This window comes from Sorex araneus, chromosome X (genome assembly GCF_027595985.1).
Source record: "Sorex araneus isolate mSorAra2 chromosome X, mSorAra2.pri, whole genome shotgun sequence".
Classification (NCBI taxonomy): domain Eukaryota; kingdom Metazoa; phylum Chordata; class Mammalia; order Eulipotyphla; family Soricidae; genus Sorex; species Sorex araneus.
This window is the reverse complement of record NC_073313.1, coordinates 22,395,045-22,683,402: the sequence shown is the minus strand read 5'-3', so window position 1 is coordinate 22,683,402 and position 288,358 is coordinate 22,395,045. Positions and strand designations below refer to the sequence as shown.

The 288,358-nt window shown below is 38.0% G+C and overlaps 1 long non-coding RNA gene across 1 annotated transcript; it reads left to right on the top strand.

Annotated features, from left to right (window-relative positions):
• The first annotated feature begins 47,023 nt into the window (after positions 1-47,023).
• Positions 47,024-222,431, top strand: LOC129399699 (uncharacterized). Its single transcript, XR_008627279.1, has 4 exons — positions 47,024-47,139; positions 57,054-57,148; positions 148,552-148,603; positions 222,300-222,431. It is a non-coding gene; the product is annotated as an uncharacterized LOC129399699 (long non-coding RNA).
• The last annotated feature ends 65,927 nt before the right edge of the window (positions 222,432-288,358 follow it).

Sequence of the window (288,358 nt, the reverse complement as noted above, 5' to 3'; positions counted from 1 at the left end):
AACCAAACCCAGGCATCCTTTGTGCAAAGTTGCACTCCAGCTCACTGAGCTATTGCTCTGCTCATAGTTTCAAGTTGAAACTTGATTTGTATAGTATAGTATAACTTGAATTTGAAATATATGACTTCCTTTTTGTTTTGTCTCTAAGTATTTCTCTTACTATTGAGATCTTTTATGGTTCCATACAGAATCCAGTAATGTTTCTTTTATTTCCTTGAAGAAATAGGTTGGAATTTCATTTTCAGTTATTCTTTATCGAACCTGGAGTGATGGTATAGTGGGTAGGGCATTTGCTTTGTACACAGCTGACCAGGTTTGATCATCAGCTGACTGATTTCAATCCTCAGCACCCCATATGGTTTCCTGAACCACTCCAGGAGTGATCCCTGAGTGCAGAGCCAGGACTAAGCCTTGAGCACCACTGTGACCCCACAGCAAAATACAATTAAGTCTTTATATTGCTTTAGGTAAAAAAAAAGTCAAGTTTACCAATGGAAGTTTAATTCTTCCAGTTCATGAGCACAGGATATTTTTCCATTTCTTTGTCTTCTGTTTTTAAACATTGTTTTATGATTTTTATTCTACTGGTCTTTCATTATCCTTGTCAAGTTTATATATAGGTAATCAATTCTTTTTGATATGTTTATAAATAAGACTATTTTATTAATTCTTATATTTCATATTTTGTTGTTTACACAAAGATTATTGTGTGCATTTTTACAGCCTGCTACTTTACAGATTTATAATTTCTAATGATTGATTTTTTTGAAGACTCTTTAGGGGTTTCTATGTATATTACAAACCAAAAAATTCATAATGCCCAATGAAACAAAAAGTTTACATCTAAGTGCTTATTTTAATAAAATATTTGGACAAGAATGGAAATGCACATGGCTTATTACAATCATCCTGCTCACATATAATTATAGCATCATTTGTCATGTTAAAAAGAAAAATAATCTTAGTGAGAGTTATACTCTGCCAATTTTCACTCCTTTTATTTCTTTTTCTTGCTTAATTACTCTGGTTAGACTATATTTAATAAGCTTGTAAGAGTGGATATCCTTTGATCTTAGAGGAACAGCTTCATTTTTTTCACTACTGGGTATGATGTTAGTTATAGGTTTTTCCTCTATGGCCATGTAAATACTTTTTATTGATAAAATTGTTTATGGGCATTTCAAGAGTGATTATAGGAAAACAACTTAATTTCCAAATCTGTTATGCTTCCCTGATAATACAACAAAGAACTCAAGGATACTTTTTGGAGAAACTGATTTTTAATAATTCCCCCTGGATTTTATTATTTTTTAAGAGGAACCTCACCTAGCAATTGTTTGGGGGGGAACTTGAGAACCACTCCTAGTGATTATCAGTCCATGGTGCAGGCCTAAACTTATGGTTTAGGTTCTCTGCTTGGCTGCATAGTGCACAGGTCCAGCCGCGCTGGGGGAACAGTCTCATTCCAAGGATCAAACTCAGGACCTTGCACAGTGTAGGCACGTGCTTCCCCACTTCATTTCAAATGAAGTGCATAGACTATACTTTGCTCTCTTCTTTTCTATCTCCCGGTAATGTACATTCTAGCACAGAGAAATGTCATGCAAACCAAATTATTGATAATGCCCTATGAAAAAAATCTTTTTCTTCTAGGAGTTTATGTAATAAAATACTTGGGAAAGTATGGAAATGTATGATATACATATGATCATAATTGCCATGCTTACACATGATTACAGCAGCATTTATTATGTTAAAAGAGGAAAGCAACCATCGACTAATTCACTGAATGATATATATAATGAAGTCATTGAAAATAAGATAACATGTATACATATATGATGGTATACAAAAAGTTGCGAATCGATAGCTACAAAACTTCAATTATGCAAAATAAGGGGTTTTTCCTGGCTCTGCATTCAGGAATTACCCCTGGCGGTGCTCAGGGGACCATATGAGATGCTGGGAATCGAACCCGGGTCAGCCACGTGCAAGGCAAATGCCCTACCCGCTGTCCTATCGCTCCAGCGCCGCAAAATAAATAGATTCTTGAGACCTGCTATATGATGATCTTAATTGATAGTACTATACTGTACTTCTAAAAGTGTTAAGCAGATATATCTCCTGTATCCTTGTTTACTGGAATGCAGTGAAAGAACATGTTGACTTGAGAGCTGAGACGAGGCAATCAGAGGCTTCTCATCCCACTCTCCTGGTAATGTACATTCCGAAAAGCTGCAGCAAGGATCCAATTCAGATGTGTAATATGCTGCTGAAGGTTTCTGAACAGTATACATGATTGAAGATCCAGTCACATATAAACTTTTGAGATTTGGCAGTGTTATGGGATGTATACAACTTATGCCCTTCATCACCAAAGACAATTTCTCAAAAATGAGTTCCCTTGTTTAGTAATACTGCTCTCTACCCTCCTGCAATGGTAGACCTCCTTCTGAGGTTTCCCCCTGCTCTTAGTATACAGAGTCAGTTCCAGGTTACACCTGGGTTGTGCCCCATCTTTACCACGATTCCATTTTGTTCCTACAAAGTTCACAGGAAGCAAGGTTATAGCTCAGAGAGGCAGAGTGACTGCTTCGAATCTGCAAAGCACCAGTTTGATAGCAGACACCACATGATCCCCAAACATCACCGGGAACAATGCCCAAGCACAAAGGGAAGAGCTTCTGATGACCACCAGGTGTACTACAAAAAAGGCAGAAACCTAAAATTAAACAGAAATTTACACTGTAGCACTGTCCTCCTGTTGTTCATCGATTTGCTCGAGTGGGCTCCATTGTGAGACTTGTTCTTACTGTTTTTGGCATATCGAATAGTTTATGGGTAGCTTGCCAGGCTTTGCCATGTGGGCAGGATACTCTTGGTAGATTGTCTGGCTCTCCGAGAGGGGTAGAGGAATCGAACCTGAGTCGGCTTTGCGCAAGGCAAATGCCCTACCCGCTGTGCTAAATATAATATTTTAAAGTAGGTTAAAAATAATATTTGCAGAATACTACCACATTTTGTGTGTATATGTGTGTAATAGAAGACCGTACAACGAAATGTTAAATGTTGTTGTATACTACATAAGAACAGACAATTTTGTATCTTTTGTTTACAAATATTATAGTACCGCAACTACTAATTACTGCCTGGCACATTGAACCCATTCAATAATAGTTGTATAATTAATGAATCAATAAATTACTGCATTGTGGGATTATGATTTTTTGTTTTCTATTTTTGAATACTGACATTTTTAAACTAAATACTTTAATAAAAGTACACCATTTACAACATTTTGTTTCATTTAACTGGGAGTACACCATTTACGACATTTCATTTCATTTCATTTCATTTTTTTTTTACCCCAGGAGTCCCCTAAAGTGGTCAATTAAGGAAAACAAAAGCAAATCACAACTATTCAAAGCAGGTTGTCACAAAGTTTTCAGAAGCATTTTTGCTCTGAAAGATATATTGCATTTTTATTTATGCTGATGTTTAAATTAATGTCATGACTATTGGCAAATCACCGTGGCTTTTTATTTTTAAGGGAAAAGAATCTTTTACAAATCAGTACGTGTTCTCTTGCTATTCTTGAGTTATTCAAACGAATACTTCTTACTTAACAATTCAACTTTGCAAAGTGCCTTGATTTTATGTGGCATCTCAAAGACACAGCATGCACTATTACACTTTGAACATCTACTTTAATTATGCTCTTACTTTTGCAGACTTTACATAGAGACACATATCTGTTGACAGAAGAAATGAACTACAAATCTTGTCTTTTCTACTTTGTCACTCTAACTGCTTGTTAAATTAGATTGAGATTTGCAATGTGATAATGTCATTGCTAAATTTTTCTAATCCTAAACTGTAACCTGGAAGGAATGCAAATATTTTCAGTGTACAATAACAGGATTTGTTCCCTTTATTTCTGAAGTAATGTTCTTGTTAACAATGCTTTGTTCTAAAGGAGATGTGTGACACATTATAAACCCTTCTGCCTACAAATGTCATTTAGATTTCTTCAGTAAAGGGAAAGATGCCAGATTCTGGGTCCTCAAGTTTGCTTGTAATTTTCCAATTGCCAACACTATCACTGAACTTGGGTTACTGTACCTAAAGTAGAATTTAAAAAACAGTAAAGTTTATTTTTAATTCTTCCCAAGCCCATACCAAAAGACACTTTGTTATCTGAGGGCATTGGCTAAAGAATGAAATTCTGCAGAAACACTTCAGAATACATAAGGGTTAGGCAATTTTAAGATATGACCATCTAATTTAGTGCTCGGGTACAAAATGGGGATACAGTTTCAGCAAAATCTGAATTTAGAATTTATCACTATCATTATCATCCTGTTGTTCATGGATTGCTCGAGCGGGCACCAGTAACATCTTCATTCATCCCTGTTCCATGCCATTGCAGCCCAACGGCGTCTGCTTGCTCCAGGAACATGAAGAGCATGCTTTTGTTGTTACTGTTACTGTTTTTGGCATATAAAATACGTCATGGGTAGTAAATATGTAAATTCCTGAGTTTAATCATAGGAAGAAATTTCAGAAAATGATTCAGGATACTACCATGAAAGAAAAATTAATGAAGGGAAATTATCTCTGATCACTGAAGCATGGGTTTAGAATGAAACTATATGTAGATTAGGTACTCAAGGAAGAGGTTCATCAATGTGGAAAGATTCATAGGAAATTTATAAATGTTTAGCAATAGATGGTTTTCTCACAGAAATATCATATTTAAAGTTTGGTTTATTAAGAAATAATATATAAAATAGTTATATAACTATATATAATTATATGTGATAATATGTTATATAATTATATATAATAGTATATACAGTAAAACCCATCCTTTTTGTATGCACACTATGAGTTTTTAAAAAAACATATCCAGTGTGTATCCACTGTTGTATTTATATATGGTATATTCTCTCCAAGAACACTTATAGTTTTGTATTCATATCCCTCTTCCCTTGGTAGCCGCAGGTAACAGCTGATCTATGTCCTGTTTTTTTAAAATTTTTTTTTTTTGCTTTTTGGGTCACTCCCGGCGAAGCACAGAAGTTACTCTGGGATTACCATGCACTCAGGAATTACCCCTGGCAGTGCTCAGGGGACCATATGGGATGCTGGGATGCTGGGAATCGAACCCAGGTCGGCCGCGTGCAAGGCAAACGCCCTACCCGCTGTGTTCCAGCTCCATGTCCTAATTTTTTTTTTAAATGTAGGAGTAGTTCTATTTATTCAGCCGCTGATTAAGCTGACTGAAGCAGGCATTAACTCCACATTATTTTTTTTTAAAAAAAAAGGTATTGAAATTTGTGAGATAAACCATTACAAAGCTGCTCATGATTGGGTTTCAGTCATACAATGATCCACCACTCATCCCACCACCAGTGTCCCCCGTTTCCCTCCCACCATCCCCCAACACCCCGCACCCCACCCCCAGCCTATCTCTGTGTCAGGTACTTTTCTTCTCTCTCCTTTTCATTTTGTGCATTATGGTTTGCAATACAGGCACTAAGAGGTGATTGTGATTGTTCAGGGTATTCAGTGTTTTTATCGGGAAGGTAAGGCTCAAGTAGCTTTATAACTGGGTGACAGCATTGGGATATGGACATGACTACCAAGGCTTCTGAAAGTACAGGGTGGTGTAGGGAAATAGCCCATCCCTACTCTGAGAAAGCCTGGAGATTTCACTCACAAAACCCTCATGTCCAAATTTTCAACAGGTTAATATCTTGGTGAGGTCTGTTCTGAGATGGTGGATTCTGGCCAGGCTATGGCGAGGATTTTCGAGTGCAGGAGCAAGTGGCTGCCAGGGGCTCTGCTTGGAAGGGCACCAAGGTAACCTTTCCCCTCCAATTTACCCCAATTTGTTCAGCCTTGCATGGGTACGAGCTTAACTGCAGCTTTTGATCTCTTTTGAGATTTATTTATGGATCTCTGAAGCAAGGCCAATAAATAAGCTTATATAGCTAAGCTGGAAGTGGTTTGTAGGCATGGCTCCCACATACCTAACTTTTTTTTTCATACCTAACTTTTTTATTTTAATTTTAACTGTTTAATTTCTCAGGAAACGTGATCCTGAATTGTTGGGGTCTGACCAGAGGCACAGTGGCAATTTTGGGGTAATAGGAAGCCTGAAGGCACCAACAGGCTGTCATTGTATTCATCCTGTGGGTACAGAATGATTTGCTGGTGACACTGCACCCCTATGTCCTGATATTTTTATCTTTACCAAACGATCATATTGATAGAATTATATATAGCCTTTTTAATTTTTAAAATTATTTTATTTTGTAAAGTAGTTCACAATATTTGATTACATTAATATTTGAACACCAACCCACCACCATTAATTACATAGCCTTTTGTATTTGTACTTAGTAGAACCTTTCTGAAATCCATTCATGATTTTGTATGTATCTATCGTTCATATTTTATTGCTGGTTAGTATTCATTTGTGTCATGTACTTACTGATTACTTAGGAAATATTATTTCATTGCATAAATATATCCACTTGCCAATTGAAAGACATTTGAGGGTATTTTTTTCCCAGTATATTGAAACTTGGGTAAAGAGCTCTTTATTAACAGTTACATACAAATACTTAGTAGGCAAATTTTTCTCTTTCTGATAAAGTCCTAGGAATGGATTCATGGGACTCTACAATTACCATGTTTAACTTTATATGAAAATGCTAAAATATTTTCTATCATAGTTGCATAAGTGTTGTATTCCTACAATCTACATATGAGAATTATAGTTATTCCCACATCTGCACAGTTCTAATTGCTACATTCTCTTGTTTCGTACAGAGCACTTTGTGTTCTTCTCATTCATTGATTTTCCCATACATTGTGTGTGTGTGTATGTGTGTGTGTGTGTGGACGTGTGTGCACGCATCCCAAGGTTCAAACCTAGTTCTTTGAAGTTGCAAGCTGTGTTATTGACACCATTGAACCACATTTCTGGCTCTTTCCATACATCATGATTCAATTGGTAAATTCAAATGTATAGTCTTTAGGCTATTAAAATTCACAGATTATAAGAAAACAATGTCAGATGTTTATGTGTATAGAGTAAAATTCTTTTAAACTTAGTAAGCCAATCAAGACACTATAGAGGAGAAATTTTGAGGTAAATGCAAATGCAGGAATAACTTCAGGGACCACAGCTTCTATAGATGGACCTCAAGTGTAATTGAAATAGGTTCAACTGGTAAAATTGGTCTATGTTTGTTTGCTTGCTTGTTTATTTTTGGTACCACACACAGTAGTGCTAAGGGATTACTCCTGGCTCTGTGCTCAGGGATCAGTTCTGACGGACTCAAGGGATCATATGGGGAGCTGTGGATTGAAATCAAACCTAGATCAGCCTCATGCAAAGCAGGTATCCTACCTACTTTACTAATGCTCTGACCCCAGTTAATTAATCCATTTACCTGAAATATTTTTTTAATTTATTCTTTTATTGAATCACCATGTGGAAAGTTACAGAGCTTTCAGGTTTAAGTCTCAGTTAAACACTGCTCAAACACCCATCCCTTCACCAGTGCACATATTCCACCACCAAGAATCACAGTATACTTCCCCCTTCCCCCCTCACCTCCCCATCCCCCCACCCCGCATGTGTAACTAAACCTGAAATATTTTTTGTTAAATATTTCTAGGAAATTTTTTTCGGTGAAGTTTGGTGACAAGAAGTTTCCAAATCCAGTGTTAGATTTTATTGAATATATTCTTATCTTCCTATACTGTCTTTTGATTTCTATTTTATTCATCAGATGTTTATAACAACTTATAGTTTGCAATCAGTAGATTTCTCATTTGATCATGTTAGATAAAAGAATGGTCACTTTGTTGTATGATCTAAGTCAGTGAGTGGAAAACCAAAACCCACAGTAGGAAACCAATATGCACCTTTTTGTGATAGTTTAAGGTTTTTTTAAAAAACTCATTTTATTATAATACCACCATTTACCAAGTTGTTCATAATACAGTTGCTTTAGGTATTAAATGTCCCAACACCAGTCCCACCACCAGTGTCCTGTTCCCTTCACCACTTTCCAACCTATCACCTGAGCCTGCCCCCTTGCAGGCACAATCAAATTTACTTCATATTGTTTGTTACAATTCAAAGGCAAGATGGTATTATCAAATCTTAGATCATTAAGAGTCAATTTATAATAATTATTATATCTCACAATGATGTTTCTAAAGTCATTGTCTGAAGTGCTACTGTGCTAGTTGGTGCTAGTTGAGCCTTCTGTGCTATTGTTTAGGCTCATTGAGCGTGGTGGTCTTCTATGCAACTTTCCCATCAAACTTGTCATGATCCCACTGGGATCACAGTACTGTGAAAATTTGAGGATTCCACGAGCTATAGATCTTGCAATTTGGTGGTTTTGGCAGTTTGATGACATACAGCTGTGTGGGTGGGCCATTTCTAAGTGAGAGAGTGTCAGTTATGACTGCAGGCTCTGGGATACTATATATATATATATCCATATATACATATATTTAAGATTTTTTGAGATATAGCAATGCAAATTTGTATATGCATTATCTTTTTTTCATGCCACAAGGGCCAAGGTGAGTAGTTGCAACAGAGGACACATGAACCAGAAAGCCTACAATGATATTTTTTCCCCTTTGCTGAAATGAATATTAGAGAAGATTTGGGATTAAATTAATTTAACACCATCAGAATACTAATAAACTCTTGGGGGGTTGATAGGGTCATGAAGGAAACTGTGTATTGTTTACCAAGGACAGAAATAAATGATAGAAAAAATATATGTAGTATCAAGCTCTAGAGAACACTAAACTCAAGATTAATAAAGTCAAAGTACATACACCATTTCTAAGTATAGCATAATCAAATATGTGATTATAGAGTAAAAAGCTTGTGAAATATGTACGAGGTAGTAATATGCTATTCCCGTTGTCTTCATGACTTATGTAGACAGCAGGAATTGAAAAGGTGTTTTGGAAATGAAATTCACAGTATTTAATAGTTGATTAGTTGTAATTACACTCACATACAGACAAAAAAGTATATTATACATAAGTTAATGTTTGAGATTTGCAATTCCATTAGCTGTGACTACAGGAAATATTGTTGAACTGAGATGTATTTTCTCCATAGAAGTATCTAATAGGCAGTTGGAAATAGGGCTGTGGAGATCAGTTAAAATTGTACTAACTCTCCTATTAGTACTCTCATTGCTCTCTCTTATACCTGCATTTTGCTATATAGATTGATTAAGGTCACTGTTTTGTCATTTTAATAACATATAATAAATTAATAAACATTTTCATAAAATAGGAAATATGCGAATATGAGTTATCAACATGCTCTGTTTCTATTAGTTCAACATTTTTAGACTCCGCATGTAAGTAATCTTTATTTTTTTTTGTAAGTAATCTTTAGCTGCTTAACTTAATCACATGTCACAGCAGGGCTTCCTAATTTTTTTAAAGATAAAAATAATTTTATTGTATATGCAGTCATGTGTTAATGATATTTTGATTAATGACAAGCCAATTGTACTACTGTGGTGGTCTAAATGCATCATAGTTTAGGTGTACAGTAGGCCGTGTCATTGAAATTTGTGTAATTATCCTCTTTAACATTCACCCAGCAACAAAATATCACTTAGTAATGCATTTATTAGAATATATACATTGTCACACTATCCATGATTCTATGTGTTATCAATTTATCTATCAAAAATCAGCTTGTTTCCATATTTTGACTAATGGGAATAAATCCATTATTATTTTGAAAATTTATTTGCTGGAGTTTGGAGCCACACAAGGGCTTACTCCTGGATCTGCTCTCAGGGATCACTCCTGGAGAGGCTTGAGGAACCATAGGGGATGCTTTGGAATTGAACTTGGATCAGCTGCGTGGAAGACAAGTGCCCTACCCGCTGTACTATCTCCCCAGATCCAAGGGAATAATTATATTCATTATACAGAGAATAAAATGTTAATTGGATAAAATTTTATAGTTCAAAATTACTTGAATTTATGACAGTGTGTTATATAGTCTTCTAAGATGAAACATCTCTCCTCTCATATGCATAATTAGAGTGTATACACCACAAAAGAGCAGGTTTGCCTTTTTGTTTCTTTTTTATTATTTTGTTTTTTTAATTATTTGGGCTACACCCAGTGATGCTCAGGAACTACTCTTGGATCTTCAGGAGTAATGAGGAATCACTCCTTGTCGGCTTGGGGTACTATATGGAAGGTAAGGGATCAAACCTGGGTCAGCCACTTGCAAGGTAAGCACCCTACTCGCTGTACTGTACCTCTGGCTCCAGCAACTTTTTTCTTATTCATTGTTTTTCAAGTCATAAGTTTTCAGAAAATACCCACTAAATTAATGAATGAAACATTAAAGTAGTTGCATATTCAATAAATGTGCTGTGTAGGCAACATCAAAGTAGTTACTTTCAAAAATGCACAAGCAGAATGATCCAGGAACGAATGGATAATATGGTCAGGTTGAAAGATAAGTCACATTCACATATGCCCTTTAGATAATAAAATAAAACTAATACAAATTATAAGTCATGTGTACAGTAATTACTTTAGGAGCGCACTCTAATCTGCTTCCTCAAGGAGAGAAAAATGAGTTTGTGGTGAATATCTTAAGAAATTCTTTATTATGGAAGTAGGTTTTCATGTTCTTTTATAGGGCCATTCCCAGTAGTGCTTGGGGGTCACTCCCAGCAACGCAACGTTCATACCAGTAGTGCAGGTCTGGCAATTCAGTACTCAGACTTACACCTGTCAGTGTTCAGGGAGTCTTATGACTCTAAGGGTCATCTCTCCAGCCCCACTGCTTTCAGTTTTAAGACTATCTGGAGTGTTTGGGAAGATAGAATAAGGATTAGAACCCATGTCTGACCAAAAAAAAAGGCCAACTTAGTCCTCAGAACAATGTGATCTGATAATGCTTTGCATATGGGATACCTGGGTTTGAACTCTGGCACCCCTGAGCAGTGCCAGGTGTTGAGTCCCAAACACTGAGGCAGAAATACCCCAGAGAACCTTCAGGAGTGGCCAGAAAAACAAAAACAAACCACACATGCACCACACACACACACACACACACACACACACAGCACACACACACACACACATCCCACAGAAAAAACCCAAAGTAAGAATATGTGGAGACACTGCTGGGAATATACCCCGAAGATGCAAAAAAAAGTACAATAGAAATTACATTTGCACTTATATGTTCATTGCAGCACTGTTTACAATAACCAGAATCTGAAAAAAACCGAGTGCTCAAGAACAGATGACTGGCTAAAGAAACATTGGTACATCTACACAATGGAATACTATGCAACTGTTAGAAAAAATGAAGTCATGAAATTTGCATATAGGTGGATCAACATGGAGAGTATCATATTAAGTGAAATGAGTCAAAAAGAGAGGGACAGACATAGATTTCACTCATTTGTGGAGCATAACGTAACAGAATGGGAGACTAACACCCAAAAATAGTAGAGATGAGTACTAGGAGGATTACTCCACAGCTTAGAAGCCGGTATCCCATGCTGGGAGAAAAGGCAGCTCAGATAGATAGAGAAAGGACCATCAAGTAAAGGGTGCTAGGAGGGCCTGCTTGGGATGGGAGATGTGGGCTGAAAGTAGACTATAGACCAAACATGATGGCTACTCAATACCTCTATTGCAAACCACAACACCCAAAAGAAGAGTGCGAGCACAAGGGAATACCCTGCCACAGAGGCGGGGTGTGGTGGAGGGGACAAGGTAGGGGTGGTGGGAGGGATGCTGGACCATTGGTGGTGGAGAATGGGCACTGGTGGAGGAATGAGTACTCGACCATTATATGACTGAAATGCAAGCACGAAAGTTTGTAAGTCTGTAACTGTACCTCACGGTGATTCACTAATAAAAAATTAGAAAAAAAAGAATGTGTGGAGACAAAAGTACAGGAGGGAAGAGACATGAATAAAATCACTCTATATTAGAACTTCTTAAAACATTTTCTACTTGCGAATACTTTTTGCCCGAGAATGCCAGAAATGCATCAGATTTATCATATGTTGCTCTTGAATTAAGTTTTGGCTGTTGCATGTACATAAATCCTTTACCGCTGCTAATTTTTTGTGACTCCCACATTCAGCCGGAACCTCGCTTTAAGAATGCTTCCTTTCCAGCAGGTCTGACTTTGGGGGGGGGGGGAACTCCAAACAATAATAGTGAGTTTTTTTGTTTGAATGTAATCAAAGTAAAGATAAAGTAAAGTGAAATTTATCAGCTACACAGGCCGGGTTGGGGGCTGGGGGGACAGGGGGGATGGGGGGAAGGTTTACTATAGTTCTTGGTGGTGGAATATGTGCACTAGTGAAGGGATGGGTGTTCGAGTATTATGTAACTGAGACTTAAGCCTGAAAGCTTTGTAACTTTCCACATGGTGATTCAATAAAAAAAGAAAAAAGAAAAGAAGAAGCCAGGCGCAGGAGAGAGGATGGTGGTGGCTAGCCAGCAGGCGCAGGAGCTGGCAGAGAGGCAGCGCAGTTGGCACCCTGAACAGCGGGGCCAGTGGGGTCATACAATTTCTGTGTGAATGCCTGTTAGTGCCTTTGTTTTCTCTCAGAAAGAGTGGCTTTAAGTAGAACCAAACCCAACTGGTGCCCATGCTGGAGTCCGACCGAGTGGGACTCGTGCAGTTGGTGGTGGTTGCCGGAACCCACGCGGCGAGTCGAAGTCGGCCTGGGAGAGAATGAGAGCTGCAAAGACGGGAAGGACTGTATGAAGCAGACAGCAACTTTATTGCAATGTGCATTGACTTTTTTTTTCTTTTTGAGTCACACCCAGCGATGCTCAGGGGTTACTCCTGGCTCTGCACTCAGGAATTACTCCTGGCGGTGCTCAGGGGACCATATGGTATGCTGGGACTCGAACCCCGGTTGGCTGCTTGCAAGACAAACGCCCTGCCTGCCCTGCTGTCGCCCCAGCCCCAAAGGTCATTGACTTTTAGAGTATGCAGCAGGCAGTTGGTGGGAAAGCCGAGGGTTACAAGCTGGGCAAGCTACTCTATCGGTCATTCTGTTTTGCAGCTGAGTATGCGACAGTTCCTTGAACTTTCTCAGCAAAACAGGTCAGGAATGAGAATGTGGCTTCTGGCCCGGCTAAGGCGGATCAGGTACATCTTCCCTTCACCCACCCTTAACACAGTCAACCGCCAGGGCAGGGCGCTCGCACACACCAAGTTTTCCCCCTGTTCATTCCCTTCTCAGGGAGAACAAGCAGGGGCTACCAAGGCCCGTCCCCAACAGGTGGTGGCACCTGTGCAGGCTCCATAGCTGGCGGAGCTAGCAGAGCTACAGCATCTCTCGGCTCTATGGGCGCCGTGGAGGTAGAATTTTAGCGGGAATGAGTGGGGCTCTTTGGGTGGAGCTTGATGCTACCACGGATCGCAGGTCCCGGAGTTGAGGGGGCACCGGGCGTCCCATCGTGGGAGGCCTGTTCAGGCAGCTCACCACTGGCAGGGGCATCCCCAGCACTATTTCTTCCCAAGACCAGTCTGTGCCACCAGTGCCACCCACAGCATATTCTGGAGGAAAACCTTGAACACCAACTGTCTGAAGACCAAGGGTGGGTGGGGTGTGCCCTCTGCGCAGGTTCTACTGGAGAGGTGGCTATAGCCAACGCAGAGTACCTGAGCCCAGAAGGGTAGCTGCCCTGGTCTCAGTTCTGGTCCTTGCCAGAGCCATGGCTGCCATCACCCCTGGGGCCCATGGGGCACGGCACTGCCAGAAGTCAGCCTGAACACAGGCTGTGAGGGCGTCGGCAGCCCAATGGTGCCCTTGGCCTTCCTGACACTCCCAAATCGCCGCTATGCCTCTGACTGAACTCCACCAACTCAGGACCAAGATTTTTTCTGAGAAATTAAACGGCCAAAAGTTAGGTATTTTTGTGTGCCTTGCCCACAAACTACCTCTGGTTCAGCCATACAAGCTCATTTATGGCCTTGTTCCAGAGACCCATAAATAAATCTCAAAAGTTTGCCTAGCGCCTGCACAAGCAGAGCCCCCCACAGCCCCTTACTCCCACAATCCAAATTGCCACTATGTCTCCAGCCATACTCCATGGTCTTGAAAAGATTTTAATCTGCTGAAAATTTGGGTATTCAGGTTTTGTGACTGCAATCTCCAGGCTTCCTCGGGGTTAGGATGGGCTGCCTTCCCTCACCTCCCTGTATCTCTGGAAGTCCCGGCAGCCATATCTACACCCCAACGCTGGCAACCCAGGTAAAAATAAAGCTACTTCAGCTGTATCTTCCTGATAAAAATTCTGAATGCCCTAAACAAACATTATGACCTCTTAGCACCTGTGTTGTAAACCATAATGTATAAAAGGAGAGAGACACAGACAGACAGACAGAGAAGGTGCCTGCCATAGAGGGGATGTGGGGGGGGTTTGGGGGGTGGGAAGGAAACTGTGGACATTGGTAGTGAGAAATGTACATTGGTGGTGGATGGGTGTTGGATTATTGTATGACTGAAATCCAATCATGAACAGCTTTGTAATGGTCCTTCTCATGGTGACTCAATAGAAAAGGAAGTCAGGTTCATATTATAAAGGCTTAGATGCAGTAATAAGTCAGTGAAAATATATTGAATATTGAAGAATATTATAGATTTGTGTTTTTTTTTTGTAGCTGGCTCAGAAGTTTCCTATAGTAGCAGAGTATATGCATATGCATACGTAGCAGAGTTGATGGTTAGATAGGATAAAGAGGATGAAAAAATGGCTAGAAAAGATATAAAATCCTTCAAAATGAAGGATGAAAAAAGGGCTAGACAAGATATAAAATCCTTGAAAATAAAGATAATTCCTCAATTTTGATACTACTTCTGACTTTCCAGTACCTCAGACTGATTAATATTAAAGCAAATATTAACCATCAAAAATGGTTAATAATAAAAGATCAATACCACATTCTTTAGAAAGAAGAAAATGGAACCAAGTGGTATAATAAAAAGAAAGGATGTTGGAGGGAGAAATGGAATATACACATATATTAAAATTCCATTCACATGGTTATAGATTTACATGGATACTTTTGTTATGATGGAAAATTTTTATGCTAAACCATTTAAAGTGCCTGAGTTAAACCTGTCACAGTTTGGTTCATTGAGATATTATTGAGAATATTTTTGTCTATGTTCATCAGGGAACATATTTCTGTAGCTTTCTCTTTTTTTTAACGTAATGTTCCTGTCTGTTTTGATGCCAGAATAATGCTGGCTTCATAAAAAGTATTTGGATGAATTCCCTTTTCAGTTTTTTGGAAGAGATTGAAGAAGATAGGTAATAGGTCATCTTTGAAAGTTTAATAGAACTCACTAGTAAAACTGTCTGGTTCTGAGTTTTTGTTTTTGAAGAGCCTTTTGATTAATGTTTCAATATCCTTACTTGTAACTGGTCTGTTCAGGTTTTCTATTCCCTCCTTATTCAGTCTAATGAGGTTGTATTATTCTAGGAATTTATCCATTTCTTCTAGGTTCTCTACTTAGTAGTGTAAAATTATTCATAGCGATCTTTTATGATCCTTTCCATTTCTGTATTATCTGCCTAAACTTCTCCCCTTTTTCATTTCTGATGCTATTTATTAGGGTGTCGTAGTGAGCATAGTTTAAGGTTTGTTAATATTGCTTGTCCTTTTAGAGAATCACTGTCTGGGCTCACTGATCTGTGTTTATTTTATTGCTGTTTTGTTTTTCTTCTAATATAATTTTACAATACCCTATCTTTTTCATTTCCTTTCCTTTTTCTAGTTCACTTAAGTGCATAGTTTTATTTCTTTTTCCTTATTGTAAACATGTACGGCTCTGATCTCTCTCTTACTCTGCTTTTGCTGTATTGCATTTGTTCTGATAGCGTGTGTCTTCATTTTCTTTGGTCTCCAGTATTTTTTTGTTTACCCTTTTCTTTGACCCAGTTGTCAGTACCATTGTTGTTTGGTCCTATATGCTGGCTTTTTTTTGCAACCATTGTTTGTAGTTTATTTCTAGTTTTATTTCATTGCAGTCCAAACGGATAAATGATAGGATTTTGCTTTTCATGAATTTAACTGTTCTTTAGTGTTGCAAGATTTGATTATTCCTCAAATCTGTGTGCACTAGAGCAGAATGTGTATTCAGCTTTTGGATCCCTATAAATGTAAAGTATGACCAATTGACTCAACTATTTAATGATATTTCTATATTGATTTCCTTTTCCTTTGCTTTTCTTTATTTTCAAGACACTGTTATTTACAAAGCTATTCATAATAGAATGGTTTCAGGCATACAGTGTTGCAACACCAACCCTACCTCAGTGTCTCTAGGGTCCCTGCTATCACCCACCCTCCCCCCTTGGCAGACATATAACAAATTTACTTCATATTGATCGCTCCAACAGAACTTAAAGAAATGGCAAATGAAACTATCGGAAGATAAATCAACAAAAGTCAATTTGTAATGATTAATTGCTATATGATTTTAACTTATATCAATAAGAACATTCAAATAATTCAACACAATATTGTACACTACCTTTTCTCATTTACACAACTAAGTTTTCAACTCTGTGTAATCTAAAGCATAATTGCATTTAATTTTATTTTGTACTTGAACCTTATTGCAGTAATCATCAGAATCATCATATCTTTCCTGTCATAAATGAGCCTTATTTTTTTGCCCCCTTGGCAGGCATATAACAAATTCATTTTATATTACTTGGTCCAAAGCACATGAAGCAATGGCAAATAAAATCATTAGAAAATAAATCAGTAAAAGTCAATTGTGGTGATTAATTGCTCTCTGTTTTTACCCTTTCTTAATCCAGTAGAGGACAATCATATACAACATTAGTGAGTACCACATTCAGTACCACATGATGGGAAGTTTCTCTTGCCCTTTTTAGAAGCTCTTTTAATGCACCTTGCAAAACTGCTTTCAAAGGTATGAATTTCCTGGGCTGTTGCCTATCCATGAAGCACTATAGAGTTCCTTCAAATCTGAATCTAATCTAGGTGGATAGAGAATTCCTGGTGAGATATTCAGTTTTTTGAGTTATTGTACTATCTTTCCATATTCTTCTGGCTTGTAGAATCTCATTTGATAGATCTCCTGTACATTTTACAGACTTTTCTTTGTAGGTTCATTTTTGATCTTGCTTCACTCAACGTTCTGTCTCTATCTTTGAATTTTATCATATTGAGTATAATGTTTCTTGGAGTTTTCCTAATTGACTTTATTTTCACTGGGAACCTTTGAGCCTCTTGAATCTTGGTGCCTGTAATCCTCAACTCTGAGAAATTCTAATCAATGATTTCTTTAACTATTGTTTCTTCATCATATTTGTCTTCCTGTTCTTTAGACACCCCAATGATTCTTAAATTGCTCCTCTTGAAAGCTTGAAATCATCCCATAGTTCTCTACTATGCTGTTAATTTCTTTTCAGACATTTTCCATTACCTGCCATTTCTTTGTCGTTTCCTCCTCATCTTGGAGCTCCTTAATCTTTTGATCGGCTTCTGTTATTCTGCTATAAGAGCTTTTTGACCTTCTTTTTTATCACCTACCATATTCTTCATTTCTGTCATTTCTGACTGTAATAACCTTCTTATTTTGACTCTCATACTTGTGCTTTGCTGACTACCCCTGCTGTAGTTTCTTTGAATTATTGAACATTCTCATCATAGTGTCACTAAAAACACTGTCTGTAGAGTTACTGGTGTTTATGTCTTCTGTGTTCGCACGTGGTATTATTTTCGCTCATTGAACTTGGTGGTTTTCTATGCTTTTTTCCACCACTGTTTTTCTGGTGTTCTCGTTGTACTGGGGGGTGAGTTTTTCTTGTAGTTAACCCCCCAGAAAGTGGTGAGGGAGTAGCTAATGGTTGCTCTATCTTCTCAACAAATTCCATACTGCTCACTGTTGTTCTACATGTTACTCTGTGAGGAGAGGCGTTTCAGAGGCTATGATGTGACACAGGTTTGTCATGAAGGCTGCTAAACGGAGAGGCTCTGTCCTGTTGGAGCTCTGCCTCCTGCTGGGAAGAGGCCTAGTGATATCAGCCAGAGATGAGTCTCACCTGGGATGGTAGAGCGGCAAGCAGAAGATCGTGAAGGAGCTGTGCTGTGGGTCCTTAATAGGATGCAGGTCAGGTGTGGAGGCTGCTGGGCCCCCCCTTCAGGGGGAGGGGCTCTGCCTCCATTGGAGCTCTGCCATCTGTTCAGAGTAGGCCCAGTGATACCAGCCAGAGGCGAACCTGACCTGTGGTGTTGAAGCGGCAAGCAGAAGGTCAAGAAAGAGCTGTGCTGCGGGCCCTTAATGCGACGGGTCCTTATTGATTTTCTGTCTAGTTTATCAATCCTTTTGGCAACAAGGGATATTAAACTTTACTACTAACATTGTGTTGCAGTTGATGTGTTTTAATGGGCCGGTTAGTAATTTTTTTTCTTATTATACTTTTGTTTTCTCTTGTATTTGGGCTACACTAGCAGTGCTCAGGGCTTACTCCTGGCTCTGTGCTCAAGAATCACTCCTGCTGGTGCTCAGGGGACCAAGTGTGTTGCCAGATCGCGAATTTACATCAGCCACATGCAAGGTAAGCACTGTATCTAGTGTACTATCACTCTGGCTAGTAGTTTCTTTTATATTTTGATACTCCTTTTGTTAAATGTTAAGTTCTTTTGATGTATTGATTTCTGAATGTTCAAATATTTCCATCTCTCTCTTCCTACCTTTTTTGACTCCAAGTCTATTTTGTGTATACAAGTATGGATGCCCTTGTCATTTTTTAAACTACCATCTACCTGTATGCTTCTTTGGGTTTATTTTTATTATGATACTTCATCTAGATCCCTTGTAGATAAAAGACCCTTTTGTATTTCTAATAGGATCAGTGTAGTAGAAATAAATTCTTTAACTATTATTTGTTTAAAATGCTTTTTATCAGTTCTTCAAATCGAAATGATAGCCTAGCTGGTCATTTTTGGTTGAAGGTTTTTTTCATTTCATGCTTTGACTGTATCATACCACTCTCTCCTGGCCTATAGAGTTTATGTTGAGAAATTTTCTGGCTATCTTATGGAGGTGCCTTTAGATGTCATTCTTGGTTTTCCCCTTGCTGTTAGGGGATTCTCTCTTTATCTTCTGTTTTGCTATTTAAATTAGTATAGTGTGTCTGTTTAGAACGTTATGTTTTTGGAATACTTTGAACTTCCTGGATATGGGTACCTCTCTCCTCAGTTTGGGGAAGTTCCTGACTTCAAAGAACAAAGTTCCTCTTCAAAGAACAGGAATTCTGACCATTTCTCTCTCCTTCTCCTGGAACCCCCGTGATATGATTATTGTTTCTTTTGATGATGTCCTATAAGTCTATTATATTTTCTTCATTTACACTTTTTTTTTTGCTGATGTCGGAGCTCAGTTCTTATTAAAGTTTATTTATTTATTTTTATTGGATCACAGTGGGATGGCTGGAGCGATAGCACAGTGGTAGGGTGTTCGCCTTTCATGCGGCTGACCCGTGTTCGATTCCTCTGCCCCTCTCAGAGAGCCCGGCAAGCTACCCGTGGCATATTGGATATACTAAAACCAGAAACAATAAGTCTCACAATGAGAGACATTACTGGTGCCCACTCAAACAAATCGATGAGCAACGGGATGACAGTGACAGTCGCAGCTCAGTAGTAAAGTATGCTTCTCGTGTATGTAAGGCCCTGGTTTTAATCCTCAGTACTGCAGAAAGTTCATTTTGTTCCTCTTTTTAAATGATTCTCTGTATCCAAACTGTGGACTCACCAATTCAAATTTATTTTCTGTCATTCTACTATTGAGTTCTTCTATTGTATTTTTTTTTGTTCAGCTACTATGTTATTAGCTGTGGTTAGTGTTTGGTTTTACTCATGCTTCCTTTCATACTTTTTCTCTCCTTGTTTATATACTCCTTGTATTATCTTCAATTTTAGTGAACATTATTCAAACTGTTGCTTTGAAGATTTCAGACAGTTCCTTGGTTTGGGCTTTTCCTCAGGCCTCTTCCATCAGTACAGATGAGTTCCTCTGTCTCGTTATTATGTTTGGTGCTCTATGAATCTCTGAGTCAGGGGTCTGTGTTTTAACATGATGGTAAGCAGTCATGAGTGAAAGTGCTACACACTAGCTGTGTGTCCAGCTTTGATGACCACCAGGAAGTTGTAGTTCCTGAGTACCCTTGTAATGTCTATAGCACCGAGGCCTTAATCACAATTGCTCAGCGGCATCTGTGTACTGAGTTTAAGCAGGCCTAGGCAACAATCACAGATTTGAAGTCATCAGTGCTTTGCGTCAAGTGGACTGCCACAGTTTTGCACTGTAAGTGGTAGCTGGGGAAACCACACTGGAAGAGTTGTGAAAGAAAGCTTAGTTCTAGTTGGTAGTGGAGTACACACTCTGATGTTAGCAGTAAGCAAAGTTCGGCTGGCCTTAGACCAGAAAGGGAACCAGAAAAGCAGGTGGTAAACCCCTTTGCTAACTGGCTGTGCTTTGGGAGGACCACAAAAAAACTATTGATAGGCTTTATAGGTAGGAATTCCTTGCTAGCAGTCGGTTAGGCATGTGTCTGTTTACCTGGTGGCAGTGGACACTGCTGATAATTGTTTTCAGTCCCCAGTAGCTCTGCTACACATAGGGGTGAGTGGGGCTCTCACCAAGAATTTGCTCTCAGAGTCCCTTATTAAGGAAAGTGAGATCCAGTGAGTTGCACACTGGCATTCCTATCAGCAGGATGGCAGAGATCACCAAGACGGCTCCTGCCACTGACTCCAGGCCCTTTTACTGGGGGGAGGGGTTGTTCTTTTTGTTTTGCTTTTTGTTTTGTCATACCCAGCAGTCTCAGGGCTTACTCCTGCTTCTGCACTCAGGGCTCGCTACTGACAAGTGTGGGGGATGATATTGAGTACCAGGGATTGAACCTGGTCTGCTTGCTTGCAAGGCAAGTGCCCTACCCACGGTACTGTCGCTTCAGTCCCTCCACTCCCGCATATACTCTCCAGTTGCCTGACTCTCATTCCAGTGTTAATAAGTTCAGAGTATTGAATAGCTGAGTTTCCGCATAACCATATGCCTGCTCCGCAGAATAAAATTTGCCATTGTTTTTGTGATGGCCAGAGATCACACCTGCTTGGCTGTGATGCTTACACACTCAGTCATGGCACCGCCTGGGGGTCACACAACTGTATTTGCAGTGCTTATGCATGAGCTTTCTGGAGGTTGTGCTTCTTTAGTTGCAGTGCTCTGAATAGCACACACTTATTTCAACATCATTTGGTACGTGAAGGCAGCACTGAGGATTGAATCTGTATCCTTGTGTTTATAAGGCAGGTTTACGAGCCAGCACCCATAATTATTGTAATGCTATTGTATCTTCAAGCTGGAGCGATAGCGCAGTGGGTAGGGCGTTTGCCTTGCACGTGGCCAACCTGGGTTCGATTCCTTCGTCCCTCTTGGAGAGCCCGGCAAGCTACTGAGAGTTTCTCACCCACACAGCAGAGCCTGGCAAGTTCCCTGTGGTGTATTTGATATGCTGACAACAGTAACAATACAAGTCTCACAGTGGAGACGTTATTGGTACCTGCTTGAGCAAATCGATGGACTACAGGAGCACAGTGCTATAGACAGTGCCATTGTCTCCTCAGTCCTATAGGAAACCACGTGGAATTATGAACCGAAATGTAATAATATTGGCGCATATGCTGTCTGAGCCCATGTGCTGCTTGCATCCACATGGCGGAGCACATGTGGTGCCTGAGCACATGTGTTGCCCGCATCTCCCCTCTTGAGATTTGTACTTTCATGCTTTCGTGTCCAGTGCTGGGATGTGTCTAGGGGCTCTCTCCACCCTTGGAGAAGCCTAAGTTCTCTCTTGAGTGCATTACTCTCTCACTCTCTCCCCCTCCGCACCTTAAAATCCTCCAAATAAAATCTATTTACTTCAAAAAAATGTAATAATATTGGACTTTACATTTTATCATATATTTACTTTTACTGAAATTTAACTTCATTGCAGCATAGTGAGCTTTCTTTCTTGCCATCTCTTTCTATCTCTCTGTCTCTCATCCACTTGGATGCTGTCATTTGTCACTTACTATGGGAGCTCTTTTCATCCATATTTTCGGGTGGTGTCTATGTAGACTGATCCAAGTTCTGGTGTAGACTTGCTATAACTGCAGAAAGTAAACACATGTTTTCCCTATCTGACCATCTTAGCCCCCTCCTCTGTCATTTTTCTTATTGCATTGTTGGTTCATAGTCCCTTAAGGACCCTTTATTCTAGTGGGTTTTAAAGCAGCTGTTATAAATTCAGTGTCAAAAGTGCAAAAGATTTTAAGCTCCATATAATGTTATTGTTAAAGTTTTAATTTGCATCAATTTAATTCTCTTGTCAGTTGTCACACCCTATTAAGGTTGTGCCTCATCACATGCTAAAAGGAGCAAATTAAGTATGAGGTACAAGATGATATGGCTTCTTGGGAAAGGCTACCTATGGGTTCATATTTCAACCATTTTTTAATCTCATTTATCATTAATGTTTCTATCTCTTAGGAATTTAGAATAACATCAGAGTTTAGTAAGTGGTGTCATAATATTAGATTTCTCTTGAGAAGACATGATAAATATTTTTTTAGATGTGATTTTTTTTCTTCTTTGCAGTTGCAGTTGTTCTTATGTTGCTTCCCATTATACTTATTTGCCCTTATACTCTTACGATAGCACAGCGGGTAGGGCTTTTGCCTTGCATGGGGCCAACCCAGGTTTGATTCCTTCGTCCCTCTCAGAGAGCCCAGCAAGCTACTGAGAATATCCCGGCCCCACGGCAGAGCCTGGCAAGTTCCCTGTGGTGTATTTGATATGCCAAAAAGAGTAACAATAAGTCTCACAATGGAGACATTGCTGGTGCCCACTGGAGCAAATCGATGAACAATGGGATGACAGTGCTACACTGCTATACTCTTATGGAATAATATTTTAAAAGCAGATCAATGCACTTCTCAGATGCACTTGCTCCCACTTCTTTCAGAGAAAGAATGCTTAAAATAATTTCCAAGGCAATATGTTATCCAGGTTTTCATTTTTTCTGACTTCATCTTCTATTTTTCTCACCATCTCATTCTATTGTATTTTCACTGGGCTCAGTATTTCATGAAAATACCAGCCAAGCTCTTGCATGTGAGCTTTTGCATTTGTGTCACTCAGAGCTACCTAGAATGTTTTGCTACTGTCTACTCATGACTCATTCACACTTCCTCAATTGTTTCCATACTTTAATTCAAATATCATCTTCTCATTGTCAATATTCTGGAACACATACCAAAAATTTATACCTCATTTTCCTGTTTTATCCAGAGTATTTTTTAAATTTTTTAATTGAACCACATTGAGATACACAATTAAAAAGTTGTTCATGATTTGGTTTCAATGATGTAATGTTTCAACACCCATCCTTTCATCATTATACATTTCCCACCACCAATGTCCCCAATTTCCCTCCTGTCCTCACCTACCATGCTTGCCTCTATGGCAGGCACTTCTCTCTCTCTCTCTCTCTCTCTCTCTCTCTCTCACACACACACACACACACACTTTAGGCATTATGATTTGCAATACAGATTTTGAAAGGTTATCATATGTATCCATTTGATAACCTACTTTCAACACTCATTTCTTGTCCAGAGTGATTATTTCTAACTATTGTTGTCATACTTATACTCCCCTTTCTCAACACTTTCTGACTCCCATTATTGTTTTATTTTTATTTAAGTAATTATTACTATCTTCCTGACTATATATTTTATACATATATCTTTATATTATGTGCCTTTTCCCAACCAGAATGCCAGCTCCACAGGGGCAGAGAGTTTTTACTCTATTTTGTTAACTTCTATATCCATGTCTGTTTTAAAATGGAATATCAAAAATCCTCTCTCTTGCTAAGGCTATTGATTTTCTAGAAACTCCCAGAGATTACTCCAATAGAAACACAACTATGCTGATGATGCTGGAGTAATGCAGGAATAACTATCCTGGCATTATTGGTATCTAGTTCTAGAAATATGTGTGCTATGGGTTTTCTCAAAATATTCTTTTTTTTGAGTGCATAAAAGGCCAAACTACTACTTGCATGTGCAAGGGCTCATGATCGATCCATGTTTTCATCATTTTATGCTTGCTGACTTGCTCAAATCCTAAAACTTATCAAAAATTCAACAAAGAGAATAAAAGTGATCACTCTCTTTTTTCATGTTGATTTATCTACCACCTACCCAAAATGTGAATAACTGCTGGCCATGTTTAAAGTCTGTCATTGGTATTTATTTCAACTATGCAAAAAGTCAAGGATTATATCTCACTGTGAGAAAGTGCGGTGGCAGCTCTTTGTAGAGGACTATCAGGGTGTGAAAGGTATGGCAATAAAACAAGCCAGGTATAGTGGCCTCAGATAGGCTGTAAAATTGATGAGCTTTATTACTATGGGAGCTAATTAGATATGTCTGACAAGGTAGCCTGTAGTTTATAAAACAGCAACTTTTAATGCATGTTTTTATTTCCTTTGAGTCTTCCTGCCTTCCCTTCCACCATAGATTAGTGCCCAAGCCTCTCTGACCGTTGCTTATTATGTGTTGCCTCAGGCAAGAGAGTCTCCGACAGTAAGTCTCAGTACAGCCCTTGGCAATATAATTCATAACTAAATTTACCATAAATTATTCCATTAGTGCATCTCTGCAACACTTCCGTAATCACAGTTTCCTTTCCTTTTGGGAAGCTATTTATCCCACCCATCCCTTGGGGGTTAAAAATTCTGACCTCTAAGACCTGTTGGTTTTCATAGGTATGCATATATTCTTAGTTATTCCAGGAACCAATACTCTGATATTTCCCAAGATTGTGGAATTGAAAATGTTTTGGCCTGAATTAGGGAAACATCTCATCTGCCTCTCAACTTTCAGAAATGTATTGAGTGATTGCATAACTATTTTGTCCTTATTAATTCTAAAAGGTTTTGGCACCTGGCAAAATGAATACAGTGTACTGCATTATAAAATAGTACAAATATGTGATGGAGATTTCAGATGGTAGACGCAAGAACACATATTTACATCTGTCTAGATTTCTTTCCAAAATGAGATAATAAAGTTTCTCAAAAGAAATAAATTTGTAGTAGTGAAGAAAATGGGATAGGTGATCACAAACAAATGGATGATTAAAATTTAAAAAGTTCTTGTGAAAGTAAGTCAATGGGGAAAAGGTAAGGAGTACTGATTAAGGTCACCTTAAAGGAACACAAATAATTAGGATAGGATTAAGTTTCCGCAGCAACATTTCATGTGAGCTAGAAGATAATGTAGCAGTTTCTTCAAAATTATTCTTATGTTCCTTATTGGGAAAAAAATAGTGTAAGGAAAGAACAGAAGCAAACAAGGGTTCATAAATATTATGAATATATTACCCATACATGAAGAAATTACTTGAGGATGTATTCTGCCCTTTTTTAAAATAAAGGGGTGCAGTTTAGGTACCTTCCACTTTGCTCCAGGAATAATACTGGTTCTGTGCTCAGGGATAGTTCCAAGAGGTGCGTGAGGGACTATATACAGTGCCCAGAGATTGATCTGGGGTTGGCCTCATACAAGGCAAGCATGATAGCTTCTGTACCATCTCTCTAGCTCTTCTGCCATTATTTTTTGAAAGGGTCACTGAAAAATGAGAAAGAATACACACACACAGGAATTGGAAACTTGTGAAGCCAATTCAAGAGAGTGCTGAATTGTCATTACAGTGTGACAGTAGACAGTGTGACTGGCCTGGAACACCTAATCCAGTTTGGATCTAGAAGACACAGACTCAAGAAGGAGAATTTCCAGGTTGTGGAATGGGAGATACAAGAAACTAATAGAGTAAAATATATGGTTGGCCACCTGGAGGGAAAAGTAGGGGATGATAAATGATAAGAAAATCTTAAAAGAGATAAAAAATAAAAAGTGATTCCAACTCAAGGGGAGAAATCCAGATAGCTCTATGGAGAAGAATGTTATAACTAGTAAGCAAGCCAAATTGTATGATGGTATTAAGCAGTTAAAAGAACATAAGACAATTCCTATTTGCCTTTGTTATAAGATCCATTCTCCACATGAATCAGAGATCACAACATTAATACCAAGGTAACGGAAATGCAATGTACATATAGAACTCAGAACTCACGCTAAAGTATTTATAATGTCCTAGAACTGAAAACTCTGTTTATTACTTTTAAGGCTTTAAAGTCATTCCATTTCAAAATACTTGAAATATCAACAATAGCTTTTAAGAATTTAAATGTGAACAACTCAGTGTAAATGTGAGCAAGTAATGGAGACTACCCAGGGCATGGTGGTGTGTAAAAAACTAAGGCACGCCGACGGGCATGTGCACTCACGGGCTCTTCGGGCGGCTCTGCCTCACCGCCTGAGTTCGGTGCTCTGGAACCACTGTGTATGGGCTGGATCGGGACGGCCGGTGGTTAAGGACAGGCAAAGGAAGAACAAGGACCGAGCTGGTTGCTGATTAATTACCATTTATTCAATCTTCCATCTTTCTCCTCTCCCACACTCCCAGCTCCGTCCTCTCTCTGGATCTGCTGCAGCCTTCTGGATTCCCTGTCTTTCTGTCCCTTTTTCCTCTCTCACCCTTGCCCCCAGGTTACACACTGCCAGGAGCAAAATCATCATAAGAAAGCCCTTCCTGAGGGCTGTCAGGTTCAAAGGGAACACTACCTAGGGGCATTCCAAAGCCCTTCCTGACTCTTAAGGTGCTTTTCTCCTTTCCTTAGTCCAAACATCTTAATACTAGTTATTTCTGTATGGACATAGCAAGAGATACATTGAGGCTTGCAGGGCAGCTCTCCTGGCAACATCTTGCCACAGACTCAGACTACAGCACTCAGGCCAGATTAATCATTCCTAACCCTAGCAGGGTCCAAATCTAGTTATCACTGTTTGGATCATGACAGCATTTGTCCATGACCAAACTCTTAACTTATAGTTAAGCATTAGGCACTTTGGCCAGGCCCATCTCGATGCCAGGGTAGCACACAACTCACGGCTTGCCCTGGGTCCGTCTTGTCCCTCGGCGGGACCCTGCTTTTGGGGGTGCTAGGAAGTAAGGGCAGCTGAGGCTTAGGTTGAGAGAACAGATGCCCAGGAGGAAAATATCATATAGAGTCAAATGACTCCCAGGTTAGAAAAGCATGGCATTTGCTAAATCTTCCTGTATCCATACAAAAAGGACATGGCTCTGAATAAACTATGCAAAGGACTCAAGGAGAAGAGAAAAACAATATTTACAAGTCAACAGAACACTAAGAAAGAAGCTACAAATGAAGAGGAATGGGAGCACTGTAATTGGAGTAACCTAATAAACCTAAACTACCTGAGGCTATGTTATCTTACAGTGGTGGAATAAGGGAAGAAATGGTCAGTGTGTTCACTTGGTGAAAGTCGGGGGGTGTGATTGGACAACAGAAGGTTCTGGTGGGAGTTAGTAGAACAAGAGGCTGAATGTATGATTTATTGCAATTTAAATGAACAAAATAATTATACTCAATAATGTATATATCCAAAATTTGGAGGAGAAAAGGGAAAGGGGAAATTCAGTAAACTAAATTTACATCGTGGATAGGCAAGAAAATAGAAGCATGTTATTTTAAAATAAGGAGATTATTATAAATTTTAATTTGTTTTTATTGAATCACTGTGAATTTGAAAGTTACAAGGTTATGCATGATTAACTTCTAGGGATACAGTGTTCCAACACCAATCCCTTCACTACTGTCTACTTCTCTCCATCTATGTGCCCCAAATTTGCAATTCCCTCACCAGCTCGGTACTTTTTCCTTCTTCTCTTTTTCCCTTTTAAGCACTGTGCCTCATAATACTATTACTGATATAATATCATACATATCACTTTCCTTCCTTTCAGTCCTGTCATCTGCCAAAGTGGCCACGTCCCTCCACCATTACTGTAGTGTTTCCCTCTCCTGCTCTTCATTTCTGTTTATTGTTTTTGGGCATTTGTTATTCTCCAGCTGTGTTTCTTTATACCCTGCATGTTAGAGAGATGTGAGTAGCAACACTTAGAGTAAGTTTGTTGGAAAAGGTGCTATGGTTGAGAAGCAAGGAGTGGGAAACTTGTCATAATAGCTTCTCCAGTTCTTGGATATTTTTCTATCATTTTTATTTGAAAAAATAAATTCAGCATTTCTAGTGTTTTGCCAGACTGGTCTGAGGGATTGCAGAATATTTAAATATGAACTCGAACAAATGTTGCTGGATTTAAAGTAGGATAGAAGAGTCTTCTTCAAGATGCTATCTATTCCAAAAAGAGGATCAGGGTATAAACTGGGAGTGTGAAATGGAGAAAAGCTGGGAAAGGGAGTTCCCGGGTATGGCTGGCAATGAAAACAAGGTAGGGGAACTAAATGGATGACTTTGGTATTGTTTATTTGTTTCAATTTTTGAGCAACACCCAGCAGTGCTTGGGGGCTATTTCTGCTCTGTGGTCAGGAGTGACCACTGGCAGTGCTGGGCGGGCCAGGTTAGGACCAAGTTCAGCAGGAGGCAAAGCAAGTGTTTAGCCCCTGGAATATGGCTCTAGCCCAAATGTGAATCTTTGAACTCAGTGAAACGAAAGAGAGAAAGATACTGTCATCCAACATGATCATGGGCTTCGGTCGTTAGCAGATACAGAAACAGATTCTCGCTTGGGAAAATGTCCTGAATTTAGGCGGCACTCACACATTAGTATCAGACAATGAGCTCACAATCAAATGGCACCAAGGAAGAGACAAAGCACAAGGGGGGAAACTCTGCAGAGAAAACAACACATTAAGATTCCTCCAACTACTGACATACAGATTGTAAGACATAATGAGAATCATTATGAAAGATGCAATAAGAGCCATTATGTTGGAAATGTTTTTTAGAGAATAATAGCAAACAACCAAAAACCATTAGAATAAACTTTGAATTCCTGTAAATAAAATTAAAACTTTTAGGTCTCAAATAAGAGCGTGGTAAAATACCTATAAAATAGAATGTTATTCAGCTATGAAAATGAATGAACTATAGGCATATTGCAATTTTGCCTTTCATGATTCTCTGTATTTACTCTGGTTCTGAACAATGTATGAATTTTAAAGAAGTGATGGAAAATATCGATTGACAATTTTTTACCATTGACAAAAGGTACTGAAACCATAATGAATACCAAGTCTGATATATAAAATAGACTCGTATCAAGAAATATTATAGCAAATTATTTAGATCCTGATTTGGGGGTAGGTTTTGAGGGTTGGGATGGGAACACTCAAAATGTGGTGGGAAGGTTTGATGGTAGTGGGATTGGTGTTGGAATATGAAATGTAATAAATTATTGTGAACAACTTAATTTTTAAATTTTTATTATTATTATTATTTAGCTTTTTGGGTCACACCCGGTGATGCACAGGGGTTCCTCCTGCCTTTGCACTCAGGAATTACTCCTGGCAGTGTTCGGGGGATCATATGGGATGCTGGGAATCGAACCTGGCTCGGCCACATGCAAAGCAAATGCCCTACCTTCTGTGCTATCGCTCCGGCCCGTGTGAACAACTTCATAAAAATAAAATAAAATTGTGAAACGGACACATTGTAGAGAATCTGAAGAAAGTAATAATAATAACTGAGACATATTCCTCAATATAGGAAAGATTTTTCACAAATGACAGGCCATTGGACTGATAGACAACAATTAAATACTAAAATTAAAGCCATGAGGAGTTTAGAAGAAATAAACAGCCTCGATTTGTATACTGAGAAAGTTTCTGGTAAGATGACTGGCAAGATAGTACAAGGGTTGAGGTACTTGCCTTGTGCTTGGCTAACCGTGGTTTAGTCCTCAGCACCACAAATGGTCCCCCTGAACATAAAGCCAGAAGTAAGCCCTGATCTCCTCTGGCTGTGGCCCAAACTCCACCTTATCCCCACAAGAGAAAACTACCTTTAAGATGAAATAAAGGTGTTTAAATTTGTTTCTTTTATAAAAAACTTTTAAATGTGTTTTTGATGAGCTGTGTAAACCAAGATTATCTTTATAACCAATGCCTTATATTAAAGGAACTTCTAAAGTGTGTTCTTTGGGAGAAATAATTTCATAGAAGGGTCACTGTATCACTGTCATCCCATTGCGCATCGATTTGCTCGAAGGGGACCAGTAACATCTCCATTGTGAGACTTGTTGTTACTGTTTTGGCATCTTGAATACACGACAGGTGGCTTGCCAGGCTCTGCTGTGTGTGCAAGATACTCTTGATAGCTTGCCGGGCTCTTCGAGAGGGAAGGAGGACTCAACCCAGGTTGACCGCGTGCAAGGCAAATGCCCTACCCGCTATGCTATCACTCCAGTCCATAGAAGGATAATTGAGCAATAAATAGGTAAAAGCAAACATAAAACTGAGGTTAATAAATATAAAACAGCAATGAAAACTAAAGTAAAATGCTGAAAACACATCATTTGATTTTTTTTTTTTTTTGCTTTATGGGTGGACTAGAGCCATAGCACAGTGGGTAGGGCATTTGCCTTGCACATGACCAACCTGGGTTCAATTCCTCTGTCCCTCTCAGAGAGTCTGGCAAGCTACCCAGAGTATCCAGCCCATATGGCAGAGCCTGGCAAGTTACCCATGGCATATTCAAAATACCAAAAACAGCAACAACAAGTCTCACAATGCAGATGTTACTGGTGCCCTCTTGAGCAAATCAATGAATAATGGGATTACAGTGCTACAGTGTTTTTTGGGTCACACCTGGTGATAAGGGGCTACTCCTGTCTTTGCACTCAGGAATTACACTTGGGGGTACTCGGTTGACCATATGGGATACTGGGAATCGAACGTGGATCAACTGTGTGCAAGGCAAACACCCTACCCACTGTACTATCACTCCGGCCCCACAGCATTTGATTTTAAAAGGATATACGCAGGATGTATATTGTTAGTGCAGGAATAAGATACTGTTTAGTCATTAAATATGATAAAATGTCAAGGGTGAACATAAAAGAACTATAATTAGCAAAACAGAAAAAGCAATTGGAGCAAAAGTTTAGCACAATATCAGGAGCCAAGGATTAAGAAGATATTTTAAAACCACTGAAATTGGGGAAAAAGGGACACTCCTTCACTGTTGGTGGGAATGCCAACTGTCCCAGCCTTTCTGTAAAACAATATGGACAGTCCTTCAAAAACTAGAAATTGAGCTTCCATATGACCCCGTAATACCACTTCTGGGAATATATCCTGAGGATGCAAAAGAGCACAGTATAAATGATATCTGTATCAATATATTCATTGCAGCACTGTTCACAATAGCCAAAATATGGAAACAACCCAAGTGCCCTAAACAAGATGACTGGTTAAAGAAACTTTGGTACATCTATACAATGGAATACTATGCAGCTGTTAGGAGAAATGAAGTCATGAAATTTGCTTATAAATGCATAGACATGGAGAGTATCATGCTAAGTGAAATGAGTAAGAAAGAGAAGGACAGACATAGAGGGACTGCACTCATTTGTGGAGTGTAGGGTAACATCACATGAGGCTGACACCCAAGGACCGTAGATACAAGGGCCAGGGGGATTGCCCCATAGCTGGAAGACTGCTTCATGAGCAGAGGGGAGAAGGCAGATGGAATAGAGAAGGGATGGATCCCTAAGAAAATGATGGCTAGAGGAATCAGTTGGGATGGGTGATGCATGCCGAAAGTAGATAATGGACCAAACATGATGACCTCTCAGTGTCTGTGTTGCAAGCTATAATGCCCAAAAGTAGAGAGAGAGTATGGGGAATATTGTCTGCCATGGAGGCAGGGGGAGGGTGGGAAAGGGGGGATATACCCGGGATATTGGTGTTAGGGAATGTGCACTGGTGGAGGGATGGATGTTTCATCTCACAGTGATTAAATAAAATTTTAAAAATTAAAAAAAAAATCTCCTCTAAAAAAATAAAAGAATAAAACCATTGAAATGCCAATTTTATATGTATGATAATAGAAATAAATATTAAAAATTATTTTGTGTGTATATTAAAAGGATCTAAACTTGCCAGCTTAAAATAAGTTATTATGCTGTACAAAACCAGAAAAACAACAATTAGTTCTGTAGTCTTTATCATAGACACAACAAAATCATGAACTGCAAGATAGGAAAACGTAACATCTGTAATGTACATATATATACATACGTATATGGTTAATATTAACTAAAAGGAAATACATCTTAGGTCAATATCTTAGTATCAGACTCAATGGACTGTAAGACAAAAAACACTGTTAGAAAAATCATGATATAAAATTGAAAATGATTCAGTGCAGTATGGGTCTAACATAATTTTAAACCTGACTGAATTTAACAAATTTGTCAGTATTGATAGGGCAAAATTTTGACACAATTCCACAGGGAAATTGATAGTCACCATTATATAGTTATACAATGAGAAACTATTTCAAAAAATTATGGAATGATAAAGTGCACAATACTAATTTCAAGAAATTATGATTGTGAAAAAGCACACTGGCAAATGCACTGTATATCTTAATTGTTAATGATAATCTAATTTGCATACATGCTATATCTTCTTTTATGTTACCCTTGAAAAGAAAAGTGGGAAAATTAATCATAGAAACAATAGAAGAAAATAAAACAAGAAAATAATTGAAATTAAAATAGAAAAATTAGAATATCAATTATAAATTTCTTATGTAGCTTCTGGGAGGAGACCACACATTTGAGTGCAACCTTTACAGCAACTAAAACAAAAAATAATTGGTTCCATGGATCATTAGATTTACAAATTAAAATTTCAAAAGAGAAAAAAGTATTTTGGCATCAGAGAATGATTATTTATATTGTAATGAAAGAGATCCTTCACTTAAAACTGAACTATATCAAACTATTCAAAATAAATACATCCCTAAGATCCAATCTCTCAACACACATTTCCCTGATTCATTATCATAGTCTCATAATCAGAATCTGGACAGTCTCAGGGCTCAGAACTGTCAAGGAAGTATCATTGTCATCCTGTTGCTCATCGATTTGCTTGAGCAGGCACAAGTAACATCTCCATTGTGAGACTTCTTGTTACTGTTTTTGGCATATCAAATATGCCACCGGTAGCTTGCCAGGCTCTGCCGAGTGGGAGAGATACTCTTGGTAGCTTGCTGGGCTCTCAAAGAGGGGCAAAGGAATTGAACCTGGGTCGGCTGCATGCAAGGCAAATGCCCTACTGTGCTATTGCTCCAGCCCTAATGAAGTATATAGTGAAGATTTTAGGAAAGCAGAATTTGTTTTACTCAGGCTACTCCATTTCTCCCAATTAATATTCTAGAAGGTTATGTGCACTCTGTAAAGTGGTGTAGCTAGGTACATGGTATTAGAATTGGTAAACAACTATTCTGTATTTGTTGACTGTCCCAGAAAGCAAAAGGAAGTGAGAAGGAGATGATTTTGTTTCGTCCTTTTTAAGAAAGTGTCTTCAAAGACAGAATATTACTTGGTTTAATGAGCTCTTTTGTGCAGCTGACCGTTGAAACAAGTTGTTTCAAGGGAAATGCTTTATGGTTAGTTATGGTTAGATATGGTTAGTTATGGATAGTGATTATATACTGTATATCATAATGGTGATTATATACTTTATGTCATATATAATAGTGATTATATAATATATAAGATATGTTAACTGGCCTTTTGTGTTTCTAACAGATATGAAATTTGAGAAAAATTCCATGTCAGCACAGAAGCACACAGATAAGACAGAGCAATCACACAGCAGGTAGGCATTTGCCTTACATGCAGTTGACGTAGATTCCATCCTGGCTACCTATGTGGTTCCCCCAACCCTTCCATGTGTGATTCCTGAGTGAAGAGCCAGGAGTTAATCCTGAGAACAGCTGGGTGTGGCCTCCAAAATGGCAACCAAACAAAAAAAACCATCAACTTCTTTGGGGGAACCAGAACAATAGTACAGGAGATTAGGCACTAACCTTGCACAGGGCCAACAGGACTTCAATCCTCAGCATCCCATATGGTCCCCTAAGTTACCACAAGGAGTAATTCCTGAGTGCGTAACCAAGACTAAACCCTGGGCATCACCAGGTGTGGCCCCCAAAATAATAACAGCAAAAACCAAAGCCACACAGAGAGAGTGAGGTAAGATAGTACATATTGTTAAGTGAAAACTCCCATTCCTGACATTCATACCATTCATATTCTGTCACTGACTTATTTCTTCAATGTCTCTTCAGACGATCCTCTCATGTGCTTTACAATAACCCCGTGTACCAGAATCCTTACTCTTCCAGTAAATTTTAGCCCCTCGAGTGCTGGTTCAGTCTATCTCCTTGACATTATAGTGCCCATCTATAGTCCCCATCTGTTTCCACTTAAATTCAGCCCCATGGTTGGCTTCCTTCACATCTTCACACTACCCAGGTGTGTATATTATCCTGTTATGCTTCCATAGCATATTATATTCTCTCTCCCTCTCTCTCTATTTCTCCCTTCCTTGGACTCAATGAGATGATGGCCAAATGTCTGCTTACACACGTCCCATTCACAACAAAACCTTTAATTTATAATATTAATCACAACTACTTATTGCTTTATGTATTTTTCGGGCTGGAGCAATAATCGCAGCAGGTAGGGCGTTCACCTTGCACATGGCTGACCAGGGTTCGATTCATCCGCTCCTCTCAGAGAGCCCGGCAAGCTACCAAGAGTATTTTGCCCGCACAGCAGAGCCTGGCAAGCTATCCATGGCATATTTGATATGCCACAAACAGTAACAAGAACTCTCACGATGGAAATGTTTCTGGTGCCCGCTCGAGTAAATCGATGAGCAATGGGATGACAGTGACAGTGACAGTTTCAAGATATATTCACATTCATAATATATTTGACTATGAGTATTTTTGGAAAAGGGTAATTTTTGGAAATAAAAAGACACACAGACGATGTACCTAAGAATACACATAGATATTTCACAATATCTATCAAAATTGTATATAGGTTTACCCTTTTCCAGCAACTTCATTCCTAGAAATCTGACTCAGGAAAAGAATGTCAGAAATAAGAATTGTGGGGCTGGAGTGATAGCACAGCAGGTAGGGCATTTGCCTTGCATGCGGCAGACTCAGGTTCGATTCCCAGCATCCCATATGGTTCCCTGAGCACCTCCAGGAGTAATTCCTGAGTGCATGAGCCAGGAGTAATCCCTGTGCATTGCCGGGCGTGACCCAAAGAGAAAAAAAAATAGGAATTGATATCTGTAAACACCAATGAATTATAATATTTAAGGGCAGGATATTTGAAATTACACAAATTTTTATCAAAATAAGAGAATTGAGTCAATAAACTATATTACATCCAACCATCAGAGTGCTATGCAGCTATTTTCAAAAGCAAAGAAAAAAATCCTTATGTCTTGTGTAATATTCTTTCCAAGGACATATTGTTAAACACAATGTACAGAGTATTATATGTGTTTCATTAATAAAGTGTGTTACTGAATTTTTAAAAAGATTACAAAAAAGAAACAAAATTATAAACTAATAAAAAAGTTACCTGTAAGATAATAAAGGATATAACTAGAAGGAGAAAAGTTAGACTGGATTTATCTGAAGCCATCTTTTTAATTTTGACTTTGGAACTATCTAATTAGCTTATGTTATTTTAAACTAAAATTTTAAAAATTTGAATTTTTTAACATACTGTAAAGATGCCTTATATACCAAGTTGCAGCATAAGCGCATATGTAAGAATGATCTTAAATGATTTTGAAATACATTATATTGATGCTGTGTCCCTAATAAGATCTGTTCAAATGACAAAATGGTACCAAAAAACTTTATGATGGGTATTGTCATTTGGAATGAATTTTGAAAAAAAAAAGGGAGAGGAAAAGGAATGGGGGGAGGAGAAAGAGGAGAAGGGCAGCCAGGAGTTGTAAAATATTATAGTTCTCATTGGAACCAAGATTTTCACCATAAGAGAGAAATTCTGTATCAAAAAGGTTAAATTTCCTATAGTCATGCATCTGAGTTTGAAACATCACTATGAACTAATGATATACAAGTAATGATTGTACCTTAGCAGCTAAATTATCACCTTTAATTTTTGTTGTTGTTATTTTGTGGCCATACCTGGAAGTGCTCAGGGCTTTCTTCTGGCTCTGTGCTCAGGGATCACTCCTGGCAGGACTTAGGGGGACCATATGAGTTGCCAGGGATCAAACCCAGGTCATCCACATGCAAGGCAAATACTATTAAGTGAACCCAGAATTCCCTGGGTTTAGGGGTGATTTTAGATAAATACAAAAGATGAACCCAGAGTATCTCATGCCAAAATTCTAAGAAATAAGCAATGAGTATTCAAATCTTGTTTTTGAAAAACATGGTAGCCAACATCAAGTAAATCCTACTGTCCCAGTTCGAATAATTTAAGCACCATAGGCATAATATATTTAATGGGCACTAAATATTAGAGAATTAATAACAAGGTAAATTGTATCTTCTTTAGAGTTTACTAAAAGCCCAGCTTATTCGGAAGGATTGGTAAATAAGGTGAAAGAATGCAACATTGAGCCTGCCATTTGTCTTTTTTTGAAATGCATAGTAGGGGAACTCAATAACCAGTAAAGGAACATTCTTTTTACAGGGACTCCAACCAGCAGATTCCTAAGGAATGATAGTGCTAGAAAATCACAGCTGTGGAATTCCTAATAAAATGTTACATTCAGGTAGCAATCATCTAAGGCTGATATAACTAAGTGAAAGGTAGATGAGGAAATTTAAAATTGATGGATGAGGCTGAAAACATCTGAACCCACTGATCAATCTTAGCATTACTGAAAGTAATGAAGTCAACCAAAAGTGAGGCAACAGGAAGCAACACAGCACTCCTGAACATCTTTGGCCAGAAGAAGGTGGATGAGGCAGAGGTAGGAGAATAATTTAATCATGCTTCTAGAGCTGAATTCTAATTTGGAGGAAATTCAAAGGAGGGAGGGAAATGATACCATGCTGGTTCAGTCAGTAAAATCTAAAACACAGAGGAATAAAAATGAGCAGAGGAACTGTTAAAAATAAAAAATAAAAGATGAGAGACACAAAAACCAAAAATGCGATGTATGGATTCTGTTGAAGTCCTGATTTGAACATCTCAACTATAAAAATTCAGAGACAATTTGGGGAATTTGATTGTAGATCAAGTATTAGATGACATTTAGAAATTAATAGACATAGGACATTAGAAAATAAGGTTGGTTTCTGATTTTTTTCTTTTTGGGTCACACCCAGCAATGCTAAGGAGTTGATCTTGGCTCTATACTCAGGAATTATGCCAGGCAGTGCTTGGGGGACCATATGGAATGACAGGGATTGAACCTGGGTCAGCCGCTTACAAGGCAGATGCCCTCTCTGCTGTATCATTGCCCCAGTACAGGGTACATAACAAATATTTTTGCAAGCCAGAGTCTTAATAGAGCTGTTATGTGATTTGCCTTGCACACAGCCGACCTGGGTTCAATCCCTGGAACAACCTATGGTCCCTTGAACACTTCCAGTAACAATCTCTGGGCACAGCTGGGTAAGACCCCCAAACAAAACAAAAACAAGAAAACATTTTTCCTAAATGGATGAATTTTATATGTAAATTTGATGCATGAATCTCATGTGTATAGCTTTTTTCAGAGTCTTCAAGTAGAAGGTCTATAGATCAGGCAGAATTAACACATAGTTGTTAAGTATTGAAACTGGATTATGGGTACATAGAATCTGATATGTTTATTATACTTCCTTGTAAGTTTGAAATTGTCATTATATAAAATGGAAAAATAAATAAGAGGGACAACCCAGCACTTCTGAGCCGAATACTCTTCTGTGATTATAGTTTAATATACTCTACAGGGGGCTGGAGTGATAGCACAGAGGTTGGGCACTCGCCTTTCATGCGGCCGACCCGAGTTCGATTCCTCCACCCCTCTCAGAGAGCCTGGCAAGCTACCAAGAGTATCACACCCGCACGGCAGAGCCTGGCAAGCTACCCATGCATATTGAATATGCCAAAAACAGTAACAATAAGTCACTCAATGAGAGACATTACTGGTGCCCACTCGAACAAATCAGTGAGCAACAGGATGACGGTGACAGTGACAAGATACTCTATAGAAACTGTCTTTAAGCACTTGAGCAGCAGGCAGGTTTATTAAATGTATGAGAAACCATCCCGTCTTCTACATCTTTATAAATAGCTGTGGAAAATAAGAATCATCCGTTAACAGTTCTAGTGTACTGTGCCACACCAGGAACTCAGAAGTTTACCTCTGCTTCAAATAGGAATCCTCTGATTATCTGCATAAGTCTGTCACTGTCACTGTCATCCCTTTGCTCATTGATTTGCTCGAGCGGGCACCAGTAACATCGCCATGTGAAACTTGTTACTGTTTTTGGCATATCGAATACACCACGCGTAGCTTGCCAGGCTCTGCCGTGCAGGCAAGATACTCTCAGTAGCTTGCCAGGCTCTCCGAGAGAGGCGGGGGAATTGAACCTGGGTCAGCTGTGTGCAAGGTGAACGCCTTACTCACTGTGTTATCGCTCCAGCCCTGCATAAGTCTGGGGACCCTGAACCCCCAGGTCATGAATGACTGACATTAAGTGGAAGTGCATCCTCTCTCACTAGTCAGGCAGTTTGGATGAGTAAAAAAGTAGGAGCGCGCTTTAGTTTCCAAAAAAATCTGTTGAATAGTTACTCTAAATTGACATTAAATCCTGTAGTCCCCACATCTGTTGTTCAACGGGTTGGAGAATCTGCATTTGCACTGCCTTTCTGTGCTGAGAGCTCCACTCAGCGTTCCCTCCATGGGAACAGACAACAGAATTGTTGTAGCATATGGGAAACCCTTGTTTTTTCAACAACCAGAGGGGCTGATTATTGATAAGCTTGATGACATTTCTGTGTATATCTTGGAAATGTTGTTTAGGGTTAGGGTGAAATGAGTGCTGAGGGGTGTGTGTATGTGTGTGTTCTCACTCATTAAAAAATCAAGTAGACAAATGCATTTACTACCTCATGGGGCAAATAAAGCACAAACATAGTGCTGATAGGATAATCGACATCAGTGACACCGAGAAGGGGGAATGCAAACAACTTGGAGGAGCTTCAGGATTAAATGGAAAAATTGGTGGAGGGGACAAGAGTCTCTAGACCACTTCAGATGGGTGTGATTCGAACCTGTCCTAAAGCAATCAAAACTAGACAGTTGGCCTCTGAATGATGGAATAGATATGAAACCAGATGACGGGCATCAGAAAAAAAATGAATTGAATCCTAAGAACTGAAGAAAGAGAAATGTAGGGATACTCAGAATGAGTCAGTCTTCCCAGAGAGATATAGATAGAAACAGGCAAAAAGAGAGTAGAGAGATGAGAATGCAGTTGCCTCCCATACTGGATTTTCTTCTTACTTTTTTTTTAAATATTGAGGCACCATTATTTACAAGACTATTAATGACAGAGTTACAAGCATTCAATATTCCAACCCCATATCCTCCACTAAGGGATCTGTTGTTTCCTTCCACTTTTGTTCCAGTACACCTCCCTCACCCCCTTCCCTTCTCTGTCCTCCTGCCTTGCAATGATTGAGCTGTTGGAGCTAAACTCTGCGAAGCAGCTCTCTGCATGGAGCAGCAACCCTCTGAAACATTAGATTAATAGAATGAATGGAGGAACAATCTCTCTAATGTCACCGCCCCAAGAGCAGTGAGGACAAAGGACTTCTCCATGCCTGGCCAGCCGTGGGCCTTAAAGGTCCGTGCACTTGTTTCTGTGATTTGGTCTTCCATCATAACTGTTCTGGAATCTCAGTCGAATGCTTCAGGCAGTGTTGTGTCATTGTCACTGGTTGCTCACAGCTAGAGGATGTATTGGCAAGTGGAGAGGGATAAAGAGGATGAGCTCAGGTCTCCTTCTAGGACTCCGGAGAAAACCTTGAGCCTCTAAATGTGAAGCACCCTCATGTCCATCACCAGCAGCCACTGGAGAGAAGGAGCCCCTCACGGAACCCATGCAGTAAACAAATACCGCATGTGCTTTCTCTTTTGTGTCTCTGAAGTAGTCAGAGTAGCAGTTCAATCTTAATATACCAAAAGAAGCCTTTCGATACTACTAGAACTCTCATGCCCTGTGCAGGCTTCCGGATAAAATGCCCTAGTTGGAGGAATGCCCTCCCTCTGAAATGACCCTCAGAGGGTCTGCACAGACTGTCAAACGACCCTCAAGGCCCGCACAGACCCAGGTTCTCTGTCAAGCTCCTCAGACATACATTGCTAACAACAGAATGCCTCTTTGTCACCGAGGGAGGGAGGAGCCAAACTGAAGGGGAACGGGGAGTGTGCCAGATCCCGGGAGTTTTCCATGATGCAATCATCCCCCATCCCCGGGCTGTGATCACCCTCACTGACCCCTACATCCCACTGTGTTTCTCCTCACTCATGCCACATTTCATCAGTGCCTTTCTATTTAGCAGAGATCCCCATTTCTGATACTTTGAGGGGGCTAATTATCTTCCATTTATCTGCTCAGCCCTGCATTTGCCATCTATTAGTCCAGAAACATAAATGATGAAAATCCTTTTATATCTGGCTGCACCACCTAATTATTCCTCATTTGTTTTTATTCTCTCTCAATTTAGCATCATCTGCAAAGTTGGAAATCATGTTTTCATATCATAATTAGGGCTCTAAGAACCTCAGAGAAACTGCCTGGCAAATACGCGTGCCTTTGCTTTTCATTTTAATGGTGAATTTAAAAGTGAGAAAATAAATTAGGGCTGAAGGAAATAATAGACTAAAATGAAAGTTTTTGGAATATAGATGAGGAAACATGATAGATCAACATGAAGAGAGAAACTTTCAGCATTAGAGTACAGAAGCTGGTACCCCAAAATAAAGTCATCAGGTCCATTAGCATTGCTCCCTACTTTGCTGATGAGACTCGCCTTTAGATGTTCTACTCTGAGCTTTGGGGTATGCCTAGGGGTGCACAGTTTTGCTATTTGAATAAATACTTTTCCTTGGGCATGCAAAATACTGATGTTTTTCAAAGGCTAGCAATCTGAATGCAATTTAGTGAGTGTGAAACGTGAACAATTACTGCAACTAGTAAGAGAGAACTGAAAGAATCACTTGATCTAGAGAGTCAGGTAAGGGAAGAATAGAAACATAGCCACCTGGAGAGGAAGTTCTGAAAATTCCTATTGCTCTTCCCATTTTCCCCTGCAAACTTTCACTTCGTTTTAGTAGCTCTCTCTTGAATCACTTTGCTTTTATTTTTTAGAATGTTTTCAAGGTTCATGTCCAAGATTTCCTGAAGAAGATTCACCAGGCTCTAAGTTATCTCCTATTTCCCCTTCCTTTTCCCCCTCATTAATAATAACTTTATCTGCATCCCCTGTAACAAGCCCTCATGTTACTTCCTCCAAATGCGAAAGCTATTTGCATGTTAAACTGGACCCATAGCTATGCTCAGCAGAGCTCTCATTAGAAATAATGTTGATCTTTTCACCTTTCCAACATGGTATTCCTGGGCTTTGATTTAGGGAAGACAGTCTTCTTAAAATTATTATTATGGGGATGGAGCAGTAGCATAGCAAGTATAGTGTTTACCTTGCATGCAGCTGACCTGGGTTTGATCCCCGGCATCCTGTGTAGTCCCCCAAGCAATGCCAGGAGTGATTCCTGAGTGCAGAGCCAGGAGTAATCCCTGAGCATTGCCAGGTGTGAACCCAAAAGCCATAAAAATAAGTTTGGACTGGAGCGATAGCACAGCAGGTAGGGCTTTTGCCTTGCATGCGGCCTACCATGATTCAATTCCTCTGTCCCTCTCAGAGACCCCGACAAGCTACTGAGAGTATCCTGCCCGCACTGTAGAGTCTGGCAAGCTCCCTGTGGCATGTTCAATATGCCAAGAACAGTAACAAGTCTCGCAGTGGAGACGTTATTGGTGCCCGCTTGAGCAAATAGATGAACAATGGGATGACAGTTACTTCCTCCATAGGTTCTTGGCAGCTACAACATAAAAAAAAATACCATATAACGAGATCATATTCTTCAACAATGCCATGGCATTCCTTCTTTTCTTTCATCAACATTAAAATGAAATGACATTGAATGAAATGACATTATTCAAGGACCTGCTTGATGTCAGTTATAAATCTCAAGGGCAGAGATGATGTATCAGTCGTGACAATCTCGGTTATGGTCTAGTAACAGACAGCCCACAAATAGTAGAGGCTTAAAATAAACACAGTTTCTCACTCGCATTCCATGTCCGTTGCAGGTGAGCAGGAGAATTCTGCTCAGCTTTTCTCCTTAATCCAGGTGGATGGAGGCTTCTAGGTACTTGCTTTCATCATTTCAGAGGGAGGGAGAAGTAACACGGAACCATATACTGACTTTTAAGTTTTCTGTCCAGAGGGAGAGATGCCTTTGTCCCTTCTGACAACCTCTTTGCTGGCCAGAGAAACTCACAGAGGCATGCCTGAGCTCAACAGGATATGACTGTTTAATCATCCTATCAGTAGGAGTTCTGAATGTTTGTGAGTGGTAATGCAGTATGTTCCAGATGGTACTTTCCAGTTTATCATCTCCTTTCATAGAATGGTTCTATGGACACGAATAATATGAGTGCTTAGAAAAAATCTTTCCATTTATTAACCAAAGGAATACTTTGGATATTTTCCCTTTAAAAGTATATTATCTCCTGGACTGAGAAGTCAGCCTGCTCTTTCTTTCTATTCACCAACATCACGAGCTGGCTCTGCACCATGTTGCAGTTCGATGCAACAGAACCATAGTCAGAACTTTGTTGCAGTTCTAGGAAACAGGTATAGACAAAAAGCAGAATGGAAAAGTCTACATGTGCATTAGCACAGAAATGATGATGAATCAGTAAAGCTTGAAATAATTCTCTCCTTCCTTTGCAATGTCAAGCAGAGAAATTTTAGTAATGTTGGACAGGTAGACCTTTGACCCTTAGTATAGAGCTCAAATCTACTAAAATTGTAACTGTTTGGATTTTTTTTTTTTTTGCTTTTTGGGTCACACCCAGCGATGCTCAGGGGTTACTCCTGGCTTTGCACTCAGGAATTACTCCTGGCGGTGCTTGGGGGACCATATGGGATGCCGGGGATCGAACCCAGGTCGGCCGCGTGCAAGGCGAACGCCCTACCCGCTGTGCTATCGCTCCAGCCCCACTGTTTGGATTTTCTGGCCTGTATCTCAGTTCATTAATCTTGAAGGCCAAGTAACTGAATTTAGCCTTCTAGCCAGCATCCTACCTGAGTTTCTGTCATCAAGAATTAATTTTAAAACAGGAGAATTTGTTAGGTGAGTTCATTGAATTTGCTAAAATATTTTAGAAGCAGACCAGACAGTACTGAAGAGAGTTTGAGGGAAAAATATGAACAAGTAAGACCTGTTTCCTTTCCATTAGAAATAGCCTTAATCAGAGATGGAGAGGATGGGAGACACAACGTAAAGAATAAAACATCTGAACAATCTGAGTTCAGCTCATTTGAGGATTACTTTCCATTCTTCACAGTGCTGCCTTACTTAATCCTCCAAACATGATGAGCATTTTTTGCCTAGAATACTTAAAAGCTGTGGCATGTAAACATGACAATCTTATTTTAGATACTAGCACTGTTGTCCCATTGTTCATTGATTTGCTCGAGCGGGCACCAGTAACGTCTTCATGGTGAGCCTTGTTGTTACTGTTTTTGGCATAGCGAATATGCCACGGGGAGCTTGCCAGGCTCTTACATGCGGGCAGGGTACTCTCAATAGCTTGCCGGGCTCTCTGAGAGGGGTGGAGGAATCGAACCCAGGTTGGCTGCGTGAAAGGCAAACGCCCTACCCGCTGTGCTATCACTCCAGTCCATTTTAGAAGCTAAATATGAAATATTAATCACTTAAAAACTAACTGTTAAATTAATGCTAAATACTCAAGTACAGAGTCCTAAACCCTGCAGGAAGTATATCAAGAAAAGCCTCTTGATTAGCCCTTAGCATCCAAGTCTGTCTCCAGTCCCGTATCAGCCCCTCCTCATCCTGAGCCCTGGAGGGAAGCAGAAGACACAGACTGCTTCTGAGAGTTCAGCTTCTGCCTCTGTAAAGAGGGCTCCTGCAATGCCTGTGTCAGCCCCTGCAAGCTCTGGGCACAACAAGGACCCCGTGTGTCAGAACTGACAGCTCCTGTGGCTTCTGAAGCCTGGATTTTTCATGCCCGTAATCTCCAACCACAGCTCTGGCCATTGGAGGTTAGCACCACTGAGTTGGCTGCTGCTTCCTTTCGCTGGGAGAGAAAGCGTGAAAATTACAGCTTCGTTTAAAAAGTTCTTGCTAACAGAGAAAAGGCAGATGGATTAGCTCTGCATAGATGTCAGAACTTTCATGCTTAACACCAAGCATGTGCACACACACGCGCACACACACACACACACACACTCCGTGTTTTAGTATGTATTATTTGCTGTGATTCCTAGTACTATTTCAACTATTGTAATATTGATATTCCAATGTCATGAATAAGTGGTATTACTACTAGGACTACTACTTTTATTATATACTATATACTATTATCATCACTATATTTTCTATTTTGCTATTATTTTTCTATCTACTCTTTTCACTTTATTTTAGTATTACAACAGCCCTGAATTTACACTTCATCATGCTTTACACCTTCTATACTCTGTGCTGCATGTGACGGTATTCAGAACTTGCAAATAAGGACTAAATTTTTCAACAAAAATTTTAGTTCTGGCTTGTTAATTTAATTTCTCAAACCAGTCAAATACTTGCCCTGTGTATACATAGAATGACAACTTTAAAGCTGAGGTTTAGTCTCAGAGTTGGGCCACCATCATCATAATTTATTTGTAGAACATTTTCATCACCCTCAAAGGAATTGCTATAACCAGTAGGAGTCTTTTCCTATTCTATCGCCTTCCTTCACAGCCACTAATCTACCTTCTGTCTCTATACAGTTGCCTGTTGTTTTACAAATAACTGAAATATTGTGTGTGTGTGAGAAAGAGATAGAGACTTCCCAGCCTTGAGCTGGGGCTACTGTAGAAGAACAAAAGGCCACATAATAGAGACCAGTGTCATCCTGGAACAAATACCCACCAAAAGGGAAGCCTGAGTCTCCAGAGAAGCTGGTGGGAGGCCAAGTGCAGGTAGAGCTAGGTATGCATCATCTATGAGCTTGCTAGAATACAAGAGCAACAGAACTTGAGACATTATACAGAAACACATGGATGCCAATTAACTACTGGGTAAAGGAGGACGGAAAAGCAAAAAAAAAATAAGAAAGATATTTTTCCCATAAACTAGATTATTACTATTAACCTTTTATTGCATATGTTGCTTTTAATCAAAATTTGATTGCATTATTCCTATTGGTGGCAACAGGAATTCTAAAATCTCAGGGCTAGAATGAATGGAGATGTTACTGAGACTGCTTGAGAAATTTAACAATCAACGGGATGATGATGATGATGATGATGATGACGATGACGACGATGACGATGATGATGATGATTATGACGATGATTATGACGATATTGATATTCCCGTTGGTGACTTTCTTTAAAAATAGAGAGTAGAGGAGCTAGAGAGATAGTACAGGTGTTACAGAACTTACCTTGCATGTGACTAATCCCAACTTGGCAGTTCATCATCCTCCAAGCACTGCCGTGGTTTATTCCTAACCACAGAGCCAGAGGTAAATCCTGAGCATGGCCAGGTGTGGCCCAATAACGTAATCCCCCCTCCCAAAGAAAGAGAAAAGAAAGATTGCTCTCTTAAATTGCCAAATGTTCTCACTAAACTAAAGGGTTAGGCCTTACTGGATTCTTACCTGGTGAAGTGAAGGAGTACTTGGTTTTCTTTACCATGTGTCTTTGCAGAACTAGAGAGGTAAACAGTAAGAGAAAAACTTCAGTTATTTTCCAAAAATCTGCTGATAAAGGTGGTTTCCATTTTGAACACATTCTAATGACAATTGCAATTAAAATCTTTAGCAGGGGGTGATCATTTAACCTTTGATGCTAAAAGGATGTTTGATTCATATTTGAAGAGGTTAGAATAACAAAACTTTGCCATTTTTCTTTAAAACACACTGGTTGAGCAAAAAGGCATGCTGTAGAGACTCTAAATATTTATTTGGGGGAGGGGGCGTGGACCATACCCAGCAATTCTCAGGGCTTACTCCCAGCTCTGCCTGCACTCAGGGGTTAGTCCTGACAGGTTTACGGGATTATATGGGGCGCTGCGGATCAAACCCTGGTTGGCTGCCCTACCGGCTGTACTATTGCTCTGGCCCCAGTTTTAAAATTTATGGTGGGGTGGGGGGATGAGGAACACAGTAAGATTAATTAGGACGTGAATTTGACAGATGACTCAAGATATAGGCAGGCCAAAAAATTGTTCTCTCTTAGTATTTGGGTAAACTTGATAAATGATATTTCTCTGAGTCTTATTTTCCTTATCTGTAAAAAGGATATATGGAAGCATCCCTCTCAGCTTTGTTTCAAGGAATAAATGAGAAATGTCTGAGATTGTGACTTAGTGACTTGACATTAATAAATAACAGTAGAACCTAATATCTTCCGTAACTTAAGTCCTTCTGTCCATATTCTAAATCCTAAAACCTTCTATAATCTTAATGTGTACTAGGCACTCATCTAAATACTTGATATACATTGAGTTATTGAGATTTTAGTTTTACAGCAACCATGCATGTTAGGTGTTATTATCACTGTCCCCATTTTACAGGTAAGCAAACTGGACCAAGAGAAGTTAAATAATGTTTCTGGAGTAATATAACTGGTGTGTGTAGTACAGAGATTTGAACCCAGACATCAGAACCCAGACTTCATTCCTCTCCTTGATATAGTAAGTTTTTTTTCCATTTATTTTTTTCTGTTACTCGCGGGTTTTCTTTCATTTTTAAAAAAAAAATTAAATTTTTTTAAATTTGACATTCTAATAGGGTACTATAAACTCAACATTGTAACACCACACTCTCCCCAAGAGTTTTTACTTTCTTTCACCATTATCTCAGTGTCCCCCTCCTGCCCCTGTTTGTGTTGTATAGATCAGTTCTATAGACTCAGTTCTATAGACCAGTTCTCATTTTCTGCTGCCTTTTCACATTTTTTGTGGAAAGGTTGCTGGTTTGACTTACTAAAGTCCTTACTATGTTCCTTTTTGTTCCACCTATGAGATTCCTATTCAACCATTGTTGATTGAGTTAACTCTCTATCTGTATGATGTCATGTGGTGTCCTCCCTTCTCTCGAGAAACATACTTTGCCATTGATCTTAACTGTCTTTTCTTCATGGAACAATAAGTATTTCCCTTTTATGACTTAAATTGAGTGTTTTGAAATGACAGTTTTCACCATCTTCCTGGCTTCATAGACATGCAACCTTGTGAAGTGTAGGTGCAACAAGTTCTGTCTGGAATCATACTCAAAACATTTGCACACATGGCTCAATGCTCTCCTAGCTTGCTAGTTTTAATAATATCATTCTAGTACTTTTGTTTTATCAGTGAACTCCAATGAGACATGTGCAGTTCATGTGACCACTGCTTCTGTTCTCCTAGTCACATAGAGCAGTCAAGATGCCCTGCGATGAGTTTTGGAACATTGTATGACTGGAATGCAATCATGAACAATTTTGTAATGCCCTATCTCACAGTGATTTAAAAAAAGTAGCACTCAAACAACAAAACAATGATGCCCATATGGGTGCCGAATTCCATTGTTTCCCCCCTTCCCCAATATGTAGAGTTCAGTGAGACCCCAAAACCGTATGTATGTGTTATATTCATGATGGGGCAAGCAAGGGTGTGGGAACTACTAATAGCCTGGGAGATAATACTTTTCATTTCAAGAGAAAGTCATTTTGAACACACAGAATAAGAGTATTCTGAGAAGCATGCATGATCAAGGGGTCTTATCTGTCAGGATCCTGGCCAGTCAACCCTGACAAACTGGGGTAAGATCCCCCAGTCACCGGACTTACTCCCTATAGGAGAGGGAGTGGGAGAGGGAGAAGCCTCTGCCCTGCCCCCCTGCGCACCGCGGTCACCCGCACCACCAACACCAAGAAAGAACCACGCAGAGAGGGGAGAGTTGGAGGTCAACACAACTCTCATTTTATTGAGCTCACATACCAATATTTAAAGAAGAAATTTTAGGGAGGAGTGGGTGGGATGGACACCTGGTTATCGTATCTGAAGAAAACATTTTGCTAGGCCCTTTACAGATGTTAATTGATGATCTATGTTCCCTCCCTTCCAGGCCAGGTATGCTTAGCTCAGACAAGTGGTGACTTTCAAGTTTCATCCCACTATCTCCTCGACCAGGGAGCCCTTCTGGGTGGAGTGCTGGCACAGGGCCTTGGGGCCCTGTTTGAAGAGAGCCTGTTTCTGTCTCTAAGGGCAGGGGATTTGGCCAGGGTCTCAGGCTAGCTGCTAAGACCCCAACACTTATCCCATCCTTTTTTGCTTTTTTACTTTCCTGGATTAGCCAGACACACTGAAAATGATGACACAGAATGAAGGAGATGAGGTGATTGTATTCATTTTCCTTCCCGTATTTTGTTACTCTTTAGTAAGGGGAAGGTAGGAAATATTGGCAAATATGCTCATATCAAGGAACAAAACTAAAACAGTTGAATTTGTTAGGTGCACCACTTGTAATGTGATAAAGAAATGTGCAAAACATAAAAATGTAAACAAGTATTCCTGTATCTGTACTGAAAGGTTGGCACTACCCAATGTGAAGGTGAACAGTGAAATGCACGCTAATAATCAGCACATTTAATTTTGCTTATTTTAGATCCCATTTAATAACCCATTGAAGACATCTTCACAATTGGGCAACAGGACATGGAAAAGGGTGGAAAGTTTTATATTTTACTGCCCTTTGATTTTTGAACAGGGGCTCCCAACTTTTCTTTTTTTTTTACTGGACCCTACAAATTGAGGTGGAGATGCTGGAGGAGGTATAAAGCAAGAAACATAGAGGCAAGCTTCTTGGCAATAGTTGATCAGGAGACAGACGATGGTTTGCAGAGAAGAGACTGTCATCACACCAACAGAAAACTGCAAAGGTCAAAATTTAAAGAATACCATTTATTCTAGAGTCCAGGGGAACGGCACATTGCCAAAGCAAAGATGTGTTTTAATGTGCACCATACACATGGTTTTAAAAGCTGGCGCTGTTCTAAGTGCAGATATGCAAGCAGGCAAGCAAAGAAGCCAATAAGCAGTCAAGCAAACAAGCAAGCCAAGAGCCAACAAAACAGCACTTTAAGTTCTGGAGCAGTAGATAGAGCATAATGAATAGCGATGAAGTAGAGGCTGGAACAATAGGTGAAAAAAGGTTGTGTTTGATGGAGTCTTCAAAATAGTGAAGAGCCACTTAAGATCCAAGGATAAACCTCAGTGGTGGATCCTTTCATCTTAAAAGACCCATCGTTTTACATTTAGGCATTTTCTTTAGTTTTTATTTGGGAGGGCACAGCTCCAGTTCACTCCCTGCAATACCACCCAGCTATGCAGGCCTGATGGTTCAGTGCTAGAGGGATCCAGGGAGTGAATACAGGCTGCCCTGTAGACCTGGGTTGGGGTACTTGCAGTGTGGGCGATGGAACTCAGAGCCTCACACATGCCAAACATATGGTCCAGCCCTCTGTCTTTGCTCCGAAACGTCTGTGTGGGGGAGAAAAGGCATGGTTATCCTTTTGTTTTTAAGTGAGCACATACATGTTCACTTCAGTAACTCAAGGCTTGACACTTTCCTCATAGTTACAGCCTATGGACAGGGTGTGGGCAAGCTGCCCTGCACGAGGCTATGTGGACAAAAGATAAATACCCAGTTAGCTACATAATTACCCTGGAGACCAAACATGGTGATGTTTGTTTTGCCACCTTGTCTGCCCATCACCTCTCCTTGTTGTCATATTCATGCTTGAAGGAACAGATGTTATTTGTGCTATAAAAGCAGCCTCTTGTCTTCCTTGTTCATCAAGCACAACTCATTTCACACTGATACTGGCTCTGCGGGTAATAGGTACATTCCATCAACTGGCCATTGCTCCAGAATGACAGCTGAGAATCCTCCAGAGGTCACTGACTTTGGTCCATGCCCTGAGTTAACAGGGAATATGCAGTGGCCGGGAGGAATAAGCATTTTGTTTTGCTGATTGCCTGACTTCCAACTTTGCTCTTTTCCAACGCCCCCTGGCTCTGAACATGGAAGATACTTTGCTTCCAAAGGCAGCTTTATAAAGAGTGAACACTCTAATTTATTTAGCTTTTCTTATGCCAATATCCTAATAGTTAGACAGCAACTCCCAGTAAGTGGTTGATTACATTCAAGCAAATACACAGCTGAGCAATTAAGTGCATTCACTTGCACCTTAGCCGACCTGAGGTGGTAGGATTAGCTCATAGAAATAATTATGACTGTTCTTTCTTGTCTTGCTATGGTTTGGGAAAAAATTGGCTCTTGAAGTTGGCTCTGGGTCAAGTGGGCTGTTGTCTGGTTGTTTTGACTAAGAACAACTTAAATGTATATTTTTATTTTGTTTTTAGATTAGGCTTTTGCTCAACGCCATTGTCATCTTTGAGAGAACAGGGATGCTCATGCTGAATATTGACTTGCTAAGTTGAGATGTATATATGATATGTGTTTTTATTCTGAAAAAAAAGAAAGCAAATGTAGTGGAAAGAACAATTAAGAAACAGGAATATAACATGTCCTAGCTTTTCCCTGAACTGGATGGGTGACCTACAGCAAGTCGTTAATTTAAGCCTCTGTGCCTCAACTTCCTTTATCACCTGACTCCTAGGGTTGTTATGAGGCACATATGAATGGTGTATGGAAAAATGATGACTGTACTGTTGAACATTGTACAAATGGCATAAATATTCTACAGACCTCTAAGTCTTAGGACTCTCCCTTTTGATCAGTATAATTAGTTCAACAGGAACAAATTATTCACCTAGGGAATTGTATCCTGAAGTAAGTGAGGGGATATTACCTAAGGCCAAATACTAAAATAATGACCATAACTTATATAGCAGGAAGTTAAGGATGGAAGGAGAGAGATGGATATTTGTGAAAAGTCTCATTCCCAGTTATGTGCATTGTATTTCATTAAACCTCCCCAGTGACTCAACACATTCAGTGACACATTCTTTGTGTCTTGGACCCATTCCCACTGCTCTTGCCAGAAGAGAGAGAAAATCAGGATACCTCAAGAATACTTTTGATATTAGGAGACAGGATTGGCCAAGGGAAAAAGGTGGACTGATTTACCATCAAGGAAATGAATAGAAGTGTGTGGAATGGGTGATAATAGCTAACATTATAAAATCCAGAATAGTTTAAAAAGGAACCAAAGCTTAACCAAAAAAAAAAAAAACTGGAGGCAAAACATGGTGAAATAGCTATAAAGGGAAACTAGCAAGGTAGGATTGAAATAGTTCATAACAAGATGCATTAAGATCTGGAGAGATAGTACCTTGGGTAAGGCACTTGCCATGCTTGCAATCAACACAGTTCAATCTCCAGCATTGCATATGGTCCCACGAGCCCTGCCAGGAATGATCCCTAAGCATAGAGTCAGGTATAAGGCCTGAGCACAACCGGGTGTGGCCAATAATAATATAATAGTAATAATAATGATACACATTAAATGTACTTAGAAGTATTATCACCTTTTCTATTAGCCATGAATATTCCTGTCAGTATACTTAGATTTAAAAACTGGGAAAGTATGAACTAATATTAGTTTTGATCTAAGTAAACTTCACATGTCTTAATTCTTATAGCTTCATGTTTCCATCGTACAGCACTGTTGTGTGTTTATTTGTGGAGCAGGGTGACAGACACTGGTGCCGATAAGACCCGACCTTGCAAAGTGACCCAGCAGCAAAGCCTCACAGGAGGGAATATCTGAGCAAAGTTGGCAAGAACAGGGTGTCAGCCAGCACTGGGTGTTCGGCTTTGAGCCTCACTCAACCTCCTCCTCACGTGAGCCCTAGACACAGAAACTGTCACATATGCTTAGCAAGTCATCCTAACTGCATCATCTAGCATTGACTGGGATTAGACCAGGGCATAGCAGAGAAGGAGCGGTGATAGGCCAATAATGCTGAACTTTCTGTGATTGACCTTTCTTGTATGCCGAGACCCTCTATAAATTATGTGTGTATTTGGCAATAACGTGAACAGCCATCAGCTCCCAGAGGATGTTTCTCTGTGCACCCATTATCCTTTACCCCACATCTGCCCGGACCCAGTGCGCAAGGTGTCCGGGAAATGTTGGGGGAAAACTGTTCCCCAACATTTCATTTTTCTCGTGGACAGCCGATGTATGCCACTTATTCGAGGTGAAATTGTGGTGCCTATAGGAAATGGAAGATTTCTGGAGGAATTTTACTGTAGTACTCAAGGACAATCTAGCTCCTTTGTCCCGTGAGACGGGCTTGTTTTAGGCCAATACCAGTTAGAGGGAAGGCAGTATATGCGAGTTTTTCATTATTATCTCAAGCTCCCTTTCTCTCGACTAATGTTTCTCTTATAAACGGAGGCCATTTTGACTATCAAGTTTCTGCTAATAAACCGTTAAAATGTTTTCTTGCTAACCAATGTACTAGTATGTAAATTATCTTGTACAGTGCAGGTGCTCAAAACAGATGGTAACATGGTTGCTGTCACCATAATCATTAGTATGATCCTTTTCCTTTTTGAAAACAGGTAATCATCAATGTAAATGCATTATTTCTGTTTGTTTGAGGGACACACACAGCAGTGCTGAGGGTTTATTCCTGGCTATTTGCTCAGGAATCACTCCTGGCTGGGCTCAGGGGACCAATTGGGGGACTGGGGTTCGAACCCAGGTCGGCTACATGCTAGGCAAGCGCCCTACTGCTGTACTATCGCTCTGGCCCAGGAAATGTATTCTTTTTCAATCTAAACAGTATGCACTTCTTTTAGTTTTTCCGTCATGGTTAACTGGGTCAATAAGTTCATCCAAATCAAATACTAGGACTCAGGCACAGGACCTCAGCATCTACATGGTTCATTTCTAACGGACAATTCCATTTTAATACAGTAACAAGTCTTTGCGTCCTGACACTTAGATTACACAGCAGAAAAGTGCTTTGACCCTAGTTATGAGATCCCTCTGCTGCTGCTTCTGAAAGCTACATGTGCTCAGACTTAAATTACTACTGTCATTGTTGTATTTCTTCCAAGATATACACTGATTACAAAGAGGGGGCAAATGCTAGGCAAGGGGACTGAGGCATATGAAATCTGATATGAATCCTGTTCTTGTAGAACTCATCATTGAGTAAAGACCAGCTGATATCAACTCAAAATTACTGGATATGATAGGAGCTTGTTTGTCTAAAGAAAAATACAACTCGAGTTGACTTCATTTTGATAAGGGGAATGAATAACTGCTAGCTGGGAAATTGTCAGAAGGTGGCAATTTAGTTTGGAGCCGAGGGAATCAACTGTTGGCCCACACAGTCTATCCAATCATGGCTGGCGAGATAGTACAGGGGTTAAGGCATTTAGCCTTCCATGCAGCTGGCCCAGGTTCAATCCCCAGCACCTCATAGGATAATATCTCCTGAGCCCACCAGCAGTGATCCCTGAGTGCAATCTTGAGCACTACCAGGTATGCCCCCACAAAACAAAATTCAGTTCAACAGCCTTAATTGTTATGATTTCCCTACTTCCCTCATACCCTGATTTTAAACACACACACATTGAGTTAACTTTGATTTACAAGAGTGCAGTCATTTATTTATTTCAGGATGGAATTACAATATTCCCAAACCATGCCCACCACCAAAGTACCAGTATCTGTCCGCGAGCCTAGTTAGGACCCTGTCAGTCTGATATACCTGTTCTTGGTAACGCTCAGAGTTTTAGGGTTTGTTTTGATTGTCTGTTCCTTTGCTTTATTCATATCCCACATATAAGTGAGATTATCCAATGTTTTTTCTTCTAACTTATTTGTCATGAGTTCCCCCAATTCCATTCATGTTGTAGGAAATGTTTTTTTTTAAATAATCACTGAGTAGTATTCTATTATATACATATACACATCTTCTTTACTTGTTTGTCATTGGGTACTTGATCATTTCCCTTGGTTGTTGTAAATAGCATTGTAATGAACATAAGTCTGCATATTTATATTCAATTTGGTGATTTTATGTTGTTAAGATTGATTACCTATGAGTGGAATTGCTGGATCATATGGTGGCTCTATCTTTAATACTTTGAGAAATGATATAGAAACCTTATGTAAAACAAGGGTTATTTTTTCTCTAGGATCTGTTGTTTTTGATTCTTTTTAGATGGGTTAGTTACACAGGTGTGAGGTAATGGTTGTAATTTTCATGTTTGTTTTGGAGCCACACATAAAGATGCTCAAGGGCCCCTCCTGGTTGTGCTTGACTGTGATTTAACTGAGTCAGTTGCATGCAATGAAAACATCATAACACCTTTACTACCTCTCTATACCTCGTTGTGGTTTGGATTCAAATTTCTCTGACAAGTGATCATGAGCATTTTTCATGTGCTTTTTGATCAACTAATAGTCTTTGAGGAAGTGTCTATTCAGTGTGGCTCTCCAGTTTTAATGGGGTTATTGGTTTTGTTATTGAGTTTTGTGAGCTCTTTATATATTTAGATATTTGTCCCTTGTCAAATATAGTGTGCAAATTTTTTCTCATTTGGTGTGATGTTTGTTGTTGTTTTAATGGTAGTTTCTTTCACTGTGCCTTGTAGTTTCATATAATCCCATATTTATATGTTCGATTTTGTTTTCCTTGCAGATAATCTTCTGGTTTTCTTAAATTTAGTTTTCAGTATAGTTCTTACACACATGCTGACAGAATTAATATAAAATACTAGTTGTTATATGTGCCTGACTACAGTTCTCTGCAGTTTTTAATTATAGGTCATTTTATGCTCTCATGTTCTGCAGATAATTCTATTTTAGCTGCCTGAAACTGTGGAACTGTGAGCAAGTCTAAGGGAATCTATATGATAGCCTTGTCTAAGGTGTCAAAGCTCCACAATAAAAGTGGCTGTGTGTTGTGTTAAAGATGTGGAGTGTTTGGTGTTATGAAGCTATAGCTACCCAAACTTCTCAGAATGACACTTGTCTGCTCAAGAGTCACCTGAAATACAAGTGGTTCTATAGTAAGGCTTGGTAGAGAAAACCTTGCACTATCTCAAGGAGCTTCCTGGGCATAGAGTATCTGTGCTTTTCCAAGTATGGTGGGCATAGCAGAAATCTGTAGCATACCCAAAAGAATCTTGAAAACAGGACTGACATAGGTATTATACTTACCACACAGCATTTGTTACAATCCCTTTTCTGCACTTTTTTTTCATATTGAAACTTTCAGGCAACTGATTTTTCTTCTCTGCGTTAGTGGTGATCATCTTTGACATAAAACACCTTTCTAACTGTGTGGGAAATAAATTTTATCCATACAATAAGGATAATATGCTTTCTTCTTTCTTGCAGGTGCAAGACAGAAGATAACATTTTCCTATTGGTGTTACTTCTGTCTAAGGAGTCTCAAAAACACACACAGACTTCACAGTGGTGTGATGTCCTGTGAAAGTTTCTATTAGCAGATTTAAAAATGTGTAATTGTCATTCCAGTTGTCTTCTTTACAAATCTGTTTCCAAACCATTAATATTTAAATTAGATTCTGTTTTTCAAAAAGGTATAAAAGCAAGTGAAGTTTTTCTTTAGAACAGAAGGGAATCTATGGCAACACACAGAGTTGATTGTGCGGCTTGGGCTTCCTAGGAAGCAGACAGAATTTAGGATGCAGGATGCCTATTAAGATGTGTCCTTGGGATTCATCTTTAGGAAGGCAGGTGGGGGCAGGAAGCAGGATTGAGGACATGGAAGGGCTAAATTATGATGCTAGCCAGGCAACAGCCTCAGCTAATCTCAGGAAAGTCCCTTAGTTTTCCTGAGTTACCAAATCTTTCTACCCACACATAACCAATTTTTGATATAAGGTACCATTCATGGTATGCTGGAATGAGCTCATTTTGCTTCTGTGAAATGATTGTGTACATCAGCTCCCAACTCTTGATTTGGTAAAGCCAGTCACAACAGTGACTTAAAATGAACAAGGAAGGGAATATTTCCATCATGAGAATTGGAAATCAATCAGCACAGGTTATAAATCAGAACTTCTTTGTTTGGTGGACTACCGAGCCATTTCTTGGCCACTTACAAGAACACACCATGGTTACCACAATGAATAAAGTCTTAAATGAGGCAGCTTCCAGAAATCAAAGTTGTCCCTAAGAGGCTGAGAGTGGAAAACTGTATCCTGCCAGCACGTCCAGCAGCTGGGGCTACACCATGCTCCCTCCAACTGTACTGTTGGTGTTCTATTCAAACTAAAAAGTTAGTGAGTCTTTGATTCAATTAACAAATGACTGGTGTCAAAAACTAGATAAGTACCTTGAACAGAAAGCAGATGACGAGTTGGGCAAATCCACACAGAGCTAAATTGTGAGGTGACAGTGAACATAAAGTTAATCTCATTAGATTATATTTCAAGGCTGTTGGCATCAGTGCCATGAAATTATGACTTTAACTTGAAAACATTTTAAATTACACAATAAGGGTTTAAGTTGCTATTGTTACTATTCTTTTTGCAGCTTTTGGAAATTTTGGCAATAGTCCACTGACATTGAACTCAAATAACTGAAGGACTTTCTACATTTCAGAATTGAACTGCAATGTAAATTGAGAAGACTGTTAACTTCACTCTATGAGCACGGAGAGCCTCAGATGTGCAGGAGGACCAGATTTTGCATCCTTGGTAAGTAGGTTTTCTTTGCCCTGAACAAAAAGCCCGCTATCCCTCTGGAACTTGAACACAAAAATTAAAGTTTGGATAACAGAAGGTCAGGGAAGTGGGGTGGGGTTCATTCATTTCATCTTCTAAATGCCTTTTCTCCATTCCCTTGTAAGTTCTTTTTTACAGCCCAACTTTGTTGCAAGGGCCCAGAAGTGTGAATGCCAACAGTAAAATGAGTGAGATTGATACAGAATATTGAACCACTGACATTGAATGTCATATACTCTGATTTAATGTTTCAGTTAAAGGTGTGGATATGCTTTCATGCCTCAGTTGTGAACCTCATCAAACATTTTCCAGATGGTTACTTGAGTTTTAGACTGCAGTTGGTGACCTTAGAGTGGAACAAATGCAACCCATTCCGTATAAAGCTCTGTGCATTATAAACTTAAGAATAGCCCTGTGGTATAGATAGTTGGCATGAATGCACTCTATAATGATTCATACCATAGTTTACAACTCTTGGTCTTGTATCCTATCTCTGGTCATTTGGTATCATAAGATATTTGTGTGGGACTGGAGATATAGTTCTGTGGCTAAGGTGCTTGCCTTTCATGCATCCAATCCAGATTTGATCCCCAGTATTCCATATTGTCCCCAGAGCACCACCAGGAGTAATTCCTAAGTGAAAAGCCACAGCCGCACTCAGGTCTCACTTGAGAAATGTTGGGTGTGAGCGGAAAAAAACAACGAAAAATGAAATCTGTGTTATCACCCGTAAGAGTTGTCTTACATGTTTGAAATTGTCCTAAAAGATCATCAATTTTTAAAGTAGTTATATATACTTGTCCTTGTTCCTGGGAGCTTGCAGTTGAACACAAAGGTTTCCAAGAATGTTTTACAAGTTTTTGTCTATGTGCAGTAGAGGTGGCCTAATTCCCAGCGTTACACTTTACAATGGAATTTATTACCACGTGGTAGGCACTGATTCCATGTTTTTAAAAACTCAGATCATTTATTCTTACAATAGACCTATGAAGCAGGTATTATTAATATCACCCCCATTATGCATAGAAAGGTTAAGCTATTGCCAACAGTCGCACAGCTAATGAATGGTGTAACCAGCATGTGAGTTCAGGAGTCTTTCTTCAGAGCTCGCACTCTTAACTTCTATGCTGTTGTGTCTCAACCTAAGTTTACTTCATCTACTGCATCTCCTCATTTTATGCTTCTGCTGTGAGAGAAGCCCAGTAAAATTCCCCTGCACAAAATTGTAAAGTGAAATAGTGAAAGATGCAGGACTCAAACTCGGAATCTAATTGACACATAGCCTGTGTATCTTACTTCACTCTTACACCATTGGAGGAAATTTTTTGTCAGAAAATGTTTGGGTTTGCTCCTTTCATCTAAACATTCTGTTTACTAGTGGAGTGTCCAGTCTGATTGTCTTGCATCTTAGACTATCAGTTCTTGAAGTAAAGCTGGAAGAGGGAGGGGAAAGGTGGAGTATAACTTACAGGGTTATCCCAAATATTTTATGAAAGTAATGGGATCTCACTGAAATATAAGTTTTGGTTGCATATACTGGGGTTATGCTCATGCTGTAGTTCTGCAAATCATATGTTCAGTAGCAAGGAACTTCCTTAGAAGCTAATAATGATGCTCATTAGGAATATAAGAAAATGCACCACAAATCGTACAATCAACAGAAAAAGAATGGGAGAGAAGTAGTTTGGGGGAGGAACAAGTGAAGAAACATTTAATGTTTAGTTTTAGTACAGTGTGATGCAGTATGGCCACCAAAATATGAGATGAGAGATGAGATGCGGGCAAATCACACTGGAGTAACATGCTCAGTTCTATTCAGTAAAGCTGAGAGGAAATGCCCCATTTCCAACCCTCAGGTTTTACTCTTAGGATATAATCCTAAGAATTGTTATGTATCCAGTATCATGTTTTTCACATTATAAATTAAAACAAAAAACCTTACATTCAATTTTCTATCATCTGTACATAACTAACCTGTTTTGTGTATAATCCTCCAGAAACACATTATCCTTCACTGTTTTTGAGCTTGATTTCCTCCAACGTTAGTCTATGTGTTTGATACTGTTAATTAGTTTAATATCAACTGAAGAAACACAGGAAAGAAGTGACTTCTCTCTCTCTACATAAATGTATATACATAGATATTTATAACATTTCTGATGGTAAATATATAGGTGAGTAATGTTATGCCTTTAATGATTCATGAGCCTTTGTTTTTCTAAGGCCTTAAGATCTTCCTATGCTGGATTAAATTAGCAAAGATACATGTTTGATTTATTAAAATTATTCAATAAATTTAACTCAACTCCGGGAAAATGTTCAATCCCTAAGAATGAAAATTCTCAAAGCAACTGTTGTGACAAGTTAGATCATTTGGAAAATGAGGGATTGAATGGGTAAAGAAGCCGAATTTCAGAGACACGCCCAAACTTGACAGCTCACCTGTATCAGGCTGTCATTCAAAATGTTAACTGAGAAAAGCAATTAACACTTCACCTGTATGCTAACATGTTTATTCATTAGTAAGGTTAAAAACCCATTTTGTATTTTATGGAGAATTTATGCAAATAATAGAAAGCAATTAAGATGTTTCTTGCCCAGATGTCGCTATCAATTACAAGACAGATTCCTATAGATTGAAGATGAGCGTGGAACTTGGAGGAAATATGAAAGAAATAATTTCTATACCTGTGATAGAAACATACTGGTTCCAGAATTAAAAAGAGAGAAGGAAACCAAAACTCTGAATGGCCTTAAAAGTCTGCAGAAAACTACTTCCTCTTTTGCGATAAGGTAAAGCACATCAGACTGGGAAGGGAGAAGAGCCAGGGAAACTGGCAGGGAATCCTACACGCTGGCTGAAGGCATGAACCTCCAAGTGAATTTGAATGAGGACTAGGTAAAGTGAGACTTTGAAAAGCCTTGGAAGGAAACCACTGAAGTGCAAAGATAGGAAAGAAAAATGTGTGAAGGGAAAGTTTTAGATAGCAGTTGCAAGAGTGAATTTTGAGAACTCTTGAATCAAGGCAAAGACGTCCCTATTTCTACAACCACAGCTTTAAGAAAAGCTGGGGACAGTTATCTGATGACTTCCTGAAATGCCCATGGAGAGTGAGAGGAGCACTTGGATAAGGAGGACCAACAGCCAAGGTGGCGCCACGTCAAATGGAGAAAAGTCACATCTCAAAGTTCGGCTTTCTTTTAAGAGTTCAAAAATATTGAATGAAATTGCACAATCATGTCATCATACATTTTCAGGAGTGCTATATTTTTTCCCACGGAGACATTTTAATCATCTTCACTTCTAATTGAGAATGCCCCAGATCCTTTCCTTCAGTTCATTATTTTCATATTAGTGGGTCTGAAAAGCTAGCAACTTTGCCATTGGGAGCACCGGAGATCAATTCTGCCAGTTCCCTAACTTAATTTTGTTTTCTCTTTTCTGGGAAGTATGAAAGGTTATATTCAAACTCTTGAAATACACTTTATAAATACAGATTAGTTCTGTCGTGGTCTCTGGTTTTCCACTCGGACTACACGTTAGAATCAGTGGAGGAGATTTTTTTACTCATGGTTCCTTCCCAGATAAATTTTCATTTTATTGCTGTGGGGTGGTACTGGGACTTTGGCACTTTTGAAAAATTCTGCAGATGATTTGAATATGCAGCTGGGGCAAGAAGCACTAGCTTATAATGCCCAAAAGTAGAGAGAGAGTATGGGGAATATTGTTTGTCATGGAGGCAGGGGCAGGGTGGGAAAGGGGGGTATACCCGGGATATTGGTGGTGAGGAATGTGCAGTGGTGGAGGGATGGGTGTTTGATCATTGTGAGATTGTAACCCAAATATGAAAGCTTGTATCTATCTCACAGTGATTCAATAAAAATTTAAAAAGCAAAACAAAACAAAACAAAAAAATAACCAAACTATAGTTGGAACTACCCTACTCACACAAAAAAAGAAGCACTGGCTTATGTATTGTGGTTATACTTTAAAATCAGTGTACAATATATGTTTTAAGAAAGAGAAAGATTAAAATTATAGACATAAACTACCTCCCATATGACTATTAGTAACAGCTATGAGCAAGTTCTGAGAAAAAGAGTATTCTTGGGGCTTGCATAGTAGATAGGGCGCTGCCAGCCTCACATGTGGCCCATCTGGATTTTATACCCAGCACTGTATATGATTCCTGAGTCCTACCAGAAGTGACCCCTCAGTTCAGAGCCCGGAGTAAGCCCTGAGCACTGCCACCATGTATGACCCCAAACAAAACAGAAAAATAATTCTGATAGAAAGTATTCATAGAGTTAGTGCTCATGAAGAGAAGCAAGGATTAAACTATTTTTCATAGGTCCCACTTTAATACTGTTAAAAAATTGTCTTTTCAATATGATCAGTCAGTTAATAAAAAGGAAATGGGAATACTCTCTTATTAATTAGCATATTTCAGTACTGGTAGAGAAAAAGTAAAAGATTGATTCTTTTCTGTGAAAGTATATTTTAAGCATTTGAGGTCTGGTTTTGTTTGGCCAGTCCAGCAGAATGTCTCTGTCATTTGCCCCCAGGTATGGAATGATGCCACCTCCATCATATGAATCACAGACCAACAGACTTTTCCTATATGGAGCCAGATAGAGAGTATGTGAATCTTTGTGAGCTATGTTGTGACTAAATTCTGCCTTTGCAGCCTTAGGAAATATGTTAATCTATTGCTGTTGCTATCTTCCCAAAGGCTTCATTTACAGAATAAAATGGTAAGCTACTCACAAGAGGTAGGTTACTTGTTTTCACTGGCTAGTTTATCATCTCCTAATATAAACATGGACTGGAGCGATAGCACAGTGGATAGGGCATTTGCCTTGTACGCAGCCGATCCAGGTTCTATTCCTCCACCTCTCTCGGAAAGCCCAGCAAGCTACTAAGAGTACCTTGCCCGCACGGCAGAGCCTGGCAAGCTACCCGGGGCGTATTCAATATGCCAAAAAACACAGTAACAACATCTCACAATGGAGACGTTACTGTTGCCCACTAGAGCAAATCGATGAGCAACGGGGTGACAGTGACAGTGAATATAAACATGTAAACTCTTTTTTTGTTTTTTGTTGTTAAGGTTACTACTCAATTTACTGTGATTTCAGGATTTAGAATAAAGATATTTACTTTGAATTTCAAATAATTGGTGCAGCATTGTGCTGAAAATAATAACATGCCCCAGTCAGGGAAACTTTTTGTGACTGAGAGAAACTTTGAATGAAATAATTTCAATCGAATATGTTTTTACAGGAAGAACACTTCAATATCACATTCTTTTACTCATGGCAATTCCCCACATCTAGATACTAACTGGGTTAAATATTTTTTAAATGGTGTTCTAAATCCTAACATTAGTTACTTTTCGATCAAAGTAATTTTGTACCAAAAACTCAAAATATAAAATGGGCTAAAATATGACAACACAAAATAGAAAATTTTAATGTAGAATTCGGGGCCAGAGTGAGTGGGGCACTATCCTTGCATGCAACCAATGCAGATTTGACCCTAGTGTCACACTGTGTATCTCCTGAGTCTCTCCAGGAGTGCTCACTGAGTGTAGAGTCAGGAAAAAGCCTTGAGCACAGCAGGGTGTGGCCCTAAAATAAATTAGAGATATACATATACACACATGCCCACATATATAATTCCAAGAGCCCCTTGCCCCTACTCTTAACTGCTTTACCTGCTGCTAATTTCAGCTTCTGTTCTCTCTACATATTAAGAGAGATGTCAATCACCTATTATACCAAAATATTTTAAAAGCCAGAAGTCAATTTGCTCTACAGATATATGCAGCAAACATATTTTGTTCTCATTGTTTGGAACTTTCAAGTTCTTGGCATTTACTTTTTTCTGTTTTCCTGTATTCTACTGCCTATTTGAAGTTATCACAAAGAAGATATTACATTTCCCTAGTGCTCCCAGTAGCTTTTAAAACATTTATTATAGTTAAGATAATGCGTTTATAATAGTGTTGACATTTATGGTCTCAGTGAAAACAGTTAACTCACCTCAACACCACCAAAGAACCCACAGCGCCCTCCCTTTTATGCCTCTGAGTCACTTCCTGTCTACCTGCTCCTCCTTAATCTGGTGCTCACAGTTTGTCTTTTGGTACCCAGGATTTGTTATCGGTAGATATTGTCTGTATTCCCAGTAACGTTTGATACAGTAGATATTGTTCAGCATTCTGAACACCTCTTTTGACTCCCATTCATTTTTCCTGCCCAATGGCAAAATATAGGTAGAAAGCACTATGGAAGCATGAGTTTACATAAAAATCCTGTAGTGTTTTTCCCTACTGATGGGTGCATTCTCCCCCTCTCCACCGGAAGCAAATGTTTACACTCGGAATAAAGCAAATTGTTCTCCTTAAAGTGGCTGCTCCTCATTCAATTGTTTGTAAACCGGGAAAGAACAAAAGTTACCTCCCCCAACAAGAGAAATTTGATGCCAAACAGCCTTCAGACTTAAACTGCTAATAGTCTCCCTTCTGATTTTGGGTTTAGCAAACCTTCACAATTACAGGAGCCAATTCCTCTTCAAAGTTACAAATACTCACATACCCACATCCTGTAGATTCTGTTTCTTCGGAGAGCCCTGACTAATACAGTTGACTTATGAGGAAAAGTTCATTAATATTACATGATAGCAATTAGTCAATAAACAAGCATGTGCTTTAGGATATCAAGGGCACACATGTCCCTTGATATCCTAAAGCCAAAAAATATAATCTGGTGATGAGCAGTTTATTAAAGTAAAGGGAGGATTCTATATGGGAACCTGCAATGTGCAACTGAAGGCGTTTTCCTGTAATTTTGAGTTTCATCTGGAAATGAGTTTCTTTGAATCAGAATAGTTCAGGATGAGATTGGGTGATCTCAGTGGTGCTTTTTTAGGATTCCCTGAACCCCACTTGCCTTTGAATATTCTGCATTACTATAGGACTGAAAAACATACATGGCTGCAAAACAGAAGTTTAGGGTCAGGGACTAGGTAAAAGAAAAATTCTAGAAGGAACTAAATTCTGCAGTGAATTGGAAAAACCTCTCTCTCTCTCTCTCTCTCTCTCTCTCTCTCTCTCACACACACACACACACACGTGAAACAGAAAGACAGACTAGTTCAGCTTAGACCAGAAATGCTAGGAGCATGGCTAAATTCCCAGTGCTTTACACCAAAGTCTCAGATATCTCATTCAACCCAGGCCAGGGAGTAGAAGGGAACTGTGCAGTCACTAACGGGATGAGCAGAAAAACCTCTCTTGAAAAGCACAGTAAGTCTCAGCTTTCAACACTGTGGCAGAGCTGTGGACTCTCCAGAGAAAACGGCAGCCATCAGATCAACCCCGCAAAGAGCAATTAGGGCTCCTGAGAAATAACTCAGAGGTGCCTCTGAGGCAAAGAGAGACACCCGAGCACCAAATTTCATAAGCCCTGTATGGAAAACCAAAGCCAAGGCCTTCTTTTCATGTGGCGGACTTGGGCCTCCAGGCCCACACTGGCCTTTCCCCATAGTGATTAGAAACAGGAGATGCTGATGTAAAGGTCAGCAGCATGCAGAGCTTGTTTCTACCCTGGTGAGGAGAGTTTTCCCCCAGTGAAGGCATCTAATTGGTTGCTGATGAGTCACAGATGCTGAGGTCCACAGGGCGAAGCTTCTGATTGGCTGACACCCTGTTGCAGCATTTCCAGCCACCAGATCTGTGATGAATGGTACAGAGGGAGCAGAAGCTATCATTTGGATCAATTAATGTGATGAGACGAGAAGGGAGCTACCTTCTCCCACGTACCCAAACTAATTGCTGTTCCTGCTGCTTCATTTCCTCCCTGCTTGTTAGGGAGAGGATGTCTTAAAAAAAAAAGGTAGTTCGGTAGATAGGAAACTTTTGAATGCTAAAGGAATGTCAACTGCGTTTTTATTGTTTTTCTTCTGCTTGTGTCAGTGACGTGAGGGTTATAAGCAGCAGGACAAATTCAGAGACAGTCGTGACAAAAAGCCTAAGCTTTCTGGCCAACATAAAGGCTGGAGAATAAGAGATCCTTTGCGACCCAATTCTAATATTAGACTATTTGGACACTTGTCTCTGAAACCTGGAAGAGTCATACACAGGAGAGAGTCTTTTCTCTCTCTCCTCTCTCTCTCTCTTATCATAATGCTGTTTATTTTCAGGGGGCTTGACTCTCAAACCAGAGTGGGATTTTCCATACATAACACTGCCTCCCAAATGGTTAATTGCTACATTCATAAAAAAAAGGAATTGGGATCTGTCTAGAGCTTTACATTCTATATTCATTTCGTATTCATGGCAACGCTGCAAGTCCACATTCTTCTTCCTTTTTGTAAGATGAAAAGACTGACAATCGGAATGTTAAGTAAGCTTCACTAAGTTTGGGGGAGGCAGCATTCCTAAAGCTTGCCTCCTCCTGATGGTGGCTGGAAAGGAGGGATAACCCCAAATGGGCAGAAGCCAGTTCTCTGAGTTCCCATTAGTGGATGACTGAATTTGGTCTGGTTTGTCAAACACTTATGGAGGCTTCTTTGTGCCAGATCTTTTGTGTGCTAGAGCTATAAACAGAATTGAGATGTGCATTTTGGCCGTCAAGTGCTCATAGTCCGGTGGAGAAAGGGACCAGTGTCCAGTGTAGGATAAAGGAAAAGCAAAGAGGGTAATGAGGAAGTCCAAAGAGCGAGAAGTTCATCTGCTGTGCAGTTGAAGGTTTCCAAACCATTTTACCTTGTGGATTCTAGCTTTGCCCCCTTTATTTGACACATTTGGCTCAGGTAGAGATCTTTAAAATGGTATTCCTGGAGAGTAATAGGGGAACTTTGAAGTTCTGAACATGTCTATAAAATTGGTATGCTGTATGCATTTTAGATAAGGAAGGCTAAGTTCTAAAGATATTCCTTGGCCAACAAAAAGCTAAAACCCCTGATGAGGCCTCTTCGTCATCTATGAACTCTTCAACCTCTAACAACTAGATGTTTCACTCAATCCAGCCAGAAGAGATTGAAATGAAGTCATGAAATATTAATGGCACTTTCTGGAAAAGTAACTAATATAGCAGTGGTGCATATTTGCAATAACAATTTTTTAACAATCTAGGTAACCTTTGAGAAGCCTTTAATTCAATGCTGTCATGGCTCCTGAAAAGTCACAAAATTTAAAGTTCCTAGTATAGAGAAGCTGTGCCATTGGGAAGGTTTGCTTTAGAACTAAAAAGAAAATATCCTGGAAAATCCCTGAAGGCCACACCTGGGATCTCAGTATCACTTTCTTTCTTGTAAAAGACATTAAAGGCTGCTTATTTATTTTGGAGAAGGCAGTTAACCTCACAGAACCAGTGGGGCCAATCAGCCATTGAATATAGATGAATTACCCCAGTGAAAGTTAAAGAATGCTCCGAGGGAGGTTATAGAGCATCTTGGCTGAGAATCTTTTTCTAACTCAGAATCCCAGCCAGTCCCTAGTCTATTTCCGGCAGTCATCCAGCCCTCACAGTTGGAGCCTCCTAACCCTCACCTACAGATTCAGCCAAGCCTGGGCATCTTGGAGGCTCACAGCAAAATGTTCTCAAGTCAGGGACAAATGAAAGATCCCAGATCCTGAGTTTGGAAGCACGATGGTTTTTTTTTGACCTTGTGTGCCACTGTCACCTTGAATCAGCGTATGAGAATCTTGGCTTTGGACCATTCTTTGATTAATCAAGGCTGGTTTTGTCCTTTGATGTGTAAAGCTCTGCTTTGTTTCTGCTGGGTTTTCCTAGCAGTATTCTTGAGTCTTTCATTGATTCTCCATTTCCTCATTGACACTGGGGGCCTGGGAGAGGAACCCTTTGCCACTGGCCTCTCTGCATTCGCTACGGTAAGAACACAGACTGATTTTGACATGCTGACACCAGTGGCATGTGTCACCAGTGGCTTGAACTTAAATGTGGCTTAATTAACACAAATTGCAGTGCCTGAATGAATGTGCTCAACTTGCCCTTCTTCCTCGCTTTAACTCTCCCCATCACCCTGCCCTCTAAGTTCGCAACTCAACTGCTCTTGGCTGGACCCTGATTGGTTTGTTAAATATCTTGGTTATTTCTTGTGTAGCCCTTCCTTGAGCTGCCTAATTAGTCCTTCTGGCCCACAGGAGGTCAGATGTGTGTCTGAGCTGTAAAACAGACACAGTACGAGCCAAACGGTGCGTGATAGAACAATATGTTATGAGAAAGGGCTAGAATTTATCACATTAAACAAAGGTCAAAAGCATATTTGTGACGTTTAGAGATCAGAAGATCCGTTTTAAACCATGAAGAGATGTGAAGGAGTGTTCAGGGAAAGGATTATGCAGCGTTAGAAATGCATAATGGCTAACAAGTCATTACTGACTTATAAAAAGAAGTCCCAACTTGATAAGCATGTGTTATTTTAATAAGTACAATGCAAGAAGCAAGATTAAAGCAAATTAAGGGACCTCATTTATTTCCCCTAAAAGCTTAATGCCATTCCACCCCAAAGATTAATATGCGATGACAATCGTACACATTTACATGGTGTTAAATAAATGGCTTGACAGCAATTACCAGGTTGAAAACCAAGAATGATGGACAGAAATCACTGTCAGATGATGCAGGCTGAGGAATTGGATGCTGAAAATGCCATTATTTGTTGGCAGCTCTGCATGTATTGGCTGAATAATGACAATATGTGACTTTGCAGATAGTTAAATATTTGCAGTTGGGAGCCAGGAGAGAGTGGCTTATTCCTAGTGTTTCATAACAGCGACATTTGAAAGTTGACACCCTCTATTTAATCTGTTTAGACAGAAAACTAAAGAAAGTATGTGCCCTCTACTTTACTAGCATTAGGGAGGAGGCATGGGTTTGTCGATGGAGAATTGATAGCATTTATTAAGAAAGGGCATACATGACATAGCATCTACTATTCTGAAGCAAAGGGGGAGAATGAAAAAAAAACAGATTCTGGGACCAAATCTGCATAACTGTGTGATGCTGAGGTACCTCCAGTCTCGGTTTCCTGATCTTGAAAAGGAGATCCTTGGTCAGTATTCTAAGAAACTCTTGCCTCTAGCAGTTTATTGTTGGTGCCGGGGTAATAGTACATGGGCTAAGGCACTTGCCGTGACCAACCCAGGATAGATGCCAAGTACCACATACAGTGCCCCAAGCTTTTGGGTATGGCCTCCCCCAAATAAAACAAAAATATTAAGATAAGAACTTATTGTTAAGTAGTTCTAACTTTTAGTGCTTGCTGTCCAGTCTTGGTATGTTACCTCCTCAATATAAGGACAACATTGAAACATGTATTTTCTGGTCTTCCTTGTTCTCAATTCTGTTTCCTCCATTTTAGTAACTACTTTCCCGCTCTGGCACCCCTGCTTTGTGTCGAGTAGGAGAATAATTCACATGGAGGAATGAACTATTGGACAAATGAGTCACCTTTCCATGTGCATTGATTTTTTTCCAAAAAAGATTAGGAAGAAAGGCAATGCATAATACCAAGAAGTAGTCAGGGCAAGAAATTCAGGCATAGGAGAAAGTTGCTTGAAAAATGTTTTTGTGAGGGGAAACTTCGGGAAGACCTGTCTACTACCATAAATCTCTATGCCCCTGTATCTTTTATGTCACATCTTACTTTTTAAAGAATTTACTTTATGTTAATTTTTAACTGAGATTCCATGATTTACAACACTAATAATAATGATTGTTTTCATGAACGTTTTAATGTTCTATTTTTGAGTCCAAATAATAGTGTTATTCATTATTTCAACTGTGACCAATGTTTACACAGTCGTAATAGTGCAAATAGCAATTTAGACATATGCAATATGTCTAAATTAGAGAAAGTGGGAAAGCAGAAGGCTGAAAAAGAATTGAAATTTCATCTACTATATTAGAAAGTCAAGCAATTAAATTTAATAAATATATTTATAATTATAAATGTATACATATATTATATATCACATATAAACAATAACAACATTTTTTTTCTTTTTGGGTCACACCCGGCGATGCACAGGGGTTACTGCTGGTTCTGTACTTAGGAATTACCCCTGGTGGTGCTCAGGGAACCATATGGGATGCTGGGAATCAACCCGGGTCAGCCGAGTGCAAGGCAAACACCCTACCCAATGTGCTATCGATCCAGCCCCTATAACAACATTTTAAAATCAATTGAACAGGCTAAGTAACTATCATATCCATAGTATTATGACAGTCTGTAACAGGGTTCCAAGTGAAAAAAATGAATAAGTGGTTCTGCCATTTTGAAAGTTATATATGAGTATAGGAAAGAAATTCAAGAAAAGTAAGAAACAATAAGACTGTGTTAGTGACAGTGCAGGAATATTTTTTAAAAAACGGGAGTGCAGTCTCAGTAAAGGCTGCTCATTTAACTTGAAATGGTGAATTTGGGGTGTAGCTCAAGGGTATTTCAACTAGTACTTGGAAGAGCATTCCAGACACAGGGAACAGTTAATACAAAGATTCTGAGAAGAGAGCATCCTAGTATACTTCAGTCTGTTTGAATACCATTCCTCCTGGGTTTAAGGACCACGAAAACCATTACACTGAAGTAGATTGAGTAAAAGGGAGAAATGGGTACAGAGGGTAGAGAAGTAAGGATCCTTGTACGATTTCAAAATATGAACATAAATACCCAGAGAAACTTGTAAGAATTGAATGTGGTGGTATTCAGAGTACAGAATAATTAGATGGGGGAAGGAACCGTGAGGTGTTCAAGCGCTAAAATTAAATTACTGACTAAAAGTGGAAATCAAGGGATGGAGCAATAGTACAGCTGTTAGGGGTTTTGCCTTGCATGCAGCCAACTCAGGTTCAATCCCCGGATTCCCATATGTTCCCCTGAGCACTGCCAGGAGTGATCCCAGAGCACTACTGGGTGTGACATCCTTTTGCAATGGAGGATGTGTCAATCAGATTCCATCCTTTCCCGTGGAACTTCTGGGAATTTACTTTTAATGGCTGCTTTTTCTCCACTTCCCTTACGTGCCAAGCTTCATTGCTATTTGTGATCTTTTCAGACCTTAAGTTGGGCCTGTTTTGTGTTCTTTCTTGTTCCCCATTGCCAAACTCCCTGAAAATACAGTTTTATCATTTCATGCTGTTAACTCCCAAATCCATAGCTCCAATCATTTTTATTTTCTTCAGAAGTCTGTGAAATACCACGTGGCACATACCTATCTGTTCTTGAGCCACAGACAACACCAGATAAGTGTAATGAAGTTATCATCAGCTCTCTCGCAGGTGCTTCTCTTCCTATTACCAGTTACAGAGAGGTAACTGTTATACCAGGGCTTATGGATTCTCAAGTGAAGAGACAGACAGAGGCACAGACACTACAATGCAAAAGCAAAAGGAGTTTTATTCCAGTTAACTGGTGTCAACTATCTCACCCACAGAGCGGTCTCTTGATAGCGACCCTAACTCCAATTAGCAAGCAGTTTATATAGGGTTTGGTTACATAAGCAGTAACCAAACCCTATACCTTATTGTTTCAGAAAATCTTACTTAGCTACCAAACAAAGGTGTTTTGGCAAGTGTCTGGGGTTAACAGTGGTCAGGCAGTAGTTAAACAATAATTTCCAGTAACAGTTTATGATTACATAAGCTACCCATTCTTTCAGAGTTAACAAAAGACAGTTCCTGGAGCATTGTGATTGATTGATTGCGCCCACTTGCTGGGCCCAGGAACTTCCCCAGGTGGGTTCAGTTGGCTAGTTACACATTGTTTCATTGCCGGGAAACGGAATCTGTTTCAGTTCCCGGAACTGAACCTAAGGCCTAACTGATTTTTCTCATATCTGCTCTCTGTCATGGCCTCAGTTTCGCCCTCCCAGTACCACTGTTTGTATAATGGCTAAAATCAGAAAACTAAATCATCTGAAATTGCTTCTTCACCCTTCCATCCATCCACCCATTCAGCACAGTCCATTCTTTATTGTTGTTGGGGGTGTGATTAGGTTAATTCTTTTGTATTTTTTGGCCTTTTTGAAAAACAAAAGAACTGTGGTTTACAAAGTTATTGACATATTTAGGTATATATATTTATATATATTTAGGCATATATATATATATAAATATATGGGCTAGAGTGATAGCACAGTGGGTAGGGCATTCACCTTGCATGCAGCTGACCCAGGTTCAATTTCTCCGCCCCTCTTGGAGAGCCCGGCAAGCTACTAAGAGTATCTTGCCCGCATGGCAGAGCCTGGCAAGCTACCCGTGGCAACAAGTCTCACAATGGAGATGTTACTGGTGCCTGCTCGAGCAAATCAATGAGCAATGGGATGACAGTGATAGTGATAGTGATATGAATATATGGATTTATATATATTTAGGTGCATATATATATTTAGGTATATAATTTTTCAACAGCAATCCCACCACCAGTGTCAACTTCCCTCCAGCAGTGCTTGCATAGTGCCTTCCCCCTCCCAACCACCACCCCATCTCTGTCTGTCAACTGGACAGGCACATTACAACATTCCAGTGGTTGCAGCTTAGGTCTCATACTTTCAGTGTTGTCAAGTCTGTGTGCACAGCCCGTTCTCTTTCCCACACATCTTTCACTCCCACCACCACCCTCTTTGCCATTAAACTAGTTCAGACTTTCATCTCTTTTCACCTGGATCACAACCATATTCTCCTAATAGATCACTCAATCTTGGCTTTGGACCTCTATATGAGAAACATAATCACTCTATTTATGCCAGGCATAAAGAATCTGGTGTAGGAAACAACAGTATGTAACTGTTAGAAGAATTCTAAGCAGAGGATCAGGAAGTTATTAAAGATCATGGGCGCTGACACAGAAAGCGGAAGTCTAACACACAGAAGTGAATGCTTCTCAGTAGCTCAGCAGGAAGCTTCTCGGAGTATCTCATTTTCGCTTTGGTCTTACTGCAACTGCTTTAAGAACATGGCTGCTTTGCCTTCTTTTATGTGTTCCAAAAGCTTGAACATGTGCTTCTCGTTAACAAACTGTGATATGAAACTATCAGAAAAGTACTCTGGGAATGTACTGATGGGAAAGAGAATTAAGAAAAAGTTGTCATGGTATTCAGTTGTCAACAGATAATTCATCTGATTCTTCAAATCTGTTCTCTGAAATGCAGTTAGATCTTTCTATAAATTATAGTATAATATCACTTTCCTGCTTAATACTTTTCAATAGTCTCCCATTCCTTTTTGGATTAAAAAATACCTTAATATTGCTCAAAGGATCCTTTTACGATCTTTTTACCGATTATTTCTCTGACTTTTTTTTATATCTTAGATCACAAACAATCTATTTTTAAATGTTCGAGTAGGGAACCCTAAGTGAAAAAAAAAGTTATATTACTGCATAAAGAAAATCAGGTTTGGTCAGAGAGGAAAAGTGTTTTGAATAACTGTAGGACTGTTGTCCCGTTGTTCATTGATTTGCTTGAGCAGGCACCAGTAACGTTTCCATTGTGAGACTTGTTACTGTTATTGGCATATCGAATACACCATGGGTAGCTTGCCAGGCTCTGCTGTGTGGGCGGGATACTCTAGGTAGTTTGCCCAGGCTCTCTGAAAGGGATGGAGGAATCAAACCCAGGTCGGCCGTGTGCAAGGCTAAGAAATAGGTGTGTGATGAAGTGATGATAATGAAAAGAATGCTTTTAGAAATTTGGTCTTGGGATACTATGAAGGGTAGGAACCGAAAGAGACATCTAGCTAGGAGTTGAGAACCATAACAGTTATGCAAAATTTGGTGTAGGACAGACAGCCGTGGGAACCAGGAAATTATGGCAAATGGGTAACCTCCTCATCAACCTTTTGATGGCAGAAGTAACCTTGTAAGTAAAATATACAGAAGAAGAAAATGTTTTTAGATATGCAAGCCTATTAATATTACTGATTTTCTAAGTATGTGTTTTGGAGAAAAATTATAAATGTGTTATATTTGAAGGGATATTGGAGCTGATCCAATTATTCAACTTGGTAAATGGACCAAAGATAGCAGCTATGTATGCAAACACTCTGAATTATTCATAAAACTGTGGCAATTCATATCCTAACTTTGCCCACATTAAAATCACCTCATAACTGAAAATACTTTATTTTACTCTGTCAATACTAAAGCATCTTGTTAAGCTGAAAACATTCCCCAGGGCATCAGAGTTTAAGTTCAGTGCTCTTTTCTTTTATGGAATGTGCACTCTTGAGTACTGGTGCTGTCAAATGCCAAAGAGAAGGTTACCTGGATTTCTGTGTCAGGATTTCCCTTTCTGAACACTTTTTCTCCATATTTCAGTATCGCCTGTAATAGAATCAACAGTTCAAAACAAAAGGTGCAAGCTTAGGAAAATGGGATTTCCAGTTGACAGAAAGCTAATCTGTTTTTTAAGTATGTGCTAATTAAATCTATAGCAACACTAAAATGGGGCATTCTAAAGGAATAAAATTCTCTAACATTTGTTTATGAGATTGGATGCGTTTTATATCAAAACCAATGGAATCAACCTCTGCGCTATCTACTTGAGAATTTTGCATCACGCTTATTCAGTATTTGAAAGGGATGCACGTTATTTTATTTCTCAAATAATCTTTAGGGTCCAACAGTCTATGAGGAGGGAGGAGGATTTGATGCCTTTTGTCCAAAAGGAGAGCTCCCTGAGGAAGTGAGGGAGAAACGAAGGAAGCAAAAATCAATTCCCTCTCACAGGTTGTTTTTGTGTGGCTTCTGGAACTCATCTTAAAGGACTGAACACTACATATGACGAGGACACCAGAAACTCATAAGGAGAACCTCTTCAGCTCATGGAGCAGTCTCCCTGTCTCTGCATGGCTCCGGGCCAAGCCAGAGTAGCTACTCAGGCACCAGCCTGCTATACCTTAGTATACATCAGATGTTTGCATCAGATGTTTGATTTAGAGAGCTTCAGAAAGGTATTCACAAAACGACAATGAGATATCACCTTATACCAGGGGGAATAGTATATATCAAAATCCTGAAAAGAAGTTTTGGCAGGGGTGTGTGAAAAAGCAACTTTCAGTCATTGTTGCAATGCCACCTAGTTTAACTTCTGTGGAAACAGTATAGAGATTTCTGAAGAAAGTAAGAATGGAGGTCCCATTCAACACAGCTATCCCATTTCTAGATATATATGCCCCCAAACACACGGAAAATTTACTATCACTATCATCTCATTGCTCATTGATTTACTCGAGCAGGCAGCAGTAATGTCTCCATTTTGAGACTTGTTACTGTTTTAGGCATATCGAATACACCATGGGTAGCTTGCCAGGCTCTGCCATGCGGGGGAAATATTTTTGGTAGCTTGCTGGGCTCTCTGAGAAGGGCGGAGGAATCGAATCTGGGTCGGCCGCGTGCAAGGCAAATGCCCTACCCGCTGTGCTATTGCTCCAGCACCACACGGAAAATTAATTCTAAAAAATGTCTATGCACACTTATGTTCATTGCGGCTAGGATACAATAGCTAGGATATGTAAACTACCCAAATGTCCAACAGCAGAGGAATGCATAAAAATTTTGTGGTAGATATACATAATGGAATACTCCACAGTGACTAGAAAAATATATGTAAAATCATGCAGTTTGCAGCAACTTGTAAGGAACTGGAGGGTCTCATGCTGAGCCAATGAACCAGAGGCAGGACAAATAAAGGATATTCTCACTCACCTGTGCCATATAGAGAAATAAATCGAGGGTCTAGACAATATTGGTTGATAATAAACCCCGAATACTTTTATACAGACCTAAGAGAGCCAAGTTAGGGGTATGTGGGTAAGGTAAATGATAGGTTGCTGAGAAGCAACATAGGAATATTAGTGGAGGGTCTAAAGCATGTGGGTGGTGCTACGGGAGGTAACACTCTGAACTAAAGCCATAACTGTCAATAGATAACAGGGGAAGGTGGGAGAAAAGGAACTTTGGACCTGATAATACAGGTATTGGAGAGTGGGAGCTGGGAGCAGGGGGTGGGAAAGTAGTGGGCACTTCAGTGCCGGGGGTGGGCAATAACTTTGTACATCAATACGAGAAACTTGAATGCTATTGTAGCCTTCTTACCTAAATAGTAATAAAATATTTTTAAATGGGGATTCATACCCGCAAAAGCACCCTCTTTCCTAAATTATAATGAGGCCACTAACGATGGAAAGTATGACAACAGTCACTCAAGTAGCTCATGAGGAAGGAATTAATATTAACTATGGTAGTTAAAATGATAATTTCTTGCTATTTTCATTTCTAGCCCATTATGGGGCTGGAGCAATAGCACAGCGGTAGAGCGTTTGCCTTTCATGTGGCAGACCCGTGTTCGATTCCTCTGCCCCTCTCGGAGAGCCCAGCAAGCTACCGAGAGTATCGCACCCGCATGGCAGAGCCTGGCAAGTTACCTGTGGCGTATTGGATATGCCAAAAACAGTAACAATAAGTCTCACAATGAAGACATTACTGGTGCCCGCTCGAACAAATCAATGAGCAACGGGATGACAGTCACAGTGACAGCCCATTATGAAGTTGCTTTATTACTCATTTGTATGATTTCTTTGTTTTTTTTTCTTTGTCTTTTTGGGCCACACCTGGTGATGCACAGGGATTACTCCTGGCTCTGCAATCAGGAATTACTCCTGGCGGTGCCCAGCGGACCATATGGAATGCTGGGAATCGAACCCAGGTTGGCCAAGAGCAAGGCAAATCCCCTCCCGCTGTGCTATCACTCCAGCCCCCTCATTTGTATGATTTTTTACAATACTGAGCTTTAGGTTTCCGTTTCATCTACACTCATTATGGAAAAATGTCTTGGGACTTAGAGCATGTGATCAGTTAAGGAGTATAAAGCCATACATCTGTACTATTTCTTTAGAGAACATAGTTGCTCAGTTCCCTTTGTGGGTGGAGATGGAATTGGTAATGTATTCTGTAATGGTGGGTGGGGTTGTTGCCAATCCCAGTATTGAGCACATTAGCACTGGCAGAAACCTATTTATTGTAAAAATATATGAATAATTTTTCATATTTATATATTAATATATAAATGCAGGTATATGATACAACATATACATAAATATGTATACATACACACATATACTTTAAATGCAGTTGAAGGTTTGCAAAACTAAAGTCTATTCCTATACAAGTATTTAAAGAAACAAAAATACTGTCATTGTTGACTAGTCTATTACAATTCAGTTATAAATTTTCAAACCAGGCGTCTGACTAAATATGACTTGTTAAAAATAAAAAATAACTTTAACACCAAGCTATCCCAATGCATCGTCCTCACCCCATATTTCGAATAAACATTATTTTGTGAATTTATTTGTGTTTCCTGCCTTTATCCAAGAATTTAATAGAGAACCTAAAGTGACTGAAAGGCATCCGAGATGCTTGGTAGAAGACAGTAAGCCAGAGTGCATTGTGCCTGGACTAGGTACTTAAAGACCTGATTCAAGAATTAGCTCAGTCACTTGATAGTATCTAACAAGTAGACCCAAGGCCCTGTCCTTGTACCCTGGCTCTTACCACCTTGGTACACAGCCTTGACTTCAGCAGCCAGCATCTGTACCTCTGTTTGAGAGAATCCTAGCTCTGCTGAACTTCATCGCCCTGCCAATGTAAAAGGCGGAAATGCTGAGGTCTTACGGTCTCTCAGGAGCAGCCCAAACCTCAAACAATGAGGATATAAAATTCTCAGCTCCTCACTGCTGAGGCATTTATTTTATACTGGTGCAAGGAGTTGTCCCAACAGAATTAAGCTCCAGTCTCCCACACTGACAGTTGACTTGATAATGTCAACTATATAGACTCTTGCCCTTCCTTGTCTCATTTTTCCCTCTTATTGAGTCACCTCCACTTCCTGAGAAATAAGGTCAGCCAGCCACTCAGTATCTATGTAATAAATGACAGGATTTAGTCAAGATTTCTTCCAATTATAAAATTCTCTGCTTTCCCCCCTGCTTTTCTTCTGGGCCATGTGAGAATTAGATGGCATTTTTAACTGAAAATGGTAACTGATTTGTACTTTTGTTCCTTCTGTTATTAACCTTCCAATGGGTACAAAATAGGGCAGACTCTCTACTTAGACAACAGAAATATTTAAAAGTTATAGTAATGGCAATTATGTAGCATTTTCTTTCCCAGTATGTTTTGAGTTTTTGCACTGATTGATAGCCAAGTTTAAAAGCAAATTTTCAGGGACCACAGATAGTAGAGCAGGTAAAGCATTTTTCTTGGCATGCAACTGACAGTGGGTCAATCTTGCCTATGGTGCTCCGAGCACAGCCCGCTGTGGTCTCTGAGCTCAGAGCTAGGCGTATTCCTTGAGCCCCACTGGTATGGCCTCAACACCAAAAGAAAAAGATCAAAAAGGCAATTGACCCAGATATACTTTGAAAAGTCCTTCAATAACTGTCTCTAGAGAACATAACAGATATACACAATATGTAGTCTTTATACAATTTGCATTATAATCATTTAATTAATGTCATCCTTGCAACATGTGAGGGAACAAGGGCAAGGTTGAATAGCCCCAATCTCTGGGTGAGAAAGCTGAAGTCTCAAACTATCAAGCAATCTTTTGTATAAGGAATCTGTGAGAAGTTTCGTTGCCATGTTACCACATTCTATTTCATTCTGTTACAAAACTGTGTTGTTATATGCTAGAGTTGTCTGTAGTCTCTCTTCAGGATTACTTTTTTCAGGACTGTGGTAATAAGAATGCTGAAAATCTATTTTGTGCAAAGGTCACTTCCCACTCGGAAGATTGGGCTAGAAATGAATGCCTATTACAGATTTCTTTGACACTCCCTGGGTCATTATAGTAAATATCTTCTTATCTGCAGAATCTCTTAGCACTGCTGTTTAAGCTCATTATGCCTACAGTTGGGCAACATACTTAGGGAAGAATTTAGTAAATAGAGAAAATAGAGACATACGAAGAATCCCATTTACCTCCCTTTCTTCCCTACTATGGATTTATAAACTGTTACATTCTTATAGTTTGTCATTTTGATTCCTGCTAAAATAAAAATATCTTTGATATGTGTCATAGCAGAAGCTGTTTTTGAATGATTTCAAACTAGGAAGGAAGGGAAGTATCCATATTTTGTCTCAACTGAAACAGAGGTGGAGGAAATAAGACGCTGATAGAAACAAGAGAATGTGAAGTAATACTATGGAATATCTGACTTTACTATCTGCCTGAGTCTAGACAAACTGTCACAGAATATTTTTTTTCCTTTTTGGGTCACACCTGGTGATGCACAGCGGTTACTTCTGGCTCTGCACCCAGAAATCACTCCTGGTGGTACTCAGAGGACCACGTGGGATGCTGGGAATCGAACCCAAGTCTGCTGCATGCAGGGCAAATGCCCTACCTGCTGTACTATCACACCAGGCCCAGTCACAGAATAATTTAGTGGACCTGTTGTCATAGGCAAGTCACTTCTTCTCCTAAGCTTTTTTCCTATTTATAAATAATGGGTAAGGAATACATGATCTCCAGGTTCTTTTTAGTTCAGAATCATATTGACTGATTTTTTTTTACATACTCCCATGGACATGGTAAAAAATGTGAGTAATAAAATCCAGTTTGTTTTTCTAGAATATTAGCTAAAGAACCCCAAAGTGGTACTGATATATTTGGTGCTTGAGCATGTAATCCACAAGAGTTTTCAAAATGAGAAATGAGGAAAGGCAAATGAGCAAGCTAGCCTTTTGTATTATTCATAAACAGCCTTGTATACATGCTTGTATTGGACCCATAGAAATTTGATAAGGTATAGAAATTTCAAAGGGTCTATCCAATGTGTCCTGCCTGATTTCTCATCTGGTTCTAACCTAGAGGCAATTGATGGAGGGTTTGAGACACCTAGCCAGAAGGGAACAAGTTCTTGTTCTTCTAGCACATACTACTTTCCACTATTTTCAAGTGTGATGGACACTGTGATATGCTCTGGATTTTTCCTGTCACAGAAACTGGAATAAGGATTTTTTTTAAGTTTTTATTTTATTGAATCACCATGAAAAAAATTACAAAGCTTTCAGGTTTAAGTCTCAGTCATATACTGATTAAACCCCCATCCCTTCACCAGTACACATGTTCCACCACCAAGAACCCCAATATAACACCCTCCCACTCACCCCCCACCTAAGTAGCTAATTATCTTCACTTTATTCTCTCTATACTTTGAATACATTCAATATTTCAATAGAGAACTCACTATTATTGTTTGGAATTTCCCCCCAACAATCAGGTCTGCTGAAAAGGCATCATTTAATAATTTCTTTTCATTACTGAGAGTGAAGATTCTGAGTTTGTGCGGCCGCAACAGCAGCCACATGGTTTTGGGTTTCTGATATTTTAGCTCAGTTCACAGTCTAGATGCATTTCTGAAAGAAGCTGTTCTGGGTGCCAAAATGGGTTAGAAGACCTCTCGATCATAGTCTTTAGGAGCAGAGAATCCAAGATGGAATATTTTTTTGAGGGAGGCATATCTGGGGATGTTTAGGAATTACTCCTAGCTCTAAACTCAGGAATTAGTGCTGGTTGTGCTCAGGGGATCATTGGGAATGCACAGGATCAAACCCAGGTCAGCTGAATGCAAGGTGAGTGCCTTACCTGCTGTACTCTCTCTCAAATTCAAACATGAAAGAATTTAAGTGCCAGTAGTTTGGAAGACTTGGGGAATATTGGTAAGGAGTTAGGGTCTGGTAAAGAAAGGGACAATGGCCAATACAACTTGGCATGATAAAGATAACTGGAGCTTAGTCTGGCAAAGAATACCTAAATACCGGTATAAAACATACATCTATTTCATCTAAGTAGTTAGGATTTAAGTTGCATTTGTCACTGTTTGTAGACATTTCTGTGAGTTGTTAATTCCATAGCACTTCTGGTTTATATGTGGACAAACAAGGTAGCACACCCTGGCAATCAGAGAAAGCAACTCCTGCCAAGAAAGAACTCACCTTAGAAATTCAACCAGAGGCTGGCATGATAGCATAATGAGTAGGATGTTTGCCTTGCAAGCGGCCACCTAGGTTCAGTTCCCAGTATACCATATGGTTCCCTGAGCACCGCACTGCCAGGAGTAATTCCTGAGTGCAAAGCCAGGAGTAACCACTGTCCATCATTGGGTATTACCCAAAAAGCAAAAGGGAAAAAAAGAAGTTCATACATTCATGAGAGAATGTGGGTACGGTGTCAGTGATTTCACTATGTAGAATCATTTTGGTGAATTTTATGACATCCTTGAGTTGGACACTATGTCTTAATAGACACAGATAAATGAGGAGACTAAAGGAAGAAGAGAGATTATAAGTGTCTGCTTTGTAAGGGGCAGAGTGCATTGATATTATATGTTTTGACAAAAATGTGTTGTATTATTCAACCCTGCATATTTCCTTCAGCAAAATGTTGGAGGAAATGTGTCACCTGTGGCAAACTTGAACTGTATTTCCCAGCGACATTATGACACATCATTGTCATCAACTGTTTATATTCACCCTTGCTAAATGAGTTTCTTGGATTGTAGATAAATTTGGTCTTGTTGTATCCCCTCCCCCCACAATACACAGAACAGACACATTAAACTAGCCCCTTAAATTGTGGGTTATGATCCTATATCAGGTTATATAACTGAATGTGGGGTTTGTAAAACAATTGTTTTAAAATAATGATTTGTTGTCAGTAATTGTTTGATTTATGCAGCCTGGCTGTCTTTCCCGGGGCCCTTTGGAGGGGATGGGCTCCAGCTTCCCTCCCCACCCCGAGCAGAGCTCCTGGTGGCCGAAGACCACTGGAACCTAGCCACAGCCATGCTCAATGCCCCTCTCCAAGCATCACGCATGAAGATACCGGCAGAGGAACCCAGGTGTGTGTAATTCCACCAACAGCCAACATCCAGAGACTTAAAGGCAAGCTCCATATCTTATAGCCTACTTTTCCCTCTGGGAGAAACTAGCAAGCTACTGAGAACTTCCTGCCCACATGGGACAGCCTCGCAAGCCAGTACCCAGCTGAATCTCATTCCCTTGACCCTGAAAGAGCCTCCAATGTGGCATCTTTGGGAAGGCCGAGAAGAGAGAGGCTTCTAAAATCTCAGGGATAGGACGAATGGAGAGGTTACTGAGACTGCTCCGTCAGCTCGATGATTAATGGGATTTCGTGATCGTGTGATCGTGATGCAGTCATTTTATGTACCTAGGCTCACATAAATATTTCTTAGGAGAGGGGCTGGAGAGATAGTATAGCGGGTAGGGCACTTGCCTGGCATGCAACCTCCCGGGATTCTATCCCAGGCATGCCATATGGTCCCTCAAGCACTGCCAGGAGGAATTCTGAGCGCAGAGCCAGGAGTAAGCCCTGAGCACTGCCTGATGAGGCCCCACAACAAAACCAACAAAAATTCTCAGGTGAGAAGGGTGAGTAGAAATAGTTTAAAAAGCTCTCGACAGAGAAAACTGTCAATGTTAAGGAATTGCTGAGTTGTTTTGTTGAGGTTTTAATTAACAGTAATTCACCCATTCAAAGTTGCTGATATTAGAAATCCTACCATGGGCTAACAAGCAGTACATACATAGAAGAAGGGAAACAAATGCTATTCAAAAGCATAGTTATATGAGTAACCTTGTATATTTCTAAATATTTCTACCCAGTCCACCCAAGTTTGATTAGCTCTTCTGGGTGGTGAGAAAAAGGTGATCTTTCTTTTTCAGCTCATTTCACTCATGTGTGATAAAATGCTAAGAAACATGTAAATGATGACATCTATACAATTGATTCCCTATGCTCTGAGTGTCTGCCATCTGAATACCTTGTTCTAAGACTGTACATTTTGTTTTTTTTTTTAATTTATTTATTTTTAATTAGAGAATCACCGTGAGGGTACAGTTACAGATTTATACACTTTTGTGCTTATACTTCCCTCATACAAAGTTTGGGAACCCATCCCTTCACCAGTGCCCATTCTCCACCACCCGTAAACCCAGTGTCCCTCCCACCCTCCCCAATCCCATCTCCCCCCCACCCCACCCTGCCACTGTGGCAAGGCATTCCCTTCTGTTTTCTCTCTCTAATTAGCTGTTGTGGTTTGCAATAAAGGTGTTGAGTGGCCGCTGTGCTCAGTCTCTAGCCCTCATTCAGCCCGCAACTCCCTTCCCCCACATGGCCTTCGACTACAATGTAGTTGGTGATCGCTTCTCTGAGTTGACCTTTCCCCGGAACGTGAGGCCAGCCTCGAAGCCATGGAGTCAACCTCCTGGTACTTATTTCTACAGTAAGACTGTACATTTTGTGTAACTATTTCCTTGTGGTGTCAAAATGAACCTATGTCAAAAACCACATGCAAATGTTATTTCTAGTTTGTGGTTTATGCCTCTTTGTGACTGCTCATGCAACTCATCAGGACAGCCAGGTGAGCAGTAATTTTCTCCGTATTTCTTCTGCATAGTAGAAAGCAGTTAATTTTCAAGCACAGATTGCTTTAATTTTTTTTTATTTTTTTTAGCACAATGACAGGGGCCTCTTGTCAGGGGCTATAATTTTATAAGAGCAAACTCTTGAAAGTGTGTAGAAGAGATTAGTGGCTGTGCCTGAAATACTACTTTTAGTACTTTGCAATGTACAAGCCTTAGGCGAAGCTTTAGGAGGTAGTTTCCTTTGAAGACATGGATGGATTTGTGATGAAAATCTGAGAAAACCTCAGATTTTTCTCGGTGTTTTCTCACTGGACTTCGGAAAAATTGTCCTGTACCTGAGATGATATTTTGCAGAAGAACACACAGACCCCCCTCTGGAGCCATTTTGTTCTGTGCTTCCTACTTTTCTAAAAGAAAGCCATACAAAGCAAATGGCTTTATTTCATTCCAGTCAGAACCTCCCATACAGACCCAAAGAGAAACAAGAGTCATTTCATGGTCCTCGGAAAACAAAGAAACAAAAAAGCCTAATGCATCTAGGGGACAAAGCACTTACAGTTGGCGCAGAACCCAAATGGCTTTTTGTAGCTGGCCATGTGGACACTGTGGCATCGCAGCAGAAGGCCAGTGTGTAATGACACTTGCTGAAATTATAAGTGGGTTGTCAGAGTCTGTAGTTTATTTCTGCCATGTGGTTTATAGAAAAGGACACATCTTAAATACAGAATGACCTACAGTCCAAGTTACCAAGTGGTAAATGCATATCTCATTTGTGTCATGCTTTTTGGCAGAAAAATTGCTGGGGAAGTAATAGAGGGGACTAGGAAGAAAACGTCCAGATCACAGGTACTCAAGCAGCAAATATTCAGTGCCTGCTCTTGGAATTCACAGTGATTTCCACTATATAAGACTGAGGTCAAACCCATTAGAGGGTTGTGAAATCAATTTTGTGGGTATCAACTGGAGTTTCAATGAAATTAAAAAAAAAGTAGACAAGAGTGAAAAGAAATAAAGCAGATTGCAACTTGTATTGGAAAAGTTATTTCATGAAATATGTGCCTACATAAGAATATGTTTATAAGTAAATATCCATGTATCTATAGATGCATACTTTTATGTAGGAAGTAATAGGAGCAGACAAATACATGATATTATGCACATTTTACTATTTATTTTCTCATTTTTTAATATTATTTTCAACTATCATTAAAATGGTTTGAATGCCCTTGCATTAGGTCCTAATATGGTTACAAATAAACATAAAAACCACACACAATCCTTGACCTTCCATATCTTACCAGTCTAGTTTGAAATAAGATACACGGGAGAAAAAGGAACAAGTATTGCTTTATTCATCAGTCATCATGGTTGAGGTATAAATATTATCCCAGTTAATCTTAGACATTGTGTTATCGCTATCATAACTACAAAATAAGAAATAAAATAACTTGACCAGGGTAAATAAGATAGGGATCACTCTTCAATTACCTTAAGATCTTTACTCAAATATCTCCTTCCCAAATTCACTAAAGTTACAGTAGTTCCCAGTTACCTTTGCTACTCCTTATTGCTACATGGTCTTTTCTGCTTAGCATACATTGTTTGTAGGTACACTTTGCATGTAAATATACTATGTTTTCGCCTTTCTTTTTGTTGTTGTTATGATGCCTGGAGATCATAAACTCTATGCTAAGAATTGCATACGTTTTTTTAAAAAACTAGGATCATAATCAATAACATGGGCCTGTGTTGGGGATCAAACTAGAGTCTTAATAATGGAAGGCAAGCACTCTACCGCCGACTACATCCCATCACCTACTTTTTTGTTTTCATGGACCTTCTCCATCACTTGTTTGTTTATACTCCACAAACATAGGAAGTTTCTGGCCTCTTTTGTTTCCTACGGCATCCGTAGTACCTACAACACCTCATCACAGGACACAATAATTGTTCCTTGAATTTGTGAATAAAATCTAGACAATCTAATCCAGAGGCAACCCTTTTAGCTATCATGCTAAAATGCCTCTTACAAATAAGTTCCACTTATAATTCTTGGATGGAGATTCTTTGAAAACATTTGCCTATTATTCTTTCAAGTTTAACCAAAGTGCAAGTATTTCTGGACAATTTTGAAGGCTCAGTGAAGAAAAATCATATATGATGTACATTTTTTGTCTTGAAGGGAAATTATATTTTATAATTGTAAAAATGCAAATTATCTGGTTTATCTTGTCAGGACTGCAAAATTTTCATGATAATTTTGTTTCTCCATGTTTCTCTAAATGTACTGTTATAGAGCATACGTGTGATAGGTGAGAGAAATATATCATTTAAATTACAATATGTGATTTAATACTATATATTTCCTAGAGTTTCTTGGTATTAACATTTGTTTCAGTTGGGAAGATAAGTTGAAATTAATTTGAACTTACTGTCATTGTTTTGGTATAAGTATACTTACAATAATAATTGTCCAATTCCTTTATTTATTTTTGTTTTCAGGCTACTCCTGACAAAGCTTCAGGCTCATTCCTGACTCTGTGCTCAGGTATCACTACCAGTCATCTCTTGGGATAATATGGGATGCAAGGAATCAAACCTGGGTATACCATGTGCAAGACAAGTGCCTTACCACTATTTTATTACTCTGGTCCCTCAATTCTTTAAAGAAATATATTATTGGACCAAAGATATCGTAAGTCAGGTAGTTCACTTGCCTGTCAGCAAGAATATGATCCCTGGCACATATAGACTCAGGAGTAAACCTTGAATATAGGAGGGTATGGCCCCTGAACCAATAAAACAGTGAATACATTCTTTGCATTTAAATTTCAAATGCTCTATCTCAGTACATATTCTGAAAATTTTCAGTATATGTTAAAAATTCTACTCTTAGAAATTTTCTTTTTAGTTGTGTTTAAGTGTTCAGAATCCCGCCCAATTTAGACATCTCATACAAATATTGAAAGGCTTTGTATATTTGGTACATCTTAAAATGTGCAGAAAATTACAGTCTATAGTTGTCCTTATCCCAGTGCCCCATGATAGAAATGACAAGATAGAATGTGAATAACATTAATCTGTGTCCTTATTAGTACATTAGTACTTGGTGCTAATAAGTACCTTTTTTAGAACAATAAGTTTTATTTGATGAAGATGTTCATTAAAAATTAGCCCAAGGCAAGTTTATTAATCTAAGTCCTTATACATGGAAGCAACAAACTTTTTAAAATAATCTTTTAGTAAAACAGTTCAAATACCACCTTCTTAGTTCTTCTAACATTTAAAATGATTGATTTAATTGTGTTTGATAATTCCAAGTTTCTTGATACATGTTGAAAGGACTCGTGTTCTGGCTTAGGTTAAAGCAGCGTTCCCCAAAGTGCATTTCAACAGAATACTAATTCCACTAGTGTTAATTGGTGATATTCTGGGGAAGAAAAAACAGTTTCCATATAAATTCTAGAAATGCTTGATTAGATCAATAACAAAGTTTGACAAGCTGCATTTTTGGAGACTTTTGAAACTTTTAATAATGTAAATGATGAATTCTAAGAAGACAGATATAATATTCAGGCATCTAAAACTGCTTTCCCTGTGGAAAATATCATTTGTTATCTTCCATTGGTCAGAGTATGGGAAGCAGTGGATTAAAACCTTAGCAAGTGTATGAGTATTGATAACAGGAAAAATATTTGCAAAGCACCTTAAGTTCCTGTTACTTAGCATTGATATTTCTGTTGTGTATGCCACTGGTGATACACTCGAATTGAAATTTTAAATATTTGAAACTCTCTAGGAGGGAAGAATGACCTCGCTATGATAAAGTGAGAGACTATACAGGACAACTACAAAGCATTTTTGCATACTGATTATTCTTTTAAAAAATCTTCTATGTCTTGATGTCTGTGCATTTTTTCTCTGTGAGTTAAAAGTGGTGAATTCTGATGAGGCATATCTCAATCTCTTCATGTAGGAACTTCTCAAATCGGTTTTTCTGCATAGTTACCAGAGTGTTTATGTCATGGTACATCCAATTAAAACCATATTGTACCCAGTCAAAGGTACAATAAAATATCTGCCCTTATTTCTGCATATTTACTAATATTATCCCCACTCCAACCTAAAAATTAGTACAATTTAGGGTGATAAATGATTTGGTCATCTTCCCAATTACCCATGTGTGGCAGGGTATGTTTTCCAAAGGAATTGTAGCAATCTCTCCTATCCCTATATCACTTTCTATTGAAAGATAGGATATAATATCTTTTTTCTCAGAATCTGGGAGGGTCAGTGATATATTTTAAAGCAATAAATGACAATAGAAGTGAGATTGCCTGACTTGCCAGTTGAAGACATCAAAAGAAATTTGGCTGAGGTGTCAGTGAAAAGCCCTTCTTCAGCCTAGGCTGCCTACATGCCCACTCATCTTCCTTCTTTTACTTGACTTCAGTTATTTAGATGTCAAGTGACTGATTTAGTCAGACAGAAAAGTTGGAAGAAGTTATTAACCCCTTTCCAAGACCTCACTATAAAAGTTCTACCATGGAAATCCTTATAGATGTCCATATTTTGAGATGAAAGGAACCTGGATTCCAAAGTTATACCATCAGGGTAGATGTCAAAGAAATTCAGTTGTCTAATTAACTCTGACGTAACAAAGAAATAAAGATTTTTCTAGCAACTCACTTAGTTGTGGATTGGTTTTGTTTTTAGTGAAGCAAGGTAGATTTTACTGAATGAAAGTTGCTTAGAAAGCTGGGGGAGGAGGTAAAGACAGGGAAATATGCCCTAGAGAGAACTCAAAAATCTCCAGAGTGGAAATATGCAAGCAAAAAGACATAAAAAAGCAACTGAGATCCATGTTCAAAGGTGAACACGGACTTGAAGAACAAGAGCAAGTCACTTGATTTTAGAGTAGCATGTCAGCAACTTAGTTTTTTCTGACCCCAAAATACAATATAGGCTCCCAAGGACATTATTTTGACATTTTTCTTCTTTTCTTTATTTTCTAATTGTATTGTTCATAAAGTATCAGCAATATTTTTGTGAAGTTAGAAGATAGTGCAAGGTCAAACTCTAAATAGAGCAACAAATATTATTGATTAAATCATTATTCAATGTTTATGCACTTGACACTGTACATATTGCCTGACAGTAGTACCAAACTGTATGAGCAATGTTGACTGGTTGCTAATATTAACCCAGGAAAGAGGTTCTGTCTCATCATCCCCTTTTACTTGTGAGGAACCTGAGTTCTAGATATGAGAAGAAACGTATTCAAGATTCTAGAGCAAGTAAAATTCATAGCCATACTTGAACTCAGGTTTTTCATTTTCCAAATATTGCACAGTGAAAAATGGTGCTTAACTCAACTTTCAAAGATTTTTAGGACTAGTCACTCAAAAGTGATTTTTAAGAAGAAGCAGAGAATGATAACAAAGAATGAAAGGTTATTCTAACTTGAAAAGTTGTTAAGTGCCTATCTCACAGAGATTAAATAAAAAATTCACTCTATCACTGTCACTGTCATCCCGTCTTTCATCAATTTGCCCGAGCAGGCGCCAGTAACATCTCCATTCATTGCTGTCTCATGCTAGTGTAGCCCGATGGTATATTGGGGGCTCTTTCTGGGTCGGGGAATGAGGACCGTCGTTGTTACTGTTTTTGGCATATTGAGTATGCCACGGGTAGCTTGCAAGGCTCTGCCGTCTGGGTGGGATACTCTCAGTAGCTTGCTGGGCTCTCTGAGAGGGACAGAGGAATCAAACCTTGGCTGGCCGCCTGCAAGGCAAATGCCCTACCCACTGTGCTATCCCTACAGGCTGTCAGTCCTAAGTAGGAAAATATTTTCATGTTGTTTTCTAAATGTAGAGGATTTTTATTGTTTACAAACCATCTTTTAATAAATTAGAGAACAACAGGACCAGTCTATGGAAAAGAATATAGTTAGCAAGAAGCCTTTCAGAACACTGTAATAAAGTATTAAAAAGGATAAATTATGAACATTAAATGGAAGAGCATATAGATAATCAGAAATAAAGGCAGAATGAAAGTTTAGATTTAGAAAGGAAACCATAAAGGAAGGATTGTTTTAAAGGAACATTATCAACTAAATTTCTGTGAAGACATATTTTAGGAATAGCTTTGAAATTTCTCTATTATTGAGGGTTTAAAGAAACAGTATGTAACTTTTTCTTACTTAAGGAAACAATGCAGATTAATAATTCAACCCCCCCTAAAGAATAATCTAAAACCATAGATAATCCTAAATCAGTCATTTTTTTACGTACCCTTGGAATTCATTTAGAGGTCACTGCCTCTGACACATGCACACACAAACACATATGTTTTGCCTCTCACTTTTTGCCCATTGGAAATAAATGGGTGTGTAAGGAAGAATCTACCCACACTGACATCCTCTATCAATACAGATAAACCACTTAAGAAGGATGGAATTAATATGGTTGCTTTATAATCCTCTGTAAGCTATAAAGGTTTTCCTTTTGAAAAGCAGATGGGATAATATGCCTATGGCATCAGGATGATGTTCCCTGTCAGCAGAGGGAGAAGGGAGAGAAGAGATAAAGCAGAAGTCCCTTTAATCTGAATTACTTTGTGACTGGAAATTCACAAGTGCAGCCTGAAAGGTCTGGACAGCTACTGTACTGCTGCACACTCAGGGCTGATAAGCTCTGCAGTTTATTGCCATCATCTGGGGTTTACCTTAGGAAGACCACCCACAGGTATAGGTGCAGGAAGGAAGGAGGGGTGGGAAGGCTAAAGAGACTATCTATTCTGATAATCTGGATTGGATTTACCATTTATTGCTATCTTTGTCTTTATTCCTAACACGCCCCGCCCGTCACCATCCACACCACCCGCCTTAGTGCACAAATGGAAGAGTTAGCTGACTGGGGAAAAGTGGGGTGAGGCACTTAATAACAGTGATGGAGATGAACTTCAAAATTTGCCCTTGGGTTTATGTCTCTGTCTAGCAGAACTGCAAGGACACCGTTCACACACAATAAGAGGTCAGTTTTCTTTCTCATTACCTCTGCTCATTCTAGTCTCCAGTTTACTAGGTTGGTTATTTAAGATTGGCACAGCGGGATAGGTTGACTAAATGTCTGGATGGAAAAATTGATATCCTGCTTCCCAATGAAGCAGGATGTAAACACCAAGAGTTTGAAAACCACAAACCCATGAAACATGCAATGATCTATCAAAACCATGATTAGTCATTCGGACGGCTATTCTTTCTCTTACCATTTTAAAGAATGAGAAGGAATATGTCTTTCCTTCTTCCAAACTCAATTCTAAGAAAAGGATCTTTTACTGTGGTAGTTTATTCCACAGTTTGTTACCTTATATTTTTTTCTAGAAATAAACTGACATTAACAGTGACAAAAGCAGTCATGCTTGTACATTGAAAAATTATAGCCTTTGGTCAATAACTGAAAATACTTTGCTGAAAAGTAAGTCAGATTGCAGTGTTGCCTTAATAAGCACGAGCCATGGGGCCAAAGAGTCAGCACAGCAGACAGGGCACTTGTCTTGCATGCAGCCAAACCTGGGTTTAATTCCTGGCATTCCATATGGTCCCCTGAGTACTGCTAGGAGTGATTCCTGAGTATAGAAGAATGAGTAACCCCTGAGCAGCGCTGTGTGCCCCCAGCCCCCAAAAAGGCTTGAGCTAATTATAATATGACTGAGCTGGAGGATATAGAGGACTTTTTTTTTTTTTTGCTTTTTGAGTCACACCCGACGATGCTCAGGGGTTACTCCTGACTCTTCATTTAAAAGTTACTCCTGGCGATGCTTGGGGGACCATATGGGATATTAGAATCGAACCCGGGTCGGCCACGTACAAGGCAAATGTCCTACCCGTTGTCCCGTTGTGCTATCACTCCAGCCCTAGAGGACTCTTTTTTTTTACTTTTTGGGTCACATCCAGCCATGCTCAGGGTTTACACCTGGCTTTGCACTCAGGAATTACTCCTGGCAGTGCTTGGGGGACCATATGGGATGCCGGGGATCGAACCCGGGTCGGCCACGTACAAGGCAAATGCCCTACCCGCTGTGCTATCACTCTGGCCCTAGAGGACTCATTTTTAAAAGAATTTTATTATAACCCTGTGATTTAGCAAGTTGTTCATAATATAGTTGTTTCAGACATTAGATATTCCAACACCAATCCCACCACCAGGGTGCTTTTCCCTTTTTAAAGTGTTCCCAGTTTCCCACCCACTACCCCAACCTGCCCCCTTCTAGGCACAATCAAATTTCCTTCATATTATTTGTTACAGCACAAAAGCAAATGAAACAATCAGATCTTAGATCAATGAAAATCAATTTGTGATCATTGTTTGCGTCTCACAATGATGTTACTAAAGTCACCGAGGAACTGCCCTGCTGCTTAGTGCTAGTCGAGCCTTCTGTGTTATTGTGTAGGCTCATTGAACTTGCTCAGCTTCTATGCAACTTCCCCGTAAGATTTGCTGTGATCCTACTGGGCTGATAGTACTATCAAATTTGGAGGTGTTGGTATGGAGAAGCTTTGGATCTGGAATGGTTTGGTGGCATGGCAGTCTGGTGAGGTTCAGTTGTGGTGCTGGGCCATTTCTAAGTTGGAGTGTGTTGGGCGTTACTGCAGAATGGGGAATCTGCCTGTGCTTATTCCAAGAAGGCCCCGGAGTTCTTACCCTGGACCAGTCTACCTGGGAAGATTCAGCGGCATCATGTTCTCTTAGAATGTTATGCTGGGTCTTTTCTCTGCAGCACCATGGCAGGTGTGTTTGAGGGTGGGGGGTTGCCGGTGGGTCTTCTTATGGTGGTGGTTGTGTGGTGGAATTTAGCCCACACCCATTCCAAGGATATGTCAGATATTTCAGGCCATATACTGGTTCCACCTGGAAATATTCAGCTGCTCATAGATGACTCATTTTTATGCTCACCCTACCTTAGCCTGCCTGTAGCTAACGCTATCAAGAACTTCCTTATGTTACCATTTAAACTCATCCAAATAAATTAATTGATGGAAAGATATTGGAGATTATGTAATTACTTCCTCTGGCTCTGGTGGCGTTGCCATCTGACTTCCAGGCAGCAAGATGAGATCTAAATTAAATGCAAATAATTGTTCACAATTAGGAAATGAAATGCCTGGAGAACCCCATGGTATTTTAAACAAGCTGATGTACTTTCCATCGATCAACAGTTGAGGCTTTCTAGCATGTACTTGGCTTGGATCCCAATGATGACTTTGTACATAGCAACAAGTTCCTACTCTGCATCAGGGTAAATAATTCCCAAGGATGTATCCTTCTGGAAGAGATAAGATTTTGCAGGCATATGTGCATAAAAAGTATTCTAAGTTCAAATTTGTGAGGGTTTCTAAGGGTTGATTTCATGTCATAAAGTAACTTATATGTTTACCTAGATAATCATTTTAATTAATCATTCTGGACTTGTTGGGAATGCTAGAGAATTTTGTAAGGAAAAAAATAAGCTTAGTTTTCTTTCAGGTTTTTTTCTTGCTCAGGATCCTTGGTGGATACCTTGATACCCATAGGTATCTCTGATACCCAACCAAGGGATCTAGCCATACCTATGGTGACCACATCTAACCAATGTGAAGGCTTCATTGTCTACAAGCATTCCAGAAAAGAAACTTGTTTTTCCAAAGAGTCAGGAGCAGAATTAGGAAGGGAAAAGAAATCTGAAAGAAGAAAGTGTTTCCAAAGAAAATGACCTTAATAAGCTAACAGCTTAGATGGGCACATAGGTTTTTATAAACACTATTAGTATTCATTTAGTATAGGTAGCAGACAGCAATAATCATTGGAAAGTAACTTGGATGTGAACAGTGAAGAAATAGAGGGAGGTAAAAAAAAAAATAAGCTTCTTCCTGACAGCAAATCTTAGAGTCACCGGAGAGCACAGTTGGAGTGTTCTCCTTTCCTGATTAGCAACAATCTAATCAAGGACATGGAGTGTCTGCCAGATCTGTGTATATGTCATGCTGAAAAACAGAGTGTTCCAAACCATGTTTTCAATCTATTGTATATACCTGGTTAAGAAGAATTTTTAAAAGCAATTATCTGAGAATAATTGGGGAGTTCTTTTTATAGGGAGAAAGCCTTTTCAGATTTATTTAAAGGAATCCCCAACCTCAACATTTATATACAGCAGTTAAAGAAGGAAGGCATACATATAAGGCAGAGAGAAATATAGATAGATGGATAGAGATACTTCAACTTCTTTATCCATATATTTCTATATATTAAATGGAAGTTTAATATATACTTAAAGAACATTTGGGGCATTTTTCTCTTTCCTAATGGATAATTTATCTTTTTGAGTAATTCCAAAGGAAGGAAAAGAAGCAAAAGGGTTGGTTCGAATTAGTAGGGTCCAAAAACATAATGAAATAAGACTTTTGGAAAGGGAACTAGACTTGTATTTTATACAAACAAGTAATTACATACTCTCCAATATCTTTCCAACAATGAATTTATTTGGATGAGTTTAAATGGAAAAATAAGGAAGTTCTTGATAGCGTTAGCTACAGGCAGGCTAAGGTGGGGCGAGCATAAAACTGTGTGGTTTCCATTCAAATAAGCATAGGTCAAAATTAGAATGATCTTTCTAAAATGAAAACTTATAATGTTCCTCTCCACAGTAAAGCTTGCTATTGTCCAAACTCCCTACCCGCAAACATTTTCTATCTTTCTCTACTTTTTTGCCACATTTCCCTTCTTACCCCTAGGCAGATTCATTCTACATTTCAGCTTCAGATAAACTCAGTCTTGTCTTAGCACACTGCCCACTCCCATCCTTTTAAACCTTGTATCTAACTGTTTCAGTGATTTGGAAATCTTCTTTCCCTTAGCCATCTTTTATATGAATGTTGCCAAAATTTCATATACAAAAGTATCAATTCCCTGGGATATCACAGTTGTATATACTCTAAGACTTACCACATATGTATTAATTGCTCATACTCATTTCTATATCTGACAGTGAATTTATTGCTTATCAAGGATAATCACTGCATATTATTGATCTTTGGATCTCAAAGGCCCAGTAACTGCCAGGAAGGTTATATTACACAGTTGTTAAGAGCAAAGTCTCTGGAATCAGAGAATTGGTTTCATATTTCTTCTCTTTTATTGACTGTTTGTGTGATTCTGGGCAGGTTTCTCTGAATTTCAGTCTTACCAGCTATAATGATTATAATAATACCTAAATTTTATGAATATCATGTTTATCAGGTTGGATTAGATGAACTAATACTTGGAAAATGTTTATCATATTGCCAAACATATAGAAGTATCTAGTGAACCATAAAAAAATTAGCTGAGGAAAGAAAGTTGATCACAAATTGAATGGGAAGAAACATGAAGCAGTGACTAAAAGAAAGTCAGTGTTCAAGTGTCACATCTATAGAAATGAGAACAATGGATTTGACTCAAAATGAATTATAAAATAAGATGAGTGAGATGAGAGTCCAAACACTTAAAATATGTGGGAGAAAAACACAAAAGATTTTGTTAGTGACTAATCAGATAAGTTTTTGAACAATCCTTTACAAAATTGTATAAAAGTATATTAAAATGCAGTATGAAAAAAACAAAAAAAATGACAAATGTCTTATTGCTATAAGTTTTATCAACATCAGGTGGATTAATCCTACCAAAAAGAATCTAATATCCCTATATCCCCATTTTATTGCAGGGAAAAATTCAGTTGCATTCTTGAGTTACTTACTTCAGGATGTCGTATAGAATCTTGGCACAAATCCATGAGCATTACTCATATTGCTCATTAACAATAACAACCACTTATTCTTTTTTAATGTATTTGTTACAGTGAGATACACAATTACAAAGGTGTGCATGTTTGGGTTTTGAACATATACTGTTACTGTATCACTGTCATCCCGTTGCTTATTGATTTGCTCAAGCAGGCACCAGTAACATCTCCATTGTGAGATTTGTCACTGTTTTTGGCATATTGAATATGGCATGGGTAGCTTGCCAAGCTCTGCCGTGTGGGCGAGATAGTCTCGGTAGCTTGCTGGGCTCTCCAAGAGGGGCGGAGGAATCAAACACGGATCGGCCACGTGCAAGGCAAACACCCTATGGCTGTGCTATCGCTCCAGCCCCTTAGCCATATACTACTATTTCAATACCCAGGTCTTCACCAGTGTACATATCCCACCACCAATGTCCCCAGTTTCCCTCCCTCCCCAAGCCCTCTCTCCATGGTAGACATTTCTCTCTCTCTCTCTCCTTTGGGGCCTTATGATTTTCAGTCAATACAGATACTACTGTCAACATGCAGGTCCTGTCCAAAATGATCATTTCCATCTATTATTGTCATAGTGGTCTCTGATACCTTCTCTATCCTTACTTCCCTTTGACCCTGACACACTTGTGACAATCTTCCAATCATTGGCCAGTCTTCCTGGCCCCTGTTTTGGCTGGCTTTGGATATTAGGCTCATACTAGTTTTTTTAATATCCCATAAATGAATGCAGTAATTCTGTATCTCCTTCTGAGTCATTTCATTCAGCATGATACTCTCCATGTCCATTCATTTATAAGCATATTTCATGACTTCATTTTCCAAATGGCTGCATAGTATTCCACTGTGTAGATGTACATTATTTCGTTATCCAATCATCTGTTCTCTGACACTTGGGTTGTTTTCAATTTCTGGCTATTGCGAATAGTGCTGCAATGAACATAGAAGTTCAGATGATGTTTCTGCTGTGCTTTTAAAGAATAAACATGACTAATACAACAAAGGATGATGACAGTTAAAGTGACTAGATGGTCTGGTTAGACCTCTCTCAGAAGCACTTGGACTGAGACCTAAGTTATGAGAAGGCATCAAGAATACTCCAGGGAGTATAATAAAAGCTAAGAATCTGAAGCTAAGAATCTAAAGCTAAGCAGTAAGAAATTTGTAATGTTAGGTTTAGAGAGGGAAAAAATATGGTATAAAATCCATGCTGTTTTATTATATTACCCTAATAATAAATAATAATACAGATGAGCATAAAACCTAGAAAAGGCCTATTGTTGTGTGTAGAAATGTAAATGGAAAGCATAAAGCATCATTAAAACAGGACTACCTCTAGGCTGTGGTCCTCAGCTGTGAAGATGTAGAAACCACATTATATAAAGGTCTTCAAGTAAAATATTTGGTGAGACTTGCTCACTATGATACTACATAAGCCTGGAGTCTGTAGCACTGTACTGTATTTAGCACCGTCGTCCCGTTGTGCATCGATTTGCTCGAGTGAGCACCAGTAACGTCTCCATTGCGAGACTTCTTGTTACAGTTTTTGGCATATCGAATATGCCACGGGCTCTGTTAGGCTCTGCCGTGCGGGCAGGATACTCTCAGTAGCTTGCTGGGCTCTCCGAGCGGGGCGGAGGAATCGAACCCGGGTTGGCCGCATGCAAGGCAAACGCCCTACCCGCTGTGCTCTCGCTCCAGCCCCATATTAGATTGAAGTGTGTAATAGAGCTCCCCAGATCCCTTTGCCCACCCCAAGGGACTGCAAGTGTAGGGGAATTTTCTTCCTGGTATCTTATTAAATAGGAAAGCTTCTCTGTGAATAAAGAATGCAGAAGAAGAGAAGCAATTCAAAGATTTCCTGCATCATTCTCACATGGTCTCTAACAGGGATATACCTGCCAGATGGGCTAGTGTTAGCATTTGCTTCCCCAGGCACTGCCTCTGTTGTTCTGCATTTGCAAAAGCTTGAATAGTGCTGGCTTCTCAAACATCCCCTTTTCTCCTGATATTTCCAGTGCCTGCGCAACATTCCCTGCAGCTCAAAAATCTCAGTAGTGATTGAAGAGAAAAATTATTAAATGAATGACCTCTTCTTATTGATATCCTTTGCTTTATGTTCTTCTTCCCTTTAATCATTTTTTTTGATCATGAAACTATATGCTTTGCCTTACTGTGACTTTGCATTTATCTGTTCTAATTCAGTGCTTGTATATATGATATTCAGGCTGAATTCTGAGCTAAGAAATTCACATTGGGGGGGGGAAGATAGAATAGGAAGTCTGGTAGTCATTTATGGCCCACGAGAGTTATATTCATGTAAAAGTCTGCAAGTACCACTCACTTAAAGAGAATTTTATGCTTCTTAGAAATTCTTTGAATTTACTCATAAGTATTTTCAATCTTTAAAAGCCGACTCTAAACAAAGATCCTGTATTAGTCCCCGCATGTTTCTCAAAAGAACTGGTTTTAGGATTATCTTGGACTTACAGAACTAGTCTGCGTATAGAGCTACTTATTACTTTCTCAATTTGATTTTCAACTTTCAATTGTACTCAGGTCTGCATGAAACTAGAAAGATATACTACCTGTGATGTAAAAAGTAACTTTGCTGAAAAATATCCTTTTAATTTTCTTACCAGATCTGAACCCCCACTGATTGACAAAATAGTCCAGGGGTAGAGAGACAGTTGAAATTGCCCCTACCCTTCCAAAAAAACTCTTATGAATAACTCTTGTGAGTAATCGATGCTTTTCACATACATGTAGCTGTTAGAAACTTCGTGGGGGGAGGGCTGATGATATTTGAGCCTTTGGAAACATCACTGTAATGTGATTGAAACTATTGTTCAGATACTTTAAATTTTAGTTTACTTCCCTCTGTTTTTCTTCTTTAAATTTTTTTAAAAATTATTATTTTGAAGGCACTGTGATTCACAGAGTTGTCTATAATAGAGTTTCAAGCATACAGTGTTCTAACACCAGCCCCCCCTTCACCCCCTGCAGGGTCAACTTCCCTTTACCAGTGATCCCAGGCTCCCTCTCACCTTTCACCCTGCCTCCTTAACAAGCACATTTCGAAGTTTAGTTATTGCAGCTTGGGTCTCCTGCTTGCAATGTTGTTGAGTCTGTAGTTGAGATATATACATATACCTCATCTCTACACCACTAATGTGCCTGAGGCCCCTGACCCCGACCCTGTACCTAATGTCCACTTCTTCATATTTCTCCCTAGATTTATTTTCTTTTCTCTTTAGACCAGTTTATTTATAAAATAAAGGGAGGGAAAGAGAGGGATACATGCTCAGGGGAGAACATGGATTTCTCCAGAGTGGAAAAGACTCCACTTCTTTCCTTCCTTTTCCTTCTCATCTGTTTAATCTAGGGTCCAGAGTAATCTAGGAGTTCCCTTTTGATGCCTTGCATACCCTTGTCCTATTATTCTATATGCTACAGATAAGCGATATCATCCAGTAATCATCCTTCTTTTGATTTCACTTAACTTGAAGTCCTAGAGTTCCAACCAAGTTGCAGTGAATTACATGATTTCTTCATTCCTTGCAGCTGCATAGTGTTCCATTGCATATAAAACACTTTCATTATCCACTTATCTGTTGTTGAATTTGAGACAAATCTTAATTAAAGTAATAATGCATCAAAATATTTAAGTTTCAGGTGTGTTTCACTAAATAACAACATGCACGTATGATACATTAAGTTTACGGCTGAGCTTTTTGCATTCTCTCCTCACACAGTTGTCTTCAAGGCTGTCAGTTTTTTGCTTGTCCCTGCATTTCCTGATTTTTCTAAACAGACTTGCTGGTGGTTACTCATTTCTCCAAGAGGAAATTATTTAGGGATTTTTATTCTGTATTTTTATTCAACACATTTACTTAAAAGATTATAGATAATTATAATAGCTAAAAATACTCAGAGACAAACTTTTTAAATGTTATTTGCTTCTCTTTTGTGATATTCTTCATATTGCAGGGGCTGGAGAGATAGTACAGTGGGTAGGACATTTGTTTAGCACACAGCTGACCTGGATTCTATCCCTGGTATACCGCATGGTTCCCCACCCCTGCTCATCAGTGATCCCTGAGTACAGATCCAAGATTAAATCTTGATCACCACTGGGTGTGGCCCAAAAGTAAAAAACTAAAGAAAAGATTCTTCGGAGTGCTTTACAGATTCCCTATAATGATATGGCCATAATTATTATAATTCCTTGATGAGAAATACTGATTTCTCCAGTTAACTGAAGACAGAAACCACTGGTATTCTATTTCTATGTGACTCTAATATATAACCAATAACTCAAGATTTCTTGTTCTTTAAAGATTTATGTATTATTTCTGTCATGCTGTTGTACCAAGTTCTATTTATTTCCAAGCATTTAAAAGTCCTCTATAGTATTCCTCAATTATATTTTCAACCTCTGACTATACTCTATTAAAATAAATTATAGCCATATTTTATTTTCTAGCTATATTATCATATTTGTATGTACAAAGTGTTGTCCGTGTATAAGAAGCAACATAAAGCATACATAAACACAAAGATCTTAGTATCTGGCATAAAATGTTATCCTTACAAATATCTCCCTTAAAGGCCCTGGGTACGTTTTGAAGAGAGTCTCAAAACAATTTCAAACAGATATGTAAATATGTCAAGTAAAAACGAAGCTAATATTTATTTGCAAAAGCATTTACTTCATTTAGATGCACAAACATTTGACTGTTTTTATTCTTCCTTCAAATTGAATGACAAATTTCTTCCAAAGACCATAGAAAAATCATTGTGAAGAATGTTTTCTGTGAATATGTCTCAAAACAAAGAGGCTGTTTATTTGAAGGGCAGTTTAAGTCTTGAGCAAATACTGAGAATCTTTTAAATAATCTAAGGAGGAAAAAAATCATCTCTGAACATAAATGTCTTGGAAAAAAATCCTTGTCAATTCTATCTCTCTGGTACTTTAATGTATCTGGGAGAGAAGCAAAAAACAATGTTTCTTTTAATTATTGATTTAGATTCTGTGGTTTACAATACTGTTAATGATGATTTATTTAATTTGTCTCCTTTTTAAATACAATATTTTTAAAAGAATGGAAATTAAAGAATTTTAGTAATATTAGTGTAGAAATGGTACTCATTGGCTGAAGGCAGAATTCTAAATAATGATTTTGCTCTGGATCGATCTGTCTGCTTTGCAAAGCTTCCTTATAACCTGGCATATTTTTTTGTATGTTGGGATAAGAAGTTAAGGAATTGGAACTTCTCATGAGTAATGGATAAACATCCTTTATTCTCACTTGTTTTGAATTATAATTTATCATGAAAGAATTGAGCACTCTTATTGAATAATTTTCTGAGTCTAGACTGCCAATTTTCAAAAGATTAATACTTTTCAATGCACTCATCCATGTTCTTCCTTTCTTGCCTCTCTTGAAAACCAAAGTCAATCACCTATGCTGGTTATCCTAATGAACTGATTCTTACTTGTAATCACATTTACCACTGATGTATGTCGACTTGCAGATTATAAGAAACATTTGCTTTGTGCAAATAAACCAGCATCTTATTTCATGTTTTTGGCTTATAGAACTTCTTTCTGTGCTTTCCCAATGCCTGTCCTTGACATCACTTAGTAAAACACAGTGATAGAGTGCTACCATACTAGATGTTTTGTAAGATTCTTCAGTCTGTGTTTGCTTCTTGCTAGGCACTAGTGCATGAAATGAGAAAACAAATTTGATATCCCCCTGGAGTTATCTGTATAGTGAGAATTACATACATGTACATATAATTGTGGCTGAGTATTTACTAGCAATAAAATTAAATTAGCATAAAGTGCTATGAGTATATGGAGTTCCAAAGAAAGGTCCTAAAAGAAGGATACTGTTTTAATTTTCTTTACATCTGTAATATAGCAATAATAACAATAATTGCCTAGTACTAGATACTTGATACTTTCAGAAATTGAACTAAGCACCTGATATATTTTGTTTTATTTCATCCATTTAATGATCTGGCAGATTGATGGTATCATTTCTTCTATTTACATATGAGAAAACTTGAGCATGAAAAATTTAGATAAATTATTACTGTCATGCATCTATTCAGTAAAACCAAGGCCTCGTTAGAATATCTCCATTGTCAAAGTATTATCCTTTCCTAATTATCTTTTTCCCCTTTGTTGTTGTAATGTTCCCAAGGCTAACAACACACATAGTGTGGTGCTTACCCAACATTCATACCTGGTTGTGCCACTCAGCAAAGGTCAATTGCAAGACAACTTGGCTCACACACATTAGTTGGTTGTAGTGCTTGCCAAGGGTTACACTTGATTGCAGGATGCTCGCTAACATAAGCTGTTGTAGCAGGAATCACAGTGTCAGTGTATGGGGGATCCAGGTACGGAGTACCTGGATCAAAATTGTGGTATCATACCACAACCTTTTAAGACTGGTAGCATTGTATTAAGCATCATCCTTTTTATATGGTGTTAGGAATACAACGCTACCTTTGAGCTAACCCCCAGCTGCTAATTGTAACTCCTTATTTTTGAAATCCTTGTACTCTTAAAGAAATGCTAATTTCCATATTTTCTTATTTAGATTTCCCAGTAGTAAATATTTTATTATACCAACTTTTTTTTCTCCCTCATTCTTTATAAACACAGAGTAGATGGCAAGGGAGAGAGAGATGGATAGACAGATGGATATTTACATAGATACATAGATTTATAACTCTTCCCGCCTTATCTTTACTATAGACTGTGCCCCACCTAAATTCATGTTAAATGTCAACCCCCAACGTGATAGTATTAGGTGGTTAGGGTCGTGAGGGTGAAGCTCTTGTGAAGAGGATTTTTGCTCTACTGAAAGAGAACCCACAAAGCTTTATGGCCCTTTCGCCATGTGAGCACATGTTGGGAATATAGTCCTTTATTAGTCAGGAAGCCAGTTTAACCACACATCAAATTAACCTGAATCTTGACCTTGAATTTTCTGGTCTCCACAACTGTGAATGATAAATATCTTTTTTTAAAGTCATGCAGTTTATGGTATTTTTATTACAGCTGCTTCATCTAAGATAACCTCTAAAAACTTCAGGTTATTTCTAAAATTACAGGGATACTCTGTAATCACGTTACAATCACCAAGACCAGTAAATTACCATTGATTTGGTACCATTATTTAATCAATTGACCTTATTATAATTAAGATAATTGGCCCAATAATGTGCCACATACTGAAAAAGAAAAGGTTATTTTCCCTTTTTGTTTTAAGAGCCAGTGAATCCAGAGCCATGTGTTTTGTTTAATGATGGTACCTCTTTGTTCTGCAAAAGTTACTCGGACTTTCTTAGTCTTCTATGACTAACTTCTAACCACTACTGGCTTAACATTGATATACATTAGCATGGAATTTCAGCGGCTTAGCCCCACACTGCCACGTGGGTATAATATATACCATACCTACCATCTAAGTTCCAGTGCCATCTCATCAACAATAGGACCTTTCTATGCTGTCCTCCTCCCAAGGCCCTCTTCCACTAGTAACCACCATAATTTTCACTGAATCTAAGAAGGGTTTTGCTGTAGTTGTTGACGTTTTGTCAGTTCACTTGCTTTAGTAACTAATGTTCCACATAGGAGTGTGGCTATTGCGTAATTATCTTTCATTTCCTTATTTCACTTAGCATAATCACCCAGAATTTTATCAACGTTGCGTCAGAAGGCATATTTTCATCATTTTATTTTAACAAGTAGACTAATATTCTATTGAATATGTGCTACTGATTCTTTACTCAGTCACATGTGTTTTTTTTTTCTTCTTAGTAATTCCCAGTGATGATCAGTGCTATCTCCGGGCTCTGCACTCAGGAATTACTCCTGGAGGTGCTCCGGGGACCATATGAGATGCCAGAGATTGAACCTGGGTCATCCACATGCAAAGCAAATGCCCTGCCTACTGTACTATCACTCCATCCCCTTGGTCATATGTTGATAGCCAGTTAGGTTGATTCCATGTTTTGGATCTTGTGAATAATGCTATTATGAACATAGGTGTGCAAAATAGCCTTTTAAGTTTGTTAATTATGGACTTTATGGATATGAGCTTAAAGCAGTGATATTGCAGAATCAAAAAGAATTTTCTTTTTCAATGTGGTAAAGGAGCCTCTGTGCTATTTTCTATAGACTGCACTAATTTACAGTTTACCAATGTTGTACCAGAGTTTTTTATTCTCTACATCATTATCTGTGTCGGTTGTTTCCAATACATTTCATGTAGCCTGTTCTCACCATTGTGAAATGATAGTATCTCATTTTTTGGTTTTGATTTCCCTAATATTAAGCAGTGTTGAGCATGCTTATGTTTGAATGGAAATTTCGAGGAGCACAACTATTTTGAGGATTGAATTTCAATGATAGGATTCAGATTATCACTTGGGCTTGGAATGCGAAGGGAAAGATGTTAGGTCCTTCTCAAGTGTGTTCTGTCGAGACCATGTCAGCTTGTTTCACTACTGACAATGCTAAATTTGACTTGGTAAAAGTGATATCCCATTTTCAAAAAGTGCATTATTAGTTGTCTAAAATTTAGAACATTGCCTTCTTTGTTAATTTTTATATTTATATTATTTATATGGGACAGGAGCGATAGCACAGCAAGTAAGGTGTTTGCCTTGCATGTGGCCGACCCAGGTTCGATTCCTCCATCCCTCTTGGAGAGCCTGGCAAGCTGTACCGAGAGTATCCTGCCAACACGGCAGTCTGGGAAGCTACCCGTGGCATATTCAATATGCCAAAAACAGTAACAACAATTCTTACAATGGAGACATTACTGGTGCCTGCTCGATCAAATCGATGAACAACAGGATGACAAGTGCTATTATTGTATGAAACCACAAAATTCTTTTTATTCTGTAATTCTAGTTTGTTATCATCACATTATCTTACTTTTCTGATTGTTGCAGATTTTACTTAAGGCATCCTCTTCAAACTAGTCTCTGTGTTCTCTGAATATGTGTCTGTCATTCAGGGGCATTATTTTGCCTTTTGGTGCCACAAAATATTCCACGTCCACCTTAAACTTTCTCTGCCCCAGCCATGAAATAAATTATTTTTCTGAGGTCGCCCTTTTTGCTTCTCTTTCTGACTACTCACCATTTATTTTTATGCATATGTAAGTATGGGTAATGCAAGTGTTTTAATATTGAGAATTATCTGTTAAACAACTATTTTCACACTTACTGCACTGATTATAAAATTCACTAAGTCAGCGTGAATTCAGTCTGTTAATCCCTACAATATCCTCTAAGTCCCCACATAAAGAATGACTTGGGTCCTAGGTATGATAAAAGTAAAGGGGCTGGGAGTGAAGGGAAGGACTAAAATAAGACTAATCATAGAAACGGAATTAAGTGTCCTCAGAATCATTTAATAGTGTCAAATATAACTTCTCATTTTATCTCTCCACAACTTTTCAGCACAGTGATCATGGTGCTCACATCATAAAAAATAGGTCCAGAGTTTCAGTGACTTTCTTTTACCTACATTGTAAGGTAGACAACAAGGAATTTAAGCTCTCTAGTTCATGTTTAAAATCAATTTTCTTTTATTTGTTACTGTTTTGTACACGTTTAATGAAAATTTGATATTCTATTTTTTAATTGGCAGTCCCTCTACAGTTTACAGAGTAGCTATTTATTTACCTATTTCCCAAGTACCAGAATACCTTATGCTCAGACAGATGATAAAGACTTCCCTTAGCTTCTAAGAACAACCTGTTACAACAAACATCTTTCCTGGAATTAGGATTCACCACCTACTGTTTTAGGTTAGCTTTATTTTCTGAACTGTGAGACACGGTACTTTAGATGTGCTTGACAAGTAATAGGCATGCTTTATTCACTAAGCTGTTATTAATGCCTCTTGTAATGAACACTATACTTGTTGTATATGTTTTTTCAAATAGTATAAAATTTGAGGTTGGGGGATGCAGTTCACTCATCAGTAAACAATTTTAAAGTCTGAGGAATTTTTAGTTTTCTATCAGAGCAGATCTAAAATGTCTGCTTATATAGCAAAGCAAAATGATGGTTATAGTGTTTATTCTGTGCATGAGTTGATTATAGATCCAAACCAAACTGCATTTACAGATATGACCAAGCAAGCTAAAGAGTCAGGATTCAGGTAGGATTATGTGAAACATTTGCTGCAATATGAAAGAATACTTCTGAATAGAGAATAGCTAATGTTTGCACATTTTAGACAGTGCATTTACATGTATTTGCATCTCAAAATACTCTGTAAAGGAGAGTAGGTGCATAACTTCATCTTCATTTTGCAGATACATAATCCTGAAGTTCATAGAGTTGAAGTGTTTCTCCTAAGACCTCACAGCTAGTAAACTGGCAGTTGATAACTCAAACCCTGCCTATTGGTCTTTTCACCACACTATGATTATAGTCCTGCAAAGATTTTTGCTGGACTCTCTCTGGGCTTAATCAAATCAATGTGAGCATATGGCAATTAAAAGCGAACCACGCCCACTTTGTTCCTTGATGTCTCTTTATAAAGGATGGAAGACATGCTTTGGAGCCCTTTAGACCAGCCTTTTAGTTTGTGTTTTGTTTTTGAGTAGCTTATAATAATAAAATGTATAAAGTACATTTTAACCCAATTAATAACTTCAGAGTACAGAATTTTAATTTTAAAAACTGTATAATGGTTTCACTGTAGCAATCAAGGATTCACTGTAGCAGTAATGTACTCTTCTGTCATGTGACTAGAGAGAAATATAAGTTGTACATTAAGTAGGGAGAATTGAAGGGTCCTCATGAGATTGGATGGTTGGCCTACACACAGACACACACACAATCACACACACATACACACACCACTATCACTCTCATGACACTAAAATTATTGATTGATATTATGACTCAGGCGCATTTGTGATTTGTGGATGTGTTATTTTATCATGTTATAGAAGATTTTATGCATATATTATGGTCATTAGACTAGAGCAATAGCACAGTGGGTAAGGCATTTGCTTTGCACGTGGCCGAGCTGCGTTTGATTTCTCTGTCCCTCTCAGAGAGCCCGGCAAGCTACCAAGAGTATCCTGCCCACACGGCAGAGCCTGGCAAGCTACCAGTGCCATATTTGATATGCCAAAAACAGTAACAACAAGTCTCACAGTGGAGATGGTACTGGTGCCCACTCAAGCAAATCGATGAACAATGGGATGACAGTGCTACATTATAGTCATTATACATGGAATTTATCACAAATTATTTTTTCCTGTGTTTTGCATAAATTAGTCATTTATTATAGCAATGTTTCAGATAGCAGATCCACAAGTCATTTAATTCCCTCAGTCTTCTGATGGCAGATTTGACTGTGATAGCAAAAAATGGAATTGTAGGTCCAGGTGCTCCTCCACCCTGGGATGATTTTCATGCAGGAATCAAGTGCTTGATGCCCAATGGCCCATTTCTTCATCTTGCCACAAAAAGAGCATATGTATGCTCTTTTTTGGAATAATGGATAATTTCAGTTTTGTTCACCATCTTATGGAGAGAGGCACTGGAACATACCCCATATTTACCCATGAGCCCCATCTCTTGGTGTTTAGCCATCTTGTTATTATCCGGCTCAGGTCATAGAGAGGAGAGCCAAATTCTTAAACTATTAAACATAATGATCACTATCAGATAGTCAGTGCCTTATGTGTTCATTAGAACACAGACTTTTTTTTAGATACTTTACCATTTATTATTAAAGCTAAACTATTTAATGGACATATTATTTATCCTGGTCAAGTTCTTAAACTAAATATAATAATAACTGTCAGATATTCAATGCCTATGTGTCCACTAGAATACAGACAGTTTACTGGTATTTTCTGATTTATTATTAAAGCTAATCTATTTAATGGACATATTATTTATCCTGTTTTGTAGATAAGAACACAGAAGCTGACATACAACTGTTAATTGGAGTTCCGGATTAGAATCTCATTGTGTTGAATGCCAAAGTCCTTGACAACTTGGTTATACCACACAATTAGGATGTTGTAGATACTCTGTTAGATATGAGATCACTATTGACCTACAATCCTTACTCACATAGGAAGTTAATGAATCACCTCCAGCTAAACATATTTAGGTCTCTCCCTCACTTATCTTTCATTTTATTGCGTTGCAATTTGTGTGTCTTATATGGCTTTCTTCTGGGTTCAGTGAAAATTAGAATATTCTTTTTGCAGTAAGTCTCTCGTTAGCTCTTTTTCAATGATTAAAACTATGCTGGCAACTCCTTCTATACGTATGATTTTCGTTCTATTATGTAGTTTGTCTCTCTTGATGACTTACCTTCATCGTCCTGCTATTACTATTATAGCACTCTGATATGCTGTGCTCCACTTGTTTTTTATATTAAAGAATCATGATTTACAAAGCTATTCACAGTTGGGTTTTCGGCATACAATTTTCCAGCCCCGGTACCACCACCAATGTCAACTTCCCTCCATCTATGTCCCCAGGTTCCCTCCCACACCCCAAGAGCCCCTTGCCTGCCCTCTTGACAGGCATGCTCTTAAGCTATTAAGGCTTTAAAGCTTGAATTACTTATTTCAATGTTGACTCCGTGATTTGGATATTTAACTCTATCATTCCTTAATGCCATCAATGTTTCAGGTTCTTTTTTATAATGATAGAATTTGCCACTGGTAAAGGTTGGGTTTAGGTCTCTGGAGATTTTAGGTGTTATCTTGTTCTATATTAATATTTAAAAATGAAAGTTACATGTAGAGAGATAATTAAACTGAAAATTTGCTAGGTTTTGGTCTTATAAGACATCATGCCTACTTTGGGTTAGAATTGGGTTATGGTTATGGTTTGAAATTTGTAAGGTATGGGTGGAAATTATAGCTGTGTTCTAAGAATAAAAGACGAGTAAATTAACTAGCAATTTTTAAGTTTATTAAAGCTAAACTATTAAATTTTAAGTTTATTAAAGCTAAACTCATTTGGTTGGACTTCACCTATACTATGTTCAGTTTATTAATGATAGGAATAGATGTGGGTAAGTGTTAGGTTTCTGGAGATTTTATCCGATGCTGTTCTCAGTGTGAATTTTTTAAAAAATGGTAAAGTTAAAGAGATCATTAAACTGAAAATTTTGTAGTTTTCTCTCTCACTAGAGATATGGTCTACTCTGAGTTAGTGTTAGATTTTGAACTGGACATCAGTTTAGGGTTATGGTGGATGTATAGTTTAAGGGAGAAATACTATTGTGTTCCAAGATAAAAAGCCAAGTGAACTATGATTGTTACTGAAGAGATGAAAGTACTACTGAAGAGCTAGAAGGAGGTATTACTGAAGAATGGAAGATACACTGAAATAATAGGAAATAGAAGGAAGATTTTTAATAGAACAATATGTTTTAAAATCACTTGTCTAAATATAATAGTTTGCACAAAATTATAGCAACAGTATTTTCAGTAATTATACTTTTTAGATAGAAAAATTATTGCAATCAAACAGATCATAAGGAGGAATTCGATATATTTTGTATTATAAAGGACTTGTATTGTATAGTGGTACAGTGTAATTTGAAAGTAGATTTCATTAGCATTGCAGATATGAGCTGAACATTAAATTAGTTAAAAACTAAAAGTATAATTCATCATCATCATCATCATCATCCTCATCCTCATCATCATCATCATCATCCCATTGATCATCGAATTTCTCGAGCGGTCTCAGTAATGTCTCCATTGGTCGTAGCCCTGAGGTTTTAGAAGCCACTCTTTACTATTCCTTCCCAACAATGCCACATTGGAGGCTCTTTCAGGGTCAGGAAAATGAGACCCATCGTTGTTACTGGTTTTGGCATATGAATACACCATGGGAAGTTTGCAAGGCTCTCCCATGTGGGCAGGAAACTCTTGGTAGCTTGCCAGGTTCTCCCAGAGGGAGAATAAGGTTATAAGACGTGGCTTTGCTCATTTACCCATAGTCCATAAGTTTGTAACTGTACATCACAGTGATTCTCTAATAAAAAATTTTTAAAAAATGTGGCTTTGTGAACGAGAGCTTCCGGGAGCTTGGTTTTAAGTCTCCAGATGTTGGCCGTTGGTGGGATTACACAGCGCAGGGGGCAGTCCCTGGGTGTGACTGCCTAGTTACTAAAAAATGGGATATTGGGATATCTGGGCGGAAGAGGCCCAGTCCCAATCCGAGCAGGCTTGGAGGTCTCAGCCCCGTGTTCCACACATCTGGGTTCCTCTGCCGGTTCCTTCATGTATGAGGCTCGTCCAAACGTGTGGAGAGGGGCCTTGAGCGTGGCTGTGGCTAGGCTGTGGAAATCTTCAGCCGCAAGAGCTCTGCTCAGGGCAGGGAGGGAAACTGAAGCTTACCCCCTCCGAGGGGCCCCAGGAAAGACAGCCAGGCACGCAAGCAAAAGACTCTCTGCGTAGCTCTCTTCTGGGACCTTGGTTTTAATTGGGTTCCTTAAAATATAGAAAATAAAATACTACAAAATGCTCAATTTAAACAAGACACAAGGAAACACTTAATATATAAATAGGATATTATGAGAATGACAAATAGATAGTAGGTATTTTTATGGGGTTTTTTGTGGATTTTAGGGACACACCTGGTTGTGCTCAGAGCATTTGACTGTGCTCAGGGATGAATCCTGGCATGGCTCAGGGGAACATATGTGGTTCCAGGGATTGAACCTGGGGTCTCTATGTACAATGCAAGTGCTCTATTTGCAATCTAGCTCTCTGGCCCCAGATAACATTTTTTTAAATATCATAGATATTAAATCTTATTTTAATCACTTTAAGTATTAATCATCTGAATACTCCAATTAGTGGGCCAAAATTTTTCAGTATTTTCAAAAAATAGAACTTCACTGCATGTTGTCTACAAGATAGTAATTTTTGTTCACTGTATCTTTAGTAGAACTAGAGAGTATGTTAAGCAAAATAATTCAGAGGGTGAAGGACAAATACTGAATGATCTTACTCATCTGTGAAATATAGAGAAACAAAACAAGTGAGTAGATAGTATCAAATGATGGCAAACCCTTGTCCATTGATTATAAAACTGAAAGTAGTGTGGTGAGGGGAAAGGAAGAAATGGACAGGAAGTGACAGGTCTTGGGCACTTCTGTGGTGGTGAAGGTGCAATAAATGTGTACATCCAGAACCATAAGCATAAATACCACTTTAACTATTTACCTAAACTATAATAAAGTTGGATTGGAGTAGCACAGCAGGTAGGGCGTTTGCCTTGCACGTGGCCAACCTGGGTTGATTCCTCTGCCCCTCTTGGAGAGCCCGGCAAGCTACCAAGAGTATCCCGCCCAGACGGCAGAGCCTGGCAAGCTACCCGTGGCATATTCGATATGCCAAAAACAGTTACAAATCTCACAATGGACACGTTACTGGTGCCTGCTCGAGCAATTGATGAACAACGGGATGATGTTGTGCTACAGTGACAGTGCTAATAAAGTTACAATTAAAAAAATCCATTAAAAACACACTATATTAGAAGAGATTGAAAAGTTATCTAATATTAATCAAAAGATAGCTGGATCTCATTACTTTTCCTTTATGGATGTGTATATGTAATGATAAGGGGATCCATTCTCCAATGAAACATAATATTCCTAATGCACATGCATCTAACAAAAAGTATCTCTGTACATAAATAACTGATCAATCCACAAGAAATAAGTGAAACCTTGATTGTAGATAAAAAGATTTAGTACCCATCTTTCAGTAATGAACATATTTTCAAGTAAGTTCATTAAGGATATAGCTTAATAGTACTGTCAATTAACTGGATCTAATCAGCATCTGTATAATATTTCATTAATAATAGCAAAATTGTTTTACTCTCAAATTCACATGAAAGACTTTCCTTTCACATTACTATGCAGATGAGCACAAACATGTCTTTTAATCTAAATAAATTCATATTTTAATAATGTCATATTTATATTTTAGTAAAGTTTTGTCACTTTTTCTTATTCTATATCAAATTTGTCTCTTTCAAAAATGTCTTAAATCACAAAATCATAAGCCCATCTATAGTTTAAAAATCACTTCATTCTATCATTTAGAAATCAAAAACTTTTTGGCATTTACTCTTATTAAGTATATCTTTTAATGAATTCTGACCACCAATTTTTTCCTTTATTTTATTTTCTTTATTATGCTCTTCAAAATGAATGAATAACACATGTTGACCTTTAAAAGAATCTTGTCCTTCATCCTATCCTATCTGAATATGTGACGTATCTTTCTACTTATATCCAACTTTTCTTTACATTGTATGTTCAGATAATTAACATAAATTTTCTTCACTGAAAAAGCTTCTCCTGTAGGTTTCCTTATCTTTTTTTGGGGGGGGGAGTTGTTTGTTTTTCCCCTTATTATTTTATTTGGAATGAGAAAATTTTTCTTTTTTGTCAGCATGTCACATCAGCTATATTTATGTCTGACTAGATTATGTGAAATTTAATGTTAAAATGACCAATGTAACTTTAAATATTGTCCATTTCCTTTGTTTTTCACTTTTATTCATTATGATCTTTTGTATATAACTCACCACATTTTATTGATCTAATTCCGCAGTACAGGATATGTGTCATGAAGTATGAGAAACATCTTTAGAGAAGAAAATTCATCTACAGAATTAAAATGAATGGAAATAAAAAGGGCACCAGCAACAAATAAATCCCTGCCATATTGAGACACTGTGGGAGATTTCCGTGTTGCCCAGAGATGCTGTTAAATTCGAACTATCTGTTTTTATGCCATGTCTCTTAGAATTTACAGCAATTGACAGAAGCCAATTCAAGTTTATCCAGGCTATTCTCCACCTCACCTTCCGTATTCTTAATGTTACCAAAAGTCATTGTTGGTAGGGATTAAAGAAAAGAGATTTTAAATATTTCTCCTTTTAAACCTAGTATTAAATGACCACATCTGGGAGAGTATTTAGCTTCTAGATAAAGGTACAAATGTCAGAATAAACTCTTCAGACCATATTGATTTACAAACATATTTTGATTTGGGCTGGAGTGATTGCATGGTGGGTAGGACGTTTGTCTTGCATGTGGCCAACTTGGGTTCGATTCCTCCATCCCTATCGGAGAGCCCGGCAAGCTACCAAGAGTATGTGCCTGCACAGCAGAGCCTGGCAAGCTACCCCTGGTGTATTCAATAATGCCAAAAACAGTAACAACAAGTCTCACAATGGAGACGTTACTGGTGCCCGCTCGAGCAAATAGATAAACAATGGGACGACAGTACTGTAGTGCTATTTTTATTTATTTTTTTCATAGGGGCCACAAAATGATCCTTATTCCTTTGATATCAACCTGACAATTTGCTGCTCAGGCCCAGCAGTGCTCAGGAGTCACTAGGATCACATTCAATGGTGATTGGGAGCCAAAAGAACTACACTTATTAGTCGTTGGGGTAGAGGGCATCATGTGGCACCATGGCTTAAACTCAGCATCTTGCTCATGCCACACATGTGTTCCACCAATTGAGCAATCTCCCCAAGCCCTACAAATCTGTTTTTGTAAAAATGTTGCAGTACAAAGAATGGCAAATTTAGTGAGTGAAAAGGGCAGCCCCCCCTTTTTTTTCACTGAATCACAGAGATACCGTTACAGAGCTTTCCTGTTTGAGTTTCAGTCATACAATGATCGAACACCCATCCCTCCACCAGTGCACATTCTCCACCACCAATGTTCACAGTAAACACCCTCTTCCCAATCCTCCCTCTGCCTCTATGGCAGACAATTTTCCCCATATTCTCTCTCTACTTTGGGGCATTATGGTTTGCAATATAGATACTGAGAGGCTATCTTGTTTGGTCCTTTATCTACTTTTAGCGCACATCTCCCATCCTAAACAATTCTTCCATTCATCATTGACTTGGTGATCCCTTTTCTATTCCAGCTGCCTTCTCCCCCAGGCTTCCAACTATGGAGCAATATTCCTGACCCTTATATCAACTGTCCTTGGGTGTCAGTCTTATATTTTATACTTCACAAATGAGTGCAGTCTTTTTATATATGTCCTTCTCTTTTGGACTCATTTCACTTCGCCTGATACTCTCCATGACCGTCTACTTATAAGCAAATTTCATGACTTCATATCTCCTAACAGCTGCATAGTATTCCATTGTGTAGATGTACCAAAGTTTCTTTAACCAGTCGTTTGTTCTCAGGCACTCGGGTTATTTCCAGATTCTGGCTATTGTGAACAGAGCTGCAATGAACATACAGGTGCAGATGTCATTTCTACTGTGCTTTTTTGCTCCCTCGGGACATATTCTCAGAAGTGGTATTGGGGGATCATATGGAAGCTCAATTTCTAGTTTTTGAAGGAATGCCCATATTGTTTTCCAAAAAGAGCCAAAAAATATTTAAGTGTGCACAACAAGATGATCACACCAATTGTGCTAGAAAGAGATGCTTCCAGCTGAAAGAAATGAAAATTTTATCCAAGAAAATGTCTAGAGGTGATGATGATGTGTAGTATAGATACAGCTGCCCCTCAGAATTCCAAAGGATCCTTATATTTTTATCTTTTGTGTGCCTTTTTTTCATTGTCTTGAGTTTGTTTACCCTTTCTTTGACATCATGATGGCAATTACTATGTATAGCTCCATCATGAAACTCATGATCAAATACATACAGGAGACTGGCAGTGGCTTAGTGCTGCCAGTGTTTTCCACTGTATTGGAAAAGCAAAATTTTCTAGGATGGGGCCACACAACCTCTCACATTTCATTGCTAATGCACAGGTCATATGATCACTTAGAACATCATGAACATTGTGAGACTAATTCTCTAATGCTTTTGTTCTTTATAGTGGGGGGAAAGGTAGAAGTAGAAGGTTGTGATGGCCACTAGGCAATATGACCAGAATGTATGGCACCCAAGCTAAATTAACTGTTTTTTATGAATCCTTGTCTCAAGTACCATTCATGAGATGACTCTAAAAGAGAAATTGATATCAGCAGGTGCTAGGAAAGAAAATGTCCTGTGACATTTTGTACTGATAGGCTGTTCTTTCTGCACATCGATGTTTAAGTTGCCTAGCAGGGGAAAATAGACACATGTCTTAAAAGTGATTTCTGGGCCCAGGAATGCAATTTAGAGTCAGAGCATTACAGTTCTGAAGCTACAAGTTCAAGCTCAGCTCAGCCACTGCCGCTTGTCAGGTCCAGTTCTCATTGGCACTGCCATCCCTGGTCTTCAGTGGCACAGTGAAGTGTGTGATCTCTGGCACACCACAGCTTAGAGTTTTCAAGCACTAATTGTAGTGTGCACACAACCCTCCCGCATAGACACACTGTAGCTGTGTGAATATTACAGTCACGTATGTAAACCCCAAGAAAGTACCACAGATAACGTGCCATCTCTGAGCACCAATCATAGAGCATCAATACCAAATAGAAGGAAAGGGGAAAATAAGTAAATAAAACCATTAAAAGTGATCGATTTTACTTCACTGATAGTAAATATGCCATCCTATTAAAGAGAAAACATAATTGCTGGAAAAAAATTGAGAAAGTTACTGGAATTGTTTTTTTTTCTGACAGCAGTAGGTCGATTTTTTAGTTCAAAAATTGCTAAATAAGCTCCAATAAAAAATTTCAAGTTTAAAACAAAGACTAATGTCATTGTTTCAAAAACAATGTGGTAAATAGAGATTTGAGAAATTAAGTGGATGTCATTGGAATCTATAATCATTAGATTTCTAATGAGTATGCCTCTAACAATTAATCAAACTTCACTGGCTTGAATGAATCATTTTTATTCTTTGAATTTGCTACTTATGAGACATTTTCTTTTAAATTTCAGATTGAATATATTTCAAATAGTGTTACTAGTAATTACTGATGAGTGAATTGCACAGGATTTTGAATTTGGTTTCACTTGGATAAGAAAAGTCAAACAATTGAGAATTAAATTTATTCCAATCAACTGAGCTTCTTGAAAATAGGCCTGAAATGGCATTGAAGAATCTAATTTAATTTTTTCCTATTGTATGCTAATACAATCATGGTCAAAGCATTTGCCATCATGCATTAATATTTGAAGTTAAAGGAAGTCTAGATATCTTCTGGCACTCCAGATACTATAATGGAAGTAAATAAGGATGAAATTAACCCCTTTAATTTTTCAGACAAATAAGTTTAATGTTTATAAGAGATTAAGTGACTTGACCAAATTAGTAGAACTAATTAGTTAAATCAAGAGCTAGAACTAGATTGGTTTAACTCCCTCAGTTAACAAACAATTCACTAGTTTTGCAGTTTTCTTTGTGAAAATGGTCACATCATTATTTTTTTTTGCTTCCTTACATTCCACTTCTGAAAACTGATGGAAATAAAATTCATCAGGAAGCTGATATTTGTAAATAGTGCTAATGCATGAGGGGTATGGGGCTTAAGCACCTGCATAATATGTAGTCTAACAGTTAAACAGTAATCCTTGTAGCTAAAAACAAAAATACTGGGCTTAAAAGAAAAAAAGCAGGACATCTTATCAAAATCAGATAACAGAATAATGCTTCTCCATTGTATTTATTCTATATTGTAAGAAGTGTTTTCCAAGAAATCAATTCCAGGGAAGGACAATGAAGGACACTGAAAATTTTTGTGTGACCAAATGATTGAGTTCTCATCTGGGGAGTTACAAAGGCAGTTGGATAAATAAAGGTTTTCTATTAACCCCATCTCTATTCTCTTATATTTGCCTTGTCAAAATTTCCTTGAAAGGCTAAAAATAGTTAGTTGTCTGCCATTTTCCCCAATAGGTATGTTTTCTGTGTCATTCATTATTGAACAATGTGATATCTAAAATTCAGTACACTTTTGTGTGTGTGTTAGAAACTGCATAAAGTACTTTGAATGATTCTTCTTGCTTTATTTCCACAATACATCTTAAAGGTAATGGGATATACATTAGAGTTGTTCCGATTTTTTTTTTGTCTTTTGAACAAGGTAGAATTGTACTTTCCTTTCATCTTGTTAAGGATGATCATATGTCGTGCTTTTAGTCAACAAAATGTAATCAGAAGTGATGAAGTTTTCATGACTAATACGCAGGAGATAATTCAACGGGCTAGACTGTAGGACTGGCATGCATGAAGTCCAAGTTAGATTCCCAGCACTGCATGACTTCTTAAGCATTTCCAGGTGTTGTCCTGGTAGTCCTTTGGAAACTCTGGGTATGGCCTTGATAAGCCCCTAGCAACACTGAACCTGAGCAGCACTTATCAGCAGGCCAAACATTGGCCAAGTATCAGTCGAAGTGGCCACTGTCATCCTGAGCACTGCTTGGGAAGCTTCCCCCTCACCAAAAAAAAAAAATGATGATGATGAATTTCTAAAGAACCAATTTGCAATTCATTAGATGTCTTCTGTCATTATAATTAGCAGTGTTCCAACAAGTCATAGTCTATTGGCCTTCATCATAGAGTAAAATTTTCTGGAGCACAGCTTTTAGCCCCTTTGCAATAAAATGTATTGGGAATGAGAGAGAAACTTTGTATTAAGTCACTGATTTTTAAAGGTTATTTATTACCATAGCATAACCTATTCCATTCTGACTAATAGAGATGTCTTTTTTTCCACAAAGGAAGAAAATTAGAATAAGTGATTTGTCTATGATGATGTCAAGAATTGTATAAAACTTAACTTGATTCAAACCAAGCAATCTCACTCTATTATTTACATGCCTAGCTACCATATTATATAGATACACACAATTTTACATGCCTACTTATTTATACATTGAACATCTGTTATGTGCCAGATTATTCTAAGCACATTCTAAAAGTACAACAATGAAAAATATTTATTTCCTTCATAAAATTTATGTTATTATGGAGGGAAATAAAGGTTTATAAATATAGCACCCATCATAGTATAATTGAATACTATAATTAAAATAAAATAAAAGTATATAGAATTATAGGGACTGACATTACATCTTTTCAGTGATAATCAATTAAACCCTCTCAGATGAGGTAAGTTTTTTAATAAGTAAAAAATAAATTTTTTATTGAGTCACCATGAGATACAGTTACAAAGTTTTCATATTTGCATTTTAGTCATACAATGATCGAACACCCATCCCTCCACCAGTGCACATTTTCCACCACCAATGTCCCCAGTATCCCCTCCCCCATCCCACCCCTCCCCATGCCTCTATGGCAATTTACTCCACACTCTCTCTCTCCTTTTGGACATTATGGTTTGCAATACAGATACTGACAGGTATAGGACGTTTGGTCCTATATCTACTTTCATCACACATCTCCCATCCTGACTGATCCCTCCAACCATTGACTTAATGATCCCTTCTCTATTCCAGCTGTCTTCTCCCCCAATTCATGATGCAGGATTCCAACTATGGTGCAGTATTCCTGGCCCTTGTATCTACTGTCCTTGGGTGTCAGTCTCATATTATGTGAGGTGAGGTTTTTTTGCAGAGACTTATGTGTATAGTTTTAACAGTATTAAAATTGGGATTTACTTTGCATTCAGCCAACCCAGATTTAATCCTCAGCACTGCAATAATTCCCATGAGTAGAAGTGATTTCTCATTACAGAGCCAGGAGTTAGCCCCGAGCACCAATGGGCGTGGCCCTCAAGAATATAAAACTGAAAAATATTATGCAGGTTCTCAGACTCCTTTATTTCATCAGAAGATCAAATGGAATTTTTTAAGTGTTGGTTGGTACAAAGACTCAACTGTAAAAGTATGAAAACTTGTGAATTATTACAGTAAAGATGATGGATCAAAAAAGTCAACATAATACAATGAGCTATTTTTATATATAGTGGTGATAAAATATCTGAAAAATAAATGATCCCACTCACAATAATACCAAAACAATGAGGTATATTTAAACAAACAATTGAAATATCTACATGATAATAGCAGTAAGACTCCTAAACAAAATCAGTGAAGACACAAATAAATGAGAATCTATCTTATATTCATGAATTGGAAAAATCAATGTTGTTAAAATATCTAAACTACTCAAAGCCATCTATGGATTCAACAACGTTTACATCAAGTATCAGTGTCATCTCTATATAATAGGAAAAAGATTTATAAAAATTTTATGGAGCCACAAAAGATTCCAAACAGTCAAAGCAATCTCAAAGTAATAATGCTAGGTATCAGACTTCCTGACTTAGAGCTAAACTATGGAGCAATAGTAATAAATATAGTATGATACTGACACATTAAAAAGATCAAGGATTGCCACCCAGATGAGATCCAGAGCAGCCGCACATGGCACGGCCCCTCTGCTCCTTAAAGACTATGATCCGAGAGGTCTACTAACCATTTTTGGCACCCTGAGGCTTCTGATAGAAATGCATCTAGACTGTGAGCTGAACTACAACACCATGCTGCCCGGGAAGGGGGAAGGATTTTCTCTCTCAGAGCTTTCTTTCTACGGGGGTCATAGCAGCAACAGCAGTGGCAGCAGCAATGACCACGTGGCGTCCACCATCTCCTAGAACTCACAACCCAGAGGTATGAGCTTGCAGTGACATGGTGTGCAAGAGATCATGGGATGTGGGTGTTACCGGCACGAACTCCACCCAGATGAGATCCGGAACAGCCATGCATGGCACAGCCCCTCTGCTCCTTAAAGACTATGAAAAGGGGGACATTACAACAGAAAACAAAGAAATTCAAAAGATCATCAGAGACTACTTTGAAAATCTGTATAACATGAAACAAGAGAACCTAGAAGAAACAGATAAATTCCTGGATTCCTATAATCTCCCCAAGGCTGAACCAAGAAGACCTGGAGTACCTGAATAGTCCTATTAACATCAAGGAACTTGAAACTGTAATCAAAAGTCTTTCCCAAAACAAAAGCCCAGGTCCAGACGGATTCACTAGTGAATTCTTCCAAACATTTAAAGAGGACCTATTGCCAGTTCTTCTCAAGCTTTTCGAGGAAATTGAAGAAACAGAAACCCTCCCAAACAGTTTCTATGAGGCTCATATCTCCCTATTACCAAAAGCAAACAAATATACCCCAAAAAAGAAAACTACAGGCCAATATCCCTGATGAACACAGATGGGAAGATTCTCAACAAAATATTAGCAAATAAAATTCAACACTCATCAAAAAGATCATACACGATGACCAAGTGGGATTCATCCCGGGGATGCAAGGATAGTTTAACAATCAATCAACATAATCCATCATATCAACAAAAGAAAAGATAAAAGTCATATAATCATATCAATAGATGCACAGAAAGCATTTGACAAGATCTAGCACCTGTTTATGATGAAAACTCTCGCCAAAATGGGTATAGAAGGGACTTTCCTCAAAATAGTCAAAGCTGTTTATCACAAGCCTATGGCAAGCATCATCCTCAATGGGGAAAAACTAAGAGCCTTCCCTCTAAGATCAGGGACGAGACAAGGATGCCCACTCTCTCCACTTCTGTTCAATATAGTACTAGAAGTATTTGCAATAGCGATTAGGTGAGAAAAAGATATTAAAGACATTCAGGTAGGAAAGGAAGAAATCAAGCTCTCACTACTCACAGATGATATGATACTATACTTAGAGAACCCTAAATCCTCCACCAAGAAACTCTTAGAAACAATAGACTCATATAGTAAAGTTGCAGGCTATAAAATCAATACCCAAAAGACCATGGCTTTCCTTTACGCAAATAATGAGAGAGAAGAAAGCGACATGATAAAAGCAATCCGTTCACAATTGTGCCTCAAAAAATCAAGTACCTCAGAATCAGCTTAACTAAGGAGGTAAAGGACTTGTATAATGAAAACTACAAAATGCTACTTCAGGAAATAAAAGAGGACACGAGGAAATGGAAAAATATCCCCTGCTCATGGACTGGAAGAATTAATATTGTCAAAATGGCAATACTCCCCAAAGCATTGTACAAATTCAATGCAATCCCTTTAAGGATACCCTTGACATTTGTCAAAGAAATGGAGCAAGCACTCCTGAAATTTATATGGAACAATAAGGCCCACAAATAGCTAAAGCAATTCTTGGGAAAAAGAAAATGGGAGAAATCAACCTCCCCAACTTCAAACTCTACTACAAAGTGGTAGTAATTAAAACAGCACGGTACTGGAACAAAGGCAGAGCTACAGACTAATGGAACAGGGTTGAATACTCTGACACCCCCCCAAAAAAAATACATGATCATCTAATCTTTGATAAGGGAGCAAGAAATGTGAAGTGGAGCAAGGAAAGCATGTTTAACAAATTGTGCTGGCAAAACTGGACAGCTACATGCAAAAGAATGGACTTAGATCTCCACCTATCACCATGTACAAAAGTCAGATCAAAATGGATTAAAGACCTCAACATCAGATGAGAATCCTTAAGGGACATTCAAGACAAGGCCAGCAAAACACTCCAGGACATTGAAGCCAATGGTATCTTCAAAGATGACACACCACTGGCCAAGCAAGTGAAAACAAAGATAAATAAATGGGACTATCTCAAACTAAGAAGCTTCTGCACCTCAAAAGAAACAGTGACCAAAATACAAAGACAATCTACAGAATGGGAAAGTATATTTATGCAGTATCCATCTGATAAAGGGTTGATATAAAGGATAGACAATGCACTGGTTGAACTCCACAAGAAGAAAACTGCCGACCCGATCAAAAAATGGGGTGATGAAATGAACAGAAACTTTACCAAAGAAGAAATCCAAATGGCTGAGAGGCACTTGATAAACTGCTCAACATCACTAATCAGGGAGATGCAGATCAAAACAACTATGACATATCATCTCACACCACAGAGACTGGCCCACATCCCCAAAACAAAAGCAACCGGTGTTGGCATGGATGTGGGGAGAAAGGGACTCTTCTTCACTGCTGGTGGGAATGCCGACTGGTTCAGCCCTTTTGGAAAACAATATGGATGATTCTCAAAAAATTAGAAATTGAGCTTCCATTTGACCCAGCAATACCACTCCTGGGAATATATCCCAGATAGGCAAAAAGATATAGTAGAATTGACATCTGCATTTCTATATTCATTGCAGTATTGTTTACAATAGCCACAATCTGGAAAAAACAAAGTGCCCAAACACAGATGACTGATAAATGAAACTTTGGCACATCTACACAGTGGAATACTATGCAGCTATCAGAAAACCTGAAGTCATGAAATTTGCATATAAGTGGATCAACATGGAGAGTATCATGTTGAGTGAAATGAGTCAGAAAGAAAGAGACAGACATAGAAATATTGCACTCATATGTGGAATATAAAGTAGCAGAGAGGTACAAACTTGCAATGATGCAATTTCTGGCAGAAATTTCTCTGGACTTTGTTACTAAAATACAGAAATCCAAAACCGTGCGGCTGCTATTGTAGCCACTCGACCTCATATCTCTTCATTCTCAGCAATGGAAAACAAATTATCAAATGCTTCCTTTTCAGCAGGTCTGACTTTGGAGGGAGAAACTCCAAACAATAATAGTGAGTTTTTTGTTGAAATAGTGAATGTAATTAAAGTAAAGTGAAAGTAAAGTGAAATTTATCAGCTACACAGGTGGGGTGGGGGAGCTGGAGAGGTGGGGGGTGGGGGAAGGTATACTGTGATTCTTGGTGATGGAATATATGCACTGGTGAAGGGATGGGTGTTTGAGCATTGTATAACTGAGACTTAAACCTGAAAGCTTTGTAACTTTGCACATGGTAATTCAAAAAAATAAATAAATAAAAACAAAAAGATCAAGGATATATAATAAAGAGACATAATTGAAATCCTGTTTATAGGATTTACTGATACTCTCTAAGGGATCTGAGAACACCCAATGAGGAAAGATTATCTCTTCAACAAATGGCTTGCAGAAAAATTACATGAGGCATCTGTCTTAGACTCTTACAAAGATTAACTTGAAATTGATCAACGGCTTAAACATAAGGCCTGTTGGTATGAAACTACTAGAAGAAAATGTGAGGAAAAAGCTTCTAGATATTGGTTTTGGCAATGCAATTTTGGATATGACACCAAAATTACAAACAACGAAAGCAAAAATCAAGAAATAGGACTGTATCCAGCCCAAAAGCTTCAGCAAAATTGAAGAACAGCTTAGTAAAAACGTAATGTAGAAATGGGAAAATTTTACAAACTATATATTAGAAAATCGAAAAAAAGATGTGCCTCTGACTCCGGGCACATCTTTTCGATCCACCATTCTTCCTGCGCTAGCACATGCCTCAGAGACCTGGGCCCTACGCAAACAGGATGAGAATGCTATTAGGGTATCCCAAAGAGGAATCGAAAGAGCTATGCTGGGAATATCATGTCTCACTCAAGTGAGAGAAAGAATCCGGAGTTCTGACCTCCGTTGATGGTCAAAAATCAGGGATTCTGTCTCGTTTGCCAAGGCATCAAAAATCAGATGGGCCAGTCATGTAATGCGATTCAGAGACAACCGCTGGACTAGAGCTATTACCGACAGGATTCCCCGAGACGTCAGAAGACCTCGTGGCCGCCCACCAACCAGATGGTCAGATTTCTTCATCAAATCCCTTAATGAATGATTTGAGGCTCTTTCTGTTCCTGGAGCAAGCAGATATCATTGGGCTGCACTAGCACGCGACAGGGACAAATGGAGATGTTACTGGCACCCGCTCAAGCAAATCGAAGATCAACGGGACTACAAGTGATATTAGACAAGAGATTGCTATCCAAAATATATGAAGAACTCATATAATCCATGTAACTCAATAGGAAACAAAAAATTGATATAATAATGGACAGAACTAGGCTGGAGCAATAGCACAGTGGGTAGGGTATTTGCCTTGCACTCGGCCAACCCAGGTTCGATTCCTCTGCCCCTCTTGGAGAGCCTGGCAAGCTACTGAGAGTATCTCTCCCTCACAGCAGAGCCTGGCAAGCTACCTGTGGCATATCTGATATGCCAAAAACAGTAACCAGTCTCATGATGGAGATGGTACTGATGCCCGCTCAAGCAAATCGATGAGCAATGGGATGACAGTGACAGTGACAGTGACAATGGATAGAACTAAATAGATATTTCCCGAAGAAACCCTAAAGATAGCCAACATGTATTTTAAAAGATGCTCAACATCACTAATCAGAGAAATGCAAATCAAACCTTTATTGATATTATCACTTTACATATATGGTAATCATCAAGAAGGTACAACTGAACAAGTGTTGGTGAGTATATGGTAAAAAGTGAACCCTTGTATACTGTGAAAATGCAAATTGGCTTGACCACTATGGAAAACACTATGGAGGTTCTTCAACATATTTAAAATAGGACCAGATAAGATCCCATATAGTCCCTCAGGCCCTGCCAGGAATGATCCCTGAGCAGAGTCAGGAGTAAGTTCTGAGCACAGTTTGGTGTGACCCCAAAATAAAAATATATATTTAAATCTTTAATAGAGCCATATTGGTAGTAAAGTGTTTAAGACCCTGCCCTAGCACCTGGCCAATCCTGATTTGATCCCTAAGCACTGTCAGGAGATCCTGAGTATAGAGCCAGGAGTAAGCCCTGGCACCACTGGATATGTACCAAAAGCCATATGTATGTATGTATGTGTATGTACACATATATGTGGCATATATATGTATGAATATTCATAATAAATAATATTCATAATAAATAAATAAAAATAAACTAAATTCCCATCCATGTATAAATAGATAAAATAAACAACAGAATATTAACTCATTCATTAGAAGTGAGGACATTCTGTTATTTGCAACTACATGCATTGACTTTGAGCATATTATGCTACATAGTAGTAGTCAGACTAAGTTAATGAATTATGATATCATTATATGTGGAATCTAAAAACAAGCTGAACCCAGGAAAATGGAACCATGGCCCTAAAGAGACTAGGCTATTTGTCCCTAAAAATACAAGGTTAATTGACCTTGAGTAACTGGGTTAAACAAAAGATAACAACTCTTAGATTCAGTCTTGTTGAAATTGTTTATAGAAGCAGTTAGTGACTGGCTTGTAGAAAAGAATGAGTAGAAATTCACTCATAGTGTTTTATTCTTGTTTGCCTTTTATATTCATAATGTTGAAACGTTACAGTTAATATTTTAGAAGTAAATGAATAAAATACCTCATCATCTAGGACATCAGAGGACCTATAAACTTAAGGCACCCATTTTAATTATTCTGAAACCAACAGCATCTTTTCAAGAAAGAGACAAAATCGAAGTTTCCCTCCCCTTTTTCTACCCATATAAATGTTTCCTAAAACAATGGGGCAGGGGACAGCAGTGCTCCTACCTTCCTTGCACACTGTACAGTAATAAAGCCTTTTCTTTCTTACAAAAGCAGGTGTGAGAGTAACAGTATTTGGTTTTATAGTACAACAGGCATTATATTCATATTCAGCCTTAAAATCAGAAAGAAAATGATAGTTACTGGGTGTTGAAAGGTATTGGATAAATGTGTAAGGGTACAAACTTTTAATGTAAATATACCCCAAAGATTTAATGAATAAAGATAATAATATTGCATAACATCAGTATACATTTAATAAACTAGAACTTAATTATTACAACCACTATAAAATAATAATTATATAATGAGATAGAGGAACGCAATAGAAATCAAAACAATGCAAATAGTATTCAGCATTAAATTTCATTTCTTTTAATGTATTATCATGAGATATAGTAACAGATTTGCAAACTTTTATGCTTATATTTCAGTCATACAATGTTCAAGTTCCCATGCCTCCACCAGTGCCCATTCTCCACCACCAATGATCTCAGTATCCCTCCTACCACCCCCACCCTATCCCACCCACCCCACCCCACAACTGTGGCAGGGCATTCCCTTTTGCTTCCTCTCACTCCTTTTGGGGGTTGTGGTTTGCAATAGAGGTATTGAGTGGCCATCATTCAGTCTATAGTCTACTTTCAGCACGTATTTCCTATCCCGAGCGGGCCCTCCAAAAATCCTTTACTTGGTGGTCCCTTCTATATCTGAGCTTCCTTTTCCCCAAGCATGTGAGGCCGGCTTTCAAGTCATAAAGCAATCCTCCTGGTACTCATCTCTACTATTCTTGAGTGTAAGTCTCCCATTCTGTTACTTCATATTCCACAAATGAGTGCAACTTTCTATGTCTGTCCCTCTGTTTCTGACTCATTTCACTTAACATGATTCTCTCCATGTTGATTCACTTTATATGCAAATTTCATGACTTCATCCTTTCTAATAGCTGCATAGTATTCCATTGTGTAGATGTACTAGAGTTTCTTTAACCATTCATCTGTTTTTGGGCACTCCGTTTTTTTTCCAGATTCTGCCTATTGTAAACAGTGCTGCAATTAACATACAAGTGCAGATGTCATTTCAACTATATATTTTTTGAATCTCTGGGATATATTTGCTGGGTCAAATGGGAGCTCAATTTCTAATTTTTTGAGAAGCATCCATATGATTTTCCAAAAGGGTTGAACCAGTCAGCATTCCCACCAGCAGTGTTGGAGGGTCACTTTTTCCCCACATCCTCGCCAAAACCAGTTGTTTATGTTCTTTTGGATGTGGGCCAGTCTCTGTGGTGTGAAATGATACCTAATTGCTGTTTTTATCTGCATCTCCTTGATGATTAGTGATGAAAAGCATTTTCTCATGTGCCTTTTGGCTATTTGGATTTCTTCTTTGAGAAAGTTTCTGTTCATTTCTTCGCCCCATTTTCTGATGTGGTTGGATGTTTTTTTCTTGTGGAATTCAGTCAGTGCCTTGTATAGACTTGATATCAGCCCTTTATCAGATGGATATTGGATGAATATCCTTTCCCATCCTGTAGATTGTTTTTGTATTCTGGTCACAATATCTTTTGAGCTTCAAAAGCTTCTTAGTTTAAGAATGTCCCATTTGTTTATCTCTGTTTCCCCTTGCTCGGTCAGTGGGGTGTCGTCTTTGTTAGCTTCAATGTCATGGAGGGTTTTGCCGACCTTGTCTTCAATGTACCTTATGGATTCTGGTCTTATGTTGAAGTCTTTAATCCATTTTGATCTGACTTTTGTGGATGGTTAGGTAGAAGTCTGAGCCTATTTTTTTGCATATAGCTGTCCAGTTTTGCCAGCACCATTTGTTAAAGAGGCTTTCCTTGCTCCACTTCACATTTCTTGCTCCCTTATCAAAGATTATATGATCACATATTTGAGGTTGTGTGTCAGGATATTCCACCCTGTTTCATTGGTTTGCAGCTCTGCCTTTGTTCCAGTATCATGCTGTTTTAATTATATCCTCTTTGTAGTTGAGTTTGAGGTTGAGGAAGGTGATGCCTCCCATCTTCTTTTTCATAACAATTGCTTTAACTATTCATGGAGGTTTGTTGTTCCATATGAATTTCAGGAGTGTTTGCTCCATTTCTTTGAAAAATGTGATGGGTATCCTTATAGGGATTGCATTGAATCTGTATAATGCTTTGGGGAGTATTGCCATTTTGACATTTTTAATTCTCTCAATCCATGAGCAGTGGATATGTTTCCATTTCCTCATGTCCTGTTTTGTGAAGTAGAGTTTTGTAGTTTTCTTTGTATAGGTCCTTTGCTTTTTTAGTTAAGCTGAGTCCAAGGTACTTGATTTTTTGAGGCATGATTGTGATCAGGATTGATTTTTTTCATGTTGCTTTCCTCTTTCTCATTATTTGCATACAGGAAAGCCATGGACTTTTGGGTGTTGATTTTATAGCCTGCAACTTTACAAGTCTGCATTTTCTAGGAGTTTCTTGCTAGAGGCTTTAGGGTTCTCTAAATATAGTATCATATCATCTGCGAATGGAGAGAGTTTGATTTCTTCCTTTCCTACCTGGATGCCCTTAGTATCTTTTTCTTGCCTATTTACTATTGCAAGTACTTCAGTACTATATTGAACAGATGTGATGAGAGTGGGCATCCTTGTCTCATCCCTGATCTTCAAGGGAAGGCTCTTAATTTTTCCTCATTGAGGATAATGCTTGCCATATGCTTGTGGTAGATAGCTTTGACTATATTGAGGAAAGTTTCTTCAAAACTCATTTTAGTGAGAGTGTTCATCACAAATGGATTCTGGATCTTGTCAAATGCTTTCTCTGCATATCAATGATCATATGATTTTTATCATCTCTTTTGTTGATATGATGGATTATGTTAATGGATTTCCGAATGTTAAACCGTCCTTGCTACTCCGGGATGAATCCCACTTGGTCATGGGTGTATGGGTGTATGATCTTTTTGATGAGTTGTTGGATTCTGTTTGCTGGTATTTTGTTGAGAATCTTCTCATTTATATTCATAAGGGATATTGGCCTGTAGTTTTCTTTTTTAGTGATGTCTTCATTTGATTTTGGAATAAGGCAATATGTGCCTCAAAGAAACTGTTTGGGAGAGTTTTTTTTCTTCAATTTCCTGAAAAGCTTGAGAAGAACTTTCAATAGGGCCTCTTTAAATGTTTGGAGGAATTCGCTAGTGAATCCATCTGGACCTTGGCTTTTGTTTTGGGGAAGACTTTTGATTACAGTTTCAATTTCCTTGATAGTAATAGGCCCATTCAGGTATTCCAAATCTTCTTGGTTCAGTCTTGGGAGATTATAGGCGTCCAGGTATTAATCCATTTCTTTTAGACTCTCTTGTTTTGTGAATACAGCCTTGCACCCTTTGGGCTCCTTGGATCTAGATGTCCACATTCTCCAGCTCTGGGAACTTCTCAGAAATGATATTTTTAACTATGGCTTTTTCATTAGAGTTGCTTCCCTGTCCTTTTGGTACTCCGATGATTCTTATGTTGTTCCTCTTGAGATCATTCCCTAGGACTCTGATTCACCGTAGAGCTATTTTGAGGTCTTTTCCCATTGTTTGTTGTTGCCTGTAAGCTTTCTGCAGCTCATCTTTAAGCTCACTGATTTGTTCAGCTGTAGCCATTCTACTGTTGAGGGTACCCACTGAATTTTTTTATTTCATCTACCGAAACCTTTATTCGTGACACTTCTGTTTGCATTTTTCTAATTTCTGCTCTCATTTCTTCTTGTATTTTATTAGCTGTCCATTCCATTGTTTCTTTCCTGTCCTCCATTAATTTACTGGATGTCTGTTCCACCATTACCTTGAGTTCATTGAACATCTTCAACATTTCATCTCTGAATTCTTTACTGGAGAGATCATATTTGTGGGTAACCCCTGTGGAGGTCTCTGGAATATATTCTTCGTCTACTCCTCATGGTGGGAATTTTGACTGTTTTTTCATATTGTTGTGGAATTATGGATGTGGGATCTTCCAGTTCTCTATCACTATTCCCTCTTGCTGCAATAATGGATTCTGGCTCGGCTCATTTGATGGTGGTCGCCTTTTACCCCCTCTAGAATACCTCCTTCCTCTCAGGTGCTCCTCTGTGATTTATGTGAGGTCTCTGGTGAAGCTTTGGAGGATGTGATCTTTTATATTGGGCTTGTACTGCTTCTTGTGTTCACTGGTAGTTTTGGTGCAATTTGAATAGGCTAGTGGACTATTGTTCTATTGTGTCTGAAATGGCCAGAATATTCTCCACAGAATTAGGTGACGGAGATTGAGATGTAAGTCCGGAGTTTAACATTAAATTTAAAATTATGTTATACACGTTAAATTTAAAATGTTAAATGTGAACTATATTTCAATTAAAAAATTAATAATGCAGGCCAGGGACCTTATTCAAAAAACTGAAACACAAGCTTTCATGCTGGACCTCAGGTTTGACTCTGGCACCACATTGTCCACTGAGCACTAGATGATAAGTCAATAGTAAATAATAAGTATATTGTGTAAAAGCATGACTGTATCCCAGTGAAATTTTGTTTACAAAAGCAAGCAATAGGGAAGGTATGAACTTGACGTTGTTGTTGCCTATCCTTAATCTAGAACATTGAAATAATTTCAGCAAAGTAAGATGAGGTAATATGGTTTGACTCTGTCCAAACGCACTCCTCAATATCCTATAATGATATCACATGCCACATACATCATTTGCAGTTCTTCTTACTTGAGGATTCCATTAATTAGTTTCCAAAATTAGTTTAATTGCTAATGGGGGTAAAGACCAGTATGCTCTGTTGATATCTAATAATTTTCGTAGATGTGCTCATTTGTTTTTTAAATCTAATGTGCTTCAAGCTCTTCTAAGCTGCATTATATCTAATATAGTTTTCAGACATACTATCACTGCCTGATAAATCTTTTAAATCTATTCTCTGAAACAAGTTTACATACTTCTGAGACTCAGTGTTCCCTATTTTTCTACCTTCTTATTACACCTGGTCAAGTTTACCAAGAAATTAAATGGCTGAAAGTTATATATGTGGGAGACACACCCACAAACCAGCTACGGCTCAGCTATATAAGCTCATTTATTGGCCTTAGGCAGGTGCGTGTTTGTCAGTGTGCAGATCATTACAACATGCCAGTTGACCAAAAGCTTACATTCAGTAGTCTGGGAACACCTGTAAAAGCGATTAACCTCTTATCTTCAAACGTGACACGGAACTAAGCAATCTAGTAAAAACAGAGATCAACAAATGGGACTACATTAAACTAAAAAGCTTCTGCACCGCAAGAGATACAGTGACCAGAATCCAAAGACTATCCACAGAATGGGAAAGGATATTTACACAATACCCATCAGATAAGGGGTTGATATCAATGGTATATAAAGCACTGGTTGAACTCTACAAGAAGAAAACATCCAACCCCATCAAAAAATGGGGCGAAGAAATGAACAGAAACTTTACCAAGGAAGAAATACGAATGGCCAAAAGGCACATGAAAAAGTGCTCTGCATCACTAATCATCAGAGAGATGCAGATCAAAACAACTTTGAGATACCACCTCACACCACAGAGACTAGCACACATCCAAAAGAACAAAAGCAACCGCTGTTGGAGAGGATGTGGGGAGAAAGGGACCCTTCTTCACTGCTGGTGGGAATGCCGACTGGTTCAGCCCTTCTGGAAAACAATATGGACGACTCTCAAAAAATTAGATATTGAATTCCCATTTGACCCAGCAATACCACTGCTGGGAATATATCCCAGAGAGGCAAAAAAGTACAATCGAAACAACATCTGCACATGTATGTTCATTGCAGCACTGTTTACAATAGCCAGAATCTGGAAAAAACCCGAATGCCCCAGAACGGATGACTGGTTGAGGAAACTTTGGTACATCTATACAATGGAATACTATGCAGCTGTTAGAAAAAAGGAGGTCAAGAATTTTGTAGTCAAGTGGATGGGCATGAAAAGTTTCATGCTGAGTGAAATGAGTCAGAAAGAGAGAGACAGACATAGAAAGATTGCACTCATCTATGGTATATAGAATAACAGAGTGGGAGACTAACACCCAAGAACTGTAGAAATAAGTACCAGGAGGTTGACTCCATGGCTTCGAGGCTGGCCTCACGTTCCGGGGAAAGGTCAACTCAGAGAAGCGATCACCAACTACATTGTAGTTGAAGGCCATGTGGGGGAAGGGAGTTGCGGGCTGAATGAGGGCTAGAGACTGAGCACAGCGGCCACTCAACACCTTTATTGCAAACCACAACAGCTAATTAGAGAGAGAAAACAGAAGGGAATGCCTTGCCACAGTGGCAGGGTGGGGTGGGGGGGAGATGGGATTGGGGAGGGTGGGAGGGACACTGGGTTTACGGGTGGTGGAGAATGGGCACTGGTGATGGGATGGGTTCCAAACTTTGTATGAGGGAAGTATAAGCACAAAAGTGTATAAATCTGTAACTGTACCCTCACGGTGATTCTCTAATTAAAAATAAATAAATTAAAAAAAAAGCGATTAACCTCAGTCCCTCAGAGAGCCCGGCAAGCTACCAAGAGTACCCCACCCAAATGGCAGAGCCTGGCAAGCTACCCGTGGCATACTCAATATGCCAAAATCAGTAACAATGATGGTCCTCATTCTCCTGACCCTGAAAGAGCCTCCAATACACCATCGGGCTATACTAGCATGTGACAGGGATGAATGGAGACGTTACTGGTGCTCACTCAAGCAAATCGATGAACAGTGGGATGACAGTGATACAGTGACAATGAAAGTAAGATTTTAATGAGTAATGCCAGAAGATAAAGAAAGCATGTTTCCTGGGTCATTGAAAATATCGAAGACCTCTTTTGAGCAGATTATCACTGATAAGAGACTAAGTTAAATTGGGAGCTGGAGCCATAGCATAGCGGGTAGGGTGTTTGCCTTACATGTGACCAACCCAGGTTCGATTCCCAGTATCCCATACGGTCCCCCGAGCACCGCCAGGAGTAATTCCTGAGTGCATGAGCCAGGAGTAACCCCTGTGCATCACCGGTGTGACCCAAAAAGCAGAAAAAAAAGAGACTAAGTTAAATAATAAATAATGTCATGTGTAAAAAATTATCCACTTAACTTCAGACACCTGGATTATTTTTAAAAGGGTGCTGCTTTTGTTTAGGAGAACATGTTGATAAAGTATTTCCAGGAGAAGGCGACACCCCAAGGGCTGAATTTTAGCAGGAAGCAATGAAACAAATAGGATGACTCAGTAACTTCACATTAGACATGAACAAATATTAGAGGAAACAGGAAGGCTGAAAAGGGAAGTAGAGAGCCAATTAACAGAGCAGAGTGTTAGAAGAAGACATTTTAGGAAGAGACGTCTAGCCAATTTTTAATGGCTGCATTGCTAACAATGCAAATCTATTCCTTTGAAAAATAAAATAAATGCTATTAGAAAACTCCAATCTCTTTTGTAAGTGGGTGAGGGGTATATGGAGAGAGCAGTAGGAGGAATTCAGAGCACTGAAGGTTTTGACTGCCAGTTCTTCTTATGTGTGTGACATTTAATTAAACCCCAACTTTCTACAGCTCAACCATCTGTTTTCTCTACTCATGTAGTTAAACATTACTTGAGAAAGCCTTATTAACAGGGCAGCTTAGTCCAATGTTGGATCAAAAAAAAAATCTCCTGTCTCAAAAGAGAACTCAGTAGTGCTCACAGACTCCTTGCAGCAACTTAAAATTTTTTTCCTTGAGAGTCTACAATTTGCAATACTGTTGGTACTGGTTTCTCATGCACCTAATTCCAACACCACACCCATCACCAGTGTACCCATCTTTCTCTCTCAAGAGTCCCAACACCCCTCCTTTTTATCCAGCCCCCCACCCCCAACTCAATTATGTGGTCCAGTTCTTTTGCTGTGTTACCTTGGGTTCTTTGTTGCTTTTTTTTTTGCTTTTTGGGTCACACCCAGCGATGCTCAGGGGTTACTCCTGGTGGTGCTTGGGGGACCATATGGGATGCCGGGGATCGAACCCGGGTCGGCTGCGTGCAAGGCAAGCGCCCTACCTGCTGTGCTATCGCTCCGGCCCCTCTTTGTTGCTTTTTTGAAAGAGCTCATTCCTTTCCTCTGGCTGACTTCCTTAGCATGATAACCTCTAGTTCTGTCCATATTGCTACAAATTGCATGATTTTATTCTTTTTTAGAGCTTTTGCAAGGACTTTTTCAAACCTTCTACATTCTGCTTTAAGCATTAAGACTTCCACTCTCTCTCCAGGTATCTAAAGATAAAATGGCATTTTAAGTGGAAAGATAAATTTTATTTTCCTCACCAAACATACCAATCAAGGTACCTCTTATTTGGGACCTCTAACCTTCCTTTCTGTAGAGAGCGGGCTGGCTTTCTTCTTACATAAGGTGGATCTTTCTGTTTCCTGAACTGTGCATTTTCTGTTATCCTTTATCTCTCTCATATTTCAAGCTCTCTCATAATTTGGTTCTTTGCACATATTGCCATTAAAATAAAAATGTTCTTTCCCCCTATGTGCTACTACCTCTCTCTTATGTTTACCACTTAGCTTCTTGAAAGAATTGCTGGGAAATTATCCTAATTTCCATAATATTCCTTCACATCTCAGCCTTCTCTGTCTAGATTCCTCCCATTACTGTCTTCTTACTGAAACCAATGAAAAATTTAGATCCTTGCCTTATTCATGATTTCCATAGCACTTGACATTATTATTATCTTTATAGAAATATTTTTATTTATCATTGTTTTATATTATTTTGGCATTTCCAGAGTTTTCTTTCATGCCTTTGTGTTTTTATAATTTTCCCTACTCCATCATCAAAATTCCAATGTTACCCTCCTACCAAAACTGAGCCCTCCAGGGCTGGAGCAATAGCACAGCAGGTAGGGCATTTGCCTTGCACGCAGCTGACCCAGGTTCAATTCCCAGCATCCCATAATGTCCCCTGAGCACCTCAGGGGTAATTCCTGAGTGTAGAGCCAAGAGTAACCTCTGTGCACTGCCAGGTATGACCAAAAAGAAAAAAAATGACCCCTCTGCTATTTCTCTCACTCCTACTGCCTAATTCTCTTTGGTTACAACCAGTTTTCACTGAGTCTAGGAGTTTATTTTGTTATTGATATTTTTCTTTGTTTTCTGCCAGTTCATTTTCTTTACTCATAGTCCTCATAATAGTCAAACTATTTTATAATTGTTTTTCACCTCCTCACTTATTTTACCTCAAGATAATCCATCCTGGGGCCAGGGAGATAGAACCATGGGTAGGGTTCCTTGCAGGCAGCAACCCAGATTCCATCCTCAGCACTGTATTATTGAGCACTATCAAGAAGTGACCCTGGGCACAGAGACAGGAGTACATCCTGAGCACCACAGGGGTGTGACCCAAATTCCCCGCCCCATCAAAAACTTGATGCTTTCAATATAATGTGTGGCTTGTAATATTTTTATTTTATTCTTAATTATGGTCAAAATCCACATAAAAACTCACCATCTCAACTGCTCTTAAGTGTACAGTTCTATAGTATTTAGTACATTCATACTACTTACAAACAACTTTTTTCATCTTGTAAAACTGAAACTGTCTATAGGACAAGTTCTACATTACTTAACTCCTGTCTTTGGCAACATCCATTCTTACTTTCTGCCTCAATGAATTTGACTCTATAGAGTAAGTGGCTTCATAAAGTATTTAGGTTTTTTTGTGACTTGTTTACTTAGCATACTGGCCTTGAGAGTCATTTATATTGTTGAACACATCAGAATCTCCTTTGGGGGGCTGAATAATATTGTATTATAGGCATATGCCACATATATGTATTCACTTCACTTATCCATTGATGGGCATTTGAGTTGCTTCAACCTTTTGATCACTATAAATAATGCTGCCATAAATCCAAATGTACAAATAATCCTTTAAGTCCTAGTTTCAATTCTTTAGGGCATATGCCTAGAAGAATTTCGGGACCACATGTTATCTTATATTTTAATAACAGAATTTTCATATATTTTCATTTTATTTTTTATATTTGCGGGGTTACATTAGGAAATAGTCAGGAGTGACCTCTGGAAGTGCTCAGAGGAACACACTTGGTGCCAGGAATCGAATCAGGGTTGGTGGGATGCAAGACAAACTCTTTTGCTCCTGTACTATCTCTCCAAACCGTCAATTCTTTTTATTTCCTTTTTGCTATTTATTAATTTACTTTTGGCTTGTGGACCATACCCAGCATTGCTCAGGGAGCACTTGACATTGTTGACCAGTTTCCTTTTTAAAAAATTGTCATTCTTTGACTTCAAAGGATACTCTCTTATTCTTTTTCTTCAAGTCTAACTTCTAACTACTTTCTTATTTATATAACCTGACTTCCTACACATGTATTGTTGAAGTAAAATTCTTTTCCCTTCTTTCTTAATGTATTCTTACTAATTTATTTTAAGTTTTTTTATTGAATCATAGTGATATACCCAAATACAAGGTTACTCATGATTTGGCTTCAGTTATATAATGTTCCAACACCTATTCCTTCACCAGTGTACCCCTATTGTTCTTCTGACACATTAATAGCCCCCCCAACCCCCAAGCTAGCCATCTACACAGGAAAAATGCATTTGTTAGAATCTTTACAGACATAATCTCCTCCATCATAACACATATAATTTAGAATGTTTTCTTTGTGTGATAAATGACAGTATTTCCTCCCTGCTACAAACCTATTGTGTCCCCTAAGATCCAGCTTATTGCTTCACATATAATATTGTCAAGAAAAGAATGGGTCCTCAATAAATATTTAGTAAGGAATAGATGAATGCATGAGGCTATACACAATACACTAGATAGTAAAATACTTTATTGAGCTACTAAATCAAGTTATGCAAGAGAGTAAAGCCAGAGGTGACCATGAGAGTATGACCTATCTGAAACTATACAGAAATTTTTAAAATGGCATTTCACTTTCTACAGGACTTGATATTGAGAGTTAAACTCTTCAAGTCTATAACTGGCATCTAGATTACCATAAAATTTATTCAGTATATAAACAATAAGGTTTCAATGAGGGATTGAGAAAGCCTGAGGTCATTTTTAACTTAGTGATGTCACATAAAACTACTGTTGAGGAGCAGAATTAGAGTTGAACTAACTCCATTGATATAAAATAAGGACTTTAGGTCCAGAGAGATAGTACAGCAGGTAAGGCACTTGCCTTGCATGAAGCTGACCTGGGTTCAATTCCCAACGCCCCATATGGTCCTACAAGTACCACCAGAAGTGACCCCTAAGCGCAGATCCAGGTGTAACCCTGGAGCATCACCAGGTATGGCACAAAAACTAAAACAAAATAAGAACTTCACTTACCATAATTTGACCAAATGCTTTGACCATTTTGTGCCAAATGATTTGAAATTTTAACAATATTCCTCTCATTCTAATATTTCTAAGGGTAGCTTCAGTAAGAAATTTTGTCAAAGGTGTATCTCATTATATAACAGTGTGTCTCATCAAGCAAGGTCCAAGTTCAATTTTTATGGGTATTTTCTCACAAAAGACCCCCCACATTTGCCAAATGAGGAGTCAGATATGCTCAATATTTTCTACTAAACTAGTCTTTATACCCATTTATGGCTGGAAAAGGTCATTGTAGTCATGGAATGCATCATATTTTTTTTTATATTTTATGCCTTGGGCTTTAAAAGCATTAAAATAACTGTGATTCCCAGGTATCAATTCAAATTTTTCATCAATTATTTGGCAGTCACAAAATGCTCCATGACTCTATTCCCCCAATTAATCATCTTCTTTTTTTGACTCAAATTGCTCACAGCTGTGATCAGACATTGGCATAGCTCCTAGAAGGAGGGGCATACAAGAGTTGCTATTGGGCAAATAATAGAAGCTGTCACACAACCTGTGTTTAGTTACAAAGTTTGCAAACTTAGAAAATGCTGGCTGTTGGACTAGAGGAAAAGTCTTAATGGAGAGGGAAGCCCGTTATTTAGGTTAGTATAGCATTCTTTCCTCAGCATATGGTGATGAAAATCATACCACATGGGCATGTTTAGAAGGTATACACATACTCCATGAATGAATTTTTTGAGGGAAAATGGTCTAAGTAGAGAAAGTGGAGAGGAATTTCAAAACAAAAATTCTTACATGTAATGGACATGCAAATGATAAGCACCTTTCAAACAGTATAAGTATAGTTGTCTGTTGTGGTTTTATAAATGGGGGCTGGCTGTCCAAGTGGTTCTCAGAAGTCCTGGAGACCACCTGTGATACTCGGCAAGCTAGGTTGGCAGTCAGTACTGCTGCTTCTCAGGTCCAACAATGCAAGGGTCCACCAGAATGACCCAGACAATATTTGTGCCTCCAGGCCCACCCCCCACAATGCTTGTGGATCCTCCAAAGCTACATTCAGCAATGTTCAGTGGGCATTGTGGTGCCTGGAATAGAACCCTAGTCAAGAGCATGCAAGGCAGACACCCAAACCATGTACTATCACCCCGTCCCCTCTATCATAGTTGACCGTACTTAATTTTTAGGAACAAGATTAAAAGTTATTATTTCTCTTTCTGCTAATGTTATTTTCTCAGAATGAGAAAAATATCAAAGTAATAGACATTTTTTCTAAGTTGGCTTTTTTTATTTTTAAAGTGATGGCATAAAAAGTTTTTTAAATAGTTCAAATTTCTGAATCTTTGGAAGATTAATGTTTACCTTGTGCCTATAGAAGTTATGACAAATCTGGAGTTCAAACTCAAATCAATGGATTATGGAACTCAAACTTTAAAAATATCGGGTCACACTCAAAGCGTGTTCCAGGTTTATTCATGGCTCTACAATCAGGGATCACTCCTGACCATTCTTGGAGGACCATATGGAGAGCCGGGGGTCAAGCTCCTTACCCGTTCTAATATCTCCAACCCTAACAGCTCAAACTTTTAAAGAACCTGTCAGCCTGTTATTTCATTTATATTTTGACAGGGTTTAAGTATTATTATTATTATTATTATTATTATTATTATTTTATTAAGACTCTGTGATTTGCAAAGTTGTTCATAATAGAGTTGTTTCAGGCCCAGTGTTCCAGCACCGTTCCCACCTCTACTGTCCTTTTCCCTTTACGAGTATTCCCAGGTTCCCTGCCACCCAACCCCAGTCAGCTTTGTTGGTAGGCATATAACAAATTTATTTCATATGACTTGTTTCAAACAAAACTTAAATGGCAAATGGAATTATTGTAAAATAACTCAACAGAAGTCAATTTGTAGTGATTGATTGCTCTATGATTTTAACCTATGTAAATAAAGAAATTCAAATAATTTAGTAAATATGGTATACTGCTTATTCTCATTTACATAAATAAGTTTTCGACACTGGCTTCTAAAATATATTGCATTAAAATATATTTTGTACTGGAACTTATTGGGGTAGGTGTCATATCTTCCCTGTCATAAATTAAGATTCTTTGACCCCTTAACAGGCACATAAAAATAATATTTCATATTACTTGGCCTCCAAAATTTTAAAGAATGGCAAATAGAATTATCAGAAAATAAATCAAAAACAGTTTACTTGTGATGACCAACTTCTATATGTTTTTAATCATTCTTAATCTAGGAGAGAATAATGCACGGAGTGGCATACTCAGTACCACATGATAGAAAGTTTGTGGTTTATTTATTTATATTTTTAATTAAATCATAGTGAGTTAAAAGGTTGTTCATGACTGGGTTTCAGTTACGTAATGTTCCAACACCTATCCCTTCACCAGTGTATATTTCCCACCACTAATGTTCCAGTTTCCCTTTCTTGCAAAACAGGTTTCAAGGTTCTGAACTCCCTAAGCTAAGCTATTTCCTATCCATAAGGCTCTGCAAAATATTCTTGGTGAGGTGTTTATTTCACTGAATTTTTATACATTTCCACATTCTTCTGGCTTGTATAACATCATTTGATAGATCTGCTGTATATCTTTCAGGCTTTCCTTTGTATGTGACTTCCTTTTTTGATCTTGCTGCTCTCAATATTCTGTCTCTATCTTTGGATTTTGTCACTTCGAGTACAATAAATATTGGAGTTTTCCTAACCAGGTCTGTTTTACTAAAATCCTTTGAGCCTCTTGGATGTCAGTGCTTATAATCCTTATCTCTGAAAAGTTCCTATTTATGATTAATTATTGTTTCTTCATCATATTTGCCTTTCTCTTCTTCAGGGACTCCAATGATTCTCATATTCTCTCTCTTGAATTTATCCCTAGTTCTTTGGTGTGCTGTGAGCTTCCAAGAGAAAAGTGTGGGCACACACCAGATGTGAGTGTTCAGTGGCCAAGAGCCATCTCCCCAGGCTGCACGATGGTGATGGACAGACGAAGGACTGGAAGAATAGAGAAACAGGATCCCATGCTTGTTGGCAGTTGGTTTATTTCTCACTCCTCCTTAGCATAGTCCGATCTCTCCCCTTACTGCATGATCATAGTCATAGTTTTGTTCAGAGTCTCCGAGTCATCATAATTCCCTCATCCTGGTCCTCATAGTCCTTATCATAGTCCTATTCTAGTCCTCCTACCCCTTACAGCATAGTTATATAACAATCATGAAGACTGTGGGTACAATAGGTAGGGTTGAGCATTGTCATAACAACCAACAGAGGTAAAGCTACTCCTTCAGGGGAAGTTCTAGGAGATTAATTATAGGACAAAATCTCATCTGAGGGTTCAACACTGTAGATTACTAAAAGATCCACTCAAGGGTGGGATTCCATTTAGAGTATATTGTTTTCTCCTTTCCTCAAATAGTAATCCGCTTAAGCAATCATAGTGAATTTACTTCTTATATTTCTAGTCATTTTGTATGAATACAGTAAGAGAGATATTAAGCTTAAAGATTGGCTCTTCCTGTGGACATCTCATTATATATTCCAGACCACAGTCCTCAGGCCAGGTTAGTCTTTCCTAACCTCAACAGGGTCCTTATCCAGTTGTTTCTTTTTGAGTCATGACAGAGCTTTTTCCATTACCATGCTCTTAACTTATTATACTTCTTATGGCACTTAGCTTGTCCCTTTCCAATGCCAGGGGAGCTTACCGCTTACCCTGGGTCAATCCAGCCCCTTCTTCGGGACCCTGCTTTTGGAGTGCTAGGAATTAAGGGAAACTGAGGCTTGAGTCAAGTAAATATGAATGAATGCCCAGGAGTAAATATTATCTGGAGTCAATTAACTTCCATTTTATAAAAGCATAGCATGAACTGTCTTCCTGTGCCTATAAGAAAAGGACATTGCTAAACAATGCAAGTGACATAAAGGAAAGAGTAAAGCAATATAGGATTATTAGTGCTTGATGGAATTGGGTGTGCCTCAGGGGCACTGTTGTTAGTGTAACTCAATAAAACTAAGCTCCCTGCAGGAGGAGCAAGGACAACCCAATGTTATCCAACAGTGTGGCTGTTAATTTCTTTTCAAAGTATTTTCTTTTTTCTGCTGTTTTCAAGAGGCTTTCTTCTAACCTTGGAGCTCCTCAGTATTTTGCTCAGCTTCTGTTATTTTGCTGTTCAGAGCTACTGTTGACTTAAAAAATGTCATTCACCTTCTTCATATCTCCCATTTCTGACTGTACTTTTTTCCATTTCATCTCTCTTACTTTCTTGTGCTTTGATGACTACCTACGCTATCATTTTTTAAAATTCATTGAACATACTTTTCATTTGCTGGAGTCGTTTATGTCTTTGTTAATATTACTTTCACTGATTGAGCTTGATGGGTTTCTACATGTTTTCTCCATTGGTTTGCTAGTGTTCTTGCTGTAGCGGATGGATCTTTATAGTTTACCTCTCTGGAAGATTCTGAGAGATTAAACTAGAGATTACTCTCTTATCTTCTCTGCCCCTCCTCACTGAAATGGCAGAACAGCACACAGAGGGTTCAAAAGGAGATGTTAAGTATAACTTTAACAAAAATAAAATGTAAGTCAACCATGAGAATATACATATTATCTATTTTAATGTATTTTTCAGTATATAATAACATGTATTTGTGAAATTATTCACGTGCTAAAGAAGAATTTTATGCAAGCCTAGTCTTGTTTTTTCAGAACTCTAAATGTCATAGGTCATCATGTTTATATAAAATAACTATTAGTTTTTTAAAGTAAGGTTATTTGGGGCTGGAGCTATAGCATAGCGGTAGGGCATTCGCTTTTCAAGTGGGTGACCCATGTTCGATTCCTCCACCCCTCTCGGAGAGCCTGGCAAGCTACCGAGAGTATCGTGCCTACACAGCAGAGCCTGGCAAGCTACCTGTGGCATATTGGATATGCCAAAAACAGTAACAATAAGTCTCACAATGAGAGACGTTACTGGTGCCAGCTCAAACAAATTGATGAGCAAGGGGATGACAGTGACAGTGACAGTGAAGGTTATTTGGTTCCTATTTATGCAAGGGTATGGAAAAAAGGTATTCTTACCCAAGTTTCAAGAGCAAATACCTATATTCTCAATAGATACTTAGGAATGAAGTTACTTTTGTAGTTATATATATAATTGGATTTTTTGCATTCAAAATTACTTGATGTCTCCCTTATCAAATGTTTTGCGTCCAAATCTGCAAGATTATATCAGTTATATAATTGGTATTTTTCAAAGCTGGATAGTTAAGATATAACAAGACTTTTTTTTTATTTGAAGAAGCTTCCTACAATCACTAAGTCTAGGTGCTGGTATAGAAATCTCTTGAGAACAGAGTGGTTTTATTTGTGCCATTGAAAAAGCTGACTTTGAAAATTTTCAATTTTCTGAAATTATTCTCCCAGGAACTGAAAGCTTAAAAGAAGGGGCTCACATTATTCAATCTGTCTTAAGGTATTGATCCAGGTCACATGCTCTCTTTGAAATTTGTTTTCTAAAATGAAGGGCAGCAGATGCTATAAATACCCATAAAACCCAAAACAATGAAATAACAACATAGATGGATTTTATACATGCATAAAATATTTGAAAATGTGTGAATGAGTGAAAAAGATGGCAAGAGAAATCTTGAGGTTAAAAAAATAATATGAGGCAGTGCTTCTATAGACATAAATATGAACTCAAAACAGTAATTGCCCCAGAACTTCAGCCATCCAAGGAGCAAGTATTAATGCCAAAAGTCCATGAAATATGTGGAATCCCATTAGATTTTATTGACTATGCCTATGTCTGTGAGAATTATATTCTCAGCAATAAGTGTTAAGTATATTTGCAAGCAACATAGTAAGGAATTTTTGTCTCTGAAATTTGGATCTAGATGGGGGAAGCAGGAGGGAGAATTTCCCAAGATGTGTTTGGGGTCTAGTTTATATTTTCTTTGTTTAGAAAAAATCCTTTAGTCCAGAAATGATATTAATATTGTATTAGACTAGTAGTGGTTGCAGGTACTTAGCAGATAAAAATAAGAGGAGCTGGGAAGATCACCCAAAGGGAATATGTGCAAGTCTGGTCTGCACAAGATCCTTGGTTTGATCTCCAGCATTGCATGGTAACCCAAGCACCACTGGATGTAGCCCTGATAATTGCTGAACATCATATAGATGATTCTAGTGGTCCCTGTACTTCCAGCCTAACCAGCTCGGCATCACTGGACAAGCACTTAGCACTCAGACCCACACTGTCGATTTATGCATCACCAGAAGTGACTCTTGAACTTGTGAGCACTACTGGGGAGACCCCGCCAAGTAAAACAAATAAATAGGAGTCCTCTATGGAAAAGCATGACTTTTAATGTTTTCAGTTTATTTCTATAGTCAGCATTTATAAAAAACATGAGTTTACAAAGTGACATAGAAAATACAGCAAGAAAATAAGACATCATGAAGAGGTCAGAAGTACAAGCATCAGCAGAGACCTGCACACAGAAGTTCAAATCCACAGTGCTTTCTCAAGCTTAATACTGTCCCATTAACCAGAATGAGTGAGGTGGCCTAGCTGAAAGTCATTGTGGATAGGAACTACCAAGATGCTGAACTTCATCAATAAATAGAGATCCCAAACAAGTATGCAACTTCTTACACTTAAATTTTTTATCAATCATTAATGTAAAAAATCATAAGTACCAATATTTGAGGACCCAATAATTATATTCTATTTTAATGAATATAGAGAGTCTCTTGCCCGCACGCCTGGCTGTCTTCCCTGAGGCCCCTCAGAGGGGATGGGCTCAGGCTTCCATCCCCACCCCGAGCAGAGCTCCTAGCAGCCAAAGACCACCGGAACCTAGCTACAGCCATGCTTAAGGCTCCTCTCCACACGTTTGGACAGGCTTCAAGCATGAAGGTACTGGCAGAGGAACCCAGGTGTGTATAATCCCATCAATGGTCAACATCCAGAAACTTAAAAGCAAGCTCTCAGAAGCGCTTTGTGGCCATGCGATATCTCATAGCTTTCTTCTCCCTCTGGGAGAAATTGCCAAGCTTCTAAGAGTTTCCTGCCCATATGGGACAGCCTTGCAAGCTTCCCATGGTGTATTAATATGCTAAATCCAGTAACAAACTGGATCTCTTTCCCCTGACCCTGAAAGAGCCTCCAGTGCAACATCGTTGGGAGGGCCGAGTCGAGAGAGACTTCTAATATCTCAGGGAAAGGACGAATGAGAGGTTACTGAGCCCGCTAGAGAAATTGACGATTAATGGGATTTCGTGATTCGTGATTTTAATGAAACTCACCTCTACTACCTTATTTTCCCTTCTCAGAAGCAATGTACAACTCTTTTTAGCTGATTCTTTTAGGCTTTACCTTCTTACTCTAAAAGAATATGGTTGTTATCTTATTTGTTTCCTTCATGATAAACCATATCATTTGTTCATCCTCTGGATCCACTATGCACAGGAACATTTCATGTTCTCTTCCTCATTTTCCCATCTAAAACATTAAATTTTCTTTCTATTACTACTCAGTAATTATGCAAAACCTTTTTATTACTAAGAATTAAGAAAGGACAAGATGGCATACTTGCACATTTTTTTCTTTTCTTTGAAGATAAAATTGTGTTATTTTTCTGTATTATTGTAAATTCAACCAAACAGTTCATCACTTATGTAAACAATAACTCAGTAGAGTCAAATGATGCATTTATTAAAGTTGTATTTTTTAACTTAATTTGTTTTGGTTTTGGGGGCCACACCTGGAAGCGCTCAAGGCTTACTCCTGGCTCTGCACTCAGAAATCATTCCTGGTGGTGGTTGTGGGACTATGAGAGGTGTCGGGATTGAAACAGGTCAGCTGTGTTCAAGGCAAGAACCCTACACACTGTGTTATTACCCCAACCCCAAATTAAAAAAAAAAACTTATTGTGTTATGTAATTTACAAGGTTATTCATAGTTGACTTTCAGACATACAATTTTCCAATACCAATAGGACCACCAGTGTCAATTTTCTTCCACAAGAGTCCTCTGGTTCCCTCCCGTCCCACTGCATGCCTCCTTGACAGGCACATTTTAAAGTTTGGCTGTTGTAGTTTGTATCTCATGCTTACAGTTCTTGTGGGTCTGTGGTCAGATGTATACATATACCACACCTCTACACAGACAATATGCCTGAGGCCCCACCCTTGTTCCTGTTTCCTTCCTAGTTCTTCTTCCTCCCCTCAGTTTCTTTCCTTCCCTATCCTTCTCAGTTCTATAATCTAGGCACCAGGGAAATAAAAATCATTCTTGGTGCCTTCTAAATTGCTCTAAGTGTCTCTGCCTCTGTCATTTGGGCCTAGTTATTAGTCTGACGTAGACCTTCATTATTATCCTGAGATTCTTTGTTTTGTTTTGTTTTTGTTTGGGGGCCACTCCCAGCAGAGCTCAGAGATCCCTCTTCATGGGCTTGGAGGACTATTTGAGGTACTGGAGATTGAAACCGGGTCAGCCACATTCAAGGCAAGCACAACTACCCCCTGTCAGATCTCTCTGACCTCCCCCTGAAATTCATTTCTTTGGGGGAATGAAGAGAGGGCACACCAGTTGGGTACAACCAGCAGTACCCAGGGGCTGTTCTTGGCTCTTCGGTCAGAAGTGGCACCTAAGGAGGGGCCTTATGCATTGCCAGGGATGAAATTTGGGTCAGGAGCATGCAAGGCAAGAGCCGACCTCCAGTGCTGTCTTTCTGGTCTCAGATTTTTTTGCTTTCAGTGTCAGTGAACCCATTTTCTCAAGCCATGTTTTCTTTTTTCCTTATTTTAGACCAGAAATCTTAAAATGTTTTTTCTTTTATTTAAAATATTTTAGGTCATAGGGTCCTTGATCATAAATATTTTGCCTTAAAATTCTGAGATCAGACATGCTATTATCATTGACTAGAAAACTCAACACAGGAGAGATCTCAATTGTGCCTAATTTTGTCTGTAAGTTTTAAAGTATTCCTATTAAAATCAAAGCAATATATGTACTTTGGCCATAGATACCCTTGGTAACATATATTTTTAAGAGGTTTGAAATTGTACTCCTAGTTATAAGTCAGTTTCAGCTCAATAAAATTTTTAATACTTTAAAAATACTTTAAATATTTTTTTTAAAAAACAAGCAGATTTTGGTTTTGATTTTGGATGCTTTTAGGTTATTTTTATATTTTTTGCAAGCAGTATTTTTTGTAGACATAGAAAACTTTATTCTAAAATTTATATGGAGAGACAAATGCAGTAAACTAAAATAGTCAAGAGAGAAAAATAATGTGAGAAGAATTTTCCTACCTAATACTAAGGATTATCCTATATGTACAGTAAGCAAAACAGTGTGGTATTGGCAGAAAGATAGAAATGTAGATCAATAGAATACAAAAGAGAACCTGGAAATAGAACCAGACAAATATGCCTAAGATGTTTTTGACAAAAGGCCAAAACAATTCAATGGAGTTAGAATAGTCTTTTTCAACAAATGATACTAGGACAGTAGGGCATTCATTGCAAATAAAACTAAATAAATATCAACCTAAACCTTAGATAGTATGCAAAAAATAACTTAAAATGGATCACAGACTTAACTAGAAAACCTAAAACTATATAATTTTTAAGAAATAAACATAATAAAATAAAATCTTTAGGATCTAGTGCTAGCACAAATTTCAGAGACTTGGCAAAATACTGATCTATAAAAAAGGGGGAAATGCTAAATGAGATATTATAAAACTTTAAAACACAAGACCCTATTAAAATCATGAAAAGCAAACTATAGATTAGAGGGTATATTTTGGGGTGGTTGGATATAGTACAGTGAATAAGGTAAATGTGGCTGACCTGGGTTTGATCTCTGGCACCCCATGTGGTACCCCAGCCCTGCCATACCTAAGAGAGGAAAAACCCTAATCACCACCACCAGGTATGGCCCACAAAAACAAGGAGACAAAAAGAATATAGTTTAAGCATATTCTAAAAAGTAACAAGTTGCAAACTATAACACCCAAAAGGAGAGAGAACAAAAGGGAATGCCCTGCCACAGAGACAGGTCGGGGTGGTGGGGGTTGGGGTGGGGGTGGTGGGAGGGATACTGGAAACATTGGTGGAGGAGAATGGGCACTGGTGGAGGGATGTAAACAAAATGCAAAGATGAAAGTTCATAAGTTTGTAACTTCAAAAATAAATAAATAAATAGATTAATAAATTTAAAAAAATAAATAAATAAAAATAAAAAGTAACAAGTATATGGAATATGTAACAGATTCTCAAAAGTCAATATTAAACAAACTCCAGTTGTCAAATGGACTAATTAAATAACAGACATTAATTTGACAAAGGTATACAAAGACACAGACATGTTCAACTCCATTAAAATCATTTTTTAAAGTTCAAATTAAAATCATTGTGAAATATACAGTTATCAGAATGGCGAACCTTCTGTTTTTTATAGGGGTCTCCCAAGTGCAAATTTGGGGCCTAAGGGCAATTTCTTCTGAAGGTGGGTCTGGTCCTGGCAGTGCAGTGATATTCAGGTCCACTGGTGCTGGGAGACTCCATGCTACACCTAGTGGTAACTTGGGAACCAAGCAGTGTCAGGGATCAAACTCAGGGCTTCATAATGCCCAAAAGGAGAGAGAGAGTATGGGGAATATTGTCTGCCATAGAGGCAGGGGGAGGGTGGGAAAAGGGGAGTATGCCCGGGATATTGGTGGTGGGGAATGTGCACTGGTGGAGGGATGGGTGTTTGATCATTGTGAGATTGTAACCCAAACATGAAAGCTTGTAACTATCTCATGGTGATTCAATAAAATTTTTAAAAAAATTTTAAAAAAACCCTCAGGGCTTCACATGCAAAACATGTTCTACACCCCTATCTCCCCAGACCTTGGCTAAAATATTAAAAATGTCAAAGATGTCAACACCAAATGCTGGTAAGAATATGGAGAAATAGTATGTCTCATATATGGCTAATAGTAAAGGAAGATGACATGGCAACTTCCAAAGATAGTTCAAAAGTTCTTTATAAACAAAACATGCTATTATATTTACCCCCAGCAGTTGAATTTTTTCAATTTACTTCAAAGAAATGAGAATATATGCATACAAAAAGCCTAGACATATACACAATTTTTCATAGATACTATATTTGTTAATAGCCAAAACAGTATAGACCAGATGGCCTTCTGCAAGTGAATGGTTAAATTGTGGTACATTCATATCATAAAAAACTACCTAACAATTTTTTAAAAAGGCTTTTAAACCAATAACTCATTTGAAGTCTGAGGGAATTATAGCAATCTAAAAATATAGCATGCTGTAAGGTTGTATTTATATAACATTCTAAAAATGATACAATCAGAAAAATGAAGGAAAGATTAGAAATTGTCAGTAGCCAGGGACACAGAACAAGGCAAATATGGTTATAAAAAAGAAATTTAATAGGTCTTTGTGGTGATGGAAGTTTTTATCTTGAATACAGTGGTGGATGTGCAAGTCTACACATAATATATTTAGATAAACATAATACAGGTGAAACCACACAAATGCACACATAAATCACTGTATCACTGTCACTGTCATTCCATTGCTCATCGATTTGCTCAAGCGGGTATGAGTAACGTCTCCATTGTGAGACTTGTTGCTACTGTTTTTGGTATATCGAATACGCCACAGGGAGCTTGCCGGACTCTGCCGTATGGGCATGATACTCTCGGTAGCTTTCTGGGCTCTCTGAGAGGGGCGGAGGAATCGAACCCAGGTTGGCCACGTACAAGGCGAACGCCCTACCTGCTGCGCGCACACATTAATAAGTAAAGTAAAACAAGTAAAATGGGAACTTAAATAAGATTGACATATCACATCAATGTCAGTGTCCTAGTTGTAATATTACACTATAATGTTGCAAGATGTTATCTATGTTTAGTGCAAACTGAGTCAATGGCACCTACAATTACTACATTATTTCTCACAACTCCATGTAAATTTAAAATAATCCAAAAACAAAAAAAAAAGGTTTTGATTAAAATGCATGATTGTTCACCTATATTTAAAGTTCACCTTTATTACAAATCCCAGCCTTACATGTAAAGAGCCAAAAGCCATCTGATCCTCAATTCTGTTACATAGGTCAGGATATGTTCCCTGTGTTATGGTTGTGGGGAAAGCCCATTCTCCTGGGCACCCAGAGAGTTCTTTCAATCTGGAAACTGTTTCAAAGAAATTTCTTTATCACGGTTGCTTATTCGGTTCTATTTTCTTGATTTTTTCCCCCTGAAATTAAAATTGTTCCAGTGTTGGCTCCTTACCCCGAGTTGCCTACTCTTTATTTCTTTTCTGTCTTTTGGTTCTTTACTCTGCCTTATGACAGATTTTTTTTACCCTAACTTTCAGTTCTTCTTTTGATTTTTTTTTCATTTCTGCTATCATAAATTTTTGCTTCAAAAGTTTACTCTCATTTTCTGAATATTGTTTCACTTGTAAAAAGTATCCTGTTTCTATTTAATGATGTATAAAATATTTATGCATGTAAATATATGTATCTGTAGTATGATATATAGCTACATATCAGTAAGTATAGTTTAATATATAAAATACATAATTCTTCTTCTGCTTGCATACTATTTCCTAGAATTATTTTGTTGCTTATTTATTATTTTATCTTTCATGATGGAGCTCTTCTTAAGTAACTTCAGTTTAAGTATTTTTTTTTCTTTTTGGGTCACACCTGGTGATGCACAGGGGTCACTTCTGGCTCTGCACTCAGGAATTATCCCTGGTGGTGCTCAGGGATGCTGGGAATCGAACCTGGGTTGGCCTCGTGCAAGGCAAATGCCTTACCCGCTGTGCTATCACTCCAACCCCCAGTTTAAGTATCTTAAGCATCTTGTAATTCTTGTTTTTGTTTCTCAGGCATGTCAATGCACTAAAACTTCTAATGGTACAGGGCTGGATTATTTTTGACTAGAGGCCTAAATGCAGGCAGGTCCATATTGGATCATATGAATGGGGACTACTTGATACCATGATGTTACGTCTTTTCACCATTTCCTGGTCTACAAATCAGGAAATTCTCCTATAAATTGAAGATATAACCCTGGATGTCAGATTTGAATAACCATGTAGGAACCTTTGTTCTCAGCACATATTTGCTTAACCTGCCTATATATTTTGCTTTATTTTTAATCTTTGCCTCAACTGTGCCCATTTTCTTTCAGGTTCTCTATTTTTCCTTCCCCCCAGTTTTAGATGGTTTTTCCTTTCATTTTCTTCCAGAATATCAAAGTTCTTGACCTGCGCAATGATTGGAGTGGATATCTAGGGAACTGTAAGTGCTTTATAACTTAACATGTCCTGATTTAAGTCTCCACCTAAACTCTGTTCCAGAAGAGTACAAATGCCACTTGATTCCTTAGTATGTATCTGTTGATTCTTGGCTTTCTTATGAGTCTAGAATTCTGCTGTTCTGACTGAGAAATATTCTGCTCATCTACAAATCTCATTTAATGCTTCTAACATTTTGTTTCTGTTATCTTCTCTTGTTTTTCCATTTCCTTTGTGGCTTCATGCCTTTAATTTTTTTACTATAATAAACATAGATGCACAAACCTCTTCTAATGACAGTTCTATAAACCATGATGCCTAAAATAAAACTTAAAAAAAATTAAATTCTTTACTGATGTTTAAGTTTACTGTGGAGAAAAGTATATATAAAGGCATATGTTCAATCTGCAATTTTAGCAGGACATCTGGAGATACAATTTTCTATCCTCCAAACTGGCAAAAAAAAGTAAGGCTTGATTATGCCAAGTTTTGGTGACAGTGTGAAACAATTGGAACATTTGTACGCTACTTATGGAAGTAAAATTAGTATTACAGTATTAAAAAAAGAGTTTGGCAGTACCTATTAATTTCAAATATGTCTATAATCAACAACCCAGAATTTTTTATAAAAATATTTAAACTTATGGGGGCTGGAGCAATAGCACAGTGGGTAGGACATTTGCCTTGCATGAGGCCAACCCGGCTTCGACTCCCAGCATCCCATGTGGTCCCCTGAGCACTGCCAGGGGATAATTCCTGAGTGCAAAAACCAGGAGTAACCCCTATGCATCGCCAGGTGTGATCCAAAAAGCAATATATATATATATGTATATGTATATGTATATATTTCAAACTTAGAAATTACACTCATATTCACGTAGAAAAGTATAGTAATAAGCATCCTCTATACTTGAATCAGGCTAATAAAATGAGTACACTAAACAATTAAACTCTCTGCACCCCCACCCCTCTTTTCATACACATCCCTTCCCTTTGGCTTTAAAACAAGTAACCAACTTGAAAAAATCGTAAAAGCAGTTGAGATAAACATAAGTAGCTTTAGAACATAGTTCCCTTAAAATGATGTTTGCACTTGAATAAGATATGTTGTTTCCCCGAATTTTAAAAGTAGTTTTTATCTAAGTGCAGAATTTTGCATCACCTTTTGTTTTATAGCATATTGAGTATAGACCTGCCTTCCAGATATAATATGAACAAATCTACTCTTTAGTTAATTTGTAGAATAATCTTTAAGCCTGTCTTGATGCATTTGGTGTGGTGGAATGCTTGAATCCCAGAAGACTGAAGAAATCTAGTCCTTGTTTTCTATCCAATAAAGATGAGGAACATTTCTGCAAGAGTCTGCCTAAAAGAAAGAAAAATAAATTCTTCTTTATTTTAGTGGCATTTTCTGTAACTTCCAAACTGTTTCCATTTATTTGAGTTTGTAATTGCTTTGAATACTTTAAAAAAATATTACAAAGTGGTTCAAAACAACAGAAGTAGCAGCACAATATTGACCATTCTGGTCATCTTGTCTAAACCAAATGTCAGTTCATGCCCTTGTTAGTTCTAAGAGGGAACAATTCTGGTACAAAGCTTGATTATGTGAATGCCTTTCAATTATGTGCAGAGTGCTCACTGAAGCATTCTAAAAGCTCCAATTAAATTCTCAGTGCTTACCTCATGTGACTGGAGAAATATAAAATATATTTTCAAGCATAAAATGCCCAGTTTCAGATAAATTACCTGTTTTCTTTATGTCATCTTCTTTTTTACCATTGAAAAGAAATATTTTTATTTTATTTTATTCCCTCCCAAATTTTTTATTCCCTACCCAAACCATGTAAGATATAAACAGTTTAAATATTTTGTATTAAATATGTTTTTTTCTAGTTTTAAAGGGATGCTGGAAAATATTTTCTATGACAATAAAAGTGATATTATAATTTTCCTATTATAATTTTCCAAATGCCTCTCTTTTCTGTAGCCTCTTGAAAGCTTTCCATATCTTTGAATTAGTATGCAAAGTCCTAAGCAATAGCAGCTTAGAGTTTTGAATGATGGTATTTTAATTTCCTGTGAGAGTTACATTTAATTTGTGTATATATGTACCTCATAATCCTCTTCTGGTCTGGAAAAAGAACCTCAATTGGGGCCAAAGGGAAAGATATGATTCTAAGAGCGAAGGACTCTGAGTTTTGAGCCTAAATTTCTTCTTCCAGTAAAGATAGTAGAGCACAACAAGATGATGTCAACATTCCTCCTCAGGAGTACGAATGCCAATACAAATGACAGATAAACTTATCTACATGCATACCTTGCACTAATCTATAGACATTATTTTATTTGATTACCCCAAGCCGTTTAAAGCCAGGGTACTGGACTGTCTGTTGTAAACTTGTTTTCACTGCCATTCTGTTCTAACTTCTAGTTCATTATAAACGAAGACATGGGAACTGTGTTTCTCTCAGTGCTCTCTTTGTGTTGGGTTGTGTGGTTAAGGATTCAGGGGGTTATTTTTATTTGGTTGTTTTTTTTTTAAATGGCACCTGGAAGTGCTTGGGATAGATGGGTGAACAACACTGAAGCTCACAGAGCTCCTGGAGTAGCCCTTGAAACGCTGTCACATGACTACAGCACATTAACCTGATTGGTGGCATCTTCCAACGATTCTTTGGTGCTTCATACTGTCATTTTTCCCTCCCCCAACTTGGCTAAAGTTTTATATCCAAGATCATTCAAAGTTTATGTAAGTTTTTTTATTTCCTCTTTTGGAACTTGAACTGCATAAAGCAACTTATGTTTTCCTGGTTGAACCTGGAAACAAGAAAGTTCCATTGGGCCTTAACATCTGTGAAGGTATACACATATATGTCTAGAAAATATGCTCAGTCCCATGGGAGTGAAGATCACCACTGGACACATGGAGATCCTGAATTTTCAGCAAAGCATTATATAAAAATTTCAAAGTTCAAAGTTTCTCCCAAGAATTAACTATAGATGCTTCTACCTAAGTTCTTATTTTCCCTTCCCCAGATTTCCAGCTACATAAAAAGGAGTACTTAGGAATGGAATACATGTCCATCAAACTCCTGCTCTAGTAAGACCCAGTTGTCCTAACTCTGTCAAGAAGAGATCACCTACTATGTATTCAGGCTAAGAGAATTCTTGAACACTGGCAATGTGAAAGGCAGGGTAGACTCTACCACCTTTGTATCCAGTAAAAACCGCATTGCTGTTTAAGGTCTCGCCTCAAAAGTGATGCAGTTTCACTTCCATTTAATTCTTTTGATGACCAGTAAATGATGAAGACCAACCCAGATTCGGGGGGATAGGAAATATGGATCTTTTTCTCCATAGAAAAGATAAAAGAATTTGGAGATATCTCTATTAATATTGGGAGAGGTTGGGAGCCACACCAATATTTCTTCTGACTCTGTGCTCCGGAAAAACTCCTGATTTTTAGGGATACATAGGCAGTGCTGGGGATCGAACCTGGCGATCCAGGCATCTTTATTACTAACATATTGTAAATCATAGTGTCTAAATTAAACATTGGAGGAATATGGATTATACATGTCAAAGAACATAAAATAAACATGGAAAATAAAAGTTATCAAGATAGCTTTACGTAAAATTACTCCCATCTTTAATATCCCTGATTTTTCTCTTATTTTCTATAAGGCACTAGTATTTTATATAGGGTATTATGTGACTTTCCTCATCAGAGTGTAGTCACTGCACAAAGAGGAATTTTTCTTCTTTGTTTACTTATGTATTTTTAGCACATAAAACTGGGTCTGCCAAGCAAAAAACACTCAAGTTTATTTGCAGTATGAAAAGATGAATTTCTCCATATTAACACTTTGTATCTCAGTGATAGTTTTTTAGCTTTCCCAAACTTTCTACTGATAGTTACTCTAATAATATTATCTCCAAAATAAAGGACAAGTTATTATGTGATGAACTTTTATAAAAATAACCCAGTCATGAACTTGTATAGCTAAAGCCAAGTTTCTTTTCTATTAAATTGGAAATTATTTTCTCATTACTCCATTAAAGTCCTTGACCTACAGATGATTTATATTTGTATCATACACTACTTGCTGAATATAACTGAGTTAGCCTCCAATAAAAATCCTTCTCTCTTCCTTTGTGTTATACATGGAAATAAACAAATCTAGAGTTATTCTAAGGAAATCAGTGAGGAACAAACAAGTTAGGGTTGTGCTTCTGTTGAAACTTTCCTAGCTACTTTCTGGATAAAATCACTGAGTGAAAGAATAGTGCAAAATGACTAACCCATTGTATCACAAAGGGCAACTGGATGACTGTTCCAAAGGTTGTTTCTAGTCAGTCCAGTCATATTTCTAGATATCAATCATGTCATGTAATCATCCAGCAATAGTTTTCCAGGCCTAATTTTTTTTTTGTTTCTTTTTGAGTCAACACGTGGTGTTACACAGGGGTTACTCCTGGCTTTGCACTCAGGAATTACTCCTGGCAGTGTTCGGGGGACCATATGGGATGATGGGAATCGAACCTGGGTTGGCCATGTGCAAGGCAAGCGACCTACCCATTTTGCTATTGCTCCAGCCACAGGCCTAAATGTTTTAACTTGCCTGAAACAGAACAAATGCCTTTTCACCTTGGCAGGTGTATTTAGACATGAGGAAATGTGGTGAACTTAGGCAACTTGGTGAATCTATAAAATTAAGAACATTAAATGCAGACAGATGTACATGCCTGAAATTTACTTAAAGTCCACAACTAACTGTAAAACGTGACAGAGAATTTTAACCTCTGCGAGCCTCTGCTTTCTGGTCGGTAAAATGCTCATCAAATACCATATCTTCCTCTTAGAATTGTGTGAGGGTAAGAAGGATGTACTCAAAACTCATAACACAAGCACAGTAATATCTAGTATATCGCGATAGTTATTGTTTGTGGTAAGAAATTGTTTTCTTGAAATCGATGATACATAATGGGTTTGGCAAATTCAAGTATTTTGACAAGGATTACCATCTCTTCTTTCCTTTTCACAGCAGAAAAAGCTCACTGTCACTGTCATCCTCTTGCTCAGCAATTTGTTCGATCGGGCACCAGTAACGTCTCTCATTGAGAGACTTATTGTTATTGTTTTTGGCATATCCAATATGCACAGGTAGCTTGTCAGGCTCTGCCGTGTGGGCTCCACACTCTCGGTAGCTTGCTGGGCTCTCCCAGAGGAGCGGAGGAATCGAACACAGGTCGGCCGCATGCAAGGCGAACGCCCAACCGCTGTGATATTGCTGCAGCTCCACAAAAAGTTGCAACTAAGAAATGGGCCTACAAATCAAACTGCTCCGGCTTAATGTTTTGGCTGTGACCTCACTAGGTCCCTTGTATATTAGGACTATGTGGCAGATCTGGGCTGATGGAAGAAATCTCTGCTGTTGTTTACTGACCAAAGATTTCGCACTATTGTAAAGATATTTCCAAATTCATTTGCTCATCATTCTAGCCACAGGAGTAAAGTGGATTGTTGTACTGAGAGAAAACTGTTGGGCTTTCCCCTGCTGTGAGTAGTTACTTTCTTTAAACTTTATGGGAATATGTATAGTCATGGAGTTTAAATCTCCCTTGAGTCGTTTCTTTGTCTGCCTTGGCATACTCTATGCTGGTATTTTCCAGCTGCATACTAGTGAGCAGTGAAGGAGGAAGCCTGCCCAGGAAAAGCACAATGGCTTGAGCCACAGCTTTTGTGACAGGGATGCCATTGTCTATTCCCTCTAGGTCATAAGGCCTCCCCTATTTACGTGACCAAGTGTTGACACTGAACATGTGCGTACATTTATCAGATGCCCCATTAGTAAAGATAAAGAGTGCTCTTCCTTCTTTTGCTCTAAGAAAGCATTTCAAATTGCTACTCAAATATAAGTGGGATAGACAAAAGTTTTATTCAGTATTTTATTTTGCAATCCCGCCCCCAAATGTCTGTGTCCTAGAATGATTGCAATTTTGATTCATTTATAGCCAGCTACTCTAGATGACCATGCTGAGGTCTCCAACAGTCTTGCAGGTTAAAAGTCACTGAGATCAGGGCCATCAACTTTATTTTACTTGGTAAGTTCTCTCCAGAAACTAAAAAAGCAAGTATAAGGAATCCTAAGACTATAAGGTAATATTATATAGATTTTTTTAATGCTTGGAAGGCACACAAGTAAAGAACCGAAAGCTAACCTTTTCTCTCTAAAACTCAAGGACAGAGCTCAATTTTCAAATTATTTTGGGGTGGGTGGGTAGGGGTGACCTCCCAAGCAGTGCCCAGAAGGCCTTTTGGCCCTTCCTGGTGTTTCTGGCCAACTGATCTGGTTAGATCAATACCAAGGTCTGAGTATGTCATGCTTCTTGTGCCCTGTGGTTCTGGGCTTACCAGAAGCACTCGGGTGGTAGTCAGGCCTGTGTACTGTGCTACTTGGGGAACTATGTGCTGGGCCCTAACTGGGGTCAGTTATATGCAATAAATGCACTTTTACTCCTCTATTATCATTCCAGCCCCCTTGAATTTTTTGCAGTGTCTGTGTTAATTGGGTCGTTGCCATGACTCTAGAACAGAGAATCAGATTTTCAAGGACTCCCTTTAGTTAAAGGCGGATATTAAAGCATGGATAACATCACCTCACAGGTAAAACAGAGACATACATTTTTCATCATTTCTCTCTGGTTTTCATAAAAGCCTCCTATTTCATTCCTTCCAGCAGTGATACATTCTTATATGCTTTGTGAGATCCATTTATAGGAATAATCTCTTTTCTTGATCAACACATTAAATATTCCATCAAAGATATAACGGCATCTCCTATAATATTCAATGTTTAAGTGTAGAATATCATGGATTCTGATTAATGAGTAAGCTAAGATGCGGCTGGGAGGCTTGCATTTGGATCGTCAGCAGTGTTCATGGTAGGGGCAGATAATGGGATGTGTATAGTGTCCAATCAAACCTGTGGCTTCACCCACACAAAGCGTTGGTGTGTTCTGCTCTTTGAGCCATCTCCTTGGCCCTCCTTTACATATTTCTAAATATGCATTTGCTATGCTTCATTTAACACATAGACACTGCATGGGTAATTGATCTTTTTCTTCGACTGGTATGATGGAGATTGTTTTTGCAGGCGCCAAGTAACTTTAGAAAAGAACTTCACCTAAGAAATATGTTTCAGCATCTAATTATATCTTTCACCATCTAAATTGACTTTATTTTTCTTCTAAACCGACATTATATACATAAGTCAGGTACAAAGTAAAACCACCTTTTATGTGGGTTTGAATTTCAGGCAGAAAATAAAATGTGGGGACATAATCACGGAGCCATTTGAAAGGACGGGTTTTACTCCTCCTCCTTGACAAACATAGGTAATACTTTACCAGGGACCAAAAATAATAAAATGCTAGCAAAAATACTTCGGTGGAGGATCCATTTACATAATGCATCTTTAACAAGGGAATGAGTGAGAGCATATGTGACAATGCTAGCATGATGTTCTCGCCCTCCTGTCAATTATCCTTGAGTCACCCTGCAGTTTAAGCTTTAGGTCAATAAAATGAATTTCAAAGCAAAAGCCTTCAGCACCACGAAGGAATTAACTCTGTGGGGTTGCTTCAGAAAAGCAATGCATTTTCCATTGCTTTTACTTCATGTAGTAATTTTTTCCCCAATATCTGCCTTCCATCAGAAGGGTCCCCTATTCACATTTAATTCTATTTCTGGACAAGAATTCATCTCTATAAACAAGTATTTTTTCTTTGAATAAACACTGGGGATTTAAATTGCAATTTTAAAATAAAGGGTATATGTAATGAATCTCTATCAAATATTCTCATGTAACTGTTTTTATTTTTAACATCACAATATTTTGTATATTTCTTTCCAAGTTGCTATGCCATGCAATATGCTGTCTTCCCACGCCAAAAGAGAATTAATTTCCACGGAGAGGAATCAGGGCTTAAACTGACTTTTCAATCACTGGGGATAATCTGAAACCATCTTGTTATCTTCTTTCAACAAATTCACTTTTTTATATCTTAACACACAAAAAAAGATGTGAAAACCAATCGCCTTCACTTTTTTTTTTTCATTTAAAGTAGGGTCAGCAAACCTTTTCTTAACTTCATTTTGAAACAATTTTAGATTTGTAAAAAAAATAGAAAATACAGAGCATTGCCATAGAGTCATACCCAATTTCCCCAATTATTAATACATTACCTTAGTAGGAAACATTTATTATCATTAATGAGATGATAATAGAATAATTAGCTAAAATTTATACTTTATTTCTATTTCTTTAGTATATATTAATGTCCCTTTTCTGTTCCAGGATCCCTCCCAGCAAAGCACATCACATTTTGTCTTAGCATTTCCTTGGGCTCTTTTTAAGTTGCGATAGTTCCTCAGATTCTCTTGCTTTTAATCACCTAGAGAATTTTGAGAATTGAAAACTTTCTATGTTGATCTCAGTTTGAGATGTATGTGATATTCCCTTAAGATTAGTGTTATGGATCTTTGGATTGAAAAACCACAGTGGTTAAGTATAATTTTTGTTTGGATTGGGGGCCACACCAAGTATTTTATCATATAATATCTATGATATATTATCAACATAGTTTTTATCATTATCACTGTGGTAGTGTTTGTCCTTCTAAAGTTACTTTTCTTTAACTCTTTCTATGTTATGATTTTGGGACATAAGTCACTATGCACGGCCCACACTTAAGGAATGGGACAGATTTACTATGTAACCAAAGGGGGACTATCTACATAAATTATTTGGAATTCTGCATTGGAGACTTGTCTATTTTTCTCCTGTATTATACATACATGTTGGTAGATGTATAGTTGTATAGTTATGGAAATTTGTATTTTATTTGGAGATCGGCATAATCTATATTTATCTGCTTGTTCAATTCTATTTAGCTTTGGTCAGATGAAACTTTTCAGTTAACACCTCTGTCCTTTATATATATATGTATATATATATATATATATATATATATATTCAATTCATCATGAGTTGCGTTGACTTTTTTATGGAGCACTAACTCACTTTCTGGCACTATAAGATGCTTCATCCAGCCCCTCATGTTCTGTTTTTCCTACCCAAATTCTAGAACCAGCCATTTCTCCGAGAAACTTGATTCCTTTTATTGGAAAATGATATAAGAAACCAAGAACTAGGAGCTAGTATGCTCATTGCTATAATGCTATCATTACTTCTGTGCCCTCTCAAATGACAGAATAGGATATATGTACATCCTAATCAGGATTGTTACACATATCTATGGATATTTCTATATGTGACTGTATTAACCTGAATGTGAGTTTCTACTGTTATTCTCAGCTCTATTCAATTACCATGAAAATTATTATAACCTTCTCCCTTTGCTTATAAACTTTTACTCTACCCATTAGGACCCTGATCCTTACCATCTGCTATTGATTAATTATTGTTCAATTCCACTATATACTGACATCAGAATTTTTAACCTGTACTTCCATGGAAGAAAACTTTATTAAGTATAATTTATTTAGTTTCTTTTACCTTTTTATTTTATATATTCTGGGCATTTGCCTTGCATGTAGCCAATCTGGGAGAGCCCAGCAAGCTACCCAGAGGATCCTGCCCACACGGCAGAGCCTGGCAAGCTACCCGTGGCATATTCGATATGCCAAAAAACAGTAACAAGAAGTCTTGCAATGGAGACATTACTGGTGCCTGCTCGAGCAAAACAGTGGGATGACAGTGGTATTCTTCCTCATACAGTATTCTGACCAAAGTTACTTAAGTAACCACTTTCCCTTTTCATACAATTGTAATGCAGTGTATCTTTGCATTTCTGTACATTCTTGATGATTTTCTTACTTTCCAGTCATGCAGCATGATTCACTGTCATATTGTATTCCTGTTTGGTAGGGTTCTAAGGGAGGTGCGATAGGAAGCATACTGGGTGCTTGCTGAGTAGGGTGATAAGGGGTGAGGAATGGTAAACATAAGTGGTAAAATCTCAATCATGTGTTGTATCTGTGTACCTAGTTGGTGACCTTTACAAGTGTTCCTTAGCTTACTCTCTTTGAGAGGGTTAGAATAGGCTAGATGTCCCTGAAATGTGAGACTGTCTCTCCACCATGTGACATACTTAGCAGTAGTTACTCTTCTTCAACCCCTGACAGAGCCTCAAGAACAACTTCAGGGCTGGAGTGATAGCACAGCGGGGAGGGCGTTTGCCTTGCACTCGGCGAACCCGGGTTCTATTCCCAGCATCCCATATGGTCCCTGAGCACCGCCAGGAGTAATTCCTTAGTGCAGAGCCAGGAGTATCCCCTGTGCATCACCAGGTATGACCCAAAAAGCAAAACAAAAAAACAACTTCATCAGCTCTATATTAATGAGGTTTCTATAGGTAAATTTCAGTAAGGTGGGAGGGTCCCCTAAGATTTTTACTCTCATGCTACTCCAACTTGGCTACAACAATTAGGGGTTATCATTTAAATATTTCTACCAGTTAATCACTGGAGAATTGAATTTTCTCCCAGAGAAGCAATGCTGTATTTATTTGGGGATTAGCCTCCCAGTGGTACTTTGGGTACCACGAGCTATTTGGGGATTAGCCTCCCAGTGGTACTTTGGGTATCACGAGCTACTTCCAGTGATATGATTTAGATGCTTGGGCCTGACAGTGCTCTTTCTTGGGACCTACAGTGCTGGGGGCTACTGGGATCCATGATTGGTTTGCTTGGCACCCATGTAGTGTTTGGGATTGAACTCAGAACTTCGTGCATACAAGGTATGTATTCCAGAGCTCCTCAGCCTTCCAAGTAAGCACATCTTCCCAATGACTCTCTGCTGTCACCGATGTTTTCCAAATGTGGAAAGGCAGTTTGCCTTGATACCTTACTTTCTTAATGAGTCCTTGAGAAATTGTCGATTTCAGTTTGTTCAGCCAAAATAACAAGGTTTAGAAGAACAGTTCTGACAACTTCCTGGATGCTTAGATACTGGAGCAAATACTGGAAATCCTTGCAAAATTTTTCTGTAGAGAATTATATAGTAAATATTTTAGCTGTACAGGTTATATGGTCTCTGTTGTAGTTAAAACAATGGCTATAATGCCAAGGCAGTCAGAGAAAATACCTAAGTGAAACAATTTGGTTATGTTAGTGGTATTTTAGTAAAAAAATTATTTAGAAGATATAAGGAATTGGTTGGATTAGGCCTTCAAGCCACAATTTGCCAACTCCTCACTAAAATCATAGATGGAAAATCCTAATAGCAAATATACATATATATACACACACATATATATATATATGTATATGCTCACTGAGTAATTTGATGGATGGATCAATAAATGAATGATCTGTATTTTAATATGCTTCTGTTAAAACTGATAGTAAGATAGTTTTAATAACTTTATGTATAATTTTTATAGCATAACTTTAATCATAGGTATTATATATACTGAAATTGAGATGATATTTATATATGTGTGTATATATGTATATATAATTTTGTTCGCTTGGGGGCCATACCTGGCTGTGCTCAGGGGTTAATTCTAGTCTGAACTCAGAGATCACTGTTGGTGAGCCTCAGGGACCATATAGGGTGCCCAATATCAAGCCCACATTGGCCCTATGCAAGGCAAGTGCCCCCCTACATTCCTGCCCAAGAAGAGTGATAGTTTGTATATTCTAGAGTATACAAAATAAATTCCAATCAATGAGATATTTCTTCTTGATTATGATCTTTAAATTGTATTTTTCCAATACCTACAGTAAGAAATGTAATAAACCCTTAAGCACTTCACAGTCAAGTAATTGTAGCACTGCAGTACTGTTGTCCCATTTTTCATCGATTTTCTCGAGTGGGCACCAGTAACATATCCCTTGTGTGATTTATTACTGTTGTGGTCATATCAAATATGCCACAGGTAGCTTGCCAGGCTCTGCCGTGTGGGCGGGGTACTCTCGGTAGCTTGCTGGGCTCTCTGAGAGGAATGGAAGAATCAAACCCGGGTCTGCCACGTGCAAGGCAAACACCCTACCCACTGTGCTATCACTCCAGTCCAGTGGAGTAATTATCCCTGAAGAAATAAACACCTTTACAAAGTAGGATATTGTCATAGGGTTAACAGTTAAAACTTCACGAGATAAAATACAGGAAAATGACACTTGCTCTTCAAGTCCATGTTCTCGCTTGAACATGTATCTCACGTGCTTCTCTCTATTATTTGCTGCATGTGCTCTCTCGTGAACACATTTCCCCTCTTTCTTCACTCTTACATCTTTCTGAGTAAATTTCAATTACATACTACCTTGTTTCACAAAAAAAGGATAAGAAAACAGTGCAAGGGAATAGGCAATGTCCAATGAAAGTAAACTCATAAACACAGGCAAATGAATTGAGGTCTCCTGAAGAACTAAGGGGACTCAAGGGAAGTATCCTATGGAGAGTAGTTAAAGGGTATTAGTGATTTGGTGGTACATGTGGTGTAGTAATATTGTACCCCTAAAACATAAACATTTACTGTAAACTGATATTGCCTCAAATAAATTAATAGTTCAAAATAAACTGAGCAGCATCTCTTAACAGAAAGAGAAAAAGCAAAATTTAACTTCATGAATTTATTTTCTATTAACTTGTCCTTTCATTTGTGAGTATGTGTACCAGAGATTTAACCCCTGGGTTCAACATCATGCATGCAAGGCTGGAACCTCACCACCGAGTCACATCCCCAGTACCTAACTTGAATGTAAACTGTTTGAAAAGGAAAAGTGATGTGAATAAATACATAAATTTGAGCAGACCAAAGCATTATAACATACTTTAGGAATGAGATGACCAATGAAAATTTTTGGTTACTTAAATTAAAACTGCCCAGTGCCTACATAAATATACAATATTTGACAGAAACCATCCATAGAATACATTTTCTAAAATCCCATAAAATGAATGTGCTTTCTTGTAAAATAGATTAAATATTATTCCCAAACACTTCCCTTTCTGAATCTACAAGTTTCCTCTCAAAATGCAAATGTAGATAAGATAGAGTCTCAGATGAATAGTATTTAACTATAATGTTGTATGTGTGCAGTGAATTTGCTCTGCCAACTTCTTAGACCAATTCCACTGTGATTTATTGTTCTGTAGCTTCTGGGAGCTAATCTGTCTTTACTGAGATTTCCTAAATCCTCTCTTACTTATTCATTACCTCAACATTAGTTCAAGTTACTAACAAATAAAGGGAAATGTCAGCATAAGTCAGCAGTGACAATCTGCTGTCTGTCTCATGGAGGCAAGTAGTTCAATGACTGCTCTTTATCCAAGTTGATAGAAAAATGAGAAACCCAGAGGATAATTCAGAATTTGAACTGTTAGGAAACCCGATTTAGATACAGTGCCCAGATCAATGTCTTATTATATAATTTTTTCTGTTTTGCACATTCTTACTACCATTGTTTATATAAATTGCCCTTTCTGTATTAATGTGAGTGGATTGTACATTTCCATTTTCATATTGTAATTATTTATTGCTGGTTTGCAGGTAAGGATTTTGTTTTTGTTTTTGAGCTTTTGTGCCACACCTAGCAGTGCTCAGGCCTCACTTATGGCTCTGTGCTCACTCCTGGTTGGTGCTAATGGGGCCATATGGGGTGTCCAGGATCAGCTGAATGCAAGACAAAAACCCTATCCACTGTACCATTACCTCCAGCCATATAGGTAGTATTTTTAATGTTCATCCAAAATTATCTTATCAGTGCTAAATGCTTATGTTAATTCTTTCTGATTTTATTAACAGGTAGCCATTATCCATTATTGTTGAATATAGAACGTGTGCATTAAATGACAACAGATGTTGTCATTTGGAGAGGATTGTTAGATTCATAGTAGCCATGCTTTTATATATAACTCCATATCCACAGCCACAGCTGACTACATAATGTAGAAATACTTGACACATACTGAGTTAATTACTTTCTTTCCATAGATTTTAGAATTGGAACTCAAAAAGAAGTCTTTACAAGTACATGCAACTATAATATGTAAGGGTGTCATGGCAGTCACAAAAAGGGAATGGAATCTAGCAGAAATTTTATTCAGACCATCTAAAAGAAAAAAGAACAAATAATCCTGGTTGCTTTCTTGATTTTTTTCTAAATGCAGTCCTTGGCTATATTCCTTCATTTGAATTTTACAAGACAACTCTGAATCCTTTTAACATATTTCTCTCCTTTTCTCAGGTCATGCCAAACAGTGTTCAGTGCTTATTCCTGATTCTGTGCTCATGAATCACTCCTGGTAGAGTTTGAAGGAACCATATAGGGTGCCAGGGGTTGAACCCAGATCTGCTGTGTACAAGCCAAGTGCCGTACCTGCTATACTATCTCTCCAGCCTAACTGATTCCTCTCTTTAGCTAAAACTAGTTTGATTTATTTTCTTCTATTGGCAACCAAACAACTTAAAATATTTCCTTGTTGTAATTACTTTCTCATAGAAATTATTGAAGAAGAGGGTATAACTCATTTTTTCCATATTTCTAGTACTTAGTCATTATTCAATAAATAGCTGCAAAATAGTGAAAGAGGAAAGGTTCTGGATAGGAGACACAGCATGATAAGACTGCTGGAACAATATTTCCTTTACATGTGGAAATGTTTCTTCAGGGATGATCATTTATTTAAACTCTGAGAAGAACTTTCTGCAAATTCTATTCACTGTCTACACACTGGAACAAGATGGGTATGTGTGTTCTTGCAGGATGTCTCCACAGTAGTTATCTTTAGAAAATACTTTGTCACACAGGGTTAGGAATTTTCCCCATCATGTTAACTTTCCGAGCCTTTGTTTAGCATGATATAGGTACACTGCAAAGCATCAAAAAGATAATAAAACAATTGAGATTACCAAAAGTCTATGATCTTGGGATCCCTTTCCCACAGAACTTCACAATTCAACAAACAAAAAATAAAACAACAATAAAACTACCTGATCTTTTTAAAAGGGCAAAGGACTGTAGGGTATGTTTCCAAGGAGATAGACAGCCTATAAGCACATGAAAAAATACTCAAAATCGCTAATCTTTAGAGAAATGCAAATGTAAGCCATACTGAGATAGCAACTAATATCACATGTGATTTGTTCATTTTTAAAGCAGTAAATAACAGTCATGGGTGAGATGCGGAGAAATTAGAACTCACACTCTCAGTGGAAATGTAAAATGATACTACCACCATGGAAAACAGTATGACACTTTATCAAGAAATTAAAATAGCAATTCCATTTCTCAGTATTCCAAACAACTGAAAGCAGAGCCATGATGAGTTGTTTGTACAGCCTTGTTTGAGGTACAGAGTTAATTTTCCAAGATGAAAAGATAAGCTGTACAAAGTGTGAATTCACTTGACATTCGTGCACTGTCCATTGAATTCAAGTGGTTCAGATAGTAAACTTTGTACTACTACTTTACAACATTTTTTTAATTGAGGGTCTCCCAAACAGTGCTTAGGGGGACTTTGGGTCCCTCTAACCATTCTCATCCAACTGGTCTACCCTGGAATCCCAGGGCCAAAGGATGGAATGATGCTCAGGCACTGTAGTGCTGGAGATTCCTTGGGCCACCTAGTCATGCTTGGGTCCCCTACGGCCATATTTGGCACTGGTTGAAGGCTCCTAATGGCTGCAGCTAGTGGTGCTCTGGATATCATATGGAGCCAGGTTTTGAGCTGGGGTCAGCTGCATAGAATGCAACCACCTTGACCTCTGTACTATTTCTTTGGCCCCTTACATTTTTGTAAAACTTTGCAGAAAAATATCCACAGGAAAATAATTTTAGAAATATTTCAAACATGATTTCTTGGTGTGTTGCTCTTAGAAGCATATGCTTAGGAGCATGCCATTCTTACATAATGAAAGAATGATGGTTACCCCCATTTTCTGCGTAATTCCCAGAGTAGTGTGTTTTATGATAATGAATATAATGTGGTGCCCACTGCTGCTTCTTACCTGAGAGTAGCTGAAAAATCACACAGTTACATTCTCTTTTTTTGGGAAACAGCCCTTAACATTGCATTGTTATGTTGGCATCTTCTTTCCATATTTAAGTGTAGGCATCAAAATAGTGACATGAAAAGGAATGATAAATAGTAATGAACTTCCTCTACCTAATTTAGTAATCACAATGTGTCCTCTAGGAGATTCTCGGGGCAACATAGACTTTTGAAGTCCTACCAGTAGTAGGTAAGGCCCTAGCTAACAAAGTTTAGGGAAAGTTATCTAATTGGAGCAAAACTCCTCTGATATTCCAAAGAGTATCTTTCCTTCCTGGTTATATATTATGAGAGAAAGAAAAGCTCAGCTATAATCCTGTGGCCACTTGCAAGTGTCCATCCCATCACATAATCTCTCAGTAGCTGTTGTCAACTCTGAAACCTGGGGCTAGTACTAGAACAACCTTCTTGCAGGCACCCTGAAGAGTAATGAATAGAAATGAGTTATAAATATAAAATGATCTATAAATCTTTTAGCACTAGAGGCTTGGGATGTTTTTAGTACACAAAGGACAGGCTAATAAGACTATCAATCCTGTCTCCAGTGTATGGACATTTAGAAAGTAAGGTCCTACCCACCCTGACTCTTTGTCTCAGTAATTTTTTTTAAACTATGATTTTCATCAATGTAGAGAAATGTGCCCTTGGGTCCTTTCTAGGGTTAATTTAATTAATTTTCCTTTATATACTAAGATCGTGTATGGTGGGGTTACATTTTATCTGCAGTGTGGCCAAACTCATAACAGGTGGTTTTCTTTATTCTGAAAATATTCTATTCAACAGAGATGCTGTTCTGCTAATATCTTCCTTCAATTCAAGGCATCATATTGAGTAAATATTAATGATGATGTTGCTTGCATGTTATATAGCTAACATTGAAAGAAACACATTTCAGATATAAAGTACTTAAAGCTGGCACTTTTAAATCTTATTGAAGTGGTATTTTCAACTGAATTGAGTATAAATATTAAATAAATTGATCTTCATCAAGAAGCGCAGCTTCTCTGGGGTTCTGAAAATGATAAAAGTTATCTAATGGTTTTTTTGTTATGGCAGTAGTAAGCAATTCTACTGTGACTAACTATTTATATAACTTTTCTGAAACACTCTGTAGGTTTATACCCACAAAAATATACTTGCCAGATATCCATGTTAACAAAGTATGCGATTTAATACACAACTGATTTTTGTTGTGTATTTAATACACAACTGACTTTTGCATAGAATTTTCTGGCATAATTAGCTTAAAACAAAGAAAACCACATAGTATTTCTATAACCAAAAGGCCCTTTCTAGTTTATTAGAAAAATATTTGCTGCCTAATCAGTTGAATCAGGAATTACAGAGATTGGTCATTTGTCTTCAATGTCGAGCACTCTGTTGAGGAAAAGAGATCTTTGTCCCTGCATGTCTACTTCATATAACAAAGCTGCTGGTTGCCCTCCAACCTCAAATACATCTTCCCCCAGCCTCACTTTTATATGCTGATTTGTCACCCAAGAAAAAGAATGCAGCCAGTGAGGAAATGAGATAGCAATGGAGACATTTTCTCTTCTTTTTCCTTTATAAATCTGAGAAACAATGTGTAAACTTCTTAATAATAGTAAATTAGAAGCTTCCTCTTTTTTTGTTGTCCCTTTTTGCTATAAATCAGAACCAACCTCACAAAACTCTTTCCAGATCATGGGAGTAGAACATTCTTCTTTTCCCTCTCTGCCTCTTGTTCTTCTTTTCTTAGACCCTCCTATGTCCCTGTCATGGACTTCTCAATCACAGACACAGGTGCAAAAGCACAGACTATAGACCCAATAATGACTGTTATCAGGGAAAGTTTCAGAGAAGCCTTCATTTTACAGTTAAACAAATGTGTTCCCAGTTATCAAGTGACATATCCAAAGCCAGGGTGCCCCACTTCCTTAGTGGTGTCAAATGCCTGTGAGCATATGTTCACAGGCTGACTCACATAAAGGCCACAAGAAAAAGGGGTTTGAAAGCACTGTGGAGTCCTCAGTTTCCCCTTCAGAGAGGTAGCAAATTTTTTTGCTTATTATTCTCAGAAGCCATTTGGGATGCAATTTATCTTCTATCCTTTTCCCATTTCAGCATCACCACCCAGAAAAATGAAGCCTACATAATTCTTGGTGAATCATCAGTGACTTTTTATTCCTTGAAATGGCAAGGCATCTCATTATCATTTCATTCCAAAGAGTCTGTTCAAATACTACTTACTTACTTATAGAGATGTATTCCATGAGGGAATAGTAGCAGGTAAACTCTGGCCTATAGATTGAAAAGAAAAGTTTTAATGATTATTCTAATAATATTTTCAATCACTTAGTGAAGAAAATCCTCCGTGTGTGTTTGTGAATTATTTCTGTCACTTCTGAGTAAGGTATTCCCTGGGGGTTCTTGACTAGAAAAGAGTCAATAGAAGTGCTTACATGCATTCACAAGATGCCTTGCTTCAGAGTCCATATCTTTGAAAGACTTCTAAGTAGTCTTGTAGACAGAAATTCTAAAGCAAAAAAATAAATCCCAAGATGCAACTTTCAGATTTTAAGGGGATAATGATTCCTTCAATTTGACCTTGTTAGAACTTTGGAGTCCCCTTCCCCCAGCAAGAAGTGTAAGATTCCATTTAGCAAGGACTAACACCCCATAATTACATTTTGAATGTGTTTTGTGTGGTTGAGTCATACCCAGATGTACTTAGGACTTAATTGTGGCTCTGCACTCAGGGATCACCCCCTAGTGAAGTTCAGGGTATCAAATCCCTCTGTCAGCCACATATGGGCAAGCACCTAACCTGTGGACCCATCTCTCCAACCCCACAGATTAAAAATCGTAGACTTTCTATATTTCTTCTAAAGAGAGCAGTTTGAGGGATGATAATGAAGCCTTGTCAGATCGGGACTGGGCCTCCTCCACCCAGATCCCCAGTTTTCCAGTAGCTTGGAAGTCACACACACAAACTGACTGCCATGTAATCTCATCAACAGCCAAGATCCAGAGACTATAAAACAAAGCTCCTGGAAAAGAGTGACAATTTTTCCTGGAAAAATAAATATTTTTTTAAAATTTTATTTATTTTCCCTGCATGACAGAACCTGGCAAGCTACCCATGATGTGTTTGATATGCAAAAATCAGTAACAATAGCACGCCATGCTCTTTATGTTCCTGGAGCAAGTAGACGCCATTGGGCTACATTAGCATGTGTCAGGGACAAAAGAAGACATTACTGGCACCCACTCGAGCAAATCGATGAACAACGGGATTACAGTAATATAGTGAATGAAGTATCATTTGACAATTTTTTAAGACTTCACTCCTGGCATTCAAGCCTGTAGTTTCTCACAGAAATCTGGCTCTTTCTCACAATGTTTTGTGGCCAGGGCAAAATTGATGTCAGTAGTAACTACATAAACTTTATTATTCAATGATCTGGGCACAGGGATGATTCTTTCCAGTTCTGAGGATGGAAGACTGCCAGGAGCAGGAGCAGTCCCAAACAAAAGGCATTGCTTGATGCACTTCTCAGAGGAGTTGGATGATGTTTCAGGGCACAGATGCCAGGAGTTTTGTTTTGTATTGTTTTTAATTTCATCAGGCTTTGAAAAAAACTATTTTTCTTTCCAATGGTATCCTTTAATGTGTTTCAAAAGGTCCATTCTCCTGAGTCATCTGATGCAGCGGGAGAGGGATGGCAGGGAGAAGTCTATTGCTTTGCACTAACTTTGCTGACTGGTGAGAGAGGGGCTCTCTGATACCTTATACATGTCTAATCTTTAGTGCCCCCAAATCTCTGGTAATGAAGACAAATAGCACTGCAGTCTTTGGGCACAGCCTCAATGTTTACTTCTAGAAGCAGCCAAGCATATATTCTCAGACTCTCACCACTATGAAAATCCTTTTGCAAAATAAATATTTGAATCTTCTTTCCTTTTCCTTCAGAGGAAGGGCCACCAGTCATGGCTAAGAAAGATGACAAATGGGAAAACAATTTAATCCTCCTCTTTATCTGATTCTGGACACCCTATTATTAATAGTTAATTGAAATTAACTTATTTATTGAGCATGGCAGATCCCTACCATGATTACAGCCATATTCCTTCAAGTCTTACCAGGTCAGTGCTCTGCCAACAGCCAGCATGAATCTTCCTTAGCATTGGACTTTCCTCAAACTTCTCAGTACTGGGGCTGGAGTGATAGCACAGCAGGTAGGGTGTTTGCCTTGTACATGGCCAACTCAGGTTCAATTCCCAGCATCCCATATGTTCCCCCGAGCACTGCCAGGAGTAATTCCTGAGTGCAGATCCAGGAGAAACCCCTGTGCATCGCCAGGCGTGACCCCAAAAGCAAAAAACAAACAAAAAACTTCTCAGTACTTCTATTTGTCCCAGAAACACAGGCCAGAAATGTCAGGAAATAAATGCCACCCAGGAGCCAGAGAGATAGTCCCATAGGTACAGCTCTTGCCTTGCATGAAGCTGACTTGGGTTTGATCCCTGGTACTCCTTATAATTCCCCAAGCTCACCAAGAGTGATCCCTGAGTATTGAACCAGGAGTAAGCCCCAAGCATAGTCGAGTGATTCCCCCTCAATAAATAAATGAAAATAAGTACCACCCTATCCCAAGAACAGTATTGGTCAATGACTATAGGAAGTTGGTGCATATATATCTTAATTCCCTTGTTCCTCAATTGAAAAAATTCTAAGATTTCCTACAATGGGTCCCTAGATCCTGCCATGGAACTAAGCTCCAGTTGCCCACTTTGCTAATAGCACCACTGGATTTATTGTCTAGCTCCCATTCTTTCTTTCACTTCCCCACTCCTCTACTTGTCTGCTGAGATTACATTCTAACTACATGCACTTCAATTTTTGTCTATGAGTAGGGGCACCACAGTCATGGCTAAGAAAGATGACAAGTGGGAACACAATTTCATCCTTCTCTTTTTTTCGCTTTTTGGGTCACACCCATAGATGTTCAGGGGTTTCTCCTAGCTCTACTCTCAGGAATTACCCTGGTGGTGCTCAGGGGACCATATGGGATGCTGGGAATGGAACCTGGGTTGGCCTCATGCAATGCAAATGCCCTACCTGCTGTGCTATTGCTCCAGCCCCTTAATCCTTCTTTTTATCTGATTCTAGACACCCTGTCATTAACAGTTACTTGAAAATAACTTATTATTTATTGAGCATGGCAGATCCCCACCATGATCACAACCATATCTCTTCAAGTCTTCAAAGATAGTTATGGGATGTGAACTCTGAAGGAAGATAAGATTAGTAGCTGATATTTATATACATATGATTCTTTCTCTTCTTTACGTATCTAATAATGAATGTTAGTCTTTTGTGATAGCTACCTCCCTTTGGATTAAATTTTATTTCACTTGTTTGTAAATTGCAAGATAGTTATGACACATCATAAAGGACAGGACTCTAGGGTTCCTGTAATTTGAGATTGATATGGCTCCTCTTGTATACTTTTAAATAAATGTCCTTGTGCATAGCAGGAAATATGAGCTTTCTTTCATTACCAAGTAGGGGAGATGCCAGCCCTCACCTGTCTCTAATATTTGTGACTCCTGAGAGCTTCCAGAACACATTCTTATGCTTTCATCATACCTTCTTTTATTATAAGAATATAGACTCCCACTATTCATGAGGCCATCCCATTGACTATATTTTGTGAATCATTTAATTTATTTTTATTGTTCACTTTTCTACAGAACTCTTTATTAAGACATAAGTATTTGCACAGGATTTCATAATAGAGTTGTTTCAGGCATATAATGTTCCAAAAACAATCCCATTACCAATGTCCCTTTCCCTCGACCAATATCCCCAAGTTCCCTCCCACCCTCAGTCAGCTCCCTTGGCAGACATATAACAAATTTATTTCATGTTACTTGGTCCAATAAAACTTAAAGGAATGGAAAATAGAATTATCAGAAAAGAAACAGTAAAATTCAATTTGTGACGATTGTTATATGTTTTTAACCTTTCTTAGTCTAGTAGAGGACAACCATAGGTATCATTAGTGAGTGCCTTACTCATTGCAACATGATTGGAAGTTTCCCCTGACCTTTAGAGGGGCTCTTTTAATGCTTCTTAAAAAACTGGTTTCTAGACTATGAATTCCTTAAACTCTGCCTGTTCATGAAGCTCTATAAAGTTCCTTCAAATCTGAGTGATAATTTAGGTGGACAGAGTATTATTGGTGAGATGTGCATTTTGTTGAATTTTTGTACTATATTCTTCCATATTCTTCTGGCTCATAGAGAGTATCATTTGCTAAATCTGCTGTACTTCTTACAGGCTTTGAATTGTATGTAAGCTCCTTTTCTGATCTTTGCTGCTTTCCATATTCTGTCTCTATCTTTGGATTTTGTCATTTGGAGTATGTGTCTTGGAGTTTCCCTAATTGGGTCTATTTTCACTTGGACCTCTTGGGTATCTTGAATCTCAGTGCCTATGATCCTCAATTCTGGGAAGTTCTAACTGATTATTTAACAGTTGCTTCTTCATCATATTTGTCTTCTTGTCCTTCAGGGGCTCCAGTAACTCTTACATTGTTCCTCTTGAACCTATCCCATAGTTCTCTGCTGTTTATCCATAGTTCTATGCTGTTCATTTCTTTTCAGGTGATTTCCAACTTTCTACTGTTCTAGTGGTTTCCTCCTCATCTTGGAGTTCTTCAACGTTTTGCTCAGTTTATGTTATTCTGCTGTTCAGAGTTTCTGTTGACTTTTAAAAATAACTCCTATCTTGTTCTTCATTTCTGTCACTTCCAACTGTAGTAGTTTGTTTCATTTTGACTCTCATGCTTTCTTGTATTTTGCTGACTACCTGTGCTATTTTTTTTAACTCATTGAACATCATCATAGTGTCACTAGAGGCTGATGACTTGTTTGTGTTATGTCTTTGGCGGGGCTGGAGTGATAGCATAGCAGGTAGGGCATATGCTTTGCACACGGCCGACCTGGGTTTGATTCCTCCATTCCTCTTGGAGAGACTGGCAGGCTACCAAGAGTATCCCGCCCACAATGTAGAGCCTGGCAAGCTACCATGGCATATTCAATATACCAAAAACAGTAACAAGTCTCACAATGGAGACGTTGCTGAAGCCCACTCAAGCAAATTGATGAACAACGGGACTACAGTGCTACAGTGCAGTGCTATGTCTTTGGTAATTTTGTTATTGCTATCGAGCTTGATGGGCTTCTATGTGTTTTCCCCATTGGTTTTCTAGTGTTCCTATTGTGCTGGGGTGAGTCTTTGTGGTTACCACCTCCCCCCAGAAGATACTGAGGGATTAAGCTGGAGATTGCTCTCTGTCTTCTCTGCCCTTATTCACAGAATGAGTGGAAGAATAACTGTGAGCAGCATGTAATCTTTTGATATGTCGCATGACCATGTAAACTGTGGCTTGGACCTTTAATATAACACTGATCAGGTGTTGAGACTGCTGTGACCAACCCTGTAGGGAGGGGTCTACTTCCCATTCTGGAATAGGCGCAGTGATATCAGTCAGAGGCAAGCCTCTCACCTGGGATGGTGGAATAGCAAGCAGATCCTTTTGTCAACCATTTTGCACAATGAGGATTTTTGTTTGGCAGCCATGCACAGCTGTGCTCGAGGTTTCCTCCAGTTCTGTACTCAGGGATTACTCCTGGTGGCACTTGGAGATCCATACCTGGAGCTAGGGATTGAACCCCAATCAGCTGTATGCAAAGCACCTGATTTAATATCTCTTTAATCCCCACAATGAGGATTGATTCATCCCGTTGCCCTTTTTGATTTCATCCTGGTCTTACTGAGTCTTCCTTAACCTTTGTCTTCTGGAGAAAACGTTCCTCCGTTTTTATGGCTGGTTCCTTACCATTACTGGTGTCAAAATTAAGAATTGCATGCCTTCTGTCTACCATACAGTGCTTTTTATGCAGGGGATGTCAGTTAACAAGAGAGTTGAATTTTGATAGTAAAGATAAATAAAAGAATGAGCAAATTAATAAGACTCTCAGATAATAAGTAGTGCCATGAAAAATAGAGTAACAGAACATGGCTTACGTATGGGGGTGACTATCTTGGAAAGTCTGGTCAAAGTCATACTTTATGGGGTTAACAAGAAGTATATTAAGCAAACTCTTAATAATTTTTCCATCTGAGCCCTCCAGAGTTATAATAGGATTAGTAATCAGTGTGATTTGCAATTAAGGGTAGCTTGGAGAGCTCTGCAGTTCATTTCTAACCTTTTATGAACAGTAAGATCCTCATCAGTGCCTGTTCCTTATGTCAAAGTTTAACGAAGTATGAAAGATTCCCTTAAAAAAACAAGATATATTTCGTTTTCTTTGAAGCAATGAAATGCACAATTAGCACTTTGAGTTTTTTTCTGAAATTAATCAGTTGGATCAGTTGGTATAAAATGATTGGTATGGCATTTTGTAGTGTGTATGTAAGAAAAGAAAATTAGTCAAGACCCAGCTTAACTTAATTACTATTGAAAAAGTGCTGAGGATCTTAAAATCTGTGATTTCTAGGGTGTTTAGATATAAGTATACCCAGGAAGAAAACAAAATCCTGAAATTTAACCCCCAGATGTTCGCCTTGCAAATTGAAAAATCTCATGTTTATATTGCTACTTACCTTAAATGCATTGTTAAAGATTCTTGGTATCAATATATCATCTATGGTAAAAGCTTTTGTTATGAATTCATCATATTTAAATATAAAAATAACATGCACGGGCTGGATAGATAGTATAGCATGCATGACACTTTTTTTACATGTGACCAAATGAAGTTCAGTTCATAGCACAACGTATGATTCCCCAGAGCTCCTGAATGCAGAGCCAGGAGTAACTTATGAGCACAACTAGGTATGGCCTAAAATAAAAACTCAATAAAACTAATAACAGAACGATAAAGTTTTAAAAATAATGGTTTGCAATAATTCAAACCATTATTCAAACTACCAACATATGTTTTACCTTTTTCATTTAAGAAAAAAATATTTAAATTAATTTTGACAATAAAGTTTGTGATATTTAATGTTTAAGCCAAGCATTACATTATATTACATATATCTTTTCCATATTGATATATGGTGTCTGTTTCTATTCATGCATTTAAAATATCCTGCTGGACAGTATATCCTAATTTAATTAGCAGGTCTCCTATTTTAGCTCTTTGGAGCTTTTAATCTTCATTACTATTTGAAAAATCTTAATGAATAAAAGTATTACAGAATCTAGGTTATTTTCTTAGACTAAAGACTCAGAAGGAAAATTACCTAAGTATTTGTATAATTTTCTAGTTCTTAGAGAGGAAAGCTATTGTGTTCTACAAAGGTTTTACTAATATTCAAATTAGCAGTGATACAAAGTGGTATCAGATTTAACATATCTCTTCTGATATGTATTGTTAAGGCTTTATGTATTAATTGGGTGGAAAATGTTACCAATTTTTATTAAACACAGATTTGTTGAATTTTTTTCTTACACAAATTGTCTGTTCCCATCTCTTTCCTCTTTCTTTGTTGATCTTAAAATGGGACTATTTGTTTGGATATTTGCTTGATTAGAGGTTTATCCTCAAACATTTTTCTGGAGATACAGAATTATTTACTTACTTTTTTCTTGATGTCTGTTTCTTTTTATCTTAGAAAAAGAGCATCCTCTGCAAAAAATTTTATGAATCAATGAATTTTATTGCAATAATTCAAACCATTATCATCTGGAAATATAATCTAATGTTCTATGCAAGTATAGCTTAGATCAAGTAAAAATAATATAAATGCATTATTATATAACTGGTTTTGTTGGAGCTCTGCACACTTTGAAGAAGATCCATATTTCCAAATACGTGTCAACAAATATTGGCTATTTAATTGTATAGTTGTATTCTAGAATAAAATTGCCAACTTCCAGAGGAAAAAAAATTATGTGATACTAAAGATCAAATTCCAGGTCATCTAAAACATAATTTGGAGAGAATCAAGAGAAAATACTGAATCTTTCTCTCTGTTACTATCTCACAATTTTGTATTGATTCAGGTCCCTTTTCCAGTGTACCAATAAAATTTTGCAATTTTATTGATTCCATTTCTACATATCTTAGACTGGTGAAATATTACAGCAGGTAAGGGACTTATCTTGCATTCTTTCACCCAGATTCAATCCCTGGCACCGCATATAGTACCCGAAGCACATTTAGAAGTGATCCGTGAGTGCAGAGCCAGAAGTCCTAAATACAGCCAAGTGTAGGCCAAGAACCAAACCAAATCAAGAACAAAAAAAAGAATCCAAAGATCTTCTACATATCTTTTCTTGTGTTTATTTATTTTGCTTTTAAGGTCTCTACATTTCTATTGAATGGTTCCTTTTTCTTCTTCAATTATTTTTAGACTATATTTTCCAGTGCTGTTAATAATAGAATTTCAGGCATATGATATCCTAACACCAGGCTCAACACAGACAGTCACTGAGTCCCTGACCCTCCACCAATGTCTCAAGGTTCCTTCCCCTCCTGTATATCCATTGTCACACTGAGTTCTGTAAGCCTACTCTCAGGGTGTGAAATCAATGGGTTTTTTGGAAATTATGTTTCTTTCCCTTTAGTATTGAAGTACAAAGTTCCATTGACTTAGAAGTATTGATTATTTCTTATTTGATCAAACTATCGTTGATATTGGAGGTCTATTTGTTTTTATTTGGCTTGGTTTGGGGGCCACATCCAGCTGTGCTGAGAGCTTATCTCTCGCTCTGTGTGCAGGAATCACTCTTAGCAGCGCATGGGATACCATATGAGCTGCGGGTATCAAATCTGAGTCCAGAAGTGCAAGGCAAGCCTCTGACCTGCTGTACTCTCTCTCCTTCCCAAGATGATTACTTTTAGCTACATATCTTGTATTCCTAGCAGTACAATCACGTTATCTTCGAATCATTTTTAATATTATTTTGTTTAACTTCCAGTTTTTTCATGAGTCACATTAATAAAATTTCCTAAAAAACACTACTAAATAAAAACAGTGAACAAAGATACTTTTATTATTGTTCCTGAGGTTACAGAAACTTCCTCTAGAGATCTGTCTGATATCGACTCGGATGACAGTATATCATAATTTTATATAGGAATCATAGACTAATGAGAATATGTTCCCTTCCTCTCTGAAATCACCTTTAAATGTTCAATTTTAGCAAATGCCTTTCTGCAGCTGTTCTATCTGTGACATAATTATATTAATGCATATCCTTATATTTTATCATTCCTGCATTCCTAAGATAAGCCACACTTTACTGTATGGAGTTATTTTTATATTATATCACTACGTGCCCTGTGTTGGAATTTCCCCTAAGGAGCTAGTTAATGTGCATTATTAGTTTTAGGCATCCTTCACAATTAGTTTTGAGAAAGAAAATCTGTAAGAAGGAATGGATGATGCCTTTATTAAACAGCAAAGAACAAGATTTTATGCACTGTTTTTCTTACTGTAGACTTATAGGCTAATTATAGGATGGCAAATAAAGTCCAATTTAAAAGTTGAAAATAGGGAAAATTGTCTAAAAAAATTGGTTTCTATCCTTGCAAGCCCAAAATAAAGTGTATTCAATCAATTTTTATGATAGTGACTCCTCTCTGCATACCCTCATCAATCTGTTCATACAATCTGGCATGAAATTGTGTTACACATTAGCATACACATTTTAAAACAACTGTCTCAAAACTAAAATTTATTTTAGAAGCATTTTGTGAGCCAGATCGATAGTACAGCGGGTAGGGCACTTGCCTTTCATGCATCTGACGCAGGTTCAATTCCCACCACCCAATACGGTTCCCAGAGCCCTCTAGGAGTGATCCCAGAGTGCAGAGCCAGAAGTAAGCACTGAGCCCCACCACGTGTGGTCCCCAAACAAAAATAAAACAAGCGCTTTGTACGCTTTCCTATTGCTCTTTTTTTAAAATCAGAAATTATGGTTTTGTTTGAGTTGTTTTATTTCATTTTTGTTAGCTTGCTGTATTCCCAGAGTCAAGGACGCATTAAACAATCTACAAATAAGTGAGGAAATGAAGAGAAAAATCACACTGGAGTAAGTGGAAACTAAATATCAACAAAATGGGCTTTGGAACAGTGCGGCAGCCAGGAAAGCAATTGAATAACTTTTTTTTTTGGTTATTCTGGCAAATGAAAAATAAGAGGGGGGATGTAATTTTCTATGCTGTAACTTTAATCAAGTATATTAGATTTTGCTATTGCTTCTATTTTCTTATACTGATAATTCAGGAATGATTTTTATAATATAAATGCAGTCCCATTGGCAATTGAAGTTGCAGGGATAATATCTTTGTTGATTATATAAACCATGCTAACTTCAGTTGTGTGATCTCTTTATCTGATTGCAACTGTGACTTTTGAAGAAATCTTTCAGAATGAGCACTTTTGCAAGAGTTGTTGCTCACAGGCCTAGCCCAAGGTTTTAGAAGAGGATTTGCAAAGGTATTGTCAACCGTGTTCTTTTCCTTTTGGCTTTCTTCTGTTCTAATCTATTAGTGATTCATTTCTTTTCTCATCAGGCAAAAACCACAGCAAGATTGTTTTTGGTTCCACAGACATAGTGTTCAGCCAACACTGCTTTAGGAAATGGTCTGTGGGCGAGCACTAGTGGGCGCTGCTCCCTACTGTTCCATAGGGATCCCTAAGACTGTGTGGAGTAAATTCTATACAACCCTCTTAGAAAGAAATTCTGGGGCTGGAGCAATAGCACAGTGGGTAGGGTGTTTGCCTTGCACGCGGCTGACCCGGGTTTGATTCCCAGCATCCCACATGGTCCCCTGAGCACCGCCAATTCCTCAGTGCATAGCCAGAAGTAACCCCTGTGCATCACCGGGTGTGACCTCAAAAGCCCCCCCCCCACCCACAAAATAGAAATTCTACAGGCTAGGCATGGGGTATGGGGTAGGTGGACAGGAGAGGGAATCTGGGAACACTGGTGGAGAAAGTTGACACTGGTCGTGAGATTGAGATGGAACATTGTATGTCAAAAATCCAACTATATAATAATTTTACCAATTATTAGACACAGGCAGGTGCCTGTTTGTCAGTGTGCAGATTGTTACAACATGCCAGTCGACCAAAAGCTTACATTTGCTAGAATGGGAACAATGTAAAGGCTATTAGAGGCCGCCCCAAAAGCCTCTGTCCCTCTCAGAGAGCCCGGCAAGCTACTGAGAGTATATCGCCCACACAGCAGAGCCTGGCAAGCTACCCGTGGCATACTTGATATGCCGAAAACAGTAACAACGACAGTCTTCATTCCCCTGATCCCGAAAGAGCCCCCAATACGCTATTGGGCTACACTAGCATGCGACAGGGAGAAATGGAGACATTACTGGCACCTGCTTGAGCAAATCAATAAACAGTGGGATGACAGTGGTATAGTGATACAGTGATTAATAATTTTATAATTCATGGTACTTTAATAAAATACTATTTTGAGAAATAAAAGATAAAATTCTGAAATGTTTTGGTAAAAATCACGATGTTTCTCCCACACTCTTGGAAATCTACACTTTTTTTGGTCTCTGGTAAATAACAACTTTTATTTTTTTACAAGGTAAGTTTGAAGCTGGTACTTAAGAATAAATATCATCCTCACTGTCATCACTGTCAGCGAATTGTTCATCAATTTACTTGAGTGGGCACCAGTAATGTCTCCATTCGTCACAGTCCTGAGATTTTAGCAGCTTCTCCTTACTCATCTTTCCCAATGATTGGAGGTTCTCTTAAGGATCAGGGGAATGAGACTGTTATTGTTACTTTATTTGTCATATTGAATACACCACGGGGAGCTTGCCAGGCTCTTTCATGAGAATACAGATTAAATTTTAATTAGCATAACATATGACATAAAACTCACCATTTTTAACTACTATTTAATGTTTTTCAAAACCTTGACCCTAGAGTATAGGGAGGAGAAGAGGAGAGAAGGAAAGAAATCAAGGAGGAAGGAAAAAGATGAGAAAAAGGGAAGTAATAGGGGAAGAGGGGTATAGGACCTTGGTTACACAAGTGATGTTGGGGTGTGGTATGGCTCTATATCCAAACCACAGACTCAACAACACTGAAGACATGAAATCTAAACTATATCCACCAAACTCTGAAATTTGTTTGTCAAGATGGTAGGTGGCAGGGGAGACGGGGCATGGGAGGGAGGATGGAAACACTGGTGGAGGCAAGTTGACAGTGGTGGTATATTGGTTTTTTTTTTAATAATTTATTTATTTTTAATTAGAGAATCACCGTGAGGGTACAGTTACAGATTTATACACTTTTGTGCTTATACTTCCCTCATACAAAGTTCGGGAACCCATTCCTTCACCAGTGCCCATTCTCCAACACCCGTAAACCCAGCGTCCCTCCCACCCTCCCCAATCCCATCTCCCCCCCACCCCACCCTGCCACTGTGGCAAGGCATTCCCTTCTGTTCTCTCTCTCTAATTAGCTGTTGTGGTTTGCAATAAAGGTGTTGAGTGGCCGCTGTGCTCAGTCTCTAGCCCTCATTCAGCCCGCAACTCCCTTCCCCCACATGGCCTTCAACTACAATGTAGTTGGTGATCGCTTCTCTGAGTTGCCCTTTCCCTGGAACGTGAGGCCAGCCTCGGAGCCATGGAGTCAACCTCCTGGTACTTATTTCTACAGTTCTTGGGTATTAGTCTCCCACTCTGATATTCTATATACCATAGATGAGTGCAGTCTTTCTATGTCTGTCTCTCTCTTTCTGACTCATTTCACTCAGCATGAAACTTTTCATGCCCATCCACTTAACTACAAAATTCTTGACTTCCTTTTTTCTAACAGCTGCATAGTATTCCATTGTATAGATGTACCAAAGTTTCCTCAACCAGTCATCCGTTTTGGGGCATTCGGGTTTTTTCCAGATTCTGGCTATTGTAAACAGTGCTGCAATGAAAATACATGTGCAGATGTTGTTTCGATTGTACTTTTTTGCCTCTCTGGGATATATTCCCAGCAGTGGTATTGCTGGGTCAAATGGGAATTCAATATCTAATTTTTTGAGAATCGTCCAAATTGTTTTCCAGAAGGGCTGGAACCAGTCAGACCTCAACATTAGACCACAAACCATAAGGTACATTGAAGACAAGGTCGGCAAAACCCTCCACGATATTGAAGATAAACGTATCTTCAAAGGTGACACGGAACTAAGCAATCTAGTAAAAACAGAGATCAACAAATGGGACTACATTAAACTAAAAAGCTTCTGCACCGCAAGAGATACAGTGACCAGAATACAAAGACTATCCACAGAATGGGAAAGGATATTTACACAATACCCATCAGATAAGGGGTTGATATCAATGGTATATAAAGCACTGGTTGAACTCTACAAGAAGAAAACATCCAACCCCATCAAAAAATGGGGCGAAGAAATGAACAGAAACTTTACCAAGGAAGAAATACGAATGGCCAAAAGGCACATGAAAAAGTGCTCTGCATCACTAATCATCAGAGAGATGCAGATCAAAACAACCATGAGATACCACCTCACACCACAGAGATTAGCACACATCCAAAAGAACAAAAGCAACCGCTGTTGGAGAGGATGTGGGGAGAAAGGGACCCTTCTTCACTGCTGGTGGGTATTGGGTTTTTTTTTCCTTTTTTTTTTTTTTGCTTTTTGGATCACACCCAGTGATGCACAGGGATCACTTCTGGCTCTGCACTTAGGAATTACCCCTGGTGGTGCTCAGGCAATCATATGGGATGCTGGGAATCCAACCTGGGTCGGCCGCGTGCAAGGCAAATGCCCTACCCGCTGTGCTATCACTCCAGCCCCAGTGTTGGTAGTATTGGTGTCAAAATATTGTGTGCCTAAAACCCATCAATGACTTTATAAATCACGGTTCTTTAATTAAATTTAAAAAATTAAAAATAGGGGCCTGAGTGATAGTACAACAGGTAGGGTGTTTGCCTTGCATGCGACTGACCCTGGTTGGATCCCCAGCATCCCATATGGTGCCCCAAGTACTGCCAGGAGTAATTCCTGGGTGCAGAGCCAGGAGTAACCTCTGAGAATTGCTGGATGTGACCCAAAAAGGGAACAAAATTTTTTTAATTAAAAAATAGGATATGTGCAAAAAATGTTTGCAATATTTGAAACCATCACTACTAATTCCAGACAATTCTAAATAATCTATCAAATATTCTATCTCCAATCCCCCCTTTGCCTGATTCTCTAGCAATCATTATTCCACTTTCTGTCTGTAGATACTTATTAAGGACATAATCATAAAGAGTGGGCCAAGAGTGGATTGCAGAACTCATTTGTGGAATATAAAGTAGCATAATATGAGACTAACACCTAAAGATAGTAGAGATAAAGCTCAGGAGGATCACTCCGTGGCTTGGAAATGGATCTCATGTGCTGGGAGAAAAGGTAACTGGTATGGAGAAGGGATCACTAGGTAAAAGATGGTTGGAGGGCTAGCTTGGGATGGTAGATGCATGCTGAAAGCAGACTATGGTCCAAACATGATGGCTGCTTTAGTACCTGTATTGCAAACCATAACACCCAAAAGAAGAGAGAGTAAGAGGGAATGTGCCTGCCAAGGAGGCAGGGGGTGGGAAGGAGTGGGGGTGGGAAGGTGGTGGGAGGGATACTGGGAACATTGGTGGTGGAGAGTGGGCACTGGTGGAGGGATGGGTACTGGAACATTGTTCAAAACACAATCATGAAATTTTGTAAGTCTGTAACTCTATCTCTAACAGTGATTCATCAAAATAAAAAAAAATTAAAAAGAATGGACTGCAGCAATAGTATAAGGTCCACTCTTTCTTTGCATGCTGCCTATAATAGTTCAGTCCCAGTACTACATTTGGTTACCGGTGCCCTACCAGGAGTGAGCCCTGAGCAGAGAGCCAAGACTAATCCTTAGATGTTTCTGACTCCACTTTGACCCCTGGTACCATCTGGTGTCCTGAGCAGAGCCATGAGTAAGCTCTGAGCATCTCAGTGGGCCCAAACCCTAAAAACAAAAATCTTAAAGGCAGTGATATACAACATTAAAGTTTCGTGTCTGTCATCCTTCACTCAAAGTTTTCAAGGTTCATCCATGATGCAACATCTACCACTATTCTCATTCCTTCTAATGAATGAATAAAACCTGTTTGGTGGATATACCACATTTTGTCCAGCAGTTCTTTTCACTTTGTTGTTTTCACTGTTGCCTAGAGTTACCATGAATATTAGTATGCAAGTTTTCATGTGGACATGTTTCAGCCCTCTATATATATACATAGTAGAATCATATAGTAACACTACTTATTTTTCATTTTTTGCTTTTTTTTTGGAGGGGGTCACACCTGGTGATGCACAGGTATTACTCCTGGCTTTGGACTCAGGAATTATTCCTGGCATGCTCGGGGTGCATCTTGGGTGTTAGGAATCAAACCTGGGTTAGCCGCGTGCAAGGCAAATGCCCTACCCGCTACTCCAGCCCCACTACTTTTTTTTTTTTTATTGAGTCACCATGTGGAAAGTTACAAAGTTTTCAGGTTTAAATCTCAGTTATGCATTGCTCGAATACCCATCCCTTCACCAGTGCACATATTCCACCACCAAGAATCCCAGTATAGCTCCACCCCGCACAGTCACACCCCTAACCCCCCCACGCCCCTAGCCCCCCACCCTTAGCCCCCCGCCTGTGTAACTAATAAATTTCACTTTGATTGCATAAGCTTCTTTTTTTATTAATTTATTTATTTTTAATTAGTGAATCACCGTGAGGGCACAGTTAGAGATTTATACACTTTTGTGCTTATGCTTCCCTCATACAAAGTTCAGGAACCCATCCCTTCACCAGTGCCCATTCTCCACCACTGGTAAACCCAGCATCCCTCCCACCCTCCCCAATCCCATCTCCCCCCACCCCACCCTGCCACTGTGGCAGGGCATTCCCTTCTGTTCTCTCTATTTAGCTGTTGTGGTTTGCAATAAAGGTGTTGAGTGGCCACTGTGCTCAGTCTCTAGCCCTCATTCAACCCACAACTCCCTTCCCCCGCATGGCCTTCGACTACATTATAGTTGGTGATCCCTTCTCTGAGTTGCCCTTTCCCCAGAATGTGAGGCCAGTCTCCAAGCCATGTAGTCAACCTCCTGGTACTTATTTCTACAATTCTTGGGTGTTAGTCTCCCGTGGCTAGTCCGAAAGTAGTGAGTGGTCGCAAGGTCAACCTAAACCCACTACTTATTTTTTTAAGGAACTGCCAAACTGTTTTCAACAGTGGCTGCACCATTTTATGTCCCACCTAGTTATCACTATGCTACGGGAAAAATAGCTCTAAATGTTTGTTATTCCCAAGTGAGGGATAAGTCTGATGACTTATCCCTCCAGAGAATATCAGAAATATCAGAAAAATCCAGAGAAACTTTAGCACATAGCACAAAGCAGGAAAGAAAAGCCAAGGAATATCAGAGGGAAGGCAGGTGGGTCAGCTGTGGACTGGCTGTTTGCTTCCCTTCTCTGCCCTGGCATCAGCTTATAGCAGGTCATTGAAAATGCTCTCGCTGTTTCCTCAGCTAAAAATCTGCTGGCTGGAAGTACAGTAGAACCTAATGCTAAGTCAGGCTGGCATAGGGTGTTGGGGATGGACTGAGCTATCAGGGCAAGCCCATGTAGACTGTACTACAGACAGGACCATTTTCTCACTGAAGCCTGGCTGGTCTTTGACATGCAGATCTCAGGTGTTAGCCAGGCCTGATCTTTGATATTGTAAATTGCAGGCTCTGGCCCAGCCTCCTCTTTGGGATATAGATTTCAGGTGCCTGCCCAGTTTGTATTTGAAGTGTAGATTTTAGGTGGCCGCCCAGCCTTGTCTTTGGGATGTAAATCCAAGTGCCTGTAGCCCAAGAAAGGTTTCAGTTTTGACTTTGCATCTTCCCCCACCCCAGGTTACAAGCCTGCAGGTACAAAAAACAACATATTCTACTGTCTCAATGTTCTTCCTGTAACTTCTTTTGATGCCTTTGGTGACGTCACTGTATTGCGCCCTTTAGAGGTACCATGATCAATAAAAGGAGATCATGGGGCTCTCTACCTTTGTCAAGAGTCAGAGAGAACCTTGGCCCTCCATGAAAGACATTTCTTCTGCGTTCCTTATCTCAGCACCTCCGACCGCTCGAATATTCACACAACATAGGGAAAGTTTGTTGTTGCTGTGTTTGTGTGTGTCTGTTTTTTTGCTTTTAGTTTAGGGGCCATATCTGGCAGTGCACAGGGTTCTTGACGCTGCACGCAGGGATCACTGCTGCTGGGGCTCAGGGAACCATATGTGATCCGGGTATTGAAGCATAGCCAGCAGTATGCAAGGGAAGCAAACACCTTACCAACTGCTCTATTACTCCAGCTTCAAGGGTGGGTTACAGAAGGCAACTGACCAAGGGAATATTCATGGCCAGGAAGAGCCATATAATCTTAACACCGGCAGCTTATGACCTATCCCTGCAAGTCCACTGAAGAGTCTGGTGCTAACTGGATACCATTGTACCAGAAAGAAGTTGGATGGAAGCTTTTCTCTGTCCCCATCATCAGTGAAGCTGTTGGCTGGAGAGACCACTCTAGGTATGTTTGGTGGTGTCCATAAGGCCCTGGAGGTTCACAGGGCCTTGAGGCAAATGCAACAAACAAGAGAAGCCATCGTTCCCGTCACTGACATAGCTGTGGGGTGCAGAAGATCTCTGGACTGTCGGCAGTTGGGTGGCCTAACAACCACTTGAACATTCTGGGTTGTCAGCACACTGTAGGGCAGGTGACCCACAGCACCTACCTTCTGTGCTGCCACTAAGCAGAACACTGATGGCTGAACATGACAGCCGGAACCAGAGCTGTTCTTCATGCCCATGCCCGGAAGGTCTTCCAAGAGAAGCAAGAAGAGGATAAAACTGTAGGTGGAAGGAGCTGTGTTTTGCTATACCCAGGTAGGGATGGGGGTGGGGCGGGGAAGGCGCGCAGTCAGTGAATCTGGTGTCACTTCAAAACATAGTGTGGAAAAATTCATAACCAGATGAGTACACAAGGATTTACCGCACCGCAAGGAAGATGACCCTATAGGGATCTGAATTGCCCATCAAAGGGGTAACTGATGCCCTGAAGGACTGTTACAGGAGCAGAACCATATATGGTTGAAAGCTATCACTTGTGCACCACCTTGAGATAAATTGTGAGCCAGAGGAGCAGCTGTTTCTCAGGATAAAGGCTGGCTCAGACCTACAAATCCCAGAAAGGAGGTGGGGAGCAGAAGACAGTACAGCAGTTGTGCCTGTCTGCTTAGATTTCAGGCATCACTGGATGTAGACCTGGAGCTCTCCGCTCCCAGCATCGCTGGAGTGGCCCTGCTGCCCTCGAGCCCTCGAATGCAGCCATTGGCTGGTTGGCAGGTTATCACTAGGAATGGTCCCTGGGTGCCCTGAGCAATGCTTGGGAGGATTGTTAGCCCAGGAGTATGGGCAGGGTAGTGACCAAATAGGTCCCTAGGCAACAGCGGGAAGTTGTCTAAAATAGCAATTCTCAACCTCAGGCCACATGTTGCACTGTGGACTGCTCTCCAGGATATTTCAAGGAGACCGCAGGTGAAGATTGCTTAAGTAGGGGTGGGAACAGGATGGGAACAGGAAGGGCACAGGTTGGGAAAAAAACTGGGAAACATGGATCTAAATTGTTCTTCCACAGCATGGGGCTGGAGCGATGGTACAGCAGGTAGGGTGTTTGCCTTGCATGCGGCTGACCCGGGGTTCAATCCCCAGAATCCCATATGGTCCTCTGAGTAATTCCTGAGTGCAGAGCCAGAAGGAACCCCTGAGCATCTCTGGATGTGACCAAAAATAAATAAATAAATATATATATATAAAGTGTTCATCCACAGCAGAGCAAGCGTATGGCCAAAGGGACAATCAGAAGCCATTCAGTCTGGTGATCAGGTGGCTATTCTAGCTGGGCCAGGGCAATAAGAAAGGTGAAAAAATGGAGCCTCACACTCCCAGATTGTTGGCAGGCATGTGACCCCAAAGATAGAAGCAAACTAGTGGCCCAGTGACTTTACAAGACACCAGGGCCAAGAAGGGAAGTGACTGAAAGTTGACTAAATTGTCTGTTATCAAAAGCTCAGAAATGGCAGAAGTAAAACCAATGACTCATCAGAATGGTACTTAGTAAAGTTTATTGTGTGCACACCAAAAGGACAATTTGCAAACTAGGAGCATTCAAAGTAAAACACAGAATAAGATTCATGGGCATATTATTATAAAGCAACTTTATACAGAGAGATGGCCGTGTTTGTTTATTCTTCACATGATTCGTTGTAATATTTTCTAATATAAGAGTATATTAGAAAATAAAATTATAATTATTTTACTTGGATTTGGCGACCACACCCAGACGTGCTCAGGGTTTACTCCTAATTCTGCATCCTGGGATCATTCCTGGTAGTACTCAGGGAACTCTATGTGATGCTGGTGTGGAATCTTAGTAGGCTATCTGCCAGGCAAGCACCTTGCCCACAGTACTATCTCTGCCCCTCTATAATGATTTTCTTGAGTGGTTACTTCACATAAATCTATTGGAAGCAGTTTGCGGTCTGCTTATGACATACACAGATATGCACAAGAAGGCTAGTCCTGCAAAATAAGCTGTTTGTATGACTAAACTGGTTTTATCTGCTCTGAACAGGGTAGTTTCAAAGACCAATCTTCATTTGCTTTTGATTTTTACTGTTTCTTCTTCTAGTCATTCTCTCAACTATGATCAACCAGCATAGCATTATTTTTAATCACCACCTGTTGATTTTTGTCCATGGGAAGAGTTATATATTTGTTGTTTCCATTAGTTGAGTCATCAGTTTGTAGTGCCATCCAGTCATCTTCATTTATATGGTGGTTGTTCATTTCATTCATTTTCTAATCCTAATGCATATTATTTAGTGTGTGAGTAGCTGCTGATAGGCATTTAAAACCCTGGAGAGTATAGGACATATTTGAAAGGTTAATGTGTTGACTATAAGGAGAACAATAGCAATGCATTGACAAATTCTCTAGAGCTGAGATTCCCAGGAGCCAAGACATAACCAATAAGCACATCAAATGAGTTATAATGAGACTCAAGTATTACCTTTCTAAATCAATCCACAATGTTTTGAATAAGGTGTAATTGGGTATCAATTACTTTTAAACCCTACCATGTGTTGTATTAGCAATCACACATTCTCCTGATTAGTTTGAACAGGATAAACATGAGGATCCTTTAATACAGGAAGCAGTGTATCTGGTGAATTTCTACCTCAATTAGGCCTCTATATGATGTAATTGGATGCTCTCGTGGGAATAATTTCTATGGAAACAAAAGAAAATCGAAGGTTGATAGTTTGAGCAAATCATTAATTCAAGTTGAGTTTAAAGAGCATCCGGTTGAGAAAATTTCTACCTATAAAATCAGAGCATCTTTAGATCCTGAAATGATAATGGAAATTTCAGTATGATGGTGTGTTAATAGGTATTTTGTGAACTTTCTTGAACGACTAAAATAGCAATGGGCAAGAGGTTACACATGGTCTACTGTGGTAATTTTTTAGAAGTTTATAAGTAGATAAAGCCTCAAAGACATTTAGCAGATAATGATATGCTCAGTGATAATAAATAATTAAGGATTTCTTAAAAACACAGTTTTAGCATACCATTTTTATTGAATATATTCATAGTGAACCTAATTTATAAAATAAGTCTAATTATTGAACTTGTCTTGGTTCTTGACATAAATTTAATAGGGATTATATGCATTTGCAAATATGTTGTTTTAGACAAACTGTTGTCTTATATATATATATATATATAAAGTTCTTGTTGATTTCATAAAGTCAACTTTACTTTCTGAAAATTTATTTGGAAATAAAAAGTTTCAGATCCTATCTATAAGTTAATTTAGACTAAGAAGTCAAACTAAGACTTGTTCAGTGGTTTTATGTTACAAAAACAGATTTTCTTTTTTTCCTTTTTTGTTTTTGGTTTTTGGGTCACACCCAGTGCTTAGGGGTTACTGGAGCTCCACACTCAGGAATAACTCCTAGCAGTGCTCGGGTACTCTATGTGATGCTGGGTATTGAATCTGGGTCAGCCACATGCAAGACAAATGCCTTATGTGCACAATAACAGATTCTTAGTGAACTTATTCATTGTTCTAAAAAAGAATATTTGAAGAAGGTTTTCAATTTTTGAGGAAAATGACAAATGTTTCAGCTTTGATTTCAAAAGTATGTTTTACCTAATTGCTATAAATTATAGTTCAAAAGAAGGAAGGGAGTATCCTTTAAACCTGGAAAGTTAAAGAACAAGTGTCTCATAAAAATATAATTATCAGTCAATTCAGTCTTTTATAAGTCTTATTAAGCTTCATCTTGGGTTAAAAGATCTACTAATCAGTTTTCCATTAGTTTTATAAATTTTACTCAGTTTAACATTAAGGGCTTTAAATTTAACAGAATATTTAAGTGTTTTTAATGTTGAGCAATTTTATTTGCTTGCTTTTGTTTTGGGGCCACACCCAACAGTGCTCAGGACTTACTCATGGCCCACTTCTGGTAGGCTTGGGGGACTATATGGAGTGCTAAGGATCGAACTCTGATTGGCCTCTTCCTGTTCTTCCTCCTCTTCTTCCTCTTTCCCCTCTTTTCCCTCTTTTCTATACTCCTCCTCCATCTCCTCCTCTACCTCCTCCCCCTTTTTTCCTTTTGGGTTTATGGTTTGCAATACATATACTCGAAGGTTATTGTGTATATCCTTTTACCCACTTTCAACACTCAGTTCTTGTCCAAAGTGATAATTTTTGACTATTATTGTCATCCTGGTCCCTTTTCTATCCTAACTGCCCTTTGCTCCCCTCACAGCAATATGATTTCTGGGAATATACCCTAGGGGCCCCAAAACACACAGAAGAAATGCAATATGCTCTTTTATGTTAACTGCAGCACTATTCACAATATTCAGAATATGGAAACAACCCAAGTGCCTGAGAACAGATGACTGGATAAAGAAGCTATGGAACATCTACACAATGGAATACTATGTAGCTGTTAGGAAAAATGGAGTCATGAAATTTGCTTATAAATGGATGGGCATGGAAAGTATTATACTGAGTTAAAGGAGTCAGAATGAAGGGGATAGATATAGAATGACTGCATTAATTTGTTGTATATTAGAAAAATTAGTATGAGACCAATATCCAAGACCAGGCAAAACAGGGTTCAGGAGGACTGGTCAATGATTGGAAGCTTGACACAAGAGTTTTTAAATACTCACAATTAAATATCTGTCTAGAGTTCAAGTACAGTTTTGTGTATCATAGACTCAGTTATTTTTGTTGTGTACACTAGACATTATTTTGAGAGTTAATAACTAAAATTTTGACTGATAGTATTATCAGCAAATAGATCATTAGATACCTTTGCAGCCTTGTTAAGGAGTTTGAACTTTATGCCATTGCCCAGGGGAAAGAACTAAGAAGCTCTAACCACTCATAACAAGCTCTAAACACTCATAACCATACCCTCTGGTTGAAGTGGGAGGAGAAATTTGAAAGAATGATATTGGAGGCTGGGAGGCTATTTGGGGACTTTTAATGCTCAAAGGAAATGAGAAAACCTCAGTGGGGGATATCTGGGTAGGAGATAGTGGAATTGGAGAAGGATGTTGAAATTTTTAGGAGGTGATCCCAGCAGAATATGGCAATTAAGCAAGTGGGGGGGAGAGTTAGAGATGAAGTGGACTGGCATAAATCCTATAGTTCTACTTTGTATGTCCAGCAAATGCCAAAGGGAAACAATGAGATAAAGAGGTTAAGGATAAGAAAATGTGATTAGATTTGAGCATGTTGAGTTTGAACTACATGAGGTATAGTAAGTAGATATAACCACCCAGTACGAGGAATTGGGAGAAACACCATCATTAGATAAATATATTCCTTATATGTAGAAATAGTTCACCCAGAGCAACATGTAAAGGAAAGAGTTGTAGTAAGGATAGATGTTTGTGAGCACCAAAGTTTAGAAATGATCAGAATCATAGGAGCCTTTTGGGACAATGCATGTTCTCAAGGGTTAGAACAACATGCCTTGCATGAGAAGATCAAGGTTTGATCCCCAGCACTGCATTCTACATGGTCCCCCAGGTACTACTTGTGTATCCCTAGTAGCATCCAAGGACACCTAAGTGAAAGTACTGCCACAATTGTACCCTTCCCTCCAGAAAGAGAGAGAACCTGTAAATAAACAATAAGCGTCATTCAGATGAAAATAAGTTATAAATATGGAAGAATATCAAGCATTTTAAGGACTTAAACATGTTCCTGGTGTATTATCAGGTCTTCAACATGTCCCTGGTATCCAATCCTTAGGAAGGATGGCTCTATGGTGAGATGATTAGGATAGATGTAGATGACTTTAGATATAGATTACTGGGACCCAATGAGAGGCTATACAGAAATCAGTAAAAGATGCAGAAATCAGATTGGGTCAGATATCTGGGACTCAGAATAACAGACAGTATTAGGTGATTACATGTAGAGATTAGCCATTTCATTTTACAGAGCATGTGTTTTTAAGATAAACAGTTATAACAGGTCTGATATAGGGGGAAAGGCATTCATCTGATTTTGCACATGTGGAATTTTCAGGTTCCAAAAGGACATCAGCAAAGGGATGTTCAACAATTAGGAATTCAGAATTAGAACTCATTGAAGAGATCCTGTTAATTTAAAAATAGTTGGCATGGAAATGATAGTGAAGTTCTCAGGGTGCATGACATTTCCAAGGATATATATTGTGTAAAAGAGTATGAAGGAACAATCTTGAGTAATGAACCTTGAATCAGGCAAGATAGGACTGGTTGCAGAAACTAAAATCCCTCGGCGATTCAAGGATTTAATACAACACAGATTTATTTCTTACTCATGCAAAGACCCATGTAGGTTCACAATTCTCCAGGGTATCTTGTAGCCATATGTTGCTTCAGAGAGGCAGAATGTGTTTCCATCTGATGGGTCCAGCATCTCACTGAGAAAGAATAGAGAAGATCACATGGCGGCATTTTTATTTCTTCTGTGTAGAAGTGACAGCCATAACTTCCCCCCTCATTCTCTTGACTGGAACTCATCATCTGGCCCTGCCTAACTGAAATTCCTTCCTTCCATTTGGTTTGGAAAGAAAAAAAACACATTTGTCATAAGCTCACAAATGTAATCCTCTAGAAAATCATGAATAAAAAAGCTGACTAAAATTAAAAGACATCCTACTGATTGGGAGGAAAAGATTGTTATACAATACATCAGATAAAAGATTAATATCAAAGTACACAAAGCACTCACAGAGACTTTTTTTCTTAAGTAAGGCAACATTGGGTTTACATTGTAAGGGTACAGTTGCATATCTCTTTAAGATCTACGGACCCACACTCTCCCAGCCAAGATGCTATATCCCACAACCAATATTCATTGGACTTTCTCATCCCTTGCAACCATATTTCCTCTCCTTTGGTAGCCTTAGTTCTTCAGTCAGTCCAAGGGTCTCTTTTCATTTGATTCTCTGCTCCCTGCATTCTTTCTTTATATCCCACAAACTGGAGCCTGTCTGGTACTTGCCTTTCTCCTAACTGACTTCATTTAGCATGATACCCACAGTTTATTTTTGTTGCAGAAAGCAAGGGTTTTCATTTTCTTACAGCAAGTATATTCCATTGTGTGTATACCACAGATTCCTTATTTACACATCTGCCTTTGCAAGGGCATTTCTTATTGTTAATCTACAATGCCTCTTTTTATTCAAGGACTGTATTTTTTAAAACTGCATTTTCAGAGATAAGATGTAACCCATAATTTGTCCTATAGCTGCACTTCCCAACCATTATGATGAAAATATTTCCTAGAATTTATTTTCTCAGTTATATAAAATCATATTACCTTACATTTTTGAGGGATATTCACTTCATAGATTATATATACTGGGGGTATATAGCATCTTATATATATATACACATATATACAAATGTATATATGTGTATATATATCATAAGCAAGTTGATCTTTGAATACTTTTTTGGTATGAATTATCAGCACTAGCAGTAGTGACAGAATATACTTAGTTCCTATGGTTCATTCCCTTGCTTTCTGAACTCTTGAAAACTCTTGACTCTTGAAAGTTACCTCCAGTATCAGCTTTAAGTTTCCTTTTCCTTATACTTGAATACTTGAGTGGTTCTCCATAGTCACCTTAAACCTGTAGAAGTACCTACAGGTCTAAAAGAAGTACCAATGAGAGAGTACCTGCAAACCTGTAGCCAGTGCAGTGTACTTCCATGTTCCAATTAGTTGGGGATCAGTCTCTAGTTGGACATACCTACCTTGGCTCTCTTTCATTTATTTCTTGTCAGAATCAAGAGCTGCATAGCACTAAAATACTTGAAACACTGAAAAGAAATACAGCAGTTCTCACTATTTTTCAGAGTCTTAAATGGGGAAAGTAAAAAAAAAATGACTAATATTTTGGGGTTTGGGGGAGGGCATTTGAGTCATACCCAGGGTGCTCATACACTGTGCATAGGGGAGCAAGTGGCACAACTGAGGTTGGCACCAAGAAAAACAGAAAACTTAACTTCTGTACTGTCTCTCCAGCCCAATATTTTAGGGGTTATTTGTTATCCCAGTTTTTAAATAAGTAGCTCCATTTTTTTCTGTCTCAATGTCTGATACTTGTGCTATACTCCAGTTTTATATCCAGGACTTTTGTTTGGAATTAAACAGGAAAAAATAGAGGCATTAGAATTGGTGTTGACTTGAATCTACTAGGGTATATTAACTTTTAAATGGCCAATAAAATTGTCAACACTTTAGCTTTTAGTTTTTATACTTTTAAAGGGTATTTCTTGCCACTCTCAAACAGTTGACTCTCACTTTCTCTGAATTATTAATGCCAAGCATGCACTGCTGTGAATGTAGTTTTATGGGGGCCACTGTCAGCCATACTTGGGGGGGGATCCTGGCATCACTCCTACTTCTGCCCAGCAGTGCTGTGCTCCAGGGGCCACGTAATGCCAGGGATCAATTCAGGGCTTTGTACATGCTAGGACATATAGAGTCCCAGTCCTATATTTATATTTTCTACACACTGATGAGGTACCTAACTTGTGTTCAGCTGCAAATGAAAAAAAGTTAAAACTACTTCTCCAGCTTTCCCACACATAAGACACTACTCTGTGGATATTGCCATCTGTAAGCTAATTCGGAAGTTGTTAATGACAAGAATCGAAGCAATTGGCATGTGTTTTACCACACAGGGTGTACGGCTTAAGATGATTATTTCCACTCATTTATGAGAGCCTTGTGACATGGCTGTATGTTCTCTCTCAGGGGTTCCAGCAGAATCTTTGACTCCAATTGCCTTAACTGACTTTTGAAGCACCTTTAGAGAGTGGTGATTAAGTACCAAATTAAATGCAAATCTGTGCTGTTTTAAAACCATCTCGTGATTTTCATTTGATCTCCAGCCTGGGCACAAGCATTTTTCAGACTTCTACCCATTCCTGAACTTGAATAAACAGATGAAATGGAAGTTGTGTTGTCTTTTTCCCCATGAACTCTCTTTGCTAATCATTGTGCATGGGAGGAATGAAAAGCAAAAATGAAGTGAATAGATCACACTTCCAAATTCTAAAAGAGGGGCACAGATTCTAAATCTTGTACAAACTCTGCAATCATATGTAATAATGGGCAAATATTTTTCCATACCCAAAAAAATATCCCGAAATATTTTTACCCTTAACAGTATCACGAGTCAACCTTGACAGATGACCATGAGAAGCCAGGAACTAAAATATTGCCAAAATGCTAGATGTTTTAAATTTCCTTTTTAAAATGAAAATGTGCCTTTCTGTAACCTACCTTCCTTAAGAGTTGTTCTCTGTTGCAGACTCCGGGGAACATGTGCTTGTTTGTTTAGCTTTTCTGCAAAGGAAAAAAAAGCATCTAGCTCACATTGGATAAGTTAGGACTAGTACTCAAAACAAAGCACGTTATTTATTTTCTCAGTCTTTCTTCCCACTTTAAACATGCTGCAGAAATCTTCACTGAGTGCTCCCATAATGACATATCCAGATTTTACATGTCAAGATTTCAAGGAATAGAACAGGCAAACATTGAAAGCTAAAAATGTCACATGGAAAGTATACGGAAAGTTCCAACAGAGCTTTGTCATTGTTGAGCCCTAGACTTGGCAATCATTAATTTGCTATTAATAAGTCTTACTAGTAGGAAAACTCACTTCACCAACTGCAGGAGGAGTTTGTTCTTTAGACAATCATTGCTTTAAGCAGTCTGTCAAGTTGATTCAGACATTCAAGGTAAGGAAGAGATGCAATTAAATCTTTTCAATAGACTGGCTAAGCACTCATCTGCTGCCACTGATAGATACAATTTGGGAGTTGCTGCAATTTCTTTACATTTTAACACATTTTAAAAAATTCTCTTTAGTGCGTTAAATGCCTCTCAACCCATAGTAGAGTTGGTAACGTTAAACCATTCTCTGTTGGATGAATACAGAAAATTCACCTTAGTAAACTACCTGGATAATTTTCCTTAGCACTGAACTGACAATATGTGACATGTATGACCTATACACATAAGTACATATTATTGCCTTCAATTGGGACTGAAATAAAATGGAAATGGTTATTTCCATTAAATCCAGATAAAATTGCATTATCTGTCACAGTAATTTTAGATAGTTCCCCTGAGGTTTGTTCCAGGTATTGAATTTTTTTAGAAATAGACACTTTGAGAATTGCAGGGTGGAAATGAAACATGATGTTTCGGGTAGAAACAGGATCCATGTTAGACTGACTTAGGGCTCTGTGTCTGGCTATGTTTGCATCCCTCGCCTGCTTCGAGCTACAGATCCCACCTGTGTGTAAATATCATCATTTCTCACTTGCTCCTATATTGCCTTGTATCCCATCACACCCATAGTATCCTTAAGTTTTTCCATATAAAAAACCCTTCCTACCTCAGGGAGGACAGACTAAATTCTAGGACTGTGTGTCTTACTGTAAATGTAAGGGAAAAGATGGGCTGAGCACAGGAAAAGGTCACCTTGCTCTCTGTCCTACTTGATCTGTGCCCTTTTGTGAACGGCAAGAGTAAACATATTAGCCTTTAGCCTGGAGTAGGTCTAAATACTAGATTTAGGGAGAAATCCAATTGGAAACAGTGTTCTCGCTGTGAAAGTTTTCTTAGGTCTTGGACTACTAAGATAAGGTATCTTGCCTTGATAAAAATGGCTTTTTCAGGGCTGGAGTGATAGCACAGCGAGTAGGGTGTTTGCCTTGCACACGGCCGACCTGGGTTCAATTCCCAGCATCCCACATGGTCCCCCACGCACTGCCAGGAGTCATTCTTGAGTGCAGAGCCAGGAGTTAACCCCCGTGCATCGCTGGGTGTGACCGAAAAAGGGAAAAAAATGGCTTTTCAGTTATTGGTAAATTTTGTTCTACTGTGAAGGATTCTCCATCTGCTTGGTTCTATTGGTTCTCTTGCTGACTTGTCATTAAAATGCAACATTTATTGTTTAGACCTATTAGCACTACAGTGAAGACTCAAGTGTACAATATAATGGAAGTATTGTCTTCTGAATTTAGGGTGTACTCAGTAATTCCAGTGGTGTGAATTTGGGGAGGGGTGCCGAGGAGTTAATAACATGCATGATAATTCATGTACGCATATCTTCTGATCTCGTTGGGAAGACTATATAAAAGTGGAAAGCCAGCGAAAGTTTATGAAGCAACAAATATAACAATATATGTACTACTAAGAACAACAAAATCTCAGTGGCTTACAATAAGAATTGATTTCTATGATTCAGCTGAAGTTTGGGGTAAGTGAGATTAGCATGGATTGACTACTAGCCACAAGTTTAATTAGACCCTGATCCACTTGTCTATCATGTTTATAAAAGAGGGAAACTTGGATAAGTTCTTTTTACTTTCTTATTAATTTGAGGTAACATTGTTTTCCGGTATATAGCATTATGTTTTGCCATCATTACCCATTATATAGTGATCTCCAGAAAATGTACATCCATTCCATACCCCTTTTCTTGATTCACCAACACTCCAGTTCCTTTCCTCTCTAGTAACCACCAGTAAGTTCTCTGTATTTGAGAGTTTTGTTTGTTCACTTAGTCTAATTCTTTATATATCACCTGAGTTCCATTTTCCATCTGATGTCTCATGTGATTTTTATCTGTGTTGTAAGTCCCATGCTTTCACCTTTTTGAGCTGCTGAATTATATTCCATTGCGTATCATTTAAAGATGAAGTCATGTATCACTTAAGGATGAATATAAGGTCACTGAAATACACAGTCAATTTTTGTCATTATGCAAATAACACAATATAATTACACAAACCTACATTGTACATACCTAGGTTGTATTGTGTAAGTGGGATCATGCTGTATATGTGTTTCCTTATTAATCAAAATGTTAAAATGATACATGACAAAATGCCACATTTTCCTCATTCATCTGTTGATGAACTCTTACAATATTTTTATGTCCTGGTCATTGCAAATAATTCTTCAGTGAATGTACCAGTGCATGTATCTAGTCTAGCATGTTCATGTTGTTTGAATAACAACATAAAACAATATGTTTCAATTGTCCAGAAATTGAGCCACTAGATAGTATGGTCTTTCCATTTTGAACTTTTTGAGGAACCTCCATGCTGCTTGATATAAGACTGTAGGAGTTTAACATTTCACCAATATTGTGTGTGGGTTCCCTTTTCTCCACTTCCTGTCCAAAACTTGTTTTTGTCTTTTTGATAACAGCCACTCAATGAATATCAGACGATATCTCAATATGGTTTTTATTTTCATTTCCCTAATAAATAAGATGAACTCTTTTTCTGTGTGTCTGTTGGCCATCTGCATGCCCTCCTTTAAGAAATGTCTTGGGGCTGGAGCCATAGCACAGCGGGTAGGGCGTTTGCATTGCACGCGGCCGTCCCGGGTTTGAATCCCAGCATACCATATGGTCCCCTGCACACTGCCAGGAGTAATTCCTGAGTTGCAAAGCTAGGAGTAACTCCTGAACATCACCAGGTGTGGCCCAAAAAGCAAAAGACCCAAAACCAAAAAAACAAAAAAGAGAAAAAGAAATGTCTGTTCAAATCCTTTGAGCATGTTCCTTGTAAGATGAGAGAGGCAAAACCTCCAATAGAGAAATAAATAACTAATGACCCTTTTTTTGGTTTTGTTTTTGGGCCACACCTAGATGTGCTTAGAGCTGACTCCTGGCACTGTGCTCAGGGATCACTCCTGGCAGGCTGATCAGACTAGTTGGGGTGCCAGTGATCGAACTTGGGTGGACCACACAAGAGGCAAGTGCCTTACCCACTGTACTATGGCTCTGCCCCGCCTAAAAGGATTTTAAGAAGTAGTACAGTTTGGTGTACCAATATGACATTGGCTAAGTGAAGTTACATGGCCCAGTACAATAACATTGTATTTCTACTGTAAGTTAGGGAGTGGAAGTAATGAGTAATTACTACAAAAGCACCCTAATCTATCGCTATTATGTTGATTCTCAGTATATAAGTAACATAAAATACTAGGGGAACCTTCATGGTATGTAGGACAAAGCAGGAGTTGAGAAATCTAGGAACTGCAGATGAATTCCTGGCAGTATAGATATAATCTGTGATTTAGGTCTTATCTGTAAACTATAAAATTTTTCATACTTTGCTTGGTCAGCAAGAAGGTAAAGTACAGTTTCTCCTCTTCAATAAGAAGAGCCAAAATGCACTGACTTCTCTAAAACAGAGCATTTGAGAAAAAAAAACTAATGCTTTCATTTTTCTATTCACTTAGCACTGTAAAAAACCTAGGCAATATTTTTTTTTACTTTACTGAATCACTGTGAGATAGTTACAAGGAAATATTTTTATGGAAAAATTTTAAACTGCTCATTAACAACATCTTTAGTAAAATTTGCTGATTGTTGCAATCAGCCTCCAAACTGTAGACCTCCTGTATTAAAATTTGTATCTTGCTTACCTCCATTCTGGCCCTCTAAGTTGGTCCTCCTTGAAATTTATTTTCACTTGGTCCAGGAAGAATAATATATCCATGGGTGACTGCATAGGATATTTCTTTGATATTTTTGCATATTTATTTGTCTCCAATTACATCTTTTAGGATTGTGTGCCTTACAGATCTATAGAATATAGTTGAGAATGAGAATTTGCATGATCTCTTCTCTCATAATAACTGTAATAGGATGAATTAACCTGGAATACAGATCAAATTAATTAACAATAAGAGGTCTGAACAGAGTATGTGAAACTTACAATAGTAAGAAATCCCAACATTATGTTTGGAAAGATGCATCATCTGGGGTAGTGTTCTCTCCTCCTCACCCCACAGCCCACAGAAAAACTCCCTCATATTGAACTATATGGACTTTTAGTCTCAAGCAATAATATTCTAATTTGGGAGGGCATTGAGAACACAGTGCATAGGGCTTACTTCCCAACTCTGTGCTTGAGGATCACTCCTGTGGTGCTTGGAAGGACCATATGTAGTGTGAGAGATCAAACCCTGGTTGGCTGCATGCAAGGAAAGCATACTACCCACTATCCTAGCTTTCTGGACTAGCAGGAAGTAATATTTTAAATTCTAGGATCAGCTTAACATACAATAAATGTGTCAAGCACATCAACCTGATATAGTGTGAAAAAAATGAAGAGAATCAGGATTCTGTTGATGAATCCAGAAGCGCAATTCTTAGTACTAGTTTAAGAAGCAAATTCAAGGGACCATTGGGTAGGGCACTTGCCTTGCACATGGCAAACCCAGTTTCAATCCCCAGCACAACATATGGTCCTAGTCAGAGCACAGAGACAGGAGCACATGTCTATGAGCACAGACAGTAATAGTCCCAGAGCACTGCCAGTAGTGGCCCCAAAAACAAAAAAGGAAAGACTTGCCTCTTCATGATATGATTTGACTGGATTCTATCTTCATTTTCCACAGTTATGATTAGTTAAGGAAAGAAGATATCAATTGCACTGAAACCTTGGAGTTGGAAAGTAGTTTCTTTTGAGAAATCTTTGATTTTCAATGTAACCTGTCTGTATTTGTGGTTCTTCAAAAATTCAATTTTTGATAAAAGTCATAAGAATATAGTGAAATTTAGTATGCAGCTATATCCCTCCAAGAAAATCCAGGTTATATGTTGCATGGATGTTATTGATTTTGCAAATGGTTTGATGTTTATGAGTCACTATTGATTGGAGTTGTTTCTTGTGTGTTGTTTTGTGGTTAGGAAGCTACACTTACAGTGTCTTTGTATGTTTATGGTGTATTATGGATAGGTGAAAAAGTGCACCAGCACAGAGCTAAATGGATCAACTGCACCTTTGTGAGCAGAGTTTCCTCCTGACCTGGGTAGCAAAACTGGCGTTTCTGAGTTCTCTTCAGAGCCCCTGTTGTGATACAATGTCTCACCTGCCTGGCCTTTCTTTCTGACTCATTATACTTAAGATGACCTCCTGCGATTCCTTTCAAGTTTCAGCAAACTTCAAGATTTTGTCTTTTCTTGAGATCTGCGTAATATTTCATTGTATCACTTGGGCAGTTTCAAGATCTTACATATTGTAAGTGATGCTTCAGTGAACATAGGTATGCATATGTCCTTTTGGACTTATTTTTTGTGTTCTCAGGTGTGGAATTGCCCAGCCATAAACTTAATTTTTTGAGAATTCTCCAAACTGTTTTCCTAAGAGGTTTAATCAAGCAACAAATAATAGTTTCAGAGGAAATCTTTTAAGCATTTGGCTTATGTTGGTAACGGAAAGGGCAATACTTCCTCCATTGTGTAAATATAGGGAGAGTTTCTTCCTAGTAATATGAGTACTGGTTGAGTTTTATGAAAAGAGGGAGCTGTTAGGCAGGTGAAATATATAAGGTGACATTTGACTTTGCCATTTTAAATTATTGCCAATATTAGCCTTTATGGAGCTATACAAGTGTTCCTGGTCCTCATCCAACAGAGAGGCAAGAGTGACTGTCAGAAGCAGCAAAAAGGGTAGAATTTTGCACCGTTGTTTTGTATTTGAAGGTGATTGAACACTCAGTGGCAAAATCTTCTAAGATAACTCCTGCCATGTGGGTTTTTTAAGATGATTCTTTTTAATTGAACTAACACTGCTTCATTACATTATATAAGTGCCAGCTTCACAAATCACCTAAAGTATGTATGACACCAGAATACTTGTTTTTCGTCAACCCATGGCAATCAGCCTTTCTGCTGATTCCTCATGCCTTGCACACCTTTATTCTCTGGTAACCAAAATTTTGTTGTCAGAATCTAAGAGTTAGCTTTAGTTTTGTTTCTTTATTTGCTCTATTTCTCTATATACTACATAAGTGAAGTCATGTGTCGGTTGTATTTATGTTACTTATTTCATTAAGCATGATATCCTCCAATTCTTTCCCTGTTATCATAAAAATAATAGGATTTCATATTTTCCATAACTGAGTAGAATTTCATTGTTTATGTGTACCATACTTCATTTATTTATCTGTTAATGGGCATTTAAGTTGTTTCCATAACTTGGCTATTGTGAATAGTGTTTCGATGAACATAGGTGTGCATATATCTTTTCAGATTAGTGTTTTCACATTCTTCAAATAAATACCTAAAAATTCCTCAAGTAAACACTACATGAATTGCTACATTGGTGGTTATCTAAGATTTAAGATTAAGATTTAAGCTTCATGCTTTTTCCCCATAGTAGCAGCACCAAATTATATTTTCACCAACATCATAGGAGGATCCTTTTTATCCATATCTTTGCCAACTTTGTGGTTTCTCACCTTTAAAAAAAAAAACGAAGACCATTCTCAAAGTGTGAGCTGATAAAATGGGTTTGATTTGCATTTTCCTATTAAATGATGCTCAACATTATTTCTTGTTTTTTTTTCAACATTATTTCTTATTGGTCTTTGCTATGTCTTCATAGAGATGTCTACTTGAGTCTCAATTTTATTTTATCAACTCAATTCTCTGCCACTTTTTTCATTGAATCACCATGAGATACAGTTAAAAAGCTTTTATGTTTGAGTTTCAGACATACAATGACCCATCCCTCCACCAGTGCACATTTCCCACCACCAATGTCCTCAGAATCCCCCCTCATCCCATCCTTCCCTCTGCCTCTATGGCAGACAATTTCCCCCATAATCTCTACCTACTTTGGGGCATTATGGTTTTCTCTACCATTTTTTGATCAGTGTTTTTTCTTTTTAATTTGTATGAATTTTTTATATATTTTGTTTTTATTTTGAGGGAAGGGGATACTACCTACAGCAGTTCTCAGGATTTACTGCCCCCAGGATACTCATTTTTTAGTATGAAACCAAACCATTTTTCCTTTTGTTATATAGACTTATGCATCATGGTGAGTTATGCACAAGTCATGAGTAAGAGAAAACTCTAAATATCTATAAAAGGTTCCCATCCATCCCATGAGCTAGATTGGAGTATCAATAGTCTTAGGTAATGAGGAGATTCTAAAGACCACTTTACTACCCTGGGAGCTCAACTGCTTTCATGCATAGTTATTTACTTGTATAAATTACTTTTAATGACTAATCTGGGTAAATGAAAGGAGACTCTAATAAAGGAAAGTTTTGGTAAATATTTGTACCAGAAGTATATGCTTTAACAAACATTATGTATCATAAAATGTTTCTGAGAACATGTAAATCATAACATATGTCAGGGGATATGTGTGCTTATAAAAGGCATGTATAATTATCAATGAGTGTGATATTTCACAAGTAATAAAATAACTATTAAAATATTAACAAAAGCAAATGAAAATCAGTTTGAGTGGAGCAAGAGACTATTAGTATCATCTGAAATAACAGAAATATTGTAACCTGACAGTGATTTCAAAGCAGCATCGCCCCACCCAGTTATTGTTTAATTTTATATTATTTATAAGATTTATTTCAGTATATAGCTATATTATATGTAGCTCAGTATGTTTCCTTAATTGCAGTCTAGACTTTCTAAATATTTTCCTCTTTGAATTTTATGGCAAATGGGAAATATCTGTGGTTTATTACTTACAGTAGGGAATTGCTTATTTTAGCACTAATATTTTTCCCAGGAATAGCTAAGATTTGGTATTATTTTAAAAAATGGAGAACTAGAGAGATTGCATAATGGGCTTGAGCACATGCATTCCATGTGGCTTTGATTCCTAGCACAGAAAAGTCCCCTGACCTCCACTGGGAGCAAACCCCCAGGATTGACTTGGGAGTAGCCCCTGAGTACCACCCACTATGCCCCATCTCCTGCCCCAGAACTGGAGGACCAGGGATGTGGCCTAAGTAGAGGATTTTCAAGGCTCTGGGTTTAATCACTGATACCACTTGGATGCCGGAGCACTTCCTGCCCATCCCCAGCTCTGGAGGAGTGGCCCCAGAACAATAGTAAGTAAAGAATTAAAAGGAAAAATATAAAAGATTTTATATAAGACTCTACAAATCAAGATGGCAAGGTATTTTTCTGTTTTAAAACCAATATGGTGATGCCACTAGAGATTCTGGAGTTATTTCAGAAAGTGATAGTACTTTTCACAGGGAAATTTCAGATGCTTTTTCAGCTCATATAAGTACATACAACTTCTCATTTGACCATCTGAATATCCATGAGAGCAAGTTCTTGCTACCTTTTGGCCAGGACAATGACCCTGATTCCTAGGGTGAAGTAAAAAAGTGGTCTCCCTCTTTGGCACCACTTTAAAGAGTGTGTCCCTTCCCCTCTGTCTTTCAGGCAGTTAAAGCAGCTCCAGGTTTCCATTCTATTCTTCCTAGTGAACTGTAGTTTCGATTGAGTATTCTCACCAAAAATTTTGTACAACTATTTGACCACAATATGGCTATCATCTCATTCCTTTGCCTTTTACCAAAAAATATTTCCTATAGAGGAATGTGTGTGTGCATGTGCACGTGTGTGTGAATACTTACGTGTATGTGTGTATGTGTTGTGTTTACATGTGTGTGTATGTCCTGGCAGTCTCAAAGCTTACCCCTGACTCTGCACTCAGGGATCATCACTCTTTGTGGAGGACCATATAGGATGCCAGGGAATGAATCTGAATCAGCTGCATGCAGGGCAAGCACCTTACCACTGTATTATCCAGCCCTTAATAGCTATATTTCAATGAAATATACTGTAAAGACACCATCTCATTTACCTTATCCTAATGTTGAGTTGTAAAAGTATTTTTAGAAGTGAATGAACTATAATTAAACAATATAAAAGAGTAGAGATATCTTTAGTATGTCAAATATATGAGCTCTTTATTTATTTATTTATTTATTCTTATTTATGAACCATGTCAGAGAGAGAGGACATCTCTCTTATATATGGTATAACAAAGCAAGGAGATGGATGGTATCTAATGACTATAGTCCCTTGAAATTTATGTAGATATTTAAGGATACCAAGTGTGGTGGTTGTGGTGGTAGGAAGTATAACTGATAAGCAAAAACGTAAACCCTACTGTAAATATGAACTTTACCTTCAAAATATCCTGAAGAAATGCAGCTTACACAGGCTTATGTATTGCTGTTTGAATGCCTATGTTTAGATGGAGGTTTAATTTGTCTTTTTTTGTCTTAAAGTATATGCATTTAAATATTTCAAGATCAAGCATAACATAGCTGTGAAAAAAGCAAATCCTATTTACAATATATATAGAAAGTAATTTCAATGTTATGTGTTCTATGACTTTTAGTAGTATATTTGAAATTAAAAATTAAATTCTTTATTGTGTTATGGGGCATTCAATGTGGAGAAGATGGTAGAAAACACAGATGGTGAGAAAAATAACTTATTGAGTGTTTATGACTATGCTACGCATCTACAGCAGAGGATTTGCATAAGGAAACAATAAGTAGAAAGTAGAAGGGAGAACTTAGAGACAAATTGTGAAATCATTGACTTTCAAAATTAGAAAAATTCTGAAAAGGTCATTTATTTATGCCTTTTTTCTGATGCACAAACTCCCTCTCCAGCATCACTAATAAGCAATCATCCAGTCTGTTTTACTTTCCATGTCAGTGAATGCATGACTTCAAAGGCAACCCATTTCATTGTTTGACAGCTCTAATGACTAAAAGTTCTTCTTTATGTCAGCGCTGTAGCTTCCACCTTTGGTCCTAGTTTTGCTTCTAAAATGCCAAAGACTCCCTTTTTCTGTGTCAATTCTTGTGACTGTCAGAAATCATTTTAAATACTCATATATATTTTTATGATTTATAGCAATTAAATTCTATTTATATGCTTAAAGTGATAGTACTATTACTATCACCATTTTTAAGTGAAAACAAGATATAAATATGTTAAATTGCTTGCCAAAAGTTATATGACAGTGTATGGCAGAGTATGGTCTTCATGATAGGAAACCCCACTATGGAATACATCTCTATTACCCCATATCTTTGCATTTAAAGAAGGAACCAGAATAATTAAGGTAATTAAAATACTAAAGATCAAAAAATCCCATCATTGAATTGCCACAAGTTGGCCATAATGCCCATTCTGATTTCCTGGTAACATAGCAGTTAATCCATTTCTTCCATTTTATCAATGATTTGTAATAACTTTTTCTTCAACTCATATTTCTGTTCAATTACTCATGTCCAATCCCAGAATAACAGAGTTGGGAGTGTTTCTGTGCTTTAAGCATCTTACGCACTGGTCTACTTATTTCCCATATCAATCATATGCAAAAATTAGATTCTAGTATTTTCATGTTAGGAAATAGTAATATTTTAATGTGCAGAATATACTCTTGCTCCAGATATATCTCGTTAATTTTTGGGTTAAATTTGAGTTTTCATACCTATCTCTACTTTTCAGAATTTGTTGAAAAAAATTACATCATCATGAATCATCATCATTTACTGTTTTTAAATCTTCACCATAAGTTGTCGACAGCCTTGAGAACTGAGTTCTAAATCCCAGTGTATCTATGTATCTCAGGGTTTCAAAAGCATTCAAAACTTCTTTCAGTAAGTAAATATATAATTTTAAGTACGATTCTTCCCCCTCAAACACAAAACCAGGTATCATGGATGTATACTGTCCGTGCTAGAGTGTGCGCTTATGCTGAAAACCCTGTCAGAAACCTGCACATATCCATGTGTCACTTACAATTCCTCAAGCTACGATTTTTTGCCCAGGGATTTCTCTTCCCAGAGAAGTAGTCTTGGCTCAAGGACAGGGTTAGTTAGAAAGTCCAGGAAGTTGCCATTGGTTAGTCTTTTAATTGGTGGGGAAACACCCTGTTTGCCTCTCGGGTGAAACAGTAACGAGGCATGTTTTAAATTGTCTCCCAGAAGTTTTTAGTCGGACTCAGTTCCTGTTGCCCCTGGTAGTAGCCAACATTAGCGCATACTACTTTGCTTGCATTGGCATTTCTTACCTCTCCTCTCCCTGCTTATAATCAACAAGTTTTATATGAGCTAAAACTTTAGTCTGAGGGTCTTCATTAAAGTAAACCCAAGGGCTGGAGTGATAGCACAGCAGGTAGGGCGTTTGCCTTGCACGCGGCCAACCCAGGTTCGATTCCCAGCATCCCATATGGTCCCCTGAGCACCGCCAGGAGTCATTCCTGAGTGCAGAGCCAGGAGTAACCCCTGTGCAATGCCGGGTGTGACCCAAAAAAGCAAAAATAAAATAAAATAAAGAAATGTGAGCCTCTTGCTTCCCTTTGGATCCGGCTGCGGAGCGAGCATGATGGAAGAGCCCAAGGGAGCGCCCTTGGACTCCAGGCAGCCCACTGAACTAATTCCGGCATGGGACCAGAGACCCCACGGTGCGCTGAAACAGTGGGACCCGGGCATCCCCCAATTCTCTTAACCTGTCTCTCTCTCTCAACTCCTCCCTCCTGAGCACAGCGCAGGATCCGCGGTTTTCCTGAGCGCAAAATGGAGCCGGCGAGCCAGCTGAAACAGGGCGCTTTCGCGCGCTTGCGGGAGACCCCAGGGGGCGGGGGCAGCGACCCCCGCCCACAGCAGATAGATATTTAAACCCACCTCCCCCACGTGTGCTTTCCCTTTGGATCCGGCTGCGGAGCGAGCATGATGGAAGAGCCCAAGGGAGCGCCCTTGGACTCCAGGCAGCCCACTGAACTAATTCCGGCATGGGACCAGAGACCCCACGGTGCGCTGAAACAGTGGGACCCAGGCATCCCCCAATTCTCTTAACCTGTCTCTCTCTCTCAACTCCTCCCTCCTGAGCACAGCGCAGGACTTCTCCATCTTATGAGCACCATAAAAGGGTAAAAGTTTGTAGTGATGTTATTTCTGGTTGTACTTTCCCTGGACTTTATACAGAAACCCAAAACCGCGTGGCCGCTGCAGCGGCCGCGCGACCTAATGTCATCTTAGCATCAGCAATATGTAATGGTTCGCTTTTAATGGGTCGGACTTTTGTGGGAGATCCTAACAAGAATAGTAAGTCTGTTGCTGAAATAGTGAAGGCAATCAAAACGGTAGCCATCTCTCTAGACTAAACTAAGCTATATCCCCACGCCAGCTGAGAAGAAATTTTCTTCTTTCTCGGGAAGAAACGCGGCGTGTCGTCAAAGCAAACAGACCTGGTGGCGTGGGAATGGGATATAAGGGGAAAAATAATGTACATGGAACAGTGGGACGCTGGTGGAATCTCGAGCCGGAGCCGATACCAGCGCAAGACCTTCGGTTCCAGAAACTGCTTCCAGACACTCTACTAGTCTATCAACTAAGCCAGAGCCCCACGTCTGCTGATGACGGGAAATAACCATCCTTTTCGTTTTTTTTTTCCCTTGTCAGGCAGCGTGGCGATTACTAAACAGGCGTGAACTCGGTGGCGCGGGGCAAGGGGGAAAAAGAAAAGTTATGTAACAAACAGCGGGACTTAATATCTCTATATTCTTAGCAGTGGAGAACTATCAAATGCCTCTTTGGCAATAGGACTGCTTTTCTTTTTTGGGGGAAACCCCAACAACGGTAGTGAGTTGTGTGTTGAAACATGGAATGTAATCGAGATAAGGCATAAACGAAGTGAAACTTATCAAGTACAAGGGTGGGGACTGGGGAGGTGGGAGGGGGCGGCAGGTATACTGGGGGGGTTGGTGATGGAGGATGGGCACTGGTGAAGGGAAGGGTGTTTGAGAATTGTATAACCGACATAATCCTGAGAACTATGTAACCCTCCACATCTTGATTCAATAAAATTAAAAAAATAAATAAATAAATAAAAAATAAAAAGACTCTTAAAAGAAAAAAAAAAGAAATGTGAGCCTCTTCTCTTTAAAAAAAAATAATAAATAAATAAATAAAGTAAACCCAAGCAGATGTTCTTTTTGACAGAAAAACGTCATCTCGCCAAAGTTAGACTTAGACTACTCACCTTAGAGATGGTGAGGGGATGGTAATGCTGCTTTTTAACTAACATTATTTGGCAGCTGTTATTTTGTGACCATATGTATTATCTCTGTAGTTATGTGTGCTCTCTTGCCTTCACCTGTCACTATCACCTAACTTTTATTTCATCTTTGTAATCTTCTGACTCAAATCACAGGAATGCTTTGCTTAGTGGATCTATATTTTAGATGTGCAGTCATTAGTATGCTAGAAATTTGTCTTTACTTCTTCCTTAATTTTCCTACTGGAGTCCTTTTGACCCCTAAAATAACCTTCCCTTACCCATATCTCTATTAAAATTGTAAATTTGTATAAATTAAAGCCACATAAATATTCCCTAAACAGTTGTGTCCCCTACACTCATAGTCATACTTTCAGTTTTAGACTTCACCATTCTTCAAAAACCTCAATGCTTATGCCCTTCAAATCTATACCTACCATACCCACTTCACTCTCTCCCCTTTCAATCCATTATCTACCTTGCTGCTAGAGTATTTTTTATTTTTCTTCCCTTTTTTAAAAACATTTTTTTTGGCTACAGTTCTGTGTGCTCTGATTTAATCCTGGGCTGTCCACTTTTAGTGGACTCAGGGGACCATATGTGATTCCAGGAATCTCACCTGGGTCAGCTTCATGGAAGGAAAAGCACCCTAGAATATGTTTTATCATAGCATCTTAGAGTATGTTAGTTTTTTTCTCATAAAGCCCTTCAGGATGCCTTACCACTGTCCTTTCTCCTTGACAAGGAACACAGCATCCTTAGTTTTCTGGTTTCCAGCTACCACCATAGGCATGTTACTATCTGTATGCAACATTTATTTTGCCATCCAGGCATGGGGACCGTCAAAGTATTCCTAAGTCTCAAATCTGTTCTCCTTCTCCTATGCTACCATAACTCCCAGGTACTTTTTCACAAGCGTAACTTTTTTTTTTTTTTACTTCTGTGTCACACTTGGCAGTTTTTCATGGCTTACTCATGGTTCCGAACTCAAATATCAATCCTGGACAGCTCAGGGGAACACATGTGGTGCCAGAGATTGAACTCAGGTGGGCTACATGCAATACTAGTGCCCTACTCTTTGTACAGTCTCTCACTAGCACCTCAAATGTAGCTTTTAGCAAAAAGTTTCCTGGGAACCAAAATGAAGAAGAAAGAAATATTATTTCAGGGCCTTTATAAAATAATTATGCATCTTTCACTTGGGACTTTCTAAGTGTAACAGAAAACTGGGTAAGTCGGTACAATCTCTACAAAAATGAAATGCATACCTTTTAGGTCACATTAGGAGATTGACTCGAGGTTTAAATGGCTGAGATCATTCTCACATTCCTCACAGCTACCCATCTATAATTAAACAGAGGCGCCAGTCACCACACATTCATCTTCTCCAAAGAAAAGGAAAGTCACCTCCATAAATCTCAAAATATGAGATAGTAAAAGTTTGTTTTTATAATAATTGATGTACAACAATTGTTAACACTCATCATAAAGTAACTTCTACTTAGGCTGAACCCATGTTCCAAGAAGCAGAATTTATTAATGCAATAGAGAAGCTGCTTGATTTTTTTTCTTGCTGAAAGCAAAGAAAAAGAAACTCTAATAATGAATTTAAATTATTTTAAACAAGTTTGTGTTTGATTGGCATTAGTAAGTTTTTGAAATCTTTATTGAGATTCGTTGGTTTGCAATGCTATAAATAATAATTTCTCATGCATATAATTTCAACACTGTATGTACCACCAATGTAACCCCTCCCTCTCTCAAGAACCCCAAGACTTCTTCCTTCCAACATCTCCCAAATCAATTGTGTGGATCCAACTATGTTGTCTTTGGACCTTTGTTGCTATTTTGCTCTGTATCTTTAAGACCCACATATGGAGAGAAATAATTCTGTATTTATCCCTTTCCTTCTGACCTCACTCAGTATGATGCCTTCTAGTTACACCCATAGTGCTGCAAACTTCATGATTTTGTTCTTTATTAGAGCTCCATAATATTCTATTGTATATTTATGCCAAAACTTCTTGATCCATTCATCTGTAGTTGGGCATTTAGGTTCTTTCTATACCATGTTGTACTAAGGTATGACGATGAATGGAGTTTTGTATGTATCTTTTCAAATTAATGTTTTTGTGTTTTGGAGATAGGTTGGGATTAGTAATTTCAACATAATGGTCACCATCAATCATCGTATACAACTTATCATACCCTCCTCCTCACTTCCTTTTCCTTCCTTTTTTTTCTTTCTAGCAAGAATCTTTCCAGTACTCATGTAAGCAAGGCATGTACTCGTACACTGTGAGCCACATATAGGACCCACAAATACTTCTATAAAAATAATTAATTTTTGTTAGAAAAAAATGATTATTGGCACATAATAGTTGCTACCAAAAAAGTTGCATGAAGATTTTCAGTATGAACTATGCCTGACCATTTGATACTTATGCTGGGATCATTTAATCAAAAATTAGGAGGGTTTATAAAATTATTATTACTGGTAGTACTAAGGAGAGAAGGAAAACTAGCTTGTGGTGATATCTAAGTGTTTTTTTTTCACTTAGATTATTAATTACCATAGTAGGCTACACCATATCCAGTGAGTTTGGTTTTGGGTTTTTTTGTTTGTTTGCTTTGGTTTTGGTGGTTATACTCAGGAGTTGTACTCAGAAGGGTACTCTAAACTTAGTAATTACTTGGGGTAGTGCTTGGGCAACCATATGGGATACTGGGAATTGAACCTGGGTTGGCCATGTGCAAGGCAAGCACCCTGCCCACTATACTGTTTTCTAGCCCCTCACAGGTTTAGCTTGGACTTTTGCCTGAGCAAGAGAAAATATTTGACTCAGTCAATACATGGATCATTGGTAGTAAAGTCATAGCTTGAATGATTGAAATCCTAGTTGATTCCAGCATTCATTTATGCCTCATGACATGCTAATAAATAGAAAAAACTAGAAAAAAATGGTTGGATTCTTAGAATAACACAACTCCCAAGATTTGAATTAGGAGGAATTAGAAAATATAAACAGATCTATCACAAGTGAGGAAATTGAAACTTTCCCCAAGAGCAATAACCTAGTTAGAGATAGGTTGACTAGTAAGTTTTTCCAAACCTTCAAAAAACTCCTTAATACTTACAGTCCTCTTTAGGGGGGAGAAACTCCAAATCAATAATAGTGAGTTTTTTGTTGAAATAATGAATGTAATCAAAGTGAAGTGAAAGTAAAGTGAAATTTACCAGTTACACAGGTGGGGTGGGAGGTTGGGGACGTGGTGGGGTGGGGGGTGGGGGGGAGGGGGGAGGTATACTGTGATTCTTGGTGGTGCAATATGTGCACTGGTGAAGGGATGGGTGTTTGAGCATTGTATAACTGAGATTTAAACCTGAAAGCTTTGTAACTTTCCACATGGTGATTCAATAAAAGAATAAATTAAAAAATACAGTCCTCAATCTCTTTCAAAATATTAAGAAATAGGAATCCTTTCTAACATCTTCTATGAAGTAAACATTACTCTCACACCAAAAGCAGACAGATATATTACTAATAAAATTACAGACAAGTATTCCTGACAGTAATTAATGCAAAGATGATCAATAAAATATTAATCAATTTTAACTATATATCAGAAGGATCATATCATGATCAGATTTGAGATATCCCAAGGATGCAAGGATATTTCAGTATATGCAGATCAATTAATATAATACACTGTACCCATGAAAGGAACGGTAAAAGTCATATGATACTATCAATTGATACATAGAAAGCTTCTAACAAAATTCAACATCTATTTATGATAAAATCCTCAATTAAATAGGAATATGAGGAATATACCATAAGATAATAATGGCCATTTACTCCAAATCCAAATCCAACATAATATCCAATGACAAAAAATCCTGAAAGCTTTTCCTCTGAGATTAGTCATGAATAAGGCAAGGATTTCCACATTTCCCACTATTATTCCATATAGTTTTGAAAATTCTCACCACAGCAATCAGCAATCAAAATAAATCAAAGGTGTTTTAGTTGGGGATTTAAAAAGAGTTAATCACTGTTTTTGTATGACTTGGCAATATACATATCCTACCTAAAGATTCCACTAAAATCCCTTAGGGAAAAAAATCAACCGATATAGCAAAACAGCAGTATACAAAATCAATACACAAATTGGTTGCTTTTCTATATGCAAATAAAGGATTAGAAGAGAAAGATATTAAAATGACAATCCCATCTAAAAATGTCAAAATTATTAAATACCCAGGGATCTACTTAAGCAAGATGTAAAGGACTTTTACGTAGAAAACTGTAAGTTCACAATTGAAAGAAATAGAAGAGGACACGAGGATATGCAAAACTATTCCATGCTAATGGACTGGTAGAATTAACTTTGTCAAAATGACCATGCTATCCAAAGCGTTATACAGATTCAATGCAATCCCCATCAGAATTATGATGGAATTTTTCAAAAACTTAGAACAAGTTTTACTAAAATATGCATGGAATTGTAAAACTTTCCTAATAGCCTAGGCCTTTCTGAGAAAAAGAAGGTAGAAAGTTATACAGTTCCTGACTTTGTACTATAAAGCTATAGTGATCAAAACTGGTATTGGGATAGAGATAGACTCTCAGAGTAGTGGAATAAAATTCAGAGAGCACATTTTTGATTACTATAACTTTATAATATAAATGAATAATATGAATACTGTGCATCTATTTTAAAAAGATGAAATCTTACAGTTTGCTACAAACAGATTGAACTGCAGGACAGCACGTAAAGAAAAGTAAGCCAGTGGGAGAATAACAAATACCAGAAGCACTCATTCATGGTATATAGAGAAACAAAACACAGGAACAGACAATTTGAATGTTGAAAATCACTTGGCCTGGAATCTGTATTACCAAGAAATGGGCGAGAGAGATGGGAAATGAAGAGGTGGACTAATATAAAGACAGAGTTCTTAGGCACTTAGGTGATGGTGAGATATTATAACTTGGTACATTAAAACCAAAACCATAAATGTTGACACTGTTGTAACTGTGTTTCCTAATATTTAAGAAGAAATCATAAAAATAAAGCTTATCTGTATCAGAAATGGCTGGGTGGGGTAAATAGTAATGGAAAATCTTACTAAAGTTCCTTTAACAAAATACTATTGGTTTTAGACTTACATAAATTATATTTTAATTTTTATTATGCATGAGTTGTACATGTGAGAAAATTCCACAGTTTTTATTTTGAAATATGCTAAGTAGATCTAAAATAGATTTGTGTATATATATGTGTGTGTGTGTGTGTCTGTGTGTGCTTATAATGTCCTCACACCTTGTATTAAAAAGGAACATTCACCTTAAATTCTACTCATTTAGCTTAACAACTGCAGTACTAAAATAACATGACTGCAAAAACAATGCCATCTATAAATCTGTAGTTTGTGATCGAAGAGTCAGGCTGAATTCCACTGTCTGCTGTCAGAACATGTGAATTTTCTCTCTTCGATAGTTCACTGTATTTTCCTGTTTTTATCTGAAACTAAATTGGAGAGTGTTCTTATTTCCCTTACTAAAAATGTGTCCCAAGCCTTTTATCTCTTTGTTGGGAGTTGAAGGATCAATAATCTAGAATGGCATCTTCTTCACATGTATTCATTATACTGTCACGGATGCAGCATAACCCGGATGCATGCATTCATGAGCATCATCTCCATGTTGATTACAGTGTATTTCAGCAGCTCACAAACATATTAAAATTATCATGATCCTTTGTCTACCCCCCAGAAATTCTGCTGCTTACCAAAGAATATTTTACAAGATTAAAAAAACTCGTATTTTGCTCTTCCCTGCATGATACACTGGGGAAATTTTTCTTATAAGCTGAGTGAAAGAACTGCCAGACACCATCTCCTAGAAATGCCTGGAAGAGACATGAGTTAAGAGGAAAACAGCAAACCTTAAAAGAGAGATCTGCCAATCTGAATCAAATCAACCAGCCCCAACCTAAGCTTCTCAAACTAACTCAGTAACTTCAGTCTACTGGTAAATCATACTCCATAATTAACTGTCCTTAATTCAGATGAACATTTTATGGGCCCATGGGGTCCAGAAAGAAAATCGTTAGCTTCACTGACTAATTTCCCCTTAATCAGCAACAGTATATTCAACAGAGCACTAATAAGGAAGCCTTGATTAGAAGGATAGGGATGTGATATTAATTTGCTGTGTCTAACAGTGTTGAGGATGAAAAATAGAAAAGACCATCTGTATCTCAGAATGGAATCGCTTGAAAAATGAATTTTGAAGGTAAATGATAAAGCAAGAATACAACTTAATTTTTCAACCTGCTCTATAAGATATTTTGTTTCTTTTGTCCTTATTTTATTTGATTCCCTCTTGCTGAAGTAAAAACTTTTTTTGAAAATATTGTTTTGAGTGATATGTATAAATTTTGAAGCTAGGTGCTACGTAACCTGATCTTTGTAATTTTATTCTTGGGCACAGCTTAATTAGAAAGATTTACAAATTTATCTGTATATGTATGTCAATACTTATAGCAGAATACCAAATATATAGAACTTTTTGGACAAAAACTTGATTAAAATATAGAGCAAAGGTAGACTTTATGGCTATACATTAGATGTATCATTGAAAAGAAACAAGGGTTATTTAAAATGTTGAATTAGAGCACAAGGAGAAATCTACTTGGTTAAACATGCAGTTTTAATTTTATTTTCTATGATAGAATCTCAAAGTAAATCAAGAATAGAGGCCTTACTTCATTTAATTTTCCTACTAATTAAAATTTAATCCTAATGCCCCCCTTTACTCTAATTCTTATTGCTGAACTGTCTTTTGGAATAAAATATTTTCTTACCCCAGATATTTGAGTATAGGAAATATAATTGAATCATAAATCATACAGAATTTTCACTAGGGTCATTCCAAAGATCAGTTCTTATGTAGTAATACATTGGAGCTTCATTAAAAAAAGGCTGCTTTAATGAATAGAAATTTTACTTTGAAGGTATCACCATAAGTCACACACTCTCCCATTGTCCCTTTGCCCTCTCTCCCTTTTCCTTTCCTATCTTAGTTAACTCTCTGAAACAAGGTTATTTTATTTTCCTTCCTCCTCTCATTTCAATTAATATATTAGAAAAGTGCTTTTATGGGCCAGATAGGTAGCACAGTGGGAGGGCACTTGCCTTGCCCGCAGCCAACCCAAGTTTGATTTCCCACATGGCTCCCCGAGCACCACCAGGACTGATTGCCCAGTGTAGAGCCAGGAGTAATCCTAGAGCACTGCAAAATATGGCCCCAAAACAAACCAAAAATGTACTTGTATTTTCATATTTTAAATTTTGTTTTTATTTCTTCTTTTTTATTAAATAACTGTTATAAACAAAATTATTGACAGCTGAGCTTTAGGCACATAATATTTCAACATCAACTCCACCACAAGTGTCAACTTCTCTCCACCAGCCTGCCCATATTTTCTGCCCACCTCCAACCCCCATCAAAATTTAAGTTTCTCTTAAATAAAAATAGCAATTATGTATTGCTTAAGGAAAATATCTTTCCCAATGCCATGATAAAATGTCACACAGCCAAGATTTGAATCTATTGTTCACTTGAGAAAGCACTACTTCAATACAGAGCAATCATCATAGATCCGGAAATCTAATCATCTGTAAGATTCTTTTGACTCTACTAGTGGCTTATATACTCTGGATATTAATCCCTCATCAGATGGGTATTGGGTAAATATTCTTTCCCATTCTGGTGAAAGGATGAGTGTTTGATCATTGTGTGATTGTAACCCAAACATGAAAGCTTGTAACTATCTCATGGTGATTCAATAAAATAAAAATAAAAGATTCTTTCGACTATAAAAATCAGAGACCTGGATTAAACGCTACCCTCTCTTTTTACCTAATACAGAAATCATGATTTCTATAGTCCTAGTGAAGTTTTCATTTCTATATTTTCTGAAAAATACACAATTTAATTCAGATTTAGCATCATGGAATTGAACTAATAGTCTCATCATTCCCTGAGTGAAAACACAGAAAATATGAAGAAAATACAGAGTGAAAAGTCAAATAGTGGGGCTGGAGCAATAGCACTGTGGGTAGGGCGTTTGCCTTGCACGTGGCCAACCCGGGTTCAAATCCCAGCATCCCATATGGTCCCCTGAGCACCGCCAGGAGTCATTCCTGAGTGCAGAGCCAGGAGTAACCCCTGTGTATCGCCGGGTGTGACCCAAAAAGCAAAAAAAAAAAGTCAAATAGTAAGATTATATTTAACACAACTATCAGAACTGGATAGCTGAAGCTAAAAAGCATGTTTTGCTGTATGGGGGATCAAATCTAGGGCCTCATTTGCAAGACATATACTATACCACCAACCTCCAGTTGCAGCCTCTACATAAAAACAAAAATATATTGTTTTGATATTATTCTAGTTTAAGATTGTTAAAATAGTGCTAAAGTCTATGGTAATGATGTTCCCCACCACACCAAAATGTCCCAAACCTTCCAACACTGTTCCTGTGTACATAAAAACATTTACAATGTTAGTCTAAAATACAAATCTAGAATTCTGCATAATATATTTCTAGATTGGTTTTAAACTTGGTTATAAAAAATATCAGAGGCAAACTGAGCATTTGAAGACAAAAGAAGTCTAAAAAATGCCTCCTAAATTTCCATAAAATAAAATTTTCTGATGAGTTCCTTAAATTTAAATTAATGACAAAAAAGTCATCATTAAGAAGACTTGCTAATTTAAAAATTGCAATAAACACGCCCAAGTCATATCTGAAAATATCAATTCAGAATGAAAAAATTCTGTATTTGTAGCAAAATTATAATGAGCATATTACATAGTAACTCTTATTACAGGCAAGTAAAACTAGGCTTAGGTATAGTTGTAGTTTTATGCATGCTTATTATTTCCTAGTTTTATTGAAATATACTTGACATACATCAATGAGTAAAGTATCCTACATAAGTTTGACTTATGTACATTGTGAAAAGATTATAGAAGTTGATTAGCATCCATTATCTAGTGTAGATACAAAATAAGTAAAAAAATAGAGATGTAGAATATTTTTTCATGTGCCTTTTGACCATTTGTATGTCTTCTTTGAGATGATAGTTCTCATTTGTGGATATGAAAAAACCTAGTATGAAATTAATATTCAAAGACAGTAGAAACAAGGGCCATCTTTGGAAACTTGCCACATATGGAGAGGGAGTACAATTAAGAAAGAGAAGGGAACATTATGACAGTGATAGTTGGAAATAATCACTCTGGACAAGACCTGAGTGCTGAAAGGAGGTAAAATTATATTCATGATAACCTTTCAGTACCTGTATTGAAAATTACAATGTCTAAAAGGAAAAAGATAAATAGAGAAAAAGAGAAGAACAGTATCTGCCATCAAGGCAGACTGCGGTAGTGGTGGGTTGCTGGGAGGGAATCTGGGGGCATTGTTGGTGGGAAATGTACTCTGGTCAAGGCTTGGGTGTTGGAACATTGTTTGACTAATACCAAATCATGAACAATTCTGTAACTATCTTACAGTAATTCAATGAAAAAGGGGAAAGGAGGGAATAAGTAAAAAATTTTCTTGTGATAAGAACTCTTAGGATTTATTCCGTTTTTTTTTTTTTTTTTTACTTTTCATATATATCAGAGAGCTGAAACCATGCCGCATTGCCACATTTGGCATATTCAATATGCCAAAAACAGTAACGATAGGTCTCATTCCCCTGACCCTGAAAGAGCCTCCAATCGTTAGGAAAGATGAGTAAGGAGAGGCTGCTAAAATCTCAGGGCTCAGAAGAATAGAGACGTTACTGGTGCCTGCTCAAGTAAATCGACGAACAACGGGATGACAGTGATACAGTGATACAGTGATCATATTTCAGTGTTAACTGTAGTCCTAATGTTGTACTTATTTTTTTAAATATAAGTGTATACCTTTTAACCATCTTCCTCCAATTACCCATCCCCAAAGCCTCCACCTCTAATGACCACACATCTGATCTCTTTTTGAGTTTGAACCTTTTAGATAGTGGAGTAACTGAGATCATTTAGTATTTATATCATAGTATTTATCTTTCTCTGACTTATTTCATTTAGTATAATACCTACAAGATCCACCCATATTTTGCCAATGACAGGATTACTTCACACTTTATGAATGAATAATATTCCATTATGTATGTACACATGTATGCATATTACAACCTCTTTATTCATCTGCCTCTTAATGGACACTCAGGTCGTTTCTGTGTATTGACTATTGTAAATAATATTGTGAACATGGGTATGTACACATCTTTTCAATTAGTGTCTTTGTTTCTTTTGAATATAAACCCAGAATTGTAATTGCTGGGCTATATAGTAATTTTATTTTTAATTTTTTAATTAATACGACCATTATTTGCTCTGGTTTACAGTACCAGTTTACAATACCCCAAACTATACCTGAATATTCACTTTTCTTCACCTCCTCAAAGGCATTTCTTAACCCTTGCTTTTGAGAAGATCTGTTCTTATCTGCAGCTTTTTTGTGGCTTTAAGATTCCTTAATAACTAGTGAAGTTGAGGAAATTTTCATCTACCATTCATGTGTATTCTTTGAGAAATGTCTCTTCAGGGTTTTGTTCATTTTGAAATTAGATATATTAAGTTATTTTATTTATTTTTTGATAAGAAATGCTGGGTTCTTTGTATACTTTGTCTATTAATTTCATCTCAGATATATGTACATATATATAATTTGCAAATATTTTTGCATTCTGTAGATTGTCTTAATTAACATTAGTGATTGTTTCATTTACTTTTTTGTTTTTGTTTCTTAAGTTGCCTGTGCTTTAAGTGTAATATGCATAAAATCATTGTCAATACCCACATTAAGGAGCTTATGTCTATGCTTAGAAATTTCATGGTTGTAGGTCTTACATTTAAATATTTAGTCTGTTGTTACTGGTGTCAGGTAAGAATTTCATTACATTATTTTACATGTGAATATCCAGTTTCCCCCAGAGCCATGTGTTGAACAGTTTGCTCAATTAATATTCTTGAATTCCTCATCAGACATTAGTTGACATATATACTTGAGTTAATCTTTGAACTCTAAATTTTATTCCATTGATCTATTTTTTTAAATTTTGTTTTGGCTCTGCTTTGGCTCCTTGAGTGCAGAGCTCCGAGCTCGTCACTCAAGGATCACTTCTGGTGGTGCTTGGGAGATTATATAGGATGCCAGAAATCGAACCCAAGTTGGCTAAGTGCAAGGCAGGTGTTCTGTACACTGTACTATCCTTCTGGCCCTCATTTTACAATAAATATGTGTACACACACACACACACACACACACACACACACACACACACATATATATTACAGCGGTTGGGCGTTCGCCTTTCACGCGGCCGACCCGAGTTTGATTCCTCCGCCCCGCTCAGAGAGCCCAGCAAGCTATCAAGAGTATCGAGCCCGCGCAGCAGAGCCTGGCAAGCTACCCGTGCATATTGGATATGCCAAAAACAGTAACAATATGTCTCTCAATGAGAGACGTTACTGTGCCCACTCGAACAAATCGATGAGCAACCGGATGACAGTGACAGTTACAGTGAAAGTAAAATAATTCACAAAAATGTGATTTCTCCTGCTTTGTCTTCCTAAGGCTCTTTTGTGAATTATAAGGTTTTTTTTTTACTTCTGTAAAAAGTGCCATTGTAATTTTCATAGAGATTGCATTAAATTTAAAAATGGCTTTTGGTAATGTTGACGTTGTAACAATGTTTTTTCCAATCCATGAGCACATGATATCATGTTTATCTGTGTCTTTTATGGTTTACTTTAAATTTTATTTATTATAGTACTAATACTAGTGCTTTGAATCCGCAGTGTTGCTTTAACATGTCCACACCAGAGTGCCAGGATGCCCCATCACTATCTCAAGGTCCTTTACCCCTCGCCTTTAACACCTTCAGATCACAGTTCTATTGACTGGCTGTATGTCAAGATTGTTTCCACTGGGGATTATCTAATCACTTGCTGATTTTCTTTATATTCCATATGAGTGAAATCATCTGAGGTTCCTTTTTCTTCGAGATGCACTTTTTTAAATTTTTTATTAGAGAATCACGGTGATGTAGTTACAAACTTATGAACTTATGTATTTGCATTTTACTAATACCATGATTTAGCCTGACACCTTCCAATTCTGTTGAAGTTGTAGCAAAATGTAAAATTTCACCTTTTCCTATAGCTGAGTAGTATTCCATTGTGTGTTCTACAATTTCTTTATATACTCGTCTGCTAGGATTTGGGCTGTTTTCAGAACTTGGCTATTATAAATAATGCTGTAATGATCATAGGTTTATGTATGTCCTTTTGGATCATGTATTTGTGTTCTTGGTGCAGATGTCCAGGAGTGGAATTGGAGGGCCATATAGATGCTCTAGTCTTGATTTCTTTTTTATTATTATATTTTGGTATACACACCCAATAGTGTTCAATGCTTTCTCCTGGCTCTTTGCTTTGGGACCATTCTTGGAGGTACTTGGGGAGGCCTATGTGATACTCAGGATCAAATGCATGTCAACTGCATGCAAGGCAAGCACCTTACCCACTGTGCTGTCTCTCTGCCCCTTCTATTCTTAATTTTTTGAGGTCTCCAAATTATTTTCCCAAGAGGCTAAATCAGTACTCCCAACAGCAGTTAATGAGTTTCCTTTTGCCACATTCCTGCCAACAGTTTCCTGATCTTTTTGCTTGTTTGGGGGCTACATCTGGCAGTGCTTATGTCATACTTCTGGTTCTGTGTTCAGGGATCATTTCCAGAGGTGCTCAGGGACTGTATAAAGTGCTGAGGATGAACTTGGGTCAGCCACATGCAAGGCATGTACGTTATCCCCTCTACTATTTCTCCAACACTGTTTTCAGGCTTTCTGAGATCAACCATTCTTGTGGTGTGACATGATACCTCATTGTCATTTGGGTTGCTTTTGTTTGGTAATCAGTGATGATTAGCATTTCTCATGTGCCTGTTGGTCAGCTTTATTTTATCTTAGAGGATTTTTCTGTTTATCTTCTGTCCACTTTTATAAATGGGGTTATTTTTTAATGTTGCTGACCTTTGAGAATGCTTTTATATAACTTGCATATTAGCTCTTTAATGTGGGATTGTATCATTGAAGATTCCTCTGAGGTCAGATCTTAGAGAATTCTGCCATGTTTTCTTCAGTGTCTTTTAGAGAAACATGGTTGATATCAAGATCTTTTGTTCATTTTGAATTAACCTTTATACAGGGGTATAGTTTTATTTTTACATGTGACTGTCCAGTATCTCTAGAATTGTTGAAGAGGGTCTTCATGCTCCATTTCATGTACCTAGCTCATATTAACTACATATATATACATATATATGAAGGTTTATCTTTAGGTTATCAATTCTGTTCCAATGATCTGAGAGTCTGTTTTTTTTTATTTTTTCTGATACTGTGCAGTTTTGATTACTATAGCTTTGTAGTAAAGATAAACGTCTGCGAATACAATGCCATCCATATTTTTTCCTTAGAATTGCTTTGCCTATTCTGGAAATTTTATGGTAGAAGTATTTGTAAGTATTTGTTCTCTGTCATTGGACATTTCCTTGGAAATTTTTATGGAAATTGCATTAAATCTTTAAATCACTTATGAGTAAAATGGTCATTTTAACAATGTTGATTCAGTCAATCCATGAGCAAGAAATGTTTCCATTTCTTTTTTTCTTCTATTTATCTTGGGGCTGATTTATAATTTTTGTTACATATGTCTTTCACTTCTTTGTTAAATTGATTCCTGTATATTTGAGATTTTTAAACAGACTGTAAATGGGATAGATTTTAAAATTAATTTTCTCCATTAACATATAACTATACAATAGATTATTGTGCATTCATTTTGTAGCTTTCTACTTTATTGTAGAACTTTATTTGTTCTAGAGCAATTTTTTTGCTGAGTCCTTAATGTTTTCTATATACAGTATCATGTCATCCACAAATAGTGATAGTTTTTCTTCTTTACCAATGTGCAGTTTGCAGGGACTCCCAACATTATGTTGATTAGTAATGATGAAAGTGGAATCCTCGTCTTGTGCCTGATCTTAGAAGAAAAGTTTTTGTTTTTCTCCATTAAGGATAATGTTAGCTGGGGGGTTGTTGTATGTGGCATTTGAGATATTAAGATAAATACCTTCAATCTCTATTTTTCTGGTGTTTTCGCCATGAATATTGGATATTGTCAAATGCTTTCTTGACATCTATGGAGTTGATCATATGATCTTTCATTTCCATTTTTTAACGTCATGTATTGTGAGATCACAAAGTAAACCGACAGGGCTGCTGCTGTGACATGTGTGTGCTTTCTGTGCCTAAAGCATTTGGGGTCAATATCCAACACAAAGGAAAGGTTGAAGGTACACTTTAACCAAATTAGGGATGTTAGCAAGGGCATGGTAAGCTTCTCTGGGAGGAGGAAAGGAGCAATTATCTGTGAAGCCTAAAACACTTAGGGTTGATATCCAACATCGTATGACATGAATTGATTTTCATATATTGGATACTCCTTATACCCCTGGACGGTATGATTTCTAAAACTCAATGTTTTCTAGTTTTCAGAATACAGATCTTTCACCAGCTAGGTTAAGTTTATATTTAGTATTTTGTTTTTGATGCTATAACATGTATGTGGGATAATTTTCTTTGTTGTTTTCCAGATAATTCACTGATAGTATATAGAACCAATACTGATACAAACACATATATCACACGTGTGTGTGTGTGTGTGTGTGTATCCTGGAATGTACTGAATTGGTTGGTTAGATGAAAGTTTTTCTTGGAATTTTTAGTATTTTTCTATAGATAAAGTCATGTAATATGCAAATAGAGACCAGTTTACTTTTTCCTTTCAAATCCTGATGGTTTGTATTTTTTTTAAATTCCCTAGATTCTCTGGCAAGGACTTCTAGTACCATGCTGTTGAGAGTGCACATGTTCATCTTTAGGAAAAGGCTTTAACCTTTCAAGTCATACGATGCTGTCTCTGAGTTTGTCATACATAGCCTATGTTATGTTGAGGTAAGTTCTTCCTATACCTACTGTGTTGATTTTCTTTTATCATGAATGGATGTTAAATTTGTAAAATGCTTTTTCTACAATGATTGAGATGTTACACTTTTTCTATTAATGTGATTAATTTGCATGTGTTAAACAATTCTGACATCCCAGAGATAAATCCCACTTGATCATGGTGCATGACCTTTTTAATTGATGCTGATTTGGTTTGCTCTGATTTTACTGAAAAATTTTGTATCTAAATCCCTCAGGGACAGTGGTCTGTTAATTTTCTTGTAATGTCATTTCCTGACTTAGGGATCAAGAAGAGTATTCCAGATTTTTTAAAGAGGTTTAAAAAGATAAAAATTTTGTAAATGGTAAAATTTACCAACTTACCTGTGATAGTTTTGAATTTTTGTCACTACAGTTTTATAGTTAGGTATTCTCTTTTTTTTCTGATTCTGTCTCAGTAGGTATATGCTTCTAGTAATTTTTCTAATCTAGGTTGTTCAATTGTTGGCTTTTAGTAGTATGCAGTAGTTTCTTATGACCCTTTGTATATTTGTGGTGTCATTTGTAATGTTTATTTTTTCATTTGTCATTTTGTTAATTTGGGTCCTCTCTTTTTTCATTGGTTACTCTAGTTAAAGCTTTGTCCATTTAACTTTTTTCAAAGAACGAAATATTAGTTTTGTTCATCTTTCCCTGTTTTCCATTTAATTTTTCCTGATATTTATTATTTCCATTTTCCTGTTAACTTTTGGCTTAGTTTAATATTTTATGGTTATTTAAGGAATAAAGTTGAGTTTTTATTTGGGGCCTTCTTAAAATGGGTATTTATTGTTATGAATTTCCTTCTAAGAATTGGTTTTCTTACATCTCATACAATCTGGTTATTGTTTTCATTTTCAGTTTTAAGATCATTTTGTTTCCCTTTTAATTTCTGCTTTGATCTATAGGTTGTTCAGAAACATATAATTTCATGTATTCATAAATGTAGTTTTTCTCTTGTTACTTATTTCTGATAGTCATTAGAAAAGGTATGGCGTGTTTTCAGCAAATGTATTTGCTTAGATTTGTTTTGTGGCCTAACACATATGTTCTATTCTAGAAAGTATTTTGTATGTGACCTGCTCTTTTTTCATATACTGTTCTGTATATATTTATTAGGTCCACTTGGTGTATAATGTTCAAATTCTCTGTTTCTTTAATGATTCTCTGTCTGGATCACTAGCACCTCAATATTGTATATTAGAAGCCCTGGAATAATAGTCAATAAGATAAATGAAATATAAGAACTATACCAACATTTATATTTCATAAACAAAGACCAAGTAAGCATTTCCAAACATACAAAATAAAAGATATTACCTGAAAAATACCGTTTCTGAGAGAAAATCAAAATCTTGTGCTTCAGACAGATGGAAATGTTCCTAGATTCAAAGTCTAAAGATTTGACGTAGACGTTAGCATACAAATTGTGTTTTGGGCGGGAAATAAATAAAGCTATAACACTTGACAAAGATAGCACAATATAGGGTGACCATTTTAAAGTTATGTACAATTTCCTATATTATTTTAAATGAAGGTTAACATCATCTCAATAATTGGTTCAGAAAGCATGTAAAATATTTAGTATAACTAGTAAAACCAAGTATAACTAGTAAAACCATGCTCAAGGCCCCTCTCCACACATTCGGATGAGCCTCACATATGAAGGAACCAGCAGAGGAACCCAGGTGTGTGGGACCCGGGGCTGAGACCTCAAAGACTGCTCAGATCAAGACTGGGCATCTTCCACACAGATCCCCCATTTTCCAGTAGCTAGATGACCAGTCACACCAAGTAACTGCCCCTGGTGCTGCCATGTAATCCAACGGGCAACATTCAGAGACTATAAAACCTAGCTCCCGGACATCTTATAGCCTAGTTCTCCCTCTGGGAGAACCTGGCAAGCTACCGAGAGTTTCCTGCCCACATGGGAGAGCCTCGTAAACTCCCCATGGCATATTCATATGCCCAAACCAGTAACAATGATGGGTCTCATTCCCCTAACCCTGAAAGAGCCTCCAATACGACACTATTGGAAAGGACAAGTAAAGAGAGGCTTCTAAAATCTCAGGTCTAGGATGAATGGAGACTGCTCAAGAAATTTGATGATCAATGGGATGATGATGATGAACTATTAAAAGGTATAAATATTTAGCATGTGGTCTCCAAAATTTAGGCAACATTGAAAAATATGGAAGATGTTAGATGGTATAAATTAAATGAAGAAAATAGAAAGATTAGGACAAATGTAAAGTTCATCATTTATTTATATCAACAAATATATCAATAATTATAAAAGGCTATGAGCTTATATGAGACTGGAGTTATAGTATAGTGAGTAAGACATTTTCCTTGCATACAGCTGACCCAGGTTCAATCCCTGGAATCAGCATGCACTGCAAGGAGTGATTCCTGTGTGTAGAGCCAGGAATAACCCCTGAACATCGCCAGTGTAACCCAGAAACAAACAAAGTAAACAGAAAATAAACACCTAAATCATAAGAATATGGAAAAGAATAAAAAGAGGCATGCCTTGATAATACTATGTTAGTGATTGTTTATCTATACTGAAACTTCTTTATCCACTCATCTGTCATTAGACATTTGGTTTGCTGTTCTAAGTGCTGCAATGGAAATAATAATGCATATATCTTCTCAAATTAATGTTTTTGTTAGAATAACAAAAGAACTGAAATAACTAGTTAATGTAGAAATTCATACAACTTTTTGGAGAAATCTCCAAACTGTTTTCCATAGAGGCTGAACCTGATGCTATCTTCACCAACAGTGAATGAGGGAGGGATTCTTTCCTATCATCTCCCCACCAAAACTGGATGTTTTCAGTCATTTTTATAGATACCATTCTCACTAGTGGGGGAATGTAAGTCATGTTACCTAAATAATAATTGGTTAAAAATAAAATATTATGTAAAAGAAAATTGTGGGGTTTTGGGTTGTTTATTTTTTTAAATAAAAATACTATTTGGTTTTTATTAAATGAATCTTAGAAAGATGTGAGAGGAAAAAATGGGAAATACATGTTTAGGAGAGATCACAGGTTTTTACAGAGTGGAGAAAAAGCAAGCATGCAAAGGTACATAGAGAGAGATAAGCTAGATAATGTTAACGGAGAACATGGGCTTGAAGAGCAAGCTGAAAATTGAATTTTTCCTGCATTCACAAAAGCAGAGGAAGCAATAATTTTTTTTTCTTTTTGGGTCATACCCAGTGATGCACAGGGGTTACTCCTGGCTCATGCACTCAGGAATTACTCCTGCCTGTGCTTGAGTGACCATATGGTATGCTGGGAATCGAACCCAGGTCAACTGCATACAAGGCAAATGCTCTACCTGCTGTGCTATCTCTTCAGCCCTGGAAGCAATAAATGTTTTAGTTATTTGAAAAGGATTAATTTAATAGAAGATGAAAAAAATAACATACCTAATAATAGGATGAAACAAAAACTGTAGAACCTGTGGATAAAAGTGATAAATCCACACTTCCAGCAAGTGATATTTATGCCTCTTTATCATTAGTTAATTGATGAAGGTGGAAAACAGGCATGTAGCAGCACTGTAGCACTGTCGTTCCATTGCTCATCTATTTGCTGGAGCGGGCACCAGTAATATCTCTATTGTGAGACTTGTTGTTACTGTTTTTGGCATATCGGATATGACACAGGTAGCTTGCCAGGCTCTGCTGTGAGGGCAGGATACTCTCTGTAGCTTGCCGGGCTCTCCAAGAGGGACGGAGGAATTGTACCTGGGTTGGTCGCATGCAAGGCAAATGCTCACCAGTAGAAATTCTCATTTAGATTTGGTGGAAATTTGAATTAGTAAAAATACTTTGGAAAAACATTCTTTTAATATTTGATACTTTATTTAAACACTATGATTTACAGAGTTGTTCATTATACACTTGTTTCAGCTATTCAATGTTCCAACACCAGTCCCACCCACCAGTGTGACCTTCCATCTATGAATGCACCCACTTTTCCACCCCACCCCTCAAGCCTGCCCTCCTAGCAAGCATAAAGTAATTTACTTTATATTGCTTATTACAAGATATAGCTGTCACTGTCACTGTCATCCCGTTGCTCATCTATTTGCTCGAGCGGGCACCAGTAACGTTTCCATTTTTAGACTTGTTACTGTTTTTGGCATATTGAATGTGCCATGGGTAGCTTGCCAGTCTCTGCCATGTGGGCGAGATACTCTCAGTAGCTTGCCGGGCTCTCTGAGCGGGGTAGAGGAATAGAACCTAGGTCGGCTGCATGCAAGGCAAACGCCCTACTGTTGTGCTATTGCTCCAGCCCTAGCAAGATATATAAACTGGAGTGATAGCACAGTGGGTAGGGCGTTTGCCTTGCACGTGGCAGACCCGGGTTAGGTTTTTCCATCCTTCTCGGAGAGTCTGGGAAGCTACCAAGAGTATCCCACCTACACGGCAGAGCCTGGCAAGCTCCCTATGGCGTATTCGATATGCCAAAAACAGTAACAACTCTCACAATGAAGAAGTTACTGGTGCCCACTCGAGCAAATCGATGTAAAATGGGACTACAGTGCTACAGTACTGTTATGTTATATATGTGTGTATATACATATATATACACATATATATACATATATATATATATCACAATGGTGTTAGAAAAATTGTTGTCTGTGTATTACTGAGCTGTTAGGTGCTAGTTGAGCCTTCTGTGTTAATATTTGAACTCATTGGGCTTTTTGGGCTTCTATGCAACTTTCCTATATAATTTGCTGTGCTTCTAGTGGACTATAAGTAATTAAAATTTGGAGATGTCACCCCAGGAGCTGTGAACTGTGATATTTCAGCAACTAGCAACTTGGAATCTCTTTGAGAAAACTTGTGGAGTTAGATCATTTATAGGCCAGTGGAAGCCAGGTGTGGGTAAGGGTACCCTGCCTTCTTGCAGGGCCAGATCTCGGCACGGCCTCATCTCAAGAAGGCTCCAGAGCACTCCTCCCAGAGACTGGGCCTATCCGAGACCACTTAGCTCTGGCATCTTTCTGAGACTAGTTGTGGCACTGAACCATTTTTATGCCAAAGGAAGTCAGGTGTGGGTGGAGTACTGGGCCTTACAGCAGCATGGGGATTCAGCCTGTTCCCATCTCGAGAATGCTCCAAAGATCTTAGCCCAGAAACTGGGGCCTACATGTGACTATTGAGCTATTGGTGTCTCTCTGAGATTTAGTCCTGGAAAACATTTTTACTCATGACATGTACATACATGTGACTTATATTCCATTCCTGTTTATATTACTTTTATTTATTTTTTTAATTTTTTTTCTTTTTTAGTGCCCCCCCAAAAAGAGGGAAGAACATAAAATTTATAGTATTGATGGAATCCAATTTTTGTTCCACTCTTTTTTTTTTAATTCTTTTATTGATTCACCATATGGAAAGTTACAAAGCTTTCAGGTTTAAGTCTCAGTTATACAATGCTCAAACACCCATCCCTACACCAGTGCACATATTCCACCACCAAGAATCACGATATACCTCCCCCTTTCCCCCCACCTCCCCAGGCCCCACCCCGCATGTGTAACTGGTAAATTTCACTTTACTTTCACTTTACTTTGATTGCATTCAATATTTAAACAAAAAAATTCACTATTATTGATTTGGAGTTTCTCCCCCCTAAAGTCGATCTGAAAAAGTTAGCACATATATATAACCAGACAATATTATAAGAATGTTTTTATTGATGTATACAATGAAGATGTTACTGGTGCCCGCTCGAGCAAATCAATGAACAACGGAACAGCAGTGCTATAATTAACATACAGAAGAATGATCTCATAATCATTTATGAGTATATGATATTATTTAGCACTTGTAAATGTTGTGAAATGATAATATATATCACACTTTTAATGATGACATTCATTCTAGCAGATGTGAGGTAATATTGTAGTTTTGATTTGTAGTTCCCTGATGACCAACAATGTTTGGCATTATTTCATTTACTTTTTAGCCACCTTGATGTGTTCTTGAAAAAATGTCTATTTTTAAGTTGGGTGATTTGTTCCTTTTATTAAGTTGTCGGAGTTCTCCATGCATGTTGAATACTAATTTCTCATCAGATGTGTGAGTTGTGAATATATTCTCTCATTAGGTCAATTGCCTTTTTATTTTATTGATAGTTTATAGTTTCATTGCAATTGGAATGAGTCAAAAATATCACTAAGACTAATATCAAGGAGCTTGCCACCTGTGTTTTCTTCTAGTAAATTTATGACCTTAGGTATTTATTCAAGGCTTTAATCCATTGTATGAGATATAGTGTTCCAGTTTTGCTCTTTTTCATGTGATTTTCAATATAAATATAAACAATACATATATATATATGAATGTTCACAGCAGATACATTTATGCCCCCAACCCCCCATTCACATTAGTGCTCAGAGGCCACAATTTCTATCCCAGTGATGCTCAGGTTATGAAATGCTGAAGATAGAACCCAGAGCACCACACATGTAAGGCAAGTGATCTCTACTGAACCTCAAAAATGTTTTTTAATTTTATTTTAGGCACCATGTTTTGCAATACTGTTAATGGTAGGATTTAATGCATGAACCATTCCAGTACCCTATCCTTGACTAGAGTGTCCACATACCTTCACCATTGACACAGTGTCTCCCATCTCTTCCTCCCGCAACCTTCTGCTATGAATAACTTCCTACTTCTCAGTTTCTGTTGCTTTCGGACAGATGTTATTCCCCTGCTATGTTTCTTTATATCCCACATATGAGAGACATCATTCTCTACCTGTCCCTCTTTTTCTGCCTAACTTCTCTCAGCACGATACTCTCTAGATGATTCCACATACCCCATCTGCATGATTTCATTTTTTCTTTTAGCTGAGTAGGATGCCATTGTGCATAGTTACCACAGTTTCTGTTTTTTTTTCCATTTTATTGAATCTTCATGGGATAGTTTAAAAAATTTGAAGCATGCAGTATTGTATTGGTAAGTATAGGCATTATGCTATAGAGGTACTCTGTAAGGTACTCACCAAGCATAACTGAAACATTGTATCCATTCAGAACCTTACTATTGCATGTCATACAGTGAAGTGAGAAAGTAAAAGACAAATACTGAATGATTCCAAGGTATCTGCAAGGTATTAAATAATAGAAAAAAGGAAGGGATTAGACAATCCCTAATGGAAACACATCCTGGTACATGCCCAATAGAACTGAAATTGAGAAGAAGGGACCCTGATGGAGGGCTCTGGAAACACTGGTAGAGGGATTGGTGCAGCAGCACCACAACTAGAAAACAATGATTTCAATACTACAGTGGGAAATAATCTCTTTAATAATAACCCCAAGGTCAGACTAGTCCCCCTGGGTATGTGAAGTTTAATTTGGATAATAAGGGCTACGAATATGAGCCCAGGCAACAATCGAATATATTACCATGACTTCAATGCTATACATAAAAGGTGCTTGTTGATTGTTTATCTCCCTATAGCCATAGCTATGTAAATCCAGCCTTTGCTCTGGACTGGAGCGATAGCACGGCGGGTAGGGCGTTTGCCTTGTAGACGTCTGACCTGGGTTTGATTCCTCCATCTCCTCTCAGAGAGCCCAGCAAGCTACCAAGAGTATCCTGCGCACACGGCAGAGCCTGGCAAGCTACCCGTGGCAAATTTGATATGCCTAAAACAGTAAGAAGTCTCACAATGGAGACGTTACTGGTGCCCGAGAAAAATTGATGAACAATGGGATGACAGTGATAACCTTTCCTAAATTACCTGTTCAGGGAAAAGAAGCAATGACTTTTGACTTGTGTTCACATGAAGAGAGCCAGGGAGGAGAAGCAGAAATTGTGGTAAATGCAAACTCTATTCCTTTGTTTGGAGCTGCCAAGGCTAGCTTGGACAAACAGCATCTTTCTGTTTCATTTTTTAAGAATGACCTTTCTGGATAGAGGTCAAAGGTGCTCCTCAGATTGGTTTTATTGTGGTAAATCACCAAACTATCTTAAACTGGGATACCTCAATAAAAATTGATCTGGAAAAGAAAATAAACTAATCTGGAAAAAAACAAAAACTATCACTATTTTCTCAGCCTGCCAATCCCCTGCAACCTCTGTTTTATTCTTTGAATCTTTCTGTTTGGCTGTTTTAGATATCTCATATAAGTGGTGTTATGCTACTGTCTCATTTCACTTTGCTAAATGTCTGAAGGTTCATAAATGCAAAAAACTAAGAAAAAATATGCACAATAATACCCTAACATGCTATCTACACAGATAAGCACATTTCTTATTTATAAATGAAACCACGTCACCATAATAGATTGTTGAAAATGAAACTCAAAAATAAAACAGCCTTAAATCTGAAGCAGACATAAAAGGAAATTAGATTGCTACCTTCAAAGGAACAATAATAAAAACACTGAAGATTATCTTTATAGTGAAATAAATAAAATATTTTCTCAAACTGCTGAAGGAAAACAATTGCCAACCTAGAAATCAATGCCCAGTTAATGCATCCTTCAGAGTGAAACTGCACAAAAGCAAATGTACACTAAAGAAACCACAAAATGTTCTTCAAAAGTAAAAAAATATGATCTGTAACAAAAAAGGTAGAGATGCAGTAAGAATTTAAAAGCAATGGGAAAGGTAAAACCTAAATAAATACTGATCATATAGTAATAGTAGTGTCTTAGAGGGTCTAAAATCTAAATCAAATTTTAAAATCACAATAGCAGACACTACAAATAAAGGCATTTATAAGGTGTTTTAACTCACCTGGAAATCATAAAATTAGTATATTAGAGTTTGAAAATTTATAGATACATATAATCCCTAGGGAAAATTATAAAGTCACACTTTAAAAGACATACTAATCAACTAATAGAATGTAAAAAATGGAATACTAAACAGTTCAATGGGAAGTATGAAGGAACAAAGAGGACATACAATGTGACAAGTAGAAAACAGAATGTAAAAAATGATAGGTTTAATATTAGCTCTAATGACACTTTATATGTATACACAATTAAATGAAAATCACCCTTAAGCTATTTATGAAATCCAACTGAAATTGAAGACTATAGATATATCGAACACAACAGGGAGAGAAAACAAGAGCTGGAGTTACAATACAGCAGGTAGGTATTAGGATTTCATAATACCTTGCATGCAGCCAACCTGGGTTTGATATATGACACCATATATGGTTCCCCGAGCCTGGTCTGGAGTGGTCCCAGAGTACCAAGCCAGGAGTAATCACTGATCACAGCCAGATATGGCCCCAAAATTAAAAAAAAATAAAAAGTGTAAGAAAACATACAAATTCTGGTCAGATAAAAGCTGAATTGATTATACTAGTATTACTAGGAAAAAAGGAAGAGCAGTTATAAATGATAAAATATTTAATCTAGTAGGATGATAAAATAAGTCCATATTTTAAATGTCTAATTAAACATATTATAACAATCAATGACCCGCATGGAAGAGCCTGGCAAACTCCCCGGGGTGTATTCAATATGCCAAATTCAGTAATAGTAACAGTCTCATTCCCCTGACCCTGAAAAGAGCCTCCAATCGTTGGGAAAAACGAAAAGGAGAAGCTGCTAAAATCTCAGGCTGGGATGAATGGAGATGTTACTGTTGCCTGCTCGAGTAAATAGGTGAACAACGGGATGACAGAACAATCAATGACATAAATACTAGAAGTATTAAGCAAATCTGCAATCATGGCAGGGAATTTTAAAACATCCCTGTTAGTGGCTGACAAAAACTGAGAAAAAGAAAACAAGGATAATTGGAATAACATGATTCAAAAATTACCTAATATATTCAGAACTCAGACTCAACAATTAGGATAATAAAACCTCAAATATTTTATTTTTATGCTTATTAATTTATATTTTGAGGGGTGCTAAGGGTCCCAAACCAGGGCCTTATGCATTTAAAGCATATACTCTACCACTAAGCTATATCCCAGCACCTCAAGAATTTTAAAGGAGTTTAAAGGCAACACGGCATTCTCTGAATCCAAAGGAATCAAGCTATAAATCAATAGTGAAAAATATAACCAAAAGGGTTCTTCTATGACTTAAATGAAGCTTTAATAATTGTAAAGAGGTTCTGCATGGGTTGGTTTTCTCAGTGAAATCCCTGTACTCTATATTTCATCTCTTTCCAGTATGTATCTTGTATTTCAAAATGATAATGGAAAAATGATAGATAAAAGGAACAGGGTTTATGTGCATGAGGTTGTTCAGCATCCTAAAGCATTCTTAGTTACTCATATTTTGTTGAGAACACTGTATTATTGATAAAAGCATTTTGACTATATGAAGTATAGATGTTAACATTTGAATGTAATGATAATCCCCCTATTTAGGAAACCTTGAATAAATATAGTTATTTTGTTTGTTTTTTCGGGGGACCACACCCGGTGATGCTCAGGGGTTATTCCTGGGTCTATACTAAGGAATTACTCCTGGTCAAGTTCAGACAACCATATAGGAAGCCAGGGATCAACCTGGGTCATCCACATGTAAGGCTCTGCCCACCCACCACTTTATTTTAAAAAAGAAATCAGCGCAAAGTACTCACTTAACCTGTTCAAAATAATGAGTATATAAAATAGACATAACTTTCCCACAAAACCCTTTAGTTACACACATTCATCTTCTCTAAAAATGAACAATCTAGAGTCCTAAGTGTAGTATTTTCAAAAGGATGATTTACTTTATTTTTTATGACACACATACTTCAGTTTCTTGTGTCTCTTCAAATCTGTCTAATCAATCCTTCGCAGAGAAGCCCCAAATGAATTTTTTTGGGGGGTGTCACACCTGCTATTGCTCAGGGGTTTCTTCTGGCTCTGAACTCAGGAATTACTCCTGGCAGTATTCAGGAGACTATATGGGATGCAGGGGATCAAAACTGATTTGGCCTGAGGCTAGAGTAATAGCAGAGCGGGTAGGGCGTTTGCCTTGCATGTGGCCAACTCAGGTTTGATTCCCAACACCCCATATGGTCCCCTGAGCACCGCCAGGGGTAATTCCTGAGTGCAGAGGCAGGAGTAACCCCTATGCATCGCTGGGTGTGACCCAAAAAGCAAAAAACAAAAACTGGTTAGGCCGCATGCAAAGCAAATGCCCTCCCCACTTTAATATCAGCTCCAGTTGCAATGATGAATTTTTGATGTGGCAGGATGTCTGATTGCTTTCTCTTTGTAGTGTTGTTCATGCATACACATTTGTCTAGAGCTCTGTAATCTCTTCGGAAAGGAATGAATAAGATTAAGTAAAACCTTATTTTGAACTTTTATGTTTGGACACTGTTAGAACCATTTTTAAAAAATTCGAAGCTACAACAGAGAGGACAAAGTATCAAGGTAAGAATTCTACAATGGAAATCGCAGTGACCTTTTTTGTAGTTGTCCAAACAAAGGATTTATATGGAGACAGGACAAAAATCTCTAAAATCTAAACAATGCATTTCTCACTTTTTAATTCATTACATGTTGGCAACTATTCACTATAACTATTTCCTACATAAGCTATATTTTATGATATTACGAAACCGTTTAAATTGTTTTTAACCAACTGTGATGTCCAAACAGTTATGTCTATTTGAAGGTTAGATGAATAAGACAGCCTCTATTGTAAACCAATTTTAACAAGAAAATTTCTTGACAAACAAAAGAAGGAAAACTCAACAAAGAGGTTTGTCAATTAAGACAGATAACAGTCCAGTCTAACCTTATCTGAGACATTTGCTTCATGCTGATGAGGTACCTATTCGATTCTATTTTTCATTAGTTTATAAACTCATCTTAACAACATCAGTCAGTTACTTGCAGATCTCCTGTGAATAGACTTCTTATATCTTATTAAATAAAGACTTCTTTCCACTTCCATTTTCCCCTAGAATAAAGCATGTTCATATGCCTCATCCCTTTTCTGTTGCTTTTCAATTCTGTCTTTAAATTTGACTATTGTAAAATTAGATTTCAAACCATGGCTACCTCTGTATTTGAAATATAGGCATAATTCTTTTCATTAAATCAACTTGTTCTCATTTAAAGCCTAGATTATTAAGGGCACACATCTTATTTAGAATCACTTGGATAATGAATGCTATGTTGAAAAAGGTATATAATTTTGATGTTAATTTTTCTTTGACATTCACCAATAACCTTGAATAACAAATTATTTTTGCCTCAGAAATTAGAGATAGTAATTATTTTAGTAAATTCAGGAAGGTCAACATAATAAGTTGTAGCTATCAGGATGATTTTTTAAGTCTAATTATTTTCATGATTATTACTTCATCACTCTCCCCAGTAATTTATACTTTAAAGCTGTAGCCCTTGATATTGTTTTAAGACAGTCCAAGTCAATTCTTATTTGTACTGTAAATTCGCTCCAGTCAAAGATCATCTGGAACCATCTATAGTTGAACAAATTTGGGCTATTGGCTCATTGTTATGAGGGAAACATCATATAGTGAGATGTAATGTACTGACAGAAAACGGAAACCATCAGGCATCTCGGTGAGTGAGCACCAGAAGGGACATGTTACAGGGCTTGTTAATGGCTTATATGAGGACTTGTTAAAAAGGCTTTTGTTTAGTGATTTATAGGCTTAAGACACCATAGTCTGGGGCCGCCTGAGTGATAGTACAAGTAAAGCACTTGCCTTGCATTGACCAACCCCGGTTTGATGACCAGAACCTCATATCGCCCCCCCCCCAAATGTGTCAGGAGTGATCCCAGAGCAAAGAGCCAGGAATAAGCCCTGAGCACCATTGGGTGTGGCCCCTAAACAAAACAAAGCAAAAAATAGACACCATAGCCTACCTATGGATTGGTTGCTCTCAGAGTGCAAGGAAAATTTATGATTATAAGCTTGATGTTTTTATATACACGGTGGACAGTCTAAGAGATATATATATATGAAAATTTAAAAAATTAAATTAAAAATTATGGAAAATAAATACAAAATAATTTTATGACTAGAAGCTGATCCATGAAAATAAGAGGTGCAAGAAGCTCATAATGGCTTTGGCGGGCCTCTTTCAGGGGAAGCAGAGATTAAGACCTGGAAGATATGAAACTGTGTCATTGGGTCAGTGATCAAAGATTGTGGTGTGACCCTGTCCGGTGCAATTGAAGCGATGTCTTTTCCACTAAATTTTATAGTACAGCACACCACTTTTCACTGCAACTATGAGTTGAATGCCTGTCATCACTCATCAATATTTGTGAATGTGCGAAATTTTGTCTAATGTATAACTATTAATTTCTCTAGTGATGATAGATCACATGCTCAGCATCACTACTGACTTATCTTCTCATTTTCTTTTCATGCTTCAATATCACAATTTGGCCACTGGGAGCCCATTTAGGTTGGCTCCATTTAACACTACCTCAGAATTCGTGAAAGCAGTCTTGCTTTATTACAAAAAAATAACCCAGACCCAACTTTATTTTTCTTGAATATTACAAGAATTTACTGAATTTTGTTCATAGTCTACTATTAAATCTGACTGCTCCACATGATGCTAAGTATATATGCACTTGGAATGCCACCAAATTCCAGAAAGGGCAATTTGTAATCAGTGAGTTTATCATCAGTGTTGTCTTCTTTTGATTGTGGTTTTCAATTACTCTAATCCTTGCATTTTAATTATAAATACTGTCAATTTAGCTTCATCATTATTAATTTAGCTTGGGAATGCTTGTTTGTTCACTTTACAGTGAGATGGGATACATATTTGCATCAACAATATTTTTCTGTATAATTTTTCAATAACTAGACATTAAGATGTGTATGCATTGAAGTTCAAATATGAATTAGTCATTCCCTCATATTTTGAGCAGCTGGCTTCCTAAAGGTCAAAATTGTACAAGGACTCTAAAACTCATCTTTTTTTCTGGAAATATTTGTAATAAGTGACTAAAAGATGTTCCCAGCACAAATTTGACTACAATTTTTAAACTTTGTTTCTACAGAATCTTGGTTATCATGGAATTCTTTTTCCCTTTAGAAAGAGGGGACAAGTAATAAAGCCTGATTGTTGAAAAAAATATTTAAAACTCCTCTTTATAAAACCCTTTTCAACTGAAAGCATGTTAGGAATAGCAAAGTATTTTAAAATGATAAGCATACGATTTCCTCACCAGCTATCCTGCTGGGCTAAGCATGTATATTACAGAAATCTTTCTACCTGTGTTGCTTTTTCCTGGCTCACCTTTATTACCTACCAACCTCACCTTGAGAATCACTGATCTAGGTCTTTAGTCCCTAAAGGTCATGAAAAGCAGCTATTCGGAATGATGCTTCGTGGAAGCAAAGACTCAGACTCGGCAATTTGTGAAATCTTTATAAGAGAAAACTCATTAACCGTTTCTCTAGCTTCCTGTCAGGATATTTCAGAGTCACAGATTAGAGCCACAGATATAGCTTATGACTATAAAGTGTCTCCTTGGCTACTCTGTCTGACTCAGTGTCCTTTCCGACAGGAACTGCACTATAAATTAGTCACCACGGAGAAAAGAAATGTCCTTGTGGCTGAATGCTACTCAGAATTACGTGACTATAACTAGCTGTGTTTTTTTTTCCCCTTCCTGTGCCTGTTGGGAGGTTATGGTCTCCAGCTCACGTGGACTGTGCCGTGTGTACTCTTGTGTGCTCGTATGTTCAAAAGTACAGTGGCATTGGCCCTCTTTTATTCTTTAATATGAGCTATTGGACATAAAAACAATCAGACATTCTCAGTGGTATATACCCAATTAACATTTGATTAACTTTTGATCTGCAGCTCTACTGACCCCAGCTGGGCTCCCTCACAAATCACATCTGTGCTTGGGCCGGATGACGAGCTAGACTCAGATGGGAGACCTCAAATGTCTGAAGGGCAAGAGGGTAGCTGAAGTTTGATTAAGAATGTGGTGCCTGGAATAAAGCTGCTTGACTCTTCTGGTCTGTGATTTGGCTCCAAATGTTTCTCAACCTCCTGCTTGGATCCCTGAGCTAGCTAGGGTGTGGCTTCTTTCTAACAATTACAGAGATGCAAAAAGTCATTTATGGTTTAAGATTGGAAATTGCACACCAAGACTCCACTTTCTTTTAGCCAAAGTAAGTCATATATCCACATCCAATGTGAAAGAATGGAGAATTACAATTCAAATTTCTAGGGGTATCTAATGCAAAATCTTATGTCAAAGGATAAGATTTTGTATAAAGATGTATAAGAGAGGTCTCGTGAAGAACTCTGATTATTCTTTTGAGCAGGGAATTCTTTATTATTCCACTGTCAAAGATGCAGTACTACTTTAAAAGTGAGACTTTTTTGTCCAGAGGTCTTTTAATAACATTTATTAAATAATTTAATGTCATGGAGGGATCTTTTAGAATTGCAATGATAGAATTAATTACCCTATTCAAATACATAAACACACCAACCAAAACCAAAAAACATGAAACGACCAACCTCCTCACCCCCAAATCAACATTGAGGTGACATAGACATCATGCTGGTATACAACTTGGAGGCATTGGCTAAACAACTTAGTCTTTTAATTACAATGCGCAGTAAAATATTGGTTACAGATAATTGATTTTTCAAAATCTCTTTGTCAGTGAGCCCAACAGGAAAATTTATCCATTTATCCACCCACCCTCCTACCTAACTACGTATCTTTCCAGCATCATTTATTAAGTATAATTTAGGATAATTTAACAGTTGGAAATGTTATTAGAGGATTTTAAAGCACAGAGGTAGATTATATTTCTCTCTATTAGAAGCTTATGGTTCGGGGAAGGACAAAGGAACTCTGTAAATGACATAACAGAAGAAAATTTAGTGAGAAGATGGGCCTGAACAATATTAATGAATTATCAAAATTCCAGGGCTCAGTGATACATTTTGGGACCGAGTGTGAAAAAGTACTTTTACAGTGATTTTTTTACTTAGAATATTTGCATTTTTCCTATGTAGGAAGATGTAGTCTTCACTTTATATATTTCCCAAAGCTACATAATTTTTTTTGCTCTAAGACAGCAGTCTTACTGGATCAACATATTTTAAAAAATTTTATTAGTGAATCTAAATGATGAGGTACAGAGTTATAAACTTTCATGCTTGTGTTCCAGTCACACAATGATCTAGTACCCATCCCTCCACCAGTGCCCATTCTCCACCTCCAATGATCCTAGTGTCCCTCGTACCACCCCCACCCAACCCTCCCACCCCGCACCGCCTCTGTGGCAGGGCATTCCCTTTTGTTCTCTCTCTCCTTTTGGGTGCTGTGGTTTGCAATAGAGGTATTGAGTGGCCATCGTTTTCGGTCTATAGTCTACTTTCAGCACACATCTCCCATCCCAAGCAAGTCCTCCAAACACCCTTTACTTGGTGTTCCCTTCTCTATCTCAGATGCCTTTTCCCCCAGCATTTGAGGCCAGTTTCCAAGCCATAGAGCAAAGCTCCTGATACTTATCTCTACTATTCTTGAGTGTTAGTCTGCCATTCTGTTACTTTATTTTCCACAAATGAGTGCAATTTTTCTATGTCTGTCCCTCTTCTTCTGACTCATTTCACTTAACATGATACTTTCCATGTTGATCCACTTATATGAGGATTTCATGACTTCATCTTTTCTAACAGCTGCATAGTATTCCATTGTGTAGATATACCAAAGTTTCTTGAACCAGTCATTTGTTCTCGGGCACTCAGGTTTTTTCCAGATTCTGGCTATTGTAAACAGTACTGACTGTAATGAACATACAAGTGCAGATGTCATTTTTACTTTGCTTTTTTGCCTCTCTGGGACATATTTGAAAAAGTGGTATTGCTGGGTCAAATGGGAGCTCAATTCCTAATTTTTTGAGAATCGACCATACTATTTTCTAAAAGGGCTGAACCAGTCAGCATTCCCATCAGCAATGAAGGAGAGTCCCTTTCTCCCCACATCCACACCAACACCAGTTACTTTTGTTCTTTTGGATGTGGGCCAGTCTCTGTGGTGTGAGATGATATCTCATGTTTTGATCTGCATCTCCCTGGTGATTAGTGATGAAGAGCATTTTTTCATGTGCCTTTTGGCCATTTGGATATCTTATTTATTTATTTTTATTCTTTTTAATTTATTTATGTTTTAATTCGTGTATCACCGTGAGGGTACAGTTACAGATTTATACATTTTTTATTTTTTTATTTTAAAATTTTTATTAATGAATCACCATGGGAGTACAGATACAGGTTTACACATTCTCATGCTTGTGTTTTGGTCATATACAGCTTGAGTATCTATCCCCCCACCAGTACCCAAGTTCTGTTCATTTCATCGCCCCATTTTCTGATGGGGCTGGATGTTTTCTTCTTATACAGTTCAACCAGCAACTTGGATATTCTTGATATCAACCCCTTATCAGATGGGTACTGGATGAATATCCTTTCTGTAGACTGTCTTTGTATTCTGGTCATGTATTTTTTTTTTTGAGGCGCAGAAGCTTCTTAGTTTAGATAGTCCCATTTGTTTATCTCTGTTTCCACTTGCTTGGTCAGTGCCATGTCATCTTTAGCTTCAATGTCATGGAGGGTTTTGCTGACCTTGTCTTCAATGTACCTTATGGATTCTGGTCTTATGTTAAGGTCTTTAATCCATTTTGATATGACTTTTGTGCTTAGTGTTAGGTAGAGGTCTGAGCCCATTTTTTTGCCTGTAGCTATCCAGTTTTGCCAGCACCATTTGCTAAAGAATTTTCATCATAAATGGATGCTGGATCTTGTCAAATGCATTCTCTGCATCTATTGATATGATCATATGGTTTTTAACATTTCTTTTCTTGATTGATTTCTGAATGTTAAACCATCCTTACATCCCTTGGATAAATCCCACTTGGTCACGATGTATGATCTTTTTGATGAGTTGTTGGATTCTATTTGCTAATATTTTGTTGAGGATCTTTGCATCCATGTTCATCAGGGATATCAGCCTATAATTTTCTTCTTTTTGTGGTGTCTTTGTTTCCTTTTGGTATTAGGGAGATATGTGCCTCATAGAAACTGTTTGGAAGAGTTTCTATTTCTTCAATTTCCTGGAAAAACTTGAGAAGAACTTGGCAATAGGTCCAGCACCATTCATTAAAGAGGCTTTCCTTGCTTCCTTGCTCCACTTCAACATATCTTGCTCCCTTATCAAAGATCAGATCAGATAATCATATATTTGAAGTTGTGTGTCAGGATTTTCAACCCTGTTCCATTGGTCTGTGGCTCTGCCTTGTTTCCAGTATCATTCTGCTTTAATTATTACCACTTTGTAGTAGAGTTTGAGGTTGGAAAGGTGATGCCCCCAAGAATTGCTTTAGCTATTCGTGGGGGCTTATTGTTCTATAAGCATTTCAGGAGTGTTTGCTCCATTTCTTTGAAGAATGTCTTGGCTATCATTGGCTATCACATAGAAGCTGTACAATGCTTTGGGGAATATTGCCATTTTGACAATATTAATTCTCCCAATCCATGATCAGAGGATATGTTTCCATTTCCTCATGTCCTCTTTTATCTCATGAAGTAGCATTTTGTAGTTTTCTTTGTACAGGTTTTTACCTCCTTAGTTAAGCTTATTCCGAGGTACTTGATTTTCTGAGACATGACTGTGAACAGGATTGCTTTTTTAATTTGCTTTCTTCTGTCTCATAATTTGCATATAGGAAAGCCATGGACTGTTGGGTATTGATTTTATAGCCTGCAACTTTACCATACCAGTCTATTGTTTCTCAGAGTTTCTTGGTAGAAGCTTTAGCTTCTCTCATTTCTTCCTGTATTTTCTTGGCTGTCCGTTCCACTGTTTCTTTGAGTTCACTGAACATCTTCAACACTTCACCTCTGAATTCTTTGTCAGAGAGATCGTATTTATGGGTACCGCCTGTTGAGGCTTCTGGACTTCTTTCTTCACCCTCTCCTTGTGCTGTTTCTTCATGTTGTTGTGGTTGCATGGAAGTGTAAACTTCCAGTTCACTATCACTATTCCCTCTTCTTTCAAGAAAGGATTCTGGATGAGTGTGGTCGATGGTGGTCACCTTTTTTCCCCTTCTAGAATATGTCTTTCTTCTCGGGTATTCCTCTGCAACTTATGTGAGGTCTCTAGGGAAGCTTTCAGAGGATGTGATCCTTTATATTGGGTTTGTACAACTTCTTGTGTTCACCAGTATTTTGGTGAAATTGGAATAGACTAATGGACTATTGACCTACTGTGTTTAAGATAGCTAAAATGTTCCTTACAGAATTGGGTGATAATGACTGACATGTGACTCCAGATTTCTGGGGAAGGGGAAATAACTGCTGCCACCCACAGCCAAGGCCATGCCCACTACTGTGGAGGCCACTGTCCCTTTTGTGGTGGAGGCCACACCCCCTGCAGCGCTATAGTTGGGGTGCTCCACCTGGCTCTGGTAGCGAAGTCACAGTGCTGGAGGACAGCCCACCTTCAGGTGGGATGGCGGCCCGGAAAGTGTGGGCAGGGAAAGTTCCAAGTCAGAGGGCGTGGGCGCAGGGACCACTGCTGGGGTCCTTCACCAACCTGGCACAGGGAGCAAAGTCGAGGCGCTTTAGGACGGCATGCAAGAGTGAGCGGGATTGAACTATGATTATTAATGGCACCTATCACATGTATCTTGTCTGTCCTGTGCCACACGTTATACTACATAAAACTTGCAATAATTTTTATTCCAATTCAGAGCCCACTAACTCAATCTGTAAGGAAAGACATTGAAATGATTAAAAGTGCATAGTTGGCTATCAAAAACAAGCAGGGCATGAATATGATCAGGTAACTTTGAGCAAATATTTTTCTGAGGATTAGTTTCTTTAACTACACAGCCACAGATATAATAGCACCTAGTTCAAGGGTTAAATGATTTAAGACTTATTATGACATCTCAGTATAAAGGTGCATTTTGTAGGAGTAGAAAGTATCACATACACTTTTCTCTCCTTCCTCTTATCTTTACTCCTCTTCCTTTTCCTTTGTCCCCTCGTCCTTTCCCCTCCTCTGTTTCATAAGGATCCACTTCCTGGTTATTATGCTGTATCTTGTGTCAATTCATTTTACATCAAATGCTTGTATCAGGGTCTTATTAAAATATTTATTTTGATGCTTTTCAAATGAAAAATTTATAACAATTTCCTAGTTTTGCCCCAATTGTCTGAATAAATACTATCTTAAGGGATAAAAGGACATAAAACAGGCTTGTTAAAGCTACTGGAAAAACCTCAGACTCAAGTTCAGCAGAATACACATTTTGCTGTGAAGAAAATATTGATTTTCTGTATTTCCAATCATGACCTTGCATTCATAGTAACCATAGCAACCACCTAAGTTGTGAAGCATTGTTAAAGCCAACATGATAAATTTATATTAAAGTTTCTGAAGGAAACATGGGCCCTATAAGCAGCATAATTGTTTCTGGTCCTTAGCTGAGTGGTTTTCAACTGCCCATCCATGGACTGGTGCCAGGCCACAGGTGTAGATTGAAAAATCACTGGTCTACTGCCTTGGTTCTAACTTCTGATCTGTGGACCAGTATGTAAGACAGGTGCCAGTCCAAAGGTTAAAGAATGCTGCCTTACTAGTGGGTACTAATCTGAAGCCTTCCTTGACATCCTTCTCTGATCCAGAGGTTCTCAGACTGCCTGCACCTGTTGGATATTCTAAACATTTTAGGTTTAACATTCATTTGTCCTTTATCCCTTGCTGCAGGGAGCTTAGGTTTATTGAGTTATGCCCATCACAGTGCTCCCAAGGCACTCCCATTCCTCTGTGTTTAACTTTTCCTCTGTGCTCTTCTTTCCCTATCTGTTAATAACATATCCCCAAATCAGACCCTGTGACTTGTAAAGTCATATTCTTCTAGGACTCAGGATTTTGTATATGTAAGTGAAATATTGCTTTTCTTTTTCCTTTATGTCCTTTTTATATAGACACAGAAAGACAGTTAATGCTAAGCTTTTGTAACTTCAGGGTTAATTGACTCAATAATATTTACTCCTGGGGCACCTGTCATATTTACTCAACTTAAGCCTCAGGTGCCCTTAGTTCCTAGCACCCCAAAAGAAGGGTCCCCATGATGGAACTTGGATGGACCTAGAGCAAGCTGTGAGCTACTCTGGCATGGAAAAAGGACAGGCCAAGTGCCATAAAACTTGTAAGAGAGTGGTCATGGACAGATTCTGTCATGACCCAGAAAGAACTGGATAAGGACTCTGCTGAGATTAGCAAGGACAACTATAGCCTTAGGACTGTAGTCTGGGATCTACAGCAAGATGTCCCCAGCAAAGCCACCCTTTAAGCTTTATATCTCTAACTGTGTCCATAAAAAATGACTACTATTACTAAAAGTAGAATTAAGATGACTGTTTAAATAGATATGGACTAATGAAAAGAGAAATACACCCCTAGATGGTATTTTGCCTTTAGCTGGATTGCCTTGCTGGATGAGAATTTGTCCTAGAAGAAGCTCCCCCCAAAGGGAAGGACTTTACAGCTGTTGGTTGTAAAACCACACCTATGTGTAATTGCTATCCCCAATCCTTCATGATGTCTCTATAACTAAGGTGGTGAGGCCAGCTAAGGGGGAGACTAGAGTAAGAGTGACTAGAATAGGAGGAGACTAGCATGTGCAACAGAGGAGACTGAATACTAGCACTGGGTAAGACTCCATGGAAGGAAGCAGAGGGAGACTAGATTGGAATAAACAGCGACTGGTCACAAACCAGCCTGGCCCCCATTTCCTCCTTCCTTTGTCCATAACCACTGGCTGCCTGGGGCAGGGGAAGTGGCTCCTGACAACCGAACGCATGTGCTGTTCGCCCACATTTTTATGAACACACAATTGCCTTTAGATGTGCTGCACAGTGTCTGTCTGTAAAATTAATGGAATCTGAGCATTGTTTTTTTTTTAATTTCCACCAATGATTCTGTTATGCAGCTGGCACTGAGAACCATGCTTTAACCAAATATAGACATTCCTTGTGATAGTCCAAGTAGAGAAAAGCTGCCCAAAGAAAATTATAGCAATCCCCCCAAACTGGCGAATCAGCCCAGCTGCATTATATAATCTAAGAATATTCGAAATAACACAGAGAAAGCCCAAGGCGCATTAGGTATAAAGGCTACAGTAGGGACCATGGCTAGATACAAAAGTAGGTGAGACTCTTAGTCTGGAAGCACCAGTGGAGGCAATGTGCTGTTCTCAAAGGAGAATCACACAAGGACTCAGACCCAGGCCTGGCTCTGGTCTCACCTCACACCAATAACAACATGAATTTAAAACGGCTACCACTCTTCTCAGGCCTTCACATACCTCATCTACAAAGCAAGAGGACTTGATTCATTGATGTCTCATCCCCTTTCCCATCTAAAATCCAGCAGTTTCTCAAAGCTGGCAAGCAGGCTCCTCACCAAACCAATTTAATGGGAATTTCCAGGAGTGGAACATGGAACTCAGGTTTGACATGTTCCCAGGTGATTCCCATATTTAGGCAGGATTGCTGACAACTAAACTTGAAGAATCTGTGATGGTATTATTTTACGTGGGATGTGAAAGGAGTGAATAAATACTTTCAAGAAAAAATGTAGATAAAAATCAGTAACATTTGTGTAGGTTAATTAAAAGCTCCTCATCCCGTTTCCTACTTCTTTTTTCTTTTTCACTTTCACCATATTCTTAGATCAGGGCTCTGCATTCATTTTCCCTCTTCTCTCTTAAACCTGTCTTACTAAAGCATTTCATTATCAATGAATATTTCATTTGGAGAATTTACAAAGTGATCAAAAGCAGTATTACTTGGAAACTGAAACCTACAAGATCTACTGTTAAGAGAGATGTCACCAAATCCAAACCATAATGGAATATATTTTATTTTTGCAGCTGTGAGGATGTGTGCTTTCATTATGCATATTGAAGGTAATTCGGTGCAAAAATGTCAGCATCTGAAAAAGAGAGAGAACACAGGAAAACAGACTAAATTTAGTCAGAGAAAAGCTAAAGGCATCTGTTTTGTTATATAAGGTTGTTGAGAGCATGATAGCTTAACACAACAAAAACTGGGCAAATGGCCAGTGTCTGGTGGGCAAAAAAAGAAATTTTTCCAGATGCACTACAATCACCCACAGCATCTTCCTAATGTCTTTGTCATTCTTCCCATTCCCTTAGGAACAGTTCTAAGAGTTTACTCCCAGAAATTGTACCTCTCAGAAGAGACATCTACAGTTACGAGGCCCTAAACAGTAGCCACTAGCCTCGTGTGCTCGTAGAAATTCAACTTCAAGTAAACTAAAATTAGAAATTTGGTTATTCTTCCACTCTAATTACATTTATTATGCTTGATAAGCACATGTTAACTATTGTTATCCAATTGACAGCCAAGAATATTTCTACCATCTCAGAACTTTCTGTTGGACAATAATTTACTAGAGTCCTAGCAATACAGAAGCCAACATATTTCTAACAAAAGGTAATTGCACATCCTTTTGGAGTCCTGTAGAACAGATATTCATTCTATGTATCTGCTTTCTTCTCAGAAACAATGTGAATATAAAAGTAGTGATTGAGGGGCTGGGGATGTAATTCATGGTAGAGCATACACCTCACAAATGTGTTGGACCCCTAGCACCAAAAAAATGGCTTCAAGGAGAAACTAATAGGAGAGTTTTGAAGAACATAATTATAAAATTTTTAAACCCTGTATGTGGAAAACATCTATTATAACTTATAGTTTTAAAGGAAATGAAGTTGAAACACACAGAAGAAATAGTACTGTTTCTCTTAATAAAGTCTATGTACCATTTGCTTTTGGTTTCCCTGTATTCTTTTCAAAATACAGATTTTTCTGCTTTGTCCAAGAGTTACTGAATCAGAATATTTGGAGGAGAACTCATGACTGGGCATTTTAACAAACCTACTGATGATTTTTATGCATTTATGCATACTATTTGAAAACAATCTCTTTTTTGGGAAATATGTTGTTCCCAAAGCCCTCTTACGTCTTCCACACTCTGGTTCCATTTTAATTTAGCATTCCTTTGGTCATTTGCCTGATTCGCAACCCTTCTGGGATGTAGCAGTCTCTCCACCCCTAAGATTACAGGATCCCCTGCAAAGAGAATCAAATTGCAGTGTATTGCACACTTGCTTCTGTAACTGGGCAGTACCATTCATTGTGTTTTTAGTAATGTTACCTAGTATACTCATGTTCATTGCTCATTTAGGGCTAGTCAAATGATTACCTAGGAAATATTTCACAGCTTCTGGAAGAAGCTGTTCAATTGCAAACAGCAGGAAAACACAGCCATTAAAAAAGAAAGAATGCCTATGTTTTTACAACAAAATAATTAGAAGCCATTACTGGCGCTGTTTAGTTTTCAGTACCCCATCTATCTTACTTTCAATTAGAAACAATGTGCCGTAATAGAAAAAGTCTGGCTGGCCAGGAGTGCATTTTGACTGCAGGGTTATGACAAAGGCAGACCTCACCGGTAATAGTCTAGGCTCCTTTCTTTTTCTTGTTGACAGTTGGTAGTTTTGAGGAAGAAATGGTCTGCAGCACTTTCATGGATTTGTATATAGAAAATACCTTAGAGGAGGTTTTTTTCCCCTTTAGAGTCAACTTCTCAGTGCCTAGAATTTTTCAGTCTTCAGTTAGTGAGTCTTCATCTTTGTTTCTTGTGAGGAATCGTTTCCCACTGTGGGCGAGCCCTTGTTCATAGGAGTTTCCTGTTAGATTTGATCATTCTGCTCTAGTCCTGTCCGCTTGGTCCATGGAGAATCAGCCAAATGTCTCTTTATACAACGTTTCCAATTGTGGAAAATGATTAGGATGTTTGCTTGTCCTCTTCATTGTCTGTTGAAAAATATTTTCTTTGACCAATATGTACTGGCTTTCAAGAGAACAAGTCTTATGAACGTTTTCTATTTTAAAACACGTTCCCATATTATGCTTTTAAAACTGAAATTATGACTTGATTATTCTTCATTGATAATTCAAAGAATCTTACCCTGCAACAGAGATTGACTAGTAGAGATTCTTTTTAAAAAAATTTTATTGAATTACCGTGAGAGAGTTACAAGCTTTCATGTTTGGGTTACGATCTCACAATGATCAAACACCTATCCCTCCACCAGTGCACATTCCCCACCACCAATATCCCAACTATATCCCCCCTCTTCCACCCTCCCCCTGCCTCCATGGCAGACAATATTTCCCATACTCTCTCTCTACTTTTGGGCATTATGGCTTGCAACACAGACACTGAGAGGTCATCATGTTTGGTCCGTTATCTACTTTCAGCATGCATCTCCCATCCCAGCTGGTTCCTCCAGCCATCATTTTCTTAGTGATCCCTTCTCTATTCCATCTGCCTTCTCCCCTCTGCTCATGAAGCAGTCTTCCAGCTATGGGGCAATCCCCCCGGCCCTTGTATCTACTGTCCTTGGGTGTCAGCCTCATGTGATCTTAAGACAATATATCGACTTCATCTAAACTCCAGTAGTCTACTAATGAATCTCTTTGGTAAAAATTCAGACTGCCCTCTTGACTCAAAACATTTATCAAATGTTCAATGGAGAGTCACAGTCATAAACGAGTACCTTGAAATCTACGGAAATTTTTACGTGTCTATATAATACATAGCAGCGCTTGAAAGTATTGCTTTTTCTAGGGTACATTCTTGACACTAAGGCCATGGGGGAGATGACTGATCAGAGAAGTAAAAAAAAGTGCTAATCCAGTTGTCAGAGAAGCAAAACCTAATATTTTAAATTTCCTCTAGGGAGTGAGGGGGTAGTTTGGCCACACTCAGCTGTACTCAGGGTTTATTCCTCTTTCTCTGCTCAGGGAGTGCTAAAGGGATCATATGTGGTGCCTGTGATTGAACCAGGAAGGGCGATGTGCAAATTAAGTGCCTTAAACCTTGTACTATTTCTCAGACCAGTACTTAATTTTTTAAATCCAGCCCCTCTTTGCAAATATATCAAATGGCTGTCAGGAGGTCCCATAACTGGACTTGGTTGCATTGTGTATGTTCTCCCTACCACATGAATTTGCATACTTTATTTTTTAATCAATTAAGATGGCATTTAAATGATTCTTTTGTTTTGGAGCTCAGAAGCTTTCCTTCTCATACTGTTGAGGGCTTCCTTCTGGTGGAGCTTGGGAGATAATGTAAGACAGGATTGGACCTAGACCTCTGATTGCACATACATGCTCATTAGTCCATTGAAAAATGTCCCCAGCCCCTCAAATGACATTCTACTTAAAGAGAATGTAGCACAGTTTACTAAATATAGACACCATAATCTGTATATGCTGTTTTACTTTACAGTTTACAAAGTGCTTCTCAACTATTGCATCCTTAAATAGTTTCAAAGATTTCTGAATCCTTACTTCTTTAGTGAGGTAAAGAAATTGCAACGGTGGGGCCGGAGCGATAGCACAGCGGGTAGGGCGTTTGCCTTGCACGCGGCCGACCTGGGTTCGATCCCCGGCATCCCATATGGTCCCCCAAGCACTGCCAGGAGTAATTCCTGAGTGCAAAGCCAGGAGTAACCCCTGAGCATTGCTGGGTGTGACCCAAAAAGCAAAAAAAAAAAAATTGCAACGGAAGTGCAATACACAGTTTAAACAATGACTACAATTATTTTACCATTATCTTCTATATAACTATTTCTAGGTCATCTTGTTATATCTGAAGATTTATTTTCTCCTCAGAGACAAGTAAGCTAGGTTAGTAGATGATTGTATCTCTTCCTCGTTAGCAGCCTTAAATTGTGATCATGGTGGATAAGATTTTGCCAGTTTTCACAGTCTTTGCCAAACTGATCAAGTAACTAATATTCTGGCTAGATCCTCTGATATTTGTTTCCAGTTTGACACTGTGTCTTCAAATATTTTAAAGTAGCTAGAGCTGGGGAGATAGCTTAGGTGAACGAGCACATGCCTAATAGATGCAAGGTATTTCGTTAGTGACCAAGTATCCCATAGCTCATTGAGCATCACCACGAACACCAAACTTTTAATTTTCTTATTTTATTTTTTTAAATTTTATTGAATCACCATGAGATAGTTACAAGCTTTCATGTTTGGGTTACAATCTCACAATGATCAAACACCCATCCCTTCACCAGTGCGCATCCCCCACCACCGATATCCCGGGTATATCCCCCTTTCCCATCCTCCCCCTGCCTCCATGGCAGACAATATTCCCCATACTCTCTCTCTACTTTTGGGCATTATGTCTTGCAACAAAGACATGGAGAGGTCATCATGTTTGTTCCATTATCTACTTTCGGCATGCATCTCCCATCCCAACTGGTTCCTCTGGGAATATATCCTGAGGATGCAAAAAAGCACAGTAGAAATGACATCTGTACCTATATATTCATTGCAGCACTGTTCACAATAGCCAAAATCTGGAAACAACCCGAGTGCCCTAAAACAGATGGCTGGTTAAAGAAACTTTGGTACATCTACACAATGGAATACTATGCAGCTGTTAGGAGAGATGAAGTCATGAAATTTGCTTATAAATGGATAGACATGGAGAATATCATGCTAAGTGAAATGAGTCAGAAAGAGAGGGACAGACATAGAAGGACTGCACTCATTTGTGGAGTATAGAATAACATCACATGAGGCTGCACCAACACCAAACTGAATGCTGATGGAAATTGCCTGTGTGTCCTCTCTGAACACCACCAAGTGAAGCCCCTATATTTTTTTTAAACCAGTAGCTGTTGAAACACAAATATCAAAACAAGGATCTCTTAAATTAGCAGCTTGATCCCCCCAGTGCTAGTTTCCTTTTTTCAGATATATACTTTGTAATGTTTTGTTGAGTTTTAAGTGTCTCAAGAGGTGGTAGATATGGCACTTCCTTGGCAGCATATTTCACAGTCTAATAATCTTAATAGCTTTAATACCCTGGAATGTGCTTAAGCCAGCCTTATTTGTTTATATAGGTTAAAATTTTCCAAGGGCCTATCATCACTCTAGCAATAGGAATTTGTAAATGGTCTCACACTTTTTAATTGCTTAAACTTTCACCTTTTATTTTCCATCTTAAAATATAAAAACTTCAGAATTCGCTTTAGATTTTCCACAAAATCCTTCAATGGTTCTACCTAGGATCACATTCCACCTTTCCCCACTCAACTTAATTTTGCAATGTTGTCTTTGTCTCTTCCCATCACGTAATTTGTTTATTTGTATTCTTATTCAGATAGCAACAAAAATATATATACCTACTATTTAGTCCTATCTCTATATATACCAGGTAGCAGGCTTTATACTTTATCAAGAAGTCTCCATTTGATCACTATTGATCTATTGGGCTGGATAATTTTGTTGCAGAGAACTAGCCTATGCCTAGTAGTATATTTCGCAGCAGCCTCTGGGTGTCAATAGAAGTCCCTATGGTAACAACTCAAAATGGAACTATCTCTAGACACTGCCAAACATTTGCAAAGTTGTCTGATAACCACTTACATGATCTCGTTTAATCCTTCCCAAATCCTTAAAAATAAATAGTATTATTCTATTTTTATACCTGATAAAAAAAAAACAAGACTAAAAGAAGTTAAGTAACTTCTCAGGAATCACAGAGCTAGCAAATGGAGAAGCCAAGATTGGAAACCTCGCACGACTCCAAAACTATTAACGGTCTTACTCTCAATACAATACAGTCTTACTTGAATAATCCAATATAAGTTTTTATTAATGCATTTTTCATATTTGAGTAGTACAGCATACACTTTACTTCACATGTGTTTTTAACTGAATATGCTAACCTTCCATAAAGAGACAGTTCCCTCAATGTCTATGTGAGGTGTTTTATTTATTTTTATTATTACTCATTAGTACTTTGTCATTGTTTTTATTGAAGCCAGGATGACTTGCCCTATTCATTTGGATCTCATTTTGTTTAGCCTCTTAAAGAATTCGGGATCACTTTCAGCTTTTTCTAATCCACAAATTTCATTATTCCAAAGATCCTTGCTCTCTGGACTGGCATGCTGCATTGCATGTCTCTTCTGAAAATATCTTTCTGTTTGAATTTTTGCCAGTTTATAACACATTGATTTAATTTAATTCATGGCATCTCGATTTTCCAGAAATATAGGGGCATATCCTTAGCAGAAACAAAGGAAAGGCTACTCAACAGGTAAATGGTATGGTAGTAACAGCGGCAAGGGAAAGAATCTGTATTGCCTTATTTTTTAAAAGCACATGCCTTAGGAAAAAAGCACCAAAACAATACAAAATGCAATTTGAACTCAATTTAGTCAAAAATAAAGAATATGAAATATGTAGCATAGACTTAGGCTTGAAATTTTTTTCATACTTATTAGCTGCATTGAAAATGTAATTCAGATCACAGAAATTCAGCAATGATCAAATGCTTTCAGAGGAAGAAAGGGGAAATTTGTTCTCCTGTCTTAGTCTGTCCTTTAAAATCTAGCATCCTAGGCCACACAGAGCCAAGCTCACACAAAAACTTGATTCATTCTCATTTTTCTCTCTGGTAACTATAATCACTTTGTTAGGTCAACGCTGCGTATGTAGCAGAATGACAGTTGAAGGATTTTGTAAAAGTCAAATCAACTAAAGAACACAACTATAATTGAGGACCATAAATTACACAGAAACATCTACAGAACTGCTTTACTGGTAAAAAAAATTCTCTTAAGAATGACCAAAACAACAAATCTGTAAGCCTCTTGGCTAAATTGAGTGTGAAATCTGTAATATGGTTTTAGAAAATGGTCATTCAAATATTGGGCATCTCAGTCTATGGTATAGGTTTCATCAATAAATTTTTTTCTAACCAGTTGCAGCTAATTAGTAACTAGATTACCAATTAGATAGTTTGTAAATAATTTGTGAGTCGAGAATCTCCATTCTGTTTATTTTTGTTCGTTTGGCGGGGGAGGGGGGTGTGGGCACACCCTGTGATGCTCAAGGATTGTTCCTGACTCTGCATTTAGGAGTTAAGTCCTGACTGTGCCTGTAGGACCATACAGGATGCTAGGGATCAAACCTAGGTCAACTGTGTGCAAAGCAAGTGCCCTACCCAATGTACTAATGTACTATTAATCCAGCCTCGACAGTCTATTTCTTTTTATCTGGTTTGCACCATTAAAGTAACTTGAGCAACAAAATGTTAAAGGGCTAAACAGGTACATTCACTTCTGATCTTCAGATCTTGAGGACATAATTTTGTAGAATAAGAGAAGTGACTTGATTTTAACCCTTAAGATTTTTTGTTTACTATTTTATTTGCTTGTCAATCAAATGTATGCCCGTTTAAAAGCTATCATTGAAAGGATTGAAGAAAAGCCTTGAAAATATTGAATATTGACATTTTTTAATACTAAGCCCAATATTAAAAATTCCTTGGCAAACATCTGGTTGAAAATTTAAAAAGTTCTAATTAAACAGTTTCACATATATAATCGGTGTTAACATATTAAACATTCTGATTTTACACCCTAGTTTTCCTTTTCAACTGAAAGGTCTTGGAGATACCGAGCTATATTTAATAATTTATGAAATAACACATTCCCATCTAATAGGTATCTAATGAAACATACTAGAAATTCCTGTGATTGCATCAAAATACAAATGACATGTGATGCTTGGAATTAACCTTCTTTTCTATCTTGCTCAGTTAAAGCATGTCCCCACAAACATTTATGAATATTTAGACATCAGAGATGTTCTAATTCTGTGTATTATTTAATTAATGGCATAAATCTCATAGGGACTCTTTTTAGGGATATGATATAGGAAGGTAAAGTGACAAAGTCAGAGGTGATTTAGTTGTCCTATAAAAAACAGTCTATTCCTAAACCTCTGTCTTAGCAAATGCACTTATCTGAGGTTAGGGGTCTCACAAGAGCACCCTCTAAAGCATATATGTGTATATGTATATATATACGTACATATATACATATATATGCAATTTGTTTATTGTGGATATGATCTAAGCAAGTACTTAGAAAGAAGTGAGAAAATACAATAGACAGGAAAGGAAACCCATACAGTCTAGATAAAGAAGAAGTTCCCACTGAGGACAATGTGACACCAAAGCAATAGGAACTTCGGGAGACAAAGGGAAAAAATGACTCCGAGCTGTCCCACTCAAGCCAAGTAAGCTTATTTTATTTACCTACCAATTCCAGTGGTCATTTATGGATGGCTGCTCCTGGAAACAAAAGTCCCCAGAGTGGGCCTTCTTTACACACAGCACCAGCAAGTACCTGTGACTGGGACACTGCTCTTTGGCACACACGGGTACTTGTAGGAAGACATCCTTGGTGCATGAGTGGAGCAATGAAGTCATCTGTGATGGCACTATTGTTCCTTAAAATGATCACATCAGGGACACAAGCAGACCAATTCAAATGGTGGGTTAGAGCGTTGGGTCATAAATATAAAATCCAAGTTTCAGTGACCTTAAAGAAGGAAAGGGCCCATTATTTTTCCAATGTTTCTTAAAACAGCTGTTCATACAAGAATAACTGTAGAACCCTTGTGAATAGATTTCCCCATACCATTTTTTTCCAGCTGAGCTTGTTATATGCTAGCTCAGTCTAAACAGAAAGCCTCACTGGTTTTGACTTGCTTTTGTCAATTTACTGATGGCCTGGAGTGCTTCATTTACACATGCAGTTTGTAACTGAAACAGTGGTCCTCAGAGAGGTGTCTTGGCAATCATTTTAATTAGCAGCAACTGGAAGACTGTCTTCCCTTTCTTCCCCCAATAACCCTAATGAACCAAAAGATAAGCTTATAAAGTTTTGCCTCAAAGGTTTCTCAGCTGGCAACTGATCAGAATGTGCGGAGGCAATATGCTGGACAATTTCATATTCTGAGCAATTTTTAAACTGTTAATTATAGTGCAGCTAAGAGGTGAATAAGAGCTCCTGGATACTGAAATTGTTTCTAGGTTGTCAACAGTTTGGTCTACCCTGAAACCACAAAGACTTCAGGGAAAATGCACATGTGCATGAAGAATCTCATTTTCAAAACCTATTCCTTACTCTCTTGATATCTTACATCTGTATAACTATCTTTTATCTTTCACTGAGTTAAGGAAATTCTTAAATATCTCTTTTTAATTTGAAAACAGACTCTGAAATCATAGAAGTGGAGGATAATATCATGAAGCATTTTCCATGTCTGTATACGTTTGCATTCATTTTCATTTGAGATGGAGTTACGAGGTCCATTTCTGTCTTGATCGGAATATGTTTATTTTGTTTATTTTAGGATCATGGCTTTCTATCTCACACTCCTTTTTGGTGGGCCATCTGTGGCCAATTCTTGGAATAGATTTAAATGCTCAAAGAAAGTGCTTCACTGTCTGCTGGTATGTCCTCAGTCTTTCTTAAACTGATCTAAATTTCTTTACCCTGGTAGATTGGTACACAGAGGAGTAAGCGGAAGGGCTGATATGAAGAGCAGACCACTACCAGCTGAACCATTTCTTGCTGCAGGACAAGCAGCAAGAGCTTTTTATAACCATCCTTGTGTTTCCTAGGAACAAATTGTCTGCTGTGTTTTCAGTAACGCATATCATTTTAGAGATGCTCTTTTTACTTGCAAGTCAGATGGCACATTTTAAATTTTCCCCTTTTGTAAAATGCCACAGTAAAGAGCATTATATAAATTTAAGGTATGTACAATAATACTATGCACCAGTTTTATTGAACAGTAATAAATGTTAGAGCCATAGAGTATAGACACAATCCCATAACTAGCCATGAAATATGAAATGGTCATGTGTTTAGGTAAGTTGTCCCAATTCCGTTAAACCAAGCATCCAATGAACTGATAAGTCACTTAGGTGCTTGATTACATTGTTTTCACATTTGATCTGATGACTTGACTTTGTGGTAGTAAAACCTGGAAACACCACGGATTCAGAATATTGAATTTATTTATAAGGCACAGAGCTCTGCTTCCAGTTACTTTTCTAACATTCCATATTAATTGGCATAACCCTTGACCTCTGTTACATTTATTGATCATTGTAAAAGTAGTCTCAGCTTCATTTCAAGATGAAATGTTTTCAACACATCTCTCTGACCATTTTTAAGTGATATTATACAATGCAGAGTCATACTGAACTTGGGTTCTCTGGGTATATAATTTTTTATTTTCTGAAGAACTTGAAAAACTCTTTTGGACCATATAATGTGACACATTGCCAGATACTACATTTTATAAACTTGAAGAGGCTGAACGGTTTTCTTTTCTTGCCCACTCCAGTTGTCCTTAAGTGTTTCAAGCTTGCGTGGATTTCTTTGGCATCTCTGTGTGTGGCTTTTCCAGGACTGTCTGATGGTACTGCTGTGAAATGTGATTAGGGAATTTGAGAGAGAAGGAAGTTGGCTGAAGGTCATTACCAATTAGGTGAAAACTAAAGACTAGTGAGTTTCTCAAATAGAGTAATGAATAATTGTCCAAACTTTTAAAAGGACATTCGGAATGTAATTTCATTGTGGATTTTCATTAGGCTGAAAATGAAAAAAGTATTAAGTCTACCTAGACAACCAAATACTCATACCTCCCGGGCAAGGCAAATTTTCTCATAGAGTTGGGAATGGGCTAAAACTGGACCTCTGTTGCAGTATAGTTTAAGTCATCATCCATAGCTATTTCAATGGGGGTCAAAGTACAGCCCATTAACTCCCAATCCTAGTAGTCTCGTAGCCTTGAAGATGATAGTGGGAAGGCCTCCCATATTTTCTTATTGGAGAAAATAACAGGAAAGCCTTCACCTAAGATTAAGGTCTGCCACAACCTAATAGAGGACAATTAGGTTTTTTGCTTATTTCTCTAATGCGCTGATATAAAATACTAATTTGCTCCAGTTTAAATTTATTTGCAAATATTCCCTGTGAGCATATAAGTGTATAACAACAATTTAATTGTTTTGAAAGGTAAAGTGCAGAATAAACAACTATCCACAAAATTGGATGCTTCCTCGTGTATTACTTCAATTACAGTCATTTTAGAGCCTCTTGAATTGCATCCCTTATTTTTCTTAAAAGCAATATAATTATATATAAATAATTCAAGTGAAGATGTGACCACGCAAGCTCAGAAACACATGACTGGCTCTAGTGAGCCCCAAATGAATAGTACTCAATAGTTATTATAAAATTCTAGAACCAGATATGAAAATATAGCAATGTAAGTCACAAGTATAAAAAAATGTAAAGGAAGAGATAGAACAATCCCACCATGGCACACATATGCTGTTCGTGTCCATGTATTGCTGTTGAAACAAACTTATGTGTTTCACCTGCATCTTCCATTTTGAAATGTAGACTTTCATACTTTCATATCTAATGCTGGGATATGTACTGGGGGCTCCCTCTCCATTATAGAGAAGCCCACGTTATCTCTTTAGCACATTATCTCTCTTTTTTCTCTCTCTCTCTTTCCTTCCCTCCTCCTCCAAATAAAATATGTTATACTTCAACAAAAACAACAATCCTACAATGGTTAATTGCTTTGCCTGGAATATCCCACAAAGAGTGGGAAAATAAAAGAGTCAACTATAATAAAATTCTCCATTAGAAATTAGAATTCTGAAGTTTAGACAATGTTTGATCTACATATGATGAAGATAAATATGATAGATCCACTTTATTTCTATTTCTGAGATTGAATGCTTTGAAAAATTAGCTTTTGTTTAGTCTTAGAAATGTACTAGGGGCCAAAGTGATAGTACAGTGGGTAGGGTATTTGCCTTGCATGCAGCCAACCCGGGTTCAATCCTCAGCATCCCTTATGGTCCCCCAGAATCACCAGGAGTAATTGCTGAGTGCAGAGCCAGAAATACTCCTGAGCATTTCCAGGTTTGATCCATAAAGCGAAAAAGAAAATAAAGGAAGACAAAGAAATAAATGTACTAAAGTCTTCAAACATATCTGAGCTGGAATTTCTAAAGAGGATAATCAGTCAAATGTATCCATAAAAGATAGGAAAAACTAGGTGAGGGAGGTGTATAGGTCATGTACAGAGCATTTGATGGCAGTAGTATAGGAAAGTTAAAAACTAATTTTGTGTTATCATTTTTGTGCAATCAAATATAAAGGAAACGATTGACTGCGGGGAAATCTGTTGATCCTAATGGAATAGGAAAAATACTGCTATTCACATGATGATAGGAAATTAATAACCAGGTGGTCAATACAAGGCACTCCAGCAAAATAAAATAACTCGATTTTAAAATGAATATAGGAAATGAATAAATATTTCTTCAAAGAACACATGCAAATGACGAACGGTCAAGTGAAGATATGCTCAGCATTAGTAATCACAAGGGAAAATGTAAATCAATCTACAGCGAGATATTACTCACAACTGTTATGATGGCCATTATACAATAGAGTATAGGAAAAAATGTGGAGATACAATAAATTTTGTGCACTCTTGGTGATACATGGTATGTTACATTGTATCACTATGGAAATCAATTGTTCCTTAAAACATGAAAGTAAAACTACCAAGTGTTCTTTTAGTCCAATTTCTGGGACTCAGTTCTGGGTAATTCAGAATACTTAAAATCGGATCTTGAAGAAATATTTCAACTTTCATGTAAAGCACATTATTCACAATAGCCAAGCTTTTGAAAAAACCTAAATGTCCACAAGAGGACAGATGAATAAACATGTGGTATATACATGCAACTGAATGTTTCTCATCCTTAAAAATGAAGAAAACCCTATCATATCTTGTAATGTGTTACAGCTGGACACCTTGTTTTGGTTATATACCACAACTATCACTATAGTTCTGTAGTCATTCACAATTATCTAGTCAACCCCTTCTATCCATTCCTCCCACCCCATATCCCCTCTTCCTCTGGTAACCAACATATTTCCCCCAGATACGAAGAATTGTTTTTGTTGTGCTTCATCTGTTCCACAGATGAATAAAGCCGTTGCATTTTTTCCCTTGCTTTCTGACTTACTTTACCCAATATAATGAACTCTCTGTTTCAGGATGGTCAATCTTTTTCATCTTAGTTATACTAATAGGTATGCAGTGGCATCTCATTGTGGTTTTATTTATTTATTTATTGCTTAGGGGCCACACCCAGTGGTGCTCAGGGCTTATTCTTGACTCTGCACTCAGAGGTCACTCCTTGTGGGACTTTTGGGACTGCATGTGGTGCAGTGCCTGAAAGCCAGGTTGGTTGCACACAAGACAAGCACTGTAGCCACTATACGATCTCTCTGGCTCTCATTGTGAAAAAATTTGCCATTAGTATACTTTCTTTGGTGAAGTACCTGTTTAGATTGACTCATTTTCTAATGAGTTTTATTTTTAATTTTTTTATTTTATGGTTTGAGAGTTCTTTCTATATTTTACACTTAAGTCCTTCCTCAGATAAATACATACTTTGTGAATATCTCAACACTCTGTGTGACTTGTTTCTCATTTTCTTTACAATATATTTCCAAAATGAGATACTTTAATTTTACAAATTCCAATTTACCAAATTTTTGTTTAATGGATTGTACTTTTGGTGTTTTATACAAGAATCTCTAACCCAAATACATCAAACTTTCCTGTGGTTTTTCAAAATAAGAATGAACATTTTTAGCTGTTTTAGGTTCACTGCAAAACTGAGAAGATGCTGAGATTTTCTGCGTAACACCTGCCCCACTCATGCATAATCATTATAAACACCCATTACAAACATTCACCACAGTGTGACTATTTTACAGCTGATGAACTTGCATCGACATATCATAATCACCCAAAGGACAAAATTTAGTGTTCACTTTTGGTGTTTTTGCATTCAGTGGGTTTTAAGAAATATACAGTGACATGTATGTGTTATTATGGTATAATATACAGCTTTTCACTGCTCTAAGAATCCTCTGCACTCTGCTTCTCCATCCGCCCTCCTCCACGCAACCTCTATAGCCCTTGATCTTTTTATTCTCCACAGATCTTTCTTTTACAGAATGTCATACAGTTGCAACCATATAGTATTCCAGCATTTTCTGATTGGCTTCTATCATTTACTACTATGCATTTCAGCTTCTTTCATATATATTTTTGAATTTTTTATTAGTGAATCACTGTGAGGTATAGTTACAGACTTACAAACTTTCGTGCTTGCATTCAGTCATACAATGGTTGAGTGCCCATCCCTCCACCAGTGCCCATTTTCCACCACCAATGGTCCCAGTATCCCTCCAACCACCCCCACTCCATCCCTCCCCCCACCTCGCCTCTGTGGCAGGGCATTGCCTTTTGCTCTCTCTCTCCTTTTGGCTGTTGTGGTTTGCAGTAGAGGTATCATCCTATAAGCAAATAATAAGAGAAGAAAGTGACATGAATAAAGCAATCTTCTTCAAAATTATGCCACAGAAAATCTTTCATATTTTTGTGACTTGAATACCCATATATTTTTAGTGCTGAATTATATTCCATTGTGTACATGTCAAAAAGTTGTTCCATTTACCTCAGAAGGAAATATTGGTTGTGTAAAAATTTGTAAAAATTTACATCCTGTGTAAATTTTTGTGTAAACATGGTCTCAACTCCTTCTGAAATACCAAGGAGTACAGTTGCTGGATCATCTGGTAAGAATATGTTCATTTTTGTTTAAGAAATTCCTGAAGAGGCTGTTCTATTTTGCACTTCTGCAGGCAGAGAATAAGAGTTCTTTGTTGTCCTATAACCTCCCTTGCATTGTGGATTTTAATTACTCAAATACATATATAAATATACCTCATTATTTTTATTCCACTTCCTTTTTGTTGTAGTTATTGTAGAGGGCACACCTAATGTTTGGAGTATTATTCCATGCTGAGGATTAAACCGCAGGCTCCAGCCTTTTGAGCGATGTCCCCAGCCCACTACTTCCTTTTGTTAATTGATCCTTTACTTAGATATGGTATTTGTTTTTGTTACCTATCCAACTTGGCATAAATCATGCTGCTTTACTCCATAACTTGATGTCTTTCCCTACTTTGGAAAATATTCTCAGTCTCTAATAATCTCTGCCTATTCTCACACTCCTTTTATTGAGAGTCCAGTTATATATGATTAGAACTTATAATTGCATATATAAACATTTCCATATGTTTCTACTTTTGATTCTTGATTATTTTACTGTATGTTTTATTCTAATTCATTTATCAGTTAATAAGTTCTATATACCTTGGCTTCTAATCTGTAATAGGAACAATCCATTGAGCTCTCAATTATTTGTCTTGTAATTTCCATTTGATTCATTTTTGTTTCCATTTATATACAAAAATTCTCCATCATTTCTTCAAATTCCTTTAACTATAATTACTTGACATTTTGAATGTTACATTCTAGATGAACCTCAAGTGGACCCATTTATATTTTTGGTTTACTTTCAATCAAATTTTCCTTCTTGCATGCATGGTCATCTTTAAATTGATTGCTGAACATTTCATATGACCCAAAGAAGATAATTTGAGGTTCTGGATGATGTAATCTTCCTGGAGAGAACTTGCCTTACAGTCACATACTTTAAGGCACTAGAAATCCCAGAGAAAGTTAATTCAATCATGGGGTGATGTTATCCAAAACTAGGATTATTTAGTGTCTCTGAGAGCTGAAACTTTCCATTAAATACAACCTAGAGTGTGGTCTTTTAGAGTTTAAAGTATATTAGGACTCTTCTCTCTTGGTTGTCTTGAATTCAGATTTTCATACCAGGACCCTCTGAGTCTCTGAAAAACTCTGTCCCACTTGTCATACAGTCACTGCTTTTGGATTTGTCAAATTGCTCATGACTTAGCTTTTTTCTGCATAGTATTTTAGGAGTACTAATATAATTTAATTTAATTTAATTTAATTTGCACCTCATTAGTTTTCTCATGCCTTCAAATAAAGTTTTAAAATACTTTATTCAAATACTCTGGTTGTTCTCAGTAAGAGTTATTATGTTGCCAAAAGTTGAATTTGATCTCTATGCAACATAGACATACATTTAAATATTTATTGAGTGCTAGATGCTATGTAAAAGTCCCATATATGTTTTTTCCCACATAATTTTCTTTTCTTAATTTTTTAAAATTTTATTGAATCACGGTGAGATAGTTTCAAGCTTTCATGTTTGGGTTACAATCTCAAAATGATCAAACACCCATCCCTACACCCGTGCACATTCCCCACCACCAATATCCCGGGTATACCCCCCCCCTTTCCCACCTTCCCCCTACCTCTAAGGCAGACAATATTCCCCATACTCTCTCTCTCTACTTTGGGGCATTACGGCTTGCAACACAGACACTGAGAGGTCATCATGTTTGGTCCATTATCTACTTTTGGCATGCATCTCCCATCCCAACTGGTTCCTCCAGCCATCATTTTCTTAGTGATCCCTTCTCTATTCCATCTGTCTTCTCCCCTCTGCTCATGAAGCAGTCTTCCAGCTATTGGGCAATCCCCCTGGCCCTGGTATCTACTGGCCTTGGGTGTCAGCCTCATATGATGCTACCCTATATTCCACAAATGAGTGCAGTCTCTCTATGTCTGTCCCTCTCTTTCGGACTCATTTCACTTAGCATGATACTCTCCATGTTTATCCATTTATAAGCAAATTTCATGACTTCATCTCTCCTAACAGCTGCACAGTATAATCATAATAAGAGAAGTGTAGTTCTTTCCATTGTGTAGTTGTACCAAAGTTTCTTTAACCAGTCATGTGTTTTAGGGCACTCGGGTTGTTTCCAGATTCTGGCTATTGTGAACAGTGCTGCAATGAATATATAGGTACAGATGTCATTTCTACTGTGTCTTTTGCATCCTCGGGATATATTCCCAGAAGTGGTATTGTGGGGTCATATGGATGCTCAATTTCTAGTTTTTGAAGGACTATCCATATTGTTTTCCAGAAAGGCTGGACCAGTTGGCATTCCCACCAACAGTGAAGGAGCGTCCCTTTTACACCACAGCCACGCCAGCACTGGTTGCTTTTGTTCTTTTGAATGTGTGCCAGTCTCTGTGGTGTGAGATGATATCTCATTGTTGTTTTGATTTGCATCTCCCTGATGACAAGGGATGTGTCCCACATAATTTTCATAGAGACTCCAGGTTCAAGAATTCTCATTTTTCAGACAAAGGTAAAGGCATTGTCTAAGAATGTAACAATTACTATATGTGAATGTCCTACATTTAGTTCTTTTTACTTTTTATTATATTCTAGGTAATAGATACAGTGGTAGCATTTACGGTACTGATGTACAAAGTTACTGCACTCTACCACAACCAAAATTCCAAAGATCCGCTTTCCAAATGTCCTTCTACTACTTCTAGTCCACTGCTTTATTCCCCTCCACCCCTCTGCTCACTACTAAGTAATTTGAGTCTTGTAATCCAAGGCCAAGAGCTTGTCACTGCTCAATATTGCCTATCCCTTGGGTCAAAGTAATAGTACGGTGTGTAGAGCCCTTGCCATGCATGCAACCGAATGGAGTTAAATCCCTAGCATCAAATATGGCCCCCTAAGCTCCATCAGAAGTTATCACTGAGCAAAGATGGGTAAGCACCCCTCCCCCCAAAAAAAAACCCACAAAATATTCTATTACCTTTTTTTGTTCCTCTGTATAGCACAGACAAGTGAGATTATTCAGCATTTATCCTTCTCCCTCTGACCTACTTCACTTGATATGATACCCTCCAGTTTCATCCAAGTTGAAGCAAACTGTATGCTTCCTTTTTCCTTACAACCAAAGTTGGTGGGGATGCAGTGAAAATGGAACTCCACTTACTGTTGGTGCAAATGGCATCTGGTTGAGCCTCTATGGAAAACAGTATGGAGACTTCTCAAAATTGTAAGGGTAGAGTTTCCATTTGATCCATTGATTCTACTTCTTACATCTTCCCCTAAAACACAAAATAGCTGCCCACCTATGTTCATTGCAGTGCTGAATGCAATAGCCAGCATATAGAAACAATCCAAAGATCCAAATACAGATAAATAGATGAAGAATTTGTGGCATATACACATTTTCTTAGGCTTTTGACTCCCACATTCTGCTGTAGAGCTGTAGCACTGTCATCCCATTATTCATCAATTTGCTCAAGTGGGCACCAGTAACTTCTCCATTGTGAGACTTGTTATTACTGTTTTTGGCATATCGAATACGCCACGGGAGCTTTCCAGGCTCTGCTGTGCGGGTGGGATACTCTTGGTAGCTTGCCGGGCTCTTCGAGAGGGACGGATGAATCGAAACTGGTCAGCTGAGTGCAAGACAAATGTCTTAGCCACTGTGCCATCACTCCAGACCCCAGGTTCTGCTAGCTAGCTGCAATAAATTTCTTAACAAGTGTGACAAGTTGGGGGATTTTTCTTCACATAATAGAGAGTATAGGTCTAATAATACAGAAGTCCAGAATTTTCCTTGATACCTGGCATTGTGCTCAGTAATAGTAGACCTATTTACTTCAGCCCATTTCTTTTTTTACCTCAATTTTATTGGAAAAGTTTCCAAAGAAACTAAAGAATAGAAAGTACAATGGAGTATAACAAATCTATCCCATAGTTGCTTTCCCCATACTTTGCCATTTTAAAAAAATCTATTTCCCTTTGCCTGCAATTTTGCTACAGCCTTTTAAATAATAGCCTATAATTTACCCCTTAAATGCTTCAGCATGTATCTTTAAAAACAAAGATTTACTAAGTATATTTGTTCATATTAAACTGGTGCTCTATTTTGTTTGCAGTTTTTTATGAAGGTGCAATTGACATAGTTTCAAATACATAATGGTTAGAAATCTGTATGAATTGTGAAATGATCACCAAAATAAGTGTATTTAATTTCATTACTATACATGACAACAAAAAATGTTTTTCTTGTAATGATAACTTGTAATAAGATTTGTTCTTAGCAACTTTCAAACGTACAATACAGGATTAAATGTGTCACTCATATTGTCCTAGACCAAAGTCTAGGAGTTTAGCAAATATGTCGTCTTCTAGGATATTCATGGTTTCAGGTCCTACATTCAAGTATATGAAGATATTTGCATCTATGTTCACCAGGGATATTGGTCTGAGATTTTCTTTTTTATTAATATCTGTCAGATTTTGCTATCGAGGTGATATTATTTTTATGGAAACTGTTCCTGAAGATTCATGTTTCTTCTACTTTCTGGGAAGAGCTTGAGAAGGATGAATAGTAAATCCTCTCCAATTGGGAAAAAATCACTATTGGAATCATCTGGCCCTGGAATTTTGGTTTTGAAGAAATTTCTGATAACTGTCTGGACTTTCTTGCTAGCAATAGGTTTAGTCAAGTTTTCTACTTCCTCCTGAATCAATCATGAGTGGTTGTAGGACTCTAGATGCTTATCAATTTCTTCCAGATTTTCTAATTTACTAGCATAAAGTTTTTCATGATAATCTCATGATCTTTTGTATTTGTAAAGTTTCTAATGATTTCCCCCCTTTTACACCTAATTTATCAGGGGGTTCTCTCTCTTTTTAATTTGTGAGTCTAGCTGAGGGTAGTCAATCTTGTTGACTCTTTCCAAAACCCAACTCTGGTTTCAATAATTATTTGTATTGTGTACTCTTTTAATTTCCATATCATTGATTTTGCCCAGATTTACTATCTATGTCCTTCTGCTCTTTGCCCCCAAGCTTTTGACATCATCAGTGTAGAAACATTCCTGTGCTTCTCTTCATTGTGAAGTGTTGGGTTAATAGAAATCCTCCTTCAGTTGGCCTGGGATCTGAAGAGTGGTCTCTGTGCATGTATGGGTCTGGACTAGTGTTTGGCAGGAAGGCCCACTGGTCTGCCACTCGCCAGTATGACTTCTGAGCAGGGTTGTGGTACTGGTCTGGAAGTGTTCTGCTCCACAAAAACCATGACATTTGTGGATCTAGACCAGTGGGGAATTGGGCAGATCTGCCCTGACCTACTAGTGATTTTTGACCATCACATACAAGGTCTAGCACCTATATAAGCACTTGTTCATGAATTGGAACTTACTAACCACTGTGATAAATTTGTCATTTCCAACCTTTTATGTAGTCATAACAACATCTTTTATTTTTGATAGCTGAGTAGTATTCCATTGTGTACATGATACCGCATCTTTGATCATCTGTCAGTGCTCATTTAGAGTGTTTCTAACTTGTGGCTATTGCAAGTACAGTTGCAATAAATGTGAAAGTGCAAACAGTCTGTAATTTTTCTTCAGGTAAATATTGTCAATGTGAATAACTATCAAATGAAACTGCTATTTTTAAGGACTCTCCATACTGCTTTCCTTAATGAATCTACCAGACTATATTCCTACCAACATTGTAAGAGGGATTCCGTTTCACATGGTTTCTAGAAACTTGCTTGTTATTATATTTTAAAATTCTTTGGCAAGAAAGATAGTACAGCGAGGAAGACCATTCCCTGCATGCGCTGACCACAGTGTGATCGCTGGCGACACATATGGTCCCCTGAGCCCTGCCAGGAATGGTCTCTCACCATAGCTGGGTGTGGCCCAAACACTTCCCCCAAACTAAAATAAATAGTCATTCTTATGGGGATGAGGCAACATATCATTCTTATTTTGTTTTTTTTCCTAATAAAAGATAATCAACACATTTTGAAAGTTTCTTTTGGCAATCTTTTCCTTTTGGAGAGTGTCTATTCAGATCCTCTACATAATTTTTAATTGTTTTTTTTCTTGCCCTTCATGAGGTTTTATGAACCCTTGTCATATGTGTAAATTTTAAGTGTCTTCTCCTGTTCTTCAGGCTTTTTGTTTGGATGGTAGTTTATTTTGATATACAGAAGCTCTGCTGTTTTGATGTGCTTTCATCTATTTTGTTCCTCTTGCAATTGAGCTCTTCTCTAATGCCAGTGTCAATGAGCATATTGCCTAGGATTTCTTCGATGTGTTTATGGCCTGACATGCAGATTTTTAATCCATTTTTAATTCATTTTTGTGTAAGTTGGATGTGTAAAAGGTATTGGGTAATGGTTTAGTTTCATTCTTTTGCATTTAGTGCCCAGGTTTCACAGTATCATTTATTTAAAAAAATTGCTTGATTCATTCTTTCCTCTTAGCTTTTTTTGTCATAAATTAGTTTCTAGGTATCTTTGGATTTATTTATAGGCTATCAATTCTGTTTTGTTACCTTTTTTTATTCCAGTGCTCTTCTGTTTTGATAACTGTCACTTTGTAATACAATTTCAAGTTAGGAATGTTGCTTGGATGTTTATTTTGCTGTGAGGGGTGTCTTTGTAATTACAAATAAGTTACAAGATTTTTTGTTCTATTTCTGTGAAGAACATTGATGGGATTTTGATAGGATTGCAATGAGTCTGTGTTTGGCTTTAGATAGTATGGCTGTTTTTTTTTCTTTTTGGGTCACACCCAGCAATGCTCGGGGGTTATTCCTGGCTTTGCACTCATAAATTACTCCTGGCGGTGCTTGGAGGACCATATGGGATGCCGGGAATCGAACCTGGGTCGGCCGCATGCAAGGCAAACGCCCTACCTGCTATGCTATCGCTCCAGCCCCAGTATGGCTGTTTTAACGATATTAATTCTTCCCATCCAAGAGCATCTTGTATATCTAATCGTGTAAAGAAAAAGTCTTTTAACTACTTGGTTTATTCCTAAGCATTTCCTTTTGAAGCATTTTAAAAATAGAATTTTTTCTTGGTTTCTTGTTTTACTAGTTCTTTTCATATAGAAATGTAATACATTTTTATATTGATTTTGTAGCTTGTCAGTGTATTGGTCTGTAGTTTCTAAGAGTTTTTACAGTGCTAGAAGTCTTTAGCATTTTCTATGTACATTAACATGTTATCTACAAATAGTGATATTTTGACTCTTCCTATTTTGGATCCCTCTTTTTTTTTGCTCTGGGTGGAACTTCCACCATGTTACTGAATCAGTGTGGTGTTAGTAAGCATCTGTGTTTTCTGATCTCTGAGGAAAAGCTTTGTTTTCCATCACTGGGTATGTTATGGCTGTGGTTTTGTCATATATGGTCTATCATATTGAAGGACATTCCTCTTATACTTGTTTTGTGTAGGGTTTGTTTTTGTCATATGGATGTTGAATCTTTTCAAACGCATCGTTGCATTTATTAAGATGTTTTATCCTATCTTTTGTTGATGTACATTGATTGCATCTATTGATTTACTAAATTTGAAACTTCATTGCATCCCTTAAAAATGTCATGATGTGTTTTTTAAAATTATGGTTAAATTCAGTTTGCTAGTTCTGGACATTTTATTTTTGAGAATTTTTGTATCAGTACTAATAAGAGACATCGAGTTATAGTTTTATTGTGTGTGGCATCCTTATCGTTTTTAGAAGAACTTGACTAGGATAGATATTCTGTGGTAGAATTCATCAGTAAAGATATCTGGTCTTGGGTTTTTGTTGAAGGGGAGTTAGTTATTGTTTGAATTATGTCCATAGTGGTTGGTCTTCTAATATTTTCTCTTTCTCTCTAAGTTTTGGAATGTTGTATCTAAGGATTTTTTCCATTCACACTAGACTACCAAATTGTTGCCCTGCAGGTTCCTAATACTCTGGTATGATACTTTGCAGTAGTATCTAATGTAACTTCTCTTTCATTTCTTATTTGAATATTCACTCTTTTGTGAATTTGGATAAAGTAACAAAGTTTAGTATATTTTATGAAAGAATCAGCTCTTATTTTCATTTGTTTTTTGTATGTTTAATTCTTTCCCCTGACTTTTGGCTTTGTTGGGTTCCATTACATTTTTAAAGAATCTTATTCTTTTTACTTTATTTAAACATCATGGTATACAAATTTGTTCATAATATAGTTGTTACGGGCTTTGGCTGTTCCAATACTCAATCCCACCACCTGAGTTACCATATAGTTCCCATTTCTCCTACCATCCTGCAAGCCTTCCCCCTTAACAGGCACACATTAATTTGTTTTTATAGTATGTGTTACAACCAAATGGCTAAAGGAATTACCAAAAATACTTCAGTAAAAGAAAATTTGTGGTTTCCAGGAATCTTTTGATTTCCTCTTTGATTTCCTTTCTAAGCCACTCATTGTCCATTAGTGAGCTGTTTAATTTCCAGGTGTTTGATTTCATTTTCTGTTTGTGTGTTTGATTTATTTCTAATTTCAGCACATCGTGGTCTGAGAAGATCGTTGATACAATCTCTATTTCTTAATTTTATGGAGGTATGTTTTGTGGCTCAGCATGTGGTCTATCTTGGAGAATGTTCCATGCACACTTGAGAAGAATTCAGCTTTTTGAGGATGCAGTGTCCTGTATGTATCTACTAAATCCCTTTGTTCCATTTCTTCTCTCAGATGCTGTATGTCCTTGCTAAGCTTGAGTCTGGTTAATCTATCAAGAGGTGATAAAGCGGTATTGAAGTCTCCCACTAGTATTGTGTTGCTATCCATGTTTTCCCTCAAGTCTATGAGTAGTTGTTTTAAGTACTTTGCTGGTCCTTCATTAGGTGCATATATATTTAGTATTGTTAGTTCTTCCTGTTGTAAAGATACCTTTATCAATAAGAAGTGACCTTCACTGTCTCTTGTGACCTTCTTCAGTCTGAAATCAATGTGGTATGATACTAAGATGGCTACCCCAGCTTTGCTTTCATATGACCCCGCAATACCACTTCTGGGAATATATCCCGAGGATGCAAAAAAGCACAGTAGAAATGACATCTGTACCTATATATTCATTGCAGCACTGTTCACAATAGTCAAAATATGGAAACAACCCAAGTGCCCTAAAACAGGTGACTGGTTAAAGAAACTTTGGTACATCTACACAATGGAATACTATGCAGCTGTTAGGAGAGATGAAGTCATGAAATTTGCTTATAAATGGGTAAACATGGAGAACATCATGCTAAGTGAAATGAGTCCGAAAGAGAGGGACAGACATAGAGAGACTGCACTCATTTGTGGAATATAGGGTAGCATCATATGAGGCTGACACCCAAGGACAGTAGATACAAGGCCCAGGGGGATTGCCCCATAGCTGGAAGACTGCTTCATGAGCAGAGGGGAGAAGGCAGATGGAATAGAGAAGGGATAACTAAGAAAATGATGGCTGGAGGAACCAGTTGGGATGGGAGATGCATGCCAAAAGTAGATAATGGACCAAACATGATGACCTCTCAGTGTCTGTGTTGCAAGCCATAATGTCCCAAAGTAGAGAGACAGTATGGGGAATATTGTCTGCCTTAGAGGTAGGGGGAAGGTGGTAAAGGGGGGCTATACCAGGTATATTGGTGGTGGGGAATGTTCACTGGTGGAGGGATGGGTGTTCGATCATTGTGAGATTGTAACCCAAACATGAAAGCTTGAAACTATCTCACGATGATTCAATAAAATTTAAAAATTTTTTTAAAAAAAGAAAATTTGTGGAAATTGCTACATCTCACCACAGTGTTGTTATATGTTTGAGGATTTACTAAGCTGTTGGTTGCTAGTTGAGCCTTCTGTATTATTGTTTTTAAGTTTCATTGACTTGTATTTTACTTTCTCATCTAATTTGGTGTGTTCCTATTGGGATTTCAGTACTGTGGAATTTGGAGGTAACCACACGGATATGTAGTCCAGAAACTTCAGGATCTTTAGAACTGGGACATTTCTGCAGAAATTCTTAATGAAGACATGTAGTTAGCAACAATTGTAGGGTATGGGTGTAGTGCCTGGGGACTTATCCCACCTCCCTCCCAAGGGTACTCCAGAGTTTTCAGCAGAGGAGGCTTTCATGTGTCCATGAATGAACTTGGACACATCAAAACTGCTTGTCTTGTTTCTCCTCAGATATTTAGCTCATGAATCTGAAGAGTGGGGCTTGTTGGTGAGTCTATGTGTCAGTGGCTATGGGAGGTGGCCCCCATTACATTTTTAATGGAATCACCGTGAGATAAAGCATGACAACATTTTTCATGATTGTGTTTCAGTCATACAATGTTCCAACACCCATCCTTCTGCCAGTGTAGTTTCCCAGTACCAGTGTCCCCAGTTTGTCCCCAACTCCTTCAAGGCACCCCCACCCCAGCCTGCCTCTATGGCGAGCACATCTCTTCTCTCATTTTAGGCATTATGGTTTGTGATACAGATGCTGAAAGGTTACCATCTATATCCCTTTACCTGCTTTCAGCACTCAGTTCTTGTCCAGAATTATTATTTCCAACTAGTATTGTCATAACGGACCATCCTCTATCTTAACTACCCTCTATCTCCCACACCATTTATCAGTCCTCCTGGCTCTGGATATTAGTTTCATACATTTTTATGTGTCCCACAAACAAATTAGTCATTCTATATCTGTCCTTCTCCTTCTGACTTATTTCGCTCAGAGTCTCCAAGTCTATCCATTTATAGGTGAATTTCATGACCTAATTTTTCCTAACAGTCGTGCATTATTCCATTATATAGATGCACCATAGTTTCTTTATCCACATGTCTATTTGCGAATGTGAGGACAAAGGAACCCTAATTAATTGCTGATGGGAATGCTGACTGTCCAGCCATCTTACAAAATATGGACATCCCTCTAAAAAACTAGAAATTGATCTCCCATTCAACCTAAGAATACCACTTCTGGTTATATACTCTAGGGGTCCAAAAACACACAGCAAAAATACTATCTGTACCTCTATATTCATCGCAGCACTATTCACAATAGCCAGAATCTGGAAACAACCTGAGTGCCCACTACATTTTAACGTTTTGTTCATGTTTCCTGGGTTAATCCTGTATTGCCTTAAACTCCCCTATTTGTTTGTTTGGTTGTGTTTTGGTTTGGGTCACATCTGGTGGTGTTCAGGGCTTACTCCCAGCAGGACTCAGGGGACACTGGGGTTGAAGCTGTGTTAGCCACGTGCAAGGGTAGCATCCTACCAACTGTACTTATTTCTGTGGCCCTTTGGGACTGGGTGATGGATCAAAGGACTGAAGCACATGCTTTACATGTGGGATACCTGAGTTTGATCCTTGGAACTAGCAGAATTGGCCTTCCTGCTTTGCACTGGTTTTTTTGGGTTTTTTTTTTGTTTTTTTTTTTTTTTTTGCTGCACCCATTAGATTCTGATTAGTTTTGTTTTCATTTGTCTCTATAAATGATTTTTTTGTTTATGGGCCATATCTGGCAGTGTTCGGGGCATCACATGGGGTATTAGGGATTGAACCCATGTTGGTTCTTTGCAAAGCAAATGTCCTCTTACTGTACTATTGCTCTGGCCCTGTATCTAGAAATTTCTTCTTTGATTTTAGCATTTGACCATTAGCTGTTCAGTAGTTTGTTGTTAAAGCCCCATATATTGGTTCTTTTCCTCCTCTTCTTTTGGTTTTGTGCCTTTAGGATCCAGAAAAATGCTTAATGCGATTGCAAACTTCATAAATTATTGAGACTCGTTTTGTTTTCTAACATAAGTTCTGACCTTGAGAGTGTTCCAGGAATAGTTGAATGTGGATTTAGTTGTTTTGGAATAGACTGCTCTGTAAATATACATTAGGTCTGTCTCATTTAATTTTTCACTTAAAGCCATTGTTTCCTTGTTGTTTTTCTAACTAGATGATTTGTCCATTGCTGTGAATGTCTTCACATTATATTGATCCTTTATCATTATATAATGTGCATCTTTTCCCTGTGCTTCCTTTTTGGTCAGATATCTATTCTATCTAAAATGTGGAGTATTTCCTGACTTTATAGATTTTTCCCACTGGCTTTGAGTGCTAGTTTCCATGGTTTTACATAAGTATAAATAAAGTAAGTTTCCTGTAGCCAGAATATGGTTGGGATTGGTTTTATAATCTCTGGTAAGATCAACCCACTTACAGCTAGGGTGATTATTGATAAGCCAGGGTTTATACAGCCATTTCTTTCATCACAAATTTCATTGAATATCAAAGTACATCATTTTGGGTGTCATCAGGCACCTGTCTTAAGAGTTGAGATGCCTTACATGAGAATCAATACTAGAAGAAATGCTGAGTTTTATGTTCCAGCCTCACCTATACTCTTTGATGCAGGCATGCTATTGATGCATAAATTGTTCCACATGTATACATTTAGAATATTTATGGAAAGAGGTGAGTTCAGGATTCTCTTTCATAAAACTTTATCTGAGAATACACAGATAAATACCTATGCAAAATTTCATAGTTTATAATAGTTTATTACATAATAGAGTTTATTTCATAATAAAGGGTACAGGAGGTAAAATAATTGCCTTGCATGAACCACACCACACCAAAAAAAGACATAATAAGTATGTCTATAACAGAACATGGCTATTTTTTTCTATGAAGTACCAGAGACAAATACTTTTGGCCTTGTGGGATCATAGAATTTCTGTCACAGCTGTTATAGTATGAAAGCAGTAATAGGTGGTACTTATGATCATGGATTAATTGCCATTTAACTTTCATAAAATATCATGAACTCTCCTCATCTGGCATTCTTTTTGTCCATTTGAAACTCCATGCTTATTTTTTATGACATACAGAATCAGGCAAGTAGGTATTTTGTGCTTAAGGCTCAAGATATGTGTGTTTATCTATCAACATGAGGAATATATATATGAAGCTGGGCAGTTCTATAAAAGCTCAAGGCCAGATAGACCTGACATTAATGTTTGAAACATTCATTTCTGCAATTGCAGGGGAGACCAAAAGAGCCAGTGTTCCATAGTGATTGGTGACAATGGTCAGTTGGAGAAATGTATATTGTTATTTTCACACTATGATTTGCTGTGAAAGTAAATAATGCTCTGGAATTGGTATTATTAGAACACTAGATAAACATTTAACATTTTCTCCCCACTATGCAATTTATTTACCTGAAAGTTTTGCCACAAACCATGGTGACAGTAGTAATTTGGGATTTCAGGGAGATGGCACTAAAGGCCGGAAGTCTGTGCGTAGAATATCTCAAATGAACTTTTCTTACCAGCCCATCTTGAAAGCACACTTCTTTCAAGAACATCTGTTCCAGAGGTATTTCTAGACTAGGCACTTATGTGGTATTTGCTCCTTTCAAAGTACTTCTTTGTAAAAAGAAGGGTACACTTGAAATCCTTCTTTTTTTTTCACAGTAATAGGAGCCACATTTTTTACTATCTCCAGGACTAGTGGGAGCTTTTTTAAAAAAAATTGTGTACCTATAAAGGGTTTTCTGGGAACAAACTATTTTTTCTTCAAAAGAAGTGCACTTCCCCTTTTTAATTTTGGCTTTTCCGTTCTTCCATTATACAAGTAAGTGGCAGCTAATTTCAAGGGGTTTTTTTGTAACTTGATTTGCTTGAATACTGTAATAGAAGAACTATATATCTGCTCAATCTGAATATTTGTTGTTAATGCTTCCACAATTAAGTTCCCATATGATAAACATTTCCTCAAGGAGTTCACATCCTTGTGGGAAAGACAGACTGGAGGATAGACCCTGTTTTGTCCTCTAAAAAGACAGTGCCTTCATCTAAAACTTTATGGGCACTGCTGTCAGAAACTAGCACTAGAATTATGCCCTGCTTTTTAAAACTGGACTTATCTTTTCCCTGGCACCAAAACCCTACCACTCTCTGCTTCGATACTCAGGCATACAGATCCAACTTCCTGTTCAACTCAGCTATACATTCTCTTTGATTTCAACCCTAGTGAAAGGAACCTCACAGAAAAAAAGTTGGTCCATTAGTCCTGGACCCAAAGAGTATGATTTGCTTTACTGAACTCCAGCTTAAGGAAAAGGTCCTGGACACACCACAAGTAGAGAAAAGAAAATTGAATTAAACATTGGTAACAGTAGCAAAGAAGAATTAACCATATTTATTTATGTGTGTATTGATCACTTTCTGACCCAAATTTAAGGCTAAATACACGAATAGACAGCCTCATCCAAAATAGAGAAAACATTGGCAATAAGCATGATTTTTTGGCCTCTGTTGAGAGAGTCGAATATTAAAGAGTTAGAAATCTTGCACTCTTTTACTTTTTCTGTTCTGTTGATGAGTGGCTACATTAAAGATTTTAAATCTGGTTCCTTTGCTATTTGAGCAGCTACATATTGTCAGCCTTAGGAAGTTTCTTACATTAGAAGAGCTGCATTTTCTTCCTTAGACAGAGTCCACTTTTGATTAATCTGAGCGGAGTAGCTTAGCCAGCGAATAGAGCATCCAAAAGGATAATAACACTGAGGTGTTCTCTTTGTGGGACTACATCAATTCCTGCAGGAAAATCGATGCATCTGGGGGAGATCACAATACTATTCCAGCATCATTAATGCTCAGGAGGCAACAAAAAATCACAAGAAAAACTCACTCAACTGTGGCCATGCAGAGAAACAACGGGAGAGGTGACTAAGTCACTAAGAAGGGAATGTCCATTTGAGAAATATCATTTGGTTTCCTTTGAGCAGTTCCAGCTAATGAAATAAAAAGGGCATATAGTTAAAGTACTGTGGTATTTTAAAAGCTTTACCACCTTTGTTTTATATCACACTTACTTTAGAAGAAAGATGATCTAGTCATATTTTCCTTGCTATCCTGGTAACAAAGCTTATACAGTGGAGAATTCAGGAAAGAGAAAGCTGCGTCACTGAAGTAAAAAATAGAGCTAGTTAAAGTGAAGGGTTCCACTCAGCTGGCTTGCTCACTGAACTGTGCAATTTCTCTTACACAAATCCTTAGAATTTGAAGGCCTCTATTCTTACAAGGACCAGAAGACTGCCTTTAAAGCAAATAGTCCCTGTCCAGTCTCTCCAACATTAAATGTAAAATCCCAAAGATGCATAGAAGAATTATAGAATCTAATTCATCCTTCCTCAGTAATGTGTGAGGAAAGGTTAAATCCTATTTCCTCTTATACTGGTTAGCTTTGATACAATAGTACTTAGTAACAAATTGACCCATCATTCTTTACCTTAACGCAGAGCTATAGATTGGCTACACCAAGACTGTTTCCATGGCAGTCACAAAAATGCAAGAGGTTAAACCCAACCATGCAAACAAGCTTCAAACCTATGCTGTGTCACTGCTGTTAACACTTTCTTGGCCAAAACAAGTGCCACAGCAGGTATGTGGATATATGAGGAGAGAATAGAAGTATTATGAGCAATGTCACTCCACATAGGGATTTTTTCTGGCTGAATCTGATAGGTCGCTATAGTAACATAGAATATATCAACTTGCTCTTTCTCTCTATTGAGGCCAATAGTAATTACTGACTTGATTATTTTTCATACATTTCAGCTAATTAAACAGAGAACATTTTCTTCTTTGACCCCTGTGAGAAAAAAGTATCAAATTGCTCAATGCAGTAGTTAACTAACCATTTGTGGTTGCCTGAACTTAACTTAAAATGAAATAAAATTTAACTTTCAGCTGTACTGCAAACCATAATGCCCAGAATGGGGGGAAGGGAGTGAGGAGGGGCGAGAGAGCCTGCCTGCCATGGAGGCAGGCTAGTGGGAGTGTTGGAAGGGATACTGAAACATTGGTGATAAGAAATGTACACTGGTGGAGGGATGGGTTTTGGAACAGCTTAAGATTGAAACCCAATCATGAACAGTTTTGTAACTGTGTCTTTCATGGTGATTCAATTAAAAAAATAAACACCTGTCCTGAGAGATAACAAACTGGAATGCCCTGCCACAGAGGCAGTGGGGTCGGGGGGATGGGAATGGGGGGTGGGAGGGATACTGGGTTCATTGGTGGTGGAGAATGGACACTGGTGGAGGGATAGGCTCTTGAACATTGTATGAGGGAAACACAAGCACGAAAATGTGTGAATCTGTAACTGTACCCTCACAGTGACTCACTAATTAAAAAATAAATTAATTTAAAAAAGAAAAGAAAGATATGAAGAGAAAAAGAGGAAGTACATATTCAAGAGAGACCAAAGCCTTTGCCAGAGTGGAGAAAGCAAAGATACTTAGACAAGCAAGTGAGATATGCATTCAAGGAAGAAGTTGTGGATGTGTATTGAACTGAACTTACCTAAGAAAGTGGGTATTGAGAGGGGTCCTTGAAGACTCTAGGTAAGGGAAACATGCTCTCTGAAGGTGGGTTTAGTGTTGGAATGATGTATGCATGAAAAGTGTGATTCACATTATTGCAAATCCCAGTACTTCAATAAAAATGGTTTTTGAAAAATAAAAAATAGAAAAAGAAAATACCTGTTTACCATGGCTTGAGTTTGCAAGACAATTGTAAAAAATCTGCTGGAAATGTGATTTGGAGGAAAAATAAATAAGAACGAAAAAAACAAACACCTGTCCTACGGATTATACAATTAATATTTATGTATTTGTAAAAAATTAACTTAGTTCAATCATACTAGTAAGACACCACAAGCTTCCATATGAAACCATATGACTATCATATTACTTTATAGCACAAACATAATCTTAAAGATTTCTGTGACTATTTACCATGGGGACACATCTCCTAATTCCTGAATTGGTATTTATTTGAAGGTGCAAATTTCATGATTTTGGATATAGGAAATGTTGGCAACCCTTTAAGCTGGAAAAAGCCAAGAAAATAGTGTTTCCCTGTAGCATCCAGAAGAAATATCCTGTGGACCCATTATAGATTTTTTACCTCCTCGTATAAAGATAATATATTTTTGGTATTTTAACCCAACATATTTTTGTTACAGATAAATAATAAATGCTATGATCCCCACTAGCATCTAAGATCTATATAGGAGAGACCTTCTTTATCATTCTACCAAGCTTAGTCTCTATGAGGAGGTATTTGTAATAGAGAACCATCAAAAACATGCTTCTTGTGCAAATAAAAAAGCAGATTTGTGAAAACTTTGAAAAATTGCATTATTTTCTAAATAGGTAAATAAAGAATGGGGATGGAGGAGGTAGCCAGAATGAGAAGACTTAAGTTCATCAGTAAAATGAGCAGGTGTCATTCACCTTGACCATAGATATTAAATGAACAGGCAGGTATTAATTCCATCAGCTTACAGAAATGGTGGCTCAGAAACATGATGTACTACCACTAAACGTTCCTCCTACTCAGATCTCATGACATGAAACCTACTTTTCTTTCTACTACACTAGGGATGACAATAATATGCACCCCCCAAAATGAGAAAGCACTGAAAACAATCACTATTTCTGTTTCCAGTACAATTCTGCATTTGCCTGCTCAGTTAAATAAAGGTATCTGGCAGTTTTTAAGGCAATGAAGAAACCTGCAAAGAAAAGCAGACCTCATAGAGAGTGGCTAAAGCAACAGATCACAAGAATCCAATGCATTTACCTCTCAAAACTTAAAAGCCTCCAGGGAGCTTAGTTCCAAGCAAGGTGTATTTATTTTGAACAAAAGATGAGGTGCAGTACAGTTCCTTAACCAATAAATTGTTATATATAACTTGCTATATAAAATTATAGCCTTGATTGTGGTTTGAAGCCATAGCCTACAATAGTTACTATTTTACCTTCTAAATAAACATCTGCGAATCCCACTTTAAAATATAGAGTAAGCCACAGACGTTTCCTACTTTCCCTTGCATCGATCTTACCACAGAAATGAAGAGGAAAGGCCTACGGCAATATGTCATTGGATTTTACTCCTTCCTTTAACCAGTGACCCCTTTTTATCTTTTTATTTTGTGAAGGGGTACAAAGCTTAGGAAGTATTTGGCTTTTTTGGATACATAACCACCAACGCAGAGTATAAAACAGCAATTATTATAGCAGTCTCACCTCATAGTTAGAGGTCATTTGGGTGAACTAGGTGATTCTCACTAGGTTCTCTAGTACTGTGGTAGCTGAGATGCCTGGTGACTCCCCTAGAAGGCTCAAGTAACTGGGAAGTGTTATAACCATTTTATTTCTAGATGTAATTCTCCAGCATGGCAGCTTCAGGTTTACCAGGCTTCTTACCTGATTGCATGGTGTTCTAAAGGTAGAGTGAACATACCAAGTGAAAATTGTCTTCCTTTTATCACTTAGCCTCTAGAATAATTCAGTATTTTTTCATTTTCTTTGTTCATTTTCTTTGTTCAATTTCTATTACTACCACAATGTTAGCGGCTCAAACAACACAAATCATTTCAGTTTTGGAGGTCAGATCTCTAGATACGCATACTGGTTCCTTTGCTCTCAGTTTCATTAGGCTGACATTAAGGTATCAGTCAGGCTGGAGGCTGTGAGTAAAACTGAGCTTTACTTCTTCGGGTTGAGTTCAGTTCCTGGCAGTTGTAGCCTGGACTACTGGTTTCCATTCAGAATGTCAGCTAGGGATCACTCTCAGTTTCTAGAAGCTATTCACTGTCTCTCTTTATGGCCACTCTTATCATCCAAGGCAGCAGTACATTGCTTTTATCTCATAATTTGAATCTTTCCCATCTGTATTTTTCTCCTATCCCCAGGCTGGACAAAGATTTCTGCTTCCAAGCCCACTGATTAGGTTGGGTAAACCTAGGTAATCCTATTCATACTTAAGTGTATGACCATAATTACATTTGTAAATATTCTGTTGTTGTGAATGAACATTACCATAACTTCCATAGATTGAGGTGGAATTTGTGGTGACAGCCTGCTTACCATAGTTACTGGGAGGATAATTAGAGTGTACTTTTAAGTGTCAATAATTTATAGACTTTTTTTTTTTAAATCACAAGACGTATTCCTTCAGGAACATTATTTGTGCCAAGACTTTGCTTTTAGGTGATACAGAAGTCATAAATTAATTTTGTGCTTTTAAAAACATCCTAGTAATAGGCACTTTTCTTGTTTTGTGTGTGTGGCTAGGGATCAAAAGCAGGAATGTATGTTATACGCAAGACACAGTGCTCTATCACTGAGCTACATTCCCCCGCCACATTTTTTAATTAAAATTTTTACTAAGGGGCCAGGGAGAGAGCACAAATGGCTAGAATGACATGGCACTGCTTAAAGTTCCCCTCAGAAGATTTATTGAGATTGATTCAGAGTCTGCCACTGCCTTCCTTAGAACAGAGGCAAAATTTTAGTGTAAAGGGTGAGAAATTATGATGACACAAAGATATTGCAGACAGAGAAGAAATATTGCTTTGCTTAGTATCCACAGGACATTGGTTGAAGAATCCCCTTGGATCTCAAGAATCTTTGTTTGCCAAGACTTTGTATAGAATAGTATTTGAATGCAACCTGTTGTATACTGTCCTCCTGTATACTTTAAGGCAAAGTTTTGTCTCCTGTACAGTGCCAGGGATTGACCCCAGGGCCTCATACATGTGAGTCATGTGCTCTGACCCCTTCTCTTATACTTTAAATCATCTCTAGACTATTTATTTATCTTTTTGCTTTTTGGGTCACACTTGGCATTTCTTCTGGTTCATGCACTCAGGAATCACTCCTGGAGGTGCTCAGGGGACCATATGGGATGCTGGGAATAGAACCCGGGTTGGCCGCGTGTAAGGCAAGTGCCCTACCCACTGTGCTATTGCTCCAGTCCCATCTCTAGACTGTTTAGATTAAGACAATGTAAGTGTTAGTACTTGTTACACTATATTGTTTAGGGAAGAGTAGGGGAAATGTCTATGTGTTCAGAATAGGCAAAACCCACAGATAAAAGGAAGGCTGTTCTTAACACATGATGAACATTCTACAACATTTTGCATTATATAAAAGATGAATGAGATTCGGCTCCTAATTTCAAAGAGTCCATGATAACAGGATTGGTTTGTTTCTGATAAAATCTCATAAATATAGTAGGTAAATATTGACATGACAGTTTTTCTTTTGTATTTGGGGCCACATACAGTGATATTCAGGGCTTACTCCTGGTTCTGCACTCAGGGATTGAACCTGGTTCAGCTGCCTGCAAGGCAAGCTCCTTGCATGCTGTCCTATCATACAAAACCCCTTGTTTTTGTTTTTGACAAAAATTTCATTGTTAATTTGTTCTTAGGGTAATGCAAATTTTAAAGGAAAAGATATCTTTGAGTGACACCTCTGTACTGGATGGTGTGACATATACATTATATGAGTTTTAAATTTAAACCTCTTGGTGGCTATAAAGTAAAGGGCACATCTATTTCTATGCTTTGTTCCCCTTGCCCTAGTTGGAAATTAATATTAAAGATGCCCGACTCTCCACCAGCCAGAGCATCCTTGAATAACTTCATAAAGCAGATGTTCCCAACCCCCACTCACCAGGAGACCTACATTAGACTAATTGCATGTTTCTGTTGTATTCATCCACTTAAAAGAAAGGCTGACTCTAGGATCAATAAACACAGCTTTAAAAAACAAGAGCAAGAACAGGGGCCAGAGCAAAAGTACATTGTGGAGGGCTCTTGCCTTGCATGCAGCTAACTGGCTTCAATCCCTGGTATCTGATAGGGTCCCCCAAGCACCGCCAGGGGTAACCCCTGAGCATTGTCAGGGTGTGACCCCCATCCCCCCAAAAAAATCAAAAAAAGAGCAAAGTGTGTAGGTCATAGTTGTCATCTTAAGCAGAAGGAACAAGATACTGGCACACCTCAGAAAGCAGGTTTGGCTCCAGACCATCACACGAAGCAGATACTGGAATAGAGTGACTCATGTAAAAGTTGTGGCTTCTCAGTCTATTTTTTAAAAGCCATGTTTATACTACAGGAATAACTCATGTTGTTCATTTTCTCCTGCTAAAGCTGAGGTTTGGACTCCAGCCTGACATTCTCAGCCATTCCGTACATCAGTATCTGCAGGGGTGAAGCTGTTACACAGGTATGTTTGTGTTTTTGACAACTGCAGCCTGGCAAAGGCCACTGCTCCCCATCTGCAGGGCTTAGGGGGATGGGGTCCCCAAAATGCCTTGGATTCTAGCAATCAGGGACAATAATAAGCTGAGCACCACCCCCTTCTTCATGAAAAAGAGGTCTAAGGGGACGCTTCTGGGCTGTGGCACTTCTAGAAACCAAGAAACGTGTCTTCCCTCTCTTTGCTGTAGCTTTCCAGTCCTCCAAAAAGAAGTTTATACCATCTCTGGTACCCCCATTTTTGCTGCCACTGCCAGTGGATGCCTCTGTACTGTGGTTCTGGTGGGCACTGGTGCCTCTGTACGCAAGGTCCCACGGCAACCACCTCCACAGCAAACCCAGGATATGTGTGTGTGTGTGAACGAGGCCTCTAGTGTGGCTGCACGCAGAGGGGCAGGCTGCTAACTCAACACAGAGAACTTGCGGGAACTCTCTGCATCGGTACTCACCTGCTGCCATGCCAGTATTATGGAAGGGCGCTCTAACACAGATGGCCGACCCCAGTTTTTGAGGCTATTCACCAGAGGGCGAATGAAACAAAGATGCCACTCAGCACTTATTTTGAAATAATTGGAAATGAAGAAGTGAAAACTGCCTCTATTTACACGTATATTACAGAAAACCCTAAAGGCATCTCGCACACAAACTGTTAGAAACTAATAAACTAATTCAGTTAAAGTGGTAGCATACAAAAATCTCTTGCATTTCTATACACTAATAGCAAACTATCAGAAAGAAAAATTAATAAAACAATCCCATTTAGAATTGCATCAAAGAATACCTAGGAATAAATTGAACCAAGGAAGCGAATGATCTGTATACTTCAATGGAAAGCATTAAAATTTTATGGCTTGAGGGAATTGTTAAAATACCCATACTACCCAGAGCAATTTACATATTCAGTGTAATTCCTATCAAAATTTTGGTAACATTTCCCACAAAGGTAAACAAAAATAGATTCAAAAATTGGTGTGGAACAATTTAAATAGACAAAGAAGGAGGGAACATAAGTCTTGAGTTTAAAATGTATTACAAGGTACGCTATTGGCATAAAAATGGACACATAGTTCAACAGAATGAAGTGCTCAGAAATAAACTCAGGCATACCCAGTTAATCTACAACTAAGGGCCCAAGAAAACATAGTGTGGGAAAGAGTTGATGCCATGCCTCCTTTTACTGCAATTTAGTGCATTTCACAGAAAACTGCCTTTTCCCATAGCTCTGTGTCACATTTTATTAAGTATATATATATATTATTTCTTTAAATCTAATACTGCACACTTAATAGACTACAGTGTAGATTAAACTTAACATTTATAGGCACCAGGAAGTCAAACATTAATGTGACTGACTTTATTGGGATACTCACTTTACTACAATGGTCTGAAACCAAACCTGCACTATCTCTAAGTGTGCCTGTTAATGATTGGGGTGGGGGTGGGTGGGTGAAGAGCCACAGGGAAAAGAATGAAATAGGCCCAGCATTTTGTAACAGGTATACTCACACAACAACTAAAAATGGATAAACACTTGAATGTAAGAACTGAAATCACAAAACTCCTAAGATACAACATACATGGTAAATTTGACTTCAGTCTTGTCGGGCTTTTATGACCTAATGGAAACAGAGGCAATAAGAGACAAAAATAAATATGGACTACATTAGGTTGAAATGTACAGCAAAGAAAAATACTAGCACAATGAAAAAGTAACCAGCTAAATGAAGGAAATACTTGCAAATCGTATCTATAAGGAGTTAATATCCAAATTAAAGAACTTGTACATCTCAGTAGCAGTAGAAGAGTACTTTTAAAAAGAAAAGGTCCTGAATAGATTTTTCCAGAGAAGATATACAAAACCTGTCACTGATCACGGGGAAACTGCAGATCAAAGCGTAAGGAGATATTATCCCATACCTGTTAAAATGCTTATTATGAAGGAGATAATATAACTCTAGAAGAGAAAGTATAAAATAGGAAAACCCCAGGCACTGTTGGTGGTAATGTAATTGGTGTAGCCTCTATGGAAAATAGTGTGGTGGTTGCTCAAAATATTAAAAATAGAGCTACTACTTGATTTATTAATATAAAACTTTGAGTACCCAAAGAAGAAAAAAACAATAATTAAAAAGATGGAAAAAAGTATCCATTGATGAATTTTTAAAGCTGTCATACATACATATGACAGAATATGAAAGAATACCATATGGACATTAAATACAATTTGTGACAGCATAGATGGACCAAGAGGACATATATTAAGTGGGATAAGTCTGAGAAAACTATGACTGCACATATATGAACGATAGGGAGAGAAACCCTCAGCAATAGAAAGAACAGATGGGTAATTATCAAAAACTTATATGAAGAGGGGTTAATTACATTAAGGAGTCAGAAGTTACAGGCTTTCACTTTCAGTTTTAAAATAAGTCATGGAGGTGTATGATGACGAGCAACGATAGAGACGAGCAACGGGAAGATTTTGCCATTGAGTGTTCAGTCACCTTCAAATACAAAACAACGGTGCATAATTCTACCTTTTTTTGCTGCTTCTGACAGTTACTCTTGCCTTCTGTTGGATGAGAACCAGGAACACTTGTATATCTCCATAAAGGCTGTCACTGTCATCCTGTAGCTCATCGATTTGCTCGAGCGGGCACCAGTAACATCTCCATTGTGAGACTTGTTACTGTTTTTGGCCTATCAAATACTCCACGGTTAGCTTGCTAGGCTCTGCCGTGCGGGTGGGATACTCTCGATACCTTGCCTGGCTCTCTGAGAGGGATGGAGGAATCAAACCCGGGTTGGCTGCATGTAAGGCAAACACCCTACCCACTGTGCTATTGCTCCAGTCCAAATTTTGAAATAGCTAAGAGTAATTCTTAAAAGTCTTTATAGGGAATGAAATTAATACAAAATTATGATTATTTCTGAAACATATATAAATTATATCTTTTTAAAGAGAGCGAGATAAATACTTATTAAAGCTTCAATTAAAAATTACCTTAGGGGCTGGATAGTACAGGAGTAAGGTGCTTGCTTTGCATGTGGCCAAACCCAGTTCAAAATTCCTGGCACCACATATGGTCCCCAGAGAACCATGGAGAATGATCCATGCACAAATGATCCTGGCACAGAGCCAGGAGTAAGACCGGAGCACTCCTGGGTATTGCCCCCATAACAAAAATCTAAAGTGTCTATCCTCCAAACGTAAGTGGGTGCTTTACAGAGCCAGATCTGCTCCTCCCCTTCCTGAAACCCCACATAGCCACAAGCCTGGGGATCCCATCCCGTCCTTCATATGCCCCACCTAGGTCAGGGATTGGCCCTCTCTAACACCTACAAAACTAACATTACACTGATATCTAAAGGTGACAGAAATACTACAAAAAGAAAAAATTTTCAGACCAATATATTTAATGTACATAAAAAATCATACACCATGATCAAGTGGGATCCATCCCAGTGTTGCAAGGATGATTCAATACATGAAAAGTCAATTAACATAATATCCACATCAGTAAAAAGATAAAAATCACATGAATTTATCAATCAATGCAGAGAAAGCATTTGACAAGTTCCAATGCCCATTCATGACTAAAACCCTCAATAAAATAGGGGTGGAAGAAAACCTCCTCAAGATAGTGATAGCTATCTTAAAAAAGCTGTATCTAATATTCTTAATGGTGAAAAACTGAAAGCATTTTGATATGATCAGGCACAAAGAAGGATGCCCACTTTCTCCACATTGCGTTGGAAGTGCTAGCAACAGCAATTAAGCAAGAAAATGGAATCAAAGGGTTCCAAATTAGAAATGAGGAAGTAAAATTATATTTTTTGCAGATGATATGATAATATACATTGAATACCCCAAGGAAAAAAAAAGTCCCTGGAAACAATAAACCAAAACAGCAAGTTGGTCGGCTACAAAGTCAATGCACAAATATTGAATGCATTCCTATATATAAATAATGAATCATAGGTGAATGATAATGAATCAGAAAGACATCAAAGAGTCTCTCCCATTAAAATATTGTTCAAAAACACCCAGTACCAGGAATCTGTTTAACTAAAGAGGTGAGAGACCTATTCCATGAAAACTTCAAAACACTTAAGAAATTGAAGAAGACCTTAGGAAATGGAAAAACATCTCATGCCCTTGGATTGGAAGAATCAGTATTGTCAAAATGTCTACCCTACCTAAAGTACTATATAGATTCGAGGCATTCCCTGTCCAGATTCAGACAACAGTCTTTAAGGACATAGAAGAATCCATTAGAAATCTTGTGTAGAATCATAAAGACACTGGTTAGCCAAAACCATACTGAAAAATAAGAAACTGGAAAGCATATCATTACCTAATTTCACACTATATTATAAGGCCTTAGTGATTAAAATTGAGTGGTACTGGAACAAGAAAATCTCCCTTGCCAATGGGTCAAAATAGAGTATCCAAGGGCAACCCCCCATAAATACAGTTAGTTAAGTTTTGATGAAGGAGCCAAGAGCATGAAATGGAATAAAGACAGCCGCTTCCACAAGTGATGCTGGGGGAATTGGATAACCACATGTTAGAAATTAAATCTGGATCCATATCTCACACCTTACACAAAAGTCAATTCAAAGTTGATCAAAGACCTTGAGATCAGATCTTGATCTATAAAGTACTTTGAGGAAAATATAGGCAGAACACTCCAAGATCTAGTTGTCAAAGGAGTCTTCAACACTATGATGCCATTGGCAAAGGCTACAGAATCAAAACTATAATGGGACTACCTCAAACTAAAAAGTTTCTGTATGGCAAAAACTAAAAGACAACTTACTGAGTGGGGAAAAATATTTGCTCTCAACACATAAAGGGTTGAATCCAGGTTATATAACATAATCACAAAGATACCACCTTAAAATCAAAAAACTCCATCAAAAATGGGGAAAGGAAATACAGGGACACTCCTGAGGCTGACCAGTGTGTGGCCAACAGGCTCATGAACAAATACTCATCATCACTTATTATTAGGGAATTCCAAATCAAGACAATGAGATCTTACACCAGGAAGGATTGCACATATCCAAAACAACGGGAACAATCCAAGTTGGCAGGGATATGACAAAAAAGTCAAAAGACAAATAACTCCTACCCACTGCTGGCGGGAATGTTGTCTGTTTAAACCCCTATGGAAAACAATAGTAAGGTTCTCAGTACGCTTAAAATTGAACAGCAATCTCACAATCTTTCCCCATGACAGTAAAACATGAATTCAAAAGGACATATACACACCATTACTCATTGCAGCACTCAGTGTAATAGCTAAGATTTGGAATCAGTCTAGGTGTCCAACAATAGATCTGTGGATCATGAAGATGTGTGTATGTATACAACAGAATACTAAAAAGCTGTTAAAAATGATGAAATCATGCAATTTGCTGCAACATGGATGGAACTAGATGATATCTGTCAAGATGTCAGGCTGGGCATGGGGTAGAGCAGGGGCGAGGAGAGTGAATCTGGGAACACTGGTGGAGGGAAGTTGACACTGGGAGTGGGATCAGTGATGAAACACGGCATGCCAAAAACCCAATTGTAAATAACTCTGCAACTCACGATGTCTTAATAAAATAAAATTTGATAAGAAAAAATTTTAAAAAGACTTTTGAAGTTGGCTCTATTCCTTACTGAGCAATCCCTTTTTTAAAAAAAATCATACTAATAAAAATTCCTAACTTGGTTTAGAAATGGAAAAAAATGATTCAAGTAAAAGATATCATACTTAATTCTAAGTTTAGAGTCCCGTGATAACCACAAATTTTTAGTCTGTGAAATAGGGAATTTTTTTTTCTTTTTTGCTTTTTGGGTCACACCCAACAATGCACACAGTATACTTCCAGCTCTGCACTCAAGAATTACTCCTGGCAGTGCTCAGGGGACTATCTCTCCAGCTCCAAGGGAATATATTTTTTAATTTACTTTTTATTGAGTCACCATGAGATATACAGTTACAAAGCTGATCATGATTGGGTTTCAGTCATACAATGTGCGAACACACTTTAAAATGCCCTTTTTGAGAGAGCATTATTATTATTTTGGTGGGGGATTCACACCTGGCGATGCACAGTGGTTACTCCTGGCTCTGCACTCAGGGATTTACTCCTAGCGGTGCTTAGGGGACCATATGGAATGCTGGAATCGAACCCAGGTCAGTCATGTGCAAGGCAAATGCCCTACCAGCTATACTGTCGCTCCAGCCCCGAGGGCATTATTTTTTAAAGAAACAAACTTACTAAACATGAAAGTAAGCAAACACATTGTCAGCTATGAAGAAAAAACATAAATAAAGACTGTGATGGGCATTCATCATGGTTGGCAGTTTGTTGCCTTTGACACAAAGTTAGCTTCAAAGACAGGAGACAAATTCTGGGAATGTATACCGGGGCCTCCAAACACACAGCACAAATGTCACCTGCACTTTTATGTACATTGCAGCTCTGTTCACAATAGCCAGAATCTGGAAGCAACCTGAGTGCCCAAGAGTAGATTATTAGTTAAAGAAACTATGATACATCTACACAATAGAATATGATACAGCTGTTAGGAAAAATGAAGCTATGAAATTCACTTAAAAATGGATTGACATGGAAAATATAATTTTGACTGAAATGAGTCAGAAGTAGAGGGACAGACATAGAATGATTATACCCATTTGTGAAATATAAAAACCATAATATGAGACTAATACCCAAGGACAGGAGAAACAAGTGCCAGGAGGACTGGTCCATGATTGGAAGCCTGCCTAAAGTGCTGGGGAAGAAGGCAGTTGGGATAAAGAAGGACACTATGACAAATATAGTTGGACATAATCACTCTGGATAATAACTGTGTGCTCAATAGCCAGACTTTGGAAACAAGCTGAGGGTCCAAGGACAAAATGGATAAAGAAACTATGGTACATCTTCACAATGGAATACTACACAGCTATTTGGAAAAAACAAGGTCATGAAATTTGCCTATAAATGGATGGACTCGAAGAGTATCATGCTGAATGAAATGAGTCAGAAGGAGAGGAACAGATATAGAATGATTACATTTGTTCGTGGGATA